This window comes from Falco punctatus (assembly GCF_963210335.1).
Source record: "Falco punctatus genome assembly, chromosome: 3".
NCBI classification, from domain to species: domain Eukaryota; kingdom Metazoa; phylum Chordata; class Aves; order Falconiformes; family Falconidae; genus Falco; species Falco punctatus.
The window spans coordinates 54,877,439-55,165,796 of record NC_137582.1 but is presented as its reverse complement, the minus strand read 5'-3'; the positions used below and the strand labels follow the sequence as shown (position 1 = coordinate 55,165,796).

Below are 288,358 nucleotides of genomic sequence, written 5' to 3'. Positions count from 1 at the left end.
ATCTATTTTTTTTCTCCAATTTATTTGGTGTTAATTAGTGGTCCCAGTAGAGTCCTGGCATAATCATCTCCATTTTTGATATTTAACATTTATTCCTCTTCTCCCTGTGTTTTATCTGACTTCCAGTGCTTCACAATCCCCCTTACTGCATGCTTTTACAGTAGCAGCTTCTCCAAGAACTTCAGGTTTTGTGAACATACAAATGAAGATTAACTCCATCAGATTGTGCCAGGATTTTTTACAGTAATTATAGCAGATTAAGGGCCAGGGGGGTTGGGTTTTAGGGGGGTGTGGGGTGCGTGTTTGGGTTTTGGTGGGTTTGTTTGTTTTGTTTAAACAAACATTTATTACACTATTTAAAAAAATATTTTACTTTAACCTTACTGCTTTATCCATCTATCTATTCACTTCAGAAGGTTTGTTTAGGTTCATTTCATAGGATTAACTATAACTTACTGTAATCTAAAATATTTGCAGATACCTTTGTGTAAAATATGCTGTTCAAAATAACTATAATTTCTATCCTGTTTCATCTGCTCTTTTATGAGGATGATGTAGAAGTTAAATTCAGGGTCAGGCTGGATGGGGCTTTGAGAAACCTGATCTAGTGAAAAATGTCCCTTCTAAACCCAGCCTTTCTGTGAATTCTACGATTTCACCCTTATGCTTCTATTTTATGATACAGCAACTGTTGCTCATGTAGGAAAATCAGCTACTTTTTAAAAACTTCTTCAGGTCTTCTGGTTGAATTTCACCTACACTTGCTGATGTAACAATTTATTTTGTAAATTTCAGTCTGATTTGTTGTTTTTGTTTGTTGTTTTTTTTTTAAATCACATTAAAGTGCTTCAGCATCCTGTGAGGTGATAACTGTAGAAGTACAATGATAATTTTGCAGTGAAGTGTTCTTGCCTCTCTAATCAGGAATATTTTGTCAAAAAAAAATCAATTAAACATTTAAAACTAATTTTAGGTATGAAAACAAGAGCAGGATTATTTGCAAAAAGATATATTTATCCTGCACTATAAAGTGGCATGTTTGCTTCTTATGCTACAACATTGTGTAGTCAATTTCATTTGAAACAGCGAGTTAGGTTCTCCTGCCTGCCAGTCATTCACAGAGCAGAAAAGGAAATAAAACAGTCTGAAAAGGAAAAGCCAAATATGATGGCAAAACTTACAGCGCTGTAACTGAAAGTCGCTGAATTAATCAAATCCTCCTCTTTACTTTTCAAAGATTTGTATCGTTTCTGTTCATATATCTGATCCGCAGTGTCAGTCTCTCTCTTAGGTCTTATCTTCTACATATAAAATGCCAAATGTAACACTATTTACTAGTGTCTTATTGGTTTGATTTTATTTAGTAATGAATTACTGAAATGAACCTTGTATCTTGCTATTTCATCCTGGTGCTGTCATGAATTCCTGCTTTCTTTTTTGTTTAGGGAAAAATGGTTCTATTTAATATATAATTTTAGTAAAAATACTTTCGCATATTGTTCTGGCATAGTATCAGAGGAATAAGGTAATTTTTGTCACCACCAATTAAAAAGTTTTACGAAACAGGACCGTTATAAAACAATTAAACCTTGCAAATGTAGTAGTCTCTAGGAGGGAAACCCTGGAGGAAATTCTGCTTATTAAAATTGCAATTTTAGTTTCCATTAAAAAGGAGAATAAGACAACAGAAGATGGGCTGGCAAGACAAATTATTTCTTAATGTCAGTTGAGCTTATTTCAAATGAGATAACGTATCTACACCAGGTTGGGTTCAACACATTTTTGCCTCCTCAACTCATTTATCTAATTCAGTCATCTTGATTATAGCCTCATGGACCTTCATGTTCAGAGGAAAAATTTTGTAACAAACAACCTACACAACATGCTGATTACTGAACAGTTAATTCTAATTAACTTGGCTATGGCAAGAGAATTTTGATAAAGTCCTAGAATGCAAATACAGTTTGGTTTGGTTATTCTGGCCAAACTTCTATAAAATAAAAACCCACAGCAGAGTCTCCAGATGAGACATCTGAGTGATAGGGATCTAATTTAAAGAAACAAATGAGAAAATTAAAATCACAAATAATTTATTCTTCCGTTAGAATTGATGGAGTACAGTTTTAAATAGCAATGAAGTACACAGTGGTGGAAAATTGGCACAGAACCTACAAGCATTTCATTCATAATAATGTTCTTCATGCTGTATCTGTTCAAACCTTGATATGTATTTTCTATCGACTAAGAAAATTGTTTTCCCTTTCAAAGTGATTAACAATTTGAAAATCTTGCCTTCCATGTATAACGTTGTATTATGAACACCAGTTTTTCTCCCCCATCCCCCAGGCCAAATACCATCACCAACTGAAAAAGTTAGTATTATTTTACTCCAGGGATAATTTCAAGTTTTGTCCTTTATAAAATTGCCAGGAATTCTCGAACGCATATATTCCTGCACAACAGAGTATCTATTTATCTGATACACCGTTCCAGGACAGTCTCAAAACCCAATTTTTTTGTGTACTATGCTATTGATCAAGGTGCTGCCTCTATCTCACATGCAACACTGTAAGCATTAATGCAGTTCAAAATTTGGCATTTACCTCACCAACAGGTTTTATATTTGATGTTATAAAACATCTCTTGGTCTCATGTTAACCAATAATAAAAATGGACACACACAAAAAATGCCCCTTCCTAAAGATATTAACTCCCAATTAGGAAAGTTTAGATAGGTTTTACGAAGTCTTCTAGGCTATTTTGATACATAAAAATTATTCAACTAAAGGTTAAAATACACTTATACAATACAGTCCTGTCCTCCATATTCTTTTTCAAGTTCTTTGCATATTCAAGCCAAGTAAAATTAACACTTGTCATTTTCTTTGTTATTGCAATTAAGAGGAATTACAGCTTGCTTATGCAAAGCTGTGACAAAACACTTGAGAAATAAAACCCAAACATTTATCTTGTTACCCAAAAAACATTGCAGAAAAATTTTCAAACTACGTTAGAAACAATTTTTATAAAACTGCTTCACTCAGAAAAATTGGAAAGCTTAAAAAAATTAATCTTTGCACAAGACTACATTATACTGTCTTAATTATGTTCCCATTTAGATAACTGGGATTTTCATTCTTTGTACATGAACCTACCAGTGATGTATGATGCTCTCCATCTTTTTTCACTGTTGTCTTTACTGTACACCATTTTGAGACTTATACAATCAAGCACTTATCATGCCCCTACCCATTTTTAACAGTAGATTTCTTATCCTGCCCAGTGAGTAGTGTACTGTCTTGCATATTCACCACATGAAAAACATAATATACAAAATATTGCTGCTGTAAAAAGTGTGCATTTCCCCTTTCCCCCTACAAAAAAAAATCTGTGGAAAAAATATTAAATTCCCATAACCTTCATAAACATACAAAGCTGTTTGCACCTTTCAGTCTGTAACAGTCTATTTGACATACAGTTCTCAACTCACTGCAAATCGTTATGTCACATATTTTCTGTCCAATATTGCCATCTAGAGTAGAGATGTGAAATCAGTTTCTAAGAATCTACAGTCTTTAACATTTAACCCATAAAGACTGTATACCACAAAACAGCCACACAATTTTTTCCAAAAGCTAGATGGAAAGGGAAGTTCTCATCTCAGGAAGATGTCCACAGTGCTGAGGAGACAATATGGCTGCTAATAGAAATTGCCTAGTGGAATGCGAGTACTTTTTCACTGTTGATAATTTCCATACTGACCCTAAAAAAAATTCAAAATATATAATTAGACCACAAGGCATATTTTCATATTTTCCTGTACTAAAAGCTGAAATCAGAAGACCACCCAAATAAACCCTGATGTTAAAAGGCGGAAACAAATAACAATATATTATAAACTAATATAAGTGGTACAGTTTCATCTTCCTAAAAATCCTTTGTGTTTTAACGTAAAAGTAAGACTGATGATACAGATTTAAAGCCAGGAACCTCATTTGATCAAAAGAGTATACCTTTATATTCAACAGACTTCCATGAAATTTGCAGAACACTGTCAAAAATAGAAGATGGGAATTATTTCCCACCTAAACAGTGAAAATTATTTCAAAAAGACAAGGTCACCTAAATTCAAGGTAATTTAGGAAAATTTGCTTTCAGAGACCCCTAAAAATATTCACATATCAAGCATCACAGAATGGACTGACACCTGCATCTCAAACAAAGACACACCCCAGTGAACACTAAGAAGTGTCGATATATCCTGTGGGAATCAATTACTTCGTAGATCCAATACTCATTATTATTACCCTTATTGATAATTCTTGATTTCTTTTGACAGAATGTCACGTACTGCAGAGGAGGGCAGAGATGACAGCTACATGCTTACTGTGATCCTTCACCACAGGGCGCACAGCTTAAACAAGTGGTGTGCTAGGAAGTGAGCATTCCCCAAACTGCGGCCCTGCCACCATGACACGTTCAGTACCATCACAGTAAGGCACTATTTTACACTCCAGTTTTATGTTGCAATGTCAATTTTTTTCCATTGTATATATGACAATGCATCAGGGCAAAGAGTTTCAGAACAGCTGCCAGATGAGAATTTAAGCAGCGCAATTCCTATGGGAATGGCTAGTATGAATGGTCTTCTATAACTGAGTTTCCCAGTGGAACTTAGATTGCAAAAACTTGAATAGTAGAGCCTACCTGCAGAGAGGGTTATCTACTTTTACTGCAAAGAAAGCTGGAAGAAACTCAGCAAACTAAGATTATGTTTCTTGGACCCTACATTTGCCATAAACAAAGACTTTTCCTGAAACTTATTATTTGCAGGAGAAAGCTATTAGTTCAGTGCATAAACATTTTGTTTATCTGTTAAATAATTATAATTACATCTCTAGACGACCACACTGAAAAGAGTTTATTCCTTCTTCCTAGTCTTTTCTAGTTTCTGTAGAAAGGAAGCCAACTGTTCTCCTTTAAAAACGTAGGCAATGACGACTATTCTTACTTCCAAGGAAAAGTTCATGAAGTTCAACTGATCTTCTACTGACAGATCAGTATTTTATTTAAACACTAGAACCTCAACTTGATCGTAACCTATATTTAGTTCATCTCCACTTTATATATGCTAAGGAAAGTAGGTGTATGTTGTAATGAAATTTCTGAACGACTCAATATTGCAGATTATATTTTTACATTTAGTATCTTTTACAGGAAGAAAACCTCTGCTTTATCCTTTAATTAGAAGACAGGTTTTCTACAGGAGTCTGCCACTACAACTAACACCTGGAGCTTTGGTGGTTCTTAATTGTTTGCTTGTTTTAAACTTAGCAGGTATAGGAAAGAAGCAGGTGATTTTCATGTCACTTCTTTCCCATGTTCAGTGTTCCTTTATACTGCTTTATATGCTCAGAGAAAAATCTATGCAAGAATAGGCTTCATGTCTTTCCACAGAAACTCCACAGAAGAACCTTAGCTGCACACCTGAGGTACTTCTGCAATTGTTTCCAATCTGTGTTTGTGGTAAATCAGTTCAACCATTTTTATTGCAAAATAGTAATGAATGTTCCACCATGAGATTTAGGAACCTCAGCTTTCATATTAGTCATTCGCCATGAGGCTATGAAACAGATCATCTTAATTTTTAAGGTCCAAAAATACTGCCTGGAGGGCCTCACTGTGAAATTGCATTAAAACTTTGCAGACTCAGAAAAGAATGACTAATCACACCTCCAGATAAGTTATTCTGGGTAAATCACCTGGAAATAAAATCCATGAGAATTGTATATACACACCTGAGAAACCATGCCCTCAAATTCATTAGTTTAAACATCCGCAAGAAACAAAGATTATCAGATGGGTGTGTACGAAATCACAACTTTCTCATCAAATGAGATATTACCTGGTCATATCCATAAGGCCTCTGCTGCGGTGGCTGTGGTGGCCCAGGCTGTGTGGGTCTGTATCCCCCATACTGCTGGCCCTGTCCTTGTGGATAATTGGGATACTGAGGTCCTGGACCACTCTGGGAGGGGCCTGGAGATCAATAAAGTGGAAAAGAAAAAAAAAAAAAGGCAAAAGATTGCTTAAGGTGTTTGGTAGAAGAGAACAGTAAAAGCACTGAATTTTACAATTGAGCAGGGCTAAGGAGAATCACATAATTAGGTACATCCTCCCTCCTACTGTATGCTGCTCCAGAACTTTATAAAGCCAGGAGCAGCCAGATGATCAGCTGCACTTAGCATTTGGACCTTTTGAAGAGACTAGCAGCACCACACTGCCAGAAAGTCAGTTCTCACGCCAGAGCAAGCAACCATAAATGGGATGTCAGGCAAGCAAGTTACATGCATAAAATGTAAGATGTGACTAAATGCTACTGTGGGATGGAGAAAAGCACCCTCTCCTCCATACTAAGCACCCTCTCCTCCATACTTCTCTGGTCATCTTAACTTTCCAAGAAATGGACAGGAAAAAAACAACAAAAAAAAAAGCCCAAACAACCAAAACTTTTGTCTCCAGCCTTTTTTTTTACTGTAAAAAGCAGCAGTTCTTTTGTCAATACAAACTCCGTCACTGTTCACAGGGACTCAGACTCAGCTTGTCTACCATTGGAAGCTGCACGTTACTACCATCAAGCAGTGCAGCCATGCTCCAAAGAAAATTAACCTCATCCCCTCCTACCTTGGGACAGATGGCATACTGTGTATTTCAGTGACATTCCACATGGATCTTTTGCAGCAGATCCATGTTAGCTTTTTCATCACCATGCCTTAAAAACTGGCAGTCCTGAAGAGTTGCAAGTCTTCCTAAGCGCTTTCTTTTAAACAAACTAACACTTCACACACACACACACCCCAGAAGAAACAAATGTGTTTTAGTAATAATGTGATTCAGTACTAAAATTTTAGCTACAGGCACTGCACATTAAGATGACATCATCTGGTAACTCCATCAGTAATTCTGGATCTGTAAGACAGTCAAACAGATGACCTGGAGAAGACAAGCTCCATAGGCTATTATCATTCTCCTCAGACCTCAAATCTCCCTGAACTATGTAGTTTCAGCTTTCTACAGAGGAACAAAACCTTAAAGACTGATAATAATGACTGGAATGCTGATTTATTTTTGCAAATTAGAAAGCAATTAAATATTAAATCGAGCAAGAATACTACATCCTAAAAAGTGCTGTGTTCACATGACAAATGAAACTTGGTTTTATTTATTCATGGCAATTCTTTATAGTTGAATTCTAAACATTCAGTGACAAATTTTATAAAATAAAAATAGAATTTCAGTATCAATTTCTATTTTTTAGCAGAAATAGAGAAGTATGCTAGTTGGGTTTACAAATTACAGTGAATAAGTTGCTCCAACACATTTCTTCAGACCTTTCCTCCAGTATCTCAATCTAAATTTTCCGAATAAGTTAGATCTTATTTCTTTACATACAAAATTCGTAACAGCGAGCTAGATAGACCTTCATTCTGATCTTCATTCTGTTCCTATGTTATGTTTAGCAGAATATAAGTACGTGAATATTATTTTAGAACTATCCATTTATCCATAACCTCCAACAGAAGAAATCTTACTAAATCTCAGTGGATCCTCTTAACACGGTCTGAACATGGCCGGATTTAACATGAATCTGGCCTTTATCTACATGGCAAACGAGTCATCCACACACTTCCCAACATACCTACAATGCTGAAAGTTCTAGTGCTTAAACCTGCAACAGAGCTACAGGTAAAATATATGGATTTCAGAGATTCCTTCTTCTGAGATAAGTATATACAGCTTTACGATATGCAAGCAAGTAAAACTTAAAAGAGCGGGATTTTCAGTATGCTTTTCTGACCTCAAGTTTTCAGAAGTAACGTGCAAAAGTTACACACTACTAATTCAGCTTCCTATTTGGGAAATTTTCCTTGCACCCAAGGACTATATTATCTCACTTGCGGCTGAGGACTTCTCATGCTTGCCATACATCAGAAGGTTTGCACTAGTGCAAATCTGTAAGACAAGCTCTCTTGAATATAAGCATTGCTAACGCAGCTTTCGTTTCCTTACTGATCGGTACAAGAATTTTAAATTAGACTCATGCATGTTAGATAAAATTTTAAACTAGTTTTTAGAAGATGTCAATCTAAATGGCAACTCCAAGGAAGAAATGGTGGAAATGGTTCTTTGGCATCTCTGAGCCCGCCCACCTGACCGTATTCACCAACAGAGGACAGAAAAGAGCAAAGCGTTCCTTGGCCTTTAAATCAGAGACACTTGTTACAATGTTGTCTAGTCACCTTTGGTTTTCTGTGCCTACCACACTGCCCTACATTGTCAACAGATCTACTTCCCAGAAAAAGTCTGCTATGCTTTCTTGTTTTGGCTCAGTGAAATTGCAGGCATACAGCCTTTTTTGTACAAGCCTGGCCATTCAACTCAGTAAAACAGGGACGAAATAACATACAAGGATCTCAGTCTCTTCTGTGATTGCTGTCGGTGTCTTCAGTTTCTTACCATAACCCTGCTGTTGTCCTGGATACCCTTGTTGTCCTGGATACTGCTGCTGTTGTGGTGGATAACCCTGCTGTTGGGGTGGTCCTTGATATGCATCTTGCTGCTGACCATATTGCGAGTTTCCTGTAATATGATTGCAAGAAAGCAAAAACTTAAAGGTATCTACTTTATTAATTGTTTTCCTTCTAAGATGCACAGCCAGCAACACAAGAACAAAATGAAAATGCAATATTGATTTCAAAAACTGAACAAAACAGAACTCAAACCAAACAAGGAATTCGGCCAAACAAACTGCAGTTAAAGCCAATTTTGCAAAGTTGAACTGCAGCATTTTCAGCATCTCTGCCAAACGAGCATTACATTTACTGGAACATCACAGTCATAAGATCATGACTATGCTAAATAAAATAAAAAAAGACAAAATTAAGGACAGCTAGAGAAGAGCACAGACTAGCTACACAAGATCAGCAAGCTGTTTCCTAACAGCACTATAATTATACAAAATATATACACACACAAAAAAGATATACAACTGAACCAACAAATTTATGTTTAAATAAAAATTTCCACTGAAGTAAAAAAAAATCTCTAGAGTGTTTTAGTCATTTTACTATTGTTAGAAATGGCAAATTGTGGTTATATATTTTAGGTGTTTGCAAGAAATTATTCTCGATGCTTCACGTTCCCTGCAATTTTCAAGACAGCCAGCAACTAGTACTCTACAAGAGCTTTGCATGGGTATAAGTTGTGTTGTGCAAGAATTTTTGTCCCGTTACGGGTGGGGGAGGAAAGGGAATGTATGTGCGTATGTGTGTGAAGGTATATAGATACCTCCTTCGTAGTAATGTTGTGAGGAATCCTCATAAGGCCTATCGTAGCCTTGTTCAGGATACGACGGTTGCTGATAACCGTAATCATTATGACCTACATCAATTCGACAAGAGACAGGAAGAAACGTTAATGGCCTCTGAGTGAAAATCCTAAAAATATTTCATTTCTCAGAAAAATGAAAAAAATTTCAACTGGATATACATGAAAAAGAATTTTCAATTGTATTAGCCAAAGACTTATTAGTATGATTTCCTTTCATATTGAATTAACATGTGACAGGAAAAAAAGGCTTAATGCAGTAGTTTTAGCAACACCACAGCAAGGGATGGTCTTAACCTTCTGATAATCCTTGTTGGGGGGGGGGGGGCGGGGGGGGAAGTACTTTATATTTCACTCAAAAAAAAAAAAGAAAGCATTTAGGCCTTTCACATGTAAATAACTTGAATTAAATTAAGATTGAACAAAGAAAGAAATTATCATACTTTGTCTAACACCTGTTCTGCTGATCTCCAATTCAAAAGCATATGCTAAAAGCAGTGTGAAATACAACAAATAAAACTCAATGAAGTTATAAACCACAGTCTACATTAAATTTCACTTTTAAATGACAGAACAGCAACACTCTGTTTTCTCTACATTACAAACAAACCTTCCTTTTCAAAGACTAAAGGCATCTCTGATTAAGAAACCAGTATATGCAGTAAGCACCCCACCCGCTGTTGTTTTTAGAATACATTTTGTCTTACAGATGACCAAAATATATCTTATTATTAACTTGGTCAAGAAGACAAACCAAAATTGTTTCAATTTGAAATTGAATTATACGAAGTATATAAAATTTAGAGCAAAACTTTAATATAAAAATAAGGAAAGAAGAAAACAGTTCTAAAACTTAGCAGTCTTTGCAATTAGTTCTGCAACTGTACCATAGGTTATTAACTGAATCTAGTACAAATACGTCACCTTATATTCTTATATAACCTAAGTCTTATATTTTCTTTATGTTCTGTATAAAAGTAATAATGAAGTAATGATAAAGAATGAATTTTCAGAAGGAATAGGTCTTAGAGAAGTAATATGTGCTACCACAAAGCTATTGATACTAACATCAAATTGCCCTTAGTACAGTAAATTGCCCGTAATCATTTAAAGTTCATGCATATAACAGAAGTTACACAATGAAAGCTTAGTAATTACAAGTTAATACAACTCATAAAATAACTCTGCACATGTATCTCCAAAAACAACACACATAAGCTTATATAGACATGGCTTGACATATTTTAAGATCAATTTAATAGAAATTAAAATTCAAAACAACTTGTATACTTTTATTTGCAATGAGTAGTTGCTTTGGCAATTACACAGCTTTGTATAATTTTTTTTAAATGTTAACATCTACCACATTCCTTGAACTTCATAAGATACCATTAAGTTGCATACACAGTTATCAGAGTAGTCATGAGTCAGCATCTTTGTTCTCTCAGTCTCTGCTCAGCCTAAAACCAGGTTAATTGCAACTTTTCTAAGTTATAACACAATCCAACAGCCTTCAGCACTCTAAATTCCAAGAGGCAGGATGACAGATTTTCGAAATCTGAAAGTTCCAGACTTGTCTTGAAAGTACTGGGGGGACTTCTAAAGAGGATTCACAATTACAATCTCCTCAGGGCAGGGACCATTTTACTCCTTTGTAAAAATTAAACTAAAGGCCCATACCATAGCAGCTATAATACATTTGCATGACTTAAAAAAACTAAACACTACATTAAAAAATAGAATAATTACAGGAAAACCACATCTTTTTAGCAAGTTTTTGCACTTCAGTAAGATTTTTAATAAAAGGATATTGCCCCCTCTCTTATTTATAATAAAGTTATGACTGTTTTAATTAATCTCAATTATACCAGATAAGCTAAGAAACCCTCCACACTTTTAGATAAACCAATTACAGAACTTCATTTTTAAATACTAGAACTGTTGTTAAGAATTTCAGATGGGAATATTACAAGTTACATGCTTTGAATACATTGTAAAATTAACTAGTCATACTAACTCGAACTGTAGTAACAATTCTGAATTTGGAAAGTTTTGTAAACGTGAGGTATGATAAGTTACTATTCTTGCCTCATTCCCTAACTTTGGGCATAGGACTACATTAGTATTGGGCAGGTATAGAAAATGGGAAAGTTAACATTTATGAGAGATTACCATCAGGGTAATATTGCTGGTTCATGCCTTCTGGAGGACCTTGTCCACCATGACTGTATTGGTCCCCATAATAGTCTTCCTGGCCTGAGTACTGCTGTGGTGGGCCTGAAAAACCACAACCAGTCAATACGTAAATAACTTGTTTTCTCTGTTATAAAGCCTGCTAATTTCTGATTTTAGTATGAGAAATATTTCTCAAATGTACTCCCCACCCCTATTGTTGCATTTCAGACAACATATGTAATCTGGTTTACTTAAGAAAAAAAATTATCTATATATACATACACACAGTTTGGCTGCACTAGACTGAGCACATATATATATATATCAAACTTCAGTTTTGAGCTCATTTTAGGAACATGTGTTTAACAGACTAAGGTGTTCAAAATAAAGTTATTTTTTTCTAAAAGGACTGGAAAGAAAAAAGTAAAAAAGAAGCAAGATTGTGGAACATTGTTCCTTTTTTGTAATCGAGCTAATTCAGAACCAAGCAGGTACTCTGTTCCTTTTCTGTTCCTATCACTTAAATATCGAAACAGAATTCTGCATCAGTATATCTGAGATGTGTATTTTTAGATACTTTTTGTCAGAAAGAACTCAAAACAAGAAATACTTGTCTTCATGTTTCATGGTGATACCAGTAATCTGTTGCTGCAAGAATCACCCTTAAAAGGGAAAAAAAAAAAAAAAAAAAAAAAAAAAAAAAAAAAAGAGTCTGCAAACAAAGACTGTGACACCCAATGATTTGCTCAAAATTTGGTGTACGAAAGAAAGTGATTTAAAAATCATTTTAAAATACTGTTATTTAACATCAATGTTAAGAACACTGAAGTGAAGTCCTACCTTGCTGTGGTGGCCTGTATGGAGGAATCTGTCTCTGACCCATCATGTGATTTCCTTGGTTAACTTGGCCCATCATTCCCATAGGAGGCTGCTGCCCCTGGTAATGCTGGCCACCTGCTTGTGGCATGTTGTATTGCTGGGAGGGAGGCTGCTGGTGCATCATTGGACCTGTTAAAGGAAAAGTAGTAACTATGTCTTAGGTAACACATGACTTGCAATTAAATCTTTCCGAAAGAACATGAAAAACCCAACCTTTAAATATGGACCAAAAAAGGCTCTGTATTTCTAGTGCTCTCATATGGATTTGCTGCTTCTAGACCTATGCAAATGCAGGCAATCAACTACAACTAAATTACAAAAGAACGTGTAATAGTACAATAGAACCCAGCCTTATTTAGGCTGCTTTCTAGATGATTTTTTTTCAGACTACATAGATATCAGTTTACTCATGCACAAAGATAACTGAAACACTTTTACCGGTTTTTTGTTTGTTTAAAAAAGTATCTGTAAAGAAAGTATATATGAAAACCTGGTGGTGAAACCTCGGTAAGTCATAGAAAAATTGTTTAACATTGTTAATTCTGGGCATAGTTTTAATATGTATGTAGTTGTTTCAGGTCCACCAACAAGCCACTTCACTGTTATCACAAAATAAACAATTTTATTTAGCTTGTAGAGACAAACCATGAGTACCAGTGAGTTAGGCTATCTCACAACAGACAGTATGCAAAGGCCCACAGGTATACATGCTCCACCCACCACTAAACAGTCCCAAGCAGCCTGTAGCAGAAAAATCTTCTTTCATACCACACTGAACCAAGTTTCTATGAACCAGAGGAAATAACCAGGAAAGGTCAAGTATTGTCCATGTTTTATCAACTGAGAAAAATCTGATTAAGGCTGAACTTGGGGAAATGCAAACTTCAGTAATGAAAACAGACAGTTAAACAACATTCTACTGATACCACACAGCAATGAAAATTGTGATTATGCCACCTCACTGTATGAGATTGTAGGTTAGGTTGATACAGCTATTTAACAAAGAACAGTTTCCTCACTTGCTCTGTAGTGCCACTTCAGAAAAGTTATTCCAGTATTAAAAATATGAGGAGGGAAGAGTTGTTTAAGAAGTTTAGCTCCTTGTTACAACTTATTTTTATAATAACAATAATTCAAATAAGTTAATACATATTGCACACTTTATAATGGTGAAACACTAAGCTTTCTGCCCCTCCCCCCTTTTAATTTATTATACAAACTACAAAGTAGTAACTAGTCTCGCTAGAAAACAGAACAAATCAAAGCACTGAACTCACACAGACACTCCCTTAAAACCTCATCCCAGGAAAAAAAGCAAAGGATCACCTAGTTTTCTGTATGCCAGATTTTGCCATCGCATTTAGCGTTTTTAAATAACTAGATGCTGGAGCACAAGCAGGAAGTCTTATGTGAAACCACACTACTGGAAAATTACCTAGATACAGTCAACACTGACAATGGATTTATGTACGGAAAGGAATACAAAGACACTTAGATCCTGTCTGTGTGGGGTAACAAGAGAAAGTTAAGCCAAATTAATTAATGGTATGAATTCAAAGTGCGTTAGTTAAATCCCATTAAACCCCTGTGCAGAATTTCTCAGTGAGTAGTGGCCTTAGTTCTGTTAAGCTTCATTTTCCTCTGAAGACAAATATTGGCCACTCTTAAAATGATCCAGTTATACTTCTACCCTTCAGCATGGCACTTTGTGTCCACATTTTAAAGTAAAAAAATTATTTAAATTGAAATACTTTGATTATTTTCCACTTAGCAAAAATAGATTTCACTTTTTGAGCTTCTGAGCAAGTAGGTAATTTAGATTATTCCATTTCACTGCTCCTCTGTTTGGAGATACTGAGAAACAATAGGCAGCCTTAGAAAAAAAAAAACCAAAAACTTGTTGCCGTAATATTCCTAGATCTCAAGAAAGCTTGTTAATTAACAATATTAATATTAGTCACAATACAATGTGATAAAATGTGTTGGGTCCCTATGGTGCAATGTAGAGGTTCGCTGTTTGCTTTTTAAATTAGAACTTCATTAATGCTTTGTAGAACCACAATGAGAATTCACTACCCTGTACTGTATCAGGCCCTGTACTGTGTTAGTAACAGAGTGCCTGGCTTCCTTCCAGTTTGGTTCACATCTCTCTTACTAAGAAGATACCTAAAAGAAGACTTTTGTCTTTTGTCTATTGTCTCATTCAACAGAATCATTTTATGCAGTAGTTTTGAGGAGAGAGGGAACTCTGAATTTGTTTTCTTTTGAAAAAAAAATCAAGCCTACAATAAAGCTACATTTATTCATTATTTAATACTTCATGACATAAAACAAACCTAGCATATCCCTTCACAAGACCCAAGTCAAAAACTTAAGACCATTAGTTCATGATCTAAGACCTTCTAATATTTGTAGCACACTTTTACATCCCACTTAAAATACAGCTCTTGAATGCCCAATCAGGTCACAACAAACTACGTTCAGTGGAAGCAGTGATCTCTTCCAGACTTAGATAAGGCTTCACATACAGAGATTTACAAAACTGTGCGCTGCAAATGAATGCTCACTGCTTTCAAAAAGTCTCCTTAGAAACTCATTTTTGATGAAATTCTAGAAGTATTTATTCCAGAGAGGACAAATATCCAGTTTGTACAGAGTCCAAAATGAGTCCAAGAAAATAGTGTAGAACTATCCCTGTAAATAAGCAAGTACACCAGAAGACTACTGTCTTTCCAAGAAACTATTTTAACTTTGGTAGCGCAAAATTATAAATGTTTCTGTACATTCAGAAGGCAGCCTTCACTCATCAATATACTGGAAGCATTCCTAGGATAAAAATCTGAAGAAAAAGATGCTAAGAAGTAATACTGTAGGTCCTGTGAGGAATGCAGACAATTTTGGTAGTCAAACAGGCATCTGAAAAATGCACGGCGCAGACACAAATCAGTCTTATGCAATAAGTGAATGTATAAAGCAAGTCAGACAACAGGTGCAAACTGAAATGCTCAGTTCAATTTAATTAAAAATAGTCTACATTATCAGGAATATTCAACATTTTCCTCAACTGCTCGTTTCAAAGTTGTCTACACTTACTAAATGAAAAAACCTGTCTCTGCCCTAGCCAGTGCCTCATAAGGACTTGCACACCGGGAAGAAAAGGTACATAGATTTAAGTGAAAACAGGCTGGTACTTGATCTTCTAAGTGCAGTGACCTGGTGGCAGTCTCCTGATAAGAAATGACTTCAGGAAATAGACCACCTCATCTTCAGACATGCAAGATGAACAGAAAGAAACAGAAATGCAAACTAGAAGCGGTTCTTAGGTAAACCTAACAAATCTGAGACTAGAAGTGCATTGAGGATGAAAGAGCTGCAGAAAAACTTAGCAGTTTAAAAATGTCTCCTCAGCTTCGTCTCTTCTGCTGAAACTCAGATACTGGTGATGGACAAGAGTAACTGCTGACACAGTTGAAACTTCTGAAGAAGCACAGAAGCGAAGAACCCCAAATGAACTGGTGGCTTGGCTGTTCCAATTGAAGAGCTATGGGAGCCTCCTGGGTATAACAAAAAAGCAACACTATACAAGCTACTGTTCCTTCAGTCTTCAAAAACACATTGGTTTTGCTGTTAAGAAGAGGTCTATTCTTCTGGCATTTCACAATGTGTGCTCGTATCAACAAAGCAATTAGATATCCACATCTACAGTATCAGCAAAGTACATCACGCCAGATTCACCTGTCATTGCGTCCACTGTTACATAAATAACAATATATACCTAGCAATGCAGCAGTTCTCAGTAAAACTTTTTTGGTGTTGTTCTTCATGCTTACAAAAAAAAAATTGTATTTAAGTGATGGTGATAGCGCCTGCAAGAGCTAGCTGAGGAACTCTACCACAGGGTAAATTTCACTTCCAATTTTCTCAAGATTCTTGACAAAAACTACAATTCAGATGTACTTGGTCAAGTGAACCAAAATCTTAAAGGTGTTTTAACGTGAAGGCGGTTTAAGCAGTACCTCAAAACACTTTTGAGGATACAACATTTTTTGCTACTCCTAATGTATGATTTAGGCTGCAAACAAAAGGTAGTAGAAACTTATCCACACTTGCTTACTCCACAAAGTTCTCATCTCAAACTGAACCATAGTTTAAGGTGTCATTTAAGAAAAAAATACATACAAATAAGTCACACAAAAAAATTCCTTAGTTACCAGCATCACCTTTCTTCCCTAGGGTAAAACGTGAAAGAACAAGTACTGTGGCCCTTCTGTATATCTTTGTTTTTTTCCAGATACAACTGCAGTGTCTTCTACAGCTAGACATCCTACAAATCCTGCTATAGCATGATAGCACTCCAGAATGTGGAAGCAATTCTGTTTCTCTCTAATAGGTTAGATGTTAAAAAAATTGAGACTGCCTTGCTTTGTCCATGACATCACAGCTACTGTAAGCAGCTGAGGTATTGAAACGTAACAGCCTCTGCTTACACAGGAATGAACAGATGGCAAGTCATTCACAAAAGGTCCTCAATGTTAGAAATTATTTGATCCTATCTGTCATACCCTGAACATGTTTGTATTTCAGATAACATTGGGTGTTTCTATCTTTATGTTCCTTTATGCGGACAACAAAAGAACAGGAATTCTGCACCTGCCTCATCTCTGCTGTCTCTATGATGTCTTCATATTTGCTTGGAATTGAAAGAGCTCTGAAACGATAATGAAACTTTTGTAAGCTTATATAAATGAAACTGTCATAAAAAAAACCCTCAGCACCAGATTCAACAACTGGTCTTCTGCAAATGATCGAGTCAAAACGATATTCTCATGTAGACTCCACCTGTTAGAAGTAAACTAGCTCCCCACCCCCACCCCAAACAACATATAATGCTCATTAAATACAGACTGGGGAGTTTTGTCAACTTCACATCAAGTGCTTCTGGCAAGGGAACAGAATCCTAGCAAAAGGATCTGAGAAACACATTTTCTGAGATGGCCAAGCTGTAAGTTCTTGGTCCTTACTTCTAAAGTATTTGAATTCTACTGCTTATTGTTATTCTCTGACTGTGGAAGATCTGTTCAACATAAATAAGAGGAATTTCCATGGAAGAAAAATCATGCTTACACCTCCCCTCTGAAAAGTAAAAATTTGGCAAGACTTGTAATGTTTCATTCAGCATAAGTAACTTCCCATACAAAAGCAGCAATGCACCCAGAAGAAAGGGGGTTCTTCCACATCCACTCAGCTCCTGCTGCTTCCTATCTTTTCCAAGAAGGTAGCCAATATTCCTTGCAGGTGTCAAAGGCTGCTACAGTACCTTTTTAATTAAGAATAAACTACAGAATCTTCCATTTAAAATACTCTGCTTCCCAAGTCCACAGTTACTAAAATTGGTCTTTGGACTATATAAACACAACACAATAAAAAATATGCTTCTCACTTAAAATATTCCTGTTGTTAGTATTTTACAAACTAGTGCAAATCAATAATATGTACAAAGTAGAGACAGAAAGTAAATCCAACAATGAATTCTGTTACTAATTGGCACTTTTCTCTAACACCATCTGCCTCAAAATGTATATATACACATCAAGAAGCCTTGATCAAGATCAAAAGTTAGATCAGAACTTTTCTGCAAGTTATGGTATCCATCTATTACACGATAGCGTGCTTCTTGCCTTGAAGTACTGGCCTCATTCAGTACACAGTAGACACTATTCACTGAAAAGCTATTTCAATATTTTTTTTCCTCCTGATCATGTGAGAAGCCATACCTAGTCAAACACTAAAGACAGAATCATTAATTTACTCATGGGTTCTCTTATGACGCTCACCTAAAATGTCCAAATCTTCATAATGAATATACTTTCACAACACTCCTGTGGAATCAGATGGTATCATAATCTCACCATCAGATTCATTCCTCTACAGATGGGAAATCCATGCAGGGAAAGATTAAGGTCAAGATCATCTACTAATTTTTAACAGCCAAAACTTGAAATGCTAAGACCTTAGCTTGCAGAATATTCAGCATTATATTTAGCTAGTGCTGTTATTAACTGACAGATACAGCGAGATCTTTCATTCTCAATATGAATCACCCCTTTAAGACAAAGAAACAAAGCATGCTTAGGGGTTCACAAATGTCTCCTGACAAGAATACTGAGGCTCAGAAATTCTGGTTCATTTCTGTTTCTGAATGTCAGCACAAACTATCAGTTAAGAAACCTTTCAAGTCATAATCTGTTTATTCCCTTTTTGTTAAACTACATCTCAATGCATCTCCTAGTAGCTCATTATTGTTTATTCACTTAGAAGAGGAGCCTGCAGCATCCATGCTTTGCTGAGACCTCTGCCCAGCCAGACTGGATCTTGGCTCTCACAGATTTCTCCTCCATTCTGTCCCCTGCTGTCCTGTCCTGGAGTCATAAGAGAGTGAAGATACAAATATATTTCCTCTCATTTGTCACCAAATTTCAATAAAAATGTAACAACTAATAGAAGAAAATGGAGGAAATTTATTAAGTAGACCTGACTGGAAATATTCTTAGGTCAAAAACCTGAGCTACCAATATGTAAAACACACACACCTTCAGACTTAAAGACTTCTTCCCCCATAGATATTTAAAATTTGACCAATTTGGGACAATATTTTCATTGAAACAGCAAATAGCACCTTGCTGGCATGACAATTTCAAAGCCTTACTCTAAAGCAAGGGGCACTGTACTCCTACAATTACATATGAAGTGCTCTATTTACTAATGCTTTTGAGAGATATTGAAATATTTTAAAGAATGTAATTCTTCATCCCACTGTCAGCAATGGCTCACTACTTCTGTGAAACTTCTGAAACAAAACAAATCAGCCGTGAAGCAGACACCTGGAATGGAAAGTTTTGGCCTAAAGGGTCAAAGTTTGGCAAAATTAGTTACCCAATGTGAAAGATTACTGTGGCCCTAAGTGCAGGCAATGGTACCAGCTCGTGTTCTTAGAGAACTTGCTCTTGTTCTTGAACCTATAATTTGGTTAGATACAGCTTTACTCCCCAAAGCCACTTAAGCATTATTATTTGTACAGAACACAAACCTTTTAAGTATCTTTCTGCCTAACTTCTAATGAGCAATTTTCAAGTTTGACAGAGTACTAAAAATACAGAAGGGAAATATTACAAGGAAGAGTAAAGAACACTACTTTGAGATGGAACAATCACTAGTCCCAAACTGTAAGCCAGTCACACAAATAAAGACATTTTCTGTAGAGCTACTTAGGGGATAGCTCTCTCACACATACTGCTACCATATTTTTTGCTAACTCTCTGCAAACAAAAAGTTTCAACTGACCATGCATAGGACTTGTCCAAAGCATCTCAGGACATTTACAAAGTTACTCCACTGACTATTGCCCAGAATACACAGGTAACTTGCCAGTTCAGATACAGTAAAAAATACTTCTACTTGTGATTGATTCCTCTGCTGTTAAATTTTTTAAAAAGTGCCATTAACAACATGGACAAAGGACTGTGACTTCTCACTTTCACTACCAGTAAGAAAACTGCAGAAACAGCTGTTTTGTCTTGATTTATTTTCAGTCTCTCAAGTCTTTTTGTCTGTTTTGACCTTTTCTGTGATCTAATAATGAAACTGATTAGTATTACCTGGCCTGTTTGTGCACCCCAGGACCAAGAAGTATCTACATTAAAAAGCAGAGTTCCAGTCTCCAATGAGAGCATACTGCAGTAAGAACCACCTATGCCACTGGAAGTTTATTTTTTCTACAATGTCCAGGGAAAGAGTCTTAGGGGAAAAAAAACCAAACATGTTCTCCTACAGCATCAGAAAGAGAGATGCTTCAGCTAATATATCCATAACAGTTCATACGTACTGGGAAAAAAACATGCTGTAAACTAGGTAGAAGCATTTTAAAAAAAAAACAGTTCTGCAGTATGTCTTCTAGCAGGTGGTGTGTCCACATCCAATGTAGTAGGAGACTTAACAGGTAAGCTGAAAATATTGCTTGCTGACTCATGGAGCACATTCATAAGAATATGCAGTATATAAACAATTCAATAATTTTGTCTGTTGCGACTCTAATGCAATATTTTAATTCTGCAATGTCCTTGTGCTTCAACAAGGACATTAACAGGACACATCATCTGTTTATGCTATGCAAATATCCTAGACACAAAATTAGTTTTGTATTTTACTATATACACAAGGACATCTCCTGAAAACAGTAGGGAGTAGCGGATTAGTTGCTGGAACTGAATTTTATTTCTTTAAGATTAACAGACATTCCACGCTAAAACAGCATGCAGCAGAGAACAAAGATTAATTAGGTATAAAAACCTGAGGGCTACCTGACTACAATTTTTCAGTTTACCCAAGAGACTGAAGAGTAGAAATGTTTTATCAACTTGAGCAATAACAACACTCAGGTAGAAGTGTAAAGTCTGAGAAAGATAAACAGTAGTTCAAACTTAACTGATGAAAGCAGATCCACTCCCAATTCTCAGACAATACCTGAAAACAGTTCAATTCTGCAAATAAATAAAAAGTCACCAACACATGGGAGAAAGGAGATGTAGAGTCCTCCAAACATGGATACAAATGCATTTAGAGAAGAAAACCTGTAAGACAAGACCTTTTAAAAAAGGTCTGTACCTGAGATGTTTGTTTTTTACAGAAGCTAACAAGCACCTCACTTACCTTGGTTTGGTTGCATGTTCATGTTCGGTCTGGGACCATAGTTGCCCATAGGCTGTCCCTGGCTCATAGTCATCTGATTCTGCACTGGCATACTCTGTGAGGATGGCACTGAGTGATTATAGCCTCCCATTGACCCATGGCTACTAGAAGGCATGTTCATGGAACTGTTTGTCATATTGAGTTGGTTAGGTCCAGGTCCTTGCATAGGCATGTGGTTAGGTCCTTCAGAAAGAAAAACAGGGGGAAATGTTCAACATTAAGTATCATAAAACAAGCAAATTAGTCCTACTGAATTATACAACTAAATAAAAGTTATTAAATACAACCGCACTGAAACAAAGCTAAAAGTTTGCTCATTACTTCCAAACTTCAAAAAAAAAAGTTAACAAGTTCAGCTCTACTATGCAATACATTTTCTTTTGTTGAGCACGTGAAGCTACTAAAAGGTGTAAATTATCATATAGCTCATCTTATATCCATATCATACGTGAAACTAGTCTTTTTAGTACTTGCACAACACGCCCTGGATTTTACCTGAAATGCACAAGACCAGTTTAACAGCCAGCTTGGTAGCTCTATCACAGCTGCAATTGTTACAATAGCTCTAACATTTCTGTTTATTCAAAAAACTGTACTAGACACTTTTCTGAAAATAACAGTTAATACATTACTTTTTTTTTCCCCAGAAGTCAGACAGCATTGACATGGTACAAATATATGTAGACTAAAAATGGCTGAAGGCATATTTAACTTGGCTTGAACATATAATCTAGAGCCAATATGCTGTATTTATAGATTACTAGGGTGGGAGATGATGAGTGGAAGGACAGCCAATAAATTATCAGCTCACCTCTCATGCTTGCAAAGATGCAAAGGAAGAGCAGCAACCTGTTCATATACCCATGAGGCCAACATCTCTTCACCCTTTATTTCCCCTCTTCCTGACAACACAGGTTAAAATTGGATTGTTCTCTGAATTATAATCTACACTCAATGGGTATTTTAAAAAGTGTAAGCATTACAATATCATCTGATCAGTTTACTCATTACTTTAGCTGGCACAAGTGAGCAGATACTATGACTAAAATTAGTAAGAGGTGTGATTGGATATAAATGACTAGTGAAAAAGGTAAATGAAATGCAAGGACTGTGCAAATGACAAGCACCACATGAAGAGTTTACGAAGATATGTACAACAAAATCATGTGACGGAATAGGTCAACCCTAAAAAAAAGACAGGTGTTGATATATACCGAGGTCACCAAGAAGATGCCATTGTTGACAAACATGCCACATTTTTTTGTTAAGCTACAAAACCCTAAAAATCACAGAAAACAGAAGAGGAGCCTAAAAGAAACTATGCCAGTAGAGTTGTAGGAATATAGTGGTTTGGTTACATATATACCCATGCAAAAAAAAAAAAAAAAAAAAAAAAAAAACCACACAACCCAAAACAAAAAAAAAAAAAAAAAAACACCAAAACAATCACAACCAAAAAAAAAGTCATGCCCAAAGAAACCCTGCATGTGCCTTCAGATATAAACAGCTCCCGAGTCCTATCTTGGCTAAAGAAACAACTGCACTAATCTAGGACAGAACAAAGGCACAACTAAGGACAGAGCTCTACACAAGGTCAGAGAGGCAATACCAACTGACCCGCAAACAAAAAGATGCAGAAGAAAAAAGGATAATGATCAAGGAACACGGCTAGTAAAAGCCAACATGAAGAAACAGAGAGTAAGTTCAAGGATATGTTTATCATCTCGTCCTTTTCAAGACACTTTACTGAAATGAACACATCAGCTTATTTTATCAAGCTGAAAAAGGTATCATACATGCAGTTCACTGTTCCTGCAAAAAAGGTGAGCAGAGATTGCACAACAAATACAGGAAAAAAACCCAAAACACCCAGTTAACAGGATTATGATCACAACAGAGAACTATAGATGACTATACTGTCCCATCTTCAATTCAACACTGCCTAACTCTTTGTCAGTCAGAATGTGGAGACAGCTCAATTCCAGAAAAGTGAGATCATCTCTAGTCATGAGATCAATCACCAGTGTGTTAAGTAAAACTAAGGTGAATCTCCAGACTGTAGTGCCAAGCAACTGCTAGAAGACTACTTTCTTAATTTCTTTTCTAAGAAAAGGAAGGAATACAAAGGGTTAGTACCAGAAAGTCAGGGTCTAGGAGTGGTTTTATCCCTTTCTGTTTAAAGGAAGAAATTTAATAATAGATTTCAGAGAGCTAGCCAAACACACAGTGGAGTAAGTTTTTAAAACCTGATAATGTAAGAAGCAAAACGGGGAATCCAAAAATCATTGTAAGACAGAAGTTGCAAAAAACAGACCACGTTCTCTAAAAGGTTGGTTTAAACTTCATGTCTCAGGTAGCACCAAAACAGGAGAAAGCACTCAAAAAAAAACTGACACAAAGTGTCAGGCATGAATATGTGCTGGACTCAAAATCAGGTAGTTTGATACTGAGATGCTAGAAGACAAGGACACAGGAAAAGCTAAGACCACAGTACCAAAAAACCTTGCAAATGCAAAAATAGTAAGAAAACACTTCACAAATTTTTTTTTTTTATAGTTTACCAAAATATTTTACAGGGTTCTCCTGCACATAAGGACACAACAGTTGGTTTGTTTGAGGTTTTTTTACATATGGATAAGTGAAATGGAAAGAACAGAATACAAATGAAAGATGAAATGCCTATCTGCCATTAAAATAACTGCTTTAAATGCTGTACTAATTAGATTATTAGATTTGGTGGTATAATAAAGTTAGTGGAATAAGTATCTATCTTCACTATAAACAGAACTCCTTTTTCCTCTTAACCACTTATAGATAGTATCTTAGCTCTGAGAAGCTGTAAGCCAGCCTAAGTGCATCTGAGACTACACTTGCAAGAAGGAAAGAAGACTTTGAGAGAACTTGCTGGTAATACACAAGCACTTGTTATTCAGAAAGGTCACCTACCAGTGCCAGGACAAAGGTCAAAGAACCCTACAGCTAGTCTCACCTTTCACCTTTTTACATATGGTAAAACAAGTTCAAGAAATCAGGAAGACAACTTGCCACCAGCACACCCAGTTCATATCCTTCCAAATCCAGAACCACCCTTCACTTTGCATCACATGAATTCCCAGTCAATGTAACTCTCCAGTCAGTAATTTTTTCAGGTAAAAGCCATTATCTGTCACAGGTACAGATAACATTCAATTCCACCATAGGCTGAAAGAGGTCTGTCATGACTGTCTTCCCCAGTACAAGAATAGAGACACTTGTTTGTCAGGGGATGCAATTAAGGGTCTCAACAGCACCTGAGATCCTTTACTAACCAAGAACACAAGTACAAGAAAAATCACCCTTTGCCCTTTAGGTAACATGACAGCTCTATGGCAGAAGTTTAAAACAACTCGCTCTGACCATCACTAGGCAGTTATTTTAATACTCACATCAATCCTTCCACCCATACTCTGGCCTGTGGAAGTCCCTACTCAGATAAAGCCTTCCAGAAATTCTTAGCTGCTATTTTTGAGCCTGGATTTTACTTCTTCCAGGTTGGTCAATTCCAGATTGTCAACCCTGGATTCTCTGTTTGCACATTACTAACTTTATTCTTTTTGGACAGCTCATCTCTTCAGATACTTAAGGTTTTGTATCTGTCTATTACAAAGCACCTATGTAACTTAGGGAATAAGTGCTGTATAAACAGAAAGAAAATGCATACGCTGTAGAACTTGCTACAAGTACATGTCTATGAAATACAGAAAGGCTCATATACAGGCAAACTAGCAATCACTTTAAAAATATTCAACTATCCACTTAACAAGATTATTCTGTTCTTCCTTTTCCAACACCTAACTACAGAAGGATTTTAGCATGCCTTTCTGGTATTAGAGATGCCCTCATCCTAATCTGTCTATCTTTACATCCTCAGAGACAACCTTAAACAGAGAAGGAAAGGAACCGACATTCAAAAAAGGGAGTATGTTGGAAAAAAGGCTAAATTAAAGCTTAGCTGGAAACTGTATTTAAGTATCTGTTGAGGTGAATACCAAAACAAACCTATTTACCTTTCATGTATTTTCATAAGAGCTCTTTTCTTATTCTATCTAATTACAAAATATGTATGTTTAAGGAGTGACTTTTCTCTCCCATGGCTCGGCAGTGAAGTTATTATGCTCACATTGTGACTCAGTAATCCTTCTCCTTGGAAAAGATCATTATAATAACAATAATATGATTACACTAGAGGGTCAAAAAGACTGATTTGAGAGGCAGTGCTAGTCTCCCTGGGAGCTGATGAATCTTAAATGGATACAAGGACTCCACAACCAGAATAGCTCTGCCCTGCTTAGGGAGCAGCATATTTGCTCCTTCCACTCCAAATGCAGACCATGACCAACAGGTATGATGAAACTAACTTCTTCTCTAGGTCTTTCATTACACTTCTTACACATGGCCTCTGGAGGCTATTCAGCTATTATTCTCAGAAAAACCATCACTATCAGGTCCATTTTATCAAGATCTGCACAGAAATTACGGACTACAGCAAGCATTGTATTTTTTACTTCACATTAAGTCTCACATAGCTATTTAATGTGTTTGCCGTCATGGAGCTTGTGACCACCAAGAGATGAGTTTTCAAAGACCTTTTGACAGCAGTTTTCTTTCTTGGAAGAATCAATACCTTGAAGAGCTTTTGTATGAAAGGTTCCTCCATACAAAAAAAAAAAAATGAAGGGGTCCTGAACAAAAGCAATCCTGGGAATGCAATTTTAAGCTGAAAACCAATTCACATGAAATAGGCAGTATGACTTTATGAGTGGAAATTCCGGAAAACAGCCTCTATATAAAGAAGCAAGCTTTTCCAGGGCCTACTCCATTCTGATCTGACTGCTAAAGGGAATAGTTACCCCAAAGCCAGTACCGGTAGATACAAGGTGGAATTTTATCATCTTGTTTCACTGCTTTGCAATAAAAAGAAAAGTGCTTGGGAAGTCAGAAACAAAACAGTATGGCATAAAAACTGACTTAAAATTTACACCTAGAACAATAAACTGGAGGCCATTTCTTCACAAATCCCTTACGATTCAACACATCTTCAATAATAAAGAACACAGGATTAGCAGAAGCTGGATGACTCTGTATAAAAGCAACTTTTAAAAAAAAAATTTACCCACGTTCGAAACACACTCTTTAAGATGTATCTATTTTATTATTATCTAATTATTTAGCTACAATGATTTCACATTATCTTTTTATGGAAGGATTTGTGTTCACTCAGCCACAGGCCAATACCTTTTCCCAATAAGCTTTCTAAAGCCAGCTGTACTGCACAGTTTCAAACAGACTAAATTTAGCCAGTTCTGTTCATCAGAGGAATGCTGTGTGTCAGCTACATCAAAGCCCAAGGGCAGCCTGATAAACACTGAATACAGGTCACGTAGCTCTGTAGCTAACAAACTCTAAGAGAGCTTGTACTCGGGGGCATTCAAAGCAGTTTTGTCATCAACAATCTAGTATCCCTTGAGCCCCCATGTCGTTTCAGTTGCCAGGCAACGCTGGTGTTAATGTCTTAGAGGAGAAAAACTTACCAGGCATCTGGCCGTTCATCTGGTTCTGCATGTGTGGTGCAGGAGGGCCCCCACCTACCATACCATCTGAAGACATGTTGTGTGAGCGTGGAGGTGGGGGAGGGCCGCTCTGACTCATCCCTCCCGGACCCATAGGCATATTCTGTGTGGGTGGCTGAAAGGAGACAGTTTAGTCAAACATGAGAAGCAGTTAGTCTGACAAATATATTATATGTACATATGGTACAGCAGTTGCCTATATTGTTCAGCATGGTATGAAAGAAAGCACTGAAATGCATTTCTTGCTCGTTCCGATATGTTTAATCCCTCCCAATATTAATTTTGGCAAAAGATTTAATTATTTCAATCCATTTTACATTAAGTATGACATGCAGACAACACCACAGCACCTTCAAGCACCGCTTTAAAACAAACAAAAATACAAATCAATGCCTCATTAAAAAATCACATCTGAACAGTTTATGATTGCTGGAGTCACTCCCTCCTACAGACTCAAAAGCTTTCCTTCAAAGCAACATTTGTTGAGCAGAAAAATAACTCTTCTTTGTAACTGTCTCACATGAACAATTTGTTGCTGTTAACAGACCTTGCACCAGGACACCACAGGTACAACATGAGATTAAAGCCTCTGAATGCTCACAGACTAGCAAAAATTTGCACCTGGGTGTGGTAAAACGTTTGCGACCTCTTCCCCTCTCTCCCCCCAAGCACTGAAGGCCTAGTTCGTAATTTCATGCCAAACACCCCCTACAGACTGGAAGCACATTAGTGCTGGCCTCCAAAGGTCCAGAGACAGCTGCCTAGAAAGGATGTTTTTGGCAAATTTCCTAATGAAATTGTGAGGAAAATAACTGAATAACCTTGAGAGTTCAGAGAGGGAGAGCAAGAAAAACAATAAACACAAGGGGGAATTTTTCTACTCACAGCAATGTAAGGAGATGCAGAAATAGCTAGTAGCCAGCTTTGTTTTACTACCAAAAAACACCTGCAAGACTGTACGATCCTCCTCACACACCTCAGCTTATTCAGGGGAATAAAAAAAAAATCATCTCTGTGAGTGTGAACACCTAAGTCTCTGGCTTTTGAGGACCCTCTAAACACCGTAACTATCCACGCAAAACCCCTTCTGTGAGACAATTGTGTGTATATTTTTCAACATTTCTCTTCATAGAAAGGGTCTGCACCCTTGGTTCTAAGTTCCCATCTAGCTCAGCCCCCCTTATACCACCAACACATACTCATCAGGAGGTTCACAAGACAAGACATAATACAATCATTTGGAAAGCATTACGCTTTTCTACTGTAAGGCAGGACCCCTTCTTGGCCTTGAAGATATCAAAATCAGGGTGACACAGAGACACCTGTATTCACTTGCCAGAGGTAGGGTAAGAACAGTACTAATTTATTTTCTCAATGTTTCTTCAAATACCTCAAGCAGTTATTATTTTTCCCTGCAACATTTTTAAGATGTCCTCAAGAAATCAGTGAAGGCTTTTTTTCAGCAGGAGAAAAGGAAGATGAAGGAACATGCAAGCAAGTAGGCTACTTCTCTTACTAAATTCCTTTTACTCCTCCACAATGAAGAAAATGACGTTTTATAAGTAAGTTTCTTCCTTATCCTATAGCAGAAGTGGCAGAAAGCAGAAAAGGTAAGAGTGAAGGCAGTTCCACTCCCTGAACAGTGTGAGCAAAATGCTGCACCATTTTGTTTGATCTTCCTCAACCAGTGAGCAACCAAAGGAAGGCCACTTCAATCTCTTCCTTCCTTTCACCTTCAAAAGCTCACTTTCATCCTACTTTTGCACCTAACAAGTTACCTAAAACTGCTATATGGAGAAACAAACCAAAAAAGAAATCGGAGACTTCTTAATTTTTATTTAGCAAGTATGTTTTGGAATAGCAGCAAAACCAACATACTTGGTACCTCCACATGAGCAGCTAGAGCTCAGAACGTAACAGCCCCCCTCAGCAGAGAGCAAAGCCAAAAACCATCCAAGTTGAAATATTTTCAGAATTTAAATGTACTTCTTAGATTTCTAGTATAAATCATTAGTAAATCAAATGTTCCCACAACATGCTGATAATGAAAAATACTAAAGTACTAAAAAAAATATTAGATCATACCTAGGTTTCAGCTATCCTGCAGCTGTTACTGCACAAACGTGGGCATGCCCTTACACACATAATGTTGGATGAACAAACATCCGAAGTTTATTTGGGACAAAACTATATATTCCAACTCTTGAAATTTATTCTGGAAGTTTTCAAAACAGCTGTTGTTTAACATTAAGACAAACACCACAGTGATCCAAAACCAGATTTGAGAGCACAAGTGTTCAAGGAATACAGAGAAAAAAAAAAAAAAAAAAAAAAGGATTACAGAATTCTCCATTGGATATAAAAACCTCCAAGAGACTTCACAAACCAAAGGGAATTGGGAGAACTGAAAGAGTAATTAAAAACAACCGAAGAGGTACTACAGGAAAGTAGTTTATCAAGAGGACCTTCTGGATATGGAAACAGCCCAAAGACCTGTGTGAACGCATTTCAGATTCTTGAAAATAATGCAAGTCAGTCCAAGCTGCTAAAAAATTCAGTCTTTCATTAAAAGAAACTACCCCTAAGATGACTAGAAGTTAAGCGAACACTGTACCTCTTTTTATAAAAAAGTAGCAGGACCAGTTCTAGGAATCATAAACCTGTGAGCCTTGACCCCCAAGCTACAAGTAAACTGATGAAAATAATTAACAGAATTATAAAATGCTAAGGATGATAAAAATAAAGATGAGTTAGTAAAGTGTCAATATATGGAAGTCATCTCTTTCTAATCTATTAGAAAATTTCAAAAATATGTTAAAACCACTTAGCTGCATATTTAATACAAGAGTTGTTGAGGTGTACACATTTTCACGGATCAGAAACTGCCCTTAGTGAAGAAATAAGTAATAACCTGACAGGAAGTTCAAAGAATAAAGAAACATAGTAGAGGTCCCCTGAAAATATTTGTTAGTAAACGTCAACATCTGAAGATGTTGCAAAACTAATTACTGAAAACTGTGGATGAAAGGAGAAGTAGAATGGTGCCAGGTAAAATTCAACATGGATAGATACAGGGCAATTACACTGAATTTTGGACAACTCTTCAGAAAAAGGAAATTCCTATTGTAACTAATTCAGGGGGAAAAAAAATTGACCACTCCCACACGGTTTGGTGGAAAAAAATTAAAAAATACATAAAACCTATTAATAACACCTGTGTTCACTTTCTGATTATCTTCAGTACTTGATGTACCAGAATTGAGATATAATATGCACCAAAAAAAAGCCATGGCATTTGTGTTAATGATACAAGTTCAGTTTGAGGAAAGCAATCACAGAAGGATACCGTAGAAGCAGAACGATTCCAAAGACAGGCGATCAGTGATTAAAGATTTGAGTGTTATCACTTGAAACAAGTTGAAAGGAAAGAATAAGAGGACATGGCAGAAATATAATTTAATGTACGATACATACAAAAAGTAGATCATTCAATTTATGGTTTAACAACAATGAAAATCCCAGGAGAAGAGTGAATAAATTGAGGAATAACATTAAACATACAAGACACCACATAAATCACATAAACCTGAGGAATTCATCAATACGAGACACTAGAACAAAGTTTAAGTAAAATTCAGAGACAATTACACATACATACATGCAATTGAAACTGTTATATTATATAGGATATTTTCAATGTGTGTTACAAGCCTTCATGTCAGGATCATAAACCAACCACTACCTGACAGTATTAAAAAGAAAAAAGTCTCCTGCAGATATAATTATTGCCCAATGAAATTCCTCCAGAATATTTTTCTACTGGCCACAGACAGAAGAAAACAAGAAAAAGATTGTTTTAAAATGGCAACTTCTCTATTTCTATCAGAATCATCCAGGCTTTCACAGGTGAAACTTCTCTTACATCTTTTTTTTTAATTTAAAAAAAATTTATACAAAAAAAAAATCAACAAACCAAACTAAAAACGAAACCCCACTGGGCCACTTAATCTTTTCTGTTCTTTTACAGAGGTTAACAATATTGACTATGGCCAGTAACATGCACTACGCATGATAAAGACCTTTCGAAATACAGAATGACCATGCAGTATTCAAAAGCCAAATACTAAAAGAAAAAAAAAAAAAGATAAAGAAACTCCATGACATCCAAATGTAGTTAGGTTAACAGAACCAAAGGAAAGGCTGCTTCCCCCCTTTTGCTAGATAAGTCACAGAAAAGAAAGAAATTAAAATCACTGCTCATTTTATTCCAATTATAAGGTAGAAAGTGTTAAATATTTTACTATCAGTAAAAAGTCCATTAAAGAAATGGAAAATGTTAAGACAGAGCTTCACTTGCTAAACACTAATTTTTGGCTCACTTCCCCAAACACACAGATTACAATTTATAGCTGCTATGAGCATTTAAAATTTATCAGAGCATGAAAAAAAATAAACTATAAGCTATTTAGTCCAGCTCTAGAAATCTGAACTGGAAGAAGACTGAAACTGATTGCAGCTGTAACCAAACAGCCCACTAAATTTTAACTGACAACTTTCAGCAAAAAAAATCCTGCTAAACCCAAAATTTATTTGAAAGCATACACTTAAAACAATAGACAAACTGCATTATTTTTTTAGAGGGTTTTCTTTGAAACAGTAATTTGGATCAAATATAAGACAGCAAACAACAAAATATGCCATGGTGGAATTGCACACTTTCATCTATCATCTCTTCCCTGCCCTGTCATATTTTTCTTACCATCAACAGCAAGTTGAAAGATCTGTTTATGGAACATTTATTGTTATAAAAACTGAGGTGGAATACCAACTTAGTCATCAACAAAATGAAAGAGACAGAAAATACTGTTAAACACATGAAAACACAGTATTGCTAATCAATACAAATAGCAATAGATATTTACTGTAGACTATCAAAAATACAATTTTCTTTAAATTCTCTCAGAGTAACAATTAGAAGCTATGTGGAATACAAACATAGAGCTTCTCTTAGAAAGATCAGAAGGCTTTTAACTCAGTATTTAATCAATTATCTTTGTTTTCAGTTCTCAAATATAATTTTCTGCAAAGCAAAATATCCCATCCCAGGAGGTACCCTGCCCTGCTAATATCACATCGCTAATAGCACAGCACCTGTCCCAGTCTCAGAGAACAGTACTCTGCTGATAGGTGGTGATGGCACCTGCAGAGTACTTACTGAGGTGTCAGACTAGGAAATAAGATCATAAGGGAACACGTTTTTGAGATTTGAAAGAAGAGAGGTTTATTTAATTGGGTTACAACTTTTCTTCTACAAGGTGCAGGGTATTCTAGCACTGAGAGTATCTTAAATGAAAAAAATAAAGAACCTACATAAAGTCTCAGCAAGAGTAATATTTGGGAGTAGAGAAGATTTTTATGTGAAAAGCATTTACAAGCATGTCTAAATAGTGAAGTTAATTACAAATCTCATTGTTCTCTCACTGTTGGAGTACCAGTTGTTACACTAGCAGTAAGGAATTCTAAATTTAGAACGGCAACCAGTTTCTAAATCTCAACTTACATCAGTATCTTCAGAAGTCTGAGAAACTCTGACTTCACATTTGAACAAAATGTTAAAATAGTGCATAATACTTGAACACTTTTTTGAAAGAGGAAATCAGAATATTTAGTTGTTTCAAACTGCATATATCGCTGTATAAAAATACTTCACTGTAAAAATACCCTTTAGCATCATTTTAACAACCAGAAAATTTCACCCTAAAATACTTAACGTCCACATAGCAATAGCTCTTCTAATATTTAAAAAATAGTTACACAGAACTCTCAATGCACCTAGAAATCATTTAAATCAAAAGTTAAATAATCTGGTGCAAATTCAGATGATTTTATTTTGAATGACTAGGAATACATTAACTGCAGATATTACCTTGGGGAACACCAAGCTATAGAAACTAGACAACTTCAAAGGTAGTCCATAACTCCCTCATAAAACGCAGTTTGTGTCTGTCCTCAAAAGCACGAGCTTTCTGTTCACAGCTGTTTACCTCCTGCCTCTTTGGCTTTTAAGATGGTTTAATGTCTGGTCCAGTATTTACAGGTTTTGCGTGCACTTAGTAACCCAAGAGAAAAATTTTATCTCTAATCCAGCTAGGCAGCCTTATCTAAACTCAATTAAAGCAAAAGAATCCCACAGAACCCTGAGAGCATTTCACTGGGGAAACAGCAAAAACATACAGGCTGAAGGACTCGGCATCTACATTACCAGACTGCCTGGTACAGCTCTCGGCGAACTGCCTAGGGTCGAAATAGGTATTTATTGTGCAGATACTGTATTACAGAGAAGCAAATCACATCTTCAAGTATGAAAGAATTATACTTTAGAGCATAGTCCTAATTCAAACTGGCTGCTATTTTGACTAATTTCTAAATCAGCCACAGAAATTAGTAGGCAATAAGTAGGGTTTTTTTTGTGTACAGTGCACTAGCTCCCCATGTGGACACACCTGATTAGCAATACATGCAAAGTAGCTTACAGAAGTTAAAGTGATCCTCTTATTTAAAGTGGAGTACACTACTGGTCCATAAATTCACTCCTAACATGCTAACAACTTAAATTCCCATATTCAGGGTGAGGAGGTGGGGTGTTGTTTTGGTTCGAGTGGGATTGGGGGTGTTGAGTTTGGTTTTTGGATTGGTTTTTTTTTTTGTGGAATTTCTGGCTGAGTAAAGGTGCCTCCAGCAGCTCTCCACTTCCCAACAGTACCCCCTTTCAGTTGTGCTAACACAGCCATTTACATAGCCCTGCAGTTAATCTGAACTAATCCAGAATGAAAATATTCCCCATTCCACCTAATTAATCTAGACTGATTCTCCCAACTGTTTCATCATACAGTAACTTTAAAACATCACACAACAGAACTGCAGCTGATGAGAGTACAGCTCTGGTTATGTCAACATAATCATTACTATCAAAGGGAAATCTTGTCAAACAACTGCCAAACTTCTTTCCAACATTTAAAAGCCTCTCTGGAGCAAAACAAACAACCTGGAAAAGCAATTTTTATTATAAAACCATAGCATACATGGATAAATTGATGCTACACAACCTGAAAGTTCTTTTAAAAATGCAGCACACAATCAATTTTCTTTTGCTAAAGCGGGATGACACTGTTAGCCCCAAAAGAAACGTATTGATGCAAGGACTGCTGTTGTTACAAAGATTCAACAAATAGGCTAGGGGAGAAGCAACCCACAAAACTTAAATCATTGCAAATCTGGTTGCTTTGCCTTTAAGTCTTCTAAAAAGCTTGTACTACTGACAATTTTACAGTATTTCCTCCCCATAATGAGTAGTTTTTCAGCTTCCTGATATAGGCAATGAATATGCTTTTTCATGCTCCACCCAAAAAAAACCCCATAAAAATCTGAGTAGCTATTCATAAAACTAGCTCTCTTCTGGTTAATATCCCATAACCACATTTTTACGTACAATGTACATGTAGACAGATTATTCACTGAGAGATCAGAAGTCAAGTATTGCGAAAAGCCTCAAAGAAAGAAAACAGATACAGATGATCACATGCTGGCCTTGGAGCAAAAGACAATTAAGTGATACAGGCACACTAGACCTCTCTGTAAGCACTTACACAGCTAGATCATAATGCATTGCTTTTATGACTGGTTATTGCAGTCATACCTAAGAACTAGGCTACTGAACAGCAATAAAGAATTAAATCTCATCTCAAACAGATCCATAATACTGTACAACTTCAGGAGAAGTCTTCTTTCCCATTTTGTTCAAAGTGCTGAGTCTCTGAGATCGCTAACAGTGGTAACACTGAATTCTTAAGAGTAATGTGGTACTACAACATGAACCTAGATGTCCCACACTCCCTGCTCTTTAATGACAAAGCCTAACTAACTAGGGGCTAGAGACTATTACCAAAGGAGGCTTACCCCATGGGTTTCTTGCTCACAAAACACAGGAAATACTTTTCACTATGCAGAATCAACACAACAAATACAAAAGGTAGAGTACAAAGGGTTGGAGGAAGGAATAATATCAGAAATTATGTAGTTCAGGGAGGATATAAGCACAAATAGATTACCTTTTTTCAGTTATGGATTTGCACTAACTTGATAGTTTCTAGTAACGGTACAGGGATGTGAAGCTTAATTTCTTTTACCCATCTCAACCACTGTGGCTCTACTTGCCTCTCATTTAAAGAGCAGCAGGCAAGTTCCTTGGAGTGTACTTGCATATAGTAGGTATAAATGCAACATCTTTCCTCCCTTTCTCAAAACATCTGCTACCTAATGTTTCTCTTTGTAAAACTTTTTAGAAATCGTGATATTTGAAAACTGTTCAACAAACATTTAATCAGAGCAATTATTCTTCAAAATCCAAGCTCCACTTGTGACTAATAGCTCACTTGCCTCTTGACAGGAAACACTCAACCATTGTTTTGCTGGTTTTTATTAGTTCAGTTTACAAATAGCTGAACTTGAATTTGGCATGGACCTGTGTTCTGAAAGGCTAATGCAGAATAATATCTGCTTTAAAACTAATTTAATCAACACACTAACATTCAATATACACAGAATTAAGCCAGAGGTTTAAAGACCGATGCCAGCTGTGATCAGCAGCAAAGCAGATAACATGAACAGACTTTCTCCTATACTACCACAGATATCAGACTTTGCCAGGCATTTGGTACATAACTGGGTAAGAATTTTATTAACTTAGGATTCCTCTTATCTTCAGTAAAAGGAATTTTATTTGCAAATTTTACTTTAAGCTATTAAAGCTGAGCCATATTTTTCTTATCTGGATTCCATTTTGGTTCTTTTTCAAGAAAACCAACATCAAGATAATTCAATTAACATACATATTTCAGGCAACTTATGTTCAAAATTAAGGCTACTAAAATCAGAGTACACTGTTCAGTTCATAAGACTCTGAATTGTTTCTACAAACTAATCACATTCCAAGTACATTAAAACCATAGATTGAACATTATCCCTTTGAAAAATACTGCAGTGGATCTAAGACCCTATGAGACTTTCCACCGATTAAAACCATTCTTGCATTGAAGACTCCTATTTAGCCACCCCAACTCCACAACTTAAAAAAAACACCCCAAAACAAAACAAAAAAAAACCTTTCTCCCAGTAAGGATAAGAAAAGTTTTAGTTGGGTGCTAGTAATAATGTTTAATGGTTCTGGCTCTTGAAGCAGTTTCTTTGGAAGTAACCAGCATTTCAGTGTTTGTTGATGTTGGGTGTTCATAAAAAGGCAATCGCCACTTTACGTAGACGTGGTTTGTAATTACAATGGCACGAACTCTGTGCTAGTCTGTGTGACAAGTTTGGGAACAGCATATATTAAGGGATTTCACAAGTCCTACAAAAAAGCAATAGTTTTGAGAGAAGTATCTCACGCAAGGAAAAAAATCACTTTTAATTAATAAACTTAATAACCTTTTCAATATTACAAACTTAAGAAAATTTAATGCAATGTGTGCATTTTTCTACAATTCAGATACAGTAAGTTTTCTTGGAAGTCACTTCCAAGAAACATACGGAGTTTAGCTTGCTACCGGAAGAAACTGGCACTTTCAATATAAAAGCAAACTGGTACATTATAGAAGTGAGTAATAATCACTAGCATTAATTTTCGTCACCTTTTTGAAATGCACACTGAAAACAAGTGCTCTGCATGCTGGCAGAAGGCAAGTTGCATTATGTAATAAAAAATCTGGGAAAAACACATCACTTTTTCTGTGTTTAAGAAAAAGAAAACAAATGTTCCAGACCTTAGTATTTGCCTGTTACAAAACTAGTGCCAAAATGGTAACACTGCAGTGCAGGACAAAAAAGTTGCCCTCTACTTCTCCCAACAGTGATAGTTATGGGTTGTTTTCTGATAAATACCTAGCAAAATTAAGACATACAGGGGAAGGAAAATGTCCCAGTAGAAAAGGGGGGGGTGAGTTATATTCAGTAGTTTGCAATGAATTTTTAATGCCACTAAAACACTATCTCTCAGAAAAAAAACAAATAAACGAAAGTCTGGGAGGAAAAGATAGCTGTTCTGTTCTGTGAGATTTACCGTGTTAGAAACACAAGCACACAATACTTCACTACTAGTTTTTTGGAGGCTCTCTTGGAAGTCCCAGTAACAAACTTTACTTGCATCTTACCTCAAGTTCAAGGCAACTAATACTTTGCTCTTGCCTCTCTCAAAAGCAGCACCAATGAAAATCAAAAGAATGCAACAGTGTTGTGTTCCTCACTGTACAAGCCCTTTTTGGGAAGCTAGCTTATCCCATATGGTGGTAGTAAACAGACAAACAGACTTTCAATTGCTGTTCAAGAAAGAGTACCTCTCATAATCTGGAAAAAGGCAGCAAAAAGCCACATCGACTTCACACGTGGACTTAGCCGCCACTCTCATCCAGCTGGAAAGACACTTCAAAATAGCCCTGCCCTTAATAATGCTGCTGTTCACGTGACTGAGAAAAGACTGGTTGACTCAAGGACATCAACCTTGCACTTCTTTTGTCTTCTGTGAAGGAAGGTGTCTTACTCCAGAAATCATACTTTAATACTCTACACACTCCTCAGTAACAGGACCTTTGTTATGACACTGGAGTTTCCAAGTCTCATTAGTTCTCTTTGCCCACACCTTGCAATGTTTGCTTCATCTTTTCCTTACTTTCAGGTCCCCTTTATAGTGCAGAGAAATGCTTCTACGCTGTTGGTTCACTATACTTTTTTTTAGTATGAGATTTATCTTGTTCTCTGCAGGCAATACCATACTTTCAGAAAGGATGTGCAGTCATTTGATTAGAACAGCGCATTGTATGAGATGTGGACAGAGGCACAAAAGGTGACTACAAGCATTTTTCCCCAACACGAAGCACTAAATCTCAGGAGTATTGTGAGAGGATACATCAAAGTTATTATGAGGTTCAAGTAATTTTAGCTTATGCCAAGAACTACAATGAACCTGATCATTTAGCTCTTTTTTTCAGTGTGAATGCTATCTTAACAGCAGTATTCTTTTTTCAGCCTCATTTTATCACATAACTATTACTTGTTATAAAGTGCTTTAATTTGTGACATTTCTCAAGAGTATAATTACCCAGTTAAAATAAAAACAAGGTAAAATTTAAACAAAAAAGAAGCTATCCAGATTCAAGCCCTCCTAAGTTATGTGGGAAACTACTGCAATGGTAGTATCATAATTGGTGTAATTTACTATTACAATTAATAGATGTTTGCATACACAGTATCTTGCTCCATATTTAACTGTTGCCACCCACAACCCTTGAATTTACCAGGACTGTTAAAACAGCTGACACCAAAGCGTGGTGAACAGAAACATAATACTTCCAAGTCAACTTGAGCCTCCTCAGTTCTTAAACAGAAAGCCAGTAAAGGAAGTCTGAAGTAGTTTATCTTGCACTGAAAAAAGCAGTAGGTCATGTTTCCAAATTATTCTGGCTAGAATTTGTTAGGAAAACAGAATTTGAAGAATCTTTTTCTAAAAACCACAATAAAAAGTAATTTTATCTGATTGTGTTGAAAAAATTTCAGGCAAATCTTCAAAGATTTTACTTGGTAGGTCAGCTTTGATACCTACACTTAGGTAAGACTGAACACCTAAATTTCATCTTTTATATTATTTTTTAAGAAAAAACAAGGTTACCTTTTTATTCCCCACCTCAGTTGCCCAAAGGGGACTCTCTCCTCACCCACAAACAAAACCACAGTATGCCATGTTCTCGCTACTGTGGAATATTGCTTACATTCAAGATCAGAAACGCACTCCAGTCCCCATCTGAAAGTCTTTCCCAACCCTATCTCCCTTTTAACAAGAGAATGTCACCACGTTCAACTTTAAGAACAGGGCTTTTCACCAGGGTCTAGGATAAGGCCAAATTCATCTCCAGTTGTCATCAGAACCAGGATATGAATTAAGCCTCCAAAAACGTATTAGTTGAGTAATACACACAGTTCTCTTAAAGGTTCCTCTCCCTCCCCCTCAGCTACAAGAATGGATTTATAAAAAGAGAAGCTCTACAGGCACAACAGGTTGGACATAATGAAGCACTGCTTCTATAGTCCTCTAGATACCAACTTGAAAGGATGCTTTGCTAGTAGTAATGATTGGAGAACTCTTCTCCAGAGACCAAAGAAAAAGTAATTCAATTTCAGTTGGTGAAAACTAGTATCTAGGAATGGCTGTTTTATGGACATTCTTCTTAGCTTCATATTACAGAAATTAATCAAGACTATCAATTCAAGAAAATCTTATTACCAAAAAACAAAGAACTTCCTAGTGTTACTCACAATGAACTCCCCAAGATTTCTGATTAACAGAAAAAGCAAACAGCAGGCTATTTTTAACATTTGTTTTATCTTTCCTTACTGCTCCATAAACAACAGAAAAGGGGGGAAAATTTGAGGCATCTTCTAAAATACAGAGTTCAGGAATACAGGTTCAGAAAACTCCCAGATTTTTTTTTAAAAGATAGCTATTATTACCCAAGAAATGCAGTATTTCAAGTTAAGCCTGTGCAACCTTATTTCTTGCCTATTATTATTATACACCTTAAAAAAGGGTGCTTTCCAATACAGACGAGAGGAAGAGAATGAGACTCAGATAAAGCACAGAAAAGCAGGCAAAGATTTATCCAACTTCATTCCAGAAGCAAAAGAATGGATGATATTCCAGAAAAAAAAAATTAACAAGTTTTAAATCTCCCACACTCCCACCTTTCACTAACAAGAGGAAAAACAGAGTACTGCTGTAGCAGCTAACAGCCACACCACTAGAGATCTCAGTTGAGAACAAAAAATCTAAGATTATCTATGAGGCAGGCCAGATGATCTGTACAGTGCACATTTAATTCAGAATAACAGTTTTTAGTTAGACAAGTCAGATTTTGAGCAAAACCTAAGCAGTGAGATTACTCCAAATACAGCATGAACAGACACTGCATCATGTATTCACCGTACAGTACATCAGAGTCTAAATGTTTGGTTGTTACCTCAAACACTTGTTTGGTTCTGGGGGTTTTTCCCCCCCTACAGAAACCCAAATGACATCTATTCCCTATTTTTCCACTATTTGCTACTTACTGCTGGTAGTAGGGACTGCATGTTCTGGTTGGAGTCAGCTATTGTGGCTAGGTAAACCAAGTTCGTATGCAGCATCTGCTGGTATCTATCAAGATAAAGAAAAGCGAAACAGATCTTCAGTCACAAATACAGTAACATCACAATTTAGTTTAATTCTACACATGTAAAGAAAGTTACTTATGTAAAACAAGATTCAAGAGGCTTAGAAGAGTGCCATTATTAGGAATCCTAAGCCTTTTCCCCCCTCACACTTATCTATTACCCAATCTTTCCCCATGTGTCCATCAAATCTGTGCCTTTATCTTCTGTACAACTTCTGTCTTGCTATGACAAATCTAAAGCTGCGCAACACTGTTCTCCCCTATTTCACTTCCTGCCCCAAATTAAGTCACCAAAAGACATACAGAGCATGTGTGGCTGGCTGGTGTAATTTCCATCACAAACACTAGGGAAAGAGAGCTCCTTCTATTATGTCCCCAAATACAAAATACCATAAATACATGTGAATTGTGACCCAAAACAGTGTAAACATTTAACCAAGACCCTGAGCTTTGGAAGTTTGCTATGGAATGCTTTGTCTGCTACAGAACCACATTCCAGAGTCTCAACACCTAGCCCACAGTCACAAAGATAACCTTGAAAGCAGGAACAGATTATGAATACATAACTACAGGCTTGTAAAGAGCTTAATACAGTAACTATGCTACCATAAATGCATACCCCTAAAGCAAGAATACCTGCTATTTTTGACCCTCCTCCTCCTCCCATACTACCAGCTCTCTTAGTAAGGGACTTGAGCCATACTGTGATGTCCCATCTGCCACGTGACTCCTTATTTGTCTGGTTACAAGGGTACCATGATCATCACATGCCAGAAAAGAGTAACGAGAAGATAATACTCCTTAATACTTCACTCCTTCCACAGTTCTTGGATCACTCTGATCACTCTTCAGAGACCCCACCAGACAGGAAGTCCACATGGGATATTCTGGCAAGCCAAACTTTTAGAACAAGCCTGTTTGTTCCTGGGCAAGTGGCAAGCAGATAGTTTTCAAACATGCTGTCAGAAAGAAGAAAGGTCCACTCCTACATGATTTTGAAAGGTGTGAGAAGAAAACTACCTCTTTCCCAAGGTATAATCATGATGCAGAGGAAAAAATGTTGGTTATACAGTCTCTATTTTTACAAGCGTCATCATCATGGTATCACCTTACAGTAGGCAAGTTGTACCATTTCAGTGACAGAAGTGATAGTCATATGGCAAAGAAAAAAAAACATAAACTGTAAGTGCAGTATCTGTAGCAACACTTTTCTGTTCTTCACAGCACAGTTCTCCTACAAGGTAAGCTAAACCAGGTGCTCTAGATGGAAATTCACCCAGTCCACAGTAGATTTGGATTAATGTCTTACTGAGAGCATTCAGAAGTCTTTCCTTTGTTCTGATAGTCCATTATACACTGAATAAGATGGTTATTTTCATCCAGCATCTGAAACGATAAAGAAGTTTGGAGTAAGTTTCATGTTCTCTGTGGAAAGAAACTGAAGGTAAGTTTGAGTCTTGCTCCTCTTCTCAGAGTTTTTAAAAAACAACAACAAAAGAGTGGCAGTATTCCAGAAGGTTCTACTTTAACTTTATTCACGGAACATTCTTCTGCTCCCGTTTCCCCCCTCCAACTAGTTTTACAGCTTTCTGTTTAAGGGTTTCATATCACTATTAAAGCCACATTCATGAAGCCTCCCAAATACCTATGCTTGTTCTGCGCCAAGGTCTTAGGAAGTTTTCAAAGTTTTGCATTTCTTCATTTGATCTCTACCAAAAATTTTACTTAAAAATCTATGACCCAAGTTTCCCTTCCCCTTCTAAAGCCTGCAACTATTCATAAATTTAATAGTAAAAGGCATTGAGATTGTTATTGATAGAAGCTAAGCTTACCAGACAGGTTTGTTTTAAGGAAATGCACTGGAAAGCTACGCCATATTTACATCAAGAACCTCTAATTAAACTGCATTTTATAAATATTCTGTATAACGGGCAAAATAGATGTGTCAATTAATATTCCGACAAAAGAGGAAGCAGTCTTAAAATCACAGGGAAAAGCACATTTCATGGCTTTCTACAAAATGCTCACAAATTCAAGGTATTCCAAACTCCATAAACAGGAAAAAAAATAAAGCCTGTTTTCCTTGAGCTGCATATCCCCCACACTTGTGTTTTTTTAACCACTCTTCCCACACTCCGATCACACAGGAGGCAGCAGAACCACAGCTAACCTGAGCTACCAGCAAAGTTACCCTAGTCAACTGAACTAAATGGAAAATTTACTGCCAAATGGAAAATTCTGCATTGATTTACACCTCTTTTCTTCCTCTCAGTGGAAAACTAGTTTAGATCCCTTTACCCAGCTGCTGAATTTCACAAAACTAATAGGATCTTAACCACCTCTGAATCAGGCTCTTTCCTTCTTCCACATATGGCTGAGACTAGCAACAATGTTCATCATGCTTCTACAAGGAAAGCACCAACAGTGTCATTGCATCACCTTCATTTCCCTAGGAATCCAAACTAAACAAATTCTAAAGAGGAGTGGGGGGGGAAAGTAGTGACTATTTTTTTTATTTTATTTTGGTCTGACTAATCCATCTCTACTGTGAAAAGGGTATAGAATCAGGAACAGCACACAGTCCACTCATGACTCCTATCCATGGCCAAGCAGCCAAGTCCTCCTGAAGTCAAACCAGTAATTCACCAGACCTGACTAGAACAATCCCCGAACAATTATTTTGGCTGAAACTACTGGATCTGGAAACACTGTCACTAAGCACTAAACAGAGGCAGAACTGCAGTATTATGAGTTACTGTCTTAGCCACAGAAACTAGGCAGAACTGTAGGTGCATGCTCTGAAAAGGATCACAAACACACTGCTAGACAAACACATTTCACACGTACTGACATGAAGTTGTATAAAAATCACAGTGGCCATTTTCACCAGAAACACATAAGAAAAAAATGAACTAATACCTTTGATACCAACGTCTAATACAGCACTTGCATAGGAAGCCTCGAATCAAGGTTCTCCTCAGAATGTCTCCCACCTTCCAAAGGAAGGCAGCAGACACTTCAGGCTTAGCAGACAGGTGGACCTTGAAACTGGTAATTACATGGTTACATTCTTCACTGTAACCACGCAAGCTGGACCTCTGGGGGGTGGGAGGAAAGGAACACTATGGGCAAGAGAAAAGCAAAGAAGAAGGAATACCACTGTCCCCTAGACAGGGCTGCAGGTGATGGTTTATATAAATTTGATTGAGCAGCTACTGATAGAAAACTGAAACAGTTCTTTGAACAAGTTATAAACACCTACCATCAAAAGAGAATTTGGTTTCCAGGTGGATGAAGACACCTCCAGGGCTTCTGACAGCTTACATACGTTACAAAGGATTCTTCAGCTTTAGCTATACTAGGATTTTGCCAGCACACCCCCACCAAATTAACGGCTTGTCTATATATAGCACTAGAAAAGTTTAATTGTCTGCATTCTCCATATGTACCCCAGTAACCTGAAGTCTCCACTGACTAACTTTAGGCAGCTTTCCACCCAGTGGGTATGTATTTTTCCACCTACACTTCTCAAGCACTGACTTCTGCTGCAGTACCCCATAGGTCTCCATTACAACTTTGGGGCTCTGCAACACCTACCTTGTTGAGATGCATTCTCTACTAAATCAGGTTAGCTGTATCTACCCAAAAGGCTTCTAGACACGGAGCCTGAAATCTGTTTTGATTCATGGCTATTTACCCTGATAACTGTGCAAATCTTAAGTTTTTAAACACCACCAAGTTACCAGTGAACCTGAACATGCACCTTTGCTTCTGCCGTTGATGATCAGAAATCCTACATACGCTTTTCTTGGGATTGCTTCAGCGAGTCAACTTGCTCCCTCCCACAACAGCTTAAATGGAGCCGTCCGGAGCAGCTGTCATTGGCTCCGACCATAACGTTCTACTTTAAAAACATTTCAGGTTTAGGGGGGGAGCCTTACTACTTGGCCGACCGAGTCTGGGAGCTGTAGTCGCCGCTTACCCTGCGGAGGCAGGGCCCCACATACAGGGTTTAGCGAGAACCCGACTCAAGCCCGACTTTCAGGCACCCCTCACAGCACGGAGTTACTCGTCTCCTCCGTCTCCCCGCAGGGCCAGGCCGAGTCCTTACGGGTTAATTCACGGCCGCGGCCCCGGGAGCGCTCAGTACAGCCGGGGCGAGGGGAGCCCTGGGACACTGGCCGCCCCCACCCCCGCGGCCCGACGCGAACGGCGCTGCCCGGCCCCGGGACCCCCGAACAAGTGCCGAAGTGCAGAGAGGCAGCGCCCTGCCGGCCGCCCTCGCCAGGCCGTGTCCCGAGCGCGACGAGCGCGGCCCGGCCGCCCCCCGCCGCCAGGGCCTGGGCCCTCCGGGGCGCCGCCACCCCTTCCCCGCGCGGCCCGACGGCAGGAAACAGCTGCAGCCCCCGGGGCCGGGCCCGGACCCTCCTCCCTCTCCTCTCCCCCTCACCTTCTGGATGGCGGCCGGCGTGATCTCGCCTTTCCCCCGCTGCCTCGGGGCCGCGAACGCCACCGACATGTCGGGCCGCTACCAGGAGGGTCCGCCCCCGCCGCCCGCTCACGCGCCCCGCGGAACCAGCAGCGGCGGGAGGCAGCAGCGATCCGGGAAGAACGTTGCGCGCGGGGGGCGGGGACGGGTGCCCTGCGGGACGGCCCATCCCCGTCCCGCCGGGGAAGGGTTAAGGAGAACCGGCGGCTCCTCCCCCTTTCCCGCGGCGCGGGGGAGCCCCGATGAGGCCGCGGCCGCTTCGCACCGCTCCGCCAAAACAACGGGACCGAGAGTCGGCGCTGCGCCGTTTGAACACGACCTTCCCTTATCACGCGTCCTTCTCGGCGACCCCTTTCCCTTCGCGGCGTTGGTACGTTCCTGCCCAACGCGCCTCAGAGCCGGACGGGCAGCGAAGTGGTACGGCCGGCGGGGGGATGGGAGCGCTGTGGTGCGCACGTTACGGGGGACGCGCTCTGGCTGTGCCGCGCGGCGCGCTCTCCTCCCCCCTCTGCTCGCTGCCGCAGTTGGTTGCAGCCGGGCAGCGCGCTCCGGCGGGTGCGCGGGGCGGGGGGAGGTACCTCCGCGAAGCGCCGGGAGGGCCCGGCGGCGGCTTGCGCTCCTCCGGCGGGGCCGCGGGGGTTCGGCGTGGCAACACGGGGCTTGCCCGTGAGGGGAGCTGGCGGTGGCGGGCCCGCTGCAAACCGTCATGATGCTTTCGCCGTCTGCGGTGCCGCGCTGCCAGCGCCGGCAGGTGGGCGGAAAGACGCCGTGAGGAAAAAAAGCTGAAGGGGAGCGGCCGTCCGACCCCCGCTGGCTGGCGTGGGGCGGCTCTCCCGGCTGACCTCGGCGGCCGCTGTTTCCCTGTCGTGAGGGTGAAGAGGAGCAAGGAGAAGGAGTTACTGCTGCCACTTCAAATAAATTATAGACGCTGAAAGTGCTAAAAGCAACCTGGGTTTTTTTTCAGTGCGGCCGCTGGTGGCACCACGGTGTCGCCACCGATCCTCATGTACACGTTTGCAAAGTCTTAAGACTATTCTTTGCAAGGATGAGAGCTTTAAAGAATACTAATGGTACAGTAACGTTGAAAATCCCCAACTAAAGCTTTTTAAACCTGCTTCCCCCCCCCCCCCCCCCCCGGGCATATCACCTGCTCAGCATGGGTGCTTCTCAGTGCCGCGCTACAGGCTGTGAGTCCTGTCTCCTTTCCAAGCTGCGGCCTTCTATAAAATGATACCTGATCTTGCAGTTGGTAGGGGCGTGTGCTGCTCTGGCTGATGGGACACATTACTTGGTGACACACCACCGCACCACAAAACGTGAATCCTGCTCCTTACTGGGTGCATTGCTCTCTTTCTCAGCTGTTGCTGGCTAAAGTCCCCGGCTCTTCCCTCAAGCCCTGACCCTTTTGGTTACAGCTCGTATTTGTCACTGGCATCCATGGCCACCCTGTGACTTGTACAGCTGCTTCCTTACTGGCATGGCATCTCCTCAGACTGTTTCTAGGCTGGCTCCTTTCCCTAGCCTCATGAAGATTACTCTTTCTGGCTCTGCTATGCTAGGATCTACTGTGACTGCCCATCACCCCATGCTTTTTTTCCCACGACAGCCAGTTCCCAGGCTGCTGGCTCCAAGCTGTTCTTGCTTTCCTACAGCATCACCCTGTCCAAGGGCCTGCCACCTGGGCCCGATGCTCTCTTTTTACCAGAATGGCACTGCTCCTGCCCTGTCTCTTCAGATTACATAGGACCTTGAGCTGATGTGATGCTAATCGGGCTTGCTCTCCTTTCCAGAAAATGTCTCTGGCCCAGTCCTTGCACTGTAGGTCATGCTAAGGAGGAGGAGTGATGCCAGCATAACCCATTAGGCTGTTTGTGTTTCTAACCATTCATCACCATGGTATCTGGGTCCATTTTTTGACTAGTAGGTTGGGTTTTTTCTGTCTCCCACACACTTTATCATCATTGCCATCATACTTAGAGGAAACCAAAAGCAAAAAAAGGGTTGAAGAAACCTGGTTTTTCTCAAGTTGATACATTTCATGGTGATGCATTGTTCTTACTGTATGGTCTTGGAGTGAACTCGTAGAATAACTGTTATAATAGTTCTGTGCTCAGTTTGATGCTTTTTCTAGTTACTACAAATGACAGCAAAGAATCCTGGGAATGAAGTATGCAAGACAGATGTGGCCAAATCAGCATGTAATCAGGAGAAACCATCTAGCCAGTTGCAAATAGAATTATGAGGACTTTTTTCTTTAGCAGAAGTATAGTATATACTTGGCCCTAGAGAACTGGTGAGGTGTCTGAAAATGTCTAAGGCTGCAGGCATCTTCAGCAGCTGGAGAGCAAACGTTCTCATGAAATACTCTGGGAATTCCGCAAAATGTACTTCTCTTTCCACAAGTATAACTTATCTTGTTCTCATCCTCTGGTTACCCAACCACTATTTATAAAACATTTCACGCTGGGGAATCTTGGTAATCACAGAGTTTGAGACAATGCAGGTTAGATGTCAGCCGCATAAATACTGCTTTTAAGATCTGAAAGTTTTATCATATTCTCCCACATTTTCAGGTTTGTTTCGAGTAGAAGAAAAAAACATAGGCTTGCGGGATGACACATGTGAGTAACCTTGAAATGAAAGGAATAAGTTCCCATTGTATTTCCCCAAATGGTCCAAATTAAATACGTGAATTTTTTTAGTACATTCCTATTTCCACGTGAAATGCAGGAGAAGTGTTTGAAAATCAGCTGTATCAGTTTTTAGAGGAAGATATGAGATCATTCATCCATAGTAACTAAAACCATCTCTGCCTAATTTTGTCTGACGATTAAATTAAATCCATTTATTCCCTTTTGTGATGATTTTTCATTCATATGTTTAAAATTTTGGACTTCCACTTTCAGAAACAGCAACAGATGTAAAGAAACATTGAAAAAAGAGTCCTCAGCTCCATTTTTTTTAACGTGCAAAGAGAAAATCACACTCAAAATCAACGTTTAAATAATGGCACAGATGCATACAAGCAGGGAAATAGATAGCTACAATGGAAATGTGCCACATGTCTCAGAACACATAACCACAACAGGGTGTCTCTTTTATGACTTTCTTAATGCACTGCAATATGCCTAGATATCAAAGGACATATGGTATATTTTCCCTTTAATTGCACATTTCTTTGCTCTTGTGAGTTACTCACAACCTTAACATTATTTAATTGTAATTTAGATGCATAAATCTAGACCATCATCAAGAGTTTCAAATGCAAATATGTTTCAACCAGATCTTTCTTCTGTGTTCCAACTTCTGTCAGTGTAGTGTGTTTTTTGTTGATGTGCGTTTGAGTGTGTCATATTTTTTGAAGAGAAAGGAACACAGACAGAGGAGGATGGGTCCTTTTCTGAAAGTTTTTTTCCCATGTTTCCAACTTATACTTGTCAGTAACAAGTAGTGGATAGAGATATAGTTCCTGAGACTAGGGTCTGGAAAGCATTAGCATGTAGCTCCTAGAGAATGAGTTTGAAATGAACTGCTAACAGTACAGTGATTTTAGTCTTCTCAGGATTGTGTCAAAATTCCTCATTGCAGAGGAACTCCTTTAGTTTTGGAGAAACCTGTAGTATTTGCAGTGATCATGTCTTCCGACAATTCTGAGAAAAAATGGTAAGCAATCTTCATTTTTATTACCGGAGTTTCCACAAATTCTCTGGAGTAGAAGAGAAAAGTAAGAGAAGGAACCCACAGACATTCCCAACCACAAGCAGGAAAATACAGAATGCTGATTCATTAAAACTTTCAAATTTACATTTAAAAGTAAAATTTCAAACTTCGCATCTATGAAGCTATATATACAGGAAAGAGGATAGCAACAGATTTTATGGTAGCACCATTGGCTTAAACCTACTTGACTAGAGGTTTCAGTATGAAAGTTAAGAATGATTCCTGAGAGTTAGACATTTCTCAGACAAAGCCTTCAACATGCTGGTGAACACCTCATTTTGTGCATTCACTTCAAATTGACAAAAAAACCCCCACAACCCCACTTTCTTTACTATAAGAAGTATGATAGGTCAGGATCTACTGCTAACAGGATGACAGAGTGAATCTGAGCCTCTTTTTCAGGGAAGACTGCTTTCATCTTGCTATTTATAAAATAAAGGGGGGGGGGGTGTTTATGCATGTGTTCTGTAACATCAGCAATACAATTGGGGGTAACAGAGCAGATCCCAAAGAAGGAGTGTCTTTCAGTAGATGAAAAAGGAAGATGACAAAAGCCAGAAATGATGCGTTTTGTTCAGTATTTCTTCACCAACTGAACGTGGTGTGATCTCATAACTTTTGTGGGATTTACTGTGTGCCCAGTCTCCATGTTAATTCATCTTTGTGCAAAATGGAGCTTGCACCTAAGATCTGCCTATATAAATGGTTGAGTCTTAAAAATGGTTCCAAGTATGTTTATTTAAAAAACAGTAACCTGTTATCAAAATACACAACAATATCAAAGTGTTTTTAGGGTAAACGGTGCTTTTTGCTTCCTAAAAGGGATCACACTAGCATGATAAATTTTTTTCTTGAATTTATGCTGTCAGCTTCTTGTCTGCTTTTTTTTCCAATTTTGTCATTTATATTCTGTACTGGCTATTGTATGGGAGATTATTAAGAAGTAGCACCTAAAATACAAGCCTGTATGTTCTGGTATAAAGTGAAGTACCCAAACAGCACTGCACACTACAAGGATATTGGTGGCTCTGCCATATTCCAGAGGGGTAATAACAAACCCAGATAAAAATCATAGTCTGCAAATATAAATATTTAGAATAAAGAAATTCATAGCAGGTTCAGCACTTTGCACTAATGGGAGTAAGTGCAACAGCTGCAGTAAGAAAATCTTTCTGTGTCCTGATTTTATTTTTCAAAAGGGAATCTCCAGCTACTAGGAACGTATGCTATAAATAAAGAATAGCAGAACATCTAATTTAATCTTCCTTGGAGCTGAAAATTCTTGAAGAATTCTTAGAGGTTGATGTTTTATTTTAGGACACAGAAGCAAAGCAAGCAAAGTACTGTAGTTCACTAACTTCCTCATTTTTTGAATTTTGAAAACAAAGCAGAAAAGATAAACACGATAAGGCACTGCCAAGCAGTGCTGAAGAAAAGATAGTAATAATCTTCATGATCACTGAACATTCAGGTCTGTTAAAAGGCAACACTTTTGCAATGGAAGGGTATATACTATTCTTCTGGAGATGCTTCTGAGGACTTTCACTTCTGCATCATTTGCATCATCTTCAACTTCTGCCTTCTGAAGACTCATGACCTTCAGTCATGAGGACGTGGTGGGAAGGTTGAGCTCCAGGAGAAGCAGGGAGCACACACAAATTCACTTTAATTACAATGTGCATAGTTGGTATTTGCAAGGTAGGAACTATAAGCCTGGGTCTTCCCCTGTCTTAAAATGAGGGCAACAAGCAATGCATTCTAGAAATAGGTAGAACTGCCTTTGAATTACCCTACAAAGAGGAATTGACTGTAATTTTCTCTAAGCAACATAGGAAAACAGGAAAAAAACCCAGTAACTGTTGATTTCTAGTATTTATTTTGCTTTAAGGATGTAGCAATGCTTTTAACCACTTCCCATCTTTTCCCTTTATTCAGCATGAAAGTTTAAAGCATGACTCTCATCTAAAAAGATACTCTAGAATAGTATTGCAGTGTTACCCCATAACTGCTATATATTCTTTTGCAAGTAAAATAGCAATGTATCTTAATTATTAAGTCAGTCTGAAAATCAAGTTGAGTTTGCTCTGGATGCCAGTCAGAAAAATTATAAGTCAAAAGACTAATTAGAAGCCTTGCTGATGGGAATGTGGGCCATGATAATGCCTATGCCTCTCTTGTATTGATTGTATAGGAATAAAAGAGGAGTCTTTTGTTCAATAACATAATCTACACTTTATTATTAAATACTACTAGTCTTCTGATAATGATAATATGTGATTTTGCATAACTTTCTAGATACAGTCACAGTTCAGCTATTAGTGTGTATGTATTTTTGCAGGAATAAGGTACTGTTGCTCAAATAAATTCATTATGCCATTTTCTAAATGCTACATTCTTAGTTATTCCAAGTGGGCCTTTGATTCGGCCATACATGATGCATCATTTTATGCTGCTGATTTAGTTATTGGGAATATATCAGTTTGGAATGATTCTGTTTTGTAGTACTCAGGGTTTATGTATTTATTGAAAATACTAAGTATAGATTTTATTTTTCATTGATGTTTGACTTTCCCAGACTTCCTCATAATGTTTAGTCAGCATCAGCTTTAAAAGTTGATTAGACACTGGCATGGACAAGGAGTTATAACCCATGAATGAAGAACAGAGGTAATTTTGCTCTCTGAGGATAGGAAACAAAAAAATTAAATTCATCAGAAATTATGACAAGGAGAGCCAAGTGGAAGAGGTAGTGGTCAGGTACGGTGAAGAGAAGCAGATTAAACCTCCTGTGTTTATTCATATTTATTGGTTCATATCCATTTTTTGGTAAGCAAAGCAATAGATTGGAATAGAATAGAACAGAGGACAAAACTTGTAATGGATTGAAAATATAACAAGAAGTTGCCTATGAAAACTTTTGCTGGCCTATCTAAAATAGAAGTTGTATGACCTCTACAACAAGTAGAATTGATGGCTAGATTGTATGTACCTGTTGGTTTGGAAAAGAGCAAACATTTTATAGCAGAAGTATGAAACTGTAGCTGTTATTCTTCCTAAACACCTGAAGATATCAGCTTATGTCTTTTAAAATAATATACATTTTTCTAGATTCATGCATTTTACCCTGTGTGTATTTTACATAAAACAATCACAGAAACTGAAAAGTTTGGTGGTGGCCGTGATGTAGCAAAACTTTGGATTTAGGTAGGTGATGGGAATATTTATCACAAGGAAGTACTGTAAAAAAGGGATAAGTTTTGTATGTAGTGTAGCAAAAGAGCTTTTCTTTCTTGAGTTCTGGATAAGAAGATAAATTTCTGTGAAGAAAGAACTAATGTTTTCCTGTAAGCTGTCTTTTGCATCAATTCATTAGAGTTCATAGGAGAGCACCTTTGAGGAAGACTGAGAAAACAGAGGATGCTTGAGACTTTCAGCTTAGAATCCTAGTTTATTTATCACTAATCATATCTCTCATTTATTTTCTTCAGCCCATTGTCAGACCTGACACGGTGCTGGTCAGTTTTTCTTTCCTTTTCAGCATTCATTAATTTGTGTCTTCTAAGAAAAAGGTTTTATGACAGGAAATGCTGAGGTTTAAACCAACTGAGAAAGAAATAAAGTTCTTACTTGCTCTTGAGATGTGGATCCTAACATCCTTCCCATTAGTCTGTCTTAGAAGTTTTCAAAGCAGCGCTCTTCATCTTTCTATGAGGAGCTTCTCATAAATGTCTGTGGTACGTCATTGTCTACCTTCAAAACTCTTCCCCACCAAAATACCTATGAAACTGGTGACAGCATTTAAGTTACAGTCTAGCTTTGTCTTCTAGCTAAGTAAATCTTACAACTGGCTATTACCAAAAGCCACGTTTTTCCTTCAGCTCCCTCTGTACTCATTTGTGGCCACGTGCTCCCACTCTGTCTCCTGTGCCATCACTTTTACTCATTTGATCTTGTAGTGAGATGTTTATAAGAAGGTAAATTAGCAGGAAACCAATTGCTTTTCTTTAAAAGCACTTTTCTGCCTGTTGCATTTCACAGATCGAGAGCAGATGAGTTTCAATGTCAAAGCAAGGGAAGTCGATTCCTGGGCCAGAAGAGTAAAGCAGCGTTACCCTTCTTTGTCAGCAGTTAGCTTTTAGATCAGCTTAGCCATGATTGCACTTACAAACAGCAGGTGTACTGAGAATACTGCTTATCATATTGATCTGTGTTGTCCTGCTATCTCCCTGGGTTCTTCCATCTGTAACCACCTTGCTTTCTACTTTGGTTGTAAGCCCTTTTTTCATGGGCTGCCTCCCTGTACTGCATTTGTAAACCACAATTTTTGCAACTTGGAAACTTTTTGCTGTGACACTTACTGCAACTTACCATTTTTCCTCCCTAACAGATGTCAGACATTATTATTCATTGTTCAGGAAGGATGGCACAACCTCCACATAACTCTCTGACAATGTTCTTGTGAAAAGACTTAGTATGACATCTCCTCTGCATAATGTAAATAACGTTAGTGTTGGAGACAAGAACAATTTCTTTATTGTCTTCTAACAGGCTGGAATTTGAGTGCTGGATACAGCTGTGTTGGGTACACAAAAAAGTCTGTCACCAAGCTTCAATAGGAAAGAACTGTGAGGAAAATTTATGCACTGGGTGACCACATCTCTTTGGCTTTTGCAGGTATTGTTCCTGGCATTACTGCTCCACAATACATTCTGTAGGAGATATGTGGTACATAAAAGACCTTTAAAGACTGGATTTATAAAAAAAAACATTGTGAAGGTGGACACTGTGGTTTGGGAGATTGCTACGAGGATATGAAAGCTTGGGTTCCTGCAGCACTGATTTGAATATAGCTGAAGGATTCTTATGGGGCCAGTGGGAATTATTTTGATTTTTTGAACTTACTGGTCCCCTTTGTTTTTTTAATCATCTTACATGGGTCTGTCTGCACGTCATCATCAGGGACAAGCAGAAGCTTCTCTGTACTGGTTTCAATGGCAGTAGGCAGACTGAAGGAACAAGAAAGGTAAACTTTGAGATCAAATTCAGCAAAACAAACCAGGATGAAATTGGAAATATTCCTGGAGAGTTGGAAGGCAACTTTGGGCTTGAATCTGTGCTGCTGTCCTCTTCCTCTGCCCTAGAAGCTACCTCTTGACATACCTAAGACAAAGGTCTTACTCAGACTGTGCTTTTCCATTGTCACTTTTGTGCTGGCTTTGCTGCCTGGCTGGGGCATGGTCAGCCAGGCTGGAAGCCTGCCCAGCAGAAGGAAGCCAAGGTTTCCTGCAGTGTCTCACCCAGGCCAGGTGAAAGCCAGCAGAGGCTTAGGGGAAGGGGGAGCAATTCGCAGAGGAAAGCCACGGTAGCGCTGACTTAGGTCAGTCTAAACTCCCATGTGTGCTCCTGGGTGGTGGCACTTCTTCCTCCTGTCTCTGCTCTACCCCAAGCACTGTCATCTCCTCCCTGGTGCCTTTCTGATGATGCTTTGACCCCTTGTGAGTTAACTCACTAACCTCACAGAAAAAAAAAAATCTTCATTTGCTTGTTGAATTGTTTTGATGTGCAACTGTATAAATCCCATAACTCTGTGAGGGAAAGGGGGAGTGAAGGAATAAGCTGGAGGAGGAGACAGAACTGTCCTTTTTTCATGGTCATGTCAAACCATTATTACCACCCACTGAGGGTGTAATTGGATGTTATGCCTAACCAAATGTGCATGCAAGCTGATACTGAAGAAAATAGTCCTAAACTCACTAATCTGATGCAAAGTGAATTTTTTTTGGTGAGTTGCCACAAAAATGTATGATTGATAAACCCAGTTCAGGGGGGGCTGCAGTAACGTCTATGTGGAAATGTTTGGGAAGAACAGAAATGCTGTTTTTTGTGGCAATCTCCATTTGGGTCGTGATGATTGGATGTGAAACTGTCCTCTTTGTATGCTTTGGAAGGGATGGAAATAAAACTCAGCTTGTAAAAAAAAATTTCATTCTGAGTTGGGTTAAGACACTGATCTAACTTAACAGCTGCAGAACAACTCATCCTAACACAGGGAGAAAATAAGGTGCAGTGAGGGACAGGAGATGGGGGAATCTCTTTCGATAGCAGTGTGCTCTTAGATTGGCTGATCCTGAACATGGAGCTGCTCCTCAGGAAGGGAATTCCAAGTGATAGAAGAATTTCTCAGCTTTTTATAGTAAACAGCTCACCAAAATGATCCAACTTTGAAAAAAAAAAATAAAAAATATCTTTTGCTTTTGGAAGCTGAGTGTTTTCACTGGCCTCACAAGCCGGTGAATTTGTGGGAGAATGGGAGAATAAAGAACTATGCCAGTGAGTAAATAACTGACTAGGAATTTGGGAAATCATGAACCTACTCAACTGGCTTTTCCATCAGGAAAGTTATAGTGTGAAACTGTGGTTTGGATTTTCTACAATAGCTTGTAATGGCGAAGAATAAGGATGTACCTCAGCAGCCCTCTTCTTACACACTATTAGGGTGCTGTAACCCCAATTTCCTGGTACTGTGTGGTGGAGGGAGCGGTACAATACCAAAACCATAATGTGTGGTACAGCAGGGAGCAGGGTACTTTTCATATATGTTGTTGGAGGGGCTAAATCCATATTTCATTCTGTAAGTTAACTTTCTGTAAACTTAAAAATTGTTATGGCCTGAAATTTCTTAAAATTGCTGTTTCTCAGTAGAATAAAGTTACTTCTGTGTAATGTTTTGAGTTTGTTTCTGTCTTCACCTCCATTGCTATTTCAAGAGTTTCTGACTTAAAGAAAAGTTGCAGTGGCTCCTTCTTGAATAATAATTTGTTGCTACTTAATGAAAGAGTCATTGTGATGATTTTATCATTGTGATTATGCAGACCTGGCTGCTGGTGTAAGAGTAGTGATTAATAGCACCATAAACTGACTCTCGAGGGTCTAGTCACAGTAAAATATACCAGACAATATACCTGCAACTTCAGCGAGTTTGACATTTGTAGGTTTCTGCTTAAAAGCATCAGATTATCCCAAGTATTGAAAACAAGCCAGTTGTTTCAATTATTATCTGTAAAAAAAAGGAAGTCAGGTTAAGTTTCCTTTGCACAACTTCTTAAAAAAAGTGAATGTCACTTGAGAAAAATTACTGGGTTTCACAGGAAAATAATCACCATGGTAAGCTCTTTTATTTTAAGGAGCACCAGCAAACTGTTCCTCATAAGTACAGATCTATGAAGAATTTTATTGTATGATTTGGCAATAATAATGCAGAGAGACCAAACAATATTACTCTATAAAAGAGCTGAGATCAAAATATAAATTTACAAAGAAACCAACAAAGCCCCTTACAGAAGAAAGCAATGTGAAAGGCTGAATTTAATGTAAACCTCACAGATACAGATTCTTCTTTTCAAATACTCAGGACTAGCAGAACACCCGTGAGCAGGCTGATAGGATAGATTGCAACCATCTGAGATGTTCCTTTAAATCTGTTCACAGCTGTGCCTGAAATCATGTTAAAGGATAATCTGATTAAGCTTTAATTCCTGTAGTCTGTGTGGTTTTAACAGGGAGTAGTTTCTTTGTAGGGAAGTTTGGTTTGCCTTGGTTACTTGTGTGTGACTTGAATGAAGTTGTACCCCTGGAATACTGACCCCAAACTAACTTCTGAAGATTGGAAGGAAGCTGTTGATGTATTGGAAATTAAAAGCTTTATGGTAAAAACCTGTATCCAGCCTTTCCAGTCTTGAGTTTTGCTTCTGTATTGGGCCAATAAATGTCTTAATTTTCTGAAATGCCAAAACTGGTCGGCTTTCCCACAGCGCTGCGCACAAAGCAGTGGCTGTAGACCTTTTGGTATGTCTGCCTGGACTGTGGTCTTTGATAGCAGCAGGAGTCCGGAACTGCCCCAGACAAGACGCATCTGGTACCTACCAGACTTGGAAGGGAAGTGTCAACTTTATGTATTGTAAGTATCTAAGTGCTTACATTTAAGTGCTGCACATGTGGACCGTATGAAGAACTGATTTATCCATTAAAAGTTTTTGCATAGTCAGTTCATGTCTCTGACATTGGATGTTGAATTCTGAACCAAACACCAAGAGAATCAGAAGGAAGGTTCAAGCTAAGTCACTGAAGCATACTTGGGTTTTTTGGAATAAAGTTATAATAAGCTATTGTAAAAATACATAAATAGATGTAAAAGCTTTACAAAGGCTTAATACTTGCTGCAAGGAATGCTAGCCTGTTCATACAGTAAAAAAATATCCATCTGATATGTGTCTTGCTTTTCTTCGTAATTCTTCTGTTCACTTGCTGCTTTTTACAGAAACTTCTGTGTAGATAAAACTTGCCTATCAGCTCTATTGGAAAAGATCACAAACAGCAACTAGGCTGTTATTGGAGATTTTGAGTCATATCTTGCTCTTGATCACAGGTTTTTGTAATTGTCTCAAGCAAGACTGGAACAAATAGGGTGATCCCTTCTGCATACAGTCTGTTCACACTAGAAGCTCTCCCTGTTGTCATTACAGCTGTGCCACTGGAAGCAGTAGCAAGAGAACAACCTGGATGTTTAGATTTAGTCTTCCATTCCAACTGCAAGGAGGCTGTTGCATATGTTGGTTGGTCATCAAAGCAATGACCAAGTGTAACAGAGTTATTAAATGAAGACAGGTAGAGGTAGGGTTGAAGAGGTCCTCTAGCTAAAGGAATGGTCACACAGCTGGTGTTGCCCATACTTTGTACTTGGTCAATTAGCTATTTATCACTTTAGTTTACTGGAGTAACATCACTGCTGAGTTTGTGTCTTGTGGTTGCTGAAAGCTCTTAAAGCACGTGAGCTGATGGGGTACCTCTTAATTAGTGAACAAAACTGAGAAAGCCCACTTTTTGCCCCTGAGACCCTGTTCGTATCAGACTCTCCTTGACTTCAAAATGGACTGGCTGTGTCCTGGCTATCTGCTCCTGATGTATGCCAGAGACTATTGTAGTGATAGAGGTTACCAAGCTCTGGTGTCTGGACGCACGTGCTGATGTGTTTTCTCTTCTGGCATAGGTGTAGTTAAGGCAGCTGAAAGCTGCTGCAATGGATTGGTCTCTCCAGCTCAGACAGGAGCAGTGCCCGCCTTTACTGCTCAGAAGGCTTTGTATCGATTCTCTTTGATAAGCATCTTCCAAACTTAGTAGGAGAAGGGGAGAGAGGAAGATTGTATGCCAGCATGTTGTAACAGCTTCCATACTTTGGTTTTGTGTAAATTGGAACATTTTTTTCTGTAGAATGGGTTAAAACTCCCCCAGACCTTTAAGCGTATGTGCCTCAGTGAAAGCAAAATCAAAGATCGCATTCGCTTTAAAGCAAAGGACTGAAGAGCATAAGTATCCTTTAGTCTTACACTAGTTTTATGTATGTTCTGTGTATTTTATGAATTTCTCTCTGTCCACCAAAGTAATAAAAAAATCCAAAAAGAAAGTTGAATATCACTTCCATATTGACCTATCTTTGTTTTGAAGTAGATAGTTTTATTATATAAGTATTTCCATTACTGTGTTGGTACTGTAAATGCTAGTTTTATCACTTTGATATTTTTGCTATTTTTCCTGCAACTCGTAATGCTATTGACGGCTTTAATATAGCTGCTAAAACTGGCAAGAAGGTAAACACTTTGCATTGTCTCTATGTAAGAAACTTTGTGGGGTAATTTAGCTTTTAGAAAATGTAATATGTCAGGTAATAGCCATTCTTGCTGTTAGCATTGTCTCCCAATTCCCTTTTGCTCTGAGATTTGGGTTCTTAACTTGGAAGTTAAGAAAGGTAAGGAGAAGTTCAAATTCTTTCTTTCCTCCTTTCTTAATTATTGCATGTTTGTTTGTTATTTTTCCCAAGGTGAGTGTAGAGTAGCAGAGTGAGTTACTGATGTAAGTGGCAGTGTTTTTGCTTTGCAGTCTTCTGTTGTTCTACGCTGTGATGTGCCCATCATGTCTTCTTGGTTCCAGTCCCGCTGGGACCTTCCTGTAGTTGCCTCTTATCCCTAGTTTTTGTCTCAAGGGTGTAGTTAAGTGGATTATGGTTCATGTTCTCTGCTTGACTCCCAAAAGCCGGAAAGCAGGGAAGTCCTAGCCACCATCTGCTTTTCCCCCATCCTGTGGATTTCTTTCATCTTTAATGAACTCAGACCAAAACACAGACCACTGTGCTCAAGAGCTATCATAAATACTTCAAAGACATTTTTGAGCTAGCTGGGAAAGAGTTCTGTGATGTGGATAGATGTTCGATAGATCAAGCAATGAGCCCATGAAAAGCTGAGGATTTACAGAATCTGACAACTGGTTTATTAATGACAGTATTGTAAACATGAAAAGAAGAACAACTTCCTGAATGTACTTTTTTCACTGTAAATGGTGCAAGACATCATCCTTACCATTTTCATTTTAATTTGAGAAAATGCTGATGGAACCTTGTCTGCAGGATTGGCAGAGGTGTGTAGGCAGTTGGGCTGCCAAGGATATGGTTAGTTGACAAAGCCATGGCATGGGTGGAGATGGTCTTAATCATTTCTCAGTAAACCAGCTGAAACTTCCATCTACCTTCCACTTCCCTTTTAAATTAACAAATGTAAGTGATTTTTAAATTACTATTACACGAGAATATTTTTTTATTATTATTATGCTTCAGAGAAGGGAAGATAATCCTCGAATCACTACAAATATGTATTCACTAGATATTGCAAGAAGAGATGATAGGTGCAGCGCTAGGATCCAGTCTTGCCCACCAGACCCCACGTATACTCTTCAATACATCAGGAAGCTCTGATAGCTATTTAGATGCCAGTGAAACTGGAAAAAGCTTTCAATTCCATTTGAGAGAAACCCTGTGCATGTCTTCTTTCTTCTTCTTTTTTTTTTCCCCCCTCCTCTGATGTAAAGAAATAGGTACCAAACTTTGGGAGTTCCTCCTAAGAGAATTTCTTGGCTTTTTGCAAAGAGAAGAAGAATAAAAAACCAAAAACTAACAAACAAAAAAACCCCAAGTCATGGCATTTGTAAAACGCTGAATATAGATCTACATTGGTTAGTGAAATATTCTACATCCTGGCTTACTCAGAATACTTCTCATATGGACAGAATTTGAGTTTCAACTATTGCTCACAGGACTGTGTTGAAGGGTTTTGAAGCTTCTTTCCTTCCCCTAGTTCTACATCAGAAGAGGTTTTAGCAAACACGGGGTTGCTAGAATAGTTTACATAAAGAAAAAGACATGTGGCATGAAAAAGTTGAGAACTTCTTGTATATTTATGTTTCCAGATACCCTAAGATCAAGTATTGAAACATTAGCAGAGCCTAAGTAGAAGCTGCAAGGGGAAGTCGTTGACCTGGCACCGGCAGACAGGCAAGTTCTGCACGCATATGGCATAGTGATGGTGAGGGAGTCCCAGTATGAAATGTATGCAAGCCTTTGTAAGACTGATTACAGTAGGTAAGTTAATGTATGTTACCGTGAGATTTATAACTTCCTTTCTGTCCTCTACAGGCCAATGCAATTGGTGGCAATGCTAAAACTGAAAAGCATTATGCAAAAGAAGCTACAGGGGTTCAAAAGGCCACCATCAAATTAGCAATCAGCTTTGCTAAGAAGTAATCCAATACAAAGCAAGCAATAAATGCTTCAAGAAAAGCTTGGGCTTCTTTCCTTCATGAAAATGCAAAATGCTTGGTAAATATACTTGTTTTAGTTATTTCATTGTAGGTGACACTCTGAAATCTGGTGGCAAAAACATTGAACTTCCTGTAAGAAGGAGAAAACAGCCATCACAGGTTTGTGTTAATGACTTTATAGGAAACAATTCTATAACTGGTATACAAAATCTCGCAAAAATTATTCCAGGTGACACCTGTGCATTCAACTTGATGTATGAAGTGTCCCCTAACATCTGGTGGTACAGTGTTAGGTGACTTTTGTAGTGTCTCTGTAGATTGATAGTGCTGGGAGCTATAGTGATTGCTGCTCATTTATAATAGTGTAGACGCTGTTGGGAACATTTCATGCGGGAAGCAGTGTAGGAAGGTGTATGGCAACATGCTACTTGTGTGGGTTGTATAAGAAGTTATCATTGTCTTTGAAAATGATGAAAATAATAGCAATGTTTTATCCTGTAGTGATTCTTATCACAGTAATTCTGACATGCTGTGGTCCCTTTGTAGCTTAATAGCTTCTATTTTTATCACTAATGGAAAATACAGGCTTTAGAGTATATACAAAAACTTGCATCAGAAATGTTATTAAAACACAGTATTTTAGTTTTTGGAACAGTTACTTTAATACTTATTATGCACTACAAAGTATTGCCAGCAGGTTGAGGGAGGTGATCCTTCCTCTCTATTCAGCACGTCTGAGGCCACACCTGGAATGCCATGTCCAGTTTGGGCTGCCCAGTACAGGGGAGATGTGGACATACTGGAAAGAGTCCAGCAAAGGGCCACAAAGATGATGAAGGAACTGGAGCATCTCATCTACAAGGAAAGTCTGAGAAAGCTGGGACTGTTCAGCCTGGAGAAGAGAAAGCTCAGGGGGATCTTATAGATGTATTTAAATACACGAGGGGGTGCAAAAAGGATGGAGCCAGGCTCTTGTCAGGCGTGCCCAGTGGCAGGACCTGAGGTAAATGGGCACAAACTGAAATACAGGAGGTTCTCTCTGAAAATCAGGAAGAAAAAAACACAACCCTTTTTTACTGTAAGGATGACTGAGCACTGGCACAGGTTGCCCAGAGAGGTTGTGGAGTCTCCTTCTTTAGAGATATTCATAAGCCACCTGGACATGGTCCTTCACAACTGGTTCTAGGTGGCCCTGCTTGAGCAGGAAGGGGTTGGACCAGAGGACCTCCAGACATCCCTTCCAACCTCTGTTGCGGTTTAACCCCAGCCAGCAACTAAGCACCGCTCAGCTGCTCACTCCCCCTCTCCCCTGGTGGGATGGGGAGGGGAACTGGGAAAAGCAGAAAACTCGTGGGTTGAGATAAGAAAAAATTAATAATTGAAATACATTTAAATATAATAATAATAATAATAACAACAATTGTAATGAAAATGGAGAGGGAGGAAGGAATGAAATCCAAAAGGAAAAAAAAAACGAGTGATGCTCACCACCCGTTGCCCACCACGATGCCCAGCCAGTCCCCCAGCAGCGATCGGCAGGCCCCAGCCAACCCTCCCCAGTTTATAGTCTGAGCATGGCACTCTATGGTATGGGATATCCCTTTGGCCAGTTGCGGTCAGCTGTCCCGGCTGCGTCCCCTCCCCATTTCTTGTGCCCCTCCAGGCTTCTCACTGGCAGGGCCTGAGAAAATGAAAAGTCCTTGACTTGGTATAAACATCACCCAGCAAAAACTAAAAACATCAGCGTGTTATCAGCATTGTTCTCATACTAAATCCAAAATTAACTCTACGCCAGCCAAAACCAGGACACATTCTGTGGCGGTGGAAAAAACAGACATCTTCAAAACTCTGTTCATTTTTCCAGCTCATCATGTTTTATGGGGGCTTTTTTGGTGGTAGTTTTTGCTTTTTTCTTTTCTCTTCAGTAACTCTCAGGTGTCAATGGAGAGAAGGGGCAGACTCCTATTTACCTGGCCTAACTACAGGTACCTAGTGTTTCCTATTGACTGTCTCTAGGCCTTCAGCTTGAATAACAAATTTTAACGGTGAGTATGGCATTGTAACTGTACCTATTTCCCATCACTGTGTATTTTCCCCTACTGACTTCTATTGCTTGTGCCCGTTCCTCCGTGCTTTTTCCCTCTGTTCACTTAGTCTTCTGATCTTTCTTCCTCACTTAAAGCCCAGCTTGTGAGGTGCATGTGCTTCTGTGACCTTCCCACCTCATCAGATCGCTTCTGTGGCTTCATGACGTGGCTTTGGGTTCCCCAAACCAGCGGGAACTGCAGGTGCACAGCCAGGCAGGCTTTCCTCTGCTGGGATTTGGCATGCCCTGCTGTGTGGCTCAGCTCCCTGTTCACTTGACACCCCTGTTGTTAGAAGCTCAGTGTAGTCAGCCAAGCTTTTTAGCTTAGAAGAATATAGAAGTATGTGCCTATTTCTTTAGTTGTACCTTCCTGTTCTATTTTTAAATGTTTTATAAGGTTTCAAAGCTGCAAAGTATTGTACCTCATGGAACAAAAAGTTTGACTTATTTATGTAAGTGTAATGTTTGGTTTGGCATTTGTGACCGTAATGTCCAAAAGAAAGAGGCACCTCCACAAAAGATCATCAGTCAAGACAGAAAAAACAGGGCTGACTGTAGTGCTGACCATAAATTTAAAAAAAATAATTAAAAAAATTACTCAAATTGCAGATTTAACGTAGGGGTGTGGTTATGGAGAATATTAAAGAGCCAGTTGTGATTTCACTTGGTTATTTTCATTAGTAAATAAATTCACATTTGCAACTGTATTCCCATTACTTCATCTTTTTGGTTATGTCTTCTATTCCTGCATTTCCAACTAACTAATTCTTCCTTTTTTTTTTTAAGTGAATATTTCTATTCCCTGATTTTTACTTCTTTTATCCACAGTATCTCATTTCTTTCAGCATCTTTTCCTGAAGAGCTAGTGTTCTTTGTTACGATTGAACTTGTTTCATGGTAAACTTAAAATTAACTTAAAATTAACTGTTTAACTAATGAGATTAAATCTGCACACATATTTCTTCCCTTCATGTTCCCATTACATGTTTAAGTTAATTCCATAGTGCTGCCAAGTCCATCGTTGAAGAAAAGCTTAAGGCAAATATTACAAGTTTCTCATTCCAGCTAATTTGCTGGTTGTATTTAATTGATGATCTATCAATCGGAGAGAAAATAAAACTTTTGTAAAAAGGATCACTGACAGATTAAAAGCCCTGAAGCATATTACATAGATTTTACAGTGTTGTAGGAAACTAAAACCCAAGTGTTCGATGTGAAACTGACTTAAGATCTAAGGACTATAAAGGTCTGTCTGTGGAAGAGTTAAGTCTTGCTGTCTGGACATAAATTTTGGAGGGCAGGTAGTTGGTTTGTATTTTAAATATGCTATTTGAAAGCCTCAAGAAAGCTTAGAACAGCAGAGACTGATTCAATTGTGCACTGTGTAAGTCTCAGCTGTTGGAAAGGGGTTATGCAGACCAGACTATGGGCAGTATATAACCTAAGAGCTCCTGGGAAGGAAATCTGTACTGTTGCTTGCAGTAATGCTTTCCTATGTCCGGAAGGTAAAAAAGATACTTCTGCATGAATGTTGGATGAGTCCATTTGTGGGTTATTTGAAGTAGTAAAGCAAGTCAATTTGCCAAGGCTGGAGACATTCATGGAATGAACAGCTAGATCTTCAGCTGACTTTGAAAAGCAGTTACCATGTTTATCATTATCTCCTGGACAAGGTCTTGGTGGGGGAAAAAAGTTGTAGACAAGAATGATGACTAGGCTCAGAGTTTTTCAATGCATGGATTTGATTTTTTAAATTTTTTTGTTAGTGGTAGCAGTCACCCAAGAAAATAAAGATTTGAGGAAAAAAAAAAAAGAAAAAACCAAAACCAAACAAAATTCCATGTTGTAACTTTCCTTACCTGTGCTGTAACTTGTTAAGTTAGGAAAACAGCTTTAAAATTCAAGATTCTGTGTTCCTTGTTATTCTGACTGACTTTTTGCATTTCTCTTAACTTGGGTAACGAAGATTGCATACTGGTAATATTCAGTCCTCTATAACACCTTTTTCCCATGTGGAAAAAGGACTCTTCCCGTGCAGTTTCATAGAAAGATGGGTGCATCTACTTTGGAAAGGACACTTACGGCACTTTAGGTTATGTATTTATTTTGGTTGTGATTTTTTAAATATTTTAAGATATGCATATTTCTCAATCTTCTGGGTTTTATTCAGTTGTTTTGGTTTTTCCCCTTTTTTCTTGTGCTATACCTCTTCCTGTGTTGCCTTTCATATTGCTTCCTTTGCTCCTTTTGCAGCCTCAGTATGTTTTTTCTCTTACTGTGCTGTTTTCTGCTTCCTCTTTTCATGCTTTGCTATGCCTTGCAGCTTTAGTGCATACACTTCTGTCATCTTCAGCTGTTTCTTTTTGCCTCTTCCAGATACACTTTCACTCCTGAGCATTTACATGGGGGTCTCAGAAATTCCTTCAGAAGATTAATGGCCTCGACAAAGAAAAACTTGGCCTTAAGTAATAAAGCAACTGTGTTATTCCTGAAGTCCCAGAACAGTGGATACTGTGCCTTCCCTTGCATCCTCCTCCTTCTGGCATCAGCAACTTGTTTTTTTGCTGGGACTGAAGTTTCCTTGTCTCCTGGTCTCTGAGCATCCTTTGGCATGTGGGAGGTAACTCTGGTTGTTACACACACACAGACAGAGCAACACAGCTTCATATGCATAAGAAGTGATGTAATTTGCTCAGAGTTGGCAGAGCTCTAAAGGGTACAGAGACTGCCTCCCTCCTATGTTATTCCATCGCCTCATCATCTTCCTAGCCTGCTCTTACACTTGGAAACTTAAACCATTGCTGCTGCTGCTGCCTCTTTGGGGCTTTGTTCTGGAATGGTAGGCACGGTGAGAGCAGCTGCAATGAGGTAGAGGGGATGCTGTGTGAGAGAACAAATACTGTCTGGATCCTAAATGGGGGTAGGGGTAGGGTGTGGTGGTGTGCTCTTGAATATGGGCTTCTGTGGCACTGTGTTTCTTACCTGGTATGCTGCAAACGCGGGTGTGATAGCTGCACTTTCTGCAACCTGTTAAAGTTATCAGCGTAACAACAGTGGTGAAAGCATGGTAAAACAAACTTGATGTGCATGTAAAAGATTAAGGCACTTATCCAGGTAGCCCGTGCAACTTATCTTCATGCCTGTTGTTACCTGTACCAGTGGAGTCTGGGAGGGTACAGTTGTCTACGTTGTGACCACACTGGAAAGTAAGCTGTAGCCACATGCTTTCAGTTCCCATCTCAAGCGATTTCTGTTCTGTAGCTGTTTTGGTTGCTGCTGACAGCATTTTAAAGCAGTAACACTGAAATTAAGTAAGGTTGTGACTGGAAATGGTCAAGAAAAGGAGCGTTTCCTTTCCTCCCAGTCTGACAAACCTGTAAGCAGCAGTGCATGGGAACTCTCTATCAGGATACGGGAAAAGAGTTGTATAATTCTTTGCATTCTCTTCACATTTTACATGATTTTTGAGTGTAGCCTCAAGTATTAGAATTTCTTGTCTACATTTCTACCTGAAGAACATAGTTGGAAAGGTGTTTACAAGAGTAATTAAACTGGAAACTGTTCTGCTGGATCTTGTGCTTTTTGTAATGCTGCATGGAACTGTACACCAGGCCTTGGCTTTTGTAATCACTTCTGCTGTGCTCAACTTGGGCAGGTGAGCAACGCCCCTTAAATTTTCTGGGTGAAGAGAAGCATGTGTGTAAGCATGCTTCAAAACCTACGGAAACTTAGTCCAAACTTAGCCGCAATGCGCAAACCCCTCAAAACAGCATTACTGAAGGTCACGCTGCCATCCCTGTCAGATGAGCAAAAAGCTTTCAGTTACAGGCTGCGTGCAGTGCAGCCTTCAGAAACAGTTTGCAGAGTGTAATGATTGCACTTGCTTTACAGGGGAGCGAGTTGCAACGTCCCTCCTCAGCCTTTCTTCACATCAAGCCCTGGGCATGAAGGTCAAATGGGACAGCTTTGTCCCCTTCATCCTTACAGGTATGGCTTTTGCGGTTTCGGCCGATCAGCAAGCTCAGCTCCGGGCCCGAGCTGACCGTGATAGGGGGAAGCCTTTTCCCTGCTGGAGCTCCTTCTGCTGTTAACAGAAGCCCCAGGGCCACCCGCAGGCCTGGCGAGGCGTGGGGCCGGAGGCTGCCCGGGCGGGGAGGCCGGTGCCCGGCCCGCCCGCGTTCAGCGCCGCTCCCCTCCCTGCTCCGCCAGCACCGGCGCTGCCCGCGGCGGCTGGGGCGGGCGCTGGGTCCCGCAGCGAGGCAGGAGCGGCGTCGCCTCCCCAGCGAGTCCCGGCGGGGCCACGCAGCGTCGCCGTGGGAAGAGACCCCTGCCCGTGGGCGCGGCCCGCCGAACCCCAGCAGCCGCCGGGGTCCTCACAGCACCGGCGACTTTCCCCTCCGCGCCGGCCCCGCCGGGTGGCGGTCCCCGGCCTCAGCGCCTGCGCCGCTCCGCGTGGCTCTATAAACACGCCGCCCGCGGCCGGCCAGGCCGGGCGCCGCCGCAGTAGGGCGCGCCGGCGGTGCGGTCCCGCCCTCGGCCCTCCCGCCCTCGGCCCTCCCTCCCGCCGGCGGCAGGGGAGGCCGGGCCGGCCAGGCCCACGTGCGCGGCGCCCGGGAGCCGGCGGAGCGGGGCCACCATGTGTTGCCGTGAGCGAGCCGGCGGCCGGGGCAGCGCCTGAGCGCCTCCCGCCCGCGATGCTGCGGGGCGACGCGGGGCTCTACGCGACGCGGCCGCCCCCCGTCCCCTCGCCGCCTCCTCCTCCATGAGCACCTCGGCGGCGGCCCCCGTCAGGCTGATGCCCAGCGGGCACCCGGAGCAGGCGGCCGCCGCGCCGCCCGCGAAGCTCCTCTGCGCCGCCGCGGGCCCGGCGCCCGGCCGGGACAGCCCCGCCGCCAAGGTGCCGGGCGGCCCGGCGCCCTCCGCCGCCCCGCAGCCGCCGCGCCTGGCGGCCGCCCCCGCGGGGGCCGTGGTGGTGCGGGTGGCCGCCCCCGGGGGCCCGCGGCTGGTGGCACCCAAGGGGCCGCCCGCGGCTACTCTCCAGCTGCCGGCCAACTTCCAGCTGCCCCCAGGTGAGTGAGTGGGCGGCCGCCCTGGCTGCGCGCTGCGTCCCGCGTCGCGCTCGGCCGTGCCCGGGAGCGGGTCGGGAGGACGGGGCGGCAGCGGGGTGCCCCGGGAGCCCGTCGCCCTGCCTTGCCGCTGGGGACGGGCCGTGGCGGGGGCAGCGGCGGTGGGGCGCGTCGCGGGCGGTGCCGAAAGTTGGGGGCGAGAGGCTTTTCTGCCCCGAGCTTCTGGGAATCGGGGTGTCTGCCTGGCTTGCGGGGCGCAGGGCGTGCGAACGGGTGAAGCCGGTTAGCAGGGGGGATGCTTACAGCGTATCTGGAGGATGGATCTGGAAGTCTCTGGATTAAAGGAACTTCTTACTTTGCTGGATAGCGCGAGGAGTAAGGGGGCTAGCCAAACCCGCCGGGTGGCCTTGTGACTTGGAAAAAGACCGACTGGGGCTTTCGTGGAACTTGTATGAAGGAGTAGCGCGGGGGAGCGGGAACGGGGGTTACGGCAGCTCCCGCTTGCAGCGCGCATCCCTCTGTGGGCGGGCTGCCCCGGGGGAGCTGCTTGCACCGTTGCCACCAGGCCGATGGTACTGAAACAAAATACTGTCCCGTTTAAGGAGCGTAACGTTGCATTTTCATTACGTGTCGCGCTATGAAACGTGGGGGTTTTTCGATAAACCGTATGTGGGAAACGAAGAGGTACCACACTTGTGGATGTACTTCCTATAGCAGCAAAGAAAACATTAGCGTAGGAATTCTGTAGTGCTGATAAAGATAGCTTAATACTTCGGATAGTAGCAGAGGGCTAGCCAGGGCTCCAACCTGCTCTTTCCTACAAGGGGAGGAAGGTGTTGTTGGTTCTAAACTTCCCCCTCGTCCCTGTCAGGTTGTAGTTAAATGCTTTTTTTTTAAAGTGATTTTGATTCCAGTAGCATTAGTCTCACTGTATTGAGACCCCAAGATATGTAATCATTTTATTGCTATTGTTGCTATAGTTATTTCCTGCCAGGACAGTTTCTTTGTTGGAGCTTCTGTTACAATTACTTTCAGGTAGGATGTTGCTTAAAAGGATGACTGGATTTACATTAATTCCTGTGCTGCTGGTGCAAGTTTGCATTTTTTTTTTTTTTCATTTTTTCTTTCTTGCCAACTTCCCTCAGAAATGAACCACCATAGAAATATACATTTTGGTGTAGTTGAGCCCCCCAGATCTTCAGGTTTTCTATCTAACGTTTTGGCTTTCTGGAATATACAGGCATTCAGTTAAACATCTTTCTGTGAAGGTAAATGCTCATGCAAGTTGTCTGTAGTTTGGGAATTTCAATTTAGCAAAAGTTTTGTTTTTTCTAGTAGCTTGTGTTTGATTACATCGAGATACGCTGCTGAATGTCATCTGAGTTGTTTCGTGGCAGTAGGCAGCTGTAGCAAAAGTAGTGTTACCCTTTGGTTGCATCAGTTTGTTTTCCTTGCTCCTGGGACAAGAAACAAAGCAAGCAGACTTTGTGTTGGAGGTTCAGAGGTGCTGGTACTGTGCGTCATTGTAAACTGAAAGTAACTGTATAAAGTTTAATGCTCCACAAGGAGCATGTAAGTTGTTAGATTTCAAATGGATTGATGTTTCAGGGGAAGTTGTCTAATCATCCTAAGGATGACTTTAAAAAGCATTCTGTCTTGAGTAAGTGTTAGCATTCTACCTCAGTCTTCTACATGGATTCAGTTTTTAATAAACAATAAATGATTCAGAAATTTAAATGCAAGATGGATAACATGAAAGCTACAAGTGTTGGTGTCCATAAAAAAAAAAAAAGTGGAATAAACCACCAAATTCTTAAACTTGAAAAGTTTGTATTTCAAATACATTGCAAAATATAGCCATACAGGATATAGTACAAAAGGGAGAATGCACTTGGCTTTAAGATCATGGCATTCAACCTGTGGCACCTGCTAAGAAAAATGCATACAGAGAGCATCCTCCCCCTGAGTTTGAAAGGGAGATGTTTGAACTGACTTGTTCTGAGGGACAGCACTGCCCTTACGGGTCATCCTGAAGTACTGGTGAACTGCCTTGTGGCCTGGAGCAGTCATCGCTCCTGTGCGTCTACAGGGCTGCAGTCTTGGGGAGGAAGGGCACTAGGGAGCCGCATTTGCCCCAGTGGCTTGGAGGGCAGTGGAGGTTCATGGAAGTTATGGGTTTAGGCCATTCTTTCTCTTCCATCTCTACCTCCACCCCTCCTTGCCTGGAAAAAATCCAGGAGGAGGGAAAGACAGATGACCAGGTATGGCTCCTCACCTGTCTGAGCAGGATTGTCCCATCTGCCAAGTGCCGTTTTACCTGGTTACCCAGGAAAGATCACTGAGCTTCTCAAGCTCTCCAGGTGTTGCAGAACACAGACTTGCTCATGAGTAACTGAGTTTTCATTCACCTTCCTGTGTTTTCCTCTACAAAGTGCCTGTTTTCAACGGAGTAGCCAGCTGTTAGACCAGTGCTGGTACAAAAGGTCTTCCTCCTTCACCCTCAGGGTGTCTCCTGTATGAGCAGTCAGGAGGTGCAAGTCCATCCCTGGCTTACAGCTGGCTGCCACTGGGGCGTTTAGCATGCAGTAGGACTCCAGCTGAGGACTGTGTCCTTTGTACACCTTCAGCTGGCAGATTCTGCCTCAAGGTTTGGTTGTGGCATTTTGACCTTACATACCATCAACGATTAGACTGAATGGTTCGGCTATGTCTTCCTAAATGGAGGGAATTTGTACGATCCACCAAAGGGGTCCATCCACAGTTGCCTCTTTGTTGACCAGAACATGTTGGCAGCATTTCAAAAGGCTGTACATGCAGCAGTCTTGTGGGGCTGGCAGAGAGCGGACCAGTGTGGTGCCCCATTCCTGAGCTCTGCTGGGCACGTGATCTGTGCTGATGCTCACAAAACTGCAAACATCTCGTGTCATGGACCATCAGCTTAACAAGAAATTGTGTCCTTGGTTAACTTGAACTTCATGGTGGGGGGAGGGAATGGCTGTGCTGTGCTACTTACTAACAGGAGGAAATAGTTAAAGGCTTGGGAAGGGGAAGGAGTGACAAGGTTTCAGGGTGTATATAGCTCACCTTAACGTCCTTGGGCCCTGCACCGTTGAGAAATGGAGGGTAGAAAAAACCATAAAAATAACAGAAGAATGTTGTTCCTTGGTTTCCTTTCTTCTTTATTTTTCATGAACTTAGTTTTTTGTCACTTCTTTGACTGTTCTTGTGGCTTTCATTCTATCCCTGGCCCTGGAATGCTCATTACAGGCAGGTGTTGAAAGGATAACTAGGCGATATATCTGCTCCTCTTGTGGAGGGAAGAAAAAAATACAGAGCTTGAGTGGATGCTAGGGATCCTCTGTTGTTACCTTAGGATCTGCTTACAGCAGGAAGCTCTTCAAAAACCTCACCTGATGCCACTGCAGCTGGTTACAGGGCTGTGACAGCAGCTGCCAGTGTTCTTCAGTGTAGCATCAGCTGCCTCTGGTGTGTGTATTTCTGTTTTATGCTTTCCATTATTGCTAATGCCAATGGGCCTGAACAAGTATGGTGTCAGCAAAGGGAAGTTGCCCTGAGTCTGCCTTAATTTGCACTAGTAAGCTGGTGCAAGGCATAGCTGCCATATAAAGTTTTTCCTTTGCACGTGACTTATAGGGGAATGGCAGCAGATACAGGTTCCTGGTTTGTTTGCTGCTCAGTTGTCTTGGTTTGGATGTTTTGGCTTGTCCCTGGCAGGTTTTCCACTGCCTACAGCTTATCTAAGCTGATGGCGGGTGACTGTTAAGAAAGCACAACTACTGTTCATGGCAGGTGGCCAGGGCTGGGTGGCAAGAGGCAGGCAGTTGGCATGCGGACACCTGTGGGTGGGAGGGAGGGAGGGAGAGAGCAGATGTGGGTATCCCAAAACTGTGGTGGGATGGTACAGAGTCTGATCTCGTTAGGTTTCTCTTAACTGGATATAGAAGCTAATGTAACCTGAAGAGGTAAGGGCTGGTAAACATGTTGATGCTGCTGCCTTTGGCTTTTGGCGTTGCCCTGATACCTCTCAAGTACAGTACTCTGAATCTATCTTTTCATGTTCTAGTTATGTCTTGGTTGTAAAACTGCAGGAGGGATTCGATATCTTTGTATTTGCATCTGGTCCTTCACTCTGGAATGGGAGGAAGCACTGATTTTAAAATACTACTTAGTTTATATTATGTTTGGGTAGGAGGAAGCGATCTATAGATTTCTTGTTTCAACAGGACAAAAGACCCCTACAAACTCCTTTAAGTCTGTAATTTCTGGATGTTGATAATCTCATGAAGTCTGAGCATAATACTTGTGCTGTAGAATGACCAGTAGGAGCTAAATAATCTGTGGTTGCAGCCTTTTAGATCCCAATAGTGTCTGCTGTTTAGCAGGTTTATCAGGATGGATTCTTTGCAAACTTCTCTCTTCCCATTAGGTGACACCAGTCAAGTTTTTTTTTCTGAGGAGGGGTCAGCAAAGCTTTGGCAGGCTTGAGACACTAAGTCAAACTTAAAAAAAAAAAAAAAAAAGTGAGTAAATGTCTTTTGCTGTAACCAGTAGAAATTTTGGCTTCTCTGTAGGACTTGATTTTGCTTTCCAGACTGAATGTGCCTACCAAAACAATTCCTTCGTATCGTTAAATGCACAGCCCTGTGGGAATTAAGATTTAAAACTTGGCAGAAGATACAAAGCTAACTTCTAGATTTATGGTTTTCACAAAAAAAACCCTGACGCATTCTGGATGCTGAAGCGTTGAAATATGATGCTCAGTAAAATTAATGTTAAATGGTGTTCAGACTTTACAATCAATTGGAGTGTATTGCGAAGAATTACAGCTACATATTGGTGAATAGTAAAGGTTTTTTAATCCTTAAAAGAGAGTGAGAATGTGAGCCTGACTTCTGTTGCTTTTGCAGTATTTAAAGGACCCTTCAGCTTGTAGCAGTAAAGATAGCATCATCCACACACAAATGACAGCTGGGAGAAACACTAATTATATTTCAGTATTCTTTTCCCAAAGATGCTGATAAAATAGGTAAGCTCATGGGTTGTTATTTTGAGTAGTTTGCAATAGCAGAGTTTTGGTTTTTTTTAAAAAAAACCTTGTCTTAAAGAACCAAGTATTTGCCATGTGGTAGAAATCTGCTTAGTGGGTAGGATTGTATGTTCAAGTTGTATATGCGTGTCTTGCTGCAAGTTGCAAAGCTTTTGGTAACTATCAAAGCTGAATAATTAGTAGTGCACTAACCACTTAGATAAAAACCCAAAGGCAAATACTTTTTTTGGAATTCTTTTTGCATGAAGCTACTTCTCTGAAAATGACGATGATTTCAAAAGAAAAATACGTGTAACTTGCAAAGTGGAAAAGATCACAATAGATGTTACTAAGTGGCTTCCTATTCCAGCTATCAGGATTAAGGTCAGTTCTGCCATCTGGGTCACCTTTAGAGCACAGACCACTACTGAATCTTTTCCAGCAGTGTCTTGAGGAAATGATCTCTGATCACAACTGAAACAGGGTAAAAATGGCAGCACATGGAAGATCCTTGTTACTAATGAGCAAATTTAGGGTCTGTTAAGGGTGGAGAACTCATGAAGCTCAGTGATCTTACTGGGGTGATCTAGTGAACTAAGAAGAGTCAGATGTTACGATGGCACTTGGTTTTCGTAGCTTATATTTGCAGACCCCTTCTGATGCACACTTCCAATTTGGTGGAGGCAAAAGAGATGGCTTTGGGTTAATACTGGCTGCTTCTAGGAGCTGACTGGCAAATCAGACGGTCCCTGTATGGATGTCCAAGCTAGATTAACAGCTGTGTGAAACGACATGCCCTGGTTGGCACAACACCTGAAGACTTTGACTTGCAGCTTTCCCTGTGGCAATTGCTGTCTAGTTCAAGTGAAGCCCTCGAAGCCAGGTCCAGCTGACTGCTTGGTGGTGTATTACTGGGCAGTCTGCTTGGTACAGCTGATGGTGTGTGTTGAAGGGGGGTAACTGTATTCAGAACACGTTTATGTATGGTTGCATACTAGCCACTTGACAAATACCACACAGTTTTGGTGACAGTTTCCACAGTATCCATGTAGACAGAAGTTAATGCTTCCATGAAGGTTTTGCTGTCTTCTACAAGAACTTTTGTTTGTTCCATCCCACTTAGAGCAAGGTAGTATTCAGTCTTAAAATTCAGTGTTAAGCCCTTGTTTGCCCTTCTGAAATAATTGAAAATTCATCCAATAGAGGGGTAAATGTGTACTTTTAGAGGAAATTAAGTGGAATTCAACCTTCTGCTGGTCCCCATGTGAACACCAAGGAAATAAGTGTCACATTTCAAAAAAGTGCAGGGTATTGGTATACTTTCTGTTCCTTACAAAGCTGTGCGCTGAATATACATGGCTGCAATGTGCCAAGCATCTAACTTGCTATGTAAAGAATTTTGACTCCAGTGAATACCAGGAGTACACAGCAAACTAGAAGAGGATGTGGTGTATAGGTTCAGTACCTTTTTTAGTGCAGTAGGAATTGTCTTGAAAGTAAGGAAGTGTCACTTTGGCTCCTTTGAGGCACTATTTCACTACCGTCAGTCAGGTCCTCCGCAAATACTTGAAGCTCCTTCATGAGGTAACTTGGGTCCCAGAGAACTCTTAACTCAGATAATCTTATCTGTAGACTGTCCTGGAACTGTCTGATTACTTGGATAGGAAAGCAACCAAGCCTCAATAGCAAAATTGCAAACTACAAGGATGAGATGGGGAAGTGCTGATGGGACATGATCCCGGTTGCTGAAAGACATGGCCCAAGGACAAGATCTAGATAGTAGATGTTCTCAGGATATCAGATAAGACTTTGCCTTGTGGTATGCAGTGCTGGCTGTGAATCCTGTATGCCTGCCCCCAATAAACCCAAAAACTCTGGAGATTCAAGTGTAATAAATACACTCTGAGTTCAAATAGAAACAGTAGTGCCATCTTGGATCTGTGCCCAGAAAATGTCTATGACCTGTCAGTTATTTATAGCCCCTCCAAGAATCAATGCAATGTCCAGATTTTCTGTAGATGGTTGGTATGGACATCTGTTGTTGGCTATAAATAAAAGGTATACTACCTCGCAACTGGGACAGTTACGTTTTTGCGCAAGAATTCTACTATAACTCTAAAATTGTGTGGATATAAATGTAGTCTCAAGTGATGCTCAGCTGTGTGTGCAGTCGAGGACAACTCTTAGCTCTGAAACATAGGCCTGTATTCTGTGAAAAGACATCAGCGCTGTGGTGGCCCAACTGCTAGTCTGTTAGAGAGATCTGTTTGGGCACCAAGATGCATTGATGAGCAGCTAGCCTCCAACAGCTTGCCTAAACACTTACTAATTAAGCAGTGTGCGAAACTTGGCTTCAGATTTTTACATTTTTAGCACTTTGTGTCTAGTTGGAAGGGAGGGAGAGGGATGTTGCTTATACTCTTCAGAAAGATGCGTGGTGCCCATTATTCCAGGCTGTTTGAAACAAAAGGGTTTCAGACTCTGCTCCATCCTGCCTAGAAGAGATACCATCGTCCTGTGGTTGAAAAGGCTGTGCCTGTACTTGGCATCTCGGGAGCTGGTGCCCACTGTTAGCACAGAACCTAGCTAGAGAAAGTTTGGAATTACTGGAGGCAGCAGCCTTCACTGGGACAGCCCCTTGAGCTCTTAGTGTGACAAAGTTGTGGGTGCGAGGTGGTTGTTTAAACAGCTGCTCACAGCAACCCAGGTGATCTGGGAAACATGAATGCTAGTGAAGCAGTGCTGTGGAGTGGATGGTGATGTCTGCAGGTTAGGCTAGTCTGTTTCTTTGAGAAGGCGAGATGTCAAACATCTGAGGTTGATGCAACCTTAGAAGTTGTAGGCTAGAGTCTACAAGAATCTGCAATGCAGTGTTTGTGCACTTGGCAAAGATGCAATCAGCTTCTTTAAAGAAGTTGTGAGTACAACACTGTATTGTGTTCTATTTAGGTTGTCTGTGTTCTGTTGTAGCATGAAAGCACATTGAAATTATGTCCTTTGAACTTTTCTTCTGACCTGGACATTAATGAATACTGTATCTGTGGGCAAAACCAAGGTGTCTTTTACGGGAACTCAAAACTGGGCATCTCATCGTGACACTTACAATATCTACACACTAGTCACTGGTCCTGAGCTGTTGCTACAAAGACCCATTATTATAGAAACTTCCCTGGAACAGAGGGGAAGGGCGCAGAGGGCAGTATCTGAGGTACATAATTATTTGGTGAGTGAAACAGCATGTGAACAGAATGAATTTGTTGAGGGCCTGGGTATGTGGTGAAGGATTCTGGTTGCTGCTGTAAGTGTTGATTATGGGTTGCTCATTGCTGAATTCCTCTTCCATCAACTAAAACTGACTTCCAAACACGAGTGATTTGTGGTATGGAGTAAAATGCTTTGTGGGTGTAGGTTACTAGCTGAACAGCTCAGCTTGACCCATGGGGTGTAGAAGAGCCTTCTACCCTGCTTGTCTGGGAAATTGTAAGTGCATTCAGATGGGCTTTTCTTGGGAAAACCTCAAATAAGCAATCTTTGTGACTTCCCAGAAGATCAGTTGTCTGAAGTCAGTTGTGTTTGATTTAGGAGTGCAAGTTACAGCTCATCATTGGGAGCCTGTGGTGAGGTAACCTCGGATGGCTGCCAGATCTTCATTGTAGCTTCATTCATGATGGTGAGAAGCACAGCTAGGTGTTGCCTCCACATTGGGCTGTCATCTTTGTTTCTTCACCTTCACTATGGAAATCTGCGGTAGACATTTAGGAAAACTCAAGTACTAAGTGAGGATCTTGAGGAATAAGTAGTTCTCCTGCATGCAGTACAGTCCATACTTCATCTGAAAACATACAGCCCCGACATACTGGAAGAGTTATGTAAATCATGTAGAAGTTAAATCACTTCAGTATCAGACTTGCCTGTCATGTCTTTTACAGTATTTCATTAACTCTTTCTGCTCTTCAGCAGTCTTTTACATCCAGTCTACAACATAATGAACTTGGGGTGAAAATTTATTAATTTGGTTACTGCTTATGGAAAAAGTCTTCGTGTTTAATTAGCAGTCATTTAACTTGGGCAGTGAGCTCAGGGAGCTCACAGACAACTTTAATGAGCAGGTGGTGTTTGTCCTGAGCCCCCTGAACAAGCAAGATATGAACAAGACCATCCAGCCGGCAATATTGTGTGCAGCTATGTCATGATGGTAACACCAACACACTTGGGCATCTGGCCAACTGTCACTGGTGTATGTGAACCTTACGAATCAGGAGATAGTGCACTCCTGCACTTAGCCTAAATTTAAAAGTTTGCATACACTAGGTATGTAAAGTATTTTTGTCTTTCACTGAGTATAAAGGTGGGCAAGCTCTGGGACTGAGCCAGACTCCCCTACGGGTGGGTACACCATGTAGGAATTTCCCCAGTTACAGAGGGACTCAGAGCACTGGCTGTAAATGGGCTTCCCAGCCGAAGCATGGGCCTGGATGATGTTAAGATGGTAATTGGTGATGCATCCTTTTCTTAGTTTCTGTAATGCTTGGCAGTAATGATTTGATGCTTTGTTCCTATTGCTCTTTTATCATATTGTGCATAATAACTAGTACTGTTTCCTTTCATCATATTGCATGCTATTTTCCTTTATTATATTGTAATATAATAAACTGCATTTATTCTTATATTTGATTTGGAATTCATTTTTGCTTGGTATCCAATCAGCAGAACAGCACCTTGATATGATCACTGCCTAAACAGTCTGTGTCTCTAGTAGTGTCTGTTCTGAGTCTTTTATTCAGTCCTGTAATGTGTTTTTGTAACTTTTAAGTGACCTGTTCTGTGGGGCTCAATAAATGGGGTTGAAGAAGAAAAAAATAATTTTTTTTAAAAGGAAAACTACTTTCAAAGTTGTTGCGTGGATTAGTAGTATTTGTCCCTTTATTTTCTGAATTTCAAGTCGTCCTAAACAGTCTCAGTTTTAAGAAGTTTAAAACCAATATTCCTTCCTAGTTGCCATTTCATTTCCTAATAAAACATCCCCTTTAAAACTTGGTTTTACCTTGTAACTTGTTTTAAAAGCTATCCCTTTGTTTTGAGTAGTTCACAGAAAGAATGAGATATGTTTAGGAAAAGAAATGTTACTGTTTTTTTAAAACCTTTTGATTGTTCACTTACTGATTTGGGACTTCGAAGTCTTGTTTAGCCCTGAATTTGTAATTGGTAGTAGCATGCTTTACTAAGGTTGGGAACATACCTGATGCAGGTGCCCCTCGTTTTGAAATAAGCTAAATTTACCTTTCTTTGAGAGTGGGTTTTGTAAACTGTTCTCTTAAATGAGTTTGGTCTAACGCAGTTGGTTCTTGGTTGTATTTTATTTTAGGAGCAAGAGACTTCATTTCTTCATGTTGCTCCCCAGCCAGCAATTCTGAAGAGCTGGTGTGTTGAGCAGTTGTGTTGGAAACCATGTAATCAAAGCGGTGGCTTAGCTTGACAACTTCAGCTTCACTTGTAACAGCATATGGTGTATCTCCACTGGAGCACACGAGCTGGCTGGTTCATCTCAGGGAATTAATTCTAGATGTTGCCCTTCAGAAATGGCCTCAGGCTTGTCATATGTCTTAGAAATTTAAGGGTGGAGGTTGCCGTTGTGGTGGAATAGTTCTAGCACACATCAGTGTTCAGGCTGCTGGATGAAACTCTGAGTTTCTTTCTGTTGGCAGCACAGCTTTACGTTAACAACAGTGTGGTTTCCTTAACACTGTGTGAAGCCCATGCAGGTGGCCTTATGTATACAGTGGCATGAACAGATCTCTGCCATGAGGACGCTGAGATGGGTTTCAGTTGTCAGTTCCTTCCCCTCCAGCCTTCCCGTAGGATTGCAGCAGAAGGAAGGTATGCAGGGAACAAAGGGCTGAAATAGCTGGTTTTATTTTAACTGCCTTCTCTGGCAGTCAAGAAAAATAAGTAACTTTCCAAAGGATGTTTTTGGCAGGACAGGCAGAATATCTAGAGATAGAAGTCTCAATTAATTGTAAAATGGGCCGTTAATCTGTGAGAGACACCCGAGTCCTCCAGTGAAGCATGTAAGAACTAATCCCTGCTGGTAACTGGTCACTTAAGTTTTCTGTTGGTGATCTGAAGATAGGAGCGGTCTTGGAGCACCAAAGGGGTTGGGCTTTATTCTTACTACCAAAGTGCATGAGTGGTGAGAGTCTTTCCTGTTCTCTGAAACAACTATAGTAAAACTGTCAAACCGTGTATCCTGGAAGCGCTGTGTAAAAGGGGGTGCCTTTGGCCTTGCAAAGGTGCCTGATCGCTGTTCAGTAACTACAGTTGGTGCTGATATTTTGGTCTATTGCAGGTATCTTTTCTGGTTTTAAATGCTGTGCTGAGTGGTGTTAGCTGAAACAGTGATGTTTCAGCTGTTCAGGGGTGTCTGTCTCCTCATTTTCCCGTGGAGTTGCAATGACTGCAAGACCTGATCTGTTTTCATGTTCAGCTTGGCAAGAATCACCTTCTAGTGAATGTGAAAACAGCTCTAGATATAAGAAATGCTATCTTTTTTCCAACTGAAGAATGTGGATTCTTGCACTTACCTGCTCTTAATTTCCAACAGTAGCGTCTTGGTAGCTGCACAAGTCTGTTTACATGACCTTTCTATTGAGAACCTCAAGGTTACCATCACCTGCTGTTCCCTCATTTCACACTTGTGCAGCTGTACCTCCTGTAGAGGGCTTCAGGCATTGGTTTTGAGTGCTGTGGAAACTTCTGGCAGAAGGCATCTCCTGTGTCTCCCCTCTGAGTCTGCACTTCAGTGTTGGGTTGTTGCTTGTGTTTCAAGGCAGAAAGGGAGGATCAAAGGTTTTGGGGGTATTTTTAAGTTGTGAAAAAACGTAAATGATTTGTGGCATCCAGAAGTAAAAAAAATAAGTGCTGTTCTCAACATCTTTCAAGCTGTTTCAGACTGTACGTATCACTTTACTGTCACCTCGTGACATGAAGTTGTAACTGCCCAAAACTGTGTTTCGTCCTTGAAGTGATGTCCTGTGGGTCTTTGCTGTGTATGGATCTGTAGCTGTGACAGCTGTTTCAAGTTTATTTCAGATTCATTTGTCCTGGCATCAGATACTTACAGTATGAAGCCTACAAGAACAGTAGTTAGTACATTACCATGATACTGGTTTTGTTGGCTTTGGAGTTCTAATTTTGCTAGCTAGCTGTTGCGAAGAGCTACTGCCGTGGAAAGGCTACCACGATATTAAAAATTCTGCCAAATGGAACAAATATTAGGAAATCAATGTTTGTTACAAGTGGAACAAGTTATTACTGAAACTTAGGTGGAAGTAAACAGGCATCATCTCAGCAGTTTGTTCCAATCAAGGCTATGACCACTGGGGTGGCCTTAGGTAACTTCTGTGGATGGTCTCGCCAAGAATAAGCCTGAAGTTATTTTACAGTGTTCTGATGAAGTATGGATGTGCTTTTATTGACTAATCCTGTTACTAGGAAGAAAGCTGATTTATCTTTCAGGGTACAGTGCTGCTGGGGATCATTGCTGTCATGGTCAAATGTAAAGAGGCTACTGGGACTTGTTAATATTGGTTGTGGTTGGGTTTTGTTAACTTTTTATTTTGAGATGTTCATGAATTTGTATATGAACTGTATTGTATTTGCATGAGCTTGCTAGCTGTTTTACTCTTGAGTTAATTTTCTGTCAAGTGGAATCCGCTGGAAATTCTCCATTCAAGTGACTGGAGGATGGGATACTCTTCAGGCAGAGGGTTTCCGTCTCTGGCAAATGCTAACTGAAACTTCAGAACAGTAGTGTAAAAAATAAAACAAGCATTCCAGTGCTGTAATCAAGTTGGCTGGTAATGATGCTGTTTCTGGTATGCAGTAGGATTCAGAGAAGTAGAAATCATGCTTCTGACAGTTTGGCTTAAAAAATAAATGTAATGAGTATGACAAAATATCGAAATACATGAAAACGAAGCACTTAACGCATTCCAAATCTCTGAAGGAATTAAGTGATAAATTTGTATGGGCCTTCTCAAAGAGTGGAGCTAGCAATAGCATTTTAAAGCAAGCTTAGAAAAGTCGCAAACTTCCAGTAGCAACCTTCCTACCAACCCGAATGTAGACCTAGAACAGAGAGAAATGCTATTGCTATCAAAATGTGTGGTACTGTCAGCTTTTTTTTCTGCCCCTAGAATCTGCATAAGCATGAAGTGTGAACAAGGAGAAAAATGCCCTTTTTCTGACTGATGATGAAATGTATTTGGAATGATGAAAAACATGACAGTCATGAACCAATGTCAAAATAAGATGGCATGAAAAGCAAATCAGAAATCTGATGTTTTCTGTGATTCTGGCTATTCATTGATTAAATTAAAAGATCCATCTGTACCTAAATTAGTCAAGACTTTGGAGGAGGAGAAAGCTGAGTTGTCAGATGGAGTAAGAGTATTTTTCTGGATGTGCAACCATCTTGTGCATCTGCCTCATCTACTAAAGCCTGCTTGAGAAAGGAGGGTCTTCCAGATGCTACTCTTGTAGTCTCAGTTTGTGTTTGCTATGTAAATGAAAATATGTTGACATTACAGAATTTTATGCCTAGTTTTGTGTTGTCTTACAATATCCTCTTATGCTTTTAGATATGGAGGATGAAAAGCTGTTTCTGAGCATGTGGTTATAGCTTGATTTATTTATGTATTTATTTAAGAAAACCCAGCACAGAGCGCTTGTGGCTTTTCCTGTTGTGTTCATTTAAACTCAGACAGAAGCAGTGTTTTAGGCTGTATTGTACAGCAGTATTGTGACAGCTTCCAGCCTAACCAGGTAGTAAAAAAGACTATTTAATAGATGCAGTCTTGTTTTACATCAGGAAAGATTTGGCATTCTTCAAGTATTGGATAACTTGCAAGAAATTTAATGCAGACCTCCAAAAATGTTGAGGTGGTCCTAATTAAGTATCTAGCATCCTCCCATCCACCTCTCTTTTATGCAAAAGGCCTTTGAGCGAGGTGTTTGGGGATGGTGGTCCTGGTGCGATGGACTCTGCAGCAGCTGCTGTTGAAGGTAAAGGAGGTGATGCACCTGCGAAGGTGGGGTGCTCTGTAGCTCTCTTGAAGTATCTGAAGTGGTTCAGCCCAGGGATCCAGCTGGCTTTTTGTATTTGTGACTCCCCTGTAAGGTGTGGATTTTCCAGAGCCCTGAGGCAGCTGGGGGGAGGAGGAGGTGGCATTGGCAGCTGAATGGTTTCCAAATGCAGGGAAGATGGGACTGCGCTTGGCATCTGACTGATAGTCCTCAGGGTGATTTTCATTTGAAAGCTGCAGTAAAAATACTGATTGTTTGTTAACTGTTCAATTGTTTGTCGTTATAGCTGATGGGGTAGGAGAAGGGTGGTAGGAGTTGAATCGTGATGGGCTGAAATTGCTGTAGGTTTGAAAGGAAAACCTAAAAAAGCAACGAAGCAAGGCTGAAGAGTTTCTTTTGTTTTTTGAGGTTTTTTTCTTCTTTCTCCTTCCTTTCCCATTGGAATCTTCCTATTTGACTGTAAGCTGCTTTGATTGAAAAGCATTAAAATGCATGGTTTTAACAGACCCTTGGCAATGGGACAGTTTCAAATGTCCGGGTGGCCTTGCCTTTCCTTGGAGACCACTGCCCTCTGAGCGAGGGGGGTGGCCTTGATACAGGCAGGGGAACTGCTATTAATCAGGCTTCAGTTCCCACTGCAGCTTTTTGCTAAACCTTGTCTTCATCTGTAAGCATGTGCCTAAATGTTAAGAAAGTGAAAATGTATAGAGGCAGCCCAGTGTGATAGTGGTAATGACTGCTTCAGGTTGAAGAACTGGTTAAAGAAGTTCCTGTTAAAGTAATCCCAGAGTGTGTGTGTGTGGCGGTGTCTGACTTTTTAATACCCACAATTCCTTTCTGACTCAAGTGATGAACTGCTTTGCATTTTGCATCTTGTATGCACATAGTGCTGTGATGTGGCTGTCGATTTAAGTCTTTTTCTTGATTTTAGGAATTGTTTTCTGTCATAAATGCAGTACCGCTGATGTACGCTTAGATCTGACACTTCTGGGTAGCTGCTCCTTGGAGTAAGAAACTAAATATTGCAATATCTTATCAGTGTGGTCTATTTATTTCTTCCACAGAAGCATAGGAAAGCCATAATATCATTTAATTTCTAACAGTTTGGATGTTTTTCTCCAACAGGAACTGTTCTTATCAGAAGCAGTAATGGCCAACTAATGCTAGTAACTCAACAAGCAATAGCACAAGCACAGAACCAACCACAAAATAACACGAGCGTGAGGCCATCTGTACCGACCAGCACACCTGCAATCAGAATATGTGCTGTACAGGTAACTTCTCTTTGTAGTTTTAGTAAGATGTGGCTGTATGTTACATAGTTACAACCGGGTTTGCAGATAACTTGGGGAGGGTTAAATAAGCATCTGAACACTTTCTGAACAGCTTGATGGTGTTTGGTTTTGCACATAAACATTGCTATGTGCTTTACTTTCTCAATTTGAAGAAAACTGCTAGCCGTTACATGTGGTGTAGTTCAAATTAAGGAATTCCTCTGTGGTGATGATAATGATGTAAAGGGTTTTAAGAAGAAAAAACAACAAACAAAACCAACAACAACCAAACAACCCCAAACCAAAACCCCTACCTAAATGGTTACTGCTAGTAGCTGCAACCTTGCGATCCTCTGGTGGGATACTTCTTTGAAGCCGAGGACCTTTCCCATGCCTCCACGACGTTCCTTCTTCCCTGAGCTCTGCTGGGTTTTTGCTTCGATTTCTTGTAATGTGGTCAGCATGCAAGAGTAAAAACAGATACAAAAAAGTATGAGGCTGCATATTTCTTGCCAGCATTCTCATCCTTTAACTGTTTTATTCTAATTAGGCATTGCATCTAAATGTCTCTGAATCTGTTCTGGAATATTAAACTGGTAGATAAATAGCTTTGTTGAACAATGTTTAAACTATATGAACTATGTGAATGATGCCTGTATTGTTACTGTAGGAGTGGGTGTCTTGGTTTATATTGGACAAGAGCAGGTACTAACTTCAGTGTCTGTCATTGACTTGCCTGATAACTGTTCTCTGCACATGTTTAATTTTTTTTTTTTTTTAAAGAACTCTGGCACCCAGTTGCTAAAGAAAGTAGTAGCTACTCCTGTGAAACCATTATCTGAAACAACAAATTCTGTGGCTTCTACTGTTCAGCCACCTGCTGTAATACAGGTAGGTGTCAAGCTTTATAGTGCAGTGGAATAAAAATAAGTGCTAGAGAGAGCTGAAGAAGATGTGGATGCATTCTTGTTATTATTAATTCTTAATCTGTTTTTCAGTAAGCTTGGTAACTTTTGTCCTCACAAATTCTTTCCTGAATGTCTTTTTAAAAAATACATAATTATATTACGTTTTTGCCAGTGTGTGTCAGAGCATCTTGTCTGGTTACAGTAGAAAGCACATGAACAATAGATAAAATAAATACTTTAGAAAGCCATTTCCAGTGCTTCTGTACCCTATGACAGAACTCTTTCAAGCTCTAGCTGAAGCTTTTCTGGGAGACTGAGACTTCTAATGCTCTGTCCTGTTGGGGTTCCTTGATTCCTTGGCGGGGCGGGGGGGAGTATACCTGAGATAATGTGGAGGAGAAAATGAGCTGTCTGCACCAGTCAAACTGTTTTTCATGATCTTCTCCACCCCACCCCCCATCCCCCATTAAAAACTGGAGAAAGGTTGTAGATGAAAACCTCTGTTCTCTGAGTCTGGCAGACAGGTTCCGACAGATATAACTGTAAATACAGTGGTTGGACATGCTTCATTATTTTTAGATAGTGTTTTTTCTTACTTCCTAGGCCCGCCTTCTCTTTTTCTGGAGAAAAATGTTGTAGGACTCTTCTGCAGAGGCTCCTGCCACCTGTAGAATATGAGACTTTTAGATACAGTTCATCCTTTGCTCTTGGGGACCAGAGTTCTGGATAAGCATGTACGATGAAAAGAAAACTACTTTCTGCAGCTAAAATCTGGAGAAGAAATCGGGAAGAAGCTTGTACCTTATCTTTTGTGAATAAGGGCTTGAAGGAGACTGGGCTGTAGCGGTAGACCAAGCACTCAGTAAATGAGCGGGATGAGTCATTCAAAAAAACATGCTGGATGTATGTTCTTGACCTTGAGGGTGTTTGAAGGATTGGGGAATGTGTTCGCTGACAGTGGTAACTAACAATCTGACTTAGAAATTCATCCTCCTGCTGTTCTTCTGTATCGGGAACTGAAAACTACTCGGCTTTATCTGTGATTATTTTTTTTTCCCTTCCTTCTCACTACAAATGGATTATATTGAGGCTAAAAGGGAAAACGCAGAGGCCTCTCTTAATACATTTTCTATTTTGCTTAGAATGGCAACAACGTATGCTTTGTGTCTAAGAACACTAACAGGTATTCCTTACTCACTTTTATTTTAGGATACTAGATTGCAAACCATGTGCTTGTGATCTCTGCATAGAGATCTTTAGGATATAAAAGTAATAGTCGTCTACTAACGCTACTCTTGCACTGGGGAGAAGAGATGAAGGTAAAGCTTTCTTCCATCTGATGGATGAAGCTGCCTGCATCCTCATATTTTTCATGTGGATAAATATTGAGATTCATTGTGCTATTAACTTTTCCTTTTTTAACTTATATTTGCCTTTGACTTGGTTCTTCTGTACTTTTTGGGTCCAGTTTTGATGTAATTTTTTGTTCTTCTGGGATATTTAAAGAGAGAGACATGGCATATTTTTTTGTAAGCCATTTTTTTCTTTTGTAGAAACTTGAGCACTTGGATGAGCCATAGGGCTGGATTCAAACAGCAGGAATGATGACTCCAGGAAAAATTAATAGCACTGTTCTGTTTTGAGTGGCTTCCTTGAAGCCCCTCTGTTTTGCAGAGGATTGCATAGCCCTCTGTACAAGCTACTTGTACAATAAAGAGTAAATAGGTGCAATATGGATACATCCTCCCATTGCAGGGTCGCTTCACTCTTTACACTGCCTAGGGTGGACAAGAGTATAGTGATGACAAGGGATTCTGTGCGTAAGGTTGCAGGAACTGTCTGGAGAAAGGAAGGAAGAGCCCTTGGGTCTGTTTCATTGGCAGTGGTTCACTCACTAGTCCTAGAAGAACTTGCTGATGTTAGTCTTGACAGTTTTTGAGGTCACGGGAGAGGAATGTTAGTGTGGAAGTATGTCATCACAAAAAACAGGAGACAGCAGAGAGGACGTAATGCTTGGCTTGGTTGTGTATCTCTTATCCTGTGTCAAGTACAGTACTATCTGCAAAACTCTCTCTAGTTACTGACTTCATGATTATTCTCCTCCTCTACAAATATGTTTCTATTTTTTGACGTTCTTGAATGTTTAAGCTCTGAGGTTAGACAAAATACCTGCATTTTTATTTTCTACCTTCTTCCCAGATGGGATAACAGAGCTGCAAAGTATCTAATTAGCATCATGCTGGGGCACTTTCATTTAGATGCAGAGCACTTCTCTTGAAATAACTTCAAAATATGCAGGGTTAATGCCATTTTTTTTTGTGGCAATGGTTTCTCTGTTGCTCGAAGTGAGAATGAGAATTGTCAGTAGTGAAAAAGGTTGAGGGTAGATGACAGAAGTTAATTCCCATATATCCATCTTCCTGGGAAAAGGGTCCAGCAGACTTCCTGTTGTTCCCTCCCTCAGCTGATAAAATGCCATTCTGGTCATGATGTGTAAACATGCTGGAATTTGCAAGAGATCAGCTCCTGTGAACCTCATGTTTTCGACTTTTAAAAGCCCAGGGCATTGCAGCTTGGCAGATCTGTACTCTGTCCCCTTCGTCTTCCTCTGGTCCATCTGTTTGTGGGATTCTCATGCCCAGTTTGCCTCCCTGTGGTCTTAGAGCTGTTGAGCCTCATCCTTGGAAGAGGCAGTGGTGGTGGCAAAGATCCTGCAGAGAGCGATTAAAGTGTTACCAACAGTGGGAGCCTAAGCTGGAAAGCTTTCTGGTAGCTGCCTGCTTCTTTCATGTCAAGCTGGCAGCAGCCGGGGGGGGGAGGGGGGCACCCACCCAGGAAAAAAAAAAAGTATAAATAAATTACTAAAGTGCCAGTGTTTTGCTTTAGTTTCAAGTGTTAGATCATGAATTTTCCCTATCCTGAAAGACTTAAAAGCCCTTTGGTATTCTACATGGTGTCTGTCCTGCTCTGATTAGTTTTTATCCATGGTAGGATAAGTTAGGTTCTTGTGTTACTGTCTTAGTAATGCAATTAGCAAGTATTAATTTGTGATTGTTGGACTAAACTGGGGTGCTTAAATGTATTAAGAGTAGGTGAAAGCAATTGTGTGTGTTGTGCAGATACGAACCTAGAATTTAGCCTACAAAACCAGACTTTCCCTTTCGCTTGAGAGGTTTGGAGGAAAAATGGCACTCAACTTCAGGTTTCAAACACTAACCTGAAACTCTTGCTTTTCTGTAATCTGCAGGTTCGATCTGGCTTTTTAGTTCTCAGGTTGAGAAATGGAAAGTAGTTGGTTTTGTAGAGGTTAAGTCTTTTACTCGTAATGTATTCTGTTGTATTAGAATAACCTTGTTGGGATTTTGGGGGGTGTGGTTTTATTTCTTTTTCTTTTTAAAATCTGAAGTAGGAATACTTCATTTAGTCACTTTCCTCTGGAAACTACTGTTTAGCCTGGTTTGCAAAGGAGAGGGGCAATTGTGTTCTTATTTTTTCCTAAACCTTCATAACTCTTTGTGGCTGGAGCTTCTGAATCTGTTGGTGAATTGTAATGAGATCTTTTTAAGAGGGGCCTCAAAATAACTATTTTGGTGAGGGTTTGTGTTTGGGTAGAGGAGAGATCCAAACTGCTCCCCTTGAGGAAAAGGCAGGAAGAGCTTGTTAAGGTTGCATTTGCTCAGCTGGCTGCTTCTGCTGGCACAGGCATCCTTCGAGTGGACACCATCCTCTGCCTACCCTGCTCGTGATAGAGTAAGGGCAATCAGTAGAGCAGCTGTAAGGGGAAGAAAGGAAGATAAAGACAACCTTAAGTGATTATTTATCTTCAGAGTAGTATCAGCTGGCTTAGTATTGTCCAAAATTCATTAGGCTTAGACTGTAGGAGCCTGGCAAAGTTAATATGTTGGCTTGTTCAAGACAACTTTACCTTTCTGTCTTCACTTGAAGTTGCAGGCAGTGCTTAAGTGTGGGTGAGCCTCGACCATTTCTTCACCCCACCCTTGATTTAAAAACAGCATTATAGCTGTGGGGGTTCTGTCACTTAGTGTATTAAATAGAGCCTCTCAAAGCATATGAATCCAAACTTTAAAAACAAAGTTTAAAAATGGCTTATGTAAGTTCTAAATAGTAGTGTGGAGGGAGGGCTCCACCTTATATGCTAGTAGAATACAGTGTTTGTCACATTAGTCTTTGGTTAAAAAGTGTTAATTTTTCCTTTCAGCCAGCAGCTGCAACAGCTAGTGTTACTACAGTTACTGCTGTAAAGCCTTCGAGTACTGGAACACCTGTAAAACTTCCAGTTACAGGACCACCTGCACAAGCTATCTCCCAAAAGGCAGTCTCTGTGAAAGCAGAGGGCACAACAGTAGCACAGACCAGCGCTTCTACAGTAAGGAAAAAAAGAAGTTTAATTAAAAATTAACATTCTCTATATTCATCAGAGATTGGACAGCCAATGCAATATCTAAGTCTTCTCTTTATTTCTACATTAGGAGATGCTAGAGAATGTGAAGAAATGCAAGAATTTTCTTGCTACGCTAATAAAGCTGGCATCTAGTGGACCTCAAGCCCCTGAGATGGGGCAGAATGTGAAGAATCTCGTACAAAATTTATTGGTAAGATTTTATTTTTTTTAAACAGTCTGTATCATTTGTGTATCGCTTTTTACATTCTTTGTTGTAGTTCTGTTGCTTGTCTTTTTTTTTTCTTTTTTTCTTTGAACAGCTGAAGAGTTGGATTTGTAGCTGAGTATATCTGACCCTTTTCAAGTCTTAAATTATAGCTCTTCTTTTAACTGGATCCCATTATATATTTACCCACCCCACCCCCACCCTGTTCATTTTATGCACACAGGTAACTGACAGCAGGAGGAGCTGACAGTGTTAATACAGCTTCTGGATCTGAGCTGGTTTTTTTTGTGGTGTGTATTTTTGAGTCCTCAACAGCAAGAGTATTGCCATGGAGGTTATAGTGCAGTGCTATGTCTATACTACTGCTTGATTCCAAGACAGAACTGATTTTCAGGTTGATAGTGAAGCTCCAGTGGAACAAGGATGACATTATCTATGTCTTTAGACAATGGGATGGAGAAAATAACATGATGGCTGCCGACCTCTCTCTCTCCTTGTAGGTAGCTTCTGTATGCTGCTTCATGCTGTAACCCAGCACAGCTGGGTTTTCTTGGTAACAATTTCTCCTGCCACTTCTTGTCTTTGCATTTGACCACTGCTGCTGTTTTGTTGTTCCACCATTGCAGAAGGCTGGTGGAGGGAGATGGCTTTGCTAGTGGTACCAAAGGATTTTCAGTCTAGAAACACATGGTGTAAATGGAGGTGTAATTACAGAGAGCAGATTGTTCAGAGAGCAAATTTTGCAAAAATCTGATTCCCCTGCCTCTGTGTCCCTGCCCAGACTATACACCTTGCTTCTGTAGGAAAATACTGGAGTTGTTCCTTCTTGTGCTTATAGTACTTTTTTATTTTTAAGAACTCTTGTTACCAGACATTAATACGTCATTAACTGTGCACTTGTTTGCTTTTTGTAGTATTTTAAAATGCTGTTCTTTTGCCATTCAGTTTGTGTATATGATTTAAATGTGAAATAAATTAATGTTTTGTATGTGTGAAAGAAACAAGTAAACAGCAGCTGTGAAGTAAAATGGTCCTTAAGGCAGCATCTTATGAAGTGAGTGTCAAGCACCTTGTGTGCACAGAGATGTAGTGTACCAAATCACTGCATTTGTATCTGTGAGACCTTGGTGACCTGTATCCACAACTCGGTGAGACCTAACAGGCAGCAGATCAAATGACTAAATAGGAGAGCTGCTCTAAGTTTGGTTTGTCTGTGAATATACGGTCCTTAACACCCTTGCTCTGGTCATGTAGCTCCTTGGAACAGTTGTTCCAAAGGAGACTACAGTTTAGAGAAGTAATTTATCTGCAGAGACTGAGATTGGTGCTGGGGTCCCTCTTCCTTGTGTGTCTGCAGCTTTTTAGAGGAGGTAATATTCTTGGTGACTCTGTGTCAGGGTCTCACCTGGGAGGGTGAGAAAGGGCAGTAGTGTCTGGGGCTACCCACCACCCTGTCATGGTCCTGCTGAGGGGTCTGTGAAGTCTGTTGCAGCTTCCTAACCTGCCCAAGCCCTGGAGTCAGGTGTTCCTGTTGGGGCAGCATGGAAAGCATTAAGAAAGAAAAACTGTACTCTGCAAGCCAGAAGGCTGTTACTGTAGTGGTGTGCAGAAGTGATGTTCTGAAGTTCAGTTTCTCCTGCTTTTGAAAGTCAGTATTAAGTGTTCTGCTTTATTATGCTATGTGTGCATTAGACTAGAATTGTCTTACAAAAACTACCGAGTTGTCTTCTGTCTCCATCTCTTTAAATTGATCTCTATGCAGGCAAACTACCCCTACAGAAAAATAGTGGATTTTAAATATCTCTGTATAACAATGAGGTACTCAAAAGGATCAGTGCTACTTAAACTTGTTTCAATCAGTTAAGGGAATGGGTGCTTGAACATGTATCCTTAAGTATGTTAACTGCCTGTAGTTGAAAAAAGTAGTTTAATTTGATACTACTATGTCTAAATTACAACATCCTTCTATCCTAGAACATTTTGTTTAAAAATACAGAAGGAAAAAAAAAAATGAGTACTGAAATCGAACAGTTCTGTGATAATGTAAATTTCCATGAATTTTTGACAATATCTGGGGGAATATATATGGTAGATTCATAGTTATAATTTCTCATTGTAATTATACTTTCCTCTTAGGAAGCAAGAATTGAACCAGAAGAGTTTACAAAAAAGCTCTACAAAGAGCTCAAGTCATCTCCACAACCGTATTTAGTTCCTTTTCTCAAGGTAAGCATCATCTGATTTGGATATGCAGTATTTAACGAGGCGAGGGAGGAGGACCAGAAAAGAAAGAGTCTGAGCATTCAGATAGGTATTTGCTTGGATTAGTTGGGGAAATGGTGCTTAAGCCAGCCCTGTGTGACTGTTTGCTCTTGGAAAGAATTTTTTGGGGACTTAGGATTTCTGGGGAGTAATCTATGCTGTGTTCTTAAATTGAAGAGTAATTAGCCTCTAGCTGTTAGTGGAGACTAATGTTTAGGAAGCTGGTGCATCTGCGGTAGGGCAGCTATACTAAGATGACCTCTTACTTTCTCATGAAAACTGGGTTTTAAAGCAGAAGACTGAGAACAGTGGCTTTGCACAGCTTATGCAGTATTTAAGATTAAAAATCTACATAAAGCTGTTCACATGTTTTATGGTTTGTGTGTAACTAGAGGCAGAAAAAACCCCCACCCTTTTCTCCAGAAAGATTCTGACACTGCAGTTTGGGAAAAGTAACTCAGGACAATTCTACCTCCATTCAAGCAAATAAACATGCAAATTAAAAAACACTCTCTTAACACTTTCAATCATATGGTGGAATTAACAAAATAAAAATAAACATCTTTGTACAGCAAACATTAAATCCCAGTGAAAACATGGAAAACTTGGTTACATTTACTTAAACACCATGTACACAGTATTCATAGGCTTGATAGTTCTGCACTTTTGCTCAGTGTTCACTATAGACATGATGGAGAATCAAGGAAGAATAGTTAGCTGGGACAGGTTTTCTGGAGTTTGTCCTCTTCCTTATTATTTGACAGCACATATAATAATGTATGTAATAATGTTGATACTGCTTTAGATGGCTGGTGTTAATCTGTTCAAGTGTGGGATGAATATTTTTGTTACGGTGGCAACCTTTAAGTGCTTGCTAGCAAGCTTGCCATGAGTCTAGAAGACTACAGCCATCTCTGCAGGGCTTGATGTAAAATTTTCATGTTGGTCGTTTATTCTCTATTTAATTCCCTGGAGGCTTCTTAAATGCCCCTGAAAAAGCTAGAAAAGCAGACAGCTCAGGGTATGGGCTTTCTTGCATCCAGTGCAGCTCTGGCTGCAGAAGGATGGGGCTCACTGTGAGTACAGGGACAGTGTGACTGGCAGAGGTTTCCTGTGAGCTGCACAGCGTCTCAGCAGAGCTCTACTAACTGCCAGGGCAAGTTTGGCTTCAGAAGTAGTGTAGCTGCTTTGTCCGGGGGCTTGGCTAATGAACCCCACTGGACATGGGCTGCCTGTGCCTGCACGGGACCTGCTGTGCTGTGTTCCCAAAACAGTGCAGGTGAACTCAGTAGCTCTGCGCAGACCCAGGCTAGATCTGGCACAGCTAGACCTTGTTTGGAGCTGGTGAGCCCTGATAGCCCCAAACTAGCTTATGCAGAGGACTTGAGGGGTGGCCGCACTGCACTTGCTAATGCTTCCACTCCTTTGGGGCCCCCAAGGTTTAGCACAGCACTCTTGTCCTCATGCACTCACAGAAGGGGCTCAGCCTGAGTTAATAAGCCGTCCCGCAGTGTGGAGAGCTGCTGGAGTTGGTGCATAGACCTTGAGGCAGTTACACAGAAGCTGAGTTGGGTTCATCAGCAAGTGTCAGACCCTGCCCTATCACAGCAGAGCCATTGCACGTTTCTCTTGCAGCATGCTGCCAGATACTGGCATCACCTAGGCTTTTCTGTTTTGGGCAGTATCCATACCCCATAAACCCTTGACAAGGCGCTGTCTCCCTGTTGCATGCTATATCAACAAAGAGATACTGTGACTTCTGAAATGTTTAGACATCGTGGTCAAAAATAGCTGACTTTGTAGCGTTACCCGTGCCTTGCACCCTGGTAGCTTTTTTTCTGAAGTGTCGTCAGGATGTGTAGTTGGTACACACCAGTTAGGTCTGGTCTGTAACTTTGAGCAGCAGTGGCAGGGCTAAGTGCCAAATGGAAGCTGACTTCAGGAGCACTTCTCTAAGGTGCTGTGAGGATTGGTGCTGGCCTTATTTGGGGGGGAAATGCTTGCAGCTCAAGTCTGGAAAGAAATTTGGTACAGCTTGTTGCCAATTCACTTTTAGTGAAGTGGAATTTTAGGAAGGACTCTTTGGAGTTGTCTCTTATCTTTAAGCTGCAGGTTTTTGATGAAGTTGCATGTGTTTTGTTTTGTCTGTTCCAATAAGTGGAAAAGAACAGTGACTTGGCTGTGAAGCCTGCTTGATTTTCAAATCTGTGCTGGATGTGTTTGATAAATAAATTGCATCCAGGAGCATGAGGAAAGCTGAGCAGCCTTTTAAAAGAACAGGGAGTGAACACTAGAAATAGGTGTGCCACAGAAGGTCCAGATGTGCAAATAATTTGTTCACTTAGTAAATTAGCATGTGAGACGTTCCTTTTGTGTGAAGCCCAGAGCAACATCACTATGCTGGAGGCGGGGGGAAAAAAGCATTTGTGAGAATATACAGGTAGCTGCAGAACTGATTTCCCCTGGTTCTGAGCCATAACAGATTGTACATAGTCTAGGGGAAAAATCTGTAGAGGGCTTGACAATTATTCTGTCCATTAACCTTCTCAAACACAGCTGTAGTAAAAATGAGGTGTTGCCAGATACCCTTACTAATGTTCTCCTGTTGCAGGGAACTGTCTGGCCGAAGTTGTGCTGCTGCAGCTACACAGACATTGTTAAAGTGGTATCCCCCCCTAGTGTAGATACAGCTGTATTGGTGTAGAAGTGCTGGTATCTTCAGAGCTTGTTTCTGACTTTATTGGATAATTTGTAGTTCTCGTGTCAGAAAGGCTCTATGGAATAAACACAGCTGTTACAATATAGCAGGGTTTTTGGCAAAACAAATTTTTCTGAGGTAGTAGAGCAGTTAAAGTGGTCTTACGCTGACACATAAATTCCACATTGAAAAATCTGAACAAAAGAACAAAGTTATGGGTGAGTTTCCCTATAGATGGGATTTGCTATGTGCAGTGAAGCCGTGGTGACTGTTGACCTTTGTTCAGCCTGTTGTGGTGATTCTTGCGGTCTTTACTGAGCAGTATTGTCTTCAATTTAAGAGTGCCTGAATTCTAGTGAAACTTGTTTGGAATAAGTAATTTATTGTCTCATGAAAAGTTAAATTGGAAGATGAGGAGAGGATTCAGTTGCTAATGTATCGGTATTGTGGAAGACTCTGCTGATGTTACATCTAGTGATTTTTTTGTTTTCTTCTAGAAAAGCATGCTTGCTTTACGGCAGCTAATGCCCAATGCTCAGAGCTTTATCCAGCAGTGTATGCAGCAGCCAGCTCCAGCCCAAGAAGCTCTTTTGACTTGTACCTCTGCAGCACCGTCTTCTGTAACAGTCACAGCCTCTCCAGTTATAAAACCAGCCCTTGCCAGCACATCGGCAACAGCTTCTATGCAGACGGTGAAGCCTGTTTCTTCTGCAGTGGTGGCAGCATCTCTTCGGCCTGCAGCTTCAGTCCTCGCCACAACAATAGCAACGTCAGGGCTGACTGCTATCCAAACTGTCAAGCCAGTCTTCACCTCTGCAGTAGCAACGTCCTCTCTCCAGTCTGCAAAACCACTGCTAGTCACTACAGCAGCATCTTCAACCACAACCCCTCTGCAGTCTTTGAAACCAGTCGTTGGAACCCCAATCAATATTAAAGTCTCACAGACAAACTCTGTTGTTGCGCAGTCAGTAGGTGCTCAGCAAGTGGTTAAAGTGAAACAGTTGGTAAGATTAATTTCTTCACTTCTCTGTAACCAGGCTTCTTTACTTTACTCCTAGCATTCTGTAAAGAGGATACCAATTTGATTCTTAGCCTTTTTTTTTTTAAATGAACATATGAATCTAGTCTGCCATGAGTTAATTGGTTATTAAGCCCTTGCTGAAAAGGTGAATCTAAAGCCAAGGTGTAAGGTCGGTCTCTTGCAAGACATGCTGATCACCATTCCACCAGACTGAACATCCAGCTTGAGACACGGGGGAATAAGAGTTCTGACCCTGGCTATGCGTGCAGGAAAGCCAGATCATTATCTGAAAGAAAATGCAGGAAATGCTAGTGTCAGAAACAGAAAATGCTGATGGGATGCTTACATTAATTACTGTTAGATGCCCTGTTAGGGCTGTGCCTCAGCTAGCCACCAGGGATTCCAGTGTCTGTACCTTAGTGGTTCTTACCTTGGATACTTTGCAGGCACAAGTGGCTTGATGATGTTTAGTGATATGTTAACCGAAATGTACAGACTAGCTCAAGGAGCTTTTCAGAGCAGAGTTCTGACCTCTGCATTTACTAAGACATGTTAATTATGAAGTCATCGAAAAGTAAGCTTTTTCTATCAGGCCTCATTAGCTAACAAATTCTGGGAGGAATAAATGTCTTATTAAAACAATACCCTCAAAAGCAATGGGTTAACATTTTTTTTTTCTTGGCACAGGTTAACTTCTTGCTAATGTTCATGTTAAATACCAACAAACTGTGGATCACAGCTATACCCAAAAGAGGAACATTGTGAAGTACATTAGGTTTGATTTATGGGTGTTTGAGATAGAGGTGGACCAGTCAAACACCACACTACTCACTAAGTAATGTTCTCGCATATTTTGAGAGAATAGTCTCCCTTTGCCAGCTAAAGAACTCAATTCTTGAATAGGACTTCCTTGTAAAGATCTCTTTCCTTAAAAAGAGGGGAAAACTTTAGACTTCCTGTGAAGCTAGATTTACTTACTACAGGTATAGTAGGGCATCGTGTGTGAATTCCCTTTGTAGTTTATTTATTGTGTATACTTGACTTAACAGTATTCAGACCCCTAAAATGTTTTCCTCTTTCATTTTTCTTCCTTTCAAAGTGTATAAGGTGGATGTAATACAAGAATCCCGCATTCTAAACAAAGAGCTTATACTACCAGCTTTTCACCTTTCCAAATTTGCTTAAAAAGAGCAAAGCTTTCAGCTCTGTGAAGGGGATAGGGGCTACTTTTTATGAGTGGGTTTGTTTAAAAAACAAAACAACAGTTATCAAGCATATGCACTGACAGTCTTTGATAGTAGTAGCTAAAGCCAAATTGGAAAGGGAGTTGGTAACCTTGCTGTCTTTGAGGACTAAATTTGAAATTTCAGCCAGAAGAAAATGAGGGCTTCTTAGGTTGTACAAGGCTTGGAGAGCAGTTTGTTGGCTACACAGCAAGTCGATGTAATCCAGGGGAAAGGTTGACCATCTGTACAAATAGATGAGGAAGCTTAACACTAAACTGGGGAGTCAAAACAGTTCTTGAATATGATATTGGTGAACTCAAAAAATCACTTCTGCCTTCTCCACTAATGCAGTATTGCAGCCTGTTGCAATTGCTTTTCTTCACTGTGCCTTACAAACATTGAATTACATACAAAACATGTTTTTATCCTCATTTCTGTAGATCACAAGCTTAGTGTTAAAATATTTGCTCTTCAAAATACCTATCTGATTTTGATCTTGGACATAGTTGAAGAGCTGAGTTGACCACTTTGCAGCTTAGTCATATCAGGAGTTTGGTGTTTGTTCAGACAACCTATTAGCACAAAGAACAAGTTAGTAGAAGTGGCTGCATCTTCTAGGTCTTCCCTAATGCCTTTGCTTGAAAGGACAGAGGGTCTGTTTCCTTCCACAAGAAAACAAACCTGGACCTCCCCTCCCTAAACAGAAGGGTCCTGCTGCCAGCTGAAAGGAAGCACATGCCAGCTGTGCAAATCTGTCTATACAATGCTGCCAGCAATTTATTTCCTTTTCCAGCCTGCAGGGTTTTCTGATGCCATACGCTCCCTCTGCATTCCCATTTCTAATTTAGGTCTCTTGTGCTTGAGGAATGTAAAGCACACTTTCATGTTCCAGCTCTGTTTTAATGGTGGTGTGTGGGAATGCAGTATGGTAGTATTTTAATTTTAAAATTGTGACCAAACCAATGCAAAATGTAACTTTCATTTCTGTAGCATGCTTATCAAAACTCTGGGTTCATATAGCGGATGCTGAGGGACCTGTTCTTCAGGGATGCTGTTGGGATTGATCTCATGCCTGTGCTGTGAGAGTTCCATGTTTGGAAGGGTTCCTTCCTGGTGACTTTCTTAATGCAGCCTCATTTGAGATTGTTGGCTTACGAAGAAGTTTCATCTTGGAAATAAAGCTTGTCTTGGTATAGTATTGCTTTGTCTTTTGATAAAGCACAATAAATGAAAATTTACATTACCAGACACTGGCCTCCAATGGCGGGAAAGGTGCTGAGAGACGACAGCTTCATATTAAGCATAAAGAGCAAGAATTTTATGGTGTTGTCCCTGGAATTACCAGTGAGGTGCTCTCCCTGGACATTGCTAACGGTTGAAGAAAGGAATGAAGTGTTCGTGCTGTTCCAACTGCTTGCTCTTAGTGAGTTATTAGTTTTGAGTCCCCTTAGAGCTGGGCTTTCTTGAACAGACGAGTCGCCTCTGTTATTTTTCAAGGTTTTTTTGTCCTGGATGTATGCTTTTCCATTCAGCTGGTGAGGCTTTCTTCATGAGGTAAATACTGCTTGTAGTGTGTGATGGTACCTCAACATCTCTCTGCTAATCTCTGAACTTCGCTTTATGAATGTGAAACAGGTTCAAGTAAGGCTAATCAAAGCCTCTCTCAAGCAGCTGTCTCTGTGCTGTCAGCTGGATGTTGCATTGCATTTTTTTATTTTTTTGTTTTACTTGTGTTGATGCTTTTTATTCTGATGTCTCTGTCAACCTATTTAATGGGGCATAAAGGAACAGTCCCTTTTCTTTATTACTTCGTGCTGCTAACCTGAAAAAAAGAGACAATAACTATTTCTCAAAGATGTTCTCTATTCTTTAGATCCTTGTCAAAATTTCTAGGATTGTTGCCCTTTCCTGTTGCAAGTCCCAAGGACCTCCAGTTTTTGTTAGTCTAGCAGCTAGAATGGCAAACAGGAAATCCGCTTTATTACCAGCGCAACCTGTTTCTCGTTGGTCTAGTCTGCTTGGTTACTTGACTTATTTCCCAGTCTCCACCTAGACTATTGATTTAACATTGCTTATCTCTGTTCTTTTGTCTGCCATGCCTAATCTTGAATGCTTATGTTTCCTCCTGTGCTGTTGCATGCTGAAGATGAAGCATCGTTCTAGCTGGTGGTAGGGAGGATCTCTAGGTGGATGTCAGTGTGCGTGCTGGTGGAGCCTGAGAGTAGTTTGACCGAGCTGGTCAGTGGCTCCGTAATTACCTGAACACATAAATGATGCTGTTAATGTTATTTGTAACTTCCAGTGTATGAAAACGGGATTTTTCAGAAAGATCAAACTGTGCTTTGATAAAAACATACAGAAGCAAATGTTAGTGTCCGTACTGTTTCACGAGGAAGTGCTGCACGTGTGAGCCTTGACTCTATCCACAGTCTGTTCCTGTTCTTGTGTGGTTCTTTCCTTTCAAGGATCTTGTGTTTCTTCTCAAGAGCTGTCTCTTTGTTACCTGGTTTTCAGACACCACCTTTAGCTCAATTATTCTACATTACTGCTGCTATGCCAAACCATGATGCTATTAATATGGGGATGGGTGGGTGTATCTTGACTGTTTGATACACAAAGTACCTCTTTTTGTGAATGTGTGATGCTTATGCTGGTGATGTTTACTGATAAATATGAAGTTAGATGACAGGAGACAGCCTAATGTCAGTAGTATTACAGATGTCAATTCTTTCATTAAACTAACCTACGCAGTGTTCCTGTACAAGCACTCTTCACAGTTTCTAATGTTAGAATAAAAGATGCAGAGGAGAAAAAGTGGTCTCTTGACCCTGGAAATTCCTTTGTATTAGCTTCTTGCTGCTAAAAATAAGATTCAGTCTGAAGATGCTGATTATTTTGTGCTTTGGTAAAAGCACATCTTTTTACTACTTATAATCAAGAACTTTTCCAAAGGATGTATCAAAAGTGCAGCCCATGTTCTACTAGCTAGGAGGCATAGAAATGAGGCTTTTAAGGATGCTGCAATTTTATTGTTTTCTTGCATTTTAATAGTTGCCCCTGAAGAGGAAGAATTAGTATTTATGTGCTGTTCCTGTAGGTCTGTGTTATGATGACATCCTGTTGTTGGGTTTTGTTTCTTTCAAGAGCGTCCTTAAACAAAACTATCGACCCCTGTTCCTTTTTACCCTTCAGCAGTGTACCGATGTTTTTGTGTAGAAGCTCTACTTGCTGTAGGTGTTGCTAGTTGGTACTTCGTGTTCCCCCTAACTGGTGTTCAGTGTACTTTTGCTTAATGCTTTCAAACTCAGCATCTCAATTTACAATTGATACTGTGGCTCTAAAAACGCATTAGCAACTTTATAGTGTGTACTCATAATTCTTGTCAGGAAAAGGATTTCATGTAAGACTTCTGTTTGTTCTGGTGTTCTCTCCTTTTAACTAGGTATATGTGTTACCTACCCTTTTGAACTTATTGGCAGGCAGACTCCATATTCAATTGTTAAGTCTGTTAACCAAGACAGGAAAGCCTCTTAGTGTAATGGATTGTGAAATACTTGGTGAAACTTATCTATTACGGTTAACAACAGAGAACAGGGGTGAAATGTCTGTTAGAACTCACTGAATGAGCTGGAGCTTAAAGCTCACCACCAGTTGTCTTGACAAGATTTCTTGTCATGAATTTTTTTAAAAAGTGATGTTTTTGTGAGCATGATGTTTGCTTTTGCTTTAATGCATGTATACATGCCCAGCAGCACTTCTGGCTAAATGAATGTGTTGATACTACTTACTTCTCTGTATGTTTAGCTCTTCTCACTCTTGATATTGGATATTCCGCTTCCAGGTAGTCCAACAACCATCAGGAACCATTGTAAAGCAAGTATCCACGCTCCCGCAACCCTCAACGCTGACCCTACAGGCATCTACTGAGAAGAGGATGCCACAGAATACACTTGTTCAAACCAGCCACTTTCCTGCAGGTAAAGTGAAACCCCTTTCATGGAAAAGGAGAGGACTGCTGGGGTATAGAAATAAGTGCAGGCTGTTGGTAGGTTGTAGGAATGTAAGAAGGTGGTTGTCTGTCAGGAGCAACCAGCTCTGTGCGATAAGTTGAACATCTTTTCTGTGTGCTTGGAGTTCTGATGAGAAATTTGGTGCTGTGTCTCCTTCTGGCACCTGGTAAAAGCATGTCAATCAAACATCTGTACTTGTTAAAATACTGTGAGTAAGCTCCTTGCAGTGAACTTCCATTAAACTGTGATGCCTGTGAGAGTCGTTTCATGACTTTGCTTTTTAACTTTTAACATATCAAGGTTGATGTATAATGTCTCAGCCAGACAGTTTTTGCTAAAACCTTACACTGGTCAACACAGAGGAGGGTGTTTGTTGACAGCACGTAGGGGTTTTGGTTATACAGAACATATAGAACGTAAGAAACGGACCTAATTAGTTGTTACTGAGTCTGCAGTAGCCTTTGCTAGAAGTACAAACTGATTAAACAGTTGTCTTTAGCATTTTGCTTTCTATTATGGCATGTTCTTTGTTTTTGGTTTGTTGGTTTTTTTAGGCTCCATTCTGAAACAAATTACCCTGCCAGGAAATAAAATTCTGTCGCTTCAAGCATCTCCTGTTCAGAAGGCTAAAATAACAGAGAACGGAGTAACATCCTTCAGGTAAAAAATAAACAATATCAGAAGTTTACTATAGGAAGGAACAAAAGGAACAGACGGCAAGTGTGGAGGTGGGAATGGAACCCAAATAAAAGCACTTTCTAAAGAAACCAGTTTGATAGGTGTTTTTCATGTTATAATACTAATCGGCAAGGGGAAACTAAAACTTTTGACCTCATAGCAGATGTTAATTATTCTTAATGTAAGAAAACTGTCCTGATGAGGTTGGATTTTCATCATGCTATCACAGGAGTGTAATTATATGAACCGTGTGCATCGACACATCGGTTTTTCAGTTGTAGAGGTGACACATTGATCTCCATTCCGCAAGTACTGGTAACTAATCTAAAGCAAAGTTACCTTGTATTAAAAGCTCTCCATAGGATTAAAGCAGATACAATCTCTGTTTTTCACAGGCAGCCGAACAGCATTGAACTGTTACTTGGACTGGCTTGGTAATCTGTGTAAAGCTCTGCTGTATTTAAAAATCTTTTATTAGCTTCTCTTACAAGCTTGTTCCTGTATGTAGAGGTGAAAGTCTTTGACTACACCTCTAATTATGACTTCTGGCATATTCTTCAGGCCTTCAGATTACAAGAGTGCTTAAAGCTTTTAGTTCTGGTAACTGATTAACTTTTCAAAAGCAGAAATTATTTTTGTAGCTCTGAAATGTAATGTTGGAACAGAGGTGCAGATTGCCATAAGCGTTATTGGTCTTAAGACTTCAAGGCAAGCTTGGAGTTGTTCTTCCAGGGATAAAACCAGACATGACACCTTTGTCTTGTTTTCAGCTGACTTCTCATCTCTTGAAAGCTACAGCTTTGTGTGAACTGGTATAGACAGAGAGCTGTTGTTGTTCACAGTAACGTACGTATGCAGTGAACACTGAAAACACTGGTAGCCAGAAGTTGAAATGAAAAGCTGGTGTTGAAGTAATAGTTCTGTTCAGTTGCCTCAAGCTCTGATGAAGTATACTTCAGAATATAATTTGGGATCTAATTTCAGGTAATGATGTTTGGGGAAAAAAATCCACCAAAAAAGAGAAACATTTTATTTTTTCTGTGATCTTGCAATTGGAATATATCAACTAGCTTATGTGAAAAAGTTTTGAGTTCTTGGAGTTCCTTCCCTGGATTGTTTAATTCTTAGTGTAGGAAAAACACTGCTTTTACAGTGTGATCCATGATGGATTTCTGTTCTTGCTTTTGAATTACGATACTCATAAGGCCATGAGAATTCAGATTTGAAATCTCTAATTCACCTTAAATTTTTCTGGTAATTCTCTTGTCTCTGAAGAATTTATGTCTTTGGATACACCCTGGTGCTTATTCTATTCACTGCTACTAAACTTTCTGACTAAAAACTATGTATGAGAATCTTCAGGCACACACTGCCCAGGTTCAGGTATATGAACCTTTGGCTTCCCGTGATCAAGTTATCTCTGTTCTCCGAGCAGGTCTAGCACCACATAGTGTTAATCTGGCCTGGGCAATAGATGATTCCTGGTAAACTGTGAAGTGGTTTGCTCTCTTCTGTTCTGACTTCCAATGTTCCCAGCACAGCTATTCGTTGTGACTGTGATCCAGCAACTGCTGGTCATGTGTGATGCAGAGAGAAGCACCGTGGTCCTCTTTCTGGTTTTGTGATGACATTTGTTGTGGGCAGAGAGCATATCTTGTAACTGATGTGATTGTACGTGTGACACTTCAAACTGTGTACTGTCATTGCAGTATGTCATCAAGCCTGACTCCCTCTGCCATTGTGTGACTAGGTTAGGTTAGGATTCAAGAATGTGATACTCACCGAGCTGTATTTAGCATCAATTTGACCTTGTCTGCTCTTTAATGGACTGTTTTAGCTTGCTTGAGATGAGCAGTAAGAAAAATGGTGATTCCCCACCCTGCCTTTCCTATTAAAGAAAAACTTCTAGAAATTACTTCAGCTAAGCATCAGCATTGCTGGCACTTGATTGCCCCATGGCATGTATTGTAATGGGCAGTCTGTTTTTAAAACATCAAGATCTTTATAAACTGCTCTACATACTTCTGTAAAGTATTTGCATCTTCAAATATTTGTTTTGCATCTATTCTATTTAATAGTGTGGTTTGCCAAAGGACATACAACTCTGACTTGTGCGTTTTGTCCGGAAGGTACTAGCAGTCTCGACCGGCAGAAAAACAGCAGCGAGACAGCAGAGTGGAGAACATCTGGGCAGTTGCTTCTCCTGCGCTGTGGTGGTTGTGGGGCACTGGTGGTTCTCGCTCTGCTGGAATTGTTCTGTCCCATGTTAGTTGTCTGTGATGGTGCACGGAGGCTTGGGTTAAGCATGTCTTTCTAGTTTTCCCTTTGACTGCTGTGTAAAATGGAGTAAATACAGATTCAGAAGATGTGTGTTGGTCACACACCAGAGGGTGCTACAGACTCACTTTTCAGCTGATGGAGGCACATTCATAGGTGTGAGGTTGTTGAGAGCTGCTTTTCCAGTGGAATATTCAGTATAAGCATCAAAGCTGGCTTCATACAGGGTAACACTCAGAACTCTGTGTTCAGGTTTTCCCCTTGTCCTGATAATCTTACGTCACTGGAGACTTAAAACAGCTGGGAGAGTTTTTCTTGTTGATTTCTGGGTGTGACATGATCAAATGCAAAAACCATTAAAAGAAGTGGTGTGAAAGAGGGGCTTAATGGAGGAAGTGCTGAAAATGAAAGCAAGTCAGTAGCCAACAGAAACATTTGCATGTAAATTTATCACCTTAGAATGATTTTTGTAGCTTACTCAAAGTATGTGATACCTTACTTCAAATGATTGAGGTTTCTTTGAACAGCAAGGAAAAAAGTATAGTAACAAGTACAAATTTAGCATGGCTTCTGAAATTTACGTTATTCTTTAGGGAACACTTCTTCTAAGGAAATATAATGGTAGTTTCTTTGGGTTAAGTAAAATAAGCACAGCAGTGTTTTCGTAGGTGCAAATTAATGTTTCTTCAAGGCTAGTGACTCAGTGACTTAATGCAATTTTATGTCCCACAGTGAAGAAGTTAGAATTGGTCCTTAAAAACAGCAGAGACAGCAGAGATGTCTGCTTGCATATAAGCTCTTGTAAGGCTGGTTGTAAGGAACTGAAACTTGTGTATGTCGAAAGGTACATAGATGTATAGTGTAGAAGTTTACCTCCTCCATGCTTCGGTATTTGGTGTATGTGGCCAGATGAAAAGCTAAAATTATTTACTAAAACTACAGCTTTATATTATATATATTAAAAATACGTGTGTGTGTGCTTATATATATATATATATACACACATATATATATACACAGAGTTTTTAATACAGGTGTACCTGAGGTGCAAGCATCCTTCCTTGGATTGCTTAAACAGCTCCACTGGGATAATGCCAGCTTCTGGCATCTGCAGCTCTGATAGCTTATGATGTGTGTTCTAGATGCTAGTTGTGTTGATTTTGTAATCTTTATCAGCAGATCCATGGCAGTCACTGCACTTTGGTGGGATTCTTGTCTCTGCCACCAGCAAAGACTTTTCTGTAGTGGCCAATAAGAAAAGGAATATACTTGGAGTATACTTGTGAAGACGAGTTCGCACTCAATTATCACGCAGTGACCGTTCATTTACAGGCTTGTTGAAAGATAGGGGTCTGTGCTGGGCTGAGAGCAGGAGTATGTGCTTGAAACTGCTCAGGTGCTGGTTGTGAAAGGGATAGGAGGAAGGAAGCACTTGTGGCATTGCCGACTTCAGCTTTGAATCATAACTGTGGTTATCTAACTGTTCCGACAGTCCTGGGATTTAGTGCTTTTCTTACCATGATGGATTTGGGGCACAAGCCTAGCCAGGAAGCTATAGTATCTAGGTAGGCTTCGTGAATTAAGCTGGTTTGAGAATTTGTTAGGTCTCCTTTTCCCTGAATGAATCACACAGAAACTCCTAGCCATGAGGACACACAAATGAATGGCAGGAGGGGTAGGGGAAGGCTGGATTCCTTTCCTAGCCAAGCTTCTTTCCTGAAGTTTGTGGGAGAAGACTCGCACCATAGAAACGTATTGAAACCCAAAGAAGAAAATCCATCTATAGTTTAAGAAAAACATTCCATTTTCTTGTGTCTTTTGAGTATTGCTCAAACCCAACCCATGCTGAAGTTATCTGAACTTCTTCCTGTTGTCAGTCAGAAGACAGCCTCTGAGAGATCCCATTTCACGTAAGAATGGCAAGTTTCTGGCTAACCGCTTGTTCGAGAGTGAGGTGTTTTCTGAAGATGAACTTTATCAAACCTTGCCAGAGAATACTTTTCAAGAGGGGTGTGTGTGCATTTTGGTTTTGTTTTCTTTGTTTTCCAATTCAAAAGGCTTTCAGATTGAGTGTTTCCACTTGTCTGTATTAATACTAAGACTTTCTGGATTAGTCCTAAACCCTTGAAGTCACCGTTAGGGCGTTTGTGACTTTATGAAGCAAGAAGGCTTTCTCCTGATGATCTGAACGTATTTGAAAATAACTTTGATCTTTTCACCGCCAAAGTCTTGCAAGTATGTTTCCCATATAAGATTCATTCAATATTTTTAATTTAAATGATCTTTTAAAAAGATAGCTTAACATGAGCTTTACCATGATTATAACTAGTCTGAGTTGTTAGCCCTAGGTATGCCAGATTTGAGTTTTTATTTTGAATGCATAGTCCAAAGCTGCTACAGCAGAATCCAGCTAATTAAGGGATGTTAAGTAGAGTTCTGCCGCTGTTCTTCATAGTGGAGAGGATGCTGTGCTTCTGTACAAAAATACTGTATGGTAGGACTGATTCAAAGGGGAGGATGTGGGTTGGTTCTAGTATATAGACAAAAGAGTGTGTATGTGTTCTATTTTAAGGGAACTCAGTGAAAGAAAAGCGAAGATCAGGTCTGTGCTAATAAGCTTGTGCTGTAAGCTTAAGTTGGTAAGATAGGCATCTCTGAAAATGGGCTTTGTTTTAGTTCAATGAGTCGAATATTCAACTTGATTCAACGCTTGCTTCTACCTGGTGAATTAAGAGTTTCAGAACAAATTTCAGGCTGTAAGAGCAGTGGTGCAGGGTGGGGGACTTGTGGGGACTTTCAGTTCAGGTTTACCTCAGTCCTTGGTTTCTGAACTTGCTCAAAATTTCAGTTTCATATAAAGGATCTGTGTGCCTAGCAACTAAGGCATCAGTCAAGCTAATGTTTGAGGCACTTGACTGAAGTGTGAATGCTTTTAGGAGCTGTATGTCCCTGTCCACGGCCACACTAAACATCTATTGGATAGGAGTAGCCTCCAAGATACATGAATATAGCTGTTTGTTGATAGTCAAGAGGCTTTTTCTGTATTCTGAACGAAGCATAAAATGTTGGGTTTTTTTCTTTAGTAGAGATGAAGATGACATAAATGATGTGACTTCTATGGCTGGGGTCAATCTTAACGAGGAGAATGCATGCATTTTGGCAACAAACTCTGAACTCATTGGTACAGTGATCCGCTCTTGTGCAGATGAACCTTTTCTGTCCTCGGAAGCGCTTCAGAAGAAGATCTTGAACATAGGTGAGAGCAAAGCATACGTAACATATATATGGATGTAGTATTTCCTTGCCTGTTTCATCAGCCACCCTCCAATCTTTGAAGGATGAGCTAGAACTATTAAGATCTGCCATCTCAATTTATGTGTTTCTACCAAACCGTACTGAGTTTTTACTTCCCCTTGCAGGAAACAACTGTCTGTGAGGTGTTTCGGTTTTTGTTGTTTTTTTTTTTAATGGGAATAGCCTTAAGCACAAGTAGAAAAAAAGAAACGGGTGGTGCCACTTTAACATGTGAGAAGTGAACAACTTTATTATTCTTAAATTTAATGAAACACTTAACAACCGTATAGATGCTAGTGTCAAAACACTTCAGTGGGCTTTTCCCTGATGCATTACCCTGACTTTTTTAACAGTTTCTGCATTTCTCTGCCTGTTCAGGTATATCTACTTTATTGATCAACATTAGGACAAAGTTTCAACTGCCAATACACACAGGGCAGACCTTTGTTTATGACTCCCTCTACGGAAAAAACTTTCATTAGCTTTATAGAAAAGTGTTGTTAAAGCTCTTTGTCTGTATCTGTGAATAATACTGTGGAATGTACATTGAATGCCTGTGACTGAACTGTAATAGGAAGTTTTAGTGTATGTATCATTTCAGCTGTTAGCTTCTGAGCAAAGTAATAACTGTTGCTTAGCAATGTTGTATTATGTCAGAGCAGGGAGCATGCGTTTGTATAGCACCACGCTGATTGGTACCACTGCAGTCTACTGCAAACTGGATGGCTGTTGCTCAACTCCTAGCTTGTGTGTCTCTTGCCATACTGGAACAGTGAGTTTTACAGCTGAGCATTCAAGAAAGCCTGCGGTTCATACATGCAGCCATAATTCTGTCACAGTGATTTAACTACCTGATCACGAAGTCTTTCTGTTTCTACTCACAACTGGTTCTTAGTCCAAACTAAGCAGCTAGCCTGTGACTAGCATTTAACCTGCAAATACTACTTGCTAGCTCAATACATCCTGTGCCAGATGTGCCATCTGAGCTGTATGGGGTATAACTGAGTGAAGTAAGTGCTGTGTTACTAGTGGAAAAAGAGAAAATACAGAGCAAAACTGGTGCCTAGAAGATATACTTTAAATTCACAAGAGAGTTAACCAGTCATTCATAGGAAGTGGATATAAAGAAAACCAAAGAGCTCTACAAAAACATGAAGAGAAAGTACTTTTCTAGAATGATTTTCTGGATTGGAGTGTGAAAACAATTCATTGAAAGATAGAAGATACAAGCCTGGCTGTTTCATGGCTGGCATGGTAGCTGTTCCACATTAGTAATGATAATAATTCATGTCATAAATGAAATGCATTTTGATTGCAAGGAAAAAACCACTGTTGGGGAGTACAGCAATTCAGAAAATGAACACTTCTGCTTTTGAACAGAGCCCTCTGGTTTAGGAAGTGTGTGTGTGTGTGTGTGCAGGGAGGTCTTCAGGTCTGGAAGGATTTTGTTTTGTCTTAAGTTGGCGTTTCAGTATTCTGATAGTCTAGTGAGAAACTGATGAGGAAGTGCTGAAAGGTGCTTGAGCGAAATGAGCTTTGAACTCAGCTCATGAAAAGGCCGATGCTTATTGCCCAAGATCAAATAGTGGGAACACTTTCATGGTATCTGGGAAAACACTGTAGATTCTCCCTGTCTTGCGAGATTGTTATTCATTTTCAGTTAGAGTAACAAAGGCAAATGAAATAGATTATTAGGTTTTTTACTGTCTACTGTTTATCCATTCTTAACACTCCACTTGGTAATAAATACTGAAATGGGTTTTGAAGGCGTGCTGTATATTGCATCATAAAGTATTACAGCTGCTGTAAATGCAGCAAGGGGCAAGGAAAAGTGCTTCTGACAGGTACAGCATATGAGGCATGTGAAACTGCTGCCTGCCATGCCTACCAGGGAAAAGTCACTGCCATCCAGGTGTCTTGACGGAGTCGCGTTGAGTGATCGATGGTGTCAACCAGAGGAAGGCTTCTCTGTCAGCAGCCTGCAGCCGCAGGAAGGTTGCAGAGGTGATGCCCAGCTCTGGGTGCAGGGCTGGCACAGCTTTGCCTGGAGCTGTCGGCAGCCTCAGTCACAGCTGCTGAAACGCAGAGAGGCAGTGGCAGCCCGAGAGAAAAGGTTGAAGGTGATGGCATGATGACCCCAGCTGGATTTGATCTGTGTTGTCCGAGCTGCTGCTGTGGGATGGTTGAGTCTGTCTGCCCTGCGCTGGTCGGTCAAGGCAGGTGTGAGGGTCCCGTATGCCTGGAGTACGCTGCAAAAACCATCCCTGTTCATCGAATAAATGTCATGAGTTGTTAACAAGCACAGTGTCAGGCAGGGCAAAATGTAATTCTCCATTTTTTTTAATTACTGGAATTAACAGAATATGGCACTAATTTCTACGGCTACCGCTTCTCCCCCTCCCCGAACATGAAGCTTGATTTGTGTTCTTATTAACTTTGTCCTATAAATGACCTTGCAAGGAGAGTGGTTCTGGAGGCTAAGTGAAACAATGTCTATATTTTCTGAAGCTCCAGGCTAAGTTTTATTAATGTAATGTCTAAGATCTTTGAAGTTGTGACTTTACCAGGAAAATCATAATCTCCAAACCTTTATTCATAATGGGTATGACTTCCAGGGGGAACAGAATACCTGCTGTGCTAATTATTTCAATTATCAGCTACTACTAAAACACGTAATGGATTTTCTCTGCTTCCACAGGTAAAAGGCATGACGTTATGGAACTTAACTCTGATGTTGTGAACTTGATCTCCCACGCTACACAGGAGAGATTACGAGGGCTCCTAGAAAAACTAACTGTAATTGCTCAGCACAGAGTATCAAACTACAAGGTAAAGGAAATCATTAAGCAAGCTTTGCACCAAAGTTTTCCCGCTTTGCAGCCTTGAAGATAAACCTCTTCCAAGTATAGGCACATCATATGCAATATGTGCATTTTCAGTATCTACCAAAGGCTGGTTTTGTTTTAACTGTTTATAGCCTCTAACTATTCCTTATGTTTTCCATTCGACTTATTGGATAGGTGCTCTTAAAACCCAGCATAAGAGTAAATGCCTGCATTTATCCTCTTCTGTAGAGGTAGTGGCTGTTATACAAAATCTGTCTTGCATGCATAAATAGCATAAAGCTATTTTTGAATGCTCTTGGTGGTCGGGTTGATTTAGGGGTTTGTGTTTGCTTTATGCATTTACTTTTGGTGGAACTGCAGTGTTGGCTCAGTAAAAAGCCTTGGGAAACTGAATTGAAAATAAAGTTTCTTTATTTCACTTTCTGAAAAAAAAGTGCTCCGTGTGAAGGCAGAGACCCCTTTGATCTGAAAGTTTCCGGAACTTTTTTTCTGCCAGTGCTACTTAAGATTCCCTTTACTCCCTCTTGCATAGCTCCATTCAAATTAAGGTACGTTGGGTTCCAACAAGCCAGCATCCCTTAAGATGCTTGTATGGTACAAATAGGAAGCAGTAACTTAAGTAGTGGCCAAAATAGCGCTCTCAGGCTTTTATTTGTCATCAATAATAAGATATTAGTCCTTACTTTCTTTCAATATCAAACTGTTTTAGAAAAAAAATTGGAAGTTAGAAGCAGATGTGTCTGTCAACTCGTGTTATTGTTTGTTTGATTTTTATTTTATTAAACAGGAACTTTATACTTAATGAAATTTAACAAGAGCGACTAACTGATGGGATGTGATGGGATAAGACTTATTTTTGTACTGAAGACTTCATAGGCTTTTAAGCACTGGAGAAGTAATAGTAAAAGCATATTTGGAAACTTCCAAGTATTTGTACTGATGTCTGGAACCATTGGACTGTGCTGTTCCTTGCCAGAGGAAGATGCAGTAGACAAAGAATTAATACAGAAAAAGTATAGAGTTTTTCTGAGAAGTCTTTAGAAATCTGGATGTGTTCTGTGTGGTCTCTTCAAAGTGGGAGATCCAACAGAGCTTGTGAGCAAAAGTGAGGTGGAAGCGAAAGTCCTGAGTAGCAAGTAGGACTTCATGTCTTGCAGACACCAAGGACAAAAGGGAATATTTTTGGACAGCGGGCTTGATAGGTCTGATTTCTTTCTCATTGAACTAAAGCAATAAAAAAACTGATAGGTTTTTGTCTGATTGAATTGCCAGAAGCAATGATAAGATTGTAAGACTGCAATAAGCTTGCTTTCTTTTCCTTTCTTCACAAAAACAAAACAAACAAAAAAAGCAATGGGCATAATAATCCTAGAAGCAAAAGTACCCTCTTTCGTTAGGAAGAGGGTATTACACTAAAGAGGAGTGTCCTACAGGGTTGCGTTTCTGAGTAATATTGTGAGAGATGCTGACAGGCTTTAGAAATCTGAAGTTCACGAAAAGAACCCTATACGGTTTTGGAGCCCTGTTGTGTATTTATTTACACAGCCCTGTATTCTGCAGTGCTTGTCCTTGTCCTCTTTTTCCCTCTAGGCTATTGATAGGTACCAGTGTGCAATCTAGGCTCCATGTATTTCAGAGAGTTATCCAAAACCTTTCCAAGAGGATTGGTTGGTTGCCCTGTAAGTCTTTGTATTGTCCTATCTCCATTATAGAAAGATGGACAGTAATAGGGATAGGTGTGGCAAAACCAAGGTAATTATTGTTAGGGTAGAAGTTAGTGTAAAAAGCCAGTAATTCATGGGATCATACTCAAGAAATTCTTCCCAGTTTGCTCAGCTTATGCCTAGCAGCTTATGTCTGATGGGTAGCCCTGCAGAGAGAGTGAGTTGGCAGGGTAAAAGCTTCATATCATGCCACCATGTAGATCTGCCAGCTTTTGCTCTTTCTTGGTAAAATTAAGGTGGGGGGGAAAGGATATATAATTGGAAGTTACTAACATAATTAGGATAATACTGTCATGGTTGTCTCCTATCTGAAATAGGAATAGCATTTCAGATTGTTGTAAGCTGTTTTCTGTGCTGTGACTGATGCAGTGCCTTTATATAGAGCATATATGGTAAGACCATAAGGGCAATTAGCTAGCTGGTTTGGTTCCTCTGCTGCTTCCCTCCCGTAATCTGGAAAAATGCTGAGGTGTAAAAGTATGCATGTAACATAAAAATGACACCCAAGACCAGAATTAATAATGACAACTAAACAGTACAGTGATTAAAAAATGTTTTTGATGTGGATGGATTCAGCGCAGCATGAGGTGACTGCTGTGCTACTGTGTTTGGAGGCTATGAGCCCATGGCTTCCAGAGGCACGGTACGGTGCTGTGCTGTCAGCGTTGCTCTGTGACATTTTCCCCATGTGCAGTAGCAGTGAACGCTGCAACCTTAAACCGCACTATATGCGGGGCACTGTGGTGTGGTGGCTGCGTTGGTTTAAGGGGAAAACTCTTAAATGCAGTGAAGGAGTGAGCACTCCTATATGTGAAGACAGCCATCCTCCTTCTACCCACCCTGTGCTGCCATCAAACAGCAGCGTGCAGGAGTAACTTATAACGGAAAATCTTCTGATTAACTTGGTTTAGGGGTTGACTATATTAAAACCAAAGCTTAATAGGTTCCCACATAGTAGCTAAGCCTCTGCAGCTGCCTATCCCTGCTCTGTCCTCAGCAAGGCTGTTCAACATGACTTAAACTATGACTTAAATTAGGAAGAATTTTTTTACTGTGAGGGTGGTGGGACACAGGAACTGGTTGCCCAGAGAAGCTGTGGATGCCCCATCCCTGGAAGTGTTCAAGGCCAGGTTGGATGGGGCTTTGAGCAACCTGGTCTAGGGGAAGATGTCCCTGCCCATGGCAGGGGGGTTGGAACTAGATGATCTTTAAGCTCCCTTCCAACCCAAACCATTCTATGATTCTATGAAACTGTAGAGATTTCATGGGAGAACTGGTCTTTGTGGGATTCTTCCAACTTCTTTCCTGGTGGACTGGAGTGCAGCTTCCCTGTATGTGGCTTTTCCCTTTCTGCCCCTGGCCATGCAATACCATGGCATTAAACCACAAGTGCCTTAGGTTTCAGATTCATTTAGAGGTATGTGACAATCTAGGAAGTTGCAAATTGCAGGCAAGGCCTGTTCTGGAATTTGTTGCCAACTTTCTTCTCACTAAAGACGTACCTGGGAATCCTTTGTTTCAACGTTGCATGTTTCAAATATGTGTAAACCTAACAAAAATTTTGGTAGGAACTGGCTGTAGTCAGTTCTACTACTAAATTGTAGTAGTCAATTTAGTGCTCTAAAGAGTGTGTCTGTGGAGAAGTCTTGAGTGTACACTTTTTTTTTTTTTTAAGAAAAAATGTGTGGAGGAATGAATTTTATAACAAGATTGTATAGATGTACTAGTGTGCTGCTGTTGTGTGAAAGTGATAGCTTCTTTCAGGATAGCAGGAAGAACTTCCTTTCGCTTCTGTTGAACTCCAGATTAAATTTAGCTCAGTTAAAGTAAACCCAACTTTATAAAGTTCAGCTTTGGCACATACAAATCTATCTGTTGTGGTTATTTGCTTTATCTATTGGTAAATTCTGGCCTCAATTACACTTGTACCTTTAGTTTTGTTGGGATTGTACTGTTGTAGTTGGGGACAGTTGGGCCTTATGTGAGGACATTAAACTGTTATATGGACAAACACTGAACCCAGTTTGGTTCATCATAACAGCAATAGCTACAAGTTATGGACAGATATACAATATGTTTTCTGTCTGAACAATTCAGTGCTAATGGTCGCAGAGAACAAGTTTGTTGAGTATAGGACAAAATATAACTGCAGGTGTTCCTTTTCTAAAACTTCCTGAAAAAAGGTAAACAGTTGTTGATGAGCTGAAATGCTGTTATGACTTCACCCATTTCTTGTCCTGTATAAGTTCATGGTAGGGCATTGGGGTGCTTCTGTCTGAGAGGCTTCCATTTCTAAATTGGCGTAGGGTCTTGGATTTGGCTTTAAGAAATTGTGAGTATCTGACTCTGACTTTGGGCATTCCAAAGCAAAACACTTCTAAACTTTGGGAAAAAATAATCTTCTAGTAATACAGCTTTCTTTGTCCCTTTAAAAGGATTGCAGCGTGGTGGTGGATTATTATAAACTGCTGCTTCAAAACAAACCATACTAATGTACTGAGACTGACTCAAAGTAGCGTATGTTTTGTGGGGAGCAGTAAAAAAAAAGTCTCGAGCAGTAACAGAAGAGGAGGAAAGGTTTGTTGGATTTCTTTACAGAGCCACAGACTCTGCTTGGGAAAGAAAGTCTTCTTGGTTGCAACACATGTTGTGGCCTGAGCCACAGCTGGTGATTCGTGACAATGTGGTGGCTCATTGAAAAAGACCAAACTTATTACCAGAAGAGAGTGATTGATTTCATGCTCTGTCTGGGTTGTGAGAATTCAGATTTGGAGACAACGCTGCCCCACAAGAAGACTTTTACTTTCCTTCCAGCTTTTAAAAGTATATGACTGGATGTAGAAAGAAGAGTCTGAGTATAGTGTGTTTGAAAACTAAATATTTAGTAACTGAAGTCACTGATAGTCCATATGCTGAAAATATAGCCTCGTCTATAATATAGCTGTAAAATATACTGTGTTTATTCCAGCATAGTTGTGTGTCAGGGTTGCCTCATTGAAGTAGGAGGTTGGAGCAGGGTAGAAGGAAGGGTTGCTGAAAGTATATTGTGTGTTTAGCTGGTAAAAACCCAAGGATGAATTTCTGAGGAAAAGACGAGTTCACAAAGCAGAGAAAGAAGTGACTCTGGGACGTAAGTTTAAGAGTGGTGCAAACAGGTGGCACAGATTCATCATCTAGAATGGGCTTCCTGCCTTGTTTTGCCTAATGCCCTCTGGCCAACGCATGGCTTAAATAGCCTGTCTTTGGAAGAGCCAGGACAGTAAAAACAAGCTTTTCATTGCCATTTGACCACATTTTAGACCTTTACTTTCTCTCTCTTCTTTCCTATCTAAAGTAAAGCTAAACTCAGGCTTTCCAGTGAGGGCAAAAATAGGATGAAAAATAAATGACTGTGTTATTTTTTTAGACCAAAAGGACTGCAGTCTTGTTTCAATGCATGTCTGGTTATTGTTGGAACTAGTCGTTAGTATTCACTAGCCGAGCTTTGTGCAGGGGGCTGGACCGGGCGGCTTCCACAGGTCACCTTTCAGCATAAACTCTTCTATGACTTGAGAGCATCTACTGAGGCAAAAATATGTATACCTAGAGCTATAATAAACCGTATATAATTAATCTCACTTTCCCCACCTCAAAGATTCGTTACTAGTTTTAAACCACTCCTATGCTCTGTAGGACCTCTTTTTGGAAACACCAGGTGATGCTTATTTTAAATTGTGGGTTAAATGGCTGAAACTGGAACACCAAACGCTAGAAACTTAAGATACCATTTTTTTTTCTCCCTCTTTAAAGAGGAAAGGGTGTGATGTTCTGCTGCTTTACAATTCTTTTTCTTTTCTTTTTTTTTTTTTTTTTTTACCTCTTAACATGTTCAGAAGACAGTCTTGTACATATGCTTACTGGATATGAAGTTGCTGTTTAAAACAAAATTTTAGCCTTTAGACTTAAAAGGCTTTATTGTTGTTATAGTCAATATAGATTAGATGTTGTTAATGTCACTTGTTCAATAACCTCTTACTAGTCACAGACACCAAGAAACATGCTTCAGTGGAGAGATGTGTAAATGACTACCTACCACCTGAAGTATTTCTAAAACAGCCTACACTTTTCAGCTTTGAAAAAAAGTGGTGCTTTTTTCAGATTGTTCCCATTGGGTTTCTTAGCTTTAGTAGTGTATACAAAAGCCTGGTTATCTGTAAGAAACTTCTCTTTCCAGGGGAGCGATAGGTACATCGTATCTAGTGACACCAGAGCACAGCTGAGATTTCTTGAGAAGCTTGATCACCTAGAAAAGCAGAGAAAAGATGAAGAGGAGCGTGAAATGTTGCTTCGAGCAGCCAAGGTAAGAACTTCACTTGTTGCTTTCCAAGGAAGTAGCGGTGTCCTTTAGACTGGTGAACCATCTTCAGGTTTCTCCAATTTATGCTTTAAATGTAGTAACCATTAACCCTTAACTGGAAATCTGTAATGTTTAGGACAGCTCAGGCTATACAGAAAAGGATTTTAGCTTTTTGCATTCTTGAAAAAAAAATCGTAAGAGTTCTTTCAAGTGTGTGGTAGGGTGAAATAGTCTTTTGACTTCTGGTCAAAATGAAATAAAAGAAGTATTCACATAGCCATAAATGTCCTTCCTGGTTCTGAAATTGGTATGTTTTTCTCCATATCTGTGTATGGCAGTGTTTGAAAATATGGGTTCGCTATGCTGGTTCAAGCTGGAGCCTGGCGAGATCCACTGGCATGCCAGGCATATTTGTTTTCTGTAGTCAGGGTCAGAGGGGCCAGCCTTGGAGCTGGTACTCTAGCATCCACGAATGCCTGATGAAGCCACTGCTAGTACAGAATAAGTACCCTTCTTCCCCCTTTCTTCCCCTCAAGAACAGGGGGGAAATCAGCAGATGTTGTTGCTCCATCAGATGTGACTTGATAATCTTCTGTTTGTTCGTTCTTTTTGGTTTTGTTTCAAGCTGAATTCTGGAGCCCCTTGGGTGGAAGCCTAATCTAGAGTTGAAAGAATCATGTTGTACTTGCGAGTACGACTCCCTTTCCTTCCTATACCTCCTGTCCTTTTTAAGTGTCTGCTGCTGACATGAACAACATCATGCCTAGACTGGACCTGACTGACAGTGTTAGCATCATTTTCAGCTTAATCTTGCTTCGGGCTAGAGCAGAGGCAGCCGGCCCAGATGAAGAGGGGGATGTGCGTATGTGCATGGAGGGGGAGGGAAGCCAGTCTGGATTGAGGCATTCACCCCTGCAGCTAAATCTTTCAATCACCAGAGAAAATTGTCATTTATTAAATATTTAACGGATAAGATGGTGTTTAGATGCCAGTAATTGCTATTCAATCTTTTTCCTCTTCCTTTGGTAGAGCCGTTCCAATAAAGAAGATCCAGAGCAACTGCGGTTAAAGCAGAAAGCGAAAGAGGTAGGACTTTCCAGTTACCATGCTTGCCTTTGTGTGTTGAGAGAAGGTTGGCAGCCCTGTCCTGGCAATTAGGTCAGGGTTTATTTTGCTGCTGCATACCATTTGCAGAGGCCTTGGGGAAGGACAGGAACTGCCACAGGCAAGGGCAGTGCTTCAAATGAGGTCAATGAATTATGAGCTCTTTTTTAACATTTTATTTTTGTAGTTTCAGTCCTGTCTAGAAACGGTCCTTTGTAAACTGCAGCAGTACACTTGGTAGGAATGTAATGTGGGATTAGAAAAAAGGGAAGGAAAAAAAAAAAGAAACTTTGAGATTTAGCATCTGGGACTGTACAATAGGCTACATTTTTCCAGGGTAATTGTTCGTTTTGTAAATCTGATACTGCTTATAATTCTTTGGCTGGGAGGCGGTACTGGGATTTAGTTTTAAATGGAAAACGCCTCTGGCTTTTAATTTTCTGGGCCCAGCAGTTTTCTGTTCTGGAATGGAGCCCTTGTTTCACACAGTTCATGTTTAGCTGCAGGGGTTTTAGTTTATAGCTTAGACTGGTTAAGCTTTTACTCCCAGAGGCCTCTGCATAGCAACTGTAGAAATCAACAAATAAGTTCATTTATGTCTGCAGCCTCCTCTCAGTAGCTGACTTTTTACATTTCCCAATATCCATTTCCTGACTTTTCTAGCCTGAGAGAAAAAAGCTCCACTAATTGGAGCTTATTTTAATTGAGCCTTAATATTGGATCTCACTGGAGTTGCCCCCAGAGCTACTGGGAACAGAATGAAATGAAAGTACCTAAGGTTGAAGACGTGTGTGCGTGTGTATGTGTGTGTGAAATTTTTCACTTGACCTACAGATTCTTTTCCCTGCTGAATAAATCATCAAGCCTGTTCACATTTCTGATTAAGGATCTGACAGCAGACGATAATAAAGACAATTGAGGTGTGAGACGTGTGATACAGAGCTGAAGAAATTGGTTTCTATAGTTACTTGACTGATTTCATGCAATTTTTAAGGATCTTTGTGCTAAATGAGAGTGATTTTCTGAGCAACCTTTTTCCTTAACTGTGCCTCTTGAACTATGAAATTTGTTGTTGCTTAACATTGCTGCACTTGGCTCCTAGGTGCCAGCAGCAGCAGCAGCAGGTTATTTATGAATGCTTTAAAGGCCCTTATTGTTTGGATTAATGTAGGAGCCCAGGCAAAACAAATGGAAATCCAGTAAAATAGTATTAGAATCAATGCTCTGGATTTGCACCATAGTAGAAGAAATTTGTAAAATAAGAGGAGCGAGAAGGAACTTGCTTTACTATCATATCTTTTAATTCTTTCTTTCTGCTTATAACTCTTTCTTCATGCTCACAATCTATGAGTACAAAGTTGCCCTGAAGCCCTTCCCAGTTTGCCTCTAGTGCCACTAGGATCAACAACCAGTGGGTGATGCTAATTTGTCTTGTTTTGTAGGTGGCTTTACCTCTGCATCATCTGGTTGTTTCTAGAGGTTCTTTCTTTTAATAAAACACTGCAAAGCAATTCATTTATGCAGGTTCTTTTCTCTTTTCCTCTGTACAATAATGTGTAGGATCTTGGAAAATATTCCATGACTTGACTATTTAGAACAGAAAGAAATCAGGTATGTGTTTTGGGTCTTTTTTTAGATTGGTTGGTATTGTTAATGAGATCTCTTTAAAAGTGGCATATAGGTGTACAAAAAAGGAGCCATACAGAGCAGAGAAGGCATCTATGTTTAGTGCTTGTTGTACTAAGTGGTTGAGTTCACTTCGTTCAGTCCGTCTTACCTTGTGCCACACTAACACAGACTTCGTTGCACTTGTCCTGCATATTTCTCCATGCTGTGCTGCTCCCAGAGTGACGGTTTCCAACTGCTTCACCAAAAGAAGAGGAGGCAAATGTGCCTGTTGGGACAACACAGATCATTGCATTGGTACTGCCTTGCCCTCTGTCCTGCTGCTCATTCTCCTCAGAATGAGGCAGCCAGAACTTCTCCAGGCTTCCCATTCTGTATGGGAAACCCACCTCTTGGTCTCACAGATAAGAAAGCACCCCTGGCACATCTCCAGATTGAGTGGGAATGAGCCCAAATGCAGTTGGTCAGTTTGGTGCTTCATTGACAGTTTGGAGATAAATGGTCAGCACACACTTGCATTAAAAAAAAAACCTGCAAACATCAGTAGAGCTGGAATAAGAGCAAAACAAAAATGAACAAATATTCCAAAGCTGAAACAGGTAATGCAGAAGCACAGTGTATACTGGGATGAAAGCCTGAAATGGCTCACCATTGTCTGTATGTCTTGTCATGTGATTATAGTCTGCTCCTAAGAAAACTTAGAAACTTGGATACCTCTGTCAGCTGAAATCAGATCCTTTCAAGGCCATTCTGGTTGAATATCCCCTGGAAAGCCTGATCTGATCGTCTGCTTATAGTTCTTTAGGAATGAATGTGAGCCTACCTTCCTCAAAGCTGTTTTTTATGTTTTGGTGACTCCGGGGAGAGAGGAGAGGGGGTGTGGTAATGGCAATGGAGCATGTTCTAAAGCAAAGTGTCCCAAAATGCAGGGTGTACATCTTAACAATGGATACTTACAAATCCAGGATGTGCTGTCATCCAGCAGCTCGAGGCAACATCTTAACATTGCTGGAAGTACATCCAGAGACTCAGGCAGTGGATTCTTTTATCCAAAAGACTATACATAATTGCTGTGACCTTTTCATCCCTTTTTGCATGACCTATTGCCTCAAACTTCCCCTATACCAAGTCATTTACTTTCCTATATTGTTAGTCTATTTAGCTTGCTATGAGTTAAGGCTATTTACTTCCCTCATTCACCTGTTTCAGCAGATTTTCATACCTATGGAAAGCGCACATTCCTTCTGAGACAGCTGCAAGGCTTGCCCCAGGCTGCTCCTTTGTGCACTCGAGAATTTTGTCCTTGCTCACCTCATGGGCCAGCTCTTTCTGCAATGGCATTCCTGAAGTCTGGGTAAATTACCCCCTGCTTTTTATTCAGCCTTATCTGCCTCTTCAAGCTGTGAGGATGCAGTCCTCGCATTGTTCCTGATGCTTGTACTTTTAAACCATAACTGTTTGTTAGGTGCTTTCTGCTATTTCCTCTTCTACTTTGAACTATACTTCCAGTTACAAAGGAAATGTTCAGTTGATGCAATTCTTGTAGCTGTATTTATAGTTTATCTCTGGCTTCATCCCTTTTCTGAAATGAGCTTAGTTAAAATTGAGTAGGTGTAGCATACTGTCAAATGTGCAAGCCTGCCATATGAACAGTGCGTTCCAGAAGACCTGTAAAAATGTCAGTATTAAACAGTGTGTACTGTGAATTTAAATAGAAACCCTGATCTTTTGTAGTTCTGTTTCTCATCTTCAAAAGTGAGTATGCTTGTACTATGGCTTCAGGAAACTTAAGGTTGAGTCTGGGCAAACCTTTCAGATTGTATGTGTGCAAGATTGCAGCTTGGGGTTGAGCAGGTGAACAGATACCATACTGGTAGCATCTTTGCTTATTCTGTAGGAACCACCTTCATTGCTGCTGTTACTTTGTGGCACCTTGCAGCATCTATCAGTTTATAAAGATGAGCAGCTGCATCTTGAACTCAGGGAGGGAGCGTGTGGAGCAAGCACCTGATGGACAGCAGACTTGCCTGCCTCATTCCTTGCTCTTCTAGCAGCTTTGTTCACTTAGGACTGCACAGGTCATCCCGGTCCCTAGTTCCTGCCTGCTTTATGCACTTTTGCATTTTACTGTTACAATTTTGACACAGATGTTAAGAGATGGCAGTAGATGAGATGCTGAGAAAATTCAATTCCTTTAGTATCAACTGACTAGGAGGAAAATAGCAAACCCAAGGTTTTTTTGTAGAGATAAACCCTATCAAAAATATTGAACAAAAAGCCTGCGTGATTCCAGTGAGTTCCTAGGTGTTAGCGACAGGAATTTAGTTGTTCTCTAGTATCTTTTTTCAACGATAATCTTTTTTTTTTCCTTCTGTTTCATGTGTCCAGCCTAACTCTTTACCTTATTTCCTCTCACATTCTCAGTTAACAAGTAACTGTAACCTGATTCTTTGCTGCTCTCCCTACTGTCTCCAACTCAAATCTTCAAACTGTTTCCTTTTTCCCCCCATACCTCTTGTGCTGTTTCTATATCTATACTTCTGGACCTAATGGTTCAAATTCTTTAAGACCACTGTTGTGGCAGGGAAAAAGGGAGGTCCCTGGTTAACCATAACCTCTGAAAAAAAAGCAAACAAGATGCTGCAAGCAAAGTAAGATCTCATCACAGTCAGTTGGCTTTTTATGAGCCTTCAGTGACATCCTGAGAGCCTCTGCTTAATTATCTGATTTATATTATCTTCCTTGTTCCATAGTGTTTCCTACCTGCTTCTGCATGTTTTTTGGGGGGAAAAAAATTAAAAAGGCATGATTATTGAACAGACATAAATTTTGTTACCTGCAGCGTGGCCCTACCTATCGTCAGAGATTTGGTCTGTTACAAGTCTTGCAGAAAGTCAGGGATGGAAGTCCTGTAAAGTGTTTGATTATCTAGCAGACTAAAAACTAAACCAAAGCCCTGTTTATGTGGCATTCATGTTGGTGTTTTGAAGGAGCGTAAGGAAAGACCAGCTGAGATACTCTGTCAGATATCCTAAAACCAGCTGGCTGGAAGATGATAGCAACTGTCTTTATTTAGTGAAAAACAAAAGCCCCACCTCAAACTCCTTAAAGCCTGTTCATGACTTTTCAAATAGCCTTTTCTAAGTTTCTCTGAGAGACTATAATGGACATATAACCAGCTGAAAGTGTGGCCTTGGGTTAAAAAATTGCTGATAGAGGAAATTTTAGGATTAAAAGCACAACAAAAAGATGGTAATAGAGAGCCAGAGAGTTCTGTGCCAAGAACAAGTGTTGGGTGGACCGCACAATGAGATTGAGAGACCTGCAACTGGAAGATAAGTCTTAAATGTTCTCTAGCTTTGAGGCCCCCAAGAGTGAGTAAATGAATATGCAGTGTTACAGCAGCTGAAAATCACTTGAAATATCATCAGTTTGGAAGAACTGTAATTGGGTTTAAAGTGATGTCTTGCAAGGGCTGGACGTTGCTGTCCCATTGTGATAGTGCAGGTATATTGATGGTCACTGAGTGGTCTGCTCACAAGTAACAGCATCTGAAACAAAAAACTACAGAATATATTGCTTTTTTATGGTGTGCTGTAGCCTTTTCCTTGGCCTTGCAACAAAAATAGCCTAGGCAGTGTCTGAAAACACATAGAGAGCTTGATGCTGGTTGTTAGAACCCAGGAACTTCCCTGGTCCTCCAACTAAAGCAAGCTGATGGGACTGCACAGGGGAAAGCATGCTCCAGGTGTTCTAGAGTACACAGAAATGCATCAGTAATTGTTAAATGAAACAAAAAAAAACTGATAAAAAGCAATATATGCCACGCCTGGGAAATTCTTAACAAGAACAGGAAAAATAAGGAGTCAGGAAATCACTGCACCTTCGATTTTTTTCCCTTTAATTCTTGTGGAGAGTTAATTATTCATATATTAGGAATGTCAGATATCAACTGATTTTCCTATGGATATAGTACTTCATGGCTATCATGGAAGAATTTTCTGTTGTTCTCCAGAATGTCTTATTGCACCCTTTCGTTCGAGTCAGACAAGGCACCTGGTCATTGGGGGGGACAGCCACAGTCATGTTCTGCCACTGAAGCATGTATGTGGAATATTAACCTGAAAGAAGTCTACAGTATTGCATACATCTCTGCTCTAAGTTAGGACTGCATATCAAACCAGCACATACTGTTCTGCTTTTCTGCTGTTAAATCTAAATTACAACAGAGGGAAAAGTCAGTGGAAACTAATTGTATGGCTAATTAAAACAGTTTGAAAGGAAGCAATTGCAAGAAGAGAAATTGCATTATAGGCAAGAGGAGAGGATGGTAAATGTTTAAATATGCAGCCTTCAAATGTCAGTTTTCCTCAGAGAACGTCCCCCATATGAGAAGTCTGCTATTCAGCTGCGTTCAACCTGTAGGGCAGAAAATTTTGTGTAGGAAAGGTAGAGGCTGGAGGCAGTAATGCTCATTGAGCTTTATGACAACCAGTGCAAGAAGCTTGGGATTGAAAACAGATTTTTAAGGTTTATTTTTCATTTTCGTCACAAGTTCTTTAAAATGCTTAAAGGGAACGTGAAAAAAAATTGGAGTGCTTTCTTCCAAAGACAATGAAGGGAGAAGCGACAGAGTAGAAAACTTTCAAAGCCCTAAATGGAAGACACAATGAAACCCAGTGAAACTTTGAAAAAGCAGGTCAGAAAAAAAAATGGATAGAAAAAGGAGAGAAAAGTCAGTTCAGTGGGGTTAGTGACCCTACTTAAAAGGTACCTCAATATTTTGTTCTTTAAAAACAGACAGTAAAGAGTAATAGTAAAGACCCATGTAGATGTTCAGGTTCCTTTTTCACTGATGCAAGCTAGGGAAAAAAAAAAAAAGTTGTTAACTTGCCAGAGTTGCTTTGACTTACTTTGAATTTTAATATTTATTAATTTATTGTTTAATTTCTGTATTGTGGAAGCTGAAAGAATCAGGGACTTCTTTTGAATGCCTATATGCTTTGCTTTTTCCCCCACAAGTCTTATACAAATTCTTGTTCATCTGCTTCTAGTGCTTTTATTACTCCTGATGTACTTATTGCTGGATAGCACACATAACCCTTAGGCATACATTAACTTGTCTTCAGCCTTCCCTGGTTTCCTATCCTGCCCATTCTCCTGTTACTTTAAATATTTATATTTAATCTGCCCCATACTCTTATCAGCCTACAATGTCGTATGTGGAGACATCCCCACTTTTTGCTTGATATTAAGCCCAATATCTTGGACATACACTTTTTAATCTTTCCTTTATATTAATTATAACAGAGTCCAGAACTGTGGTGTTTAGCTTCCCTGTCTATCTTACCAGCATTTCTTCTGAGCTCATTTACATCTTGTATTTATTTGTTACTGCATTGTCAAGACACTTTTTTTTTTTGGGGGGTGGGGTGGGGATTCTAAACATAAGTTCCTAGCACTTAAAACTGAGAAGCAGAGAAAAGAAATCTCTCTTTATTTGTGCATATGCTTTGTTATGTGTATTTGTGTATATACTTTTCCCACTTCTGCAGGAGCTTCAATATACAGCGGTATGAATTTATTGGGGTGCGTGTCATCTGCCAGCATCGTGCTGGATAAGTGCCACCTGTTTGGCTTTTCTTTAACCTCAGCCCTGTTACAGCTCTGTGAGCCCTGGCTAATGCAGATGTTTAATTTCTCATCTCTACCTTCAGAAAAACCTTCCCTGGTAAAACTGTTCTTGAGGATCTAGAGAGTAAAGGTTTCATGTGCTTTGTCTTCTATGAAGGCTTATAACAAATACATGAATCCTGTTCTGCTCTGAGTACTTTGTGACCAGACACAAGGGCTTTCATTAACTCCTTTTCCAATGTGAGCATGTATTCTGCTAGGTAGCTCTCCTTTCCCCCCTTGTTCAATAATGCAGCCACCTGCTGCTGTATACATTTTCTTGGGTTGCATTCAAGGGATTTTTCCCGTTTAGTGAAAATCTTGTGAGATTTGCATAACTTGAATTATCAGAGGTCTGATAATGCAGACAACCACCTACCACGTACTGCATAACCGAAAGAGTTTAACACCAGCTTGCAGTATTGCTTAAAAAAAAAGTCTCATTGTCTCGTAGCTGAAGTACTTCTTGTCGTCTTATGCAATTTGAAATTTAATTTTTAATATTGAATTGCCACAAAAATGTCGTTGGTGTAGCAGTAAAATAGATTTTTCATATTTTCTGAAATGGGGAGTGTGAGACGTAAGTGAGAGAGAATTTCTGTGAGCAGGAAAAGAAATATTTTTCTCAGTAGAGGATTGAGTGAAGAACAGAGAGGTCAATTTTAAAACCTTTCATTTTGTGTGATTACAGCCATGCTGCAAATGCCATTTCTCTATAAGGGAGGACTTTAAAACATACCTTACTTCTTGATTTGTGCTGCAGGTCAGATTAACTAAAATGGTTATTGTGTCACCCTAGAGATTCCTGCTTGCTGCAAGACCAGACTTTAAACCCTATTTTTATTATTAAAAAGGCCAGCAGCAACAAAGACTATTTTACAAGTTCTGAGACGTTTTCATAGCAATTTGATCTTTATGCACAGGTTTTTAGAACTCTTTGTACTGTGATTCTTAGTATATGTAAAAATTGGAAAGGGGGAGAAGGAACATGAATGTTCATTTGCCTCTTGCCTGGAGACTGTCCCCTCTCAGTGCCCTTCTTGAGGAATGAATTTTGAACAGAACATGTGTTGGACTCCTATGTCATGGTGGAACAGCAGCATCTTTCAGCAGATGAAGAAAGTTGGGTTGAGGGGAAACCTGCAAGTTTCTAGGTCCAATGTTTGGAGCAGGTTCCCTCTGCTCCTCTTGAATTGCCATTACATGGTCCTGTCTTCAAGAGAAAAAAGTCATCTGTTTTCAAGACACGTATGTCTGGATATGACGTTTTCTATTTGTATCCTGTTTTAGTCAGAGACACCAACATTAATAAAACTGACCTCTAGAAGGGCAACAATACTAGATGCAACTTCTCTATGTTATATTTTAATAAAGTGTGTATACTACTTTTACTGTCTTTCACTTGCTGCAGTGATCTTTCTGCCCTAACTTGTGTGCTACGAAACTGTCTGTGAAAGATTTGACTCAATATAGTTGCCTCTTGCTCTTTCCTAATCTTGTTTGGGAAAATCTGGCAGTAGTTAGCCAGCCAGTATCCTCTGGTATCCCTTGACGTTATCTGCCTGTCTTCTCCTTATCCTGTGCTTTTAACTGCTCACCCAATGTTTGGACGTTAAATCTCCACTTCTTAATGGAACAAAACTTGATGAAAAGATGATTTTTCTGGCTTCAGCAGGGTAATTTGGATGCCTGCCCATATCACTTAATGGGGATCTGTTGAGTCCATTATGGAGATTGAGTGTTTAAATTCATTTGTCTTAATTATATTCTCAGAAAAATCCCCAAGATGTCTAGAATGCAACAAGACTAGGTTTTCTTTTTCCCCTTTTGCTCCAAAACCCTGGTGAGGTTCTGCTTGATTTGAAAAATCCTTTTGCTGGTTAAGAGGTGGAAAAAGTATTGGGGAGATTAGATGATTGTAATGACAAACCTTTCTGTCATAGTCTTGGGAACTGCTTGGTCGAAGATGCATCAGTTCTGGTCCTAGAAAGCACTTCTTTTTCATACCATCCACCAAGTGTCAACCTGTCCTTTGTGTCGGTGGGTTTTCTGCCAGCACTGCCCTCCAGCAGCAGTGTCCTCACTCCTGCAGGGTGTCTGAGCTGACAGCATGCTTTGTCAGCTTGAATTGCGTGGGGTGAATGGTGATGGTGCCCAGGCGCTACCCAGTCCTCAGCCAGAGCAGTGTTCCGGTAGTCCAGCAAGAGGCACTCAGCCCACCCGGTCCCCTCCACCCCGTGCTGATGCCAACCCAAAGCCCCTTTGATATTTAATTCATAGCTCTGCCTGTTGTCCTCGGTCTTTACCATGGCTGCCTGTCAATATCGGCTGTGAAAAGGAGGAGTGGTAGTGGTGGTCTTGTTTCATGCTTCAAGCCACCGACCGAATGTTCAGCAGCCACCAGTTTTTGACGTGTTTAACTGCAATGAAGCTGGTTTGTGTGTGTTTTGTAGTGTTGATGGAGAGGGGGGGATATGTTTTCCAATGACTCTCAGGGATGGAAGTACAAGATTAAGCTAATAAAGGCTTTTGCTTTCTTTTTTGTTTTAAGTTTAATGGTTTTAAAAGTCCTTTTCGCTTTAAGTAAAGCAAATCCTCTGTCCCCTTCTGGTTTTCTTTGCCACTGGAGCCTTTTGGAATATAATCTGCCCCCAGAGGGATGCCATGTGGGTGGCATGTTGTAATGCCGCTTCTCATGACAAGACTGGTGTACATGCAGCTGCCGTGATAACTAAACTACACTGCTGGCAGGAAGGTGTACTTCTGCAGGGATGCTCCATAGCTGCCTGGAAGTGGGGATGGCCGGGCAGCTGGGGCAGGAGTCAGCACCTGCCTCTGCCAAAAGAATCTCGGCGTTTTATTGCTCGTCATTAATCAAGGGAGTGATGAAGACATCACATGAAACACTAAGGCTTAGAAACTTTTTAAGTTACTTTTTTAGATTTAGTCTTATTTTCTCCCATCCCTGATTGGTTGTAACTTGTTCCTGAATATAAAATATACATATTTAAGACTGAGATTAAAGGGAAGTTTATCTTAAACATTTTATGCCAGTAGCCTGGCTGGAGGTAACCTGGGACAATTGCAGAACAGTAGTAGTTTTCAAGTTTAAGGGACATAAAACCTTAAAGTCTCTAAAATGTTCTTGAAAGCAATGCCATGTACTTTGACAAAACAAACAAAACCCCATTCAGAACTGAATGAGTTCTGATAAATAAGGTTATACATGTTTACACTGCACGCAAAAAGCAAGAACAGTGTTGTGTGGTATGTGAATGATTGTATCTAGCACCGAAGAAGTACTACTACATTTCTGTAAGCAAAAGCCTACATAGTGTGATCAAAGCTGATTTGTAATAGTGTTTTTATAACTAAGGCATTTTTCTCACCTTCCAAAAAAGGAAAACCACCGACCAAACCCCCAAAACAAGTAGTCTCAAAATATATATGTCAAAGTTTTGCATTCTGTGATTTCTACTGAAAAATCTTGAGCGTGTGTATAGTTTGAATCTTACATGAGAGGATGTCTTTTGAGGAATCTGGTACTGAAGCACTATTTTTCTTTAAGTAGCCTAGCTGCTGCAGTACTTGATGGGAACCTGCCAGCATCACTAATGTAAGAGAATGAGTCTACCGATCTGAAATAAAATAAGACTTGCAAAAAAAACCCAACCAAACTCCACCCAACCAAACATCCCTCCTCCCCAAAACACCACAGTATATATTTGTTGTGGATTTGTCTCTATTTAAGTAGTAGCAAATGGTGGACTAATGCTGTGTAGGTGCTACAAGCTCAGTTCTTAACAGCTGAATTTCTCTTCTCCAAGTAGGCTGTCGGAGAACTGAAAAGCAAGCAAAATCATACTGTATTGCAAACTTAGAAAAACATCTGTAGTGACTAGATGAGGAATTCCAATTAATTGTTTTTGTGCTTGTAGGTGGGAGGAGGGGAGTGTAAGGGAGGCAAATTAGATGCTTTGCTACCATGACATGACAGTACTTTCTTTAAAGATATACATGCAGAAAATTCCCATCTGAACAATTTTTTAAGTCCTGGGAATGGGGAGCACATGGGCTAATGAGCTGTTCTAGTGGTGTGTCAGATCATCTAAGAGTTAACATCAAACCCAGAGGTTTGTGTTTAAGGACAAACTCGACCTGAGCAAATAGAAAAGCTTCCAGAGCGAGTGAGCACACTCTACTCCATCTATATTCCAAGTTGGACAGCTGGTGGATCTGAAAGCAGTGTGGTTGTATTAATAAGGCGGCTAAGCCAAGCTAGTAAGTGTTAGGAGCAAGCTTGATGGGTTGAGCTCCAGAGCAGCTGGCAGAGCAGCAGTTATATCGAACAGAATGAAGTAACGTGTACCTCAAAACACAGACGTAAAACTTTTTTTAAATTCTCTTGACTGTGGGTTTCTCTCCTATCCCAACTTTATCTAACCCAGGCAGAGGTTTTTTCTAAGGATTTGTGTGTTGAACAGTTTTTGCAGGTGAGTGAAAAGAAATATGTGCAGTGTATCTCTTAACTTGCCGCAGATATGCCTGAACATTCAAGTTACGTACTGGGTAAAGAAAGAATATTGGTGAACTGACAGCATCCTGTTCAGTTGGATAGTAAAATGTTTCAGAATGCAGTATTGAATGCTGGGTTTGGGTAATACAGCATGAAAACATTGAGTGTCTTGCTTGTGCAGTCATGAATTGAGATTTTATATTAAGAATGTGCCCAGTTTGCAGAACTCTGTGACTTCAATTTCTAAATACTAATCTGGCCTCATAAACCAATTCTGATCAATATTTTCTGTTAATCAGAAATGGCAAAGCTTACAAGCAGAGGAACCAGCAGCAAGGCTCCTGTTAAGGCTCTTTTGATACCACAGCACAGTCTCCATAGAAAGTGTTACTTAAACAGTGCTATCTATAGGGCCGTTAGCGTTTCAAGGCTCTAAGTGTGACTGAGTATGGGAATCTGTCAAAAGTATCCAGAAAGACAGGAAAAGATGCTGTGAAATACATTTTTCCGTAGGGACTGCGGAGCTGTCTGATGCCGCCCTAAAGACAGCGAGACTGTTAGGATGTTGTATATCGTGACTAACGTAGGTGTTTTCTTTTTAAATTAGATGCAACAGTTGAAGTTAGCACAAATGCAACAGAGAGAAGCCAACCTCACAGCTTTGGCAGCCATTGGACCAAGAAAGAAAAGACCGTTGGATTCATCAAATGTTGGATCTGGACTGGAGGTATGGAGATGGCTTGCAATTACTTGGATGATGTTGTATTTTAGCCTGAATTATTTTTATCTTTCCCTGTATGAGGAAGTGGGTATTCTTTTACACTAAATGGCTGGTTACGTACTGTAAGAAAAGCAGTCTCTGTGTTAGATACTTGAAAGGACTGTTTCTGGTAAATCTGATGGGGATGTCTAATTGTGTGTTATAGGCAGAACTGTGGATAAGAGCACTGCGTGTAAAGGACTGAATGAAATGATGGCTTAGAGAAACTTCCATCTGCAGTGGAGGGTAGCGAAGCTTTGGTGTTTTTTTGCAACAGCTAGTTGTCATGGCCCTTCAGTTGAACTTATGATGACTTTTTCCCACGCACAATGCATAGGAACTCTTAAATATACTATGAGCTCACCTTGGTGAGATCCCCCCGCAAAGCAATAAATAAATAAATAAAGCGGGACCATTCAGTTCCTGCAGTGAGCCAGCTCACCGTTTCTGGCTCACGCTGCATTTTAAAAGTACCTTGAAGGTATTTTTAACAAATCTTGGTCTGAACAAATCTCTTAATGTTGTGCTGGATATTAACTGTTTCTGGGACCTGTGAAGCTTGCAGAGCTGCAGTTCTTTCCAGGGAGACTGGCAACCATCAGCATCTTGGCTGGAGACAGGAGAAATGTGCTGTGGGCTGTCATTCAAGTGTTGTTGCTGTTTTGCCCCTCTTTCTCATGAAGTCTTGATATTGCTCAAGTAAATGGCTGGTTGGGTACTGACCCAAGCACAGTGAGCAGGGGCCTGAAAGGTAACTTGTGCGAAGGAAGTGGTGGTAAAGTTGTCCTTTCTGATAAAACTTAAGGTTTTTTCGTTCTTGTGGCCTAGGAAGCTTAAATAGATGATGTTAGGATTGAAATTGCTCTGGTGTTTTTGCATACTGGAGTCTGGAAGAACCTTGTATAAAGCTCAGTTATTTGCAGCGTAACTGAGACAGTGGTGGCACTTGTCCCGTAGGTTTTCCTTCAGCCTGGACTGTGACAAGAACCCTCTCTAATGAGATGGGATAGACGTATTTCTCTGATTTATTTTTTTTCTGACGTGGAGACACAATTAGTTCCTTGAACACTCCCCGTTTACTTCAAGTAAAGTGAAGGAATCTGTATCTAAACAAGCTGCATAAAGCAGCATTCCCAGCTTTTGAGCAGCTGTTCTTCCCTTCTTTGATTTTTTTTTAATGCACTTACATATGAAGTTGAAGGTATAGGGTTTTGGGGTTTTTTATAATACGACTGGAAAAACTTGAAGAAATTAGTCTAGTGCAAGAACAGTTAGCCCCATTCTTTTCTCCTTTTCCCTAAGCTTATATCAAGCAACTATTCCTGTTCTTCATAGTGGTTTTCTGTTAATTATTGCCGGATTTGTTTCTGAATATTTAACAAGTCTGCCTGTTAGGTACTTTCAGTTATTTCTCATCATCTGTGATGTGTCTGCTTTATTAAAAGCTTCGTAAGTTTGTGCCAAAGTGAGACAGATAACAGTGTTGCTATTGAAAGGTGGTGATCCATTATTTTCATTGCCAATTTAGAAGAACATGGACATAATGTGCCTAAAACTGACCATAAACTTGATGACTTGGTAGCCTTTCATTGTCACAAATTCACCTGCTGTATTTTAAGATGCTTCTCATATAGGTTCCCTTTCTAGACTGAGTTGTAAGGGCAAGAGGTGAAAGTAATTCTACCAGTGAAACGACTTTTGTTTCTCACATGCAATCTTGCATTCCAGTGCCTAGTACTTAGGCTTCATGCTACCATAAAGCAATTCACTGCAGACCTTTTTCTTTTCTTTTTTTGTGAAATTATGCAGGATAGCAAACTTGAGAAGGATGTTTAGACTTAGATGTTTAAGTGTCCCAATATATCTGAGCAGGATTTATAAAAGGCTTAAGACTTCTTCTGTAGACTAATGAATGTTTTTTGAAAAACACTCTGTAGTTCAAGAAGCAGAACATTTGTAATACATTCATGATAACATGGCAAAACACCCTGAGCAGTAAACAACATTCCATTCTTCAGAGATGAAAGAAGGTCTTTGAAACTGAAAGCAAGTACAACATGGCCTTAGGCTGATACACATTTGGGCATCTTTAAAATCATCATTTTGGGCAACTTGTCTGAGAATAATTTAAACAGGCAGGATGTACTTTCTCATTTCAAATTGCAAATAGAGACAGTTTTACTCTCAAGTAATCTTAAACGTCAGAACTTCCTGACATTTATGCAATGGCAAGGAGTAAATCTGTGTCTAATACTCCTGTGACCTTTTTTTTTTTTTTAAAAAAAAAAAAAAGTTATTCCTGAATATGAATGATCCTTCGACAGTATTGAATGAAATCACTGATGCTAACTGCGTTACATTTTTTAACGACTTCAAATTCCCTTGCATGACATTCTTTGTACAATGTTTGTATCTCTTATGTCCACGTTAGAGCAAAGTTGACTCTGGTTCAGCTTCTTTTTATTGTTGCCTGCTGTGATAATTAATGGAAAGGAATTGTTTCAAGCCTTTATTGGTGTAAAATGAAGGTATTTGAGGAGACAGGGAGGAAATAATCAGTTACAGTATGTATTAAAGGAGTGAAACGCTGTAAGCAAATTTTTTACGTATTTGCATTTCTTTATTCAGTACCAAAATGTAATGGGTAGTGGAAGAGTGCCGCTCAGCAAACTGGGTTGGTATGGATCTGCTACCTTCTGTTGCAGTAAGCGTGATGGCTAAGAACAGCATTTCGTTAGCATACCGTGTTTCCTTTCTCCACGAAAGTATCTGTGTGTAACCGGGATGGTTCTTCAGCCCTAGGTATCTGTTTCTCCGTGCTGTGCCACCACCTGGCTTTGCACCTCTTCTGGAAAGCCTGGGGATAGTTGAACGCCTGATTCCTGCACGTTGGTCTTACCTTGTTCTCTGAAATGTTTCTGTCTTTACTTGGTCTTTTAAGGAGACCTATTATGGATTATTTTGATCTGGGAACTAGAACATGTGGTGACACAAGCATGTACATTACAGTAGCCACATCACCTCATAGTGTGGCAGGTAACAAATAGAGAAAGAAGTTCTTTCCTTGGCCCAGAGGAGTGTCGTGTCTGTCAACTAATGTGGACCTAAAGGCGATGTAAAAACTGTAAACTATATCTTGCTGTGATTATTGCTTATATAACTTGAAATAGCAGTAGGGGCAAATCTGTGATGATCGTGGAATGAAAAATAAGACTAACGCTCTAGACCTAATGGGGAAAAAAAAAGACATCAGTATAATGGGAATTCTTTTCCCCTTCTTGTTGGAAACACTTCTTTGGGTAGTTTTGCATGTTCTCTTCACTGCAACTTAACATTTGAATAGTATTGTTCAGTAAGAGTAATTTGAGAAAGCCCTGGTAAGAAAATCCTTCTATTGTGAAAATGTGTTAATTGGTGCTACTTGTATTCCAGAGGTGGTAATATCTTCATCTCTCTCATTCTGTTCCCTCTGGACCAGATACGGTCTTTTGGATACAATGAGGGGGAGAGGCCTTTGGATTTGATTCATATGTGGTTTTGGGTTTGTGTATTTTTTACCCACCTCTTCCCCACTCCCTGTTTTGGGGCATGTGGAGAACAGTCATGAATTAAAGGGTGGGAAAAATTGAAAAATAATTCATCTTGAGAAGGAAGAACACTTCTAAAACAAAGCAGAAAAAAGTAAACTTGAAGCCACAGACTAATTTTTCCAATTCTGTGTTCTGTTTCATAGTTTTTATTGGTTGGTAACATACTCTGTAATGTTTCCAATACTGAGAAATAGTCATGGATTTTTTTGGATTAAGTTTAACTGCTTTTCTGATGACAAAGCTATTTTGGAAACAGCTTTGTCTCATTCTTACTGTAACTAGAGTCACAGAAGTCTGAAAACCCTTGCAGATATTTAAAGCTTTTTTCTGTGAGGAAACAGACTTGCAGGTCTGAGTCCTCAAACTTTCTTTCCTTCTAGCCAAAGGTGTCCTGGGTCCAAGGTCATCTTTGATTTTCAACTAAGAGTAGTATATTTGTGTGGTATCACACAGCAGGGAGGAAAAAAAAGGTAGGACTCTGAAAGTAGAGTTAGGAGACTGGGTGTTACTCTTATGGGAAGACTGTGGTTGGACCATTCTACTTTATACGGGAAAATTTAGTTGTATGCCTGCACTTCTGTGTAATTGGGGAGGGGGGGGGGGATACTGCTTGCTTCTCATCTGTTTTCTGGCTCAGTAACACGTTAACTACTTGGAAGTGATGCAGTCTGTCTTGGCCTGAAATGCTGTTGGTGGCGTGTCCTTCACTTGCCGCCTTCCAGGTTGGTTGCATTGACTGACTTAAGGGTAAATCTTGTGTCTTCTCTTTCTTTTTGCCTGATCGAACAGCAAATGAAATTTCCTCCTTCCAGGTACTGCTTGGGGCTGCTCTATCCACTGCCAAGACTAGCTGCTCTGTTAGCAAGTGTGAGTCTTGCCTTGCCACCCGTAGTCTAGCTCTACTGTGGAAACAGGCTACTGCAGGTAGCTGCTACAGAAGTAAATGATGCAGCTGATATCCTGGGGTCAGTGCAGAGCCATTCAAGTACTTTCTTTCTGTCAAAACTCCTAGCTCTGGCCAAACATACTTAAAATAATGTGATACTTCCAGAGTGATACACATCTAATACCACAGTCCATAAATAAGCTTGTATTCTCCTTCTGAGGAGAAGTTTGACAAGAAGTGGGAGAAATGTCTTGTTTACCACACTGGTCATTGTTCCATTTTTACTATTGATTGTGGGTGGAGAAAACAAGCTTGTCATCTTCTCTTCTAGGGCTAGGTCTCTGTCACATCTGATCATTGTTAGCAGAACTTAAAGTTGCCCTTCTTGCTTTACAGCTTAGGATGCCGGTATGCATGTTGATTAAACATATTCTGTATATGGTACTTGTTTAAGCTTTGGAAACGCTCTTCAGGATGACCTAGGAAGAACTAAACCTTTGAGCAACAAGTCCTTTTCTGCAGAATGAAAGAAAACCCCAACTCTTCCAAATGACCAGGGGAGCAAGATGTTTCAGTTTTTCCGCCATGTGACAATCAAATTGCTTTCATTTTTTTGGCATTTGCAGGAAGAATGTGTGATAATTAAGGGATATGTAGCTTTACGCTCTTATAAGCAGCAGCTGTAGAAGTTACTGCCACCTTTTTGGCCATGAACCCTTGTGATGAGAGGACACACTAGTTTAATTCATCAGCTTCAGTATTGATGTTAAGGATGTGACTGTGTCTAAATGTGAATTAAATGCAGAAGTTGGTGCTGCAGTGAATGATGATAGGTTTGCTGCACCTTGTACATATATGGGGTGCAGAGAGACTGCTGCCTGGTGTTCGGCATTGGTTCGTGATAGTCTGCTAAAGTATTTTCTTAAAAGCTGCAGAAAATGAATTTAAAAGCAATCACTTTAAATTGGACCTAGACTACTTGTATGCAAGTAGATGTTCAGAGCCAGGCTACAAAATCTATTTCTACACTTGAGGGGTTTCCCTCTCTTTCTCTGTGTCTCTTTCTGCCTCTACCACACCACCCGTTCCTCCAGCCCATAGTTCTAAAGTGATACAAGAGGGGTGTTTCTTTTGTCTACTTTGAATATGCTTAATATGTGCAGACTGTTAATTTCAGCTGCTGGTTCTTATTCAAGTTATTGACAGTTGAAGTCTACAGTGTGGTTGTACCTTTGGGGAAGAGGGGATCTAAAAATGTTACTGCAATTATAAAATACGGCTTCAGCATCTTACTTATGTGCTGCAAGACCTAGCCAAGCACAGCCCTGTCAGCTGGAGAGTTTCAGTTTCAACGCTGTGTTTCCTGACTGCTGTCAGTCTAGGCCATACACTTGATGTGAATTTTTTCCCATGTAAATAGGCAAAAATATTCTCGTCTGCCATTCACACACTTCAGAAATACAGTCCATTGGCCCATATCGTGCCTTCTCTGTGCTAGAGATGAACTTAATTCTTCTTATGTGCGAAAGATATCTGCAATTTAAATGACTAATTGCATTGTAGCTTTAGGCTGAACATATTGGTAACGCGTGCAAATGTTGATGACATGTGAAGGGTCAAGAGATTTATAATTTAGTTGACAATACACTGCTTAAAATGATGTGGCAAAGAGCCAGAAAATTTCAGCTTAATAATTGTCTATTAACTAACATGACATATTTGTATAGTATTCATTACCTCCAGGTACAGATTAAGCATCTGATGTACCCATACAAAGTGACATGCGTACATGAATCTTGGGCATAATAGTGAATAAACTGACATTGCATTCACAGTAATTTGTTTCAATATGTAAAACACGTTGTTGCCTACGTTTGAAAGGACTTGTAGGAATGTTGCAATGAAATCTGAGGAAAAACGTGTAGTTGAATAGCGTTCTCTATTATATAGTTCTGACAGCTTCATGAGGCGGCTTTGTAGGCTGCAGATAACATCATAAATATACATGTGTGTTTTCAGCTGCACGAGAAGCAGCCTGGAAACAGAGATCTAAGCCTTTCAGACATCGGCTTGATCTACCCTGATGGTCTGTAAGGTTAAAAGAAAAAAATAACCCCAAAACCCCAATGACCTAATGCAACCAACTTTATTTTTAACAAAGAATCATATAAATATTGGTTAACGTAGTATTGTGAATGTGGGAGTATTTCTGTCAGACCAAGGCTTTTTAAAATAGTCAGCATCAGTAGGCTGGCTTGTCACCAAAGTAATATCAGCTTCTTTCACTTTGTTCTCGCTGGCCTAAATTAGACACTTATTTGTACAAGCAAAACTGTCACAATTTTGACAGGGTCTCTTTGTGTTCCCCCTTGCTGTTGGGGCAGATCCAGGGAAGGTTTGAGTATACCACAATATGTTAATGGCTTTTTAACCGTCCCCCGTGTCCCCCCCCCCGTCCCCCCCCCCCCCCGGTGAAACAGGAACGTGTTCAGTGTTTTACAGCTGGGAAACTAACGTACAGGGTACACTAGATACCACTGACCTCAGTGTGACAGCAGGTGACAGAGCTGGGGGTTAAACCTGGGTGCTTTTGCTCCGGTTTACTATGTGCTCTTACCACCTTTCGAGAACGTCTCTGCTGCACACGGCTGTAGTTTTTCAGTGTTTGGAGATGTCATTGAAAACTGACTCATGACTTTGCCTCCTTCTGCTGCTGGTATTTTTATAATGTGCAGCAGAGGTGCAATGACAGTTTGCTCTCTTGGGATCTTGACTCTGGGACTGGGATGTGTTTATGCCACACCAAAAATTGAAATGAGAACTCTTGGCTTAGTTTTTAACATTTGACTGAACACTCTGCTCCCTTAAAGTGCCCCACTCTCGAGTTTCAAATTTTGAATGTGGTTGGTGTGAAGCCATTGAATTTGAGAAGGGAGCGTGTACTCTGCTGGGAGCAAGCTCACTGAGCCTGACCTAGACTTGGTGGGAAGGTGTCTGCTGACCCCGCTGAGCTTTGTGTCAGGGTCTGTAAAATAGCTCTGAGCAACTCTTGACACCCTTGTCAGTACCTGTGATCCACACTTGTAGGTCACATGCTCCAGATGCCTTGGGGACTAGGAGTAAGGTGGTGATGATAGCTTGGGTAAAGGAAGAGCCTTGTCGGGAGCTGTGGCTCTCTGTATCAGCTTCACTCTCGCCTTTTCAGAGTTGGTATTTAATTCTCGATCCAGCCACTGGAGAGAGCTCTACAGATCCTAAAACAGGCGCTGGGAGCAAACTCTCAACAAAACTAGCTGCACAACAGGGGGGCACTATAGCAGGAGCTCTGCGGTGTGCTCTGCTGCCACCATCAGTGGGAGTAACCGATCTCTGTCAGGTGTGTATAAAAGGTTCTAAGGATCAAGAACGGGCGACAGGGTATTGCTTTGCCAAAGTTGCTGTTTTGACTCGACCCAGAGGATAGGCCAAAAGCGGGACTGCTGCGGTTGTGGCCCCCTGGGGCTGGTTTTAAGCCAGCTGGTGGTCTCAGTGCTGTAAAGGGTGGTTTGCAGTGGTGCAGTATCTTACCTGGCTTATGAACAAGGTCTGTCAGCTGTTGATACCCAGGTTGAGTGGCAGTATCTATGCTGATAGTTACCCTTCCTGGGCTGCACGTTTCAGTGTCATTTCCCTATTGGAAGGAAAGCGGAGTGCTGGGGGTTGAGTGAAAGGCAAGAACTTCAGGATATGGCTGATGTCTTCCAGCCTCCCCTCTGGAGAGCAGGAGTGTTCCCAATTAAAAAAAAAAAGACAAAAACAAACAAACAAACAAAAAAAGCAACCAACAGATAAATTGAAAAAAAGAAAAAACAAAGTTGCTAGTTAAGACGCTAATAAGATGTTGCAGCAGCAGGGTGCAGTCTGGCTGCAGTACCCTTTGCTAGAGTTGGTCCTACAGGGTTGCGTTTTATATTCACTTACCTTTGTACTTGTCTGTGGCCTGGTTGAAAAAGCTGGGTTTTGCTTCCTCTCTGAAGAGGCTTACAAAGCTGTCTTGGGGTATGACTGAAGAATTCTGCAGTGAAGAATCCCCCAGAATAGCAAGATGCAAGTGGATGCTGCCCAGCTGGCAGGAATGTAATAGAGATGTCTGGGCGCAAGGATTGCACTGGTGGTGTTCTAACCAGGGTATTCAAGGTCTCAAAAGCAGCATGGAGGAGCTTCTGTGCAGGAAGGGGTATATGAGAGGTAAAGGAGAGGACTTCTGACTGTTGCCTAGGGCCAGACAAGATTGACCTGCTGCCCACCAGGAACCTGATCAAGAAGAGGCTCTGAAAACCGAGCAGCAGAGGACACTCCCCCTAAAGTGTCCCTGGATAGCTCAGAGTTGGGCACTTCTTAAATAAGGCCTTGGATATTAACAGAGGTGCCTGGGATGCTTCCTTCTGATGTGCAGATGGCCTTTTAACTTCAAGTGTTTTCACTTTTGGGTCTCCAAATGTTGTATTACAGAAAGGCAGTGTATCACCCTCCACTGCTTTGTCCAAAGTCCAAAACAAAAACAATAAAGACCAGTGTTTCGATGCAGCTGTGGAAGACAGTAGGTAAAAGGAGTTTGTGCTCATTCCTGTACAAACTTATTTCAGTGTGAGTTCTCCAACACAGTCCCAATCTGGGCTGGAATGACCTAGGCCAGGGGTCCTCAAACTACGGCCCGCGGGCTGGATACGGCCCCCCAGGGTCCTCAATCCGGCCCCCGGTATTTACAGACACACACACACACACACTGCCGGGGGTTGGGGGGGAAACCAAGCAGCCGCAGATGACTGCCTGCCACTGCATCCGCGCGCCGGCCCCCTGGTTAAAAAGTGTGAGGACCCCTGGCCTAGGCTGTTGGCTTCTTTAGTTTTAAATCATCACGTGCTTTGAGAGAAAGACCTTTTATTTTAACTTGTCTGTGGTAGCAGCTGTTGGTTTAGATATATTCAGTAACTAGTCAAAGAGCCCCTGGCCCCTGAAATGCTGTACTCAGTAGCTCTGGTAAGCCAGTGTGATGCTACGCGAAACTTAAAAGTATGAACTGGCTGCCTTGGCAAACAGTTCAGGATAAGCTTTGGCTTTGGATGTGGTATTACAGCATAACATCACTTTATGTCTCTGCGCTGCACTGGGCATGATGGGTAAGAATTTACGAATAAACAAATCCACAACTCTCTCTCAAACGCAGGCAGCTTGGCATTTCTGCCCTATTGTAGCATCTTGCAGCTCAAACAGCTTCCAAAGCAGGCTGGCGGATTTGTGCTGCCTGCCTCCTCTTTGTTAAGGGACTGAGCAGATTTGAGATGGCTTTGTTTGGTGTCTTTTTAAAGGTAAGACTTCTAGTCTAATGACTATTTAGAGAGAAAATACTTTCACCTCAATAAAGTTCTTTGAATTATAAAGGACATTGCTGTTGGGTTACTGAAAACCCTTGGGGTTTGTTTCATTTATAACATTGCCTCAGGCCTTCTGCTGCATCCTGTTGGATTGACCTCCTTTTCAACCCGTGCTGGCAGCGGCATTGCAGAACTATCTTTTTCCCTGGATCCTTCAGTGCTGTCATATGACAAACTTGAACTGTGACCCTTTTGTGTCTTACTAGGACAGCAGTGCCCTCTCTGTGCGATGTGGCCAGCAGTCTTCCCCATGCATGCATTTGTTCCAAGCCATTTAACAAACTGAAAGTTTCAAATGATGGCATTTCATAGTGTTTAATAGCATCGACTGTAAAGCAAATGAAATGGTGCTGAATACCCCGCATGCTGCTAGTAAGAAATACAGCATCCATTTCTGTAAAATGCCCTGGGTTTTCAGTGGTTGGTGTGTGCTCTCTGGTGAATCTCTTTATTTTATTTTTTTTAAAATAAATTTTGATGCTTCCCCCCTAAAAACAGTAGTAGTCACTGCTATAGATAGTCCAGCACTGGTATTTGTTTCTAATATATTGGGGGTTTAACCAGATTTTTCTAAGCAAAGTGGGCAAAGTCATTTTGCTGAAGTCTTGCAGAGAGTGTTAGGGTAAGAATTGATATAGTTAACACAGCATCCAAGCAACACCATCTCCAAGTGGTGTTGATGCTGGCAGGCATTGCCTTGCTGAAGTTACAGAGACTGAGCACTTGTATTTGTACAAATTGCATTCATTACCAAGAACCCTCCAGTAGTGATAAGAGACTGGCTGTGTAGATTGGCTCCAAGATAAGTAGCCAGTCTATTGTGCAGTGCATGGTAATCTTCCTCCTCCACGCCCCAATAATAAATCTTGGGGCATTTTGGAATGTGTGGGGGTTGCTCATTCTAGTAGCCTGAATGTATAACTACTAAACATCATCATCTTTTACCTATTTTGCTTTCATAACCAAGCAAGGCAGCCGACTCAGATGGATAGGCTCAGATACAGTTAGTGTTCTGAACACGTGGATGCTTCAACCATGTGTGTTTGTTCCTCCCTTAAAGAGCAATTCACGGGTGATGGCCAGGGTAAAAGTTTCTCCCAGCCATGCTCCAAGGCTAGAGCCCACTCGCAGTGATGGTTTTCTTCAAGAAGAGATGTCAACTTCTGGAGCTTGGGCACTTGCAAGTGGGAGTAATAGCTGTGCACAACCTGGGGCTCTGCACAGGAGTTATGGTAGTACCTTCTTCATAGTTGGCTTGTCCTTTCTCAGTGCAAGCGTCTATGTCGTATGATTTCAGCGAAACAGCAGTTATTTGTCGTGCCATAATAATATAGTTTCAAAGAAGGATAGAATTTTCTGTTTGCTTTGACTGAAATAAACCATCAGCCTGCAAGTGCTTGCTTTGTCTTTAAAGTATTTAATGTGTGAGAACTTCTGGATTTTCAACATGTAAAGCTGAACACCAGAAGGCTAGTTTTATTCTAGTAGGCAGTATAATCGAACCAGTTTGGTTGAAAACTTCTATTTATATGCAATTCTAATCTTTTTTTTTTTTTTTCTCCATTTAGGGTTTGAATGGCAATGGAATTCCTCCTGGATCATCAGGTTTTAGCCTTACCAAACAGCTGCTCTGTCCAAGAATAACCCGTGTCTGTCTCAGGGACTTGATATTCTGCATGGAACAAGAGAGGGAGATGAAGCATTCTCTGACCTTGTACCGTGCTCTTCTGAAGTGATCTGAATTTTACATTTTACCTTGCTGTCTACTGCCAAAGAAAACACTGAAGCATCGTTGCACTGTCTTGAAATTCCAATTTCTGGAAGATGATCCGTTGTAAGGATAACTCTTGTTTACAGATAAACATTTTTATTAAATACCTAACCTAGCACCTGTAGGGGTTTTAATAATATTTGGCTTAAACCAGTCTGTAAACCAGTGAAAACACTGAGCTGCACACACAAGCACCTGACTACCTGCTTGCATTTAACTGTCTTGCAGGCTCTGAGGGCTTGATACATGTCCCTGGTTTATGTATGTCGCTTGCATTGGTACGCCAGAGTCTGCAACATCTGTTCTACATGTAGTGCCTTCTTCTAATCCAACCTTATTTAGGGAAACAACACTTCAAAAGAACTTCATAGCATGGCAACTTACTTAATCGCGAGCCAGCAGTCAGTCAACATGCTAATGTATTGCCTGTCTGACTCAGCATCTTAATTTTTCTCGGTTTAGAATTACTATTGGATACTCGCTTGTGGAGAGCAAAGTAGCAAGCAAAAGGAATAAGGGGTGCTTTCTCCCCCTCACCTCGCCCCAGCTGCCTTCCCCCTTTCCTCTGAGAAAATGACTGAGGGAAGGTGAACAAATTGTTGTTCTTGTGATTGAAGTACATCAGACAGTGTAGTTAGGGCATACTTAGATGTTCGGGGACCATATGGAGTTACTAAACTTGAATACAGGGAGTGAAAGACCCTAAAAAGGAGTGGTAAACAGAATAAACAGTTTATGTTTCTGTACATAGAAAAAATAGCATTGAACTTTAGCATAGATGTAGAAAGAAATGAACAAAAGCAACCTGTGCTGACAAGGGAAAACTTGAGATGCCTTGAAACTTTGCAGCTGGAGACTGTCTTAAGGAAAAAAAGCAGTGTTTGCAAAGCACAGGATTCACTGCTTTGTTTAGGATATTGGTTTAATACGTTGATGCAGTGTGACGGGGAAGCTTCCCCAGCAGAAAGTATTTAGACAAGTTTCCTGCTTTCTATTCAGTGAGGAGGAGGACTCCAGATTATTAAGACTGCAAGAATAGATTCAAAGATTTTCTACTTGCTGGTAAAGACTGCCTTGTGGTGGAAGGAAAACCCTCTGGGTTACCCTTCTCCGTAGCCTCCAAGCGTTTTGCCTCTCATGACACAATGCTGTAGAGCAGGGGTCCTCACACTTTTTAACCAGGGGGCCGGCGCGCGGATGCAGTGGCAGGCAGTCATCTGCGGCTGCTTGGTTTCCCCCCCAACCCCCCGGGGGGGGGGGGGGGGCAGGGGTTTCTGTAAATACCGGGGGCCGGATTGAGGACCCTGGGGGGCCGTATCCAGCCCGCGGGCCGTAGTTTGAGGACCCCTGCTGTGTAGCATGGCTGTTTCCCAGGACCGGTGGGAAAGGCGCTGACTGCATTGAACGGCTTCCTGCCGAAACTATTTTGGTTTAAGGAACAAGCTTCCTGTGGTTATTCAGCACGCTACTTCGAAACTTGAAATGATGATTCAAACACCCTCCAATGTCAGAACCACTGCTGATAGTTACCAAATTGAGTAAGTTTTGAATCGGTTATGTGTTTTTTGTTGGAAGAGTAGTAAACAAATCTAGTAAATGATTGCTGTAAATTATTTATATATGTATATATAGCATATATATATATATAAAAGAAAAGCAGTACTTTGACTAAGCTATAGTTTGCAAGATATTGATGGCATCAGGCAAAATTGTTTTGTATAATTAAATGCTTAGCTTTACTTTTTATGTAAAGTGCAGCATTTTCCATATTTGTGTACTGTATCTTATCGATCAGATGTTTAAAATTATTTTAAATACTGCATTAAAGCAATTATTTTATTAAAAATAATAAATTGGTAACTTTGTTTCCTGACGTGAGAAATTCAGCGTCTGAAGTTGTCATCACCATGACTAATGGCGTGGCTCTGAGAGCAAGCCCCGGCTATCTGCCCATCACAGTAATTGGTACAGTTGTCTCACGTGACTTACCAATGATAAGCATCTATATTTTAAGGTTTTTAAACAGAACTGGGTGACAGAGGGAAGGATTACTTGAAGTGGGAGGAGGGAGTGGACAGGGAGAAAAAGCAACCTTTCACTTGTCTGATTTCCCCCAGTCAGTCAGCATGGAAGCTGGGGTTTGGGTTTGTTGGTTTTGTTTTTTTTTAACAGCTGGGCAGAGGTGAGAGCTTTGCACTTGTTCTGGGAAGTAAAACCACAGGAACCGTCTCAGACTTCAGCAATGTGCAGTGGAAGCATTGTCCCAAATTATTTTTAAAGCAACTGGCAATTAATTAAGTGCAGGTTGGAGAACAAAGATGAGCATCTGCATATTGGCCTGCCTCTTCGTCTTCTTTAAAGCAATGCAATACTAACATGAAAGATGTTGGAGAAAATAAATTAACTGATAAATAGATGTATCAAGTATGATAGATAATTCAAGTGTTTTTAGGGCCTGCCTGTGGTGTAGATTGCATGCTTTCACTGCTGCCATAGCAAGTTGTCTCTTTCACCAGGAGTTCCTCCCTGTGTGCCACTTCTTCCCCCCTGCCCCAAACAGACACCAAACCCAAAAATTTTATCCTGTAAGGAGTAGAGTAGTAGACATTTTCAGAAAGGTTTTTTGGCAGGTCTTCAGGCCTAATTTCAGATAGGGACAGATGAGGCCTTGGTGAAAAGGCTAAAAATGTTTGTCTCCCTCCCAAGGGTTCAGCCTGCCTCTCATTCAAGTTTAGCTTTGCTTCTGAGAAAAGTGTCCTCTAAAGTGGCATTTCGGAGACACTTGGGCTTTGCTCAGCCATGCCAGTAGTTAGGGTTCACTTCCCCCCTCTTCCCCAGTCTTTCTGCACTTTATGAATGGGGGTTTAGTATTCCCATAAGATGATGAGGGCAAACCCTGCCATCATGCTCCCTTGCCTCTGAGTTCTCGGTGTGCTCATGCTCAAGCTTGGGAACTGAGCAGCAGAGCCACCTATGTCACCGATGCTGCAAGGGGTCTAAAGCTTGCTCCAGCCACTTCTTGCTGTCCAGATGGCCTATGAGCCTGGTGGCTATTTCTGATGGACCAAGCTGCCTGGGCAGCTACCCCTGTCGCTCACGTATTCAGCCTTTAGAGAAAACAGTGTATACAGCTGTGGGGAGAAAGCTGTTGTTGCTGGCTCCGACTACTACTATCTTAGTAGCATAGTATGCCAAGTTTTGTATGTTACGTGGTGACAAAAGGGCCCTGTACTTTCTCCTCCAGCTGCTGTTTTTTCCCTTTATTGCCATTTTCAAATCTTACCACTGAATCCAGCCCTTTGCACTGTCTTTGACTCCAGCTTTTCCCTTCTCCCCCCCAAGGGAAGACTAGCTGGAGTGCACTAACACACCCTGCAGCTTTGTTTGAGGTTTAATGAGGAAGGTAGCAGGGGACTGTGAGACATTGCTAGATGATTCCTCAAAGCCATTGCATTCTCTTGGACACTTTGACACGAGTAGCTTAAGGCTACTGTTTGCATCAAATTGTTCTAGGCCCACTCTCTTGTAGGCACCTGTGTCCTGCCACGTGAGTGCACTGGGCTCGGGAAAAATGCTGTCAGCTGTTCTCCAGGTTCATCTCTTTGCTCTGTTCTTTGCTTTCCTCTTAATTTGTAATCACTGGGGTGAAGAAGGAAAGACTAAAGCAAACGAGGATGTCCTGAAGGGGCAGACAGTCCAAGTGATTGGACTTGGTGAAATGGGCTTGCTCCCAGCAACTTTTCAAATGAGGGCTGCTGGGTTTCTGAGGCCAAGTGCTGCACACACTTCCCTCTGCACGTAGCACACATGGTGTCTACACATGCTCTGTGAGCTGGTTCCAGCCGTTGTTATCCAAAGTCCAATGGCTGGAGACTGCAACTGGAGATAAGCACAATCTGCAGTGAAGGCTTTACTCCTTTGATGAGTGCAAAATTGAGTGCCAAGACTGAAGAACATAGCACACTGAACCTCTGTTTTGCCACTTTTTGTACCACACATCAGTGGCTTGTCTCACACTCATCTGGTAGAAAGGCTGCCCATCTCTGCAGGTCACAATGCCAGTGTTTCTCTTGGTGCAGGCCTTTTGTAAGCTAGGCAAGTGCCCCTTTTCGCTTTGTAACACTTTGAAGGAATAAGCAAGAAACCTTGTGTCCTGGTTTCAGCTGGGATGGAGTTAATTATCTTCATAGGAGCTACTATGGTGCTGTGCTTTGGCTTTGATGTGTGACTTTTCAGTTCCTCAGGCCTTGCTAGCGAAAAGGCTGGAGGGGCACAAGGAATGGGGAGGGGACACAGCCAGGACAGCTGACCCAGACTAGCCAAGGTGGTATTCCATACCACAGGACAGCATGCCTGGTGTATATACCTGGGGGGCAGATCATTGTTCGGGCACTGGCTGGGCATTGGGTGGTGAGTGGTGAGCCCTTGCATTGTGCACCAACGTTCCTTTCTTCCTTTCCCTCTGGATTTTGTTCTTTCTCTCTCCCTTTTCATTACAACCGTTATTGTCAGTGTTATTATTGTTCTTTCATTTTTATTCTATTTCAATTATTAAATTGTTCTTATCTCAACCCTCAAGTTTTACATTCTGTTCCAACTCTCCTTCCCATCCCTCTGGGTGAGGGGGGAGTGAGTGAGCAGCTGCGTGGTACTTAATTAGCAGCCAGGATTAAACCATGACACCTTGTCTTTTCCTTCCAAATACATAGCCCTTGTTCCTGCCACCTGTTCTACAGGCATGAGCTGGTCACTCCTTGCCTGCTCTGTAGCTATTCTGGTGTGCCAGCTGCTAACTTTGCTACCCAGTCTCTCCTCAGGATCCCCTGCTTCACGTTTCACAGGTTGCCTCCAGGCAGCCTGCTTTTGAAAGGGTTTTTGCTATGAAGAAGGGAGGAAAAGGAGGATCTCCATCCTGAACTTCAAAGTTGAATGGCTATTCTGGAGTGGAAGGAGGTGGTGGTAGTGCAGGTCACGTCAGCCCTGAGGTTGCTACTTTCTGTGCAGGGAGCAGATCCTCACAGGCAGTTTGTGTTTCATTGTGGCCAAGACTTCTACTGTTAAGTCCTACTTCAGTCGAGAGTTTTCTGCAAGGTCCTTGCAGCAGTAGGTACGTCCTACCTTCCAAGGGATGTTTCCCTGTCAGAGCCACCTAAGGGTTTCTGCAGGAGACCTCATCAGAGCCAGTCATGTGTTCTCTTCCCCAGCCCCCATTTCACAGTCCCACAACTCTTCCAGGTATCTCCTCTTCAGTCTGTTTCTTCTTCAGAAGTAGGAAGGGGTGTAAAGCCGTGTCTTCTGTGATTCAGGTGGACGCTCGGTGGTATCAGGACCTGCACTGGGGTGCCAGTACTTGTTTCTCCAGGGCTCTGCCCCTCAGTACTGTCACTGAAAGGCTGCTCCCCCTGGGTCTGAGCCTTGGTGGGAGGGAGCAAAGGGGGTCTTCTTACGTGGGTACTGCTAAGGCAAAAAGTCATCTTCATCTCAGCAGCTTGGCATGCGTGGTCCTGCTCCACAGGCTTTACTTGAAGAACTGCAGTCATTGGGAAGCAGTTCCTCTCTCCACCAGATCACAGGGAATATTATTTTTAAATCTATTTGGAAGGAAGAATTATCTGACAGATCATCTGTATCTGTTTTTGAGAGTTAATTCATAATTATATGTAGTTCCCCAAGCTTCTTGAGATATTTGCACTTTCACTTTGAAGTGTTTAGCATGATGGGGTTTAGTATTTACAGTTATTTGAAGGTGTTTCTTATTTCTGTCCTTAGAAGCTGGAAAGGAGGAGGGGGGAGTATTTTTTTCAAGTAATTATGAATGAATGTATGTGTACTCTGTGTGTATAAGAATGGCTAAGTAACTTTTTAAAAGTAATACAGCACTTGTAAAGACTGAGTTATAACAGCTCCCAGGTGTGAAACTGCAGCAACAAGCAGAGAGGAAGGAAGAAGACAAATTCCTGAAGAGGTTGCAAGTTTTAATATCTTAAAATCCTTTGATACCTTTGTGCAAAATTGGGCAGAGAATAAAGACTCCCCTGAAGAGCTGATCAGCAGGACTTCTCAAGAAGGGATGGTAGGAAAAGAAGAAGGTACTCGGAGGGTCAAAGACAGAGCTTGCTCCTTTCTCCAGGAGCTTCAGTGATACCTTTACATGCATTCTGGCAGAGGCTTTCATTTACAGAAACTACAAAAAAGGGCCTTTCTAGAAAAAAAAAGAAATCCATCAAAGTAGGTGGGTATGTGTATGCATGCTATGTATTTAATGAAGCAGACTTATTAAGGAAGAAATCCTGGAATCATTGGTGCCTTTTCAATGCAGTTTTCATTCTTAACTTCATGTCTCTTAAAATTTGGAGAAATCCTCCGCAATCAGCTCATTCTCTCTTTGAAGGGGTGGCAAGAAGGATTATTGCCAGCTGCAGCCCACTGCTGAGGTCCAGCCGTAGCGCTGAAGCACTGCGGGATGCAGGACGGGGGCACGTGTGCTGTCCACAGGAGTCGGTGGCCTGACTGATGCTGAAGGAAGAGGCTGGAATGAGCAGCAGCTGTGTAGATACAGTAGATACCAGAAGCTGTGTAGATACAGCATGGGCTATTCAGCATCTCAGACCTGAAGCAATTTTCCTCTACCAATGTGAATAAACCGTGGATGGAGGCTTACGGGCCGTGTGAGCACCTGCCTTGTGTCGAGCCGATACGGTAATCAGGGTTGTGCTCCCTCTTGTCAGGGCCAGGGCTGTAATTTTCTGCGCCCTGCCTTTCACCAGCTGATTCATTAGCCCTTTGCAGCACGGCTGGCAGGTGGTGCGAACTCAAACAGGCCTCATCTCACACAGCGTCTTTGCTTCTAATTTGAAAGCTTTAACCTTCTTTATTACAGGGGAAAAAAATTGAAAGTGACCCAAACTTCAGGCACAGAGGGCAAATATTAAAAGTAAGGTTGGTTTTGCCTTTGAAATTTCTTGCTTCTTAGAAACTGTTGGTGAGTGATGCCCCAGAGCTGGGGAGGATGGCTCCAGAAAGAGATCCCCTCGAGTGTGCCATCAGCCCTTCACAGCAGTCTGCTGGGGATGCTGAAACAGAAATCAGTGTTTCGAGTTTTTTTTCCCATGCCGTAAAGAAGAACCTGTGGGAAGGTTCTGCCTGTGTCCTTACACAAAACCAGGATATCCAGTAATTAGTGAAAGATACCTCCAGGGCAAGCTCAAATTTTGCAACACTTCCCAAGGCAGGGAAAATGCCCTGGGCTAGGGCAGTGTTGGGAAGAGAGTGAGTCAGGAGGCTTTTTTTTTTTCCTCTTCTTTTTTTCTCTCTATAGTCTTGATCAAGTCAAAACTTCAGAAAACTTTGCAGGGACCCAACTGTTCCAGACCTCCTATACCTGGGTGAGGCTCCTCCACCTCCTGAGGTAGACAGCTGCCTTTTCAGGCTTTTTTTTTCTGTAACAGGCTACACTTTTGCAGTCCTGAGCTGCAGCTGTGCTTCTGACGGCAGCTGGGAGCGGGGAGGCCGAGCTGACCTCAGGGTCAGCATCCCTCAAGGGAGGAAGCCGGGGGGCACAGCCCAGCCCTTGCAGGGTCCGGGGACAGGGTGCTGCCTCTTTTGGTGATTTCCCCCTCCCCTGAGAAACACAGGTTTCTGCTCAAGGAGGGATTTAAAACTCTGTATAGGGGCCACCTGCCTTGGGCAGCACTTCAGCACCTAGAAGTCGAAGCAGCCTAGGGTTCGGGCAGGGTGGGTGGCATGGGGGCAATGGCTGGTGGGAACTGGCGGCAACTTGCCCGTGGCCCCTGCGCAGGGACCTGGTGCCGGGAAGGGCGGTGGGGCTGCGCTGGCAGAGGTGCCTTTGGGAAGCCTCCTGCTTGGCGGAGGGCCCGGAGGATCCAGCACCGCCCTGCTGCCCTGGGGCCGCCGGGCATGCCTGGCCCAGCCCAGCCTGCCAGGGGCCCACCGAGCTGCTGCGGGACTGCCCTGCGCGCCAGGCTGGGGTCCGGTGGCCCTTGGCCAGAGGGTGGCCTTGGAGGCGGGTGGGTGGGAGGCCTGGCTGCGGGGGCTTCGAGCTATCGTTGGGCTGACCGAGCCCCCTGAGTGCTCCTTGATCCGTCATGGCACTGTATGGTCAGCCTCCTCAGACGTGCCCCATGTTGAGAAGGTCTCCTCCACGAGCCAGTCTCCATCATGGGCCATGTAAGGCGCTCAAGCTCCTGACACTGAGATGTAGCACAAGTGCTCCTTGGCTTTTCGAAGGAAGATCCCTGGATGCCTCTGGCTGAGGTGCAGGTGTAGTGGCCCAGTTCATCTTTCCCACTCTTGCCTTTCATCCCCTCCAGTGGTTTCTGCGGTGTCGGATCTCCTTCCCACCTCCCTTTTACCCCACAGCCTCCTTAGTTTTGTGTTTTGCCCCCATGCTTGTGCAAAAGTACACTGTAGCGCTTCCTGCCTTCCCTTGCTGCTCTCCCTGGCCACTGCCCTTTCTCAGTGTTTTAAGCCCTGGGAACAGTTTGTAAACATGGAGTGAACTATCTGCTTCATCCAGGCACCCTCTGGTCTGGCTTTAACTTCTGTACTCAGGTGAAACCCGAGTGAAGTCCTCATGGCCAGGCAACGTCCAGACCGAGTGCTCCCACCCTCGTCTTGCACAGCTTGTTGGGCACTTCTGCTCTTCCCAAAAGCTGGCCTTCCTCTTCAGCTTCCATGGCTGCTCCGGTTCTCCTCCTCATCGCTCAAATAATCTGTTTCCCTTAGATGACTGCCACCTCTTCCCAACCTTCTTCAAGCTCACTGCTTTGACTGCCTTCCATAGGAGACATCTCCTGCACAAACGGCTCCTCAGCTGCCACTTATGTGGGCTAATGGCTCACAGATCTCAATTGCAAACCTGTTGTCCTCTACACAGGCAGAAATTGTGAGCACCTGGAGACCCCCTGGATGTGCTGAGACATTAAATCAAATTCAACAGGGCTAAAATAGGGCTCAGTTGTTGTCTCTTCCCTTGGTCTTTATTTATGACTAGGCAGCATTGCTCCTGTTGTCCTTGCCCTTTCAAGAGCTTCCAAATCTTGAACATGACTTCTGGAAAGCCTTGAGGATTGCTAGCTCCACCATCATCTCTGGCTTCCTAAGGTGTTGGAGATGCAGGTTCCCTTTTCTACAGGGGAGGACAGCTGGTGTGGAGCGGTTTTCCTTTCCTAGACCCCTGTGTGTGACTATTGCAGAAAGGAGGCGGGCTGTCCCAGGCAGCTGCAGTGGTTTTAGGTTATTAAGCTGTTCCCTTTCAGATGCCTCCTTTGCCGCAATGCCAGTAAAAACTTGCTCTTGTTGGGCTTCTGCGGCATCACAATGAATGCTGTGAGAAGGAACCCCTCGCTTCTTAGCAGCTAAAGCCCCGGGGATTTCCCTCCATCTAGTTTTGGTAGTTCCCCTTCCTGATAGGCCATCCTCTGGGGATCTACTTGGCACGTTGCTTGAAGCAGTGGAGTCCCAGAGTAGCCGGGGCTATTTATACCTCCCTAATAGTTACCATAATGAAGCCCTCTCCTGAAATTGGCTGCAAGTCCCAAACCTACCAACAAGGCCGGCCACACCTCATAGCACCTCCTGCGCCTGGCCCTACATGCTCAGACCATGCTGCTGCCCAGTTCAGGGCTGGCACCCTGCAAACCCTCTCCCTCGCAGTGGGACTCCCTTTTGCTCCCTGACTGCTGTTCTGCCTTCCAGTGGGCAGGGATCCCTTGCAGGGAATGGAAAACAGTCTCCACTCCCATGGGTGTGGGATTTTGCCTTCTATCGCGCCAGTAGCAGGCTGTCTATGGGAATGCAAATGGTGCTTAGCACAGGCTCTGGATAATTAATACTCTTTCTTTGAGCTGAGGTAGCACTTATGCCCCTGATAGATATCTACAGCAATAAAGATACAGTCCCTGCCACAACTGGATGGAGAAAGTCTTTAAGAAGTAAAAACACGGGTTTTTGATGCCTGACTGAATATGGGTCCAAAACCATCACACTTTATTTCCCAAAACAAAACCATCTTCTTTTAGTGACCCCGGGAGAGGCCCTTAGATGCTCTCCTAGGGCATATGTGCCTGCATGTACCCCAGACCTCCCTCCCCAGAGCAGCTGATGGGGCAGAAGCTCGGCTTTCCCCCAGAAACACATGGCGACAGACAGGTCATGTTCACCGTAACAGTCCAAGGCTTGTCCGCCACCCCCAGCACGGCTGCAGTGGGGGGACAGCATTTTCCTGCTGTTCCTTGGGGAGAGGAGCCCTCTCCCAGCCCGTCCTGCCCCAAGGCAAAGCAAGAGTGGGGAGGAGTCGCTCCAATCTGCTGTGGTTATTTTAGACTATAAAGTTGTGATGGAATTTTTTTGTTGTTGTTTAGTGAGCAGCTCACTGTGAATTTAATAGATGAGTTTTGCTGTTGGTAACAACTCCCCTAACCCCCAAGCAGTTTATTTCATGTATACAAGAGTGAAAAAGGGAAAAGTAAGAACACCTCTGGGGAAAATAAGGAGTTGGGAAATGGCTGTAAGTGCAAGCACAGGACTGCCAAACCCACACGTTCAAAAAGCACGAATCAGATCTCCAGGAATCACAAGACTGGTGGTCTAAATTTCAAATATGGAATCTTAACAGTTTCTGAAGGGTATTTCCCTCCGTGTTTTCAATGCTCTAGGGGAAGCTGCATGCCCTCCTCTGGGGATAGAGCGCTGATCGGCTGGAGTCGAGGATTACACATGCTTATAGGAACCCATGCTCCCTGTGCTGGAGCCATCCCACCTGCCCAGTCCCCTAAGGCTGCCTCACTGCAGTGTTCTCCCATGCTGTGGGGCATCGCTGCCGCTCCCTCGCGTCCCTGCTGAGCTGCCTGGAAGGACGGCCAAGCCCCTGTGCTTATCTTGCCACAGTGGAGAACAGCAGCCACTTGCACCAGGGTCAGTCTTTTCCCCATGGATAGATGGTGAGGAAGTGTCATCTCTATTTTGTCCCAGAGGCTTTAGTAAGAGAGAACCACTGCTTTGAATAGTTCAAAGATGTACATAGCCGAGGCCATAAAGCCAAAGCAGCGCTGCCAGAGGGAGGGAGAGTTGCCCGCAACGTCTGTTTTGGAGGGACATGAATTGCTTTTCACATGATGCAAGAGCTCACTACAAGACAGAGCTGAAGGTGTTTTATCTGGGGGTACAAATTCATACTTTCTCCCCCCAAAGTCACCCAAAACCTGAGAAGAGAGTGCTGTGGCGAACTTCGCCAGTGCTAAGTCGCCCCATCTGTTGGTGCCTGAGCCCCTAGGGGCAGCAAACAGCCTTCACCCACACCTCCAAATACGGGTGTGCTGGCAGGAGAGGGAAGCTTCCCCTGTCTCCTGCCTCACTTGAGGGCCTCTAGATCTGTAGCTGATCTAAACTGCTGTTGCCCAACTCAGCCTTGCAGAGTCAGCTTTGCTGCAAGTCCTTTCTTGTCTATCCCTCTGGAGTCCCTCAGACACTGTCAGGGCCACAGGGCTGGTCCTTGAAAACTCTTTGGTTGTGCTACAGCTGTTCACACTGCAGGACCACCAGGATGGCCTCCGTGGGAGAGGACTCCCAAGGACGATTGCCTACACAGCACCATGAGATGGTCTTCCCAAGCCTATGCATACTAGCGTTGCCTCCCTGCACTGGACCAACATCTCTTCTGCTTCAGCAGAAGCCACTCTCATCTTTGTGTGTTGCCCCCTTGCTGCTTTTACGTCCCAGCTCACAGTTATAGGAGTGTACCCATCAGGACTCATTAGTGTGAAACGTGGGGAAATCCCAGGCTGCATGGCATTTCCCAAGCTCCTGTCAGGTAGGCAAATTACATGTCGCAGGGAGAGGATTCAGGAGTTGGAGGGAATTGTATGCAAATGGGAAGAGCAACAAAAGAGCCCCAGTTCTCCCAAACCTGCTGAAGCTGAAGTCTGCAGTTGGCAGTGCACCTGCTTTGGTGAGGGGTGGAGCTGCGGCTATGCAGCGGATAAGACCTCACAGCCTTCCTCTTTCAAAGCCAAGCATTGTATTTTGCTCCAAAGCACTTATCCCACACACCCATGGAAGAGGAATGCAGGTGACTTCCAACCCGATGGGCAGACGCAGCAATCGGAGGGCAGTGAAACCACTCATGTCTAACAGGAGCTCCTGCAACGGTAGCTCATGAGCAGGAGCAGGTCGGCTTCCAAGGCAGGAATGACTCACGGCTGCTTTCTTTATAGCTACTAAGCTGTCATGCCCAGCTCCAGGCTCTCCAGGGCCTGGTGCGGCAAAGTCTGCTTCCTGAGTTTAGTGAAAGGGAAAAGATGTCCCGCTCCCTATTGATGAGCATGAATTAATCCACTCTTGCCCTAGGCTGGAGGTAATGCCAATGGCACCAAGCACTCCCTCCTGCTGCACAGCAAGCAAGCGTGGGAGTATCCTGGCCCGAAGGACCAGGCATATTAGCCTGACCCATAACTGAATTGTCTACATCAAAGAAGAGGTGAGAATAACACGTACATGCACAGCCAGCAGCAGCAGCGCTTTGTAAATGTGCCTGCTTGCCTTGTTAGAGGCCCTTTATCTGGTAGATGGTCTCATTTGCCAATATAAATATGCACTTGCTAGTGGGAGACGAACACAGTGTGTGTAGTGCAGGAGAAGCTAAAGGAAAAAAATGAGCCCAGCACATACGAAGAGCCCAGGAAAAGAGCACCATCAAAGCCTAAGAGGACAGACCTAGCCATACCACAACGTAGTTCTTGCTTCTCCCATTTTCTCTTCAACCACAGCTGACTGAGAGGGAGGTAGAAGACCAGAAGTCCTTCTTAATGCTCACTGGGGTCACATATGGTACATCAACCTATACTGTTGGTTGGAGCAAGGTGACAAGATCTTCGGTTGCTCCCAGGCCAACTCTGCGCTGTGGTGTCTCCATAGGGGAAAGTTAGCTCTCTCTTCACTCTCAGCCCACAGCTGGCCCTCGCAACACTCTCCTGCTTGCCACAACAGAGCAGTCCACGTGGACCGTGCTTCCTAGGAGCCCTGCCAACACAACATGTGGGCCTCCCAGTCTCTCACAGCACTCGCTCTCCAGGGATAGGGAATGTGGAGCTCCACAGCAAAGCCATCTCTGGCTGTTCCCTGCCAGCAAGACCTGTGCTACAGCTGCATCTCCATCCAAATGCTGCTCTAGATCAGCACAGTAAGCACCTGTCCGGGGGTTCCCACTCTTCCTCAGGACTGGGAGTGCACAGTGCGGGCTGCAAGGCTTATCCTCCTAAGCCTCTTGTCCGCATTGCAAGCCTGGCAAGTGAATCCTACTTGCTCAGTTTCCTGGTATGACTTTCCACGTCTAGACGCTGCCCGCGGTCCGGCTGGTGAGCCATTCCCTGCAGCCCCCTTGCACACTTCTCCCAGCTGCCTTTTCCCTGGGAATCACAGGCAGTGGTTATTTTGGAACTCCAAATATCAGCCTATGAGCAGGGAGTGCTTTTACTCAGCCCAAGCTTCCCATCAAGTTCTTCAATGTGTGCAGGCTCTGGAAGAGCTCTCAGGTTGTTTTTATGAATAAATACCTGTCTGGTTTTAGCTACATGTGCCGTCGGCTTGCTGAACTCTCCTTCTCCTTTGAAGGGGAGGGATTTTCCACCCTTCGCTGTGAACTTCTGCTGCTCACAAGGGTACTTTGGTCTGGGCAAGATGGCCTTGGAGAGGAAGGTTCCATTCTTGATTTCTGAATACCGCTGAGTCTTCGAAAGACTGGATTTGTTGCTCAGTCTTTGCCCTCAGAGCAGCAGCCCTTACCCAGCTAAATTCAGCTGGGGGAATTCCACCTGTAAGTTGTGCAAGTAAGGGCAAAGACAAGGCTGTCCCAGTCAAGTTTCTGCTCCCCAAGGCCCTGCTTTCTCTGTTGGTAGCTCCTGCATGCAGCAGCAAGTCTGCTCCCCATGTGTTTCACTGAAGCCGAGATGCCCACACATTTTTTCCATTGTGAACCTGGCTACATCCCTGCCAACTCACGCAACCAGCTATTGTTAAGTAATTGTCTGAGTCATCCACTGAGCCCACGCCCAAGCAGGCTCTTGAGATTTAACACATGGGAGATTCACTCCTGTTGGCGTGGCTTTGGGGTACTCTGCCTTCTGCCTCCACCCGGGAGGGTGACAGCAACAGAGACACTCCAGATGGGCTATAAAGATGGACAATTTCATGTCCATCGTTGGGTTCCCAGCTCCCAGCCATCAGTTAACAGAATCTTAATGCGATACAGAAGAACCACCAGCTTGCCCCCATGCCAGAGCTTGTTTGCCTCCTGATGCTGCTAGAGATCAGAGGACTCCCTTTCTTTCCCTGTCCCAGCTGTCATTACCAGGTAATGCAGAGCAAATATCAGAGCTGCTTCCCCCACCAGTGATGATGCCTTCTGCTGATCCCTACTTGACGTGTGGGATTTACAGTTCAGTTTAAGCTTGGCACGGTTGCTACTCCCCAACTCCAGCAATTAAGAGGATTTGAGAAGTGCATGATGGGGCTCTGGTTTTTCATATGGTCATTCTGGCTGACACCACCCTTTCTACCGCCTTTTTACCTACACAGCCAAAATGCTCGGCACATTTTCCATAGAGGGAAGATTAAAAACCCAATGAAAAAAATATCTCAGAAAAAACCCAAAGTGAATTACTGAAGTTTATAAGGCTAATACTTTATAGGGCTAGTATGCACAGGCCTGGGGCCTTCAAGATAATATAATCTAATACTTGGAGATCCCCTGATGAAAGGCACTATATATGCAAAGTGCTTTATAAACATTAATTAGTTAATGTTGAAAATTTTGCCCAGGGCAAAAAAAAAAAAAAAAAAAAAGAAAAAAGAAAAAAAAAACTACCAAAAATCCCCCTTCCCTCCCTCCCTCTAGTCCCTAACTATACAAAGTTAATGATTCTCTGTGTGTAAACTTAGAGCACATTTTACTTTCTGTTTACTTCTCGGAGATGGAAGCACTAGAAGTACTTTCATATACATTACGCTTCTGCAAGCATTGGTAACATGGCTGCTTCTCCTATTGTGTGATTTGTGCTTCATGTACGAGGACACCTCAACATCTACACCATAACCTTGACCACAGCGTTTGCAATAAAACTGCCCGAGCTCGTCCCTTCGTACTCTGTAACCACCAACCAACCAACCCATGTGTGAAGGTCTTTGCTACAATAGCTTTCATTCCAGGCCACTTTTCCAAACCTTGGAAAACCTTGAGAACAGGGCAGCTGGTTTCAGTGTTGTCACTACATCACATGTCACCACATAACATATGCATAGAGAACAATCGACAAAGTTAGTTGTCTCAAAAGAAGGGAAACTGGGCAGTCTGAAGGATAAAGCAGACCTTGCTTTTATAGCTGGTTGCATGCAAGAGGAGGCTGTGTTTCAAAGCAGCTGGTGTAAAAGGCAACAAGGTGCATTCAATGGTATTTCCAGCAAGTATACCTCATCTCTCCTTCATCATCCTTGCTGGGGAAGCTTTCAGCTTTTAGATAATGCTACAGGGGCTTTCCCCTGATGCCCACATATGCACTGGTCTGCTGGATGCTGTGTAGTCCCCCTGGCAGAGCGAGCAGACCCCACTTTCCACCAGAGTCCCTCCTGCTCCTTTCAGAGCACTGTGATCACCTCCATGCTTTGCAAAGCTTAGGGGCCCTTGTAGGCAACACTTTTCCCCAAAAAAAACCACTTTACATCCCTGACAAGGCCCTTTCAGACTCTACTTAGTCCAAGTAACTCTGCACCATGCGTGCTTGTAGTACATCACAAACCACTACACCAGCTTGCCTGACTCCAACTTCTCCATACCACATCCATCAGCAAAAGACTAGCAGAACACTTTACCCATGGCCAGGATGGGTGACCACCTCCCACCCCTCTCCCCCACTGCAAGGGCGGCAGAGGCCCCAAGGGAAGCAGAGCCTCAGGCAAACCACCTCCCTGGAAAGCAGGTGGTATCTCCTGGAGACCTTTTCCCCTATCTGTCCTATTCAAACCATAAACTCAAACTCACGCCTGTAAGCCCAGACACTCAAGTAGGTGCTCTCAATGTAGCAAGAGATACTTCAATGACAGAGCAGTAGAATGTAACCTGCTTGCAGCAGCAGTCTGGCCCAGCAGTGTTTTTCACTGGGTCCCCATGGCAGTGGCATGAGGCAAGGAGACCCTTCGCTCTACATCTGATGCATTCCCTGCCAGCCAGGTTTCTGCATGTGCCTGCTCCTTTCCCAGCACCCAAGGCAGTCAGCGGTGCCTCCCTGACAGTGAACCTCTGGTGGGGGATGCTTTCCCTTCTCTCTCCCAGGTCCTGTGTGTCTCCAGGGCTGCTATCAGCATTTTGGCTTCCCACAATGTCATCCTGTGAGGTGTCGCTGTGCACCAGCAGTAGGACACCCAGTTAGATGCTTTCCACCTGCCTGGACTGTCTGCAGGGGAGACAGCACCAAGGGATGACACCACTGTAAGGTACCACCATTTCCCTCAGCCTAAGACTTAGTAACTGCTATGAGCAAAGTCTTAATGTGAAGTAGAGTCAGCCCAAATGATCACAGGCTGTGCTGCGAGTGGCTGTCTTGTGCCTCCAGCACAGCCTTCCTTGGCACTCCCATGCTTACCCGGGGAGATTGTGCAAAATCTGCGCATGCTGAAGCGTCGTCCTCGGCTCAGCACACCTCTAACAGGTCTTTGAACGCAAACTCCATTCTCTGCCAATGCATTGAGTTTTGCTTCAGTGCTCCTACGATTTTAAAACCCCCCACTGCACCACAGTCACTCGTGGAGATGCCTCTTGCCTGGCTAGGCTTCTCCAGCACTGGCGTTCCCGGGGCCTCTGGGCAGCACTGGAGAGCAGCGCTCAGCAGCCACGCAGGTGCATGACCCAAAAACACATCTCCTCTTCACCAGTGTGCAATGAGGTGAGTTATCAAGCTTTAATGCTTGTTGGCACAGCACTCTGTTCAGCAGGTGAAGTGCCGGAACCACGAACACGATGCATTCCCAAGCACCGCACCTCAGCCTTAAAGGCATCCCCCCTTGGTACCAGTGACAGCTATTGCTGCGGTTTTCGGGGAATCGAAGGCTGCAAAGGTTTGCCCTGGCCTAGTCCAGTCGCTGCCACCTCCAGGCACAGTCGTGGTTCATCTGAACCTCCGACTTGGGCGAGGCGTCTTGGAGGAGTTTTGCCTGTACACGAAGGCGAGACCAAGCCAGTGGAGAGCAATTGCTTGCACATGTATCTAATACAGACGTACCTGAATTAGCTAAGCTACACTTTCATCTCATGCATTTAAGGATGTTTAATTTTAATCCTGTGTCAATGGTGAGAAAAAAAAAAAGGTATGAAATTCTAATAAATAAATCATGCTACTGAGTGCTCAGATCAGCACATCCTTGCTAGAAGCAGTACAGAAAAAGCCGCCTTCCAGCACTGCAGACTGCTTTAAAACATCCCTTCAAATATATGTTGTTGCAATCCAGTGATATACCAGTGACGTTGTGTTGACTTCAGATCTCAAAGCGTTTGCTGTTCTGAGGGTGTGCAATACTGAGGAAGAAGAAAAATGTGAAATGTTTAGTAGTTTTTGATGATCGACTCGAGAACTCCTGAAGAGCTCTGATTTTCTGAAACCATTGTGCATCAGCTCAGACAGCCTGGCTGCTTTCAGGTGCATCACACTGGGCACCTGCCAAGGCAGCCGCTGAAATCACAAGTCTGCTCAGAAAATCTAGATGGGAGATTGCGATGGAAGAAACTGTCTGTGCTGCTATTGCTGAAGTTACTGATTTTTACCTCCTCTGTTTTTAAATTGCTTTGTGGCATTATTTGCTCTCAAGGAGACAACTGGAAATTTAAAACGCGAGAGGTGCCTTTTGTAGTGCAACAGACAAAAGACTTGATTTTCCTGAGATTCCTTGAGTGCTCAGACCCTGGTTAGGCTCCCACGATAGCAACTAGCACAGGGAACTGTTGCATCTCAGTCAGATGCTACCAATTTCACCAAAGCCATCAGTCTGTGCTGCAGCAGAATATTTGCAATATGTATTAGGACAAAAGCTGTTTACCACCCACTGATGAGCTTTTATGTGCAAAACGTCCCTTTCACTCTGTGCTGAAGCAGACACTTGCTTTGATAGTTATATGAAAAAAAACCTTAACTTTGCTTCAGGATATTTATAACCAAAACATGCAGAATTATTGCAACATAAAGTCTGCTTCACTGGGTCTTGCTGATATAAAAAGGAAAAAAAAAAAGGAAGAAAAAGAAGGTTAATATAATAAAGAAAAAAGACAGATGAATGCACGGAACACAGTTCAGATCTACAGCACTATACTGTCCCAGTAATGCCACCAATTCAATTTAAATCCTAAGGAAAATCTAATGCTATTGAAGCACTGCAAATTAACAGCAGCCCTGGCCTTGTATATCACCCCTCCACGATAACCAGCACATCAAACACCTTCACTGTGCTGTGCGGAGACAGAGCAGAGGAAACGTAGTATGGGAGTGAAATGGTTTCTCGTCCTTTGCCCTGCCAGAGGCGAACGCCAACTCTCGCTGTTGTAAACTGTGAGGCAAGGCAATCTACAGTGTTATGGAAAGAAAACCAATACCACGCTAGCAGGCAGGCGGGCAGGAAGGCAGGCAGAATGAGACAGAGATGTTTTTAATTGATGCTAGACGAACATAAATAGATGAAGCTGGCATTAAGCAGCACAGCCCTTTTTCTCTCTCTGCCAGGTACCCATTTACCCGGGCTCATAACCAAAGGCCAACATGACATCAGAAGCCCCATGGTGTTTTGCCTTTGGGCAACAGCCGGTAAAACTGGTTTCATCTGGCAGATGAGCGTGTGAGCTGAGGTAATTGGTGTGTTCTTTTCTGCCTCAGATTCCTTATCTCATTCTGAATATTCCCATAACCTCCTTTTTTCCAGCCCTTTTGTTTCTCAACAAAAAAATATTTACATTGAAATAAACAGTGGGAGCCTCAAGATCGAACCGTGGGGAGACACAGGTGCCGGTAACTTCACAAACGATGAGCAGTACAATGACAACTGCAGAAGAGATAAGCTGGAAATGGGGGACCTTTCTAGTGGGATGTTTCCTACCGAACAGAAGGGGTTTGAACAGATAGCATTTGATAAAGAAGCCTCGCTCAAAAACGGCTGCCGCTCCATTTTTCTTTCACTCCTGAGATTCAGTCTGGATTATTTTTCTGCAGTGTTTTGCAACTGAAGAATAAAAAACATCTGAATGTTTTTCATTGACATATGAACATATGAATGTGAGCACAATGTGGGAGTCTTTCTTTCTACACACCAAGGCTGGAAACAGCCAGGGCTGCCTATTTCCAGGGCTGCATTAGCAGTGCTTTGCCAGTGCAGCCATCCCAGGTTATGCAGAGACTGAGAGGGTTTCCTGTGGGCAACCCTCGCATCAATCCCTGGTTTGCTGACTGAAGAGAGCAGGATCATGCAATAAATCCACCAGCAAAAGCATATTTTCTAGCATAAATTCAAATCACTGAATGCACGTTACAGGGTTTTTTGCTAGATTAGCTATGTGAATGCGTGGCTTCACCCATCATAGCCCATTGGTTTGGGATGGCCACAGCATGTCTACCGGGTACACATGCTTAGAAAAACTACCGTGGAGCAGCACCACAACCAGGGCATGTGTGAGTGGGTAAGCTGGGTGGTGGGACAGACATTTCTGGGTTGCCTGAAACACATGAACCTCTATGAGCTGCTCCAGAAAGAAATTGGAGAGCAAAAAGGATTTTCTCCTTCCTTTCAAATATACTACTGGGAAATAGAAATGTGTCAGAAGGACTGGGCATGATGCCTAGCAGAGGCTTGCTGGAGATAAGGTCCCTGCTCTGACGTGTTGGATCAAACCAGGTGGGATGCTGCCTCTGTCATCTGTAACCTAAGGAAACGTGGCCTGCTTTTCAGAAGCGTTGGTCTTTCTACTTACAGGTCCCTTTGGAGCTAGAAAGGTGGAAGCATGGCATAGTTTGGGAAATCTGTCCATAGACAAACCCAGACACTTAGTTTTAACCTCTCAGATTGGAACATTTTGAATGTTTTCACCCTGCTCCTATGGAAATCACTGGTGATGCTTTCCACTGAAGTTGAGCTGGATCCCAAGTCTGTAACCCCTGACATATTAAGAGGGAGAGGAAAACGCAGAACTTAAGACAGAAAATGGAGCCTTTAACCTGCTGAACAAGGCTAAAACACAAATCTAGTGGTTATGCTAAACACTCCAAATGAAAATTATCCAAATGTACAGGATTATAGGAGAAGAAAGAAAACAGACGACTGGAAAGAGATGATGAAAAATGGGCTAAGGAAGGAGGAAGATATAAAAGGTGGGAAAATGAATGGGATAATCCACTCTGGAATGAGGGAAAGGCCAAAGAAGACATGAAAGGAGGACACAAGTGGAGGAACGTCATTGTGAAACACAGGAAATCCTCTGTGTGGACACAGACCCAGGGGCTTTGACATCGGGGTCTGAGACCCATCGATGACAGGAAGAGACACCCCTGAGGAGTACTGATGCCTTCAGAGAGGCTGGAAAATGCCTGAGCTGCTTGTGGTCTCTATGGAAAAAGACACAAGGGTAACGGGGCAGGGAAGGAACAGATGAGGGTCCCCTTTTCTTGTCCACCTTGCTGGACATGCCCCAGGGACCAAGCCTGGGCAGGTCCTGTGGGAGGCCCTGCTTTTTTCCAAAGGGACTTCAGGGCTTCCTGCAGGACTGAGAAGCACAGGGTAGGTGTGTGCAGCACGGTGAGCCGGGCAGACCCAAGTAGCTCCTCCACCATGTTCTCCCCTGCCCTGACCCACACATGCACACTCCTCTTTGCAGCACCCTGCTGCTCCCAGCCTGTGCGCCAGCACCGGGGGGCGGGGGGTACCCATGGCCTGCAGGGGCAGCTGAGGGGCTGCAGTGCTGTGCTGCCTCTACACCCCTACAGCACATAGGTGTTTGGGAGCCTCTCGGCTCGAGATGTTGCTGAGCTAACCCGGGAGGGCAGCTCTCCACGCAGCCCCAGCCCCATAACTGCAGGGCAGCTCAGTGACAACATGCGATGCTCCTTGGCTGCCAGGTTTTAAACGAGGTCCATGCATATGAAGCTGGGAGTGTAGTTTTGACCTCTCCTCCTCTTCCTGTCCTCTCTCCTGCACTCAGAAATTTTTGGCCACAGGTTGGGCAGGGTCTTAGCAGCAGAGCGACATGCTTCACCTCTGCTTCCCCCTCCCTTCAGTGGAATACTCATCAGCACACCACTTCGGCAAGGAGACAAATGCCTCGGGTTCAGAAAACACATTTTGGACTTTTAAGAACAGTGAAAAGAGGCAGCTGCCCATTGTGGGCAATTTAGCTTAATGTGATACTGAATTCAGTTGTTTAATACACCCAGATGCTCCAGCAGCGAGTGCATTTAAGTTCTTCAATAAATAATGGAAATGTGAATAGGGGGTTTTGTTTGTTTGTTTCCCTTTTTAATGAAAATGGCAAACCCAGTAATTTGCTACTGTACATCTGCATCAGTTATTTCACATGACATCTTGCTGTAGTAATAATCCATCAACATCCAGTATTACATATGGATTCATAAAAAGGTTTATGCCTGTGTTGGTGCATTTGCTGTCTGCCAAACCAATTATATATATTTTACAAGAACTTATACATATTGAACTGAGAACCTGCTGTGTTAATTGCTCACATTTTTATAGGGGAAAAACGTGGTCATGGAGTGATTTTTCTTTTTAAGCATATTGAGAACATGGCAGAAGAAGATGCTATGTCTTCAATTTTTCAGAGCTGAAAAATCAATATTGAGCCTTACAATCATTAAAACAAACAACAACAAAAAATCAGGAGGAATGAACTTTGGGGTCTTCTCACCCCTCTTTCCTTTAGGCATCTGTGTCTCATCTTGGTGAGTTATGGAATTATGTGTTCAGTTTCATTATTGCAAATGTCCCATTGAACTGAAGACTAAAATTCTACCACACCAATAGCTAAGGACACCCTGAAATGCCTTCCCAAATCAGGGCCCCACAAGGGAACTGTGAGGAGCACTGGGTCTACCTTTCTGAGAGCTCTGCTGTTCATTTGTTCATTCTTCAGCAACAACGTCATGTAATTATGAACTGCAGCTTCACTGCTCACAGAATTTCTATGAGTTATATGTTAAATATAGTTTGTTACATCCAGCTCATCACTGGCACCCAATGGCTTTTAACCCCCATTAGGACTGAAATCCCATTCTGTTCCCCACTGACAAAAATTTGTAAAAGATTTATCTTGATTGAAAAAAACAAGGGGACAGAATTAAAACCCCTGATCATATGACAAGAGGAGGAAAGCAGAATGAAGTGATATCTTACTTTTAAGAAGATGCAAGACAATTGTGATGCTCCAGAAAGAATAAACAGTATAACTTAAGAGTGACACTTGGAGGAAGAGATGCCTTTGTGGCCTCTTTGGGTCTCTGAGAATTGCAAGGAAGCATGAAAGCCCTTTGCCCTGCTGGTGTTTTATTTTTGAGGGAATACATGCAGACTATTCTGTTTCTGATGCTGCTGAAAAGGCTATGGTTTTATTTATGCTTGTTTCATGAGAGCTCCTAGTTGTCACTTGGGAGAAGAGCTCTTCCTGCAAGTGAGGATCCACTTTATGCCTCTGCGTGGAGCAGAGAAGTTCTCCTTTCCCACGCTTCCCAAAGCAAACCTTTACTCAGGCTCTGCCCTGCCCAGGTTCTCTCAAAACTCAGGTGAACGCCAAAGTTGGGGAATGGACAGACATGGACTGCATATACATTTTTAAGAAAAACAGCCAGGTGTTAGTGTAAATAATGAATGTTTCTGAATATATATATATATATTGTTTCTATTTCTTTTGATGAACTTTCTTACAGTCCATAGCACATGTTGAGCAAGGCAGAACAAAGTGACAGCCAGGCAGAAGACTGACTTTGTAATTAATATACAGATGATGGCAGAAAACACTAAGAACATCATCTGTAGCAGAACAGACTTTTTCAGGATGTCTCTTCCGTTTTGCCCAGCATAGGGTGGCTGGCCTCTATTTTTTACTGCAGTAACAGGTGTAACAGTTAAGTTCTTCTTCTTCAAAGAATGAAAGCAAGCAAGATAATCTTCTCCATGCACTTTCACTCAAATTACAGTCCTTCTCTGTCTGGCATGCTACGAGAAAAGTATGTGCTAATCACTACCTTGCATGTGCGTTTTTCTTGCCATCATTTTATCTTTCCCACATTTCGCCATCGCTAACCTGAATTAACAAGGAGCACACCAAATACAGACCTAAAACCAGAGTTGCCAGTGATCCTAAATGCTTCACTTGTGACACTGCTGTTAACCATTTTTGATGGGTTACAGCAGGGGTCCTCACACTTTTTAACCAGGGGGCCGGTGCGTGGATGCAGTGGCAGGCAGTCATCTGCGGCTGCTTGGTTTCCCCCCCAACCCCCGGCGGGGGGGTCTGTAAATACCGGGGGCCAGATTGAGGGCCCTGGGGGGCCGTATCCAGCCCGCGGGCTGTAGTTTGAGGACCCCTGGCTCACAGCTTTGTTTTCCCACACTAAGACCCTTCCCTGTTTTCACAGCGTTCTTCCTTCCACACACTACTCCCACCACTGCAGAGCTGAGCTTGCCCTGCAGAGTGGCAGGACTGGGACCCAGGGCTGAGCCCTCCATCCAGCCAACTACTCAAGCATGCACTAATTGTCACTCGGGGACACAGCTGGCCTGTCCCAGTAATGCCCCGTTCACACCCTTAAGTGCTTCCTCAGCACCCTTGGAGCCCCCGCACCTTTCCATGACAAGCTTTGATACCCTTCTCCAGCCTGCTTTCCCCAGTGTAATTTTTTGAGACAAGTCTTGCTGGTTTATTCAAGGTGCTGTGAGCACCAAGTTTACAGTAACGCTGTTTCATGCAGATAGTGCTTTTCCTAGCCTGGCCACACACTTCTGTAGCCAGCAGTACTGCCTCTCTGGAAATTTTTTGCGCTACTGGTGCATCACTCTGCAAAAAGAAGAGGACCTTGATGGCACCAAGTAGCAGGGTAGGGCTGCATTGCACTCTCCCTGACAAACCTTCCACATCTCAGTCAGTCCAATCTTCCTGGAAATGACAGGAACACAGAATGGTTTAGATTGGAAGGGACCTCTGGAGATCATCTTGTCCATCCCCCCCGCTCGAGCAGGGCCACCTCGAGCCAGTTGCCCAGGACTGTGTCCAGACAGCTTTTGAGTATCTCCAGGGCACCCGGAGGATTTGCCTGTGTGGAGCAGGGAGAAGGGAGCTGGGCACTTGGGACACCTCCTTGCCAGCAGCACCCCTCCCACCCCTGCAGCCTGGGCAGACCCCAGCAGCAGGTACAGGGGCTGACCCAGCCTGCAGCCCTCCCTCGCTGCTGGATGGTTACAGCCGTGGTTTCTCCTCCCTGGTGCTGCCTTTGCAGCACTCGCTCATGCAGCAAGGCCCAGTGAGCCGGGGAGGGCACCGTTACAAAGGGGCCCTTGCTCGCTCATGCCAATCAGTCACCACATCTGCTGTGTGGAGCACCAGCTGAGACTGGGCCAGCTGAGACTGCTAACAAAAATAAAGCCAAGCCAAACACTGAGGACAAGGAAATGCTCTAATTTTTAATGACATGCATCGAAAGAGTTTCATCTTGTGTTGCAGCTGTTATCATGCCAATGAGAAAGACAACAAAAAAAGCAACAACAAGGATGTGGCTAAATCTCTCAAGTTAAAAAATAGATTTTAAATGAAGGCATGGTAGCTAAAAGATGCTAGGAAAAGACAAAGAGTAACATTTACTACCAATGTATGCAGAAAAATCTTGCTTCTTAGCTTGTCATCACAATATGGCCCCATATCATGTCTTTGATGGAAGAGATTAGAAAAAAGACCCATACCATGCACAACAGGGAACAGGAAAGAAGCACTTCCTAAACACTTTGAGAAATGCAATTTTTCCCTTCCAAAACAAACTATACGCTACTCTGATTAATTTATTATCTCAGCAGTGCCCTTTGGGCTCAGTGGATGTATTACCATTAAGCAGGTAAAGACTCAAGGATAATTTTAAGTAGAGCTTACAGCGGTCACAGGTCTGACTGATTTCTGCTGCTGTATGGTGAAGAAGACAGAAATGCTTTTTTAAATTTAGAGGAACAGACAGTTGTGTTTAAACCTGTTAGTGAGAAGGCGGTGAGACTACATGTGACAGCCAATTCACTGCCAAACCAGTGCACAAAAGGTGGTGCAATGGGTTTGGTCCAACACAGAAGATCCTTCCTCTGAGCCTAACATTCATTCACTCTCTAAAGAGGGACTGAAGGATTTTTCCTTTTCAGAAAGTGGCAGATCAATAGGGAATTAACTTGAATGCATGAAACATGTTAAAACTACCAAGTTACATGCACTATATTTGATTTTTTCTTAAACATAGTTTCTTTCTACTTCCTCGCTAGCCTTCAAAGTACTGCAAGTACTCTGCTCATGCAGTATCTGGTTTCAGGCAAACCAGCGTGGCAGTTTGCCTGAGCTGAGAAAATATGCTTGAAGTCTGCATTCACAGGCGGCCTCAACATCCTAAGGAAAATGCTTTGTTTTTGTAGCCTGAAAGTATGTCACAAACATGAATAGAATTATATGCTCACTCTCCCAGGCCCTCAATCCTCTTTACCTTAGGAAAAAATTATACACTTCCAATTACAGGGCCAGTTAAAATCAATACAAAGGTGGGAGAAAACAGATCATTTTTCTTATGGAAGTAACTGTTTTCATTAATTTTTCATTAGTTCTGCTTTTGTTGTGCTATCCATCACTGAATGAGCTGGTATGCAGTAGATTACATTTAGGTTATCTTACATGCTTCCAGGATTTAGTAGATATTGCCCGATAAAGCTGCGAGCTTTATGGCTTTAACTTACATCTATCAATAATGCATCAGAAGAGAATTTTTCTGTGGAACAGCCGTCTCTGAGCCAAGCAGCTTTCTCCTGGAATAGCTGCACTGGTTACACTGGAGATGATAGCACAGCTTTTAAACTACTCATCTAAAGGCTACAACTGCAAGAAAGAGGAGCAGATGCTTAAGGCAGAAGATAAGCTGTGAGGGTTGGAGCCCTAGTTTTCTGCTGTTGTCATTTTTATTTTGGAGCATTTGAAGCTGGGAGCCAACGTGCCTTGCCCTGTCTCAGCAACCACACCTGAAGAATCCTGTCACTGACCATCCTGGCATGCATCAGAATTTTATTGTGACCACTATATGAATGACCAAACCTTTTTCATAAAATGCACTGGAGCTTTTTGTTGCTATTTCCCCTCCTCCCCTGTAATATCTGAACTCTGTGTTAAGGAACCGAAACATCATAAACAGAAAATTAGTCACTACTGAAGAGCTGAGCCAGAGGAAGGAGATGAAGACATCAGTAGACGCTACTTAAAACATGAAAGGTGAAGGGAATATTAATTAATTTATTTTTCCTCTCACTTGGGAAGGAATTAGAAAAAAATTCCCAAAGGTACATCAAGCCTAACACAGTTGTAGTGTTACTTTCTAAGCTTATTCAGACATCTCAGGGACGCCTTGTATTTGCTCAAACAGCTTGCAAGCCTCAGCTTATAAAAACCCATGTGTCATAGTACCTCACTGATTCCAACCTCTTTCCATACTACGAGAGGGGTTGTGAAAGAGGGTGGCAGCTAAGCGTGATTCCTGAAGCACAGCTTGCCACCCAGCTGGGTGGAAGTCGAGCCTCTTCAGCTTCCCCAGCTGCAAGATGAGCTTATTGCTACCTTCTTCCCTTACAGGTAGAAAGATGCTTAATTGAAGGTTTCTACAATGCTTTGAAGAGACCAAGCACTGTTATGGCCAACATTCTCACTCCTGAGCTGCCCAGGCACAGCGCTAAGCAGAAAAAACCCAAGCTTCCTGAACTGGAGAAAGCAAGGCAAAAATGCACAGCTACTTTTGTTATTTTCTGGTAATAAGTGTTTTTATTGTGAGCCACTCAGAGCTGAAGTATTTATTCAGAAGCGGCAGGGATTAGTGAAATAATGGCTCCACGTCTTCAGAAGGTCTGTCCACACTGCCTGTTTTGTCTTTTGTTTTTGCAATTTCTTGGCATTCTTGGTATTTCTTGAAATATCAAACATCCACTGGTGATACTCGCTAAGCCCTCTGGTTTGAACTGGAGACAGAACAAGTACAGTACAGGCATTTAAGGGACTTCAGCCCATGCAGTTTCTGTTTTAAATCAATGCCCACCCAACAGGTCGCTGCCCTGCCCTTTAGACTGCATCCTAACAGCAAGCAGGCAAGGCCAGCCATCCCACGTTATGCACTTTCCTGAGGAAAATTAATAACACTGACAAGCCACATAATAGAACAGAAACTAGATGACCATTGGTGTTGTAGATGAGATTGTTTCAGTCCAGACTCCAGAGGACAGAAACAAATCTCCCTCCCTCCATCTCTCCTCAGACCAGCAAGCCACAGCTGTGCTCTGAGGACCAGGAGACAGGGCTTACTGGGCTGGGCAAGGCCACCAACACCCCACACTCCCCAAGGGGCACAAACCCAGCCTGTTCACACCAGCGACAGCCTCTCCAGAGAGAAGAGCTCACGGACATACAGTTTCAATGGGGCCAAGAGACGGGTCTGATCAAACCACACTTCCTCTGACCTGCAGTGGAAAATGGTGTATTTGGTAGAAGCAACAAGAAGCAACAGAGATGACATACTGTTGCTGTTGATGCAATGATACTGAGAGCCGATCACCAGGCCATGCCTCTTCTCATAATCCCTGAATTACACTAATCTGTAATTCTGCTCATAACTTGGGTGTGAGGCAAGTTCACCATGAATACAGAGGGCAGAAGATGGGATGTGGCCCATAGTATCTGACATTAGCTGAAAAATAATATGCTTTTCATTATTTTAGGGTCACAGAGCTCAGTAACGTATATAAGCCCTTAGTCAACAAGTGTAAAAAAAACCCGCGGATTCAAGAAAAAAGCGGACTTTTCCCCCATCTGTCAGAGGACACTTCCATTTCTGGAGCTCATCTGCACAAACAGAAGATGCTTCAGCAGGTAGGCACTAGTGTTTCCCCCCAGCATCGATGTTAGCATGCTGGTTACTACTAGCAGAGCTAGCTCAGCTTACAAGGGGATGAACCTTTGTACTATGTGCCTGCATCTTTTTTTGCAAGAGTACGAATACAATTTTAGAGGTTTCCATGTCAAATAGAGGATCCCAAATGCTCAGTCAGTTTTGGGGTCTTCAATAACCACATCAACACGGTAGTAGCCAAAGCCAACACAGAGACCTGATACAACGTATTGATTTTTGGTGGTGGCGATCCCTCCAGACCCTCAAGAAATAATAAACTACTCAAACTGAAGTCTGAGAAAAAGCAACTGGTCTACAGCCCTAAGGATGTCTTGGTTTCATTTCCACTGTAAATAAACCTCAGGCAGCATGAATGCCGACATACAAATACCAGTTGTCCCTAGAAATAATTCATAATATAGAATTCCGCAGTCAAGAAATGACAGATGGAAATAAATGTTTTTATTTCTCTGAAAAACCGACCATTGGTCAATAAAAATTCTTTTCTCACCCCCCAAAATCAAACCCTTCCTTCCCCAAGTCCCCAAAAAATTGAACATTAAAGAAAAATAACACTTGACAAGTCATTTGGGTGACAGTAAAAACCCTGTAATTAGTATAGCAATCAATTTTTAAAGGTTGCTGCAAAAAATTACACTCACGAACAAAATGTTTCTCTTCAAATTGAAATGAGTGCCTGTTTAGCATAAAGAAAAATAATTGAATGGGTGGCTCAACTTTCATGTTTTCAGAGGGTAGTACGTTGTCCCCACTGGATTTCGTCATGGATTCTACTGGGTATCAAAAAGCATCAAAACATCACAAGCACCTGCTTGTGCCAGTCAAGCAATGAAATGATCAGTTTTCTTCTGGACACGTGGCAATGGAGAGGAAAAACATTCACCGGGCCAGACTACCTGGAGATAGAATAAATCATCAACATATACTTACAAGTAGTGCTTCTGGAAAGACAGATTAACCTAGTGACTAAGCAGGACTTCACCTTCTCCAGCACAGGGTAAATTAACTCAGTCTTCAATGGGACACCCGCTGTTTAAAGGTCCATCCAAGCGTGCCAGGATCCATACTTGCATTATGTAGCTGTTTGGTACACTAGGGAGGCAACAGAGGAAGAACTAAACCCTGGGATCGCGGTTATTACAGCAATCCAGTGTTCACATTACCAAAAGAAAAGGTGAAGACCTCTGCCTGCGTCTCGTTGTGGGAAGGGGTGTTAGGTGGCATCTGCAATCTCTGCATGTCCACAGCAGCTCTCCTGGCATCAGCTTAACCAAGTTGCTGAAGTACAATATTGGCAGCTACTGTTCACTGCAGCTCTTCCTCTTGTTATTAAATACAGTACCACTGATAGCATGAAATGCAGTCATACTTTTTAATAAAAAATTAGATAAATTTAAGCTATTGTACATGTCAAAATTACTAACCTCCAGAAACGAGCTGACCATAATCTGGTCCTTCTTGGTTCTCCCCACTCTCCCCTTCCTGGATATATTGCTCATTTGTCTGCTGATCAGCTTTTCTAAAGAACATTTTAAAAACACATGGTTACAAGCCTCAGTTGCAAACAGGACTAATCTCATTTGCTCTCTAAAAATCTACATCTAGCTTATTCCCGCATATATTTTTCATCAGCCATTGATTTGTTTATTCATGACCTCTTACTCCATGACTACGTCATAATGGCAGAGACATTTACATTCGGGGTCTCAAAGTGATTTTTTGACTCCATCAACAACGAACGCAGGCTCGGTGGGAGGGTGGTCAGCCAGCTGGGGACTTGGGAGGAGCACAGAGGTATCCTCGGTGTCATTGAGTCAGAGGGGTATGCGCTGGGCAAGCAAAACCACCAGCTGAGCACAGCCTGCTGGCTTTGGGAGCAACACAACAAAAAGCATTAGCGGCAAAGTTCCTTGGCCTCCACACCCAGCCTACGCAAAGGCTGTGGGTGGTGTGGGCACTGCCAGTGCCGGGGGACAAATCTTGAGGCTGCTGATGCTCCTGGCCAGGCAGGCTCGGGGTACCTGCTGGCCAAGCAGCAGGGAGCGGAGCTGCAGCACCCCTGGCTCCAGCCTGCACCGGAGCATATGCCTGTACGTAAACACCGTGGCTTGCAGGACAGGTCTGGACGTGAGAGTACCTTTGGGCTTAACAGACAGTGTAAACATATCCCCAGGTACACTGTGGAGGTCCCAGAAAGTGAGGCTCCACCTGGAAGCACAGGGAGGGTTTCTGCAGCAAACAGTCTCTGAAACACCACGTCGCCTTACACTGGTACCCACATACCCTCAACCCATGGGGACTGGCATCTTTTTTGACATCACAAATTTCATACCACTTCCAAGAGTTTGAAGATCTGTTAAAAATATTTATTTCCCAGGGTTTTAGCTTTCCAATTTCTTTGCAAACTAACAACCAAATTGTGGGCAGTAAGAGCAAGCATTTGTTTATTTTTTAAGAGGACTACTTGCTGCTAATTGAAAACAAGCATTTTCAATGAGGCAGCTGTTTCAGTACTGTGAATAGACAGATCAGCATCACATTGAAGATCTAATAACCTGCTAATGAACCTTAATTTTCAGAGCCCCCTCCCTCACCCATTTCCACATTTCAGTAATTTCAAAACCATTGATATGTGCTGGCAGAAAGTTATTAAAAGATGCCCTCTGACATCTTTTAATAAAAAACAGAAAGCTTTTTTTCTTTTTTTTTCGTTATCAGACTATATTAAAAACCTTGTTACATGTATTTAACAATTTCTCTTTTTTCTTTTCTTAAATAAATAGCAAAGTGTCACCAAAATGAATGGAACACCGGCACCATTGCGTTGATAGAAACTTCCATACTAGGATGAATACACAGTCATATTCTGGAATATTGCATAAAAAGATACTTTGGAGGAAAGGTGGCAGTTGCTGGTGCATCTTAGGTGGTGAAAGCATCAACCCGTGAACAAATCTGTGCAGTGTTATCATGATGTGGCGCCTTTGCAAAATCTCACCAGCCCGAACCAAGCTGCAGAGGTGGCCTCGGTAAGACTCTGCAAGAGAACAACTCGCAGGACATCTAATGCAGGACATCAGCTTACTGCCTGCTACCAAGAGCAATGCAGCCAATGGTGGTAGCACAAGGGGTTGACCATCTCACTCTCTAGGCAGAACAACACTAGCTTTAGAAGGGAAATAAAAGACATTAAAAACAAACAGGCTGACTAACACACAGTAGGGCAAGGGCTTGGAGAGTTGGAGCTGCCAACTCCTTAGTCAAGAGGGAAGGATGCAACTATTCACTGTGACATTGAAGGTTACAGAACCATGTGCCATTTTTTGACAGGTTTCCCTGGGCTGAGCTGGTGTCATTTTTAAGCCTGACCAACAGCCCCTCTTCAAATAGGGACAAAGCTTAAAAAGGATAGCGCTGAAGGAAGACCAGCAACGTGCAGCACACCAGACAGATCGCGCAACGGCGTCTGCTGCCTTTAACTCACTCCACCGTGCGTGGGCAGCGCTGCCTGCCCACTGCCTGCCGGAGTGGCCGCCACTCCGTGCACTGGAGTGCAGTGAGCTAAATCCCACCTCTCTGCTCCTGTTGGCTTAAATCAGACCCTCAGTATTTTAAACAGAGTTTATTGTATTTAATACATTATAAAATTTGAAAAAATTGTAGGAAAGCAGCAGATTCAAACCAGAGCATCTCTACCAAATATTAATTATTCTGGCCCCCTTTGAAAAAACACAAAACAAAACAAAAACAACAAAAATCCTCATTCAAAAGAAAAGTTAACCTTTCACATCTGTGAGGGCAGACAAAAAGTGTGCGACTTCTGTACAAACTACATTAAAAATTTCAGTCAACTAGCTTTCCAATGCAATGGATGGTCATCTCCTGAACACCTGCCCATCCACCTCTAAAAAAGACCATAAACCTCCATATGCAAATAAAGTTGAGTCAAGGTGTGTACACATTAAAAAGTGGATGGCTGTTTGGCAATGGAAAATGGGTGAAGAGTAGTCGATGTATCCCCCAATGGTAATGGCTTGTACACCGTTAAGTGGGCCCCAGTAAGGCCTAGGACACTTAATGGCCATCAGAGCACCAACCTCATCTACCACTGTTTTGTTGTTGCATTTCCTACCCTTTGACATATATATACATATATATATGTACATACATACATATACATACATATTTTTAATATATATGTGTGTGTGTGTGTGTGTGTGTGTCTTTTCTTTTATACCTTGAGGTTATTATTATTATTACTACTATTCCAAATGTTCCCATATGAATTCAGGTGTGGTCTCTATATTTGATATAAATGTGTCTTTTATTCAATTTTAGTTCCAGGATTTGTTTGGAGTCCAAACTGCACATGAAACGTCCCCCTTTTTTTTCTCTTTTCCTTTTTTTTTCGTCATAAAGAAACATGTCCATTTTAGTCCAGAGGCTCTTGCTTTATTCGAATGACAGAGGGTGCACGAGATGTCCTTCTGAGTTCTCGTCTCAGTACGTATTCACTGAATTGGGAAGAGTCCACGCCACCTCCACATGAGCCAACAATCTCAAACCCTCTTTGCTGTAACCTCTCAAGTACCTGCAAAAAAGAGGAGACAAACACCGATGTATAAGTAAATAGACTGGTTTTTGTCCAAGGATGATAACTGCTGTTTTCAAATGGATCCAGCTAGGAAACAGCAGTGGTTACAAAGATCCTGTAACTCGTTCCTTCATCTTCACTGTACTGGACTGATTTCTGCTGACTTTGGCCATTGAGCACTAAGAAGAAAGATATTTATTTATTTTTTAGTACTGTCAGCAAATCCACTATTAGTCTAGCCACAGAAACATGCGTGGAGAAACACATTCTCTGCTTCACAAAATTTACAATGCAAAAGGGCAAATACAGGATTGCACAGCAAATACTGCAAGACACTGAGCAGACACCTCAATTAAATGGTGACAATGCAGATACTGCAGTCATAATTTCAGAAAAGTTACCATCAAATTTTCTAGAAAAAAACAAGCATGACTATGAAGGTTTGTGGCTACAGTTACCTGTGGTTAAACCTGGGACCTTTTAACTTTAATTATGGGACTAACGAGTTCTGGCTATTCACCTTCTTCCCTCCCTTTTCACAACCTGACTGTTGCTTCCGGTGGGAAATACGATGGCAAAATGAAAAAAAAAAAGAAAAAAAAAAAACCCACAAGGATAAAAGAAGAGTTAGGCAGGGCTCTCGGAGCAGGACGGGTATGTGCCCAACAGCTCACCCAACAAATGATGTTGCAAAGACCTCAGCTCTCAACACCAGCTCCAGGCTGCTAAGAACATGGTCTCCTTCCACACCACTATCCACTATTTTTTATTTTTTTTAATTACCCATGTTCATGCAGGTCTACTGTAACTGCAGGGCTAAGGTATTCTTTCCCCTGTTTATACTCTTTGTTGCTTCTTTCATCGTCTTTATCTGTTCTGCTGCCTGGGCTTCCTTCACCTCCCTTGTGAAGGTGACTCTTCCACAGCTTCACCAGGGTCACCTGTGATGGCCACCAGCCCCAAGGCATAGGCTGATCCTCCTGCACCCCACAGGACATGGGATCTTCTGTCCAGCGTGACCAGATCTCACTGGAGTTGTGCTGGGAGCAGGTGCTGACCAAGTCTTTCCCAGCTATCTCACCAGTTAGCAAATTGGCTTGTGTGTGTGCTGGGACAGCAAGGGCAAGCAGGTTGGCAGAAGGCTGCAGCGGATTGGGGTGTGGGGAGAAGCGAACTGTGGGTTAAAAACGCTTAAAACAAGACATGCCACGTCTTTACACGTATTGCTTCAGGTCGGCAAATGTCTTTCCAAAATACCTGAGCATGGCTAATTGCACAGCAGACAAATCTCAAAAAGGAGGGGGTGGGAAAAGAGACTTGGAAGGAACCATGAAAATATCTGTGCAATTTTTATTTATCCTGATCTTCAGCTTTTAACAATATAAACCAAAAGCCCCCAGAATGTCTTGGTGCAAGCTACTGAAAAGTCAAGCAGGAGAACTTAGGTCCTGAGAAAAAACCCAGGGGAAGCAACTGGTCAGGAAATCAGTCCAGTTCTGAACAAACCATTTGTACCTCACTCTCTGGGTCTATTGGCAGACCCTGTCCTGCCCCACATCGTTGTTAGTACTGGGAGATGCTTATGACCCCAGAAATGGAAGTTGCAGCGTTACCAACGTGGCAACATAACCTCTTGAAGCCTGTGCATGTTTTGCCGCCGTGACTCGGGTATTTCACATCAATAAGTAAGTCTGACAATTCTTATTCATGTGACACAAACGTAAGCATCAGAGTAAGTGATAAACGGTTAGAGGCTACAACTGCTTTGATACAACAGGGACATCATATCACATGACATGTGGCTAAATAACCATCCTCCTTGAAAGTCCCATCCTTTTTCAGTTGCAATCTTACATCTAAGGCTGGTCTAAATTTGCGTTAGTCACTACAACAAAACAACTTTAATGTTTCAGCCTGACAGTAAAGGCCAGTAAGAGACTTGGGTAGGTCTAGATAGGTCTGTCCAGACTCCTGGGCTAAGTGCTGGCACGTATGGAGTGCCCAGCGAGCCTTCAGTGCATACTGCGGCACTCAGCTCCCCTCCTCTGGGGAGGGAGCACAGCAGAGCTGCTCTACCTGGGCAGCAGGGCCTGGCAGATGGAAAGACACCAAGCTCAGCTTGCAAGTCTCTTCTGCGTAAGAACTCGCTCCTGAGTCTGCAGCATTTAGGAGGTGTACCTAAACCAAACAGCATCAACAGTGCTAGTGACCATTCCAGATGTGAAGGAGTGTTCTAACTCCAAAGTGCTGTCTGTGCAGGATGCGCTAACTGGGCAAAGATAGGTGTGTGATGTTTGTTTTTAACTACCGAAGGATAAAACCATTAACAGTATGACTTATTAAGTTTATTATATTTATTCCAGAAATTACCTGCATTTGTCTCCCAGATTTTTTCTTATCCATTTCATAACAGCTATTGATTTTAGATACTGCTACATCAGATCATAGATTGGGTTGGGTTGGAAGGGACCTTTGACAGTCACCTAGTCCAACGCCCTGCAATGAGCAGGGACATCTTCAACTCCATCAGGTTGCTCAGAGCCCCATCCAGCCTGACCCTGAAGGCTTCCAGGGATGGGGCACCTATCACCCCTCTGGGAAACCTCTTCCAGTGTTCCACCACTATCACTGTAAAAAAATTCTTCCTTCTATCTATTCTAATTCTACCCTCTTTTAGTTTAAAACCATTACCCCTTGTCCTACTGCAACAGGCCTCTAGTATGCCATAAAAAATCAGGAAAAACTGCTGAAAGTGAAAAAGGAGGCGCTTCCCTGAGACCACAGAAATGGATGGGTCCTATTTGCAATAAGCAGGCATGCCTTTGGTTTTGTTACCACAGCAAGGAGGAAGACTGAACATGTTTTCTTCATCCAAAGTAAAAAGCATATGGAAGACATGGGTAACGCTGGAAAAAGGACACAACTAGCTTTTAACCACATCTATGGTAACTCCCCCCTTTTTACATGCCTTGCCTGACAGTCTTGTTGGAAGGGTCAAAGTCCTCCTAGGATGCCCCAGTCTGAAAGACAGCAGAGGAGGCTGAGACAAAGTCCCCTCTACGAAGGTAAAAACTCAACAGATGCCTTCTCCTGTGGCTGCAAACTGCTCCCTTCTCCAGTAATGCTGGGTCCTGTTTTAGGAGGAGGGAGGAGGAAGAAGGAGGATGCTGGCTGTGTTCTCCCTTTGTGGAAGTGTGGCCCTCCTTTCAGTAGCTGGCCAACGCTACTGTCCCATCATCTCTTTCTCACATTAATTCCTTTTCCCCCTCAGGTCTCACAGCCAGAGTAAGGGACTGGGGCTTCACTTTTTTGCTCCTCCATTCTTCCTATTTAGTTTCAGAGCTTCTATAGACTCTGGCAAATCAGAGCATCTCTGTTGCCTTTCTCAGGTGAAGGAATAGCTCCTGATGCCCTCACGACAGGTTCTGTGGGGATGTGGCCTCTTCCTTCCCTGGTTTGAGATGTCCCTGTGCCCTCTCATCAAGCCAGAAGACAATTTGTAACAAGCAGGGCAAGGGACTGGAAGCAGGCCTGAATGTTCACCCTATATTCAAATGTCAAAAAAAAAATGTTTCTCCAAATATGCAATGTCTTTACATTGAGGCACACATGTATCTCCTAAAGCAAGTTTTTAACGCTACTGTAGTTTGCTTGCAAAGAGATTTGGTGATGATATGTGTAAATTAAGTTGAGAAAGCAACCCCGACCCACAGAAATAAATAGCTAGCTCAAAGCCTCCAGCTGGCTTTGTTCACCAAAACATTCCAGTGACAGGGAAGAATGTCAACCCATTGGTAGCTGGCCAGCAGGCTCCCTTCCAAGAAGTGCATACGTGACTTCCTACCTGAACTGAGTTGAGGTGACAGTATCCGTTCAGTGGAAATCGGATGACATGCGTCGAGTCATGATTCCAGCCGGCATTGACAGAATTACACATCACATCACCGATTTCTGGAAACACTTCTTCTATCAATGACTTATCACCGCTCAGCGTAATCCTCTCTCCAAGATCTGGGGCAACTCGCACCACCAGGCACTCACAAGACTTTGAGAAGCGGCCACTCTCCCGGTCCTGTTTCCACCTTTCCATCTCTCCTAGCATGGGCTGAAGCTGGAAATACTTTGCTTCTTCGTATAACAAACTGTAGTCCTGAAAGACACATATATTACTGTGCACAATTAAGAAAGAGGCATTGCTAATGTACCGCTTAATGTATACGGTTATGCAGGCTAACGCTGCTCTAGATCTGGAACCCTTCAGACATAGTTTGTAATTACTGTGTAGGAAGGTGTAATAAAACAACAGTGCAAGCAAAAAGTAACCATCAGCCACTTGAAACAGACTGGGTATAGCAGCACTAGTGAGGGGAGGGGGAGGCTATGCTTGCTTAACTCCCTCCTGCTATGGAATAATCCAGGGAGAAAAAAAATAAATAAATCTTAGTTTTCCCCATACTTTATCCCCACAGTGATGTCATAGAATAATGACCTCATTGAACAGATGGAACAGAATTCAATCAGGACTCAGAAAATTCATCACTAGGATCCATCACGACTTACAGCATTACTAGCAGGCATTGTAACAGGTATAAGAATGTAAATGAGGGAGCCTGCAATGGTTCTTAGTGTAAAATGATTCAGATATTTGCATAATGGATTGCACATATTACTGCATTTTAAAAATTAAGTATTTTTTAATACCTCCCCATTTTGCCAACAGTATTGTTTACTACATCATCTCAAATGCCAGAGCAGAGCAAACGCATTTCTAAGCATACCCAGTACAAAAGTAATTTAGAACTGATGATCTGGAGTCTGCTACTGCCATTTTTTAAATTAAAAAAAAAAATATCTTTTTTTTCTAGGTTTAAGAGCATAAGACCATTTGGGAAATATTTATACAGAGAAAAGCGATACATGAGAATTAGGGAAGACAGGAACAGAATGACATGAGAAGACTGCTAAGAGTCAACACGGCCCTGAATTTGCGCTAGAAACCAAATACTTTGTGAGAATGCGACACCTAAGTCATGTTCAAAATACTGCTTACATTTAACATGTAACAAAGAAGTCACCTCTTCCATATGAAACAAGGACCGCTGTTCATTTTAAGCACTGATCTTTGGACACCTTACAGCATAACTGGGGAAAGACACCCCTTTGAACGTCATGTTGGTCGGGTGAACTTGCCAGGAGTTACATTTTTAATTTCAGCATAGCTACAGTATATTTATGTGTTTAAAAGGCTCTGCATATATAATTTCTTAATATTGCATGGAAGGTGGCGTTTCCTTTTCCTGTATTTCTGATTACCTTCAGGACAGGTGACGAGAGCAGCGCAAAGTCACGCTAAGGCTTCAAAAGAGGGACATGATGCATATTGGTTAGTTCCAAGCTCCCACATTATTCAGGTAGATCTGAATAATCACGCACAGGAGAACTAAGTATGCCTCTACAGGTGATGATTCAAAGATTGCTGCAATATGGGTCTCAAACTCAACCTCACAGCTAATACGCCCCTCTCTCAGATCTCAGAAAATCTCTTAGGTACGAGGGATAAAAGACTGTACTCGAGCGTGAGCTGCTCTAACCTTTCCCCATCCCCTCTCCTGCTTAATCTGAATTGCTGCATTTCCTATGTGAACTAATGGCACAGCCAGCTACACTGATACGCATTCATTAAGTAATGATAAAGATCTGTTCTGATTGCAGCCGCGGTCTCCAGTGCTTTCTTCACTGACACCACACATACACCCACACACCTACAAGCAGATAAACACAGAACATCACATGGAGTCTGAAACTCTGCTTCTGTAAGCTAATGTCTAATGTGGTGAACTACCACAAATTTAATTTGTTATTAAAAAGAAAAAAAGGCAGGCTCTTTAATAAAGTTTAAATAATAAATGTAGAACTCTTCATCCCTGACTTCTCTAAAACTCCAAAATTAAGCTTGCAGTATACATTCAAGAGTCTGAGGGAGAAAATATTTTATGACTTAATGGTCAAATATTACCATGTGTGCAGTTTATTTTGTCAGTACTTCGATTCCCACACTATTCTCTGAATTTCAGCGTGGGAGTGGAAGCCAGCGCTGCTGCGATCAGAGGGGAAGCATAAAAGTGGATAGGAGGACAAGTAATCAGCAAAGCTCACGAGCAGTCGGTTGCAGATTGTAACATCCTTTCCGTTTCCATCAGCATCCTACGATATTTAATTTCCTTAGGTCAAACATGGCAAGGTTGCTCCATTACGCTATAGCCAGGAGGGGAAAATTTAATATTGATGCCACTCTAGAAAAGGCTGACAGATGCCACTTTTGCACCCCCATGCTTATTTCTGCCATGTACCTGAAACTAAAGACATACCCCACAAGTCCCCCCCTCCCCCACCTCCACCATCTAGGGCTCTGCTTTGACTACACACCAGATACTTGGCTTTACCAAGGTAGGTGCAAAACACCCAAGTCCCTTGAAATCTCACCTTGAAATCATCAGGAATGAGGAGTTTTGATGTCCTTAAAAAATTCAAGATATATCTGAACATCTGCCCATCCCTGTCAATGAAATAATGCTGCTTGAGACTGTCGAGGACAATGGGCTCCGTGCCATCGAAAAGCCGTCCGATTCTGGAGAGGAAAGAAGAGACAAGCAGCAAGGGTCAGACCAAGCTTGGCTCAGCAGCTGCTCAAACGGCCTGACACTGCAAAACCCCCTCGCGCCAACTTCACCGAAGCAGCTCTGTGGCTCCGCTCCATGAGAAAAGGGCTGGTTTCAAACCACAGTTTAAGCTGCATGTTTTCTAGCGTGGCCTCAGAAACTTCTAAGTAGCACAGCTGGGGAGGTGGAGGGGAAGCAGCTGGGGCAGGAGCCTCTTGCACCAGCCTGGCTGTCCAAATGCGTGTCGTGTGAGATGACACCCCCTCAATCATTTTGGACACCTCTCTTGATAGCCCCCATCAGCAGACCCCAACCCCCCGGATGCACCCCTCGATTGACTCCATTCTGCTTTCCGCAGGATTGCACGATGGACCTAATATAGTTTGGAAATTGCACTTGGGAAACAGGGGGCTTTTTTGTTGCTTGCTTGGGTTTTGTGTGTTTTTAAAGCCAGTTCATATTTTGGATGCCATTTACTGCAACCAATACTTGGACAAGTACAGCTGAGGGGGCAGCACATTGGGGGAAAAAGAAGCTGGGGATACAAAGGTTGTAACATTTCAATGCAAGATAATGATTTCACAGTAATAATTAACTGTTTGTAGCAGGTTATCAATTACCACACTCTAAAATAATCAGGAAAAATGCCTTGGTTTTTAGAGACCACCCACTGACCACCAGAACCATGCAGTCACCTAGAGAGCCTCCGCTTGCCAACAGTTCTTGCAACATCAACTGGTGTGCACACACACATTTTCTAGATGTGCGCCTCACAAACCAGCTTTAGTTAGAGCAGTAGGAAGGGCTGATAACTCTGAACAAAACCCTCACCAGAGCAACATGAAATATATGTTGTTTCTGCGCTGGGGCATTTGCGAAACACTCCTGAGTCACTGGTGGTTTCCCAATGAAATCAGCAGGAGCGACTGATAGGTTTGATTCTCTGTTCCTGTTCATACATCTGTACGTGCAACGTGGAAGTACTTTTTGATCCTTTCCAACATCTGAACTGTAAACAAAATGGTCTCGAAATAGCTCACTTGCAATATGTCATACAGACACTCCATGTGAAATATTACCGACAATGTGGGATGAGATTTCAGAGCCTTGTCACAACCTGTTACATTCTGCCATACTCTGCCAATACTGTGTTTTCAGTATTTTAATTAACAGGCTCATTTATATGTAGTTTTTATCTTAATAGAACCAATCTGGCTTGGGACCCAGCACAGTGAAACCTCTGCAGGTTACACAACAGTATCCCCAGACATCAGCACGGAGCTAGGGGACCGACGGGCACTTTTATTCCCAGACCACACTCAGTTGGTGGCATACTTAAGGTACAAGTTTGTCTTCTCACGAAAAGGATAGAGTGAGCACAACAAACAGTCATGGCACACTATTTTTGTTTTAAAAGACATGAAGAAACAACCATTCCCCACCACCACCAAGGGAAAAAAAAACCGAGATGAAAGGCAACCAGCCCTCCTGGCCGCACGAAGCATCCCAGGCTCAGAGACGCCCCATTCATCAGCCGGCAGAACGGGATCTCCAGGGAAAGGTTCAAGAGGCAAAAACCAGATGTGGTTCTCAAAAAAGGGGAGCCAGCAGGATTTGCAGCAGGGTCTTGGGGAACTGCAGAGGGACAGGGGTCAAGGTGACCACACACCATGTTGCACCCACAGCCATCCCACCTCCCTTCGACAACGGCAACCCCAATGGAGTCTGGAGCGACGTCTGCACCCGCAGCAGCAGTACACCCACTAAGAAGCTGTGAGCAGACTACAAGTCTCATCTATTCTTTCTCACCAGCTGGGAGAGATGAAGACCAGGAAAGAAATAAAACCTCATTAACCTCAGCTGGCCATCTACAATTCTGCAGGAAATGTCTAAATCAATTCAAGTTGCACGAAATCTGTAACTTGTAAGGAATCAAATGTGTTTTGCAGAATGATCAGGTATCAATTTTTTTCAAAGCCATCCCTTAGAACTGTTCAAGCTTTCTTCCTTGGATACTTGGTTAATGCCTGCCCTGCTGCTCAAAATTTAAGCTGCGACAAGACTCCTGTTCACTAGGCGGATGAGCAACATTTATGTCCAATATGGATGCACTCGGCACTTAGAATTAATTTTCCCCTATACTCAAGCATGTCATCTTGGAATCCATTGTAGAATTCACACACAAAACATATATTTGGCTAAGTCAGTCATTACTGAAATGTATAATTGTAATTGGTTTCTGCAGCATTTTCCTAGTTCTAAATTACTACTATAATTACATATTTTAAACCTCTAGGCTTTTTGTCTTCATTTTATTAATTGTTTAGGAGACGAACAAGATAGTATCAGAGGATGGAGCCTTCTGACAAAACCATAATGCTGACAAGAGCACGCAGCCATCAGGGGTCTGCCTGGGACCTGAAGGGCTGTGGGTCTGGGCTGGATCAGTTCGCAGAAGGCACTGCTGCTTTGCAGCAGCAGGAAAACCCAAGGAACTGCAAAGTCCCAATTCCCTTCCCATTCCCCTCCCAGGATCACTTTGCAATACACAACTGCACTTTCACGTGTTAAAACAGCTCTGGAAGGGCAGACCCCCAGCAGAGAGAATCCTGTAAACAAAATCAAAGCCTTTTTCCTTTTCAGATGGAAAAACTTAGGTTCCAGCTTCTTTCACATGGCCTCCATGGAAAGACTTGAGATAATACAGGACCAAATCTGGTGGCTTGGTCCTTCTCCTAAGCTGCATTTGCTACACCCACCAGGAGAGGAGACATGGCTATGCCAGCACCTGGGGAATGACCCACACCTTCACCTTCACCTTCCAGCCTTTCCCTGTACTCCTGGGTTCCTGGAAGCACCGTGGCAAGCTCTCTGTGCCCTGGCAACTTTTCTATACAATGCGATTTGAGTAACCATCCCCCCTGACACCCATAGCTCTGCTGTTACTTTGGCTTGGTCTCACACTGCAATTATAAATGCTTAAGAACCATCAGCCTGCTGGGACCAGAAGGGACTTTTAAGGCACGTTTATAATAATTTCACTTCCCAAGAAAACCTGAACTATATTATTCCTCCTTTCCTTCTTGACAACACTGGTCTATGATAGGCAAAGATAACTTTTTGCTTTTTTAAAATGACAAATACATAACAGCTGAATGGATTTCCAAACATGAAAGTGCTTTGAAGGAGGCTTGAAAATAAGCTGATAATTATATGCAGAATTAGTCAAATATCAAGGGTAAAGGATAAGAAACCATAGTCCATTTACAAGAAAATGTATTTCTGAAATATTTAATTAAAACTAACAGGCTGGAATTTTCGGTGTATCAGGAAAATTAATGTCCCATGGGTTGAAAGTGCGACCTCCAATGGGTAATAATTAATGTCTGTGGCTTTAAGTATCATATTCCACTGTCAGAAATCGAATGCTTCAAGGGCTGAAAATACAACCAGTGGAAAACTCTGCTTCTCTCAGAGAATTTAATTTTACTTTAAGGACACAAAACAGGTACAGCTTCACGCCTGGTTTTAGTGGGGAAAGAAAACAATGGGATGTGGACATGGAACAGTGTTTTAATTCCATAAAATACTACAGGGATGGAACCTTCTCCCCACTGACTTGTAACAGCACTGCTAGACCAAAGAGCTAGCACAGGAAGGTGACACTGCTCACAGGATTTCTCAGATTCTTCAGAAACAAGTCCTGTTTGTCCAGCAAACAGTCTGCAGCAAAACTGTATACATCGTGTGTTTATAACCTTGCTCTCTCAGTGTATAAATATTTATATATATTACTATACACATAGAGAGAAAGACTGTCCTTTAGTATATCCTGCCTCTGTTGGGAGTTTGGGAAAACAGCAATAATTAGGAACAAGATGGCCAATATTAATTAAACAAGTAAACTACTGCACAACTTTCTTAAGAAAAATGACACGGGTCTGCAGATTGTTTTAGTGGCTTCAGTGGACACAGCTAAACCTCTTCCCTTTTGTAATAAAACTGATCAAGGAACATGGAAAAACTGTAAGCCTTTATGTGTGCAAGCATGCAGAACAGTGCATTAGTTTCAGACTAAGGTAGAAATAAACTTTTTTTTTTTCTCTGAGAAAATACAGATTTCTTATTATTGAATATATTCGGTATATTATTGCTCGTATTATCATCTTTATCAGTAGACGCTATGAACTCAAAACTAACTGAAAACCTTCTGCAATAAACCATTCCTACCAGTTCTAAGCTGTAAGCTTTCCCCGCTGTCTGTGTCTTTCGCAGAACAACAAAAAGGGAGGAAAATTCCTGGTGTGAATCCCTTTTAATAACCTGGCAGAGGGAACTGTGCAGCAGGAGGAGCATCAGCAATACCCTGGCACCCGCAATCCCATGCTAACAGCAAGGCAAGTAACTGCCTGGGACTATGCTGAGGTCGGATATTCAGTGGCTGGCAAGGGGCAAAGTGCTCATGAAAACACGTCTCTCTCCCTCCACTAATGAATCACATGGCAAAGAAAAAGTATTTCAGTCAAAATCTTACTCACCTGGTTGGAGCCACTATGTCAAAAGTGAGTAGGGAGTTGGTTCTTAAAAGTATGAGTGAATGCAGGTTTTATTATCACATCATTATATTTAAGTGGCTAATAGGAACGCTTATTTAACACTCTGGGTGTGTGGAGAGTGAGCTGGAATAGGCTTTTACTTTTTTTTTTCCTCTGTAACTTCTTAGTCCACATTGTCCTTATTAATTTCTTTTCATTTTCTTTCACTGAGTGCTCAAAGGCAATTTGCATAAGAGCCTATTATAAATTAGATCTGTTTAATGGTATGCTCATCTCATGGCTATTTAATTTTACTTCCTCGTACATCTAAATTACATAATTTTGCACTGTCCCCTAGAAGCTAGTACATTTGAAGAGGCATCCACACCAAGGAGAAATGCTATCCTAAGTGGAGAATGACAAGGTTTCTATCTTTTTTTCAGAGGACCGCTTTGACAGTAACAACCTGCTCTTCTTTTTTGAATACCTCACATCATTTGGATCCACAGTGACTGAATACATAGCAACCTTTATACCTCTGCATAACAAAAGTCGGCTCATAAGCATGATATAACAGAATACATTTGCAATTTTCAGGAACATATATTATGAAAACCGCATTTTAACCAAATACCCTGTTGTAATCTCTTGCTCTCAGTGCTATTATAATTTGTTCTTATCTCTTCCTCCTTACATTTAATTTAAGGTTTTGTGTCCATGAGTCTCAGGAATTCCTTGGCACAGACAGTTCCTACATTATGAGAAAAGGCATGAATACAATGATTATAAAGCAAAGGTAACAGGGGAAAAATGTATTAAAACTTACAATTTCATTAAGCCTTCTATAGAAAAGATATTTATATAGGAGCCAAAAAGACAGAGCCAGAAGTATGTACGGAAGGAGGTATTAAAACACTGATTCTTATGAGATTTAAAAGAAAATGTTACACAGCATTTTAAAGAACAGATAAATCCCAGATACTGAGAAGAAGGATGTCAAACTTTTATGGAAATATTTGCTAAAGATTAAAGAACTGAATCATTTACATGGAGATCATTTCAAACAGCTTAAGATTGTTATTTGAGCATGGAAGGAAAAGAAAAGGTAAGGGCAAGCTCAGAGGGCTGATAAAACATTTAGAAGAAATTGAGATAGACAAGAAGTGCTGAGCAGCAGACAGGAAGGATCTGAAACGATGAGTGAGGTGGTATTGTCAGAGAGCACATCAGAGACAAAAAAAAAAAAAAAAAAAAAAAAAAAAAAAAAGAAACATGGGATTTGCTACAACCTGCCTGATCAGAGGCAGCACCAGCAGCAGAGATGAAAGCAAATGAGACATATTACAAAATGAACTAATAGTCATTGGATCTAACCCTCATGGACAAACTGACACGTTAACTAGAAAAGAATAAATTGCACAACACCGTGTAGTCATGTTGCAGGAATGCTACTTACACGAGAGTGAACTACGGCTTTCTACGCCACAGATGAGCATGGAGATGATGAGATGTGTAACTAAATGACAGTTGAACAAGAGGATATGTGGGTCACAGGAAACATTGGGGTGAGTTAAAAAATGGATGGCTAAGGCTCCAGAAGTCACTAGCAACACCTTAACCTGTTTGCCTAAAAAGGAAGCTTTTCCAAGCAAAATGAAAACCTGTACTTTCCCCACTAAACAGGGGATCTAGCTACCCAGGAGATTCACACCAGAAGTAATAACTACACTACGAAGCAGAGCTAATACAGTAACTCCCCTGATGTACATAACATGCTGGCTGATAGCCTCACCGGTGGGTGCAGGGTGCCCAAATGTCTAACAGAAGCAGACCAAAAAAATACACTCTGTCACAGCCTTCTCCCGGGATGTTCAACCTCCCGTTCCCAAACTCAGGACCATCATCCAACCAGACCAAATGGCACTTGGAGAAATGCTGACATTTTAGAAAAGAAAGGAATAAATAGTTGGGATGGGATGTCAAGAGCTGGTGATTCATGGCCAGAAAACTATATATGTGGGCAGATGGAAACCATCTCCCACATTGCACGACGGCAGCAAGGGTGAGGCCAGGACAGCACTATCCCCAGACTGCGGATGATGGGCCAGGGAGTTTCTGTTTACCATGTACTTCTCTCTCTCCTCTGGTACACCAAAGAGATACAGACAGATAAGAGGAACAGGCTGCAACCCAAATCTGCATCTTTTCACACAAGGCTGGGCAAGTAAGTGTTTAAAAAGCAATTTCAATACCATGGCAGCCAAACCTCCTGAATCTCTAGGTTGCATTACTGGCTTCAGATGTGGCTGAGAGGGGTCTGTCCTCTGCTCTCCAGCTGTTTCCCCACACAAAACCAGGATCCTCATCCCCACAATCCCCATCACTTTTGACAAAGTGAGGTTATTCCACCTGACAGATCCTGAAGTTGCTGACACTTCACAAGACAGCATGCCAACCCCTGAGCCTCATGGTTTTGCTTGTCTCCAGATGCCAAGCACTCCCTCAAGCCCTTTTGCTACCGCACAGGCCCATCTCCAGAAAACTTAAGTCTTGTAAACCCAAAACAGGCTGTTTCTTCAGCCAAACCACTATCTACACAGCAGTACCACAGCCCTTCCCTTCCTCTAGGATCCTGAGACACCTCTCCAACTGGCCAGCTCTCTGATCGACCCACCCCACATGCCAAGTCAAGGAGATCTGGAGCAGGGGAGGAGGCTGCAGGTCCCTGCCGTCGTCCCTCTAATCACGAGAGGCATTTTATGCTTTACAATGCCATCTCTCCTTGCTGTTTTCTTTCACGCTCATTCATGCACTGGATATACTGAAGAGCAGACTGCAAGCCTTTAAGCCCCACATCTCCTACAGTGTTTGGTATCTTGCAAATAAGTCCTTAAAAACTTTTTAGTTTTCCAGAGCATATCAAAACCACTTTTCCTAAAATCATTTAAACCAATGAAATGTTAAATCAATTATTCATGCAAATACTTTTTCCATCTCTGTTTTTTGTAACCAAGTTTTCTTGGCAATGATAACATTTCACAGAAAAATTAACAAATATTCTCTTTGCTTGCCAAGATAATTTTACTAAGCTTGAATCCGATTTCATTGAGGTACATTATTTATGTTTTATCTTGAGGGAAGCTGCCTATTAAGTTAGTAGCAACCGTGTCCTCTTGCTTATGATACGGTTATTACCAAGTTATCAGGAGTACCTTTAAGTTATGAGGGTGCAATGGCAAATTAAGTACTTTGCGTCATAATTAGCTAATAACTTTTGAATTATATTTTAATCATGTTTAAGATGGTCAGGTTTGCTGTGAGTACAGTTAATAGAGGACAGGAGCAGAACCCGAGTCTTTATCATTCAATACCAAAAGCCAGAAAGTAGCTAAACCAGTGCTACATCCCAAAGGCCATGATAATCTGTATGTTGAGAACACCGAGCCCCTTTACAGGCAACAATGTGAAAAAGCAGAACCTGTGTCTTAAGATCATGTTTAAGTAAAACTCAAAAACATATTGGCTCAAAACCACGCTTCTTTGTGCTTGTCAATTTTTCTTAAAAGGACATGTTAGCAATACCCTTCAAATCCTTATCAATAAACCTGTAAATGCAGATTCCACAAAGAGAGAACACTGTTAAAGCAACTTAGCAAAAGCCACCAGCACCATTTCCCTTTTGAAAATCTGGATGTTGAAAAAAAGCCAAACCACCAACAAAAAAAACCTTCTCAGAATGAGGGAATTTCTTTGATGTATTCCTTCGTACATCAAGTTTGCCTCTCAGCTTTTATGAATTTCATTCAAACCATTCTTAGCTCTCAGTATTTCCTCTGTGGCCTCGAGAAGACTCAGCATCAATATTCCAAGTATGTATCACTGGAAATTAGGAAACACTCTGCGATTCTCCATGAAATCCCTTAGAAAAGTAGCAGCAAAATGAGTTCTGGACCCATAACCAATAGATACGCTAGTTAAGCACGTACATGCTATGTAAGAAGCGCTGTGGTATCACTAACTCTGCCCCCTTCCAGGATGCTACTTGGGGAACCAGGCATCGCTCTTCATGTGCCTGGAGCCTGTGCGCCTGTGAATTGCCATGAGACTGTAACAAATCAAGCTTTCCAAGATCTTCACAGCTCTGACTAGTTAGCCAGAAATCCTGTCTATGTTGTTTTGTTAAATGCTGCCTCCTCTATGAGAAAGGACAACATGTTTCCATAGACAGGACAAGAACACACTTGCCCTTCCCTTTGCAAGAGTTGCACAAACTCCTCCTGCATTGCAGCCCATAAAGGCAAGAGACTGTACACCTAACCTCTGCGTGCTGTACAGGGATCCTACGGGGACTGCTTCTCAAGAGAGAAAGAGGACATTTCTACATTAAAGCCCCAGTAGAAGCTTCCCATTAATGGGAAAGAAAGTGCTTCTAAAACCTTTAGCTGTTAACTAGAGTGAGCCTCTGTCCCCAGAAAAGATCGTCCTTCAAAGCCTAGAATGGACTAAAGCATTCCCTAACATCCTTGCTCCTCGGCTTTCAATAAATACCCATGAAAGTAATTTGCAAAATTTGTAACATCCTTCTCAAATGCAGTTCATGCAGAGGACAACAATTTGCTACTGCTAGCTTGTGCAGCAGAAGCCTGTAAAAAAGATTAACAGGTTTCAAACCCTGCTGCTTAAGTCAGGCTTGGACTGTCACAAGATAAATTTGTCAGGAAAGGTGGAAAGGATGTTCAGACTGCTTTTTTAAAGCCCTACAAGAATAGATAAAAAAAAAAACAAAACACACATAAAGAACATTATTGAGGTAGTCAAAACAAGCGTCACAAGATATGTCAGATATTAGAGGTGCCCCTGCAACTTTCATCTGCAAACCTTCCTCTGCATGAAACACTTTAGACTCGGTCTTCAACGACCTGCTGTTTTCCCACAGCACACTCAAGCCAGCATGCAAGCTGGGGATAAGCCAGGGTCATACAGCGCAGCAGACTATTGCCCACAGGACCCCTGCTTCATCTGCTGGAGAAGCAGGAAAAGGTGTAATGGATGAGGAAGGGGCTGCAGAAAGGGAACACAGGTAAGGCAGATGGGGGCTGCCCTGGAAAAATGAGCTCTGTCTAAGCGTGTGCCAGATCTGTACGATGCTACCACCAGGAATGCTTGCCTTATTTGTTTGAGCTACTTTGAGTGAAGCAAGAAGGTACTACTCTAAGGAATGCTGCAAAGAAAGCATGCAAGAATGACTCTTCAGAGCAGTACTCAAATAATATGCAGAAAATACAGCCCAAGGACACAGGCTGAACTGAGGAGGAACAGGAGATGCTGATGACCTGTTTAGTAATTAAGCACCACATTTCTCTGGGCACAGCAGCAGGCAATCATGTATTGGACATGGCACTACCACTCATACACCATGAAGACGACAAGCTAAGGTCGCTCTCATTGCCCTAATAATGTTCTTTTCCTACAAAGCTGATGTCAATTGCAGCAAGAGAAGCTGAAAGCCAGCTACACAATAACACATTTATTCTACTTCTCTCAAATGCTTTTGGTTTGCTTTTGTCATGGTTTAACCCCAACCAGCAACTATGTACCACGCAGCCACTTGCTCACTCCCCACCATCACCCAGTGGAATGAGAACAATCAGAAAAAGGTAAAACACATGGGCTGAAATAAGAACAGTTTAATAACTGAAATAAAGTAAAGCACAATACTAATACTAATAATTGTAATGAAAAGGGAGATAAGAAAAAGAGAAAGAGAAATAAAACTCAATAACAAAACCCCAAGTGATGCTCAATACAATTGCTCATCACCTGCTGACCGATGCCCAGCCAGTCCCTGAGCAGCGATCTGTCCCCTCAGCTAATTCCCCCCAGTTTACATACTGAGCATATGACATATGGTATGGGACATCCCTTTGGCCAGTTGGGGTCAGCTGCCCTGGCTGTGTCCCCTCCCAACTTCTTGTGCCCCTCCAGCCCCCTCGCTGGCCGGGCCTGAGAAACTGAGAGGTCCTGGACTTCGTATAAACACTACTTAGCAACAAGGGAAATCATCAGTGCATTATCAACCTTATTCTCATATTAAATCCAAAACACAGCACTGTACCAGCTACCAGGAAGAAAAATAACTCTATCCCAGCTGAAACCAGGACAGCTTTACTACTTAGCTCACCTCCCTACAGATTCCTCCACCTAGACCAAATATGGTACTTCCAGGCTAATATCATAAATTACAAATTCTTTGAGAAAGGCAATCCAGACAGCATGAGAGCATACCAAAGAGGCAACAAAGATGCAGCTGTTATGAGCACTGAATTTAGCATGAGAAACACAGGACTGTACACTGCTCTTGCGCTGATTAACTTCTATACATTACAATTACTTTGCTGTGATTCCCTAGTGTGGACACACACAAGTGCCTACACAGAGGGACGAGTTTATACCCGTATAACTCATTCCCATACATTTACATGTTTAACTGCTTCCATGCTAGAGGTTGAAATGATTTAAGCACTTCAGTAACTAGAAAAATCACACCATTAACCAAATCAGTCCATATAAAACCTGTGTGCTAATCAGTTAAGAGGACAGGAAAGTCCACCTAAAACAGCTTAGACAGTGGCTCTGAGCAATAAATAATGCTTAACGCACAGGTTAGAAATGCCAAAGCCACACCTGCACATTCTGCTGGTGGTGGGGGTGATAAAAAACACACAGATAACATTATTTCCATTGAAAAACTTTACATATACAAAACAGTGGCTTTATTGTTTATTAAATTAGACGTTGTCATGGTGTAATCATCCCTGCAGCCATACCAAACCCAACAGTATGTCAGATGTATTTCTGTGGAGGAGGCAGAGAGAGAGAAGAAAGCAGGAGAACTGAGATACCATACAGAAGCAATATAGCCCCCATAAATAGTGGCATAAAGAATAATTCATCCATGTATGTGAAAACAGACACTATAATTGCAGCCAGTGAAATAATCAAAAATGCCACATGACAAAACTAGATGTTACATCATGGTGCCTTTAATACACAACAGCCAGGATGTGATTCAGCTCCCTAAATACAGGTGTCTGGTGCCACTCGAGATGCTCTAGGGCATCTCTGGGACTCCCAAAGGGCTGGGGGATGGCACAGGGACGTGACTGAAGACTTGTGCTCTCCTGGAGCAGCCACAGGGGTCCAAGCAGGAAGGGTGCATAGGCACTAGCTGCCCATGTTAAGGCGAGTATATCCCAGTCACAAAATGACCAGACACTAACTGTAGCAAAATCCATGTATTAAACAAAGTCACTATTCTTCCTACCTATTCATTTCTGTAGAAAATCAGGCTTTATTAAATAAAAAATAACAAATTTATACGATCTGAAATTGTGAGCGACAGTTTGTAGTCCTCCTAAAATGTGCAGGAATTTGTAATGTTTTTAATTTAAGAGCTATTTTATCCTGCAGTCCAGGTTATCCTCACATGGAGGAGCTGACTGTTCTTTGTGCCGTCTGAAGTATTACACTGCACGTGTGTCAGGTTCCCCATTTCCTAAATGCAGGCAGCCAACTTCCCAGTATTTTAGCAGAGTGTTGAAGTGAGCTGACTCTAGGACTGAGCTACAGGCAATGGACAGCCACAGACACTTATGGAGGGCAGCCCAGCCCACCTACACGGGGCTGGATCTCATTCCACATACGTCTTGTGCACCACTGCACTGGTGATCATGCAGCTGAAAAATTACGACAGCTCTGTCATGTGGCAACTAATAAATTCTGAATGCAGACAAACAAGTGGGAAATGATCTGTGGAGAAACAGTCAAATAAGCATAACTCCACCAGTCTGGAGGATTTACAATAGTGAGGATATATATCTCACATCTGTTGGGATCTTCTTGGTAGAAACCAGCACAACCCAACAGCCAAATTTCCCCTGTGGCAATTCCAGGCTGCTAATAAACAAGAAGTCGCCTACCAAGCTGAGCACTGCTTTTAAACTAGCAGAAAGATGTTGATAATGAAGCATCCCATTCTACTTGAGTTTGTACATTTTCATTATTTTGTTCACTTCGCTTTGAAGTTCACTTAACTTTCTCTAAAAAGACAGAGACAAATTAAACTACATTTAGATGAAAAAGGAGGGGGAAAAAAAGCCATACCCTAAGGGTCTTTCCATACTGTGTCTGCCCTGGTCCCCAGACACTGGTACTACTGCACAACTCTCATAGCAAGAGATTAAGTTACAGCTTGCACTCATACTGCAAAGAAACGATGAACACAGCTATGTATGCCAAAAGGCCGCACCTCCCTTACCAACAAGAAGAAAACAAGTTAACCATTCAGTGAGAAAAAGCCTGAAAATTTCAAAACTACAGTTTTTTAGAATAATGCAAGTTCCAATGCACGCATTTTCAGGGACAGAAAACTGTTTCAAAAAGTTATCCTCTGCTCTGTGCTTGCTGAAGATAAAACATGTTACAAAAACCTCTCATTACCCCTTCCACTTGTGTAGCTACTTAATACTTCTTGCTCTGTATCTGAATGCAATAAAATGTTAATTTAGCAAAAATCCAGGTGTTTTGGTAGGTTTTTGATTTTCTTTTGCTTGCACCACCACAAGGCATAGATGTACGTGTTTTCTACTATCTTTAAGGAGATCTACAGAATGACATTATTGAAAGGTGCAGAAGCATGAAAATAGTTTGGGGTAATCAAGAGCTGCACTGTTTCATCAGAGCCCCACCTCTCCAGAAGCCACTGGTGTTACAACAAACAGTTTGGGGCTATGGGATGATTCTGATTATTTTCCACTACCTTCCTAAAAACCTACTTCTTCAGGGTTTAGAGGCAGGTAGAAGCCAACTAGCACAATAAAAGGAAGGAGCCTGGAGAAAGACCTATTATAACAAGCAACTCTGAAGCCAGACTACCAAACTATATTATTTTGCTAGGAAGTCTGTATTTATTTGCATCAACCAAGCAGTCCTGTAATGGACACCTACGGCGCAGTCCTTGACCACTCACTTTTACACAGCTTTTCTTCCCCCAGTGTACAGCATGAGATGCCTACCAAAAAAATCACAGGAGGTGAAATGGACCCAGTTGTGAAGCAGAAGGCAGAACCTGCTGCTGAACCCCAGCTTCGTGATAGGTTTTAACAGGAGGGAGAAGGCACCTGAGGTACAGTTGGTCTTTGTGATATGACCGTGGATATTGCAGTGATACAGTCAATAGAAAAGCAGCAAGATGACTAAGATGTGCTTGCAGCTGCCCCTGTCAGACGCTTGCCCATAAGCCGTACTCCATCCCTGCATCCAGCAGCTCACCCAGAGCTCCAGCATCAGTGGGCAGCAGTGGCACAACCACACAAGTGGATCTTTGCTGCCTCTAATTGCCACTGGCCACTACCTACCTGCTTGGACGTTAAAAGATCTCTGGCAGGGATAAGTCCCCAGGACGGACAGGCTGAGAGAGCTGGGGTTGTTCAGGCTGGAGAAGAGAAGGCTCCGGGAAGACCTTACAGCAGCCTCTCAGTGCCTAAAGGGGGCCTGCGAGAAAGCTGGAGAGGGACTTTTTACAGGGGCATGTAGCGGTAGGATATGGGTAATGGCTTTAAACTAACAGAGGGTAGATTTATATTAGCTATTAGGAAAAAAATCTTTACCGTGAGGGTGGCGAGACACAGGAACAGGTTCCTCAGAGAAGCTGTGGATGCCCCATCCCTGGAAGTGTTCAAGGCCAGGTTGGATGGGGCTTTGAGCCACCTGGTGTAGTGGAAGGTGTCCCCACCCATGGCAGGGGGGCTGGAACTAGACGATATTTAAGGTCCGTTCCAACCCAAATCATTACATGATTCTGTGATTTACACTGCTGTAAGGAAGGAAGTAGTCTGCCACATCCACATCGGTAGTGCAAAGGCAGTTAGTGACGGATGTGCAGTGATCAGTGAGAAGTGTTGACCAAGACTTAAGCCTCACTGCAGACTGTCAGTAGGAAGGGGTATTTCTCCACTGTGCTTCAAGGGCTGGTTGATCTTTGTGGAAAATCCTCTGCTAAACAATACTGAGGGGTACAGAAACAGCCAGTGTATGACTGCGGATGGCAGCTCAGGCTTCTTTGCAGGATCAAAGTCAGACAAGACATGTTTGCTCCTTAGAGTCTGTGAAAATGGGCAAAACTAAATTCCAAATCTAATTTTGGGAGCACATCACTGGCTTATTATTTATTATCACCGGACGTTTAGACAAGACAAAGAAGGGGTTTCCACTCAACCTCTGAAGCGGGGAAAGCCGACAGGAATACGTTTTTGCTGGCTGAACTGTATGGAGTCACTTCTTACATGGGGGACCGGCTCTCCCCTGCACTATCCACCCTTCCAACCCACTCCACCACTACAGTTGTTACTACAGCAGAATAATATTAGGATGGCAATAAGGAAAATAAACTCTCTCTGTTATGATGGATGTGCCCTCATTTCAGACGTACATTTAATGAGTCATGCACTACAACAAACTTGAACTTTATCAGGACTAGATTTCACTGACAATGGTTTTTGGGTTTTCTGGGGACCTCACCCCATTTATTTTGTTCTGTCCACAGCCTCTACAATTTCCAGCTGATAAAGCTCTCATCACTGCTCACATTTCTCAGCGGAACCATGTTGCAAAGAAAAATATTCAGGCATGCAAAGCCAAGGGACAGAATCCTTCCCACAGTCCTTCCTAGCAACAGAAAGGACTCTTGGAAGAAATGCTCCCAGAAGAGATGCAGCCAACCTGTCCCAATGGGGAACAGCCTGGCATGCCCAGGCAGAGCTTCTGCAGGCTTGGGGACAGGTTGGAAGAACAACATGACTGATTTTTCTTCTTTGAATGAGAACTGTGCTACCAGCTTTATGCTTTTTGCATGTTACAGAAGCCTATTACACGTTCGCCAGCACTCCTAGGGCCCTTCATGTTTGTCATGCTTCCAGGACTTCATTAATAAAGGGAAGGAAGAAGGACTCACACCTCTGATTTAACTACTTAGCATTTTAATAGGAAATAAAGGGACCCACATGGAAGCTAAACACAACTGGAAGTCACAGCCATACCAGCTGTTTCTATTTTTAAACCAATGCTTTTTGTCTTGCAGTGATACCAGACAAGCAGTGACTTTGAATAGCACCCTTTCAGCCCTCCTTTCGTTAAGCCTACCAAAGAGAGAAGCATGAAACAAACCTGATGAAGGCTTTTATTCCTTCTTCCCAAGCAGGGAATTAAATGCTCACCTGGAACCAGACCTCTGCAGTCTGGAAAGCAGCATCCATTCATTCAGTTTTGGAGAGCTACACCATTAATCCGAAGCAGAAGCGGGAAAAGTGCAATTGTAGCTCTGCTGATGAATTTACTGCGATCAGCCACTAAGCAAGAAAAGGCTGGTAGGAAAGGCATGGCCCAAGGCGCAGCTTTATAAGACAGCAATATTAGAAACTGGGAAAATGAGAATGCCCGCTAAAAGTGGAGCCTCCAAATACGCTTCAGCAACATAAAAGCAGCAGTTTTTCTCCTCTCCCTTTCCCGCAAATTAGGTCTTCCATGGGCGAAATACAAGCAGTGAGGCATCTTTCCTGCCACCATTCCTCCAGCTTACATCTTCCTAAAACAACATTTCCCACCACTTCATCACTTGTGTATCTCCTTTGCACCAAAAAGACGGACACTGGCACGGGGCTTTCCTCTGAGGCAGCACGCTGGAGCCAGCGTGACTCCCTGCAGCGTTACTGCAGAGGGGCTGGCAACTTCCACCAGCAGGAGCATGGCACACCTTCATCAGGTTTTGGGAGGCCAGAGGGGAGATTAGCATTCAAGGGAACTTATTCACAGGAGAAGCTAGTAAAGTAAAATTAAACCTTAATATTTTGCAAAGGATGAGGATGTTGGTTTTGAGTACACTAGCAAGACATGAGAAAAACCTATATAAAAGTCAGACACTGGCATGTCAGGAGACAATCATGATGGGCAGCAAAATGTTTTGAAAAACTAGAAGAGGAAAACAAATACAGTCTACATATTTCAAAAGTATACATGCTAACTGCATTTCATATGCTTGGTGGTGACTTCAGTGATGTGCAGGTGTATCCACAGCACTTTGAGAGCAAGCCAATCATCTTACTGTTTCAAACAGAATGTGAGCCGTTTCATGTGACAAACTACAAGTATAAATTTAAAATAAAACACAGTTTTCTAAAACTACAGAATTATATTGCTGGTAAACTAGAATTTAATAGCAAAAACAAACAATAGCTTTTGAGCTTGGAGAAATTACCATCACGGCGTTAATCTCATCTCTTCCCAGAAGTTGAGAAATATGACTAAACTCTTCCAACGGAGCTATAGCCTGAAATTCTATGTCAGAAGTATGTCCAATTGCATTTGGCAACCCTTAGTCAAGAGAGAGGCTGACTGTGATTGGATGAATATTTGAAATGCTTCATTATTCATGTAGGAAGGCTAGGTAAAAAGTGTTTCGTAGTCCCAAGACACTGGAGGGTGTGCGTTATTGGGTAATAACCCATTAGGAATGTTGACAGTGCTCTGCCTTTAGGATCACCCTGGCCAGCAAAGCAGCTGGGTGTATGTTGTTGTGCAAAGGCACACACCCACTGCCTGCTGCTCAGTTTATTTAAGCAAACCTTTCACCAAAGGAAATGAAAGATACCCCAAAGGATGTGTGTTTGACAACACCACTCCATTCAAAAATACTGCTTCTTCATTCTTCCTTTTGCCCTCCAAAAATGCATTTTTTCAATAGCACTTCTGAATTATCGATATTACTGGTTATTGGCAACAAATCTGATTTATTCTCCATTTTATTGCATATAATCTGTCAAAGAGCAACATCCTTATTTATTTGGAGTAAGGAAACACCGACAGCAAAAGATCAGCTCCTAACCACATGATCTGGCAAACACCACTATGCCGTTAAGTAAATACTGCCAACTCAGAACAACAGAAATCAAAGATCTTCCTTTCATGCTAGTCTAAGAAAAACATACAAAACATTAGCACTGGCATGCAAAAGACTTAAGAATTCAGTGTTTAAAAACTAACAGTTCTGACGCTCACATGAACCAGAAATTCAACACCAAATCACTCATGATATATCAATCCAGTCCTTTCACTACCTCCCAAAACAAGGCTAGAACGCATTGATGGTACAAGCACTGATTTTTCTTTCCTCCTTTATTCTCTTTCTCGTTGTAATGCAGAAAAAATCTGAAAGTTTGTATTCTGATCAAAAGCAAAGCAATTACTGTGCGAGATGTCCAACGGGACTTTCATACTTACAAACGAAACATTGAAAACTTTTCCTGAACAATTTGTTTGTTTCAAACATGTAAAATATGAATTCAATTTGTTATAAGGAGGAACAGATCAGTTTTTCTGCAACTCTCATTTTCTGGTTTGTATCACATTTAGCCTGTCCTGTGGCACTGACAGTACTGCAGCATTTTCTCTGAAATCCCCTGAAAGCCACCTCACCCTCTCTCCTATGTATCACCAAGACGATGATGCTTTGATGAAGCATCACACATGGGCCCTCAAGATAATGGATTCAATGGGATACACTTAAAAGATAATTTTTCTCTTTTGTATTGACTGCTTGCGCTGCTCTAAGACAGGAAGGGCTTTCATTTTTTATGTAAGCTGTAAGACCCCGAGGGCCCTCTAAACTGTTTAAGAGGGATCAATTTTCAATGGTAGAAAGGGCCCAGCAGTCCTTCATGGTTTGGAACACCTTTTTCCCCCCTCAGATCGCTGACAAGTTTGGGTGAACCTAAAACCAGCTCCCAGCAGAGCTGCTCTCTGGCATGGCAGTGCTTCCTACTGTTTAGGATTTGTGGTTAGCATTCGCACAGAACTGTAATTTATAGTATGCACACAGGGAACAAAGTAAGCAAAAAAAAAGTTTTGCAGAAGCAAAATAATCGCTACTGCTGATAAACAGCAATAGAGCTGTTAAGCAAAGCAGTCCTTGGCACTGGCGTAGCGGCAGGAAACCATTACCCTGTGACAAGGGTTTAATACACTGACATTGTTGCAATTACATCCAGGCAACCTAACAAAACAAATTCATTGTATGGAAGAAAATATTTCCAATTCAACATTGCAACATTTATTTTTTAATTACAGCACAAAGACAACTTTTGGGGTGTGGAAGAACGTAATCCATCATTTGCTCTGAAGTGACACACTTATGGCAAATGCTGTGTATTATAACTTTCTATGCCACAATAAGCAACTACAAGCCATTTCTTAGGCAAGGAATGCAAAGGGTTTGGGTGTGGTCCTGGGAGATGCTGCTTATCCCTCCATCTCCCTCCATGTCAGCGGCAGCCGAAGGCAAGCCACATGTTGCTGCACTGGGACTTCAATCACTCCTCCTGTTTCACATGTGTGTCACACAGTTTGTGACAGCTCTCTGCCTGCAACACGCCTTGTATGAAAGGAGTTTTTACTGTTCAAATACGGCCTGCATGAGAACACAAACACAACTTTTAATTAAAAAGGAATAGGATGTTAATAGGTCACTTAAAGAACAATTACGTCTACCATTTGACTGATAGGCATGTCACATTTTAACATGAAACCCCCACTGGGGTCTAAGAGGTAGAATTAATCTTTATAAATTGATGAAGTACTGAAGTATAGCCCATTGCATTTCACACCGCTATGCTCAACCATCTCATCTCATGAACAAAACCCCTGAATCTTTCTATTACTCTCCCCTTCCACCTTTTTTTATCCTTCACAAACAGAAAGTGTTTGATTCACAGAAACTGAATTGCCAGTGTTGCTCTCCTTTACAGAGTGCCTGTTCTGCAAAATGCAGTGGTGTGTAGAAATATAAAAGATCAGTCTTCAGTAATTAGCTTGGGTACCAGAAGCAGCACAGCTGAGTTAGCTAGAAGCAGGACAAACGAGTCCAGGTGGAGTGTTGCGCTATATTGCTCTGAGCACCTGAGCTAGCCCAAGTGTCTATGCACATAGCACTACATAGTGGAAATAGTGGGTGGGAAGGTGACTGTGAGCCCACTGCTTTCCTAAAAGTGTGTCTCTACAAAGTGTGCCACGAGAAGTAGCTATGAGCTCAGATTAAATGCTTTCAAACTGTTGCAGGAGCCTCAGTTCCCTGAAGCAGGCAGAAAGTTCCCTGAAAATGCCTAGAAAATTGTCCAAATGAGATACAGAGACAACTGTGCTGTAAGAGTCCTACAGACCCAAGCTAATATACACATCACAGCTGGAAATAGTTTACTTCATTACTGATTCAAAGACTCGACTCAATGAAAGAGATCAATATCAATGAGTCTTAGAGCATCCTTTCAACCCATGTCTCTAAGGGTGAAAGCATCATCTGAGATATCTATAAAATACACTGGCTGCTTAGCTACTTAAAGAAAGTTCACCATTAACAGCAGCCAGAAACCAAGGATGTGTGGGGAGAAGAGAACAAGCAAGCAAGCAATGTGCCTGGATCTTTGATCACTTGTGACCTTTGTGAGCTCAGACTCCTTCCAAGAGAGACAGAAAAGTGTAGATGAAAAAGAAATGAAGACAAAACAATGAGGGAATTCAGATGATGGAAGTAGGGTCAATGCTCAGAGTGGAAAGGGGCCAGAAGAAAGACACTGAAGGGTGGGAGTCAATGAGACAGCAACATCCTGAGAGTTGTAGACTAAGAGGAAAGAATGACTGAGAACAAAAGACAAAGGCGAAATAAGGCTTGCCAGATGACAGTTGTATGGTGATGACATTTGAATAAAATGCAGACCAGTTAAGTTAGAGGAAATGCCCATGTAACAGGAACTGGTGATGTTCCTGGGCCAACACAGCATTTATGCAGTATTTGCATTAAAATGAGTGCAGATAATCATTGGGTCCTAAGCAGTTTTCACCCTTTCCTATGCAACCTTTGCAAATACATCCCCAAATGGCAAGCAGGCTTGTATATGTGAAACCCAGCCAGAAGGCTGATCATTACCAGAAAGAAGTAAGCCAGAAATTGGAATCTATATCCTAAAGCTCCAAACACACCCAAGAGATGGCCGGGTGTTGACGGTAAAACTGGAAGCCAAATGTTTACTTCTGCAATTATGTCCGTACTAGATGCCAATTTGCTTAGCAGCTACATTGCAATTTATGAAAGACCAATGAAGTACAAAGAATTTATGTGGGAGCAGGACAAGAACCCAGTGCTAACATAGACAGGTTCCTGAGTGCAAGGACTGAGTACAGCAAAAGGCAAAACAAACCACTGAACCTCAGGACTATGGTTCAAAGCAGAATACTTCAGCACCACCGCAGTTTCTAATGGGCTTTTCCTTATCAGATCAGCAAGATCCACAGACTCAGCACTCCTTTTTTCCTTCCCAAGTATTGGTCAGTTAGAATGAGAAATACTGCTTGGATGCCTTCAGCCTGGTTTAAGCAGCCATGCTACTGGGTAGAAAAGTGAAAACACTACACCACCAAACTTTCTCATTGACAAATTTCCATCCACGGAGCTGGCATCATGCAGCCTTTGCAATATAAGAATTTCTTAGAGCACAGACCCTTCAACTAGTTATTGACAACTTCCCTCTTCCTAACTTACAGGTTGATCCAGCCCACACAACCTCACATAAACCTACTGGGAAAGGGATCTGTGAGACATACTGATGACAAGGATTTTCTTTCCCCTCAAGAAAAACATTTGTTACTTCAGAGGACTACTAGACTCAGAAGTAAGGAGCTGAAGCCTTTAGCTTTGTAACACTCCTGAATGTAGACATTTAATCCCTTGAGTGTTTCCATCCATACAGTCACAGCCATGCAGACATAATTACGCATGGCATGAACCCCTGTGATATCAAGTCTGCACATCTACTTTCTCTGGGTCTGCGTATGTGCAGGGTACCCTAATAACCCACTATCTTGATTGTGCTGTCATTTTACACATTCGAGTATAAAAGCATTGAACAAGTACAAAACACTGGTTTTGATCCTCCAAATAAATAATACACAAAACCACTTTCACTGACATTCGGAACAGGAAGACATCAACTCTGTGGCCCCTTTCAGTGATGACTCACCACCAGTTACTGACCACGTGATGTGAGAACCTGCTAATCTGATCATGCTATTTCTTTCACCTAGTCACCAGCCACAAGCAACAGCAATGACTTGCTGACCTTGCAAGTCAGACACATTACAGAACTAAGATTCAGAAAATACTCACTTCTACTGAGGCAACAGTGATGACTGACCTGTGGTGATCATTAATTGAGGCAAAATGAGGTCAATATATACCCTAAGTTCAATATACACACTTAAGAGATACAATTAATCTTGGTTCAGCCAGGACCAGAAAATACCTTTATTGCTCTTTATTGACAGATGTGTGTTACAAAGTATTTCTCTTTTCAATACCAGTTGTGTAAATGCTCTGCATTTCTTGAAATAGACGTAAAGGACACTGTCACTCACAGTTGTTTCTATTTTTCTCCCAAGTTTGTATATGTGGTTACATCAGCCGAAACAACTGTAATGCCTAACTGCGTTGAGTCTGGTCCTCATGAATCAACATTTCATTTTTTACTTTTACATACGAGTTACTGATGATTGCCAACACAATCAACTGTTTCTGTCTCAGTTACTGGCATCTACAAATATTTATGCTTAAAGATAGTAATCTTTTAAAATTTTAATCATCATCTCAAAGCATTGTACAAATTGTTTTTTTGTTAACCTTGGTAGGAAGCAACCAAAGTTCAAAGTTAAATCAGTTATCTTGGGTCACAGCACAGCAGTAAGACAGTCGGTGTATTTCCCTGTCCCAAGCCCTCCCTCACCCTTGCCACACGACCATGCAGCAATCAAATGATGAAATATAAAAGGTGAATAACTAGATAAGCAAGCCAATAGGTAACGAAGACTAAACTGAGCCTCTGCCAACCTCTTTTGCCTTTTCCTCCTCTGCCAGAACGTTAAAAAGTATTAAAAATCTGCAATCTGGATCATTCATGCTAACGCAGAAGACGAAGCTAGTATACAGCAATACTGAAAACTCCCAAGGAAGACTGCTCTTTACAACCTGCAACACAATGTTTCTTCTCAAAAAGTGCAAGCCTACTGTAGTCTAACTACTGTAGTGTCGCAGTGATTTAAGACCTACCACCTCATCAGGCTTTGATGTTGTTACTCTAGAAAGCTCACCAAATACCTCTATGGGTAGAGATGTACATTTCAGAAAAATGAATCCAAACAAGGAGAGGGGACATAAAGATACAGTTGACACCCACTCTGTTAGTCTTTCCTTAAAAAAAAAAAAAAAAAAATGAATAAATCCCCAAATGGTCATTAGTTAGAAAACTGTGGATTTATTTCTTTAAACAATTGGCATCACTTACAGCAGTTTGAGAGATACTATCCAAGGTGAGTACGAAACTTGCAATGGAGCTGCTCTAGTGGAGATGTTACAAAGGGAGCCTTATGCAAAGCACAGAACACCCTAATCACAACCCATCTCCTACCGAACCAGAAGTCTCCAGCATGGTGTGGCAACATGCAGAAGTTTGAACTAAGGGCCACGTTGGTGTCTTATTTTGGAACTGAGGACAGTCTGCAGACCACAAAATGCCAAAACTCTGAAACAGGTGAACAGTCCTAACCTGCCTAATTCATAGCGTGTCCTTGGAGATCTACCTACGTAACCCATGAAGGGTAAGTCTCGCTCACAAACTGTCAAAAAAAGCCAAGGACAGTCTGGGCACTCTCCTAAGTAATTCTGTGCTCTTGATACAAAGGAAACCCTTACCAACCAAAAAATACCAGTGTCCTAACTGGATCCAAGTGTGTGAAATTTAATTTCCCTGAGGGCTGAGGGCGAAGATTGGGTAAGAAAACTGGGACATGAATGGATTGGTTCATATGAAAACCTGAAACAGCCTTGGGCAGAAATCTGGAAGTATTGTGAAATACCATGTAAAAAGAATCCATCTTCATATGCAGGGAGTAACTCAAGATGTAAGATAGCAACACAGATATCTGCAAAAGGGTCCACAAAGAAGTACAAGGGTTTTAATGAAATTTTCCCATTCTATGGTGGGAATACAGGATGTGGCAATCAAATACCATGGGGTTATGCAAATATTTGTACCAGATGACTTGGACAGAACTTATTAATGATCCAGATGCTTTGAGCATATGAGATAGACGACACTGCTGATATTGCTGATATCAGAGATATCAGACAGCTGATGCTCATATGATCAAAGTTAAACATCTTCCCATTTAGTTCTGATAGTCAGTTGAGGTTGCCTTAGCCTGGTGCACAATAATTTTCAGTAGATGCCATACAGACAGCATTAAGGCTGAGAGATGTAGGAATGCCGACCCCAAGCAAAGGGTTCCATCCTACTGCAAGATGATAATGCACTGCAAGAAGAAGAGTAGGCTGCTGAGGTTCAGATATCAGAACTAACAGGCCTGCGCCTCCTCTACTCATAATCATAAATGCTAAAACCTCAACCCATTTTCCTCAGACTCTCTGGTGACCATAGGGAACAATGGGACAGCATGCACGTGCCTCAGCTCTTGGGGAGAAAGGCTCCTTTAGCAGACCCTCATCTTGTATCCGTCTTCCCTGGAATAAAAAAATTGAGTTTTTTTCTGGGCAGTGGAAAGCAAACCTACTTTTTAAAATCTTCACTTGCAAAACCAAAATAAATAAAAAAAAATAGTGCACCCAAATCTTTAACAGGTAACTGTTGGCAAGCATCATCCTGCAAATCTGGTAACTTAAACTAAAGGCTGTTGAGAAGAGGAGGTCATGATCTAGTTCAAAACAGAACAAATTCCAAAACCATAAGACTTCACAGAATAGAAATTATTTGTTTGGTCCATTCACATGGACATATGAATAACCATCAGTCAGCAACTCAAAATCAGGAGGAATTATCTGTATATGGGTGAATGCATCAAGGTCTACGGTCTTCGACAGCTGCACAGAAGGACACCTGCCCTCTCTTCAGGCATTTAAAGAAAATTACTATTTCTTTCAGCAGACTGACCTTACATTAGTTCTTCTTGGTAGATATACTGATTGAAATCGCCTCTTCTTGAAGCCTAAGTCTGGCAAATTGTATTATTCAGCTGCATGAGATCATGTCTGAGGCATGGTCTCATTGGTGTCTTGGAAGAACCTGAAGCCTGTTGATGACATAAAATAACACGGGATCTTCCTTGTGAAAACAGTAGCTTCTCCCTGGTCTGCAATATAACTGGGCTCCTTTGATTTCTATGCTAGTAGATTTTTAAATTAATTGGGGGAGGGAGGGGTTCAGCATTATTTCAGCTTCAGAATTTAAAATTCTAGGAATAGTCAATTCAAAGCATCTGTTAGATAAACTGCTTGTCTGTTGGGATTGCTTCACTGTGTCAGCCTTTGGCCAAAACACAGACAGGCTCTGATTCCTTCAGTCACAAGAGCATTTGAGAGAAGCTCTCAACGGTGTTTCCATAGCAAAAGGCAGGGACCCAGCATCAGTAGCCAGGCACTTTTATAGCTGCACCTAGGTTTCTTTGGAGGAATAAATAGATATGTGTCAGTAGGCACGTTACATACCAAGGCACAGACCAGGCGGAGGGATCTAACAAAAGAATTATGGGAAATGAGCCCTGCAAGCTACAAGTCTTTACCTGATATAATTTAAGGAACCCTTTTTTAAAGTACTCTTTCCAATTCCTACTCTACTGTTCAGGAAGGAGAAAATAGAGAGGTGCAAGATGAGATGCTATTAAACCCAAAAAGAGAAGAAAGAGTACACTTGCTTCAAAGCTGAGACTGCTCTATCAGGATAGGTCTCCTTCACAGCAGCAAGTCACAGTGACTCCAGAGCTGCTGGTTTGGATATCACCCTTTCAATCTCACAAAGAAAGATGACTCTGGTACCTGGCCCACAGATGAAAGGTTCATTTTAGGCTTCTAGCCCTTAGACTACATGTAATACGAGTCAGAAACCTAATGACTTTCATGTCTCAACCTGTTAGATGCTGGAGCCTGCAACCTATGCCTTGACTCATCCCTGGAGCAGTGCTCTTTCAGGCAAGATAATCAAGACCTTATTTTTCATAGACAGTACTTTGTATGGCAGTAAGCCTCAGGAGTCTTCAGCTGGCCCAAAGATATCAATGAGACCCTGCCTTAGATTTCATGTCATTCACACACATGATATTGGCAGAAAAAGAAACATTCAAGCAATGTCGACCAAAACCTTGGCTTAATTAACAAAGTTAGACCGTAGACATGGACTGACTGGGTCAGGTCCCAAAGAACAATTTGCATTAAGGTCCAAATATTACTGCATAATTTGTACCCAGCGCTCACCAGATATATACAGATATAGATATAGATATAGATATAGATGTACACACGTGCACACACACTCTCCGCTTGGAAAAAAAATGTTAAGGTAAAAATTTCACAGACAAAATCCAAATGACTGCATCGTGATTGCCACATTATAGCTTCATGCCATTGTCTTGACATCCAAAGGAGTTTAATAATTGCTCTTTTGAAGCTGCTAATGTTAAAAAAAAACCAAACTAAAACTATCAAGTTCTGGAAGTGGCTGGGAATTCCAGGTTCTAACAGCTACGCTGGAAATATTCACTCATCAAGGGGTTCAAAAGACACTTACTGTCAGAACTGAAACACAAACGCATGTCAGAACAACTTGAAACAGAATGACTATAATTCAGAGTTTGGATTTTCTTTAAATTATGTTTGAAGAGCTTTAAAATGTTTAATTTATTAAACAGGCTTTGATACTACAGGCATAGCTTCCACTTTCAAGTGCTACAATGGCTCAATTGAACATAGAATACATTAAACTTAAATTCCACTGCCGCCATACACACTTATGAAAGACACTTTAGCATTTCTTCACTTAAAGTAATATTCTGTCCAGTGAATTTTACATGAAAACAGAAGCTGCATGTATTAATAGTAGCAGCCTCTCATACTGCATACACAACAGTTTCAGACACCATCACTACTCCAACTACTGAAAAAAAAAGCTAAGTAATCACAACTCCTAGTAGCTGAACACAAACAGGTGCTAAAAAAAATTCCCCAAAACTATAGATTTGGTTTTCAAAGAACAGTTCAAGCTTGTCCAGAAACTTCTTCAATCTCTCCTGGCAGGCCTGTGCTTTGGCACTCCTCTATTAGTTCCCTCTGCCTGGCCTTCCTTGAGAAGGTTGTCATAAGAAAGGCCATGTGCCCAGCTCTTTCTCTTTCATACACTTTTATCTACTGTTCCCTTCCTCTAGCCCTCTCAGCTCCTAGTGTCAGAAGCACTACTCCAGTCCCACCTAAACCTACACAGGCAATGCTGCAGAGGCAGTAGCGCTAGTGAAACCATGCTTAGGACAAAATCACATCCCATGAAGTGTGCCTGGTACTCTTTGGAAGGGCAAGTCAGAGCTGCGGGATCCAGAAATCCAAAACTGCCCCCTCAAATGGTGTAAAGACCACAAAGATAACACTGCCTTACCTCTAGGGCAGGACTGGGCGGTGAAGGGCAAGGTACAGACTAACACTGCGGACACAATCAACACCTGCTAACTGATAACCAGCTCTTAGAATTACAGCATCACTACAGTACTTATCTGTCATCACCACCATGTAATTCCTGCACACACTGTGTTCAATGCACTGTTGTTTTTTCAAAGCTGCACTCTTATTGCACCCGCTCTACATACACTATTTGCCCATGCATGCAGAAGTTTTCTAACTGCTTAATATCAGTAAGCTATCACAGTGATGAATGCTTCATTCAGAAGGTCAGAGTTAAGAGCCTAATTATTTGAAATATCCTAAGATTCTATAAAAAGTGTTCAGTTTATGCTGTCCTATATTTTGTTACATTCAACCTTGCCTTCACCTCAAGTGACATATCCGAGATTACCTGTTGACAGTACAGGAGAGCCCTTACTGCTCCAAAAGAAACAAAACAAATACCCCAACACCCCCACCTTGGGACTTAAATGCAGTATGGCTACAGTTTTTGAATGTAATAAACCACAGGATGCGCGCCCTGGCATAAACCCACAATTCTAGGTGGTAGAAAGTAAGTGCTCTTTACTATCAACTTTGGTTTAGCACGTACACACAGGGATTTACAGAAGTTCCATCTGTCTGAAATATAGCGAAGCAGGGAAAGGAAACTCAGTCTAACCTCCTACAAACAAAGAAGCCTAATTTGATTTTGAAACAAAAGGAACTAAATTTATCATTCTAAGACAGCCCCAGGACGTCCAAGCATGAAATGGAAGGAGTTGCCAAAGACATGCAGAAGAAGCTTTGTAAAGTTACCTGGAATCGGGGTATTTTGTAAGCGTGGCCAAGCTGCTGGTATACATGTGCCCACCCACATCAATGTGAACTGGTGCGTTGGATTTTGTGAGCTGTGCTGGAGTGGGGATGCCTTGATTGTTCAATGGAGATGCAGGGGATCTAGTGATGAGAGGTCTTGACATATTGGGCCGACTGTCCTGTGAAGAGATAGACCTGGGTTAATGATCTCCTTAAAAACCTCACAGAAACCCAAAGTCTTGAGTCAACAGCACCATCTCACAAGCCTCAGCTTATGACTTTTATCTTAGTAAAGCACAGACAAATATTTGGCAAGTTTTTCAAATCAATCCAGCTCTGAGAGTCTTAACTGGCTACTATTTAAATAAGCGGGGCAAAATGCAGTGATAAAAACCACAAAGTAGAAATCATGTGCAATAAAGCAAGTTCCTCCTGAACACTGCTCGTGACAGACAATCCATACCAAACAAAAAGGTCATTCTTGAATTTAAGAGCTGATAAAGGCTCTGACAGAAAGAGCTGCAGACAGAAAGCTCAAGAACAGTTCCTGTTTTCCTTAGTTAAGACGGCCCCGGGTAGACTTTCTGTTCCTTCCCAAGCCCTCCATCACTGCCGTACAGCCAGAACAGAAATACAAACCCTCAACTCCTCCATCCTGCACACTCTTCTCTCGAATTCCCAATTCACATAGCACGGAAACAGAAGCAGAAACACCTGGACTAGTCAACTGCTCATGGACTGCAGACCACTGGACATCGACAGCCTTTGAGAAAGACATTTTCCATTTAAAAGTTATACGTATGGCGACAGATGCCCCCGCGTGCCCCGCATAGGCTGCAGGTCTGAGCGACTTCCCCAGGCAGGCGAGCTCGGAGAGCAGAGCGGGAGCCGATGCTTTGCTGATGAAACCAACTTTTAGTCACAAAGGGAGAGATGTAACGCCAGCGAGCAGCAGACGCAGCCTGCGCGCGCGGTGGGTGGGGCAGGGCAGGGCGATCCGCTGGAGCCAGTAAGGCAGGCTGCATTCAAAGTGGGGGATTAAAATAGAAATGCATTTCAGAGCGGTTTTGAGACAACCCCGCTTTCGACTGAAGGAAAGCTCCACACGGGGTGGAATCTTACAGGGATGCCCTGAGAACTAAAAGCCCTTGCAAATTACCAGTTTTTACATTTAAAAGGTAAGCAAAGCAGCCAGAAGTCAGATACACTTCATCACGAAACTCTCTTTGTTCTTTCGACACGTCTTTCAGCTGCAAAAGGTAATGGATTCCTTGTAAACACCTCCACAGAGCCAGGCAGAAAACCTTACAGAAGCACAGCATGGCCGTGAAACAATGTTACCGGGTATTCGGACCAGCAAAGTCCTCCGCTGCCAAAAGCATAATTTCTCCATTTTTCACGGCTGTTAAAAGACTCAAACCTTAAAGGCAACACAAGCCAGGTAAACGTCTAACTGAAATGATTTACGGGCCAATGTTGCACAATAAATCCAAGTAACATGTAACAAAAGGCATCTATAAACCACAAGGTACTTAACTAATTTTCCTTCATACACAAAAGCAAGTTTAGGTCAAATCCTGATAAAAATGAAGAGGATGAAGAAAAACATCTAGTTTAGACGTTGGGGGTGGGGAGGGTTGGGTTACTTCGTTTTCTTTTTAAGCAGAAGTTAATATAAATCTGCAGAAATACCACGCTTAATCACTACAATTGCTTGAGGAGGTGCCTGCAGCACAATGAAGACAAGTCCAGACGAAATAAGGTACACACGCTATGCAAAACTAATGTCTGCTATAAATGCTATGTGGTACAACCACCACCCAAGATGCTACTGATCTGCAGTATGAAATTTAGTAAAATAATGAAGAAAAAATTAAAAACTGTATCTGGAAAGGTGGAAGTAAGAATGCAAGGAGTGACGCAAACCAAAGGGGTGGGAAAAAATGCATTGGACGATCAGCAGGAGGACAGCAGCAGGTGTGAGGAAGGCAACACATTTCAGTGCTTAAAAGCAGACAAACACTTGGGAGGGGGGGGGAAATCATCAAAGAAGGCTGAGACTGAAACAAAAAAATCTGCAACTAGTATGAGACAGACACCACCTCCTCCCCTAGCCAGATCCTCTCTGGCAGAAAAACACAGCCCTGTTGCAATTTAGCACACTGCAGCACCACCGAGTCTGTAATAGTTTTTCAATTGGACACATTCTCCTGTATACTCTGCCTGGGGCTGCTCAGGAGAAAATGAACAGATTTGCAGGGTTAATATTGTAGTTAGGCTGGGACCTCATTCAGCATAGCTCTGATAGTGCCGGCTGCATGAAACGGTAGAAGAATGTGTAGTATAAACATCACTGCCAGGATGGGAGACAGGTCAAAGGACTGTGGGCATTTTACAAGGGGAAAAAAAAAACAAAACACAAAACCCCCCAACAAACGTAAGAAAAGGGAACCAGTTTCCAAAAACGAGGTGTAACCAAGCTGCCATTTACACAGTTTACCTACTAAAACTCCCAGGAAATAAACACTTTCTAACAGAACCTTTTGCTATCTTATTTCACCTTCCTCTTTTTCAACATTTCCCCTTCAAGTTACCTGTATTTATTGTGCCTTAAGGAACGATGCCCATCTGCTCCATGTTTAGATATTAAATACAGTAATGCTAACCTTGCTCCAGCCTTAGCTCACAAAGCACATTTCCCCGGATTAAACCAATTCACTACTGTTTTAGAGACCACTTTAAAATTAGGCAATGGTATTTCTACTGCAGTTGCCCCAGAGAAATTAAAGCAGAAATAGGATTCAGAGAACCAGGTACTTAAAAAACCCAGTTTCTTTTATGTGTCACAACCCACTAGCGCAGCCACAGCACAGATCACCATCCAGTGCGTATGGCATTAAGACCACTCAGACATTTAACAGATCAGAGTTAAATCACTGCGTTAGTTAAATCACTCTGTTGGTTCAGCTATGGAAAGAACAACACGGGGGCAAATAGCCTCTCTGCAGAAATACACGGCTTGTGTTGGATTATTGCAAACATGGAGGTGAACAAGCTTAGGTAAAACGTGGTCAGAACAAGGCACTGCTGGTATATTAAGCTTCTACTACCTGAAGTGATTACAAATATAATTCCTTCAAAACAATTGGAGGAAAGAAAGGAGTCATAGAAACCAAACTCAATGGGATCCAGCAAGCTATCTAGAACAGCTGACAACAAGAAGAATCAAAAAGCTCTCCAAAAGCATGGTGTGCTTGGTGTCAGGCAGGTGAGACTTGCACCCAGAGTTTATAGCTCAGCCATGGCTGTTCCCACGCAGGAGATCACAGAGGTGGCTGTCTGCCTCAGGAACTGCACCAACTTTATTCACAAGTGGGATACAAAGCACAGGCTGGATTGGCAGTGACCTTCCTACTCTGTCAACAGCCCATTTTTCACTCGGTACCTTTTCTTCTCAAACTTTTTAATATTTACCCTACAAAAAATTAAATAGGAACAGGAAATCCCAGGTTTTACAACAGTTCCTGTGCACCAAAATAATTCAAATACTCTGTAAAAAAAATACCATTATTAGTATTCAATGATACTTTTTTTTCCCCCAATAACTTCTAAAAAACTCCATGAGTTCTGAGTTCCAATCAGAATGAATGCATTACTGAGATTACATACTCTAAAGTGCTAGCATCTGTGCTCTAGGCAAGTTCAAGGCATTTAGGTCACATAAAACTTCAGTTTTCGTTCAGCACACAGAAACACAGCTCTGTTGGAGAAGTTTGGGGCTCCTCCACTTTGCTGCTGCTATTTGAAGGAACCTTTCAACAACAGGCAGCTTATAGGCCTAGGTCTTCCCAGTATATCTGAACCTGCTTCTCGTTTTCTGCTCTAGGCAAGCCCTGTGGTCTTGAGTAAAGTCATTCCAGTTCCCTTCTTAAGCCAGAAACCCTGACAAAACCACGTCACTACAAGACAACCCGATCTTGCTCACAGGAGGACCAATGTTCAAGTACAAAACATCTATTTGATTCACTGGACTGTGAGGATCATTTTAGGTTGCAGGTCAAGACATTGCTGGCTAGGGTTATTATAGCCAACATCTTCCCTGCCAGCCAGTCCAGCTCAAGCAGGAGTATATATATAGAGAGAGATACATATGCGCTACTCAGTATGCTGTAGCTCTACCCTTTGTATCAAATTCCAAACAAACCAGGTGCTCCCTGTCACTGTCCAAGCAATTATTACTGCTGAGAAACTCAAAGTTACATATTTCACACTCTCCTGGACTTTTTTGGGGGAGGTGAGGACAAGCTTGTCTTACCTAGTTGAGACATTAGAAACAATAATCATGCAGTTGTTCACTCTAAAGCATAAAATCTCTCTGTATTCATTATCTTTTTTTCACAACAGAAAGCCATGAGGGAGATGTTTCTTCTCACAAAACCTTGGTGCCCAGGAACAGCTAGCAACATCAGTTAGCACACCCTCATCAGCCACCTCCAGCAGAGAGGTCTCCTCTGACCACATACATCCCACTAGATGGGGCATGAATCCAAACAGTGAAAAAACTTCCGAAGTTGGAGACAAATCCCTTTCCCTTCAGTACAAAGCAGAATCACTCAAGTGTCACGGAGAGCTACGCACCCGGCTGAAATAAACAGCAGACTGATGCTTAGGGGTGCTTGCGGGATACAGGCAAGCCCAGCTCAAGCCCCTCATCCAAACCAGGAACATTAGGACTACTCTAAGGTTTGGCTCCCATAGAAGTGTCCCCATTTTGAGGATGCACTTTTTCAAAACAAACGTTTCATTAAAGATTAAAAAAATAATCACGATCATGTCTCACCACAATGCTTAAACAAGTACCCCCTGCTTTTTTTCAATTCAGCAAAAACAGTCGCCACAACAAAGAGGCTGGAGAAAGTGTTTATTCCACATAAACAACACCAGTACAGTACAAACAGCACTTCTGGAAGGTGCAGCAAGCAGGCAGAGGTACAGAGCTACATGTCCAGGAAGCCCAGGTGCTCGTCCTGCTGGAAGGGGAAAATCCTGGCAGCTCTATGGGCTGGTGATATCCTCACACCAAATTCTCTGGCTATGGCTGTGGTATGCTCCATCCACAGATGACACCACATTGTGCTGGCCCCTCAGAGCCCTTCAAGGTGGTTGAAGATGACCATGTGCACAACATGGAGCATGCAAGCTGCATTTTGGTCTCTTGAGACATGCGTGCCTTTGTGATGCCTTCTCTTCTCCTTTGCTCTGAAGGGCCCAGAAGCACAAAGAAGTTGCTGAGATCTTTGGCAAAAGGTCTTTACATGTGAGCACATCCATGCCCTTTCTTCTGCTTCTTCACCCATACACCGATGGCCAATATCTCTCTGAGGACATGGCGGTGCTGGTGCCACTGGGTCTGCAAAACAAAGAAATAGCACATCATTTTCGCCAGTGAAAACATGCTGATGCACTGTCATGTTTTGCCTTTCATCAATATAATCCGACTGCTCTTTCCCTTGCAGCTGCAAGCTTTAGGATTACTGACTCCAAACATTACGAATTATGTTTATAAAGGAAAACTCCAAAACAATTGTGTTTGAGTGCCATATGAGAAACAGGCCCAAAACACTATCAGCTGCAATGCAGTGCCACAGTAAGCCAAGACACCAGGTCCTCTGAGACTCAGCAGTAGTACTACAATTATTATTTTAGACCTCTGGAGGAAAAGCTTCATTTTAAATCCTGAATGCCTGTCAATATGTGACAGAAGGACAAATAATCCTATGCAAGACAGTCAAATACAACTGAGAGCTTGAGAAGTAGGAAGGTGTTCTGGAGATGCTGAGGCAGCCAAGCACAGCAGAAGACCTACTAGTATCCCAAGCAGCTGCTAACTACGCCCACCACAAGTGCCATGCTTGCAGCACTCTGCTATTTGCAGAACCACATGCAGCAACGTATTTTAGAAAGGCAGGTGCCACAAGGCTGCCTGAGAGAGGCAGAGGTACGCAGAGGGGTCCATGTAGTCAGTTTGTAAGGTATAGGCCATCATGAAAAAGAACCTTGGCTAAAACCTGGCTGAAACCCTTTCCTGGAAGTGCCAGGAACAGTGCTAGGCTGTCTTCTGTATCCTGCAATAGTCCACACACAGATCAAGACTACAAAGGTGGTAATGGACCTCCTGTCACACTAGAGTGGCTACAGCAGTGGTGATGGGAGCACTTACCTGCAGGACAATTTTAACTGCTACATCCTCCTTGGCCCACAGAGGCACTGGCCCCAGGGTGGAGCACCGATCCGGCCCCTAGAGACGGGGGTCCCTTGCTCCACATCCTGCATGTTGGCTACTCACAGCCTCCTCCTCTTCTTGATGCTGGCGCTGCTGAGCTTGTACACCCGCTCAGCACTGCAAGTGCTGGAGAGATCGTCGCTGCATTTCCTCGGTAAAATGAGCCTTGCTGGGATTTCATCAGAGCTGATCAGGACCTAGAACAAATGCCACAGGTGCAGAGAACCAAATGCAAGGCAAGGGGTTGAAGGAAGCAAGGTATTTGTGCTGGATGGAGAGAGCTGCCTACCTGGAGATGCAGGACAGTTAAGAATGCCCTGGGACAAGAGCTTGAAGACACTTTGAGAATCCCAGTGCCCGGTAGCTGAGTCTGCAGAGCACAACTGACTTCAGCAGAACAGCATTAACCATACCTTCCTCAGAAACTGGCCACTGAGGCCATAAGAAAAATGTCTAATTACCTGGAGAAAAAGGATTTAGGGGTAAGGGCGGAGTCAAACGAGGACCTGTGCTTATACCATTACAGCAGTAAAGGTGAGCCCAAAACCTGGAATAGGTCAAGTTGACAGAGACAGGACGTATCTTCTCAAATCCTTATAAACTTCCTCTGGAGATTCCCCTAGGCCTTGAAACTGCAGACAAAAGTTTAATACCTCCCCCAAGATACCCTATAAATTTGTACTCTTTATGGGAGATTAACTCAGCCCCTTGCTTCTTTGGGTAAGCAGTGCTGAGGCCAGCCCAAATGTTTTCATTTATACAATCAAGTCCTGCAAGTGAAGCTCTGTTCTGTACTGCTTACCCGTTTCTTGCTGTACACATCCCATCTGCTTTGGTAAAGCAAGTGGTAAATGTGGCTAACACAGGATCGGACTTAAGCCCTTAATACAAGCAGGATCTTTGGTGTATTTCCAACCCATTGCACTATTAAAAAAAAATAAAAATTCTACACATAACTCGGGGGTCCAGCCCAGATTCACTAGTCCCAAACACACACACTTCCACTAGCCACTTTGGGTTTCACAATGGAAACAGACTTCTATGGTCTTCAGATGTGCTGATTCGATCCTCGCTTGGTAAAAGCAGCCATTTAGTTTACAAGCAAAACTGGATTTGAAAGCTGCTCTCAATTACTGCACAGCACACCACTGCCCACCTGACACTGTATAATCACAGGGTGTTTACCCCAGGATGCAGCAGGCAAAAACATCCCCTAACCATGCTGGAGGACGCAGTGTTTAAACGCAGGACATCAGATCAAAGGTCAACAGACCTGCTGTGCTGCTTTAATGGCATCCTACGAGAGGAGCGGACTGGATACCTGGCATTTCAGGCTACTTTCTCCACCAGAAGCTGGTCTGTTCTGCACCAGCTTCTACTCAAACTAGCAATAAAATTGATTTAGGAGTGACCAGAAGGAAGGATAGCTCCTTCTGCTGCAGTCATTGTGGACACTTTAAAAAAAAAAACAACAAAAAACCAAACCCCAAAACCCTATTAAAAAGATGAGCAGTCCTTGGGAAAGCGGCTGCCAGATCTGAAGAACCTTCAGCAGTCTGGCAGCCCTGCCTACAACACTACAGCTGATACAGAAGTCTTTGCTTCTGCTGCCCCGAGGACAGTTTCATTTACTTTCTTTTAAACCTGGAAAATAGGTCACTCGTTGTCTCTTACCTCTATCAAACCTCAGGTAGCAGAGACAACATGAATTTACCTGTACTTCATAGGAAAGCAAGCACACAAAGGGAGTTTCACCTTTTGGCAAGGGACAGAGGTGACAGACCAGCTCTCCTCTGTACAAAGCTTCATTCATTCCAGCGACTGATCCAAATACCTTGGACCACTTCATCCCTGCCGCTAGACGTGTGGCCTGCCAGCACCGTTGCAGATAAATGTACCTACGTACTCCAGGGCTGCATCCAGAGTCTATACCTTCTCCCTAAAAGAAGCAGCTGCTCGGGGAGCTTCCCCAGTCCTTGGGAATCGTCCAGCACAGAGCAGCTAAGAGCTCCTGCTGCCTCCGTGAGGGATGGGGGATCTCCCAGCTCATCCCCTGCACCAGTGCAGGCAGGTGTGCAACAGCCACCTCTACCCCATGCACGTACCTGGGGTTCAGACCAGGAACAGACACGGGAAGGGATCGGGGAGCTCTGAACAATGGAATCAATCTTCCAGCTGTTCCCAGGTGGACATCTTGTAGGTTGAGATATATTAACAAGGTGATTTTTAGTCGGATTTCTCTCTCAAGTGTTGTTGCCTTTTATCCACTTCTAGGAGGCCCTCCGCACATATTTTGTAAGAGTTTTTACATAAGAAAAGGACAAGAAAAAAACACCACTCCCTCCTGAGTTTAGAAGGAAAGGACTTCTGTTTGCCAGAACCATGCTGGTACAATTTGAATGCAAAGTTAAACAAATCCTTAAAGATGGTGTCAAAATTTGAGTGGGAAAGAAACCAACTAGTTACATTCTTCTTGGACCGAGTTTGCAATTTGTCCAACAATCTTCTGGTGAGAAGCAACACCAAAAAGAAAAGCATTGCTAAAATCTGTCTGTTTTGTTTGCGAGTTAAGATCCTATCAGTAATACATGAATAAAGATTAACATCTTGAATTGCAGTCCTATCTGAAGATTTTAAAGACCCATAAGAATGCAGACTTCAGTGGGATAACTGGAAGATCATCATGAACTGTCAGAATTTGAGAAATGGTTTTTTCTTCTTTAGATTTGACTCACAAACTGAACAAAAATAAGCCTGTACTGCCTTATTTGAAGTTAATTTACACTCCAGTTTGAATGGCACCTGCCCTTGGGTATGTTCCAGAAGAACATCTACCTTTCCACAAAGGGAGGCTAACACCCATTGTAAAACTTCCAGAGGCACATTAGATGTCTGTTCCCCCCCCCAGCAATTTCACCCTTAGAAGTAGAAGGAACGCTGCCAGTTACAGCCTGTGCTGAGGAAACATGAGTTATAATTTTACCCTGGGAAAATTGCTGAACTGGGAGCTTCTGGTGTGGCATAGGTCTTGCCTTCGCAATCCAATGGTTCTTTTGATTCAGAGAGGCTTTGAAAGAGTGGTGATGAAAAACATAGCCTCTCCCTTTGAATCAGCCAGCCGCCTGCTTTCCTCTGCACTTTTAAAATTTGGTTTATTAATTTGCCTGGGAGCAGAAGAAGATAATACTGGCCCATCTAGAGAAGATGTGTTTTTGGACATATCAACACAACGTTACCTACTTCAGACTGAACATGCAAACAACCAAAAACCCACCTTTGGACTATCTGAAGAATTTTATATCTGGAATTACCTTACCAAGCTTAAGACAGACACAAGAAAGCCTCTATTAGCTCTTCCTGCCACATAAAGAGGAAAAAGGGACAAATTATAAGGGTCCAATAAAACCCTGTCTTTGAAATGCTGTAAACACAAGAGCTCTAAGCACTCTCCGGATGTTTCTTGCAGCAACCAATAATAAAATATTCTCAGACAGAATCATCATTTCGAAGACACTGTGTCCACTTAGTAATTATGAGACTAGACAATAAAACCGATAGACAGCTTCATCTATAACCTAACTGCAGAAAAAAGGCACAAAGGGGCTTTAAAGCCATACATTTGTAATTACCTAATTTATGATGAAGATGCAAACAGAACTGCAATTGACAGCTACAGTTCAGGCTGGTCCAGAATCAGGAATATGGTGTGAAAGGTGTGAAATTGTAATCTTAAATTATACATCCCTTGATCCAGTATAAATGCAACTGTGGGCAAAAAGGACTGACTTTCAGGAGACCATGCAACATAACTGGGTTCTCCTCCTCCCTCCCATCCACCTTCCCTCTCAGCAGGACTCCCAAGCTGAACTTAGCAAAGCAACAACCCTCTCTCTCAAAAATCATCATCTACTGAAACCCCACCAGAGGGACAGAGACTGCCAAGTGGGAGGACAGCGTGGGGAAAGGGTAAAAGCTGAACTTACTGAAATGACAGGCTCTTTTGAAGACCTTGTTAAGACAGACTGCAATAGGGAGCGTTTACTCGGCTCTACCATGCTCCCATGCATTTCCAGGGCCGGCTGGGACTTTGTCTTCTCCTCTTGTAAGTCCCATTAAAATTATCAGCCTACAGATTTCATAACAAGCAGGAGAACAAAAAAGCCTGAACACTATCATGAGAAAAATCACATTATCATTAGCTATTTCAAAACACACATGGGTTACTTAACACCTCAGGACGGGCAGCATAACACCACACAGGTGCTCCCTATGCGGGGACAGGATACTGCCTCCTGCTAAAAATACACACACGAGGCAGTACGCGATGACGGGGGCCTCCCCAGAGCTCTGGAAATGGGCTATCCACATGGCGCACAGGACCTGAACCGAAAACCATCAGTGACCCAGATACTTCCTTACCCCCGCCCTGTACTAAAAAGTGTCCATCTTTGGACTTTAAATCCCTCAGGGGAGTAGGTATGCTTTTTGGTGGCTGGTACGAAGGGGCTGAAGTCCTGAATTAAGCTAAATACAGCTGTGGTTAAATTCAAAAGGCTCCTTCAATGCAGTACCACATGAAGGTTTTTTTAGTTCGTTTTACCTTTTTTCTGGTGTCTGACGTTTTCTTAAATGCTGGGAAATCTTTTAGGGATTAAGGGAGAAAAGGAACTGTGGGGGTCGATGGCAATTTTTTTCTGTTAGTGTGAAGAGCAGAATTTGAGGAAAGGAGAACACAGGAGTCTGCTCTGGAAGGCAAGAAGAGTGCTTGGCAAGACGATGACCGTATGGCACATGAACAAAGCATATTTTAGATTTGGTTCATTAGATTCCATTTTGTGTAAAAGACACTTTAGGAACCAAGGCTAAGAAATACAATTGTGATTATCAGTATTATTATTATTATTATTATTATTTTCAGACCTGTAGGGATATCTCCAAATAGTCATTGTGCCTCAGATGATAAAAACATCCATTTGGCAGCTAATTTTAGTGTTTTCTGCCCACGAGGATGGATTAACCCTGAACATATGTAACCACGTGCTTATATGCTAACAGAAGCTATCATTGCCACCACCAACCCCACGAAGCAGCAATCCACTGTCTAGTTGTAGACAGAATGACCTCTGCTAATTAGCTCAGCAAACTCTTAATTTTTTACTAGAAGGCTTTTACTTGACCCAACACCACAACAGACTACACACATAATCTTAAATTAGTGGATGAAATCTTATACAATATACATTTCTCTGGATGGCATGACCTGCTTCGAAGTCTGCTTTTGTGCTTCTCTGTTCATTACTACCATGCAAAGCACCAGTGCTTGGACAACAAAAAGACCTAAAGAATGTTTAAAGGAGCAGAAAAGACGACGTCTGTCAATCAACAAGAAACTTCTATCTCACTTTTTCTAGCTATGGGCTTTTATTACCTCTAATGTACAACACATTTCAGTAAAATTGAAAAGCAAAAAATAAAGATGCATTAAGATAAACTGATAGCATATATAGTTGTGTTATGACACCTAAACCAACAGAGAAGAGTCACATCATTAGATGATTCCGAGGGACAGCTCAAAATTAAAAAGACAAACGGCAGGTTCACAAAGAAAATGAAAGCTAAACAAAATACAGTTATTTCATTTTTAAAACAGAGAAATGAGACAACCCAAGTCACACACTGTCACTTGCCACAGCTGGACCAACCACTATGGAATAAGCATTTAGGTATGAAATTTCTCTTTCGGTAGGCTGTTCTTTAACAGGGCTCTTGCCAAGAGGCTTGGCTAATTTAACTGTTGATGAGGCAGCAAGCTTTATATGAAATTATCCTCATTGAAAATAATACTTGAAATATTTTGTTGAGTTGGTGTGGAAGGGGCAGAAGACTTCACCTAACTAAAGCTAGAAGAAAATAAACCCACTGAGTATCTTGAGTAGTAATAATGAGTAAGACCATGCTGATAAGGGGAAACATCCTCTATAGGTCCAAACTAACTACTCTGAACTACACCTGACTTCTGCAATGGAGAAAAAACAACTTTCAAGAAGGATCAAGACTACAAGATCTGGAAGTATCTAAAAAAACCAAACAACTCTTTAAAGAGGAATTTGAATATCAAAAGTATAAGAAGGTGAAGATGTCAGGTAGAGAAAACTATCCACTATGATGACATAGTAATTTTAAAAATCACATGCAAAAACCCCACCACATGCCAGTAGAGACCTGAAAAGTGGAAGAAAACATCACAAAAGGAGGAACTGACAAGTAAAGGAGCAGATAAAGGGACAATCGTACACAGGGACACATCCCGAGTCTTTAAAACCAATTCCAGATAAAGTCTGGGAAGATAACATCTGCAAAGGATTTTATCTGGAACAAGGTAAATTTGAGGAGAACATCAGGAAGGTCTTAGAGCTTCTTGTCTTAACTTGGTGCTTGTCTCCTGCCCAGAGAAGCAGTGCAGGAGACCATCAGCTCCCTCTCTGGCATGGAAGGGGAGGAAAGCAGAGAGGCTGAAGCACGACCATTCCTGAAAGAGGCAAGGGAAGGCAGCAACAGAGATGCAAAGCACATATTGGGAATGGGAAACTGAAGCATCCCCTGTTGAAACCACAAAGCTCTGCAAGAAAAAGGGCAGACAGAAGAAGAAGGCAGCATTTAATCTAAAAGAGTGGGGAGAAGGGTTGTGAAATTAAAAAAAAAACCCCAACACAAAACAACAAACATTTAAGATGACAGGCTTTGGTCTCCCCTCTGGGTCAAATACTCAAAAAGCTTGCCTTCAGGAACAGATGACTTGTAATGTCAGAAATAAAAAAGCATTTGAAACAAACAGGAAAGGTTTTGAGGATCTTATGGTGATCATCTAGTAGAAGGTAGCAGATATTTGCTTCAGCAACAATTCCTGAATTACAGATTTGTCTCATGGCAGCCATCTTCCATGCCATTACAGACACACTCGACTGAGTGATTTCTGCTGGATACCGCTCTGGAGTTGAAGAACCAAATGGGAATAGTTTGGGAACAGAAGGGGTGGAGTGGAGGGATGCATGGCAAGATCATTTTGTTTTTCAATAGAAACACAAAACCCCGTGATTTCCACCTGTGCTGCCCTGCACAACGACAGAGCTTCAATCCAGAAGACAAGAGGTGAGGGTATGTGTGCGCCTTATTCCACATATTTGACAAGCAGTGTGGAATGCGGTGTGGCAAGAGGAATTTGTAACTCCAGCCCTGGTCAGGAAAGGTGGCTGGACGCCAACCACGCCATGAAGGTCTTGTCATCTAAACTGCAAGTAAAGTCGTGAGGATCCTGACACTTTCTCATATTGAGGTGTGCCACAGATACAGAAGAAAGAAATTACATTGCAGCCACAGGGTTTGATAGCCACAGGAATCTCACCTGCCACACACTTGCTGTAACAAAACCTCTTAACCCATCTCACGGTGAATGAGCCTTATGAAATGGTCAGCACCAAGTCGCTTCACCGAGAACAATACACTCTTGCTGACAGCAACTTTACTTGACCAGAAGCAAATCCGGAAGTTTCTCGGAGGCTGACGCTGTGGTAACTGGTGGAAAGCGTCTAGTAATAAGGATGGAGGTTCACCTAGTAGGGACACAATGAAGCAAACCAGGAGATTCATCTGGGACTAAGAAACCCAGAAGAAATCTAAATGCATGGCTCACCTTAAGTAGTAACAGTTACATCAGAAATGGTTTTAAACACAAAAAAGGAACTGAAGACAACCAGATAAACTCCAATACTCATGTGCAAATGAAAATCAATGATGATGATTGATTTTATAAAGGGCCTAACAATACAGTGCAAACTAATTCATCCCATCTGAAGCCTGGCAGCATTTGGTATATTTAATTTAAAAAAAAAAAACCAAACAACCTGAGTGCATTTTTTTCTTCTTCCCTTTCTTCTGGCTCTTTTGCCCTGCTGACGCTTGTTTGCATTATGTCTATTTTGAGCTAAATTAAATAGGAGAAGCAGAGTTTTGATTCAGTAGTAGCAATAAATGGGGTTAGCCTGGCATTGATCTGTGTAAAGGGGCCAAAGCTAGGACTGCCAGAAGCAAAACATGGTCAGTGAACTCTACAGCACCAAGAGTGACCCTGCAGCTGAATTGAATTCCTAGCCCTGATTACAACAGAAAGAGACTTGCTTTCCTGAACAAAGAGTATTTCAGGCAGCAGATTAGCAAAAGAAAGTCTACTTAACAGCAGACGGAGGAAAAGAATCAAAAATAAGAACCACAGCACACTTCAGAGGATTTTAGAAAGCTTCTGAACAGTGCAAACCAAATGCCTGCCTCATTTCTCATAAGCCAGAATTTGGTCCAAATGCTGAAGAAACAGTATTTTTCTTTTGCATCTCAGTTAAATAGCTTCAGTTAGTAAGCGTGCAGCACGGAAGATGAGCCAAAGCCACGTTAAGGATAGAACGCTGAAAAAGTTACCTTGCAGACTAAGGACATTTGTCTTACAATCCTACAGGAGAGGAAATCATGTTTACTGTAAGAGGAAAGGCTCCTTTTATAAATCATGCTTAAAATTCGGCCAGCAAATTTATACAGAAGGAGAATTTCACAATCCTTAGGAAACACAGATCAAATTCACTTGCTCTCTGGATGTTTGTACTGTTGTGCAACGCAAAACAGCGAGAGCACAGCAGTAAATCTAGCCTCATGACTACCGAGTTTAATTGCAGTGTATCTACAATGGAGAACAAAGTGCCTCTTATTCCTGCTGCACTGCGAGCCCACTGGATCTCAGGCCAAGCAGGGCTGGTTCAGGCCAGCATTTGGAGAGAGGCCGGCAGAGCACTGGAATGGGCTGCTCCGAGGCCGAGGGGGGCTCGCACCTCGCTCCCAGTGAGGCCACTTCACCCAGTAGGAGCACACAAGGTGTTGGGTGCTCACAGACTGCCAGCACCTTCAACCACTGCTCCCACCCCTTTGGCAGGTCCGTCGGCTCTTCACAAGTCCTATAGTCAGCAAGAAGCTGTCTTGAAGCGCAGCCTTGTCAAGCAATCTGAGGCTGCTGGGCAGCAATGCTTCCTATCCTAATTTTTTTAATCTGGGATGTTTGGGTGGCACCGGGCTGCGTGTCCAGGGCTCACCCTTGCTGGAAACCCTGGGACAGACCAGTCACCCAGCGGTGCAGCCCCACTCCTTGTGCTGGCTTTGCCAGGAGCACCGGGGACCTCAGCCCCCCAGAGCAGAGAGAGAAAAACAGAAAATCACTCATCACTGCTTCAACTTTTAACCCATTCCTTTTCCACATTTTACAAGAAATGCTCATTAACGTGTTTCCCTAAAAACAAGGATCACAAAATACTGAGCCAAGTCAAATCCTGATGAACAAGCCCTCAAAGGTCTTCAGCCCATTCTTCCTCCTGCAAAGTCCCACAATGGATTTTTGCTTGCTGCTTTACCAAGTAGCAAGGGACAAGGTGGGGACCCATAGGGGAAAGGGAGGTGATTTTAAAAGAGTCTGTCGGAGTACTAACAGCCTGCAGAAATTGTCAGAAATCTGCAAGACAGCACCCTGTTTTTTTAACGCCACTCATTTGGCTTGCCACTCTTATTATGGGTTGATTCCACTCTTCACTTGAGTTTTGCGGTGGCTGCAGCGTTGAACACAGGACATGTGGTTGTCACAACTAGGAACTTGCTGACTGATTTATGGGAACTTACAAACCCACAAAACCAAAAGATATTTGTTATTCACTTACATTCTGAATGTTCCTTTCACCTCTCATTGAATAAATCTCAGGCAAGTGAAAGTTTATTTCTATTAAAGATTCTGTTTCCCTTCTGTAGAAGGGAGCCTAAGCGTAATATACCTTTGCTATGGAAATCACCCCACAATACCTGCCCTCCCCGAACAGCCCAAGGTCAATAGACTTACATTGGTAACAACATCTTGAAATTAGACTGTCATTTTAACATTTAGCGGGCAGAGACAAGAACAACAGCCTAAGCTTTAAATACATTATGATACCTGCCTGACCGTTCCCTTTAAATGAGGACAGCTGAGGGCTCAGACTCACCACCATGCAGCAAATAGCTGTGCCATTTAGGACTGCTCTTTTTTAACCACTCCTCTCCCCAAGGCTACCACCCTCATTGCAGAGCTGGCAGAACAGACCATATGCCCATGCCTTCTGTGTTCCAATGCGCAGACTAAACATGGCAACTCAAACTGCTGGTGAGGAGGACAGCACCCAAAAATTAATTATCCCTTGACCAAGGTTTGCTGCAGCTGCTGAAGCATAGGCACATGGTACCTTTTGCTGACTCTGCAAGGGAGCAAAAGCCTTCTGCAAAGGAGGCAGACAGCTGAGGGCAGTAACATCAAGCAGAGATTTGCCAGGGCTTGTCTGTCAGAGGACAATGTCTTGCATTTTAACCATTTTGGCACATTCCACATTTGGTATTTTCAGGAGCTTTCTAGGATGTTTATGAAACAACTGCAAGGTAGGCAACTAAATTGATGGTGGCACGAAGAATGCCTTCCCACATTCCTCTCCCATACTCTACCATCAAAATAAATGAAGATGTAGTTTATGTTTCTGTAATTACAGCTTGTTAAAAGGAGAACAGGTTGTTAAGTTATGGTAAGAAGTCCGTGAGCCCGTACCCTGCTTTGAATACCACAGCGATGTAGATTTTACCAAATAAAAAGACCAGTCAAAACACTACTCAGAAGGAATCCATGCTCTGATATCCTACAGCGTGAAACTATCTACCTTTAAACTAGTCCCACTTATCAAATCAATCAATTGGAAATTGTTCTTAGGAGAGCTATTGTAATGCAGGTGACATGCAGAACACTGTCAAGTTTCAGTTGTTTAATATTAAATAATGAAAGGGTAATATTACACATTTCATTTATGACATTTTCTACCATACATCTACCATACGTCTCCTGCTTTTTAATCCTGCATTTCCACCATTACATACTTAGAGTATTTATACAGCCTTGTAAAACTCCCAACACAAAAGAATAAGCAACAAGAACTTTTCCCCATACATTACTTACCAACTTAATTATGTAATGTAATGTGAAAGGTTTATGCGCACCAGCTGGATCTCATTACAGCTAAGTTTCTGTCTTTTTAAAGTGTACTTTATCTGGAATATTGATGTTACTGTGAATTTCACTTAAAAATGTGTCGAGCTGGCATACCCACAAGTTTATACTGCAGGATGCTAACTCATTAAATAAGTTCACAACCAGTCCAGTTTGTGTACACTTATTTCTGAAGTTTAAAATGCATCAGCTAAATTTAAATATTTAAATATCTGAAGCCAACTATGGATTATTAACTGAACACCTCAGCCTACTTCAGTTTTCCCCTCCTAAGCATCACGGTAACTGGAGGGATGCTACTCCTTGTACAATAAGAAAACTAGCAAGAAAGGAACAGTTTCAAGAGAGCGTTGGTACAACCTCCCTAATGATCAGTGCCAAGACTGAGGAGCTTTATATACCAACATCCATCTAAAAAGCAGGAGTTTCAGAGCTGTGAAGAATTCAGCAATAAGACCGTCAAAGAGGTTATTAAATACCCTGTTGAACCAAAGCAAGCTTGTCACACACTTCGGTATTACCAGTTGAGAGATTCCTGTTCAGTTGTGAGGCAAGAATTGTGGTTTAATAAATGCAGAGAACAAAACCAAGCATAAAAAAAATCATGTGCAGTGATTTTATTTTTGTTGTATATTTGACTGTAATTACTGTCTTAAGTACTTTAATTGCCTGGCATCTCCTCAAGTGCCTTGCCTGTGGGGAGGGGAGGCAGGGCAGCTTATAGTTTGTTATTAATGAATGAAGTACAAACAAGTTTACCTTGTCTGTAATCAACATTCCCATCAAAACAGTTTGAGAGGAAAATGCAAAAAGGTCCATTCATCCCACAGACCCAACGTGATTGTGTTAATAGCTGCTTTTTAATGATTAATGTCCTTCTGCCACATCACTTACACTTCAGAGGGGGACTTGGCACACATCTTTAAAACACCCACACGAGAAGCATCACCTACTTGTCCAATCCTATTCTCTTCAACAGACATCTGCTCTTGGCCACTGATGTAGGGATGGGGTACGGAGACAGACACCCCTCAGGTCTGGCCCCATATGACCTTTCTTGCATGAATTCTAGGTGAGAAACGGGGGTGTGCACTGAGGGGAAATCTGTAGCGAATCTGTAGGGTCATTTACAATTGCTCTGGAATGACATGCATCCAGCCCTTCTCAGCTGGAAATAATTTTTGCCTGGAGCAGAAACAGAGTGGAGGGAAACAAGAACGAGTGACAAAAAGAAGCTCATGCAGGATAAAATAAGATATACTCATCTGCTTCATTAAGAAATGATTAGACACAACATGCCATCAGTAAAAGTCAGTTCAGTTATATGAAGAAGACGGTAAAGCCAGGAGGATGGAGAAGCAAACTGCTATTTTTCACAATCACTGAAAGCCACGGAGAGTGCAAAACTGGCCATTAGTCTTGTTTTTCCACTTAAATTGATACAGGAGTCTGCTACTTTTAGATAACATCACATCCACACCCAGCAGACCATCCAGACAGCAAGTGTACCACTGGCAGAGCCAGCTTTCTCACGCGGCCATCAGCCTGTCCTGACAGTCAGGAGCTCACCTCTGGGGTGAGGGCAGCTCTTCCCCCGCCTCATCACTCAGACTGCCAACAGGAGTGACAATCAGTGTCAGCTCTGGTGGCCTGCACTGCCAGGATACTTGTCCACTAGGATCCAGACTGAGACTAATTCTTGCACAAGTCACCAAAAAAACCCAACCAAACAGCAAACGCTTTAAGAACAGCTAACCGCTCTCCATTACTAAGATGAGGACTTTCTGCCCCAGTCTCAGGTTAGAATGCTGGTGCAACCAGACTAACACCTTTTACTAGCTTTTTCAGCCATGTAGCCCGTCTCCTCCTTATAGCCTTTAATCAGCTGGTACATCATCTCCAACACTGCCATCGCCTATCTCTTGCAGCACAACTTCTTACGCTACTGGCATTGTCCCGCTGGCATGTAGGCTGCACAGTGCTTGCTCCAGGGAGGCTTTATCTTGTGATGGCCACTTCTCGCATACATCCACACCCCTCCACCCCTCTAATAAAACAGAGGTTTAATTTTCAAGTCAAAACAAAGCCAGCAAATTTGACAGTTTCTCCAAAACACAATACTACTGCTTTTACAACAGTGCTCAAAGTATCCCCCTACCACTGCCAACAAGCAGATATTGTTCATCAGGTGAACACTTCTCCTTGAATAAGTTTCTTATAAAGTGCGTAACCATGTATCTTGATGTAGCTGCATATATAAAGCTTGGAAGCAGATGCTGTAAATACTGATCTGAGGTCTCCTACTCATTAAGATGCAGAGGCAGAAACTTCATAGAAACAGACCTGAAAAGAGCCTGTATAGAAGTTTAGAATATATTTATGAAAAAGTGGGGTACAATATGATAGCAGCACGACTTCTTCTCAAGAATGGGTTGCTGAAAGTTAGCTTCCAGCCACCTACCACCAGAACCAACGAGAAATTCCTGACTTCTCAGAGATACGACCCTATATTTGTTTCCTTAGAGAAAAAGATGTGTTTTGATCAAACACGCCACTATGGCATTTAAGGTTGTCATATGTAACATGAACTGACCACACAATAGAAATACAGGCACTAGTGCACACAGAATAGACTAGCATACACAAGTCATTTCGGATGCAGACAGCTATTCATGGAAATACTTCAACAAACTCAGGATTCCACTAGGAAACTGCGAGTCAGATAGACATGGGGAAAAAAAAAAAAAAGACTCTCCAACTGTCTCCTCTCCTCTAAACCCTGAAAACTTCCCACATGCCTCCCCATCACGCAGTGGAGCTGCTCTCTCTGTTTAGCATCCAGGTGGGACGAAGCTGTCTTTGAAAGCAGGAACCCACCGGGGTTCTGCTCAGAAATTTTATGAAGTAGCTTGAAAATTAATGGAGTAGATGACTAGTTTATACAGCGCTTTGATCAAAAACATGTTTTCCCAACTTCCTCACTGAGTTTTAATAAGATGTGAATGAGAAACTGATCCGGACACTTTAGTTTACAAGGAGTATTTCAAGTAGCTTGAGGAAACCAGTTTATTGTCCATTAGGCATAAAAATAAACACAATGCTTAGAGGCTGTTTTACCACAGCGCTGAAATGGTTTTCTTTTGGGATACATACCCAAGAACCAATGCTTACTCTGATACAAAACTCTACAGGAAACCACTGGTTTAAATGTCACATTTTTTAAGGTTAAGGAAAAAAATCTTTAGATTTTAGTTTCCATATGAGGCAATAATACAACATACTTAAATTAAGTCATACTAATTTTCTTTTAACTAACTTTAAAGTTGAAGAAAACCAAGACTCCCTGCCCCCCCCCCCCCCCTTCAGTGTTCTTTTACATTTTCCTCTAGCATTTCTACTCTAAAGAAAAAAAAAACCCACAATTATTCTTTGCCATCCCTCTGGGTCTGTCTGTTCCTTGATCAAATCTTTCTTCAGTGTACCTACTACATTTGTTATTTAGCATTAGAAGAGAAGGATTTTTTTTAATCCTAATTTCTTCTTCCAATTTTAGCCCCTCTCCAAACAGAAGCATTATTTCCCAGCCCTTGAATCCATTGAACTAATCTGGCAGAAGCGCATTTGTATACAGAAATTCATCTAGTTTCCAAACTGATGTGCTGTAGCAAGATAGCTGGTAAAGTTTGCTCACTCTGCTTTCCCTCCCCTTCTTTTCCATTTCAACTTATTTCCACATCTTTTCCTTCTCACAAAATTCATATGTTCTGCCTTCAAAACCCTGCTACTACAGTTATTTAACCCCTGCTTTCTGACCTCTGGATAGGTTCATAAGCCCATCTCTGCTCTCCTCTCCTCCCCTCCTAAAAATCTACTCCCTTCAGACAAAGGAGGCAACAGCTATTTCAGACCACTGTTATTAATGTTAAAGAGAACAAAGGGGTTTCAGACTGGGGCTTGTGTTGAAGCTTTTAGGTTTCAAAAGAACTGGGGGGGGACGGATGAGGAATTTCAGTTTTGCCTTGCAGTATGCAGTCTTCTTGTTTGGAGAAAAGCCCGAGAAGACCCAAGAAGCCCAGAGGCGCGGGCTGCCAGCAGCAGTGCCCAGCGTTCCTGCGGCAGGGCTGCACGGTCACGGTTCCAGCGGCACCGTTCCTTTGTGCTGAAGCCCGAACCGACCTCTCGCAAGAAGGACAGGGCCACGCAGGACTCTGCCACCCCACGTGCAGTGCGAGGGGACGCTGCTGTGAAGGTAAGGGTAGCTGCGTAGTTGTTGCAGCTGTCACTGGAAATCTTCACAGAAGAATGCCAGAAAAACACCACACCAGAGCATTTTACAGCAAGTAAAACCGGTAAGATCATAACCCTGCGGCAGAACAAGTGTCCAGTGGAATCCATCCAGCATTTTACAGAAACAGAAATGCCTTAATAAGAATATTCAGCTAAGTTACTAAGCACAGAAGGGGGTAAGTGTGTTTTGCCGTTTTAGCAAAAATTCAGACATGGGCTTGCAAAATCTAAAAAAAGATAATATAAATTATCAGCTATTATATCTTTTCCTAGAAAGATATGGATTTGACTTGATGCTTTGATACCTCTCAACAATTAAAACACCACACAAACTTCTGAAAGTGTCTGCCGTACACTTTACATGAGCAACAGTTGCTACCACATCATTATCCTGTTCTACAAACGTAGCCTACTATTATATTCATGATCTTGAAGATATCTATTAGCCGTTCAGAAATGAATATACCGCGTGAGGAAAACAGACTGGTTAAAATTCCACTTTAGCACAGACAGGAGGCTTCTTTTCCTACTGAATTATCATAGTAAACTTTAAAAAACAAAGACGTGTTGAGTTCTCCTCTGTACCATGGGGATACGTAGTAGTGTACACACATTTACATAGCAGTGTAGTGCTATGTCCATACACCAGTACAATGCATCAGCATATCAATTATTGTATTTAGTATTGAGTCATTCATTGTACATTTTAAACTTAAAATCCATTTTGACACATTTGTACTTGCTAGTTACAATGAACCTGGTTTTCCTTAGCTTTTATTTTTGTTTACTTCCTAACTTTTGATGCTTTTCAATACATAAAACTGAAGGGAACAGCTTGTATCTAAAAGTACTTTCAGTGGAAACATTTGCATTCAGGTCTTCTGAATGCCCTATCAGAAAGACTCATAATGTTTGGGGTTTTTTTTTTTTTTCAAACCAGCTGACAAATGCAGGTGCATTTCAAAAATAACACATTAACATTCTCCCCAAAAAGGTAACTTGCAAAGATAAAACCAGAAATAAGGCTGCTTTGCAAGTGTGTCAAAAACCCTAAAAGGAAGGCAAAACTACAAAGTTCTGAAAGGAATTAAAGTTGTTTCTGCTTTTTAAAAATCAAACTGTAACTGTGTTACACATACTGCTTTGGATTGGCAGCAGCTTCAGAAAGCCGATTTTGCAGCAGATTTTTTTTTTGCGTCTGACACTGAAACCACATTTGTCCCACTCTGCCCATTTTATTTTCAAACAGTACTCGGGCAAAAGAGTCAGAGTGAAAGGCTGGCGGATTTGCATTGCCATCCCTGCTAAAGAATGTAACTTTCTAAAGTGTTTGTGCTGGAAAGAAATCATATTCCTACAAACATCAGCCAGTTCTAGAGAACTTAGTTCTCCTCACGTGGTTTCATGGACCACAGAGCTTCGCATTATCCCTTTTGCCTCCAAGAAGTTATTTTTCCACTCCCAAGTTTGCCAGTCACTGATTAGTGTGCATTTTCAGAGGGAGAGGGGCTTCAATTTTTTTTCAGATAAACTGTATTTTCAAAGAGAGAAACTCAGCAAGATTCAGCACTACCAAATTAAGAGACCAGAAAAAGTGTAAAATATACTAAAAGGCTAAACAGTTCTTTCTGAACAGGTTATTTGCCAAAATCCACATGCTTAGAGCATCTTATATTTTCCCCCTCTTTAAAAAGCATTTTGAAGAATTGAACAGAACTGTGAACCTGCTCTTGCAACAGTCCAGGGACAGCTTCCAGAAACTAGTGCTATGAGGACAAGAAAAAGACAACACGTTTTCTAAACCCAAGATGGAAACTAGTACTGATAAAGTTGATGAAAGCGTACACAAGGCATCATCTCCCGATCACCACAAATGTGGTCTGCTATAATTTTCTAGCTAACTCCTGTAATAAACAACTGCAGCTGCTATCACTGTCGTATCTGAGAAAAGGAGGAAGAGCACACAAGCATCCTTTACGTGAGCACTGCTCATCACAAAATTGCTAGAAACACTGGGAAACAGTCAGAAAGGCAACCAATTCAAGCAGTTTCCCCTCTTTATCTGACATTCACACTGTTCATACTACACCTGTAGGTTTGCCTGTTACATCTGTGTTCCCATTTACACTTTCCAATTTGTCAATCCAACTCTCACAGTTAGGTCCTCCTAATCTGGCATCAAAACTATACGGGTTTAATTACAGCACTTCGGATGACTCACATACTTCTGAGGAGGGTGACTTCAACAGAAGGAATTTATCAGGCACGTCACAGGTAACAGCCAGCCCTTGCAAGAAGGAAGGAAGGAAGCAAGCAAGCTATGTTAGCCTACTTCACCTTCCTCGCTCCCCCTCTTCCTCACATTTCAGGCACAAGGAGGAAACAGTCTCAACCCACCCCAAGCAGAGCTGAGATGAGAAGGGCAACACGACCGGATTTCCCCTCTTTCGTGCTAAACCCACATACCCCATGTTCCTATCCCCATGTTGGCCAGACACACCACAGGCTTCCGCTGCTGCTTCTCCAAGGGAGACTTAAGCCAGAGGATGCTCGGTAATTAACCGCTGATGATTTCCTACTGCACCTGAGAGCTTCGGCGCTGTTCCTTCGGGTGCACTGCGGATACCTCACCCATGCAACCAGCTCAGACTGGCAAAGCGAGCACAGGCTTCGCAACCAGGAACCCTGGATCAGAGTGAGAGCTCAGGATGACTACACTGGACCTTAATAACTCATAGTCAAAGCATCAGACACAGTATGCTGTCCTCACTTCAGATCAACCTCTCCCTGCCACTTCTGAAGCCTCTAGAAACACAGAGAGAAAAACCAACAATGGTGAAAAAATCAGCTATATATACTGCTACGGTGAGTAAAAGCTCAGGATTCAGCTGAAGGGTGTTGAGAAATTGCTCTTGAAATTTCCCCAGCAATCCTTAATCTTAAACATAAACACACATATGGAAAAAAAAAAAAAAGAGCTTAAAATACAGTGTTTTAGGGAAGTCATTCATTTATGCATCACATTTCTGACAGACATGCGAAAGTACTAACAGCGTACACAGGTGATGATTTGCAGGGAAGCCAAGAACTGTGGCACCTTCACTGGAGCTACAAAGTATGAGTCCCAGCTACACAGCATCCTCTTCCTTTCAGTCTCCATACCAAAACCAAACTAAAACAAATGACAGCATCATCAGACCCAGTTCCTGGGCACTTTAAGAAGAGGGTGAAATGAAGCACTGTGCTAGAGAGAAGCCAGCTCAGAAATCACCCCGGCACCTCCACAAGATCTTTGGGACAAGAAAATAGAAGGAAAGCCAAAATTCATCCTCACCCCTCACCTCCTATGAGATTTCTGCCCTCCTTTTGCAAGGACAAGTCCTCCAGCCTGTGTTACCTGAACAGCACCTACCAAACATTCTACCTACCCTCATGAGCTACCCCCACTACCAAAAAAACTGCTCTCAAACCTCCTCTCCTACCCTCACCCTGGGGAAGCTTCACCACAGGATTTATAGTCCATTCCTCCCTGTAGATCCTATCAGCCTTGTCTTCCTGGACTCCTGTTGTTCCCCAATGGAAAACCAGGAGAGTATTACAGGAGAAAAATCAGTTTCACACTGCTGGTGTCACTGAAGAGAAGCAAATACCCCTTGCCAAAAGCTACATGATAACACATCATCCAGTACCACAAACACCACAAATGACATCAGCACAGTGCACCACTCTGGCTACCACACAAAGCAAGTCAGAAGTCCCGAGGAGGTGCTAGCTCAGGTATCCATGCACAGGACTGTTATACGGAGCAGATGTGCCCTAAGTACACAGTGAAAAAAATGTTTTCATACATTGTTAAAGCGAATAGGGCTTAAAATTTTCACTAAATTTCAATTCAATTAAAATGATCTGTCCTAAAGTGTAGAGATGCATAGGTAAGCATAGCAATTAAAATGTATACACTGCATCTGTGCACCACAACTTTGATTATTTCCCAAACTAAAAATGGCATTAAGAACACATCAAAGGCACTCGTTCTCATTAGGGATTAAGTCTTTAGCAAGTTTGAAGGTTTTCAGATCAACTAAATAAAACTGGCTGAGTGCAAAAGCATGTGAATTTCTAAAAGCCCAGAAGAGCCATTTTTCCTTGTGGATAATCCCCAAAAAACAACCACAACAGAATTCAATCCCATGTCTTCCAATGTTACTTTTAGATCAAGGCATTATGAGACGTTTCAACCCCTTCCTCACTCCCCCCTAAAAATGCCTGGAAGAAACTTAGAAAGCATTCCCTGGAAACATGATTATATATTTTTACTATCACAACACTAATAAATCTCTTTTACATCAGATAAAATGCAGTTACCAACACTTGTCCCTTGGATAAAAAATTATCTTGCACATACATATTTGGCTACATGCCCTTAATGATTTCCTTCTGAAAAGAAGGGTGCATTTATTGCTTCAGAAACAGAAAAGCAAAGTAAGAAAGCGAGGACACGGGGAAAAAGATGAACAGAAGGGCTTCGAAAGTGACTGAAAATCTACAACATCACTAATTAGGTTCCAGCTTCTAACACAATAGTGGGTGTACCATGGTATGTTATCAAGTTTATAGCCAAGGGCACAAGACAATACAACCCCACATTCAATTTAATTACAGCCTATGGCTTCTGCAGTAGTGGTGTGTTTCAAAGGGTTTAAGCACTCATTTATTTCTACACCATACATGAAATAAGGCAGCTCACTGTCATACAGACTCACCAATTAGACTGAACAGTTTCTGATCTCTTGCTCTCTAGAAGGAGAGCAGTGAGCAATGGGAAATCTTTTACAGGATAATCACAGAAGACTTTCTGTTAAAAAAAAAAAAAAAAAGCAGCTCTCTGCTGCCTTTACATTTGTGCATTTTATCTTTGATGTGCACAGAGGAATAGTACCAACACAGTCATTTCAGATTCAATAGAATTTTCTAAAGTGTCAAAATACAGCAGTGCTTCAATGATGCTGTTTTTTCCTCCCAATTGTACTAAAAAGGTCATCTTCATTTGAGTTATACAAAATGGATCACCTCTTGCATTCTTACCATCATCGAAGGCTGGACCAAGCAAATTTTCAGACTAGCTCACATGATGCAACCAAATGAAAGGAGTTTAATTTCTAGAAAGTAAAAATATATTGAAAATGAAAGTAATAGTGGAAGAAATCACCATCTGAAATAGTTACAACATTTGATACCGCCAATATATCGTGCCAATGCAACTAAGAGGACCTGCAAAGACAGTATTGGACTTTAAACTTCATAACCACAATTCTAAACGTGTGTATCGAAACACCATTCTCACATCTGTAAAACACTCTCCTGAGTCACATTAAATCAATTTCCTCCCCAACAGCTGATCCAAAATGGACAAACTTCAGTCTAGGACAGAACAAGCAGTTCCCTTCATTCCTTCCAGTGCATACACTGCTCCCAAAGCTGTATACGAGATCACTAAGCTTAATCTCTGTTCTGTTTTTCTTGTACTCATCTTGGGAAACATTCACATGCCTACCAAACCTCATGTTAGTTATAAGGAACATAGCCTGGGATATCCTACTGTCTTCAAAAAAACACCCATCTCTGTTCAATGATCTTTAGAAGCACTTAGTTACAAACAACACTGACTTTTACAGAAGAGAGCAATAGCCAGGATTCATGTGTTTCGCTATGGAGATTGATAAGAAAGCTGTCTCTGGGGACCATACTTGACACCCCTGCTAACCTATCCCCTGCCTCCCGATGATTTCAAAGCAATTCTGATGACTGTCAGGTATAATAGGTCCCTTCTACAGCTAATCACTTTACACATCTCTAACTTAGCAGAAGACTAAAACCTTTCCCACTAAAAAAAACCCACAAACAACCACCAAGAAACAAACAGTAGCCCCTAAGGTAGGTACAGTTTCTTTAACTGTAGGTTAAAAGTTCTTTTAACCTTCATATTTTAAGATTTCAGCCTCAGTGATTCTTTTAAATAAGACACTAAGTAAATCCTGGATTTTCTCGCAGCCTGGGATAATCCATTAATCAAAGAGGATGGCACTAACCAGGCAGTAGGGCAGCCAGTACTAACCTCTGAAACTAGATCAACAGAAGTACTGTCACAAGAACTAACAAGGCACTTAGCAGTCATCAGTCTTAATAGCTACTGTACTTTAAGCCTTTAAGATAAGGATATTGCCCCATCTATTATCTGTATCGAAATAAAGCCTAGCATCCTAAAGCTGCCATCCTAAGCATCCTTCCCTGAAGCTGTCTGATGAGTTCTCCTACTCTGTATACTTGGAAAAAGTCTAGCGATGACTCTGGTCAGAGTACTACAAATATTTGTACAGAACGGAAGCCCTTTTTGTGGCCATTTTATGGAAGTGCAGGATGTCCCCATATCAAGGATCAAGTAGAAAGATTCTTATCCACCTCCAAAAACAAAGAGTAAAAAGAGCTAGAAGTAACTTAATAGTTACTTTGATTTGTTCTCAGTTGTGCCTGCTGTCTACTTGTATTTGTCATGTGCTACTGTTTTGCCTCCTTTTGCAAAACCTGCAGCCAGAAGTAGATTTCTGGTTCTGGTCAAAGCAAGCCCTTCAAAGAGAGCAGAAGGCAATGAAGAGACATGTGCCAGATAAAAAGAAAACAGAAAGGGCAGCTCTGACTTTAAAGCACGAGTGAAAAAATGTTTAAGGATTCCCTGGAACAGCTAAGACAAATGCACGTGGCTCATGTTTTAATGACGGAGTGTTTGGTAGATAACAGCTGATGAAACTCTTTACAAGCAGCCCAGAGAAACCTGACTGAGTTAGAGAACCAATGTAACAGAAGCATTTTCACATGACATGCCAACTCTCCTCACTCATGGCATTTGCCAGTATTTTCCTACACCTATTTTTGGTTATTACTACTGTAGGAAGTTCAGCATGTACCACATCTATAAATCTCAACAGCCACCATCACATTGTAGCATCAAAAGCTTAAACTTTAGCTATTGTTCATCTTTCAGTAACGTGAGAGACAAACAACAGCCAAATTACATCCCTCTGTCATCAGCTTGAACTGAAGTACTGCTGTCAGTGGCAGGAAAATTGCTACAGTTCAGAGCAAATAAGGACTGAAAAGAAAGTTGTGCCATGGTGGCACAGTGCTGTATGCTCTAAAATACACGCTATAAATCAGGGGTCCTCAAACTATGGCCCGCGGGCTGGATACGGCCCCCCAGGGTCCTCAATCCGGCCCCCAGTATTTACAGACCCCCCCCGCTGGGGGTTGGGGGGGAAACCAAGCAGCCGCAGATGACTGCCTGCCACTGCATCCGTGCCGGCCCCCTGGTTAAAAAGTGTGAGGACCCCTGCTATAAATGTTGGTCTCAAGGTTGCAACCTAAAACAACAGCTGGATCAAGACGGTATGTTAAATGTACCTTTCCTTAGCTCTGGAGGAGGCTCCTACAAACCCAGCGTTGAAAAGACATCTTGCTAAAACAAAAGGCGGCAGCAACCACGACAGACAAGCATAAAACTAATATCCTCGCTCAGACTCTTTACACCTAAAGTTTGTAGCCACTGCAAATCGAAGACATCCTATTTGGTGCCTTCATTTAACCTTTTCCATACCTTGCTTAATGCTATCAATGCTATAAAAACGGGGTGGGGGGGAGGCAGGGGGGCATGCATGCACGTAGTATAGAGATGCTAAGAAAACCACTCATCACACTACCATTTTTTCACCAAGTTCATGAGGTCAGCAAAATCCTTCCCTGGAAGAATAATTACAAAGACAACCAATAAATGACAAACTTAGGACTTTCATGTCTTCCAGGAATCAGTAATATTTGTCAACAGCGGAATTTAGTGTCACATTACTTGATGAGATGCATTCAGTAAAATGGCCTGGAAAGTCTTTGTTTATAATTAAGCAATAACGATTGAAGGCCAGGGCATTTCCTGGGGATTAATGACTGGCTGGGAGAGTCGATGGCTTCAGGCAATGCCTTGGGCCATTAACCCCAGCCAGTCATTAATTTCCCCAGGAAATGCCCTGAACCTCGATTAGTGTAACTATTATAAAATGTAGCTAAGGAGAGAAAGTTTAGCATTAACATTCTCCCAAGGAAATCTGTTCCACAGCCTGTATTTTTTTCGTTTTGTCACATCCCAGAAAAAGTGTGTAAGTTAAAACTGATGACAAGAATCGGCAATTAAAAAGACAAAAAAAATAGAGAATTTTCCTTCTCCTAAAGACTTAAATTAATGAGTTTTGAAGAAAAGGCAAGATTCAACTACAAAAGTGGCTGGGCAGCTTGTTTTGCTCATTAAACTGTGAACGGCAATGAACATTTCCGTGTAATTGCTGCAAAAACCTCACACTGTCTAGTATCCTTGCTGATTGCTCATTTTCTTGATACACTTAAGAAAACAGCGCATGCCTGTGTACTCTGTAATCTATTTTAGATATTTCTCCTTTTCTCCCCATAGTCCGCCACTAATGAGAATTACAGCTCTGAATGCTTCACATAGGAAGCACAGCTCTGCAACAAACAGTACAGCAGCTGGATTTCTCGTCGCCTAAGCTTTATGCAAGTGTGAAGAGATTTGTGGGCTGGGGTAGAGATCAAGGTCTCCAGCCTGGTGACTGAAGGTACCAAGACACCTCATTTAACAGGTTAAAGGCACGCATACGCTGTTACCGCTAACTGGATCAGAACTGCTCTTCCCCTTCCCATATTCGTGTGCACTGCTGCCCTAAAAGTGCTAAACTATGCCTGAAGTTTCAAAATTACTTTCAAGGTCATTAAAAGTGAGGCAAAGAGGAGTCTAGGGTTAAATACAGCGAAGAGCGCTAGCTTATACCTGAAATAATGAGCTAGAACAAAAACATTATCTGCACATAATCAAGCCTCTAAGCCATTCAGAGACACCAGATACGCACAGCAAGAGATCAAACTACAGTACTGCACTGAAGTGGTCCAAAAAAAAAAGCCCCTGCTAGAAAGGAGAGGTCACAGGTATTCTAAAGAACATAGAGGTTTATGCAGGCATTCACTGGAAGCCTCACTCTCCCTCCCCCCAATCAGCCTTCAGGCGGGTTGATTAGCTGGCAAACTCTTTGAAAGGGTCAGTCTGTCCAGAACTGGTATTTCCACTTGGGAAACAGCTCAGGCATGTCATATACCTGTGCCCGCCCAGCGCCGCGCTCTGGGGCTGACGGCCGCGATCCCTGTTATTACTTGACACAAGAATGTCAGGAGAGTTTTGTAACCGTGCAGGGCAGCCAGCAGTGAAGTTCTTGCCTGAAACGTGGTATTTTATGGGGCGCAACGCAACTGCGTACGCTTCACAGACCGAGTTAGAACGACATCCAAACTTCAAGCCAATTGCAGAGGTGCAGCGAGTCTTTAATTGAAGTGATTAAGCTCCGGCGCTCAGACACCCCAAAATGAAGGTCCTGTCGGAGGGGAGGGGGAGCAGGCACCAGCACTGTGCCGGCGCACAGCAGAAGGGGTCCCCAAGGCACGCATCAAGGCACAGCTCAACCGCGTTTTTGACAAGACTGCTTTACCTCAACGCAACACACCTAATGAACTTGGGCTCGTTCCACAGTTCAGCTGCACCTAAACCCGTTTAATTGTGCTCTTACTGTATATTTCGCCACTATGGTAACTAACGCAACTAAAGCCAACTTGCCTTATTAAAAAAAAAAAAAAAGAAAAAAAGAAAAAAGAAAAAAAGAAAAAAGAAGAGGATCACTGCCAGGAAACAGAGCAATTTTAAATAAACAAATACAAGATGAATGCAATTGCCATATTAACCCTCTTGTTAACTTCTGAAGTTTAAAATTACACCCTCATTACTAGTGTGTAATTGAGTATTCTCCCGGCTGTTTCCTGCATTTGAGGTTATTCAAATAGTTCATTAGCACATCAAGAACACCACACACACTAATGATACCTGATGCCCTTATCTACGATTTTGGCCCGTAACTCACATCGCCCGCAAAAAGATAAAGAAAAAAAGGGGGAAAGAAAGAAAAAGGAGGGAAAGAGAGAGCCTGCAGGGCAGCCATCAGTGCCGCCGCCGAGAGGGCGCATGGCAGCACCCAGGCACCTCTCGCATCTGACCCACAGGCACGCACGCAAGCCAGTGGCCACCAGACCGGTGGCGGGGGTGGGGGGGGCGAGGAAACTGGGGGGCGAGGAAGTTGGATAACTCGCAACAGGGCTCGTTGGGTGCCTGAACAGTGAGTCACCCCAGGAGGCACCCCGGGGCTGGCAGTGTGTATCGGTGGCCAGCCTTGGGAGCGGTGGGGAAGAAAGGAGGGGTGCAGTGGGGGCTATGTGGGACAGGGTGCAGGGGTGCCACCTGTTTGGGTTTTTTTTCTCCTTCTTTCTTTTTTCTTTTTCCAGTTACCTGTGTGGGGGAAACAATAGCAGGTGAAACTACTGTGGGTGAGGTGGTGCTTCTGTGCCCATTGGCTTCGGGGAGGAGGTGAGGCAGGGGGTCGTGTTTCACTGAGACCACCACCACGGCAGGCGCGGCAGCGTCCAGGGGCTCAGCGGGGCGGCGGCAGAATCTTTTGGGGGAGGCGGAGGGTCCGCATGCGTCACCACCGGCTGCGGCCCCCGCCGGGAACACTGCCTCGTAGAGTGCCCGCTTGGCCGGGGCCACCGCGGCCACTTCTGCCTTCACTGGCGCAGCGTCACCGTCTTTGGGCAGCACATAGGGGTTGGTGGCGGGTGGCCGGGCCCGTGGTCCACCATTCAGGGCAGCAGGGGTGTAGCAGCCCCCGCCAGTGGGGTGGTGGAGGAGGTGGTGGTGGTGGTGGTGGTGAGGGGGGTGGTGGTGTGGTGGCTGTGGTCCCTCCAGCTTGGTGCCGATGCCAGCGATGCTGTTGAGGGTAGCGATGGAGACAGCGCCGATGCAGTGGTTGGTGTAGGTCTTGGAGAGCTTGGCTGCCTTGGAGAGCATCTGCATGCGGGTGCCCAGGAGGTTCTTGCCGATGGCCTTGTTCTCGTACCAGGTGATATCGCCCTCACTGCAGTGGTCCCGTGGGCGCTGGAAGAAGGCCTTGCAGAGGGGGTTGCGCTTGGAGAGGTACTTGACAAAGCTGGCATAGGGGCAGAACTCAGTCCCAGTCTCATACATGCGGGGCAGGTTCTCCTCGTCGCTGCTTTCCGCCCGCTTCTTGCTCCAGGAGGACGAGCGCGACTTGTGGTAGGGCCCCAGCGCCTTGAAGTAGACAAACTTGCGCCCATCCTCATCCACGGCCAGCCCGAAGGAGTCCTCCTCCAGCTCCCGCTGGTTCTCCCGGCCCCGGGTGCAAAAGTACATGCAGGTCTCGAACCAGACCTTGTTGAGGAGCCCGAAGGGGCTCTGGGTGCTGAAGACGCTGCAGGTGTAGAGCTTGCGGAGGTCGGCGCGGGTGATGGCCTGCTTCTGCACCACCGGCCCGGCGCCCTGCTCCTCCAGCTTGCGGATGACGGCGGCCAGGGTGAGGTTGGCAGCGCGGAGCTCGGGGTCCTTGGTGAGGTCGAGGGTGCGGCAGTAGGGCGGCTCGTTGAGGTAGCGGTTGAGGGAGCTGCGGATGCTGATGAGGGAGGACTTGGAGTAGAGCTGCCCGCTCTTGGAGCGCGCCTCGGCGTAGAAGGAGCGCAGGACCCGGCAGAGCGCCCCCTTGTCCATCGTCTCGAAGTCGGGGCTCTGCGCCTTCTCGCTCAGGTACTCGCGGAAGATGCGCACGGCGTAGCGGGTGGCCAGCCGCGTGTTCTCGCTCAGCCGCGCCCGCTCCGGCCGCTGCAGCAGCAGGGCCGCCTCCAGCTCCGCGTCCTCCACCGTCCCCCCGGGGCCGCCGCCGCCGCCGCCCCCCGGGGCAGCCGCCGCAGCGCCCCCCGGGGCCGCCCCGACGCCGACGCCGCTGCCGCCCGGCGTACGGCCCGGGGCGGGCGGCAGCGGCTCCGTCTCCTCCTCGCCGTCCCACTCCAGACCCATGTCCTCTTCCTCCTCCTCCTCCTCGTCCAGCAGCAGCCCCCCATCGGCTCCGTCCTCCTCCTCCTCCTCCTCGTACCCCGTTATCTGCACCTCCTGGATCTCATCCTCCTCCTCGCCCTCCTCCTCCTCGCCGGCGCTGCAGTAGCGGTGCGGGCGGGGGGCGACGCCGCGGCCGGGCGGCCGGTCCCCCGCATTGTTCCCACCGCCGCCTCCGCCTCCCCCGCCGCCGCTCCACTCTCCGCCGCCGCTGCCAGGCATTCTCGCCATATTGCCGTCTCCCTGCCAGTCCTCGGGCAGGGCGCATGCGCTATATTGGACCGCAGCGCTGGAGCGCTTTTGTGTTTTAATGACCTTCAGCTACCGGGAGGCAAAGCCGGGCTCTTAAAGGGGCCGCGCTCCCAGTGGCGGCGGCGGGGAAGGGGCGGGAGGGGTTGGGATGGATGGGGAGGAGGCTGCGCCGCGCCAAGGGGGAACCGCGGGGAAGGGAGCGGTACTTACCGCGCCCGCCGTTCACCTCGGGTCCGTCCCGTCGAGCAACGGAGATGGGCGCCGGGGGTGGGGGGGACCCGCCGGGCCGGGGCGGACGGCCCGGCCCGGCGGTTCCCCCCCGCCTCCGGCGCCCGTCCCGCCTCCCCATCCCCCAAAAAAACCCCAAAAGAACAAGGCACTCTGTGTGCGGAGCGGCGCTCCCGGCGGCGACCGACTGCCACCAAGCAGCTGGGACAGAGGTCGGCACGCCTCGCACCTCCTGGACCCTCGCACGTCCTCATTTCACAGTAACTTACAAACAAGCATAGGAAAGAAAAAACCCCACCCAAAAAACTCGGGCTGTGCTTGTCCGGCAGCACGGCTCTACCCCGGCAGGATGCTACCGGAGCGCGGGCGGCCCCGGCTCCCGCGGCACCGTTCGCCGCCGGCCTCGCACCTTTAGCCAGGCGCCTGGATTTCGGTCGAGGGGCTCGGGAGGAGACGGCTGCGCGGGGCTTTGCATCCGTGCGGCTCGGAGCCCGCCCGGGAAGAGCCAGTTGGTAGCCGCGGCGCTCGCTCCGCTTGCGGGAGCGCCGGCGAGGTTGGCTGCAGAGAGGGAGAAATTAGCACTCGGGGGGCTGCCGGGCACCGCGGGCGGCCCTCTGGCTCGCTGCGGCTGCAGCCTTGAGGGCAGCTGGAAGGCCCTCGGCCCCCCGTGCCGCCGCTGCCTCCCCGGGCGCCCGGCTTCCCCCTCAGATAGCCCCTTCCGCGGCGGGGAGAGAACCGAGGGGTGTCCCGCAACCACGCCGGCGAGCACGGGGTCCGGAGCCGCCGGACCCGGCGAGGCCGCTCTGTGGGGTCTCTCGCAGAGGGGGAGCCCCCGAGGAAGCCGGCGCGGAGCCCCAGCCCTGCCCTCCGTCGGCTCCGCGCCCCCCACCCCGTGCGCGCCGCCGTGCAGCCCCTGCCCGCCGCCCGGCTCTGCCCCGGGGAAGCCGTACCCAGCGGTGCCGCAGCCCACCGCCTCGCCCCTCCTTCCCGGGAAGGGCCCTTTGCCGGGATGGGCTCCGGACGGAGGGCACAAGCCCTGTCCCACCCGGGACAGGGCGAAGCAGCCGTGCCGTGCCGTGCCGTGCCGTGCCGTGCCGTGCCGTGCCGTGCCTTGCCAGCTCCCCGCACTACACAAACCAAGTACCCACAGACCTCCCCGTGCCGCCCAACCGGGCCATTTCTTTTATTTGGTACGTTGAAATAAATATTCATTACAACTACTGGCTACACCTGAAATTATCGCCTTAATTGCAGAGCTGCTGGCCGGAGTTATAACCCACATTTGCTGCTTACTCATCCGTAGGCAATAGGTCAGCGCCGGGCCCCTGCCGTGGTGGCTGCCTTGGAGGGGGCTCGGTGCCGGGCTGCCCCCCGGGGCGGACGCCGGCGGCCACGGACCGGGGGTCTGGGGCAGCCCCAGCCCCAGCCCTTGCCGTCCGGGCAAACGTGGGATCCCGGAGAAAGGATGCGCAAATTGTTCAGCAAATTAGGCCAATTCGAAACAAATAAGCACTCCGGGCAGAGAGCTTGCCACTCCCAGAAAATAATTGAAAAGAAACCCGGCACTGTTATATCGATGTAAGCCTGAAGTAATTACACGGAGGTCAAAGACGCTGCACGCACTAAAGAAGTTGTGTTCACTCTGTAGTTTGAGAGCGGATTATGTTCCCGCTCAGGTCAATGGCATATATGTATTCATTCTAGATAATTTTTTCCTATGCACATAAAGAGGATATAAATAACATTTTTCCCCTGTCATACCCTATCTGCAACTTTGAAACAAAGTCTCAAAGAGCTTCCAACGAGATGGACCAGATGCTGAACCATAGCTAAAAGCAACAAAGCCTTATTGTGGTTAAAATCCAAATGCCCCAGACAAGCTCCTTTTAGGAGTTGTAGCAACCCACCCCAGAAGACAGAGAACCGCAGAGCTTGCAGCACACACCTTCTCAACGGAGATCTTTTTTTTTTTTTTTCTTTATTGTTCCCATAAATGCTAAACATGACGTGATTGGTATTGACCTTTGAACTTGATTCTGTCTTAAGATCATAGGAGAGACAAAGCCACTTTCTTTTTTTTAAGAAGAGCTTTTCAGAGCCACATAAGTGCAAAAGGTAGTTGAACATTTGGGGTTTTTAACTTTAGAAAAGATGAACACCAGGTTGACAGCTTCTGTACTTGGATGTTCATTTAATCACCATTTCCTGATTACAGGAGGTGAACTATGTTGACAGACTTGGAGATGAATATGGAGCCCAGTATACTACTAGTAAGTATAAAGGACATAAAGAACTTGCAGTGAGGTTGGAGGGGAAAAATGTATACGAAGCATCCATATTACACACATCAATTGGAAGCACCTCAGCAGCCAGGGGGAATTCAGAGAGTAGCAAGTGAGGTGTTCAGTGTGCTGCAGGTGCCCAGAACTGGGAAGCCACCTGCTCAAGGTGTATATATACCTATATAACCTATCTGTATATATGTGTGTGTATTTGTATATATATGTATATGAAAATTAATCATATATATATATATATGTTAACTTACCTGCCTACATTCCTAAAGATAAGATTTAGCCTAGTCAGGTGTATTCCAGAAGTTTAAATCCTATTGTTCAGGCTCTCAAGCTAGACAAGGTAATCAAACTGCATTCCGAAACTGCCAGAGTTGCACAAGGCTGTCTAATGCAAGCTGGCATAATAACATTAAACTTACATCCACTCCACCCTCCATGTCACTAATCAAAGTTTTATCCTGCTGAGAGCTCTGTGCAGGCATAGACAGCTTCTCCTCTAGGACTCAAGGTTTGTGGCTGATTCTCATATAGGTCCTGTCCACACTTGGAGAATACATTTTATTACTGCTGTCAGTAAAGAAGATGTAATACCCACAGAACACTAATGATGCACCTGCCCCACTAGGGTTGCAACCCTGGACTGGATTATCCTTCCTTCTGTACACTTGGAGATCAGTTCATACACCACAGAATAAACATTCCAGCTTAAAAACCAAACCCAAAAAACCTTCTCCATGAATCAGTTGTTTTACAATAGAGGTAATGCTTGTAACCATGTTACCAAATAATTTCAGGCCTTTCCTCACTTCTTTTTTAAGCTATTCTTCCCCCTGGCCCTTCATCTCTTTCCTGGCAAGCAGAGAGCCTGCTAGAGCTGTGCTCTTTGACAACCTGACTATTGTGCTAAAGGTCTCCACAGCCTTATTCTCCTTTAGACTAACATAGGCTACTTCTGTAGCCTCTATAAGAGGTTATTTCACTTACAGACACCTAAGCCTTCCTGGTTTGGTGTTTCTTGGTAGGTGTTTCATCATGAAGCTTCATTAGGAAGTAAACTGGAATATCCCCCAAAAGCCAAGAAGCAAAGAGAATCCACTGGGTTTCTCCCAGTTGCTCCCCAGGATCCAGTCTAGGCACCTAGAAAATATTTTTAAAAACAGTGCTTAAAACAACCTTGTTGGTTAACCCTAAGGCTGACCACATGGCATCTTTTTAAGAAAATAACATTTTCTCCATGTATACTTTTACTGTTAGTTTAAATGCAATAAACATGTTATTAAAATGTGTTAATATGTTTTCCAAACACAAGATATTCTCGCTGTAGAAGCAGGCTATGACGAAATTGGTATGAGAAATCTATATTGACACTACAGAACTAGAAGGCAAATAACACTAGGACTCTTGGAAAATTCACTTAGGAAAAAAGCATGTCCTAGAAATCCTTCTCCCACCCAGAAACATGCAGTTTTGAGATAAGCTTTTTTAGCATTTGAGAACTGTGGCTTCAAAATGCTAATTCAATTTTAATTTTATTCCTTTACTTGTGTATATGATATTTCTAGTTGTTCCATCACTTCTTGATACTAGGGACAGCTGATGCTGACATATAATGTGCTATAATAGATTTTAAATCTCTTTTATTTTAAATTTTGCTTTTTCAGGTTAGCATCTCCTGTCTGCATGGCAATTAAATGGTTTTATATAACTCAACAGAGGAGACATTGATTTAGGAAAGTAATCCATCAGTGCTAAGTTGCAGCTCTTCTTAATGAATTTTAAAATACAAAAGCTGTTTCACCTCTTAGATTGTCATATTATGAAATGTTAGCGGTAACTGCTCATATCAAAGCACCAGCTGCTATTGACAAGTTGTGAAACGTGAAGGTAGCATCAAACCAGCCCCCTCATGAAGCTCCACAGTGTCAATCGAAAGCGCATTTCCAAAGTATGCTCATACTTTTTTTCCCACAGGTATTTGCCGTTATTCACTTGACTGCTTTTTTTTTCTTTTACAAAAGCAATATTTTTGTTGCTGAGGCCATGATTTGTTTCCTGATTGCTCCTTTTTCAAAACAAACCAGAGAAAAACTGAGTCATCATCTTTGTAAGAAAGCATGCGTTTAGTGCTTGGCAAATTAAAAGTCAAGACTTCAGGAATTATCATTATTTTCAGAGTCAAACAGCTGGAGCACTTTTGCTTCCAAAAATATAGAAGAGCTATGTTGTCAGACAGCTTGGAGAGAGACAGGTAATAAATTGCATTGCACTGCATAAAGATTTCAAGGGTCTTTTAAAATGTGCTGGAGGTAAGTTGCCAGGAGATATATTAATGTTTTATTTAGCTGTGTTTCAGTTTATGTTTGTTTTTGCTTCTGTGGTGATGAGGGCACTTGAAACAAATTGGCTGGTCCGGGTGACACAGCAGTAGCTGGTTATAGTTGCTGTAGCAGTTGTCGTCATTTCTATGAACTACTGACACTGAGCAACCTGGCATGTTAATTGCATAACATTTATCCTGCATGGAGAGAAAGAGCTCATTCCATCCAGGCTGACAATTTAAGTTAGTTTTTAGTCCTTTTCAGCTGGGTCCATAATTTCTACATGGAGGGGAGGGAAATTTAGAAGGACCAATCCAGTAACTCAAGAAGGGAACCTCCAAAGAGAGATCCCTGTGAAACCACAAAGCCTTGTTTATAGGGGGTGTAGGTCTGTGTAAGTACAAGTTTTCACTTTATACAGTGTTTTTAGTACTACGAAATACAGCATAAATTAATGCTGTATTGGATATGTAGTTCTTGAAATCCTACTTTTTGTCCATAATCCTCCAATAAAACTTTATTTTGAACTAAAAGTTCAGGCTGGAAGTCACACTGGCCTGGAAGAAGTTTAGAAATGCAGGGAGGTATGAGTGTTATATGACAACAGGGTCTGGCTGAGAAGGCTCCTTAAACATTCCTTTAAGAAAAAAGAAAGAAAAAACCCGGAGTCCTTACAATTTAATGAAAATGTAATGTAATGAGATTCTGAAGAAATGCACTTTCCACCTTGTTTCTGTTCTGCATGATTTTATCGTTTGCTTTTTCTGTCCCCACTGCGTGACCTGAAGCTTCTGTGTTGCCATGAGGTATGCTGAGCGCCCATTCCTGTGTAGAGCCAGAGGTAGGGCTTTACACCACGCACAACTTACTCACACCAGGCTTTTCTCAGAGCTGGGGGTCCTTAAGGGATAGGGCAACAGCTGGCCTTCAGTGCAGCCTGCAAAAGGAATCTTCCACTGACCATCGGCTAGTGGCTTTAAAGCCTCTTTATACCATGAATTCACTGTCAATATACTTTTGTTTTGACTTAGTGACTGAAATAAACTGATTATTCCCCTTTTCCACCAGTATTATGTCTGTGTCATAGTGAATTTGGAAATTCCTTTTCAGGTATTTATGTAGCAAAAACCCCAGTACCAATGGTCTGTCTACTTGGATTTTCTTTTCTCAATTGAGTTATCTCAGCTGTGTTGACACAAACCCAGTTTAAGCAACTTTAAAACTGAGTGAGTTCAAACGAAGCCCACAGAGGGTGTAACTATACTGTTAAAACAGTGTCAGAGCCCTGCTCTGGCTGGCACCCAGACCCACCTTTCTGTTGCTGAAGCAGTACTTAAAATTAAACACAACTCTCTTAATTTTTGTACGCCTCCCCTTCGTTCTCCCCCCATTTTCTTTCATATGAAGTTTGCAAATCTGACCTGTGCAATTTTTGCACCTATTTTCTTTTCAAACATTATCTGGTCATGATGTTTTCTGGCCCTAGTAATAGAATGCCACATTCCCTTCTCTATGTGTGAGATGCTAAAGCATCTTTAGTTGTCCCATGAGATCTGAACACACAGAAACCGTCTAAATGAGATCTGCATCACAGGTTACACTCACTTGTAAAGCAGCATTTGAGTAGAAGGGAATAAATTCATAGGTCATATGGAAGAAGAGTACAGGGATAAAAAGGTATAGCACGTTTACTGCCAGCCCCTGTCACATCCTTTATCACAGAGTGATTTGATTCATAGCAAGAAAAAAGTGGTAGAACATGTGGTAGAATATTAATAGATAAAGAAAATTTGCACACTGATTTTGATTTGACTGGTCCTTTATGCAAAAGGCCTCTCATAAACTAAATGTTGCTAGCATATGGGATTTCAGGTAAAAATTGTGGGGAAATCTTCAGGATATTGTCAGGACTTTCATTTGAGGTTTAAAGCCAGAGGCCATGAAGTAAAAGAGACCTGAAAGGTCTCTTTGCAGTTTGCACTTGTATTTTAAGTTATAGACAGTAAAGCCTGGAGAAGTAGAAAAAACTGAAATCGTTCAGAGATAAGATAAAGAAAACTTACACAGTTTAGTGAAAAAGACTGGATGCATTGGATGTACCTCTTGTTTTTTCAGTAGCAGCTAATACTAAAACAGATGAAAAATACCTTCTAACAGCTTGTAAGCATCAGTATATTGTTAGAGTTTGGCATTTAAAAAAACCTCTTCTACAACTGTTAAGAATGCTTAAGTGCAAAATTTTTTGTCCATCCCCGAGTTGTACTTTGCTTTGAATAGCCTTGCCTTTTCCCATCCATGAAAGATTAAGCTGGGCTTCATTCAATGTTTCCTTATTTGAAGATCAAGGCTAAAATTCAGTTTCTTTTCACAGAACTAAAGGTGTCATCAAATAAAGAAAAATCATTTTAAAGCCCTCAGAGCCAACACTTTGCACATTCATGGACTGAATTATTTAATTACAAGCAGGTAGTTATTTGCTAATAAAGACCCTGGGTTTTAGGATCAATGAGCCCTGTTAAAATAAACAAGAAAAACCCTGTAAGTTCTTCTTTTGCCTTGGACAAAACAAGGTCACATTTGCAATTTGCAGTGCACAGTCTCTCCATCAGCAATCTTGGCAAGGGTTTATCAAGTTATTCTGAATGATATCCTCCAAGTTATGAGTGTGTCACTTGGCCTGTTAATGACCCGTCCCTACAGTTTACTCTGCTGTTTACCTGTGTATTCTCTGACTCGCTCTTGCTGACTGGTGTCAAAGGAAAAAAAGCAGTTTATAAAATCAAAGCTTCAGTGTGGAAGGATATAAAGTGTGAAATCCAGACCCATTGCTTTCTTTCTGGCTTTAGTGATCATAGAAACCTGCTGTAGGGCAGGACTAATCTGCCAGAAAATTATTATTGAGCCCTGGTAACTCAGATATATGTGCAGACTTGAAAATGCTGTTCTTTGTGCCAACTCCAGGTCCTCCAAGAACCTCACATGGTATCCTTCACCTGGCTCAGAAATATGCTGCATTCCACCGGAAAGAGGAAGAAGTTTGTTAATTCCCAGGCAGCTGTGAACAATTTAATCTCTTTCCAAACAGCCCAGCATCCTATTCCAATTGTCAAGTTTTAGGGGGGTTGGACAGACTGAAGAGCAGGTGAGAGACAATAGGGCCTTTATTTCAAGGTCATTCCTATGGATTTGGCCTTGATAGCAACACCCTGATAACAGGGTTGCCAATTCTCACAGCCTCATGATACTCAGTGCGTTTGGAGTTTCCTCCTCCATATGCTGGAAATGGAGGGGTTGGAAATGAGTGTTTGGAAGACAAATTTGAAACCTTGAATTACTGCTCTGTAAAAACCTGGAAATCAGGTGGAGAACCACAGTTTTATAATTTTAGGAAGAAGAAATCCCTGTGATTTTTAAGATAGACTTCTTATTCTGAAGATGGTGGTTGGCACTCCTGGGATTTCCCAGAAAAAACTTGTCTATGAGCGCTGAGCTGGTAACCTGACTTGGGTTTCTGGATGAGTCTCTAAATTACTGACTTCTTTTCCTCTCAAGATTTCTTTATCAAAAAAATCACCATCCAAATCTTATGCAAGCCAGTTTTTCCACCTCTTTGGCAATAAGTTTAGAAGAGTCAAAGAACCACTAGGTACTGCTGCAAGAAATTCATATGCTGATTTCTTCGAGTTCTCAGAACCAATAATTCCAAATATTAGAAGGTCTCTGCATTCGAAAACTGTTGTATAGGTATTTAAGCCAGATGTGCCTTTAAACATGCTTGCACCTGATGTGGTTTCCATGGGAGCAGCTTGGTGCTTAGCCATTTGCAAACATGGCTGCTTAGGTAGATAATTAAATTAGAGTTAGTGAACACAGTGTTCTCCTGAAAACCTGACCTTTGGGCTTTCTGGCACACTGGTAGAAGAGTGAAGGAAAATACATCCTTTCTGTGCTTTACATCTTCTGTACCACATTTTTTCCCTCTAAAACTAGCTAGATGTGACTTTCAGGATCCTCCTGCTGAAAGCTCCCACTATTTCACTGCATTTGCAGCAGTTCTGCCCAACTCTAGATACAGCATTTAATCATTTTAGCTCTATTTTCACTGAAGTTCCCAAATTTTAAAGCTTTACTTTTGTTCGGCAAGATATATTGGGCTTGGCTTACACTAAAATGTTTAGCAATGTTCTCTAAAGTTCCATCAGAAAGTACTGGTGTTTAAGTACTTAGGAATCTCAGTCATACGTAAAGTGGAGAGGCAGGATTGCAGGAGCTTTGTGAAGCTAAAGGGATCGAAGTATCTGGATTAATTTGTAATGTTTTTGGGACAGGCACTGTATTTGAAAGGAAGTTCTAGATTCAATTTGTTAACCCATCACTTCAAATGAGCTCGTCAGATCCCAAACAGGGAGGGACAGGATTTTGTCTTCTGAATACCAGTTTGGCCACTAGTGCCTGCACTAATTAGGGCCAGGTAGAGAGAACCTCACATGCTGCTGAATAAACTAGAAAAATCCTGGTGTCCCACTGAGGTCAGCAGCACTAATTAGCACTCATGGACAGGAAATCTGCTTGAACCTGCCTGCTGCGCTTCCTGGCTTTGGCCACATCCAAAACCTCATGGGAAAATGATTCTGGTGCTATATCATGGCAGAAGCACATGATGGGATGCTCATGGGCTAACCTGTCCACCCAGGATTTTTATAATCATTCTCACCTACTGGCATTGCTGAAATATTGTTGTATGGAGAGTACAAGCCCAGAGGCTTTTTGGCCACCCAAAAGAACAAGATTGCCCCTTGCAGGGGTATCTCTCTGCCTGGTTCTTAAGCAATGTGAGGTCCAAGAAGCCTGGTACTATTTTGGGAAGTCATGTTGTGAATTTCAGGTCTCAGCAGCAGTACTAGTAACACACAAAGGCTACAAAACCACCTACATATTGAGGATGTCTGTCAGGTCCTCATTTCTTCATGTTTTCTGGCAACGAACACTGAGCTTTCATGAAGGTTCTCCCTAATGCCATGGCCAAATGTCACTACCCCCCTTTGCTGTCCTGCTCAGAAGCCCACCCTAGGGACAGGCTGCTGAATTCTGGTTTTATGGATGCTCTCTGAAGGGCTGTCCCATCTCTTAGGCTTTATCTAGAGCTGGGTGATGGCTGTTAAAACAACAAATATATCTAATCCCAATACTTTTTCAGTATTTTTTGATATGTTGGCGGATTAATACCTGCAACCTTACAGTATTTGTACTTTTTTATCTGCTGGTTAACAGGAGAATAAATTTTGAAATAAAAAAGTAAGAAGAGTTGTCACCCTCTGAAAGCTTCAGAAAAGTCAAACATTTTTTATCATAATTTGAACGTAAGCACCATGATATTATATTAGGCAAGTCTCCTATACACAGTAGACCAGTAATAATACATTTTTTGATCAAAGGTGGTAAATACTGGCCCTAGAGTAGTTTCTTAAAATCCTATGCATAAACGATTATTTTAATAGGCAATAGACAAGCTAGCACTTGCCTGTATGACAGGTTTACCTTTCATTTTAACCTCAGAGAGAACACCATTCCTCTCATTTTCTTCTGCTTTGCAGAAAGGACATGAAACAATCAAAAGATTCTACACTTTCTACAGATTCTAACGTTCTACAACTTTGGATATGTTTTAAACCAGAATAAAAAACTCTAACCTAAACAAAAAAAAGATCACCTAAGCTGAAAACAGACTAATGTAAGTAAGGAAACAAAAACAGTTAATAAAACTTCTGGCTTGCATGACACAAGAGTTTTACACAGTGCTAAAAGAGGATCTTTCCCCTCAAGTGTATCTAAAATGTCACTGAGTCAACAGAACAGTATGCAGAAACGGGCAGTAACTGTATTGTATTTGAAGACAAATGTCTGGATAATGAAGAGGACACATATGTTATTAATGGAAATCACCCATTACTACAAAGCACCTATAAAACCTGATACTGCAAAGTACTTCAAGAAGCACCCCAAAAGCAAGAAAAGAGAAACCCCTGAATCTAAGACCACTGGTCGCACCTCTTCTTTTGCATCCTACCACGAAGAGTATCCTTCTGTTCTGAGCTGACACAGGCTGGGTTGACTGTTCAATCTGCCAACAAAGTAAGGCTTAGCAAATAGACGGCGGAAAGGAGAATTCAGTCTCAGCTGTCTGCAGTCATCTGAGAGCTCGTGGTGATCTATGCAACCCTGTTTGTGCTCGCTGCAAAATGTATACACCTTGGGGGAGAATATTAGTAATCTGGGCACAAAAGCTAAAGACTTTCCGGTAGAATAATCTGCATCACATATCTGGCTTAGTTTCCTCATGGAAGAAATATGAAGCCCCCTTGCTCTGTGCAATCAACTGTCATTCAACTTACTATTATATTTTTAAAGGACATTGTCAGTAAACAGCAAGGACGACAAGACTGCTGCTGTGCCCTAATGATATATGTGAGACCTTAATGTTCCCCTGTTAATACAGAGCTCAGAGTCATGAAGATTTTCTAGGAGACAGCAGGAACTCTAGAAGATCTCCCAACACATTTGCAAAACTAACAGTATCAGGGGGAGCTCATCTTGGACTCATGGACAACCAGTCTGACACATGATGACTTGCAAAGTCATAACAGATAGAAGTACAATTTCATCACAGGCATTCATCTTGAATAAAGACCTCCCTCAAAAAAAACACCACCAAAAATCCTGACCAAACAGATGGCTGTTTCCTTCATTAGCATCATGTCTTGCTCCTTTTGAACCACTGCCACAGCTGTATCAGAGAAGATCTGATACCAGGAGGTCAGGGCTGGGCTCCGTTAACCAAGGAAAATAAGCTGAAACAACGGTGAATGACAGGAAAAGGTGGGAGGCTGGAGCTGGACTATAAAAGAATACGAAATCATTCTGAAATCACTCCACTCAGGTTGCGTATTCTTCCAACCAATCCCTGCATGCCCCCTGAGTCTGTTGGCAATTATCCGAACCTTTACAGCCCTAAAGTCATCCTGTTGTCAAACTGTGTGCAATTCATCCTATAGTTTGCTGACAGGAGCATTTAACAGAAGATGTGGTCTGGCTGCCCGCAGTTTCTTCCCATCAGCAGTCCCAAGGGACAAAAAGAGTTACTGTGGGAATATTCCTATAGCCCTTACCCATCTGTGATCCTTGGGCACGTAAAGGCATATTCATGAGCTCTATACCCAGAACAGGTGAACGCTTCTCAGTAGCCTAACTAACTTTGAACTCTGCTGTTCTAGCGAAGGATCAGTGGTGGGGCAAGGTTGAGGGCCAGAGCACATGTGACACAGAAAAGAGAGGGTACAGATGTGACAGAGCCAGAAAAAGGGTGCTGTAGAACCAGACTTCCTTCATCCCACAGCTGACAAGAGGTGGCATCTGACTCCTTTCCCTCCCAGCAGTGACTCTCCCTTGGTGAAGGCAGCAGGAGGAGAAAGTAATTTTCTAGGGCTCTGGCACTGGTGACGTAGAATTAGGGCCAGAGCTGATTTGTTCCTCAACGCAACCTGCTGCCCTCAGCAGCTTCTGCATTACTCGAGCCTCAGGTCAGCTCTGTTCACAACCTCCAACAACTTTCTCTCAAGTCAAACTGCTGGAATCACAAGCAAAGCCTTAGTAAATTTGCCGTGCTTGCAGAGGCAAGAGAGGGTTTCTCCTTGGACACTGATAAAGACTCTAGACAGTTGTGCCAAGCAGCACATACCTTGCAGAGGTCATGCAACTGTTGCCATTGGCAGAGTCACTTCACCCCAAAGGTGGCTGAAAGCAAACAAGAAGTCTGGTTTTGAGGCATAGCAAGGCTTCTTGCAATAGCATTTTCCGCAACCCCCAAAGGGGCACAAAATATACTAGTTCCTCTGTGTTCACTCCAATTAAAAGCAACTGTGGAGAAATTTATCTTAGGCCCTTTCTCCTGTTTTTCCTCCTTTGATGTCACTCTCGGCAGACCAGTCTCATGCTGGTAAAACTGGCTGATAAACGTCCTGGGCCTGGCACTCTTCTTTATGCTGTTACTCTTCCATGAGAAATTCCATAGTTTTCCCCCTCTCTGTTGTGCATCACACCCAGGTAACAGAAACGCTGCACATCAGTCCCAGCTCAGACAGTGCTTCCTTTCCTCATCTATTCTCCATTCTCTCCAAACCAACTCGTTCTTTCTCCCATCCCCTCTCCTTCACCACATAGTCTTCCTTTGGGAATGAGCAAAGGTACATGCCTGAACTGTTTCCTAGATTTCTGTTAGTGGGGACTGGGAAGATGAAAGACAGGGAAAGGTGGGGCAGAAAATACACTGAGCTGATATGCAAAGCTACCCTGAACATCTCTTCTGCTATCTCCTCCTCCTGCTTTATCTCTTCTCCTTTCCAGTCTCTTGAAAAGTGGCAGGAAAAAAATGCATGCCTGTTAGCTTGAAAGCAGGAGAAAAGAAAAACCCCTTCCCCTCTGAGCTGTGATTATATCTCAGGATGGATGACTTCCCACCTTCTCTGGGAGAAACCCTGGCTGCTCCATTGCTCCTGTGTGGGCATACAAACAGCTGAACAGTGCTGGTACCTGTGGGAAAGACAGGATGATCCTCCCCCCCTTTCTCCAAGTTCCTCCCTTTTTGTGTAACCCTGCCTGCCTCCTCAGGAGGTTCCAACTCCTCACCTTGGCACATGGCACAAACCAACTGTGATGCTCTACTCAAGGTGGCACCAATCACTGCAGCTGTCTCCCAGGACTGACCTCCTTAGCCATGCGTAGGGAAATCTCTGTGCTTTCAGCCATGTGTCCTTCCAAGTGTTTGGGTACAACAGTGCCCAGCCTTGGGTAATCTCAAATATTCATGACCACAAGATGTTCCCAAACAAAGCATGAAGAAAGATAAAAAGCCTTGACTGTTTTTTAAACAGTGTATTTGGGAATATTCACTTAACTTCTGGTTGTAAGTTTTCAGATCGCATTTGTTTTCAAGTCTTGTTCTGCCTTCCTCTTCTCCCACTGCCCTATCCATTCACCCTCCATTCCAAACATAAGGGCTAAGGATGATTGTTTCTCCCTTTGAAATCCAAGAATCCTTTCATTCCTGTATATGAAGCATGGGGAAGTATACTGGGAGGTGAGGTGAGGGAAGGGACTTGACAGTCCAAGAAAGAATGCAATAAACCAGTCATTTCCTTTCAAAGCATTAAACTCCGCACCCTAGAGTTAGTGGACTTTACGACAGCCTAGTCATATAGAAAAAGACTCAGAAAAACAGAGGAAAAAGGTCCTGTGTTTCCAAACCAATGCATGAACAAAGTGCCAAATGATTGCATTTCTTTCATTTGCCACAAACTGGGTTAGCTTTGAGCTTGAAGGAGACAGACTAGCAGGTTTTTAAATACTGCTTCTGGGCCTGGCATCAACACTTCTGTTGCCATAATGAGTCAGACATCAGAGGCAATACACACGAAAGGACGCAGGCCAATGCCTAGGCAAATAGAAGTGGCAAGAAGGACTGAAAAATAAGCACACGTGGTGGGGAAGAAGGACCCCATCCCCACAAACGTTTTAAATTCTAACCTCGATTTCCTGCATTTCACACAATAAAGTCACTTCAAAACAAAACCAATGAAAAAAAAAAAAACCAACCTCTAGAATTCTGTGCAAGGCTAATTTGCCAGAGGCAGATTTTGTTCTGTTAATTGCCATTTGCCATGTACCAAAGCCACAGTCCCCAAATGCTCTTGTACATTTCCCATCAGGCAAGCACACACACGATTAGGAACATTTGAGCAGTCATCCTTAGAACTGTGAAAAAGATAAATCCTTAAATGAAGATAAATTAGTCTTCTCAGCCACAGAAACCATAGCCTCAGATGCTCCTTCCCCTTTTCATCTACCAGGGCTCCTGAAGGGCTGTTGGATGGCTGGGGGTAGATAACTGGCTCTGGGGACAGAGACTATGGGATGGAAAGTTCATCGATGCAAAACACCTGAAACTTTGATTTGCACCCTTACTTGGAGGCTCCACTGGGAACTCAGAGCGGTCTTAGAGATGTGTGTTTGGCACTTCTCACCTACCTCAGCTGTCAAGCAACTCCCTGATTTTTTCTCTTCTGCCTCAAACTTCCACTGTGTTTTCTTCCTTCTGTTTATTTTCAGACCATCCCTTCTTCTCTGCCTCCTCTTTCAACTTCTATGACCAAGACCTGGAGAATCACTATCCATTGCCTGGTGCTCTTCTTTCTCTTGTCCTTGCCAACACTTCATCAAACATAATTGTCACACAGAAAATATTTACTACAAGAAATTACAGCAATCTGCTAAACAACTAGTACAAAATGACCAACTATAGAATTCAAAAACACCTCCCAGGTCCCTTCCATTCTCTGTTACTAGGCTTCCTTTACCATTTCAGGACTGTCTGAACCCTTGACAGTTTTGCAAGTGTGACTGATTAATGGAAGAGTTTTCATTTTATTTTGACCAACATTTGTACTGATAGTGTCTCATCACCGTAATCACAGTTGCATTGCTGCAAAGATGACCTACACAAGCCACATTTCTGATAAGAACACCACCACCCAAGTGCTGTGCAGCTACAAGTGGGCATCACTTCTTTGATCTTGAATGTATCATGGACACTGCCTTCAATCTTAGGAATTAAGAGCGACATGCTACAAAAGTCTGTCTTACAAAATTGTGTGACATAAAAAACCTCTGTTAAAGTACACGGAATTCAATAAACATGTTTAAAAACCCCTGGTACCTCCATTTCGACAGTGTTAGACAGCGCTAACACAATACAAGCCAAAATGGTGAGGTCAGTGCTCCAATGGGAACACAGTAATGAGGTCCAACATCCACAAATAATTTGCATTCACATGCTATTGTTCTGGAGTCAGTTAATGATTAACACGGATTAACTTCTGTGCCTTACGGACATAGTATCAGGGTTTCTCTAAAATGCAGGGATACACAGATATACTGCGGGGATTTTGAAATAGATGATAAGGCTACAGAGTGGTAAAAAGCAAAAACCTTACAGAATATTAAAAATGTGTATAATTCCTGACTTTGCTGCTGAAGACAAGCCATTATTTTACATGTAGTGCCTTGGCATTTCAGCTCATGTCTGCCTTGTGTGATCCCACATGCATGCTGCACATAAAGAGAACGTGATAAGGCAGCAGGAACATGATTAAGCTTTGATCTGAGGATGGATCCTGACTCTCTTATGTTGCTAAGAGTTCATGGGCACCAAAGACAATATGGTAAGTTTGCTCAGCAAACTAAGGATATGACATTAATGCAAGTCACCCAGCACGAGTCTTCCATGCAGTCACATCCACAATAAAACCATTTCCCTGCTAGTTACATTAAAGTCAGCATGGCTATGCTTCTCCTACTGCCACATTTTCTTTTGCACTTAATGATCTAATCACATCCTCTTTTTTCTACAGGGCCTTTGCCTCATTCAGTGCCCAGGATGGATGCAACTCATTGAATAGGCATCCGTAGTCTGACAGTTTGTCTGCAGATTTGCCTGGAGCTGAAGATACAGCCTTTGATTCTATCCCTGGCTCTGCCACAAAGTTCCTATGTTAAGATACTGGACCAGTTACTTAAACCAAACCAAAGTGGATGCCAAGAACCTCTTTTTTATGCTGTGGGCACCTGACTCTAATCACTTCAGATGTCATTTGTGAAAGAGCTAAGCACTCATTGCATGCAACTGGGGTGGAATGCTGCAAAAATGCTAAATATTCTGAAAAAGACAGGCACTCAGCAGCTCAAACAAACTCAGTAGACAGTTTTAGCCATGATCTCCATGGATTTCCTTTCCTGTATGCAAAAAACTTCTTGCAGCATATGGACAGTGTGACAATTACAAGTACGTATTTGGGAAATGGTGGTTTTGAGGTTTCAAATCCCCATTAGGACAAAAAGAAAACCACTTATAGTTCTGAGGGGAGGATCTCTCATACAACTTCCAGGTGTTCAGGTTGTTCTATGTAGATGCTCAAATCAGCAGACTTTCAGCATTTCTAGGTCATTTGTACACTCAGTTTAACTGAGAAACCTTTCCCAGTCAGGGGAACTGACATTCATAAGAACTGAAAAATTCCAGCAAAAAGCTTCAATTTTTACAGAACATTTCTTGTCAGACAACTGTTTTGTACATGTTTCCTGTCTGGACTGCCAAAACTATGGCAGGACTGTCTGGGAAGAGTGTACCAGTCCCACTGCATAAACTTCTGTTTCCAAAGGTTGTTGCTCTGGGTGAAGTCAAACTAGGCTTGCAAAGGCACCTCTTACATCTGAACTCTGCTGTACCAACTACCGATGCTCCATTGCTCCAGGGTTGCTCACCTGGCTCAGGCCATCGTGCCACGCAGACACAGAGGGTGATCAATCCCCTTAGAAAGCCCTGTAACTCTCAGCCATCTATCCAACCTTCAAGGCTTTCAGATTTGCTCGGAAGGATACACTGCTTCAGACTTAAAGTAGTCAATTGGTACAACCTTATACAAACCATCTGAATGAAGCTGCCACCTCTGTAAATGTCAAAGCTTTATACCTTCATATATATGTGACCCTGTCCACGCTACATCTGAATCTCTTAATCTTCCAGGAACAGACAATCTCTCAGAAGAGAGATCACCTGTCTTTCAAGGCCAGTGTCCAAGGGCTGCAAGGAGCACCTTGAGTGGCCCTTGGCCCTACTAGGCATTGCAAAAACATGTGTAATCAAAGCTGTTCCAACGAAAGGAGACAGTCATCCCATTCCTCTTGCACTGCAGCCAGCACTCCATATTCTTTTTCAGCAAAGCTTCCCATCCTTGGAAGACGACAAAATATAGGCAAGACTATTAAAAGAGATGGAAAGATTTCAGGAGGTTGTGACAATGACTACAGGCTTTGCTGTCTGGGTTCTGTGCACATCACTTCTAACAGGGATCAGTGCAATCTGGCATTTAAATAATGTTACCGTGGGAGTGGTTCTTTTCTGCAGTGTGCTACAGTTTCTTGTGCAGTGTCAAATTTGGTATCATTTTGACATCTGGTCTGTGGCACCCATCCATCTGTTGTAACTGAGTAGGTGTTGGGTGGGGTTGGCAGGAGAAGCTTGTTTAAGTGTTTGTTTTCATCCTGTGGAGGAACAGCAGAGCCAGCTCAGTAATTAATTAAATACTCATTTTTTTAAAAAATGTGTGTACTAATATTCTAAAGAAATGGTGAATAAGGCAGCTGGTGCTTCTCACTGCTGAAATGCGGAGACTTTGTTCCCATTTCTCCTTGGTTCCATGTTGTTTTAGGAAGCCTTCCCCATTGGGCTGGCACTCTGGTTTCTATTCCTGACTCAGCCAAATACCTCCTGGCTCAATTTGGACAGGTCACTCCATCTTTTGTGCTGCACTTTCTGTCTCTTTAAAATGCATCCAAAGTTAAACACCTCTTTTGTTATAAACTCTGAAATCTTCTGATAAAAAATGCAACGGAAGATGTGGCCATTATCATTACTATCATTACCTCACTTTGTGGTTATTCTATTTAAATATTCAGTGGTTTACATTAACCTTTGGTGTCCATCTGCTCATAGCAAAAGAGAGGTTCTCCTGAGCACAGTGGAAACATGTCCACAACTTCCATGGCTGCCTCTCCAGGTTGATCTGTGTCCTCTAGGAAGTTCTTTCTCTCATTTCACTCAGAATAGAGCACAAAAAGCACTTTCTGTTTAACGGCTGACCCCTAACCTTTCATAAATGCGTGGTGTACCAAGCAACTCTTTCCTCCTCCATGGTAACCAGGGAATGCTCCACCTGCTCAGTTCTAACTTCTGGACAGATGCTGGTATTCATTTCTTTGCCTTAGGACAGTGACTCCTGCTGTTCTGTTTGCCAGTCTCCTGGGACATAGTTGCACTCTCTATCTAGTTTTACCCTGCTCTGTGATCAGTTTACGGATTGGAAAAGTTATTGATAGCACTTATTTTTGCCTTCAGCAGAACATTTATTTGCAAATGTAATAGATAACCAAGGAAACAGGGGAACTCCCTATGCATAGCTAAATAAAGCAGGTTTGGTCCAGCATGTCTAATCCTGTGAGGTTCTGACCATCTCCACGGAAATGCTGGCACAGAGAGGGAGGCTCGGAGCAGCCTGCAGATTGCTGTTTTGTGGCTGGCAGATACGCATGCCAAATTCATTAATACTCAGAATGTATTTAAAGATGTGCACCTACCTATGGAGATTACACAATCTGGCCTTGAGAACAGAAAACTGTGATCTAGCTTGTTCTCTTTCCTCCCTTCCCCTTCTCACGTACACACAGCAATAGGTGTTACCCTAGGAGTCTCTGTAAAAGAGTTTGTGGGAAGTTCATCAGTTTGTGGGAAGTTTCATCACATATTGAATGCTTCCTATTTTCTGGTGGCTTCTGTAAGGCCTGGCATCTCTGCACTCTCACAGGTTGCAATTTTGCACCTAAGGTTACCAGTCCTGTTAGACAAAAACAGTAGTCAAATACTGGGCTTTCAACTGCAGTTTCTTATAAAATACCCTGTAAGAGCAAGAACAGAAGCATCCACTGGGGACACTGATTACAAAGGACAAAACGGGACCTTTTTTTTTTTTTTTTTTTTCCCCAGCTAAATAACATAAAAAATGAGTGTTGGCAATATCACCCTGGAGTCACTTACATTTTACCTATACTGTCACTCTTTATTGTCAGGGAAAGGTGGAGGAATTAAACTGATTTTATTTGTAGACCAGGTTAGGCAGAGAGGTTTTGTATTATCATTTCTTAGCTTGCAGACTAAACCATATACTGTGTGTTGGAACAAAATTAATCTTCCGTTTCTCCACTGTGATTTGTGTCATAATAAACTTTTAGTTTCTTCCCTAAATTATTTCCCTCTCTGTAATTTCCTCTGGTGACTGTCAAACCCTGAAGTGCCACTAGCCACAAAATTACAAATAGGAGTATTTTGAACTCTAGTCATTCACAAGAAACTCATAACCTTGACATTCCACAAATATTGTATTTGCTGTGAGATGAAAGAAGCTTATTCTGTGCTTTAATCATGTCCTATTCATTTCCATAAACTAGAATTTCTCCTTATTCAAGCATCTCTATTTCTTTCTTGCCCACCCCAGGACTGACAACATTTCAAATAACCCACACAGAACTGAACATTTTTCGCTAGTAATTTTGCAGCAGAACATGACCACTGCAGGAGTAAGGGAAGGAAAACACACAAGAACAGTGAAAGGAACCTTTGTATTACAAAAATTAGTAAATTTTGTAGACAAAAAATATGAAGGGTCCAGTATAGTTCTTAAAAATTAAACACGGCTTTGTTATAAAGCACAAAGTCCAGTCTTTGCACAGCCTTTTCTCCTGTCTCTCTCCCAAGGACCAGCCCAAGTGAGCATTGCTATGCTAGCCCATGCTAAGCTGAATGGTACTTGCTGTCAGTTACAGAATCACAGAATAGTTTGGGTTGGAAGGGACTTTTAATGGTCATCTAGTCCATCCTGCATCAGGGAGTTTCCATTTGGTATCAAAATGTAACTCATCTTACCAGCTTTAGATTCGCTGGCTTTGTGTTTTATTCTATTTTGGATCTTCGTGAGAACATTGCCTTGGCTGTTTCAGTTTGTGAAGTCAGGGAAACACATGGAAATAGGCAGGAGTGACACTGCAGCCAGTTGTGGGCAAAAATTTAGACAAGCTGCGTCTTCCAGGAATAACACCAATTTCTTTGTTACAAAGTAACACTGCCAGACAAACCTTTTCCTAATATTATGAAAGAGTAAAATGAAACTTATAATTTCTTTTCTGTATTCGTTATATCACCTACTTTTACCATATTCTCAGCCTCCTCTCTAACAAACCAGCTCTCACACAGCCAGATGGTGACTCTCCAAGCCTCTCTGTTTTTGTGCATTTTGGGTCCCTTCTGTGCTTACTCTAACTTTTGTACAAGAGTGACCAGACCAGTTCACTCAGGTCGGAGCTTCTCTCCTTGCAGGCCAGGCTTTGTACCCCCCTGGTCCTGGGCAGCCCCCCAGCACAGGGCGAGGAGCCTAGCTGCGGTACAGGAGCTCCCCCTCTCACTGCCCTCCAGGTCCCAGTGCTGCTTGGAGCCTCTGCAGCCCTTCAGCAACCACAGTTTGCCCTTTCCACTGCTGCTCTGCTCTCACATGACACATAAAACAAGGCTTCAAGAGGTTTTTCATAACCTGAGTGTGTATGCAGAGAACTTAAAATATTTATTCTCACATTTGCCATTTTCTGTGTTGGTAAAGCAACAAAATCAATGCCATTTTCTTCTTCAGATAACTGCATTTGGGTCCCCAAGTTTTCCAGTCTTGTCTCACCCTGGGTGACCAAGGGGCCAGACAATTTTGACAATGTTGTTACCTCCAAACGTTCCAGCTATTTGTTATATGATAATAAATCAATGTTTTAACAATCACCCCTAGGATCTATCTGTGGGTATGCTACTGCCTACCTTTCTAACCTTTCACTCTTTGTTCTGCAACACTTACTTTCTTTGGTAAAACAGATGCTAAGGCAGAATTTTGCATGTCACCTCATGACTGCTAGATTTTCTTACAGCATCTTCTGAGCAAAGTTATCAAAGACTTTCTGAACTTTCCTCTAGAATTTATATTAAATGGTTCTGCATTAAATGGCTTCATTGAGATACTTCAAGGTTTTTTAGGAAGTTAAAAGAGGCATGTTTTTCTGTTACTGGATCAGTCATGCTTAGCATTAAGTTCATGTGCACATTTTAACTCATATTTCAACTTTTCTTTTTCATTTGACTGAGATGACCTTGATTTTGAAGTAAAATACATGCCATGTTCCATTAATATGGTATAGCAGAATAGTCTATTTTTAAGGAAAACTTGCATGATTTTGTTAACAGCTATCAGTCTTGATTGATGCCATCTGCTCTGGGAGGTTTGTTACTTTAGCACAAGGGTCCTCAAACTTTTTAACCAGGGGGCCGGCGCGCGGATGCAGTGGCAGGCAGTCATCTGCGGCTGCTTGGTTTCCCCCCCAACCCCCAGCGGGGGGGGTCTGTAAATACCGGGGGCCGGATTGAGGACCCTGGGGGGCCGTATCCAGCCCGCGGGCCGTAGTTTGAGGACCCCTGCAGTTTAGCATGTCAATCTTGCAGTTTCTGTTCGGATACCTCGTTTGACAGGCTGCCATCGTTAGTAATTAAATAAAATATGTAGAGAGTGAATGTATTTCCGATCAGCAAAGACAGATGGGAGGATAAAATGCAGTCCCTGTAATACCCTTGTCATTTTTAACTGCCCCTTTGATCCACTAATTCTCTTTCAGATATTTAAATTTCTCATTTGTTTTCAGAAATATGTCTGTTTGCACTTGAAATTTCCTCTCAGTCCTCCTGTTTTCCATCTTTCATTTTTCTTTGCCAGTTTACGTTCCTTTCTTTTGGGTTAGCCAGGGCCAGGTTTCCTTTTCCCGAAGGTTACCTGTTTGGATCATCCTACTGTGTTTGTTTTTTCTTGCCTTCCTGCTTCCTTTTTGGTTTCGGGGTATGCATACCTTCTGTGATGCAATTATGGTATGCTTAAGTAGTTCCATGTTGAAGCTAAGGATTGTAATGTCTTCACTTCTGACTCGTTTCCTGCTCTGTACCTCTTTCCAACCCTCTCCTCCCTCCAAATCCAAGGAATTTAAAGGATTAATTGCAGTGCAGTTTAAGTGTTAGATAGCTATTAGATTTCTGTCTCCACCCTAGGAGGCTTTGCATGATGTTTTGCATTTCTTGTGTTTTACCAGGGTGGGGGTATTTGCATTAGCTTCTTTATTTAAGACTGGCCCAGACCCAAGTGTCTACGCTTCCAGAAACCGCATAAAATGCAGTTGTGACACAAACAAAATGGCAAATGCAATTTCAAATAAAGGTCCTTCCAAAGCACTTTGAAGGGAAATGACAAATTCAGATTGGACAGACCATTTGATGCTGAAGCATTCTTCAGTAAGTTCAAGGGCACTAGCAGGGTTTTGGAAAAAAGCTGGATGTGTTATCAGGCTGGTGCTTTCCAGGAAGGGAGGAGCTGCTTTGCTTTTTTTACACTATGATCCTGTTTAACCAAATCTGCTAAACAAGAAACTGGGAAAAGAGTAAGAAAAATCCTGGTTTAAACCCAAGAGACACACATGCTTTGTTTTAGCATCTCCCTGGCATAGTAGGACACACTGCTTTGATCAGTTTCAAAAACCATGCACAGCTCTGGAACCAAGAGGAACAGAAGAGGCATTTAAAGGAAAATGCCAAGAACACTGAGAAGGGGGGAAACGAGAGGATCTAGGAGGAAAGAAGTGACAACTTGCCTTCTGCTCACACACTGAAAATCAGAGTATGATCTGTATAGGAGATGAAAAGGAGGAAAAACGAGGAAAGGGTCAGACAAGGCTCTGAATACAAACAAAAGGTTTGCATATAAAGGCAGGCCATAAACAACACCAAATCTGGACTGCACAGCTGCAACCAAATCCATGCAGGTCCATCTTAGAGCAGAGGACCTGGGAGTGTTTCAAATCTGGATGTTTTAACCCAATCCCACCGCAGCTCTGCTTTGGGCAAAAACCTGCTTCCCTTCCCTGTGAGCTGGCACAGCAGCCAGGTGGCAGCTGCGCACCCTTCGAGCCACATTCCTGGTTGGGATGTCTTGGGAACACAGCAAGCATCAGTGCCACCACACAGAGCAGAGGTCACTTCAGCAGAGTGTTGTTGACTTCAACATAGTGGTATGGGGCCTATTTGGCTGTGGCTAACTGAAGTCAATGGGAAAAGTGTCCTTCCTGATGTAAGTGCAGGACTGAGACCTCAATGGGAAGGATGAAGCAGCCCTCCAGTCTTATATTAAGTTCTCTGTGGCCTTGGCAGCAAGGCAACATTATGTTCATTTGACTTCGGCTTTAAAAGGATATGTTTAAAAGAGAAGAATAGCACCAACATATTTTTAGGGCAAAGAAAAGGAAAAAAAAAATACATATACTTTGAAACTGACCCTTGGCAGCCTGTTTAAAAGAGCTTGAAACTATCTGAACTACACACAAAAAAAAATTAAAAAAAGAAAAACATGCCCACAAGGGCTTAAAAATCACTTCAGTAATAGATGACTTTTAACTCTACATCAGAAAATGTTTGGCAGGCATAATTTTAAAGTGTTAGGGAAATGTATGTGATAACTGCTTGGGTGAAAGAGCAAATGTAGTCCACAGTGAGATTTATCAAATGTTCACATAAGCAATCAGAATCTGGCAGGGCCAGCTGCCCGTGGAGAGGGGCAAAGAGGATCAAAGCTCTAAACTTTGAAAATTTAATGAAGCCCACTGATTTCTCACAGGAAATATTTCTTTGAGCATGTTCATGTGTCATGGGAATGCTAGTGAGCAGAAGGCTCTGACAAAATGCCAGCTATAAGGCATCAGGGAAACAAAGCCCTCCAAGCCCCACCAAAGGCCAAACCACCCTTTTCCTCTTTTAAAGCTGCAAAGATGCTTGACGCCCCAGCACTCCTGAGCATCCTTATGTGTTATCCTTAATGGCACAAACAGGCCTATTGACACGATCGGTGTTATCGGGAGAGTCTTGTAGGTCTGGCCCCTTTTCAAAGAGACCAGAAGAGCACCAGGCTTCCCAGGCTTGCACGGGAATGTGCGCAGAGGCTTGAGCCAGCCAGCAAAAGGAGCAGGCAGTGCCATCTGGGTATTCATGGGAGCAGTAGCTGACTATCTGCTTACAAAAGGAAAGGGGGACATCAGGCAAAAAAGGAGGTGCAGGGCTAGGGGGATAACAAGCAGACAAAGAAATGCAGTTTAACCCAGAATTTAGTTATCCTTAGTTTTATGCTACAAATATCTGTGCAGCTTGCTTTTGCTATTCTGCTGGAGTAGTGTCCTATCAAAGCAGTGTATTCTTTTAGCACCTTTTGTGGCTTAAGATGTTTTTAAAAAAGTAGGGTTTATAGTTCAGACACCTCAAAGATCTCCAGTGCTTGAGACATGGCCGTTTTGCAGCAACTGATGACTGGGAACGTGTTTGCTTGTGAGATCCCTTGGAGCACGGGGCTGTGACAGCAGTGCACACCCAGCTGCAGAGCTGTGGGCTTCTGTGTGCCAGAAACGACGAGGCACTGAATGAGATGCCAAGGCAGTGAGGTGTCCCAGACCTGAAGCCGGCTTTCGGGGAGTGACAGAGGTGCTAGAAATATGTAGCAGCCAGGCCTAGCTGAAAACATCAGAGGAGGGAACCAGATGGGTGAGTCTTACACTCCTTGTAAGAGTCTTGACAGGTTGTGGCTAATTAGTTCATTTAGACTAGACAAGCCAGCAATACCTCAGTCTTGATCCCACACGTGGGAAGTATGAGCAGGAGTGAAGGGTACCCAGTGCCTCGCAGGAATAGGCCATGTCCTACATGTAAAAGGTCGGAATTTGATTCTGTTTTTCACTTAAAGTAGGTCTGCGCTGGCTTTGAAAGTCCCCAAGGACACATGTAAGTCATGTGTCTGTTTGGCCCAAATTGTTTCTAACTCATACTTTCCATATGAAGTTCACCATAGAATAACAAAGTGAAATGACTTAATTGAATTTGTTTGGAACCCAGTATCGAGAGGGGCGTGGCAAATAGAAAACAGTCAAACGCCATACAATCAAACAGTTAGGGAGAAGCTACAAATTTCAACACACATGCAGCTGCCTTGTGGAAAACCAATTGAAACTACTGCATTTAATATTGCTGTGCTTCTATAATAATTTCCATCCAGCCATGGAGAAACACTTAACGTATTTTGCTTAAAATTTCCCCATACCGTTTCCTGGGTCTAAAAGGGGAACTGTGGATCTCTGCAGCTAAGTGATTAGCCCAAGGTCATAGGGCAGGAGATCTGGAAGCAGAACTCTGCGCTCTCAGTGATGTACTTTAATCACAAGACCATCCTTCAGTCTCCTTCACGCTGATGACTTTGGAACTAGCTTGAAAAGATCCAGTGAGACACAACGATGGGAGTGCTAGATAGCTACGCTAGATAGCCAGAGGCAACAAAAATTATTAGAGACATGTGGGGGTATTTCTAAACAAAAAGATTAAGGCCAGAACTATTTCATTTAGAAAGGAAAACAGTAAAAGATGATAGAATTGAGGTATATAAAATAATCAATGGTGTGAAGGAGAAATCAGATGCCCTTCATAAAACAAGAGGGCACCTAACAGACTTTCAAAAGGCATTAGCTTATAAATGGATAAGGGTATCACTCTCCAGCTTATCTCTAAGCAATCTTCGGAACTCTCAGTTGCAGGACATGGATGTAAATAGCTCAAGAAGATTAAGGAAAAAAGGAAAGATTGTATACAGATTGTAATACAGATTTCTGAGCTTAAGAAAATACTTCTTCAAAGCTACAGTTTTCCCCTGAAAGAACCACTCCTACTTAAGAAAGGGCTTTTTTTTTTTTATTCCTGATTGAGTCTCACCTGCCAGAGTGCAGAAAGCCCAGTAAAAACTGCAGCTGCTTTCTCCTACATCCCCAAAACAGGAACACTCCTGCCTACACATTTTTCAGGAAGCCTCCTCCTCAGAAGAGCATCAATTTGCAGAAATTCAGTTTTCTGCAAATACCAAAAATCATGTCCTCATTTTGCCTCCAGAAATCCCAAGCTGTCTGCACCACAGAGGCCAATGTAAAGAAAAGCTGGAGGATGTGGAAGATTGCACTGTCTCCGTTCTTTCCCCCTCAACTCCCATCCGCAGTCAACTCCAAACTCCACTGCTTCTTTCCCTCTTTCTCCAGAGCCAAGCTGCAGATCCATATAAGATCCCACCTGGATCTCATCAGTGACCACCTCTTGGATGTCTAGGGTAAATCCATCAGCCTTTTCTTTGTCTACACAGAATGGAGCCCTAACTGTCCAGCTTTCCCTTTTGACTCTGTTTGAATCCCTCCACTGGTGCTGCATCTGCCAATTTTCACCAGTCTTCAAGGCTCTCCCTAACTTCCCTGCATCTGTGAGCTCTCTTTGATAATCCGGGTGTTAACTGTCCTCTGTCAATCTAGCCTGCCCTTTTCTCATCTTCTCCTGTAAGGGCCTTCATGCCTTCACCTACAGTCACCAGCTGGTACAGCTGCCTTGACATCACCTGTAAGTCCCAGTCTGATATAGATGGTAAGCCTGTCTAACCCCTTCCCTGCCACAGCACTTACAGTGAAACAGGCTGGTGTCAAATCTGCCTGTTACTGGCAAGCTAGCAAGGTCTGTTCACCTTGTGTGAGTGGTCCTTAGTGCATGGCTTATCTCTCTTCAGTGTTCAGAAAAGTTTGGTATAATGGGTACATAATGGGCTACAGAAATGGTAATGATTCTCTGAATTATTCAGCACTGGTCCCTGGTGCGGAATGGATGGACCATCAACCTCTCTCAGGACTAAACTTAACTAAACCTCTAGGTGATTCTTGGCTTACTTAGAAAGCAGTACACTGTGGGGAGACCCCCATTTCATTCCTTGCCCTGGGTCTGGGCAACAACAATCCTCCCTCCCTCCCTCCCTCCCTCCCTTCCTTGACACCTACACAGTCTCTGGCTCTGTGATCATGCTGATGGGCCTGTATTCCCGCACAGTACCTCTTCCACCTAACACCGCTGCCAAGTTCAGTTCACACAGGGCAATAAAGCTGTTTTTATTTCTTAAGAGCACTTTGCCTTAACTTTGAGCTACTTTAGCAGCCCCCAGATACTTTAGTTTCCAACAGTTATTTATATGTTCTCAATGTCTGCCGCTCCCCTGCTCCTCTGGCAACACTGATAGCAGGAGCTATTATTAATTACTTGTTGAATACCTGCAGTGCTCTGCTGCAGCAGGAAACACAGTCCTTCCCCACCAAGATTTAAAAGCTAGGTATACAAGTAAGCCAGTACACAGAAAATTTGCTAGGTGATTGGATGATGAAGAGGATGTTTTTAAGCTGATGTTTGTAAGAAGGTGAGGAAAAAAAGAGTTCTCTGCTCATGTTTCTCCATTAAATCTCTCCTCTCCCTGTTACAGAGTATGATGAAAATAAAGTGAATGCCACTAAATAAATCTGATGAAAATCGTAAGCTTTAAAATTCTAACTTGGAGAAAATGAACAACTATAGAAAGAGTAACAGTTGTGCAGCTGGAAATGAGAAGAAATGAAGGATCTTATCCAACAAGCAAATCGGAAATTCATCTCACTAACAAACACACAAAATTTTCACTGATCATAAAACTGGACATTGAGGATTGTTTTATGGGAAAAAATCAGTTGGTTTTTTTTTTTAATTATTTTTCTGTCAGGATGGTCTTTTTTAAATTTCCATCTAATGAATATTCAAAATAAAAAGTGGGTTTCTAGTGTGAAAAAGATCTGGTTTCAATTTTGTAAAAGAATCTCAAATTGTTTTCTGGCAGGCTTGTTTGTTTGTTTGTTTAAATATATAATAAAATGTATTTTTTCTTTAAAAAACTAAATGTTTTTTCCACTGACAGAAATGTTGATGAAAAAATTTCGTCAACCATAGCCTATTGGAACTGTGCAGGTAAGGGCACTGAGGTAAAGGGTTGGTAGTGCTTTTTTGTAAACACTCTTCAAGTAGCCCAGATCTTAAAGACATGCCCAAAGCAGAGTATTACCAAATTCAAGGTCTCACTTTCAATGCTGAATCTTCTAGACAATGTATCACGAAGTGTCCTGGGCAACTATTGCCTAAACAGGGCCAGTTTACGTCCATGTTAATTGTCATCTAGCTTGAACTGTTTCTTCTCTTCTCTCTGCGATTCAATGCCTGCGTGCATTTATAGGGAACAGTCATTGCTCTAGATGAAGTTTCACCCGTGCCTTACACAGAAGTATTAACACTTCCTCATGACTGCTAGAAATACCTCCCCTGAGAAAACCTTCCATCATTTCTGCCTGACCCAATCATGTGGCTTCACAGTTCTTCCATAAGAACTAAAAGCTATGACACATTAGGTCTGGCAAAACCTACTACAGCAGCAGCAGACAGTATTGTCTCCACACCAGCTGCCTGTTTGACAGCGGCAACTACAATCACAGTCAGGAGTGGGGTGCACACGCCTAAGCCTACGTACTACCAGTTGCTGTCCTGCATGTTAGCTATCCTGCAAATCACCCTGAATTACACTAGAGAAAACAAAGAAAAACCCATAGATGCCTATACTGAACCTGAGGTTTGAGGCAGAACTGAGTCATAAATGCTGGCTAAGGTGGAAGGACTGCAATTGTGAAGGTCTCATTTGAGAATGAGCAGCAGAGCCATTAACTTTGGTGAGACAGAACTTGTTTCCCTATCATCTTGGGGCAACCCTGCTGTGCAGTGTTAGTTTTTGGGTTTTTTAAAGGCTGTTCCTTATTCATGAGTGTGTTGGGCAAGGAAAACCAGTTGAGTAAAAGCCACTAAATAATTTGTCAGGATGAGTTGTCCTTTGCCCCAACAGGCACTGCTAAGGTTTGCATCCCTCCCTCACCCATAGACTCTGGCTACATAGAAACCACCTGCAAAGCCGCATTTGTGCTAACCTGCCAACCACATCAAACCGGTAACTTCCACTGCCAGTGGGGTAGGCAGCCAGATGAAAAGCTATCAGGAAAAGGTTATCAGGTGAGCCATTCATTTCATAAACATGGGCTTACAACAACTCAACACGCAACAGCATCAACTTCGGTTCAGTTGGATATGGGATGTTGTTTATTTGATTTCTGGATCAAAAGCATGGTTAAAATGCACATTAGAGCATCCAAGATTATTAAAGCCACAACATAGATCATCAATATGGAATGTGCTAATGGCTTTCACATAAAATTTTTTTTGAAGGTGTTATCAGCTAGGAAGATAGGAGTCACTCTCTCCTCCCGCCTATAGACATTCTCCAGACGTGTACATATTTTTTCAACTTAATTTACCAGAGAAGTAGCAAAAGAAGATACCTTTGCCTGCCTAAGTAGTAAAGGTGGACAACGTAAAAATGAAGATGTGCCTTTTAGATTTTTCTCCTTCAAACTTAAAAACATGAAAATGTATTCTGTGGAAGGTAGAACAACAGAAATCTGTACTGTAACACAGAAAGGCAAATGAATTCTTTGTGAAACAACACAGAAGTCAATGGCACTATACCAGAGATGAATTTTACCCAGGCTGTAAAAAGAAAACATAAGTGCAACACAGACCAACAGAAGAGATTCCATTTAAAGTAAGAATTATGTTTCTATCAGAAAAAAACCACCAACTAACTAAATTTGTTTCCTGGAAGGAGATCCAACTTGGCTCTGCTGCAGCAGTGTAACAGGATCCAAAATAAGTAACAGCAGGCATCTCCGCTAAAATTTGCTTCTGATCAACATTATTTTTCCTCTGGTACCAGAGAGGAGTTGAACACATACTCCAAGTGAGGCACAGTAGTTAACTGCACAGAGCATGAGAAAGGGGGCCAAAGCTCTGGCATTTAAAACTTGGCTCAGCCAGGGAATCAGTAAATGGTCTTAGACAAATCACATACACTTTGTGGGGCTAATTCCCACCCAAATCCTTTCCATTTCAGACATATAAACTCAATTTTTTTTTTTTTTTTTTTTTTTTGGGGGGGGGCGGTCTTAATTACACCCACATTCTGTGTCTGCTTCCCCACACATTAAGATGCAGGGTCAGACCCTCATTGCAGAGTGTTAGCAACACTGAGGGACTATCAACTCGCTGAAGTACCAGCATTTTACTAAATCCAGCTGATGACTACTTACACAAAAGCAGGAACTTTTTATTATGCTTTAGTGGTGGCAGTTTGTATATACCAGCACACATTAATAAATGAACAGCAAAGCACCATAATCACAATCTGTGCATCTGTGTCTGTTTTATGGTATCCTGAAAATGTTTCTAAAGTAGTTGGAATACAGAAAGCAGAAATTATCATTCCTTCCCAGCTGGACTCATGTGAAATGCTGTCTGATTGTGACTGGCAGATTTGATATTTTGTTAATTGTGAGAGACCCCACTTTGAATAATGTACTCACATTTGTTATGATCACCGAGTATTTCCTTTCACATCGCATTTTCTCCGTACATAAACTTATCATAATCCAATAAAAAGCATATGTGAGCAAGTCATCTACATGCAGCCTTTCCTCTATGCAGTGGAAAGGTTGGTTTTTTTGTACACGATGGTCATGCAATTTTTCATTTCTGCCTGGGTGACATCTACAATGAATGGAAGTCTTCCTCATGCAAAATCATTTGTTCTCAGGCTGTTCCTACATAAAACTCGAGGCTTCATTCAGAGACATATAGTAAGAAGTGCTTCTTGGAAATCAGTAACAAAAGCTGCACTAAGCATGAGGAAATTGTTCATTAAAAATAACAATAGCAAAAACCAACTAGGGAACTGATGTGACAGATGAAATTGGAATTGAGTGGTGGTGGGGGTGTGGGTGGGAAGAAGAATCAAAAGCAACATAGTCACTAAAATTTCACAGGAATTTGTCTTCTAAAAATTAGAGGTACACCAAATTATTACTCCCAAAATCTTGCATCTAATTCAGTTATGTTCAAAATGGAATTTAGATGAAGGAAGTGTTTCTAAGGGACAGAGCAACACCTGAAGTCCGAATCTGACTTAAATCCAGAAGAATTCAACTGAAATCAGTGGTTACAGCACTGCAAATCAGCAAGAGATCTAAATCTGTCCTAGCTGATTCCAGATCTATCTTTTATTTGCTATATGGCTTCAGGCAAGTCAGTGACCTTCTTTTTATTTTTCAGTTTCTCCATCCATAAAATGGTGATAATACTGCTTGTAATACATGAAGGTTGGGGGGACTACTTAATTCCCTGATGTGGTTTGGATACAAAAATTGCTGGGGATCAATCATTTTTGGTTGCCTCCACCACCTTTATTGACTCTTTATGATCTTCATACTCGGGTTTTTGTTTCCTTGCATATTTTCTTTTAAAAACCATGAGCCATAGCCTAGAATCCTTATTCAAGTTTTACACTGTTTACTTCCATGGCAGGATTCACATGAGAAAAGCAAGTCCAAAATTTGGAACTTGGCCTCAACAACAACAAACTGCAAGAATATTTCAAACAAAACTCAGAAATCACTGCAGGAAATGAATCCCGTTTACATTCGTTTTTTAGAGCGCAGTTATTAACTGACCCACTGACGCCCCAACAACAAGGGCACAAACAAAAACGTCGCAAATCCTTCCTCACCCTTATTTGAATAACGTACACGGCGCTGGTATTGGCAGCAATAGTCAACGTCGTTCAAACAGTGAAACCGGGAGGGAAAAAAATAATAAATTAAGAACAACGCAACCTGAAAACACCCGGGCGTCTGACAGCTCTGAGAGGGACCTCTAGTGTGTGCTAGAACATTTTGTGTTGTGCTGCGGGCGTAATTAATACACCAAAATCACCGCAGTCATTTTGAATAGGCGAGGGGAAGTTTCGCCCAGTGCCGCCGACCTGCGGGGCGAGCATCCCTGCGCGGCCGCTGCTGAACGCGACCGGCACCCATTAAACTGCCACCGTTTTTTTCCCGGACTCGGCGTGCGGAAGGCAACAACTTGCTCGGATCATCCCGGAGTTTTCCCGCCGCGCTCGCCCGCCCCCCCGCCCCCCTGCCCCCCTCCCGCAGCGCGCAGACCCCGGCCGCCTCCGCCGAGCCGCCCCGGCGCTGGGCAGAGGGGGAGGAAGATGAAGATGAAAAGTTGCGTTTCAGGCGCAGCCTTTCCACTGCGCTGTTTGGCAGAGGCACAAAAATAGCAACTCGGGTCCCCAGCCCCAAAGCGCCCGCGCAGCCCGCTGCCGGCCCCGGCGCCCTCCCGCACCGCATGAGGCGCTGCCCCGTCCCTCCGCGGCGGCCGGCGGGCAGGGCCGGCGGGTATCGCAGCCCGCGCCGCTGAGGGAGGCAGGGAGGGAGGGAGAAGCGTTTCGCCCATTTTTAATTTGCCCGAACAATCCGAGCGCACTCGCTGCCCGCGGGGCATGCTCGAATAAACTTGTATCTCGCTGATTGGAAACAGGCAGCGAACGGCTTTTTTTCTACACACACACACATACACACACACACACCCCGCGCCTTTTTTTTCGTTTTTGAGACGGCGGACGCGGCTCTCTCTCTTCCGGGACGGCGGCGGGCACTGAGGGACGGGGCAAAGCGGCGGGGCCCCGGGGTGAGGGGGGGGAAGCCACCGCAGTCTCGCCGCCTACAGCGGCGGCGCCTCAGCCGGCTCATCCCCCGCGGCCGCCGGGGGCCGGCGGGCAGACAGGCGGCGCAGAGGAAGGGCGGCCGCTTGCCCCGCGGCCCCGCCGCCTCACCCCGCGTGGGGGAAGGGCCGCGGGGCCGCCCTTCCCTTCGCCGCCCCGGCAACAAAGGGCGCCGCGGGGGGCTCCGGAGGGGGCGCGCCGCGGAGGGACGGCGGCGCGGGGGTGGGGTGGCGGTAAGGTGCCTCCCGCTCGCCCTCCCTCCCTCACATACACACAATGGCGGCCCCCTCCTGCAGCCCGGCGGAGAACAATGCCATCCGCACACCCCCCGCGCGAAAATACACACATTTAAAATACATAAATCCCCCCCTCCCCCTGCGCACACCACCCCCTGAGCCCCCCCGGAGAGGCGGTGGGGAAAGGAGGAGCCCCCCGCCCGCCGCGCGCCCCCTCCCTCCTTCCCGCCCTCCCGCCTCCCCGCGGCGCTGCGCGGGGGCGCGGGTTGCGCGGGGGAGCGAGGCGGCCGCGCCGCGTCCCCGCGCGGGGTGCGAGCGCCCGGCACATGCGTGGAAGCGAGCGGCGCCCGAGTCCCTCCGCACCCTCCGCTGCAAACAACAACAATCCCGAGCAGCCCTTACCTGGAACATCGGAGCCGCCAAAGTGTCCCTCTTTTTTTTTTTTTTTTTTTTTTTTTTCCCCTACCCCCTCCTTTTTTTTTTTTTTTTTTTCTTTCCCCTTCTCCCTTTCTCCCCTTCCCCCCCCGCCCCCCTGCCCCCCCCCCCCCCCCCCCAACTCACACTTCCGATATTTCTCTCTCCCGGCAGCGGTCTGCTCTCCTCGCTACACCAGAGAGAAATGCAATAGCTTGGCTAAGGTAGACAGAGCAAAATACAGAGAATAGTTGCTCCAGGGCTTTGAAACCCCTCAAGGCAAGGATCAGGATACAATTAGCTCATGTCTCTACCTCCAGTCTGAATCAATCTCCGAAATAAAAGTTAAATTAAATTAACTGATCACACGGGCATAAAATTGATCTCCTTCGAAACGTGCTTATATATATATATATATATCATGTATTTTTTTTTTTAGGATTTTTTTGGTAGAAAAAACAGTCTCATTCCAGCCTCCAACTTGCTTTTTACTCTCCTCTTGCACAGAAAAGCTGATTTTAATCGTTGTGATTAGTTTTGATGTAACGTTTCCGCGGGCGATTTCTGCAAATGGATGGAGTGTTTCTTTGCCAGAAGAGGGAAAAGCAGCAGATGATGATAATTATAAGGATTGTTGGTTGTTTCTTTCTTTCTTTCTGTGCCTCTCTTTCTTTTTATTTGTATTTAGATCTGTCTCTTCACTTTCCCGAGTTGACCTGACATTGCCATCGCACTGAGGTCGCACAACTTGTTGATTACAATCACCTCCCGTTTTGATCGAGGGATATGGGATAATTTGGCAGTGGAGCAACACATTTTCTGTTCCCTTGGCTATATAACTTCCCAAATGACGTGTATAAAAATAAGCACATGGAGCCTGCTTTGCCCCAATCAAGTCTGAATCAATGCCTGGGGGTGATACACAAACTCATTTCAAATGTTCAGCCATGCAGAATTGCAAAAAGATTGAAGGAGTTGCGCTGCATTTTTTATTTTTATTTTTTTTAAAGCAGGAAAATTAAAAGAAAACAAATCCATCTAAGCAAATCCAGGATTTTGCCACTTAGGTGCATGTGACATTGCTCGCAAATGCTACTAACTTTCCTTCTCCAATTTTCCAATTGAAATGGAGCCTTCCCTTTTTCTTTTCTTCAGCTGGGAGTCTGCAGCTCCCTTCTTCTGAAGAAAACAAAAGAGGGGATAGCCAAATAATTTACAAATGTTATTCTTGATCAGTTTTCCCTTGTTCTACCATTCTTCACCTCCCACTCCACTGTATGCTGCTTTGTTCAAAGCCACTGTCTACAGAAGCTGTATTAATTTTTTTTTGTCGTTGTTAGAGTGGACTATTTTGTCATAAACCCATGGGTCATCTCCCATTAGTGTCATATCCTCACAGTATACTTTTATGAAATGGTATGTTTCTAAGTACTTCACAGTCCATTAATTCAGAGACTTTGCTGACACTTCTGATGAAAAAGACCAGGTTGTGAGGACAAAACTGCCCAATAAAGCCCCTGAATAGAACCAGAGGTGTCCAGCAAATACCTATGGTTAGCTCTTTATTATATGGTTTTAGTATTTTAAAGAAAGTAATGCAAAATAGAACAATTGCCTTTTTCTCCTAAGGCAGTTGCTGCAGCCTAAGGAATGATTAGTTCTCTCTCTTAAAAATAGATCCAACCCAAGACACCCTTTTTGTCTTTCCTCTTATCTTTAAACGATAACCATAATAAGGTGGTAGGACTTCTCACATAGGAATCACACCATTTGCAAATGCTTTGTCATCGCCATATAACGAACACAAGTATGTTAGGTTAATTAACCAGGAATGGCTGACAAATTAAAAGGAGAAATTTCAAGTAACCACACACTTTACATGCCCCAAGAAACACTCAATATGGCTTCATCTTCAAATTTCTTCTTCAATATTCTTCCAAAAATTAGTAGCACACAAGAGGAAAAACTCGCCTCAACAATATGTGCCTTCCCGGGGTGGGTTTGTGTGGAACGGGGTCGTTGCAACCCTTACTAATGTCATGCAGCTTTAGCAACAGAGTAATTTTTAAGTACTTAAATCTGGTTTAATAATTTAAAGAATCTCATGGTTTGTCAATTAAAACACAGTCAAGAAAATTTTCAGTTTTCCATCCAGATGGAATGAATGGTTTCCCAAGTTCAGCAGACCTGTGTCTTGACCTAACTTTATTTCTGTCTTACAGTGTGTCCCTGCAAAAAAAAAAAAAATTATGGCTCTTCGTATGTGACTTTTAAATGGTTCACTGCTCTTCTGTTTCTAATAAATAAATAAAGCAATGCCAGCAGCCTGGCACTCATTAGTGACCTGCATAATACAGAGAACAAAAATCAGTAAAGGAACAAATTTTAATTTCAAGCTAGCAAGTGGCTATTATGGAGAAAGGTGAAGAAAAATAGCAATGTAGCATCCTTTAAAAATGTGGGAAAATACCTTTGTGCTGTTATTTTACCTGCAGCAAAGGGTTTATCAAATGATGTCAGCACTAGATAAGAAAAGGTGTATTTTCTTAAGAAGTAAGGAAATGTATTTATTACCTCAAGAAGGCTTATTTGTTTACCAAGTTTACTAAGTTTTACACTTCCGTCTCCGAGTCAGAAAATCATGGGCTTAAGTCTCACATCCCACTCGTGAGATAAGGGCAAATGCCCACCTGGGTAGCTGCAAACCTTTTGGGCAGATGTTGTTGCTTCTGTTTGTCCACTGCCATATCGTGGTGGGACTGCTGCCTAGTCCTTCTCTTTACACGGTGGTCAAAATATAAATTAATAAAATGGAGGTATTCTCAAAGAAGTCGATATTAACTGCTACACTGAAGTACTATCTCCTTTCACATGCAAATTAAACATTTCCATAGTACTTCCCCAGGAGACAACAGAAAGACCCTGGCTTTGCTTATTATGCCTCCTCACAGCTTTAAGTATCCGCAGCCTTCACTGCCTTAACTCAGGCCTGAATTTACTGCTGGTGTGGCCATACTCTGATCTAGGGAAGTATTTTTGACATTGGTAGTGCTCACAAGGTATCAATATAACCCATGAGGGCTGTCACATATATCTGAATAAGTTAGCAAGGTTTACCTTTATTAACAGCTTGGAGGTGATTTGCATACAAAGGAGAACACATTAAATAAAATTCTGTTCTCTTTTACTTGGAGTTATCCTTTTTTAAACAGGTTTACATAAAACTACATTGTGTTTGTGCATTATGAATATTTTACTGATGCTGAATAGCAACCTTAATGAGCTCAAACTGAGCTCAATATTTGATTTCTGAATTTTTCCTCAAATCATCACCTGTTCATAATTAGCCTCTGGAAAACTATAGTAGTTTTTCTGTATCATTGTCAATGTTAACAGTTTGGAAAATTGTGGCTTTTGAAGATGCAGCTTTTCCAACGGCTGCAGATCATATGTGTCCACTTGCTAAAGGGCATTATTTCTGATTTAGCTGTAATCCTGTCTGGAAACAAGTACAGGGGCTCTTCTCAGGAAGGCCCTCATGTCAGCTTGACCTTCTTTTGAAAGTTCCCTCCTGCAGTCCATAGGCTTGGTATGTGCTGCAATCTTGTTTCAAAAATATTAAGACGAACAGCTCAGCATGGAAATAAAAGCTAGCAACAGTTGCCTGCATTAGATATTTTGTCAGTGGCTCTTTTTTTTCTTTATAGAAAAATAGAAAGGGTTTTACATTGTGTTTGAAGGGAAAGATTTACGAACACAGTTTCTCCAGATTTGTTTTCCCCAAGGAGTGTTAAAAATAATGTATTTTTCTTTATTACCAGTAACATTTTGATGCAGTATTTGAAGAAATAGATTTTGTTATTTAGCTGTGAAATGGATTGAACAGTGCAAACCAAACCAAAAAGTAAAGTAGCCTAAGCAATAGCATCCCTTCTGCATTTGTGAGAATAATGAGGAACCAAGACACAGGTCTACTATAGGAAGATGGCTGAACTGATGCCTCTAACAAGTTACTCCTACTCTGTTTCTAAGTAGTCCTTGTGTGCTGCTTGCACTTAATGCCACCTGCACCCCTTACCTCTTAGTTAAAAAACAGAAGCTGAATAAGAGTATTTCCATATCCCACTACAGTTCCCGGTTGTGAGGTTGTCTCTGTGTTAGGCAATGCAAATGCACACAGAAAACAGATGTGGTAATGGATTTCCATGTCAATCCCTTAGGTCTGCCCTCAGCTGCCCAGAGAGGCAGAGGAGGTGATATTTCTCTCTGCATAACACCACCAAAATCTCTCGAACTCTGAGCTCACTCAGTTGCCAGCTTCAAAGAATAAGACCAGAGTCTGTGGGTAGCTGTTTTAAGGAGAAACAGCATCACTGGAGTGGGACATGAAGCTCATTTATGTAATTTTATCATTGTATGAAAACTCCCAGATGGAACTAGGTTGTTCTCCAGAAATATAAATTTTTAGTGTAGTCAAATCCTCTGGGTGTTTCTGGGTTCCTTGTGAAGATACGGATAATCTTACAGACTGTAGAGGTAATCAAGGGATCACAGAGTAGTTTGACAAAACACTTCTCTTCAGGGTTTGGGGGCTTTTCCATGGGTGTCTTACAGAAGCCTTCGGCACTCTTAAATCCCTTTGCCAACAATGGGAGCTGAAGATGCGAAGGCCCTAGGAAATCATGACACTTGTGGACAGGTGAAAAAAGAGGTCGTAACAAGATTGCCTCTGAACATGCAGGGTTGAATATTTGAACCCTGATGTCATCACCTCCTATGTCTATATGCATTTATAATGGACTTCAGGAAGTTGCCTACATTTCTCTGATGATCTTCTCTGCTTCCTTTTTCCCTTGCCAGTTATTCCTTCCCCTGGGAAGTGCTCCTTTGCTTGCTTGGTGATTGCAGAGGCTTTCTGAGGTGCACAATGGGACAGTACCACACTGGCTTTGTTTCCTGCCTTCAGACTTTTGTTGCACAGAAAATCTGACTTTGCTGCAAAACAGTTGGGAAAGGACCAAGTCTGTACAACCTGTAAGAACAGAGAACAGATCAGAGTTTGCCTCTGGTCCTGCTGTCTTTTACTTTGACTGGATTTCCCCTATGCCCATTTGAAACCTCTCCTCCCATGGCAAGCCAGATGTTTTATTTGGATTAGTCAGTACACTTTGCAAAAAAGACTAATGCACCCTTACGGTCTCTGTAAGCTTTTCTGGGCTAGGTCATGTGAAATAACAGCAGGGCTGAGCATGGAAGAAACTTCGGTTGGTCAGAAGCATTCAGAGAAAGTGTGCAGAATTCAGGGCATAACTGATAATGTATCTCATGAGATTGTACAAATTACTCTAAGATTGTTCCAGTTTTACTGCTCAACTCATTCTAATTGAAGACTAAACTGAAGAAAAGAGGGTAAAGTATACATGTGTGTGTATGTGTGCGTATGTTGTGGGAGAAGAGAAATCGGTAAGGAGAAAAATAAGCATTTGATTAACTTGGTTTTGCTATTTTATATTCCAATATCCTATAACAAAACCAACAGTTTCTAGTTTCTCAGTTCATCTAGTCCAAAACCACTCAGTTTTACTTCATGGTCCTATTGCCTGAGCCAAAAGTACTCATGAGAAGCCCTGTAATACAATAGAAGTACCTTCAGGGCACCACAAAAATTTATGTTAGTGTATCTCTTTGCACATCCTTTGGGTGTCAGAATATCTCTGCTTTCCTACCTATAAAAACTATTCCCTGAGCACACCTATATACACAGAGAAAACGAGCAGAGGTATTTGGTGTTGTTAAATAACAAAACACACCAACAACCTTCCTGCCTGGATTTTTAACATTAAAACCATCATTCTCAAAAGTGTTACTCAAGTGTACCATGAGTTTTCAGAGAGAAAATTGACATTGATGTTACAGTACTCTCTTTCAGTATAGCTGTATTTCTAAACACACTCTTCCAGAAAATGTGAGATACCGGCATAATATGGTAATACATCAAGGCAGTTATTTGAAGCATGGATCTACCCAATAAACCATCTTATTCAGCTGAGGGAATATTTCAGAGGGGTACACAATACAGCTGCAAGAGAAACTCAGGCTGTGAAATCTGGATTTGTGTCTGTGTTTGAATAGCCCAAAGTCTGGGAGTGCATATATTGGTCTGAGTTGGTCATACATTGGGATAAAGAAGGGCAGACTGCAGAATTTGAACAGGGCTGTTAACATGTCCACCCTTCAGAAACAGGCCATTCCAAGGTTTTAGACCTACAAATACTGATTGCAAGGAGTGATTTGCAGATTTTGGAACCAGACTAATTTTCTAGACTACTTGTAGAGCAAGTATATTGTTTAAAAAGGGTATTTGAAAGAGATACTCTCTACCTTTCTGCTAAAGAAGCAGCAACAGTCTGGAACGTTTCTTTTCCAAAGGAAAAATGTATTATACTTTCTGTTATATTTCTGTGTGACAGAAATTAACCTATGCTTTCAATGCTATGCATGAGCTTTGAAAAACTGATGTTGCTAACATCTCCTTGCTCTCTCTTTGTAGGAACACAAGTCCACAGAAAGCAGCTGTACTTTTCTGTTTGGAATAATTTGGATAAATCCACTTTCAAATCAATGATGTGTTTCTCCTAGCCACTTCCTAAAAAGCAGGAGGTTTTCACCTCATACCGATTTTACATCACTGTCATTTCCCAGGTTTGCAAGGAATTATAGGAGCTGGGCTACTCTGGCCATACTTGATGGATGAGTTTATGCAAAGGAGGAAAGGTGCATAAATGTTAAGCTACAATGTGCTTCATTCCTGGTTCTGTGTGTAGCATATATATGCAGTTATAAGGGCAATTTTTACGTTTTAGTAATGTCCCAGTACCTTGTTTCATACAAGGGACCTGTGGACACTAAGCAGTGATAGACAACAGTAGGTTTTTGGGTAGTGATAGCAGTCAGGGGTATGAATCCTGCAGCCTCATCACAATCCTTATTTGTTCATTTCCTGGTCAAAAATAGTGGTTTGCCAGAAGCTCGTCGATATTTTAATCCATGCCCTGCTGGTCCTGTCACAGCTGCTAGGGGGACATGAAGAGACCTACAAGTTTAAAGAGGATTTTAGTTGACTGCCTGTGAAAACAGACACAGTCATCTCCTCAGGCAGAGGCTGAAAATGTCTGCCAGGGAAAAACGCCCATCTGGCAAAACTCTCCCTCTCATGCCACAGTCACTGAAAATTGCTGTGCTAGTTCATGCAAAGGCAGTACTCCTACATATACCTCCAGGCAACCTTTCTCTATCCCAACCAGCATAAGACAGATGTTGAGAGAAGACCTACCTTGCCAGCCAACCTCTTGCTAGACTGCTTTTGGGTTTGTTGTTGTGCTTTTTCCAGTCTCCAGTCTTCTTGTGAGTGGCTGAACCTGGAGTGTACATGGTAAAGGGGAGTCCCTACAAAAGAAAGGACATGACGATCACCAGATATAAATCCAAAGACAATTCAGGGTAGGTGGCATGGAAGAGGCATCTCGGAAGTACACACCAGCAAGCGAGCATTGCTGCCAAGGCCACATATATGCTAGGAATACTCCCCTGACAGATATAATAGCAAACAGTGCTGGCAAAGAGTCAGTGGCTTGATGTAGCTTGCATAGTTGCTGGTGCAAAGAAAGGAATAGGACCCTGTGTCAAGGCAATTGTCTGCTTTCTCCTCTCTCTGCAACTACGCTACCTGTGCACACAAATAGCTACTCCAAAGTGAAAAGTGACTATTGTGGATGCACTCACACTGGCAAAACTGGCTTATCCCTCTGTCTCCTGTACTTCTCTTCCCCAGCAGTAAATGCAGAGTTTTGCTAATGCGGCAGCAGACATCTTTGCTCTCCTGACATCAGCCTACAGAGAAAAACAGTTTCCAAAATGATCAGGAAAGGTCACAAACACTGGCAAAATATGCCTTTGCCTTTGTCTGGGGATTTGCTGCCACTTATCAATGGCTTGGTCATGATATTGTCTCTCTTGATTTCTCTCTTTGTTTTAAAGAATGGTGTTCTCAATTTGCCTTTTTAACTCAATGGTCAGCTAAACCATCCACACTGATGCCTCGCACAGGAGCAATTCTCTCTCAGTTATTTCTCTGTGGTATCATACAGATAGACACAGAAGCATACTGGTTGTGACTGTGCAGCAAATTCAAGCCAAACTTAAAGTAAAATCAATGAGGTCACAGAGAGAACCTTGCCAATGTTTATTACCTTATACTCATCCAAGATAAATTTCATTTGCTCATCAATCATCCCTGAATTCAGGATACACCAATGCTTTTTAATTCATGTCAGGCTTCTCACAATCCTCTTCAACTGCATGGAACAATGAGTACCATCAGCAGCTGTCACTCACTCACTATTTATTTTCCTCTGGTAGCTCACTACTGCAAACACTTGTTGAGAGAGGTTTCAATGCCATTCTCCCTCCCTTCTTACCAGCAGCTACAGCTCAAACCCTGAAGGTTACCAAACACTTCTGGGGAGGTCCTGGGCTCCTTTGACAGCTGTGGAAGGGGAGTTAGTGTGTGCAGCCTTCTTCAGGAACAAGCTGAACTAAACCAGGTGTAGTCTGTGTCAAGGCTAGGTTCATTTTTCTTCGGGTATTTATTTTCTGTGGCACACCTTAGAATATATTGGTCATGACTTCCCAAGAAGCTGTGTCCCTGCTTCCCTGGGAGAATCGGGTCAATACTCTTTCAGCTGCTTTACAGACATTGACTAACTAATCCATGCAATACCCCCCAAGATAGGAACATGAGGCAGAGAGATTATATGACTTGCCCAAAGCCACAGAAGGAATAAATGTCAGGCTTATTATGAACAGGGCATATAGATCAAAGGAAATACAATGAGAACTCTGGAATTCCTGTCTTCCAGTCCACTTTTTAGAACGGAGAGCAACACTACTTTTCTGCTGTACAGCTTTTACAGAATTTTTTTAGTGAGGGATCTTGTCAAAAGCTTGAAGGAAGACCAAGTAAATCATCTTAACTATCCTATATTGGTGCAGATGACTTATGCTTGTGAAAGGAACTTGCATACTTGCCAGCTTTCAGTGAGAGATGATGTTGTAAGATCACAAAGGCACAATTGCTTTCTCAAGTAAAGTTAATACAACAGCTTCCCTCTATGGCTTTAGCTATGCAGCTGCAGGATTTTGCTATACATGTCTTTTAAATCTTCTATTTGTAACTAATTTAGTTGCAAAACTTTACTGACTGGCGGATTTAAGTTGTGAACTTCCTTGCAGTGAATGCTTGGCTTTTTAATCATAGCACTTCAGGGAATGGGGAACTTACAAATAGATACGTCCCACACACCACTCTTCTGGATATTTCAGAGAGTTACTTGGTGCACTTCTGTGATTTATATGTGTGTCCCCCCCAAATAATTTTCATGCTAACTGTGCCCCTTGTCAAGCTGAAGTCAATAGCAAAGTTCTTCTAGATTTAAATACTCCAGGTTTGTACTTCTCATTTCTATTTTGATCTCTAAATTCATTTTACTGTGGGTATCATATCACAGATCCAAAGTGTAAGCTTGTGGAAGCAAATATACTGCAATTTGATATTACCTTTATTACTGGTAACAAATCTGTTGTGTTTTTTTCAGGTTTTAAACATTAAGTTATTTTACAGGAAGTCCTTTACAGGAGTAGTAATAGTACTGAATACTTTTCTGCTTATATCTGCGTGTGCATATATACACATACATTATCTATCTGTGAGTAAGAGTCAAAGCTATGCACAAACCACTTCTGTATTTCCTAATTTTCAAATGATGAGCTATACAATCAGCGCTCTATTCAGAATGGCTTTCTCCTACTGAGTTTCCTAAAATAATTTCTTTTTTAGAGAAAAAGAAGGAAAATTGGAGAGATCCCTGGGCAGACCGTGGAGAGATTTGCAGGAAGATATGTAAATGCCATACCCTGAAATTGCTGGGTTGGATCACAGACTGCCTGAAGGCTCTATTGAGGTCCAGGTGCCCGTCTCCCTGCTCAGCCAACGCGTGTTTCTGGGTGACTGCAGACGGCAGCCATCCATGTACGCAATGGGAACTCCAGTGACGGGAGGTGACCTGTTTCCTGATTGCCATTTGGAGATGATCTCATCTTCTCAAAGGTTGTTTTCTTAATTTGACTTGCTGGATTCTGCTGTGTAATGGTATTTGATTTTCTACTGTTGCTGTTTTGTATGGGAATATGTCTATCAGCTTCTCCTTTGAAAGACTGCTCATAATAGCAACAAGTTCATTCACTTTTAAAGAGTTTTATTTTGCCCTTCAGCATTTTAATTCCCTTGCACTCTTAAACTTTACACTCAGAAGTTTTTATACAGACTTTTTTCTGAAATCATATTATCAGTGGTCTGACTTAACCAGCGACCATTTACTCCTCAGTCCCTGTATCAAGTCACAGAACTAGCTAAGCACTTAGGCAGAGACTTAAGTCTCATTAAGTGCAATGATACTTAAGCACATGTTTAAATGCTTTGATGAAGTGAGGCCTAAACCCTCCATATTGTTATTACACTAGATTAACCCAGCAATTAAAGTTTGCTGTTTGGAAAAATGAGTTATTTCTGACATTATTGTTAGGATGAGCATTCAGTTGAGCATACTTGCTACCATATGACTTGACAGAAGCGCATGTTACGTTCCCCCAGCACAAAGTGAAAATAAGCAGCAGCAAAAGGGAAAACCCTTGCTTGTGGGGATGCTGGTGTTTCCAGAATGTCTGTATCACGAGGGTCTGGAAAAATGTCTCTCCCAGCCAGTCATGTATGAACAGGCGAAATAATCTGGGAGTAGATAAAATAGTTGCTGTCACTGCTATATTGAATTTTGCAGGTAATTCTGTACCAGATTACCTTTCACTGTACAGGAAAGCATTCTTCCTGATGCCACTTGCTACATCATTTGAGCATGGGGTTTGTAATACACCTAGTTTCATAAATCCCTTAGCTATGCTTTTTAAATAAATACAGTCCCTACATGGTTTGTTGTTTTGGGGTTTGTTTAGTTTCTTAGTGCCTGGTTATACTCTGTGCATTCACACGGCAAATGCCTAAACCCTCCAGGTTTATTTAGTTTTGGTTCTGCTGGGTTTCATTTCATATTTGAGAGGAATCCAAAAGGTAGGCAACACTGTGCCACCCCAGGCATATTTTGGCAGGTGTTGGCACAATTTCCAGGACTCCTGGGGACTGCATGTCCCTTGCAGACCTGGGCAGGCCTTTTGATCCTTTCCACCTCACTGGGATGGGAGGTTAACTGGCTCACCTGATTTTCTAATCATGTAATTCTTTGCTTTTCTGCCACACTTCCTATATGGGGAGTGTTGTTTTTTTCATTATTTAACTGAGTATCCTGAGTGGCAATCCTTGTCTCCTTATGTTTACCTACACACCCCCACACCCCCTTACAAATGGCGTGAGCTGAAAACAGCTAAAAGGTGGACAAACAGATCTGAACTCTGTGGATACAGAGAGTAAGACAAATAGGTGCAAGCAGGAAAATTTTGCTTGTCTTGGATGAATTTGATCTACACCTCTTGGAGTGCCTTTGACACCAAAGCTTTCAAGAGAGAGAAGAGGTCTCATCTGATTACACCCAGCTGACTTCAGCAGATTTGTTTACTAAGTCAACAACCTTTAATTTTGGATGTTTAATACACCTGACGTGAATGTGTAAATGTTGCTTCATTCCTCATTCCCTCACTGCCACAACTGCACTGATGATATCTTCCAGGAATCAACAAAATCATCATGAACTCACTGTGAAGCTTCACATGGCAGAGAGCTAACACAGTGAAAGGGACAGCAGCATTAGTTGAACTCGAGACCAGTGTATGTCCACAGACACTTTGCTTCCATGGAAATGTATATATAGTGGTGAGATGACTTTGTTTTTCAGGATGCCAAAAATAAAAGTAAGATCCAGCTACCTGGTAAATGCTCCAGGGTAATGGCAAGCACAAGATACAGTCCTGCAGGATGGAACAGCCTCGTGCCTGGCTCATGTCAATGATGGCACAAGGTTATCAGCACCATCAGCTGTCATTAAGCACTGGCACAATCAAGCCAAAAAAAGAAGGGATTCTCCTGGTGTAAGAAAACAGCTCAGTGTGCATAATGGAAGCTTGTCCTTGTCAGATGCCTGCCACTTTTTGTTGCCCATTTGCCTCATTATTGCATATACTCAGGTTCAAATATGAAATCTCATTTGAGAGTGACCGTGTGAAATGACGAGGAGAAACCCCCAGTGTCACAGTTATCTCACTGACCAGGGACTACAGCATCAGAAATGCAGGTTTATGACTCGCTTCAGAGCAGAATGGCAAGAGAAACCAGACGGGAAGTAAAATCTTGTAAACACAGAAAAATGCGGTTAATGTAAGCATTGTTTTAAGTTGAGCTGAAATCTTCATCCTAAAGGTTTAAAATCTTTTAATCTCGTCCTGCTTGAATTCTTAGTCCTGAACCATCTTTTATGCTTTTAGCACTGGACTGGATGAAATAGCTCACAACAAATTAAATCAAAGGTGTTATAAACCAATGGAATTTCCATAAGCTGCTCCTGCTCTTCTGGGCCAAAACCTCAGGAGGCAGCAGGCACCCTCTGTAAATTGTGCCAGGCTAGGCAAAAATAAAATCATCACAGAGCTTACTTTTATTTTTGGCACCCTAATAAATAAAATCAATTTAAAATTATTTACACAGGCACACTGTAAATGAAATGGTCTGGGCCGATTCATTTCATCTGAAGGTCTGGCCCATTATTATTTGTATTAAAAAAATCAATGTGGAAAAAATCCTTACAATGCTTTTAATTGCCCCAAATGAACTTAAATTATGAAGGGTGTGTGTGAGAAGAATTACAGAAGAAAGGAAGAATGAGTATCTTGATAATTAGTCCTGTCCCCCTTTCCCCATACAGGCTATCCTTAACATTGCTTCTTTTAGAAGATGCAGTATTAAAAATTCTCCAAACCAGCCTTCCCTAATCATCCAGTGGAATTTATTGTACTGCAACTGTTTTATAGTGGAATCTATGGTGTGATCATAAACCAGCCTTGTTGTGTCCTAAATTTTAAGGCACAAAGATTGCTTGGAGGAATAACCCCTTTTGTTTGGCACATTGGAGCCCAGATTGCCATGACTGTGGCTCATGTTTTGTTCATGTGTATACATATGTATATATTTTCACTTTCCGCTCTTTTTCATTTCTCTTGGAGCACTGAGGCTTGCGCATTTGCTAGTTTTAAATTTTTGCAGCAGGGGAGCTGAGGAGTTTGCTTTTTATTTTTTTTCCCCCGTTTGTTCCCCGAACTCTTCTTGCAGTTTAACAAGTCAAATACAAAACACGGGGGGAATAAACATCCACATGATGGTACCATGCGTGGTATCACAT

At 42.2% G+C, this 288,358-nt stretch overlaps 3 protein-coding genes across 15 annotated transcripts; 1 reads left to right on the top strand and 2 right to left on the bottom strand.

Moving 5' to 3' along the window:
- Positions 1 to 2,073: 2,073 nt before the first annotated feature.
- Positions 2,074 to 44,700, bottom strand: SS18 (SS18 subunit of BAF chromatin remodeling complex). 3 transcript variants are annotated; one of them, XM_080382027.1, is made up of 11 exons: positions 44,496 to 44,700; positions 41,355 to 41,431; positions 39,945 to 40,029; positions 26,757 to 26,910; positions 21,148 to 21,369; positions 12,403 to 12,570; positions 11,560 to 11,664; positions 9,349 to 9,441; positions 8,518 to 8,640; positions 5,906 to 6,039; positions 2,074 to 3,763 (listed from the first exon to the last, which is right to left on the bottom strand). In XM_080382027.1, exons 1-11 carry the CDS (start codon positions 44,562 to 44,564, stop codon positions 3,737 to 3,739), a joined length of 1,257 nt encoding a protein of 418 aa, XP_080238153.1. In that variant the 5' UTR covers positions 44,565 to 44,700; the 3' UTR covers positions 2,074 to 3,736. The 3 variants fall into 3 exon arrangements, with proteins under 3 accessions (XP_080238153.1, XP_080238154.1, XP_080238155.1); XM_080382028.1 differs by lacking the exon at positions 9,349 to 9,441 and having other exon boundaries at positions 44,496 to 44,692; XM_080382029.1 differs by lacking the exons at positions 9,349 to 9,441; positions 11,560 to 11,664 and having other exon boundaries at positions 44,496 to 44,695.
- Positions 44,701 to 61,956: 17,256 nt separating this feature from the next.
- On the top strand, positions 61,957 to 141,098 carry TAF4B (TATA-box binding protein associated factor 4b). Of its 4 annotated transcripts, XM_080382026.1 has the most exons (16): positions 61,957 to 64,603; positions 65,875 to 65,970; positions 82,306 to 82,454; positions 83,238 to 83,345; positions 87,582 to 87,749; positions 87,853 to 87,975; positions 90,127 to 90,216; positions 93,448 to 93,954; positions 99,039 to 99,174; positions 99,762 to 99,867; positions 105,246 to 105,418; positions 108,155 to 108,285; positions 114,240 to 114,365; positions 115,392 to 115,448; positions 127,889 to 128,008; positions 139,500 to 141,098. In XM_080382026.1, exons 2-16 carry the CDS (start codon positions 65,928 to 65,930, stop codon positions 139,665 to 139,667), a joined length of 2,205 nt encoding a protein of 734 aa, XP_080238152.1. In that variant the 5' UTR covers positions 61,957 to 64,603; positions 65,875 to 65,927; the 3' UTR covers positions 139,668 to 141,098. The 4 variants fall into 4 exon arrangements, with proteins under 4 accessions (XP_080238152.1, XP_080238151.1, XP_080238150.1 ...); XM_080382025.1 differs by having other exon boundaries at positions 61,957 to 65,970; XM_080382024.1 differs by lacking the exons at positions 61,957 to 64,603; positions 65,875 to 65,970 and adding an exon at positions 65,984 to 67,052 and having other exon boundaries at positions 105,249 to 105,418.
- Positions 141,099 to 141,245: 147 nt separating this feature from the next.
- Positions 141,246 to 275,156, bottom strand: KCTD1 (potassium channel tetramerization domain containing 1). 8 transcript variants are annotated; one of them, XM_080382017.1, is made up of 5 exons: positions 275,052 to 275,156; positions 207,127 to 207,305; positions 179,009 to 179,153; positions 176,370 to 176,675; positions 141,246 to 172,522 (listed from the first exon to the last, which is right to left on the bottom strand). In XM_080382017.1, the coding sequence occupies exons 2-5, from the start codon at positions 207,288 to 207,290 to the stop codon at positions 172,364 to 172,366; spliced, it is 774 nt and encodes a 257-aa protein (XP_080238143.1). In that variant the 5' UTR covers positions 207,291 to 207,305; positions 275,052 to 275,156; the 3' UTR covers positions 141,246 to 172,363. The 8 variants fall into 8 exon arrangements, with proteins under 8 accessions (XP_080238143.1, XP_080238142.1, XP_080238146.1 ...); XM_080382016.1 differs by lacking the exon at positions 275,052 to 275,156 and adding an exon at positions 274,893 to 274,982; XM_080382020.1 differs by lacking the exon at positions 275,052 to 275,156 and adding an exon at positions 242,289 to 242,375.
- Between the last annotated feature and the right edge of the window lie 13,202 nt (positions 275,157 to 288,358).

Excerpts from the sequence above, each read along its gene's own strand:
- TAF4B (XM_080382023.1), top strand. The coding sequence starts at position 66,746 with ATGAGCACCTCGGCGGCGGCCCCCGTCAGGCTGATGCCCAGCGGGCAC. Across the intron at positions 83,346-87,581 it reads AGCCACCTGCTGTAATACAG|CCAGCAGCTGCAACAGCTAG; the intron begins GTAGGTGTCAAG and ends TTTTCCTTTCAG. Across the intron at positions 105,419-108,154 it reads GAAGAAGATCTTGAACATAG|GTAAAAGGCATGACGTTATG; the intron begins GTGAGAGCAAAG and ends CTGCTTCCACAG.
- SS18 (XM_080382027.1), bottom strand. The coding sequence starts at position 44,564 with ATGTCGGTGGCGTTCGCGGCCCCGAGGCAGCGGGGGAAAGGCGAGATC. Across the intron at positions 41,432-44,495 it reads CGCCGGCCGCCATCCAGAAG|ATGCTGGATGAAAATAACCA; the intron begins GTGAGGGGGAGA and ends TTATCGTTTCAG. Across the intron at positions 6,040-8,517 it reads AGGACAACAGCAGGGTTATG|GCCCCTCCCAGAGTGGTCCA; the intron begins GTAAGAAACTGA and ends ATTGATCTCCAG.
- KCTD1 (XM_080382013.1), bottom strand. The coding sequence starts at position 241,089 with ATGGCGAGAATGCCTGGCAGCGGCGGCGGAGAGTGGAGCGGCGGCGGG. Across the intron at positions 179,154-207,126 it reads ACAAAATACCCCGATTCCAG|AATCGGACGGCTTTTCGATG; the intron begins GTAACTTTACAA and ends TTTCCTCTCCAG. Across the intron at positions 176,676-179,008 it reads TCATTCCTGATGATTTCAAG|GACTACAGTTTGTTATACGA; the intron begins GTGAGATTTCAA and ends TGTGTCTTTCAG.